At 35.1% G+C, this 288,358-nt stretch overlaps 2 protein-coding genes across 11 annotated transcripts in view; one reads left to right on the forward strand and one right to left on the reverse strand.

Annotated features, from left to right (window-relative positions):
* Positions 1–21,765: 21,765 nt before the first annotated feature.
* Positions 21,766–125,931, reverse strand: PRKACB (protein kinase cAMP-activated catalytic subunit beta). Of its 9 annotated transcripts, none has more exons than XM_081055738.1 (12): positions 125,618–125,796; positions 59,860–59,883; positions 58,257–58,280; positions 53,866–53,927; positions 51,599–51,727; positions 47,093–47,191; positions 45,961–46,043; positions 42,967–43,093; positions 41,961–42,056; positions 38,598–38,720; positions 31,277–31,441; positions 21,766–25,079 (listed from the first exon to the last, which is right to left on the reverse strand). In XM_081055738.1, exons 1-12 carry the CDS (start codon positions 125,661–125,663, stop codon positions 24,954–24,956), a joined length of 1,104 nt encoding a protein of 367 aa, XP_080911864.1. In that variant the 5' UTR covers positions 125,664–125,796; the 3' UTR covers positions 21,766–24,953. The 9 variants fall into 9 exon arrangements, with proteins under 9 accessions (XP_080911864.1, XP_080911865.1, XP_080911866.1 ...); XM_081055739.1 differs by lacking the exon at positions 125,618–125,796 and adding an exon at positions 68,220–68,299; XM_081055740.1 differs by lacking the exon at positions 125,618–125,796 and adding an exon at positions 67,628–68,050.
* A 43,428-nt stretch (positions 125,932–169,359) lies between these two features.
* The window catches only part of TTLL7 (tubulin tyrosine ligase like 7), a 123,324-nt gene continuing 4,325 nt past the window's right edge, over positions 169,360–288,358 (forward strand). Inside the window, exons 1-21 of one of the 2 annotated variants that reach the window (XM_081056560.1) lie at positions 169,449–169,641; positions 173,932–174,048; positions 213,321–213,529; positions 213,744–213,875; positions 216,469–216,590; positions 217,444–217,511; positions 221,736–221,894; positions 226,078–226,294; positions 231,105–231,269; positions 236,277–236,435; positions 241,202–241,296; positions 248,758–248,905; positions 248,991–249,064; positions 250,198–250,333; positions 255,140–255,226; positions 259,391–259,589; positions 263,239–263,444; positions 264,468–264,602; positions 266,958–267,038; positions 272,107–272,267; positions 278,847–279,020. In XM_081056560.1, the coding sequence (XP_080912686.1) occupies positions 213,505–213,529; positions 213,744–213,875; positions 216,469–216,590; positions 217,444–217,511; positions 221,736–221,894; positions 226,078–226,294; positions 231,105–231,269; positions 236,277–236,435; positions 241,202–241,296; positions 248,758–248,905; positions 248,991–249,064; positions 250,198–250,333; positions 255,140–255,226; positions 259,391–259,589; positions 263,239–263,444; positions 264,468–264,602; positions 266,958–267,038; positions 272,107–272,267; positions 278,847–279,020 (2,543 nt within the window). In that variant the 5' untranslated portion in view covers positions 169,449–169,641; positions 173,932–174,048; positions 213,321–213,504. Of the gene's footprint in view, positions 169,642–173,931; positions 174,049–213,320; positions 213,530–213,743; positions 213,876–216,468; positions 216,591–217,443; positions 217,512–221,735; positions 221,895–226,077; positions 226,295–231,104; positions 231,270–236,276; positions 236,436–241,201; positions 241,297–248,757; positions 248,906–248,990; positions 249,065–250,197; positions 250,334–255,139; positions 255,227–259,390; positions 259,590–263,238; positions 263,445–264,467; positions 264,603–266,957; positions 267,039–272,106; positions 272,268–278,846; positions 279,021–288,358 lie in introns of both variants that reach the window. The other variant, XM_081056559.1, reaches the window with a different exon arrangement.

Here is a 288,358-nt window from a genome sequence, read left to right on the forward strand (position 1 = left end):
GGAGAAAATTGTACAACTGTGCAAATTAGGGCCATGACAGATTCATGGTTTTCAAAACCAGTTAAACCTTAATGATCCTTTTGTCATGGTCAGCCCTTTCTCTTATTTCCCTCAGCTGTTCTTCTGAACCTTAACCCTTTTCCATGAGTCTCCTAACTTATTTCTGCTCCATCCTCTCTACACATGCACTGGCCTCCACTTTTCTGGAAAATCCAGTCTGCCAGGTATTGACTTTCCCACTCTAACCCTGCATCTTCAAACTTGTCCACTTTGGCACCAATCCTTCCCTCTCCTTCAGCCTGAAGAGATGAGAGGGATTTCCTTCTTTTCATGAGCAATCCCTCTGTATTGGACTCCTACTTTTTGCCTCCCCAGTGTCCCTTTTTCTGTCCAAGACATCAAAATTGCCTTTTTGGAACCATCCTCTTCCATTGTAGTCCATATGGTTAATATTCACCTCACTCCAACTCCTGCTCCAGAGGTAGACATGTGACCAGTTTGGGGCCAATCAAAATACCAATCTCCCTGGCCACCAATACTGGGTCAGAAGGGACACATAACTGAAATCTGCACCAATCAGGGCCAATCCAGACTGACTGGATGACTCTTGGGGGTGGGGGTTTCATGGCAGAGCCCCTGAGATATAATCTCTTTATTTTACTGAGACTGTGGGCCTTGTGGACCATATAACGATGAAGATAGTGGGCACCATCTTTACTACCACATGAGTGCAGACTACCCGAAAAGTGAAAGAGAGAGAGAGCAAGAGACACTATCCTGACAACATTTTGTTAAGTCTTTGGAAGCAACCATGCCTGGATTTCAATTCATGTCACTAGGAAAGAACGATATCTGTGTCGGTGTTGTTCATCCTAGCACTTAGGTCAATGCCTACCTAGCACATAGTAAATGCTCAATAAATATTTACTGACTAATCCTACCTGTGACTAGTGTTGATGAGCCCATCTCTTCACCTTACCTCCATTTTTTTGTTCCTACCATCATTTTCTTTCCTGTGTTTTAAGCAGATGGCATATGTGTTCAAGTCCCCTTAATTTTAAAAACAGAATCACGCACATAACAACAAAACAAAAGTCTTCCTTCATCATGGCACTTCTTCCTAGCACCCTGCCCAACTTTCCCATCTCAGCTGAGCTTTCCAAAAGCATATGCTTAACTCATTGCAACCTGGCTTCTGTCCCAACTCTTTCAACATTGTCACAGTTGTTCCTGACATCACTGACATGAAAACACATAGTCAACACTCTCTGTCAGTCTTTCTTATTACTATTCGAACAAGTGATTGATCCCCCTTCTTCCTGAGGCAGGATGTCCCTCAGCATCTCCCAGACTCCACCCTCTCCATCTCAAAGCATGCTTCTTCCTTTCGCCCGGAAAGTTCTATTTGAATTCTAGCCTTCCATTAAATACTGAGCATTTGCAATTCTTTTTTTGCATTAGAACTGCAGCAACACAACGCTCTCTCTCCTTGGCCTTGGGAATTTGCCCCAGATGACAATGTAGATCAGGCTTCTGTGATCCAGTGTGTCCAGCGCCTACACCGATGTCACATTTTGAACTTCAGAGTCATGCAAGTGGAGGACAGTTGTTGTGGCCCAAGAGTGCCCAAGGCTGGCATTCTTAGCTCAATAATTTTCAGAGGCCAGTCTCCCAGGCCAGCCCTTTAAACACTGAACTGGGAGTATTCTCTGCAACCTCTAAGATGAGGGTAGAGATAAATTTCATTTTATCTAGGTTAGTGTACTATTACCAAAGGCCATTTCAGGCATGGGACTATGAAAGGAGGTGCCTTGTCACACTAATCCACAAGCTCCCTAGGGATTAATCCTGGCTGGTTCTGATGACCTGACAAATAGTGGAAGATTCCAGGCACCAAAACAGAAAATTACAACTTCACTCACATAAGAAGTGAATGTACAGAAATCACCAGAATCGTTTAATTCATAGACTCTTAAGAGGTACATGATCTCTGCCCATTCTGCTAGCTTTGGAAAACAAGTCATCCAGTGCCTACATTCACTTCATTTGTCCATTCTGCAAATATTTGGCAAGCACCTACTGCCTACCAGGAGTTTATTATCCATGTAGGAACAAAAATCATGCAGATAAATGGTTTTATCAAAATGTGCCATTAAATTTCAAATGGCTTTTCTTCTGTTAAAAGGCAGCAAGGAGCCTTGAAAGTAAGAGTTAAGTCAATAAGTATGAAATACTCATTTAATCTAAACACTCGGCCACCTCATTTAGAGATGGCTACACTTGGCTCCCTATCAGAGCCTAAGGCAGTAGCCTGAGGTGGGCCTAGCGGCTGGGGTTTCTAACAGTGTCCCTTAGTGATTCTGATGTGCCCTTAGGGTTGAAATATATCATTGATATATTTCATCCTTCACCTTCAGAACTCATCACATCTCAGTGTCATTTGATTGTATCTCTCTGAAAGTCGTCAGTCGTCGCTTGGTTACCTTACTGCCCTCTCTCTGGTTCTCTCCTATCTCTTTGGTTTTCCTCAGTCTCTTTCCCTGTTTACTTCTTTTCCACCAGTCATGTTTTATTTTTCTACAGTTATTGTAACCACAAACTTAGTGGCTTGAGGTAATACAAATTTATTATTTTACAGCTCTCTAAGTTAGAAGTCCAATCAAAACACCCATCTCCGGTCTCACTGGGCTAAAATCAAGCAGGGCTGGGTTTCTTTCTGGAGACTCTAGAGAAGGATCCATTTCCTTGCTTTTTCCAGCTTCTAGGGGCTCAGGGGCCTCATCCTTCTGTCCATCTTCAAAGCCCATAACGGCTGGTGGAGTCTTTCTCACATTGCATTATTCTGACCATGCTTCCGTAGTTACATCTCTTTCTCTGACTCTACTTTATTTCTTTTCCACTTTTAAAGATTCTTCATTCCGGTGTCTTCAAAGGCAGCACCATGGGGCTGAGTCCTTCTCATGCTGCATGACCTCCCCTTCTGTTTCCCTCTTCTACTTTTAAAGATTTTTGTGATTACATTGGGCCCACTTGGGTAATCTACTGCACTCTCCCTATTTTAAGCTCCGCTGGTGAACAATCTTAATTCCATCTGCAACCTTAATTCCCCTTTGCTATGGAGCCAAACCTCTTCACAGATTCTGGGGATTTGGATGTGAATGTCTTTGGGGAGCATTATTCTGCTACTGCAGGCCCCTTTATTGTTGCTCATCTCTAGCCTTCTCTTTGCAAACTCAGGACATCAGGGACCAAACAGTTGATATAAGTGAGTGAAGATGAACAAAGAGGTGAGCTGGATGCCCTTCTTAAAGGGGCAGCAGTTGATCAGGACGGGTCATTGTTGGTATGAGAATGTGGACTCAGCATTGCCAGATATTCTGACCTTTTTCAGAAAAGCCAGAATTTTAGATTTTTTTCTTGGTTATAGCTCCCAACTTTTAAATGTTGGCAATGAATTTAAATATTTAAAAGCATTATGCAAGCCAAATTAAACACATCTACTGCCATACTTGGCTTTGAGCTGCCCATTTATAACTTCTGCTCTGTACGTTCTCCTGGAAATGATCTCTATGCCTAAAGATTCAACTACCACCTGTATTCTGCACGGTGACTTCCAAACTTGTATGTCCATCCAGACCTCTCTGATGAGCTGAGAACAGCATCTCCATCCACCATCTTCACAGCTACCCAGACTCATGATATCCCTGTACAAATCTGCTTCTCAAGCCTAAAAACTGGGAATCCCACCCTTTCTAATCCATTGGTCACTAAGTCCTGCACTCTCTCCTCTTCTTTGCACTTTACTTGGGACCTTGACTGCCTCTTTACTGGGTTAATATAACACTCTTTTTACTCATCTCTTAGGATTCATTCTTCTTGATTCCAGCCTAAGCTCTGAAATGCAATTTAGATCACATCGTCTATCTCTTTTACTTAACATCCTTCGGTGGTTTCCCATAACCTTCAGGATGAAGTCCAATGATCATAGTATGGCATTCCACGCCTCTCATGATGTGACCCCACATGACCTCTCTATCGTCATTTCTTACCATTTTCTCATTGCTATCTGGTATTTCATTGCTATCTGGTATTACTGAATATTAATTGCAGTTCCCTGTACACATGATGTAATATAACACTTGTGCCCTTTGGCTGGAATGCCTTTCCCCATTGATACTCTTAGAGATCTATTCATCCTTATACCAAAACCTCAGAGCTTACTATGCTGTGAGATATTCCTGACTCCTTCCCCTCAACTTTTTCTCAGCTCTTCTTCCCAGCTATCATTATGCTTTGCTTATTCATTTTTTATTACAACTGTCTCGTGTGACTTTAATTACTTGTTCACGTATATACCCCCTATCTTTGTTTCTTATTATCTTTGTATCACGAGTACGTAACAGAGGGCCCTCACAACTGACACGCCTAATAATATTTCTGAATGAACAAAATGAATGAAGAAGCCATGCTAGACAGATGGCATCTGTCTGATTTTTGATCAAAATTACCCCAAGGAGTTGTTATTCTTTGATGCGTTTCTAATTCCTCTCTTCAAATAAGTTTCTATCTTCCGCCAGCTGCAGAAGCTCTTTGAATGGTTTAAAATGCAGAATTCAAAATTGGCTGCCAAAGAAATGCCACTTCATTTCCTTTCTAGAATAGCATGATTTTCCACATGACCCAGATGAAAAAAGCAACCTTTGGCTAATGTTTCACAAAAAGGGGAATTTTCAGGGGAAAAGAGGTTAACTAGAGTGGATTTTAGCTTTGCTCACTTCCGCAGTGTTCCCTTTATGTCCCTGTCTAGGTGTGAAGACTTTCCTGTCACAGGGAAAGGCCACTCTAGGTCAGGCATTTAATCCCACGGTGATGTCACCTCAGGAAGTGCCAGGACCCTGTGAACCTTGCAGGCTCCTGCAATATAGTCATAGGTCTGGGCAAAGACCACAATTTAGAAGGCATTTATCTCTCAGATAGAGAGAAGATTAGTCATCTTTCTAAAAATGGAAGGAACAGGCACAAAGGGGCACTTGTCTTCACAGGGAGCCTGGCCAGCAAAGCCCACAAATGGACTGAAAGAATTAGGCTAAACATTGGCCTCAAGGGCAGTCCCATGGTCATTCACAATATGCCAAACTGTAGTAGCGCAGATGCCAGGGGCAAAGAAAAAAACAACCAAGCTCCAGGACCTACAGAGTTGATCAGACATCACTTTTTTTGAACTCGGACGTTTTCTCTTCTTCTGTGTCACTGGGTATGTTATCTCCCCCTGCTCCTTGAGGGAAAAGGAGAAGGAGGAAAAGAATTAACATCTACTCTAAACCTATCATGAACCAGGAAGTATGCTAGATGCTTTAGATGCCTTCCTTTTTTAAACTTGTTTTAATTTTATTTGCATTCTTAAATCTCTGCTTTACAAGTGAGAAGACGATCATGAGGTCAAATAACTTCCTCAGTTCTACACCACCAGTAAATAGTAGGGCCAAGATACTATTCCAGGTAGATGTTATTTTAAAGCCAAGGTTTATTCCACTATGGTGCTGCTGATAGAGGAAAATAGCTGTAAAAATCTAAGCTTTGTGCTTGTGTACCAGAATCGACAGATTATGCTCGTCCACTCAACTTAAGGTTTTATTGGGCTAATGTGTCCACAGTATTCTCAGGCCAACATTTGGGCAATCAATCAACACCCATTATGTGACAGGACTGCCAGGTCGATTCAAAGGGGCATGGGAGCCAGTCCCTGCCTGCCCGCACTTCCAGGCTATCTGGTGAGATAAAGGAAGTGAGGAGCAGCATTAGAGTGCTGTGATAGCACAGGAGCTGCCGCAAGTAAGCATGACAGCAATTCTGGACATTTCTACTGTGACATCCATGATGGTGAAGATCTCATGGGTAACACGTTTCCCTGTGCGTTTGTGGGGCCACAGCTGTCATGTCTCCTCTTTTGCCCACTCAAGAAAGTGTGTTAGACCACAGTGACTGAGACAGTGTGGTTAGGGGGATTACTTGAATCCAGGAGGATCTTTGGTATTTTAATTATTAGAAACAAAGTACCAGTCGCAATCTCACAACAAATGACAGTACAGCGCATGTTCAGAGCTCTGGTGCCTAAGAATCGCTGCAAGGGGCAGCCAGATGTGTAATATGGACAAAACATGCTGTGAGCTGAGAGGAGGGGGGACTCCACCGTGCTGTAGCAGACTGGGGTGTCTTACGCAAAAGTGCGGGTGATGTAGGCTCAATGCCAGCATACTGCCTGATGTGTGGAAGAACGTTGCCTAAGAGCTGCAGATGCCAGCCAGTCACACCCAAGGTCCAGCATGAGGGACAGGATCCCCTTTCCCCAATACAATGAGAACACACAGGTAAACCTTCTCCCTCTCTTCCTGTAGACATATTGTCTCAGGTAGAGAATCAGGTGGAGGGGTGAACTCTCAGACTGAATATTTTTTAAATAAACTGCTTGATTCATCAGTCTGGATTATTCATTAAATTAAATAGCATAAACAGTATTTCCTCCTTTGGCCAGAGGGTAGGAAATTGGGAGAGAGGGGAACTGGATTGATAAGGGATAAAGTTAAGGAGCTACATACATATCCTCTACCCCAAGGCGAGTGTGAAATAAATTTTGTGACTTTAGTACAATATATTGCTATTTGCTGGTTTTTCAATCTTGCTGGTTTTTCAATCTTAGGTACTATCTTATACCACCCCATGTAATTTACTCCCTTTTCATCCTAATTTTGACAATTAGTAACACTATCTTTAGTTATATCAGCACCTTTGTGCAATTTCAAATTTTATACTTAAATCTCTTTCTTGTTCCATCATCTTTCAGTGATGTCTCTGAGTTCCTATTTTGTAATATAAGGATACTCTTCTATCCACCACTCCTTCCATTTTCTAATTTCTGTCATTTGGATAATTAATGTTTATCTTCTGTTCTGTAACTATATTTGAGTCTTATTTTACGTTATATGTAGGTTGATTCTAAAAGGTTGAGAATCAAAAATAAATCTATGCTACTTTGTGAAATACTTTTCACTGCAGAACCACATGTCAAGGTCATGACCATTGCACATTGTGGAGTGCATTAGTACCCACCTGCTGCGGTAACAAATTACTATAAACTTAGTGCCCTACTACTCAACACAGTTGCTTAGTGACCTGCTAAAATAACACAAATGCTATATTTTTGGGAATCAGAAGTCTTCCATGGGTTTCATTGAGCTAAAATTAGGTGTCAGCAGGGATGCTTCCTCCTGAGGGCTCTAGTAGAGAATTTATTTCCTTGCCTTTTCCAGCTATTAAAGGTCACCTCATTCCTTGGCCCATTTCCTTTCTCCATTTTCAAAATCAGTAACATTGTATTTCTTTGACCCTTCCATCATCTTCACATTTCTCTCTGAGCATAGCCTGACAAGGTTCTCTGTTATTAAGGACTCATGTGATTACATTGGGCCTACCTGGATAATCCAGGGTAATCCTTCTCTCAAATTCATAATCTTAATCACATCTGTAAAATCTGTTTGGCCATGTAAGATAACATATACACAGGTTCCACAGATTAGAGCATGGACATCTTTTAGAAGTCATTATTCTGCCTACCATAGAAAATAAAATGTTCCTCCTATTGAGAAAAAAACAAATGGATTCTACCTCTTATACTCCTTGAGTTGCACAAAACCCACAGCGCATTTTAACGTGCTTCACTTTTGGACTGCAATTTTCTTGTTTAGGTTTTCTATTATTTTTAGTGAAGTCTTTGTTTTTCTTTCTTTTTTTGTTAAAAGTATATTTTCCTTTCACCAACTTCTTAATATCTTCCTGCTTTTTATTTCCATCCTATATTTCATTGGGATCCATCTTAACCTTTTTACTTAAGCCAATTTTTTTTGGAGGGCTCCAAATTCTTGTTCTAGTTTGGGCCACTTCCTTTCTAGGCCTACTGCTCTGTTTTCACCTGGGATTTCTTTCCTTGAACTCTTATTTGATCTCACTATTTCTTATATTCCATATCTTCCACATCTTCATATTTGTTTTTCACTCCAATCCTCAAGCAACTTCCCATGAAATTCCCTGAATTCTTATATGTGAAAATGATCTCTCCCAATCTTTTACATTGTTTTGTCATCTTGTATTCACTTGCATTACCTTGATTCTGATTCCTGATAATTGGGCTTTCTATAAAAATAAATTTTGCCATTTATATTTTTCTATGAATTATTCATATTCTTTTTTTTTACTTTTAGTTGGGATGTTTTTTGTTAGAGCTATTTTTATGTCATATAGTAGAGATAAATCCTTTTTAATGTATATTGCAAAATTTTTTTGCAAAATATTATTTATTTTAAAATTTTACTTGTGGAGATTTTCCTTTATACAATTTAAACTTATGGTATAAATTGGTAGTATTCAGTCTTTCCTTTATTGCTTCTTGGTTTGGAGTTTTATGTTTTGCTTAGAAAGACATATATTCAAAGTTATAAAGATGTTATTCTGATTTTTTTTCTACTAAATGTGTACTTTTATTGTTTACATTTTATTTTTAATCCATCTGTAATTTGTTTTTATATATGTTATAATTTGTTACAATTTTCAAATGGATAACCACCTGTTTCAATACCATTTATATATTAGTTTATTTTTCCCACCACTTCTTAGAAATGCAATCTGTATTGGATTATAAACTGTATATTTTGGGGACATTTCTGAACTATTGTTTTCTATTGATCTATTTGCCTGCCCCCTCACCAGTACCATATTGTTTTGTTTTGTTGTTTGTTTGCTTGTTTTGGGGGGGATTGTTTCCAGATTTATTGAGATACAATTTACATATAATATTGTGTAAGTTTGAGAAGTATAACGTGTTGATTTCATACATTTATGTATTGCAAAGTGATTACCACTGTCACGTCATGTAATCACCATTTCTTTTTTGTGATGAGAACATTTAAGACTACTCTCTTAGAAACTTTCAAATATACAATACAGAAATATTAACTATAATCATCATACTGTACCTTAAATCCCCAGAATTCACTTAACTTTTGACCAACATCTCCCCATTTCCCCACCTCCAGCCCTGAGTAACTATTTCTACTCTGTTTCTTTAAAAATGTTTGGCTTTTTAAAATTCCTCATATAACTAATATCCTACAGTATTAATCTTTGAATGTCTGACTTATTTCAACCTAAATATCCCTCAATGGATAAATGGATAAAGAAGATGTGATATAAACACACGAATACTCTTCAGCCATTAAAAAGAATGAAATCTTGCCATTTGTGACAACATGGATGGATCTTGAGTACCACATTGTTTTAATTACAGTAGTTTTATAGAGTCTTCAGACATACAGGACATCTTACCTGTCATTGTTATTTTACAAAATCATCTTGTACAATTTTATATTTGTACTCTTTCATGAAATCTTGAGAATAACATTAATAAACTCCATAAAAATTCTCTAGGATTTTGACTGGAAAACATTGAATTAATAGATTGATTTGAAAAGACTGTTTACAGTATTGACTTTTTTTAAAGTAAAAAAATATTCTGACACTTGTCAAACTGGTAAGGAAGACTTTATTCAGAATTACTGTATTGTGATAGGTCTCAAGACTAACACAGTAGGGGAGAGAGATTGGGCTCAACACTGAATAGGACGAAGACAGGTGGGTATAGCTGATGAGCAGAGTGAGCGGGGTGGGCAGATGAAAAATGACTAAGAAGAGACAGGAAGAATAGGAGGATTCTTGATAAACTGACTTAACAGGATTCTTGCTGAAGAAAGGCCATGGTGATCAGATATTAAGGGTGGGGGATTCTCACTAAACTAACTTTACAGGATTCTTTTAAAACTGGGCTTGGCTGGCCAAAGACAGGGCCCAAGGATGAGGCCTAGTGGAAAAGAGGGCTCGGAAGAGCCTATCTAAACTGAAGTTTAGTCAGAGAGAGTCTTTGCCACTCTTTCCATCTAGGGACATAATGGTTCTTTATATTATTCAAGTTATATTCTACATTCTTCTATAAAGATTTACAGTTTTCTTCAATCAGATTTTATTTCTTTTTTGTTATATTATCTTTAGTATAATATAGTTTGTTAGTATTGTGACTGGGATTTTAAAAATTACATTCCCGATTATAATTGTGTAGTTGAGTCATATGGGAAAACTATTGATTTTTAGTAGGTTGATTCTGTGTTTATCCATCTTACTTTGTGTTTTTATTAAATCCAGTCATTTTTCATGTATTGTCTTAGATTTTCAATGTAGACAAATTTTGCCCCGTTAGTGCCGATATTTAAACTTCTGTTTATTTTTCAGATATTATTGCATTGAAATAATCTCAAGAAAATATTAAATACTAATGGTGTCTTTTTCTTCACTTAAATGCAAATGCTGTTAACATTTACTGTAAAGTCAATGTTTGTGATAGATTTCTTGGAGACTACCACTATCATGTTACTAAAACTTTCTACTATTTATAATTTACTAAGTTATTTTTAAATTCTTAAAATTAGGAATGAATGCTAATGTAGTTAATTATAATAACAGAATAATTGATTTAGTAAGGTAGAACCACCTTTGAATTATTGGAGAAATACCTATTTCATTGTTTTTCAAAGTATAGTAAGGAATGGCTTGTGGCGTCGAAGGGAAAATCTATGAAATAATCTTATTCATAATCATTTCACAAATGTTTGTTTTACTTATTTATGGTGACTGCATACTAAAATATTTGCTAATTTTTTTGTTCATTATTGCTTCTTGTATCTGATTCATTTTCAGGGGCTCACTTTCTTTCTTACTGAAGTATATTTAAAATATATTTCTCTTAGTAAGGGGCTGACTTTGAAAATCTTCTCTGCTTTCCTCACTCTTCAAAGAGAGCTTGACTTGAAATGGGATTGTAGATTGATAGAAATTTATTCTCAGCTCTTGAAGATATTATTGTGTCATCTTCCACCATCTGTTTGCTGATAAAAAAGTCTATCTAATTGTCATCCTTTTTAGGTAACTTTTTTCTTTCTGATTGCTCTGAAGATTTCTTTATGTTCTTTGATGCTCTACAGTTTCTCTCTGCTGAATTTAATGTACGTTTACTTTTACTTACCTTTCTATGGTATTGATGTACTTTTCAATCTGAAAACTCATGTTTCTTTAATTCTGGAAAATTTTAGGTCATTTTTCCTCTGAAAATTGAATATCTACTGCTCTCTCTTTGATATATTTTGGATCTTCTCATTTTATCCAACAAGTCACAAACTTTTACACATTTTTCATCTCTCTGTGCCACATTCTGAGTTATTTATTCTGTTCTCCTTTCCAATTTTTAAATTCTTTCTTCATCTGCGTATAGGTTACCATGCAATAATAGTTGCCAGATGGGAGGGGATGTTGGGGAGCTGGGAGTGAAAGGTGAAGGGATTAAAAAAAAACACAGTCATTTGGTTCTCTCCTCAATGGCTATATATTTAGTTTCTAGAATTTTCATTTGGTTCTTCTTCCAATCTTTCCATATTCCTACAGTTTAATTTAGGAATGGAGGATGGATTAATATTCTGATTCTTAGAGTGCCATTTTCAATTTTGTTGTATTTACCAACTCTCCCTCATGGCAGTTGATTTCCTCATGTACTTTGTAATCTTTTTGATATCATTTCTAGATTTTTTTCCCCCAGGGAGAATATTTGGTTGTGGGTCTTTCAGCATTATATGTTTTTGCATTTATATCTGACAAAGAAGTTTAACTCATCCTGGACAAGTTTCTCTCTTAATTCCTCTGCTTGAATTTCCTCACCACACATTGTGATCTCATGTTTGGAGATAAGATTTTTCAAGCTGTCTTTTTTTTTTCAATCTTCACGTTTCCCTGCTCCCCCTCCTAAATGACAAGCTTCTTTCCTCTTAATGGCTCCAAATTTTGGAGTTTTTTAAATACCCTTTTCATTGATATTCAGTCCTTAGGCTCTAGGTTTAATGCAGAAGTATCTGCTATTCACCTTGTATATCTGCTATTCACCTTAGGTCCACTTGTGAACCTAAGGCCGCATCTCCTCTCCCAACATTAATGGGCACTAAAACTCCAAAGCCTGGTCCTTAGGGCCTCTAGCTTGTCCAGTATTCCCATGAGCCACCAACAACCATAGCTTCAGCTCCTGCTTCCAGTATGGCTTTGAACTCTCCCTTCATTTCTAGCACCTGAGTATTTCCTTAATTTTCTTCTGCAATCATCTGATATTTTGCATTATTGTTGTTCTCTTTTGCTCAATGTTTCTATTATTTATTGAGTACAAGAGACATTTTGACATTGGTTCAGTCCAAAAATGTCATTTCACAGATTTAATATGTACATTCAGTGAAGATTTTCCCAGAAAATCTTCGATAGTCTTTGTTTTTTCACTAATTTATATGAAATAGTTAAGACATACAAAAATGTATAAAAATATAATATAATGAACCCCCATGTATGCATCATCTAGCACATAGGAAATATTGGGTGGTCAGTTGGCTCAGTTGGTTAGAGCACAGTGCTTATAACACCAAGGTCGCTGGTTCAATTCCCATATGGGCCAGTGAGCTGTGCCCTCTAAAACTAGATTGAAAACAATGACTTGACTTGGAGATGATGGGTCCTGGAAAAACACACCATTCCCCAATATTCCCCAAATAAATAAATAAATAAATAGATAGATAGATAGATAGATAGATAGATAGATAGACAAATAAATAAAAGAAATAGAAATATTTGACCGGGATAGTTAAAAAACAAAAAAAAAAAAAAAGAGAGAAAGAAACAAAGAAAAAAAGGAAATACTGATAATACAACAAAAGTCCCCTCTTTCCCTCCTGAGTTTCATTTCCATCTTTTGTCTCATGTCTATCCCAGAGATGAAATCATTATCCTGAATTTGATGTTTATCATTTTCATGCAGTTTAATTTTAAAAATAATAGTATTAGCCAAATGAGCACTTACAATGTGTCAGGCACTCTTCTAAGTGCTTTAAAAGTACTGAATTTTCAATGAGATAGGTAATATTATTTTAATTAATATTGTCTCCATTTTACTGATGAGGAAACTAAAACCCATATGGGTTAGGTAACTCAGGCACTCAGTTGGTATGTGTGTGTAGTTTGAACACAGTCTGGCTTCATAATCTTTGCTATTAACCACTATGCTGTGATATATATATATACATATAAAACTTGAGGTAAACTATCATACTTAGAGTTTTCTGCAATTGCCTTTTTTTCCCTACTCAGTTTTATGCTTCTGAGGTTCGCTCATGTGGATGTTTGTAGCTCTAATTCATTTTCTTTCCTACATAGAAACATGTGAATTTACCTCTGTTTTTTTATTCATTCTCATTTTGCTAGATACTTATAATGCTTTAAAATTTTTTGTTATTACAAGAAATTTTGCAATGAGTATTTTTCATACATACCTCCTAACAGACAAATGAGTTTCTCCAGGTTGTATTGTTATGTGTAGAATTGAGGTCACTAGGCATGTACATAGGCAATTTTACTAGATTTTGCCCAGTTTTCCTTCCCTATTGCTTTATATTTCCAAAAGCAATGGATGAGAGTTTTGACTGCTCCACATCTTTGCCACAGTTATATTTTTAGGCTCTCTAGTTTTTTGCTCAGCTGATGTGTACCCGTACACAATAGAATCTTATTGTGGCTTTAATCATTTATGTTCTTAATACTTTACGAAGGCATACCTGCCTCAGTTATCTGTTGTTGCATAACAAATTATCCCAAACTTTGGCCTCTTAAAACAACCAGTTTATTAAATTCAGAGATTTCATGGATCACATTTTCAAACAGGTGAGAACAGAAATGGCCTGATTCTGCACCATGATGTCTGGGGGGGGGCCTCAGCTAAGAACACTAAGCAGCTGGGAGAGACTCCATGGAGGCGGCTGGTATCATCTGCAGGCATCTTTACTCTCGTGGCTGGTGGTTGATGCTGGCTATTGGTTCAGACTTCAGGTGAAGACACTAACTCAAATCTAAACATGACCTCTCCTTGTGGCCTGAGCTTCCTCACAGCATGGCACTTCAAGATAGTTGAACTTTTTACATGGTGACTCAGGCTTCCAAATTAGGGTATTTTAGTAAACAAAGTTGAAGCTATGTTGCCTTTCATGACGTAGCTATACAAGTCACACACTGTCACTTCTGCTGCATTATATTGGTTAGAAACCAGTCATTAAGTTAGTGCAGGTTCAAAGGGAAGGAACATCGACCTCACTTCTCAATGGGAGGAATGTGAATTTGTGAACATGTTTATAACTACCATAATGTACCACAGTGCTCTTTGGTCATTTTCTCTAAAATAACATTCAATTAACAGGGTGTGATTTGTTCTGAGTAACAATGTATATTAATTACATGTTATTGTTAAATTTCATATTTTTTTGGAACTATATTAATGTCTCCAAATAGTTTTTATTGAAGGATAAAAGTAATGATGAAAATAACAAAATACATACTTTAACTCATAATAATTTAAAAGTCTTAAATAGTGAAGTGGATACCAGTGAAAATATTACTTGTGAATCTGTATTGTTACAAACAAATCTCCAAGTTTGGTGATTACCCACAAGCAGAAGAAAAACAAAAATGAGAAGGAAGAGCCAAAAAATTTTTGAAAGTAGGATTTTTTGGTAGGATTTTCCCATAGCCCATGATGTTATTAGGATATTTCTTAATAGGTGGTATGGTACCAGTGAAGTTTTTACACCCCTCATTCTGGTAAACTCGTAGTTTTCCCAGAACACACAAAATAATTGTTTTCCATACAAAATTGCTGGTTTTTGTTGTTGAGGATGTAGATATTTTAATGAACGTTAATTTTTTTTTTCCCTGTTTGGAAAACTATCCCTTCCCCAATCCATGTAATTTTGGTAAGACTATCAATCATGTACATTCCCTTGTCTAGACACAGAAGTCAGCTGCGATCCACACTAGACCATCAGAGTCCCCTTTGGAGATTGATAGAGTGTATGACAGACCTCCTTCTCTTTTATCCGGAACCACAAACTCTTTTGAAAGTCTAAGCCTGGACTGGCTAATGGTTTTAGTTTCTGCCCCATGGAGAGTACTTCTTAAGCATGAAGTCTATTCTAAGGACAGCAGGACCAAGAGATGAAACGAGGGGCAGATTAATATCTTATTGTGACAGAAGTCCATCCTCGGACTTCCTGGTTATGTGAGTTCACTACATCCTTTTTATGCTCAAGCTACTTTGCCTTGTGGGGTCTGTCACTTGCTAATGAGAGAATCTTGACTGTTATCAGTTCCAAAAGTACAAAAACAAGATTCAAAGTCTTCTTCCTTGTAGCAAGTATTAGTTCTAGTCACAGCAGCAAAAAGTGTGCACAACCAGCCCCAAATAAATGACAAGTGTGTATGATGGAAAAGTAAAATAAGAAAAAATAACCAGTGACATACAATCTAGAAAAATGTAGGTAAGACCACTGATGAGTAAATTCTACATTGGGTTTTAGGTGTTGAGGATACCTGAGGAAAAGTGCTTAATAGTATCCTATTTTTTCATCACATGGAAGAAAACTTTTGTGTAGTTATTGATTATTTTCTGAGCCATGGTATAGACAGGAATGAGGTTATACACAGATCAGTAAGCAACAAAGAAGGACATTGTTACTTTAATGAAAGAGCCATTTTGGGGATGCCAGTAACTACATCATTTATTCAGAGAACAGTCTAGTTTAACTCAGCTATGTGCTTTCTGACTTTGACATAGTATTACAGAAAATAATGAATATTAAATAACAAGTTGGTTGTGGTTATTGAGTATGAGTTTTTAGCATACTGTGTAAAGAAATGGAAGTGAAGAAAAAAGTCTGTTTTTCCACATGACATTGGTCTGGCTTTAAAAGAGAAGGGTACTCTTGAGTTTGGGAAATGAGGAATGGGATGAAAACATTTCTGTATGGTAATGATGCTAATAAGGCCATTTCAGTGATACCTGGTGGCTTGCTCAAAAGCATTATAAGTGATATAGTATTTCATTTTCAATCTTGAAAGGAAGGGATCAGGATTTCTTAAGACTTAACCGGTGAAGATGGCTTAATTGCTCAGAGAAAGTCTTATAATATTTGATTTCTTTAAAGGAAAAAAATCAATGCTTTGTTATTGAGCATATTTGTTTTTGATTCTCTATCATTTAAAAATGCAAGCAATTTGGCAAAGTACAGAGGAGAAATTATAAAATAACCTCAAATCCCACACCATCAGTAATATTATTCCAGGCTTCTCTCTGGGCACATATAGAGACAGAGGCTAGAGAGAGAGAAAGGTATATAACTAGATAGCACTAATTTTATGAAAATAATATCATACCTTTTTGTATGAAGTTTTTAATTTAAAACTTATAAAATTCAATTTACCAAAGGAAACTGAAATGAAAATAAATGTAATTGAATTCAACACAAGAAAAAGAAATTGAAGTGAAAATGAAAACTGCTGATAAATGTTTCTTCCCACAAAAGAATTGCAAAATTATTTAAAAAGTCATTGAGAAGTTAGAGTCATTGTGTTGAACCACATGTACTAATTTTAGATTCTGTTAGTTGACTTCCTGCCATAAAAGGTAAGGATATTACCAGTCTCACTTCCCTTTCATAACTTCCGATTTTGTTAGTTATCTTATTCTAATTTTGCCAGGGTTTAAAGCATTTACAACGTATGTAATTTTACTAACCTTTGTCACCCCAATAAATTTTAATTAAAAAAAATTACATTTGGTTCCATAGTTGTAATTAAGATAGTTGTTGGTGATTTAGTATGACATAGACAGATACAATGTTCACCATGGGCTTCTTATCACTGCTTCTCTATTACAAAGTTCGTGTTTTTGATTCAAACATCCAATTGGATATGCAGGGTGTATAGGTTTTCTATTTCTTTCTTTTGGTTGTTCAAAGGCACCTGTCTTGTGACTTCAAATTAAATGCAACTTGGCTGGGTATAACACACTTGGCTCATACTTTCTTTTCCCTAGAACTTTAGAGCCATTGCTTAGTTATCTTTTGGCACTGAGTGTTATTGTGAAGATACCTGAGGCTAGCCTGATTTTGTCTCCACTATGAAGTGGCTTGACCTTTACGCATAATGTTTTAATCCTTGAAGTTCAAAACCTTCACCGGGATATGAGAGCTCTGTGTCAATTTTTTCCTGAAAAACACTATGCTCTTTCAAAATATAAATCCAGATTTTCTTCATTTTAGCAAAATGTTTCTGTATGATATGTTTGAGTACTTTTTCTATTTTATTCATTAGTTTCTGAGTTCAGGGATGACAGTAGAGGATCATCTTTGTTCTCAATATCCATCACCATCTCTGAATTTTCTTTAATTTTTTAATTTCCTTTATTTTCCTTCTGCATACATTGCAATGATCTCATTGTAACAAATAAATTTTTTCTATGTTAGTAAGTCTGTGACTTCAAACCCCACTGACCACCATGCATTTCCATTGGATTTCTGTTCTGTGGAGATATTTGTTTGTGTTTTTTTTTCTAAGTGCAATCTATGTCCTTAAAAATATTTTAAAATATATTCTGTCATATCTGTGTTTTTGGGAGGGAGAATGGGAGCAGGAAAGAAGGATTTGTGTGTCTTTAGTGTTCCAGCCTATGTCTATCTCAGTTCTTATTCCTAATGATGTTTATTTTCGGTTTTTCCCTTTTTTCTTCCCTTCAGACTTCCAAGAAGCTATTTCTTCTTTCTGGGAGCATTTTTCTTCTTAAAATACATTTTTAGAAGTTCCTCTCTGAGTATCAGTTGATAGAAAAGTTTCACAATTTATTTTATTTGGAATGGTCTTTATTTTACTATTGGTATTTCTTCTCTTACAGGGATAAGTAGGATTAACTTTGTTCTTTCTTCTCTTCCTGTGATGGCTAGGATCCTTTGGTAGAAGGTAGAATAGGGGTGGGGATAATGGGAACATCAATCAGGGTCCAGAAATATAACAACCATTCTAGGTATTTCAACAGAAGAGATTTAATAGAGAAAAATTGGTTACCCGGGTCGTGGAAGAATAGTCAAACACCTGTACTTTGTATGACAAAAATAAGTACCAGTCATATTATTACTAAAAATTTTATAAAATCAGCCCCAAATCAAGACAGATATCAGGATGGTAAAATAGCTGAAAGATAAGCCACCGCAGGGAGCTCCATCAGCCCTCTGCACTGGGAGGAAAAGGAGGAGCTGGGGTTCAGAGCTCAGGAGCTAGGGCTGCCTAGTGGAGCACGGAACCATGACAGTGGCCAGCAACCAGGACAATAGAGAAAACTCAGGAGATGGTACAGATCACAGAGGGAAGGAAGCGCTCTGACTATACGTTTCTGCTTCCCTCCAGTCATTTATCATCAGTTCCCATTGGCCAAGCCTATCTAGATGCCAGAGGATCGGGTGCTTGGGAACTAGAGTCCCCTCTTTACAATAAAACAATAATTTACCTAGGTACATAATTCTAAGTAAAACAATCATTCAGGACTTTGAAGACATTACTTTTCCATTTTTCTGTCTCTTTTTAGAACTTTTGGATGGTTATCATGTGTCCTGACGCTAATGTCCCATTTATCTTTCATGTTTTTCTTTTTTAAAGATTTTAATTAAAAATATAGCTAACATACAATATTATATTAGTTTCAGGGGCACACCATAGTTATTCAATATTTATATACCTGAAGTGATCCATGATAAGTCCAACAACCATCTGACATCGTACTATTCTATTTTCTATCTCTATCTTTTGAATATTAATTCTGAGATTTCCTAGACCATACCTTCTAGATCACTACTATAATAACATCTATTCTAATATTTATTTTCTTTTAGTAATTGTTTTTTAAAATCATCTGTATAAGGTAAAATATACTCATTTTAGGTATACAGTTCGATGAGCTTGGACAAATGTATACAATCAAAACGCTTTTTAGATGCACTCATATTGCTGCTTGTATTAGTACCTTGTTCCTTTTTATTCCATTGTATGGCTATACCATCATTTGTTGATTCACTCACCTGTTGCTGGACATTTGGGTTGTTTTCAGTTTGGGACTATTGTAAAGATGCTGTGAACATTTGTGTCTGTGCGGACATGTTTTCATTATCTTGGGTAAATGCCTAGTTATGTGATAAGTGAATGATTAACTTTGTAACAAACTGCCAAAATGTTTTGCAAAGTGTTTGTGCCATTTTATATTTCCATTAGCAAGGAGTGACTGTTCCAGTTGCTCTACATTCTCACCAACACTTGGGATTATCAATGTTTTTAATTTTAATCATTCTGTTGGTGTACAGTGGTACCTAAAGGCAGGTTTGATTTGCAATTTGCTGATGAATAGTGATGCTGAGTAGCTTTCAAGATACACAGAATGGATATTGCTACTCAATTGAGTTCTATGACAATATATGAATACTCCATGCACGCTAAGCACTGCTTCACGAAAATCTCAGTTTAAGCCTTTGTTCGCTTTGAATTGTGAAAAGATTGTCTCTATTCCCATCTTTCAGATAATCCTATTTTTCACCTAAATTGACATTATGAAGAGTGTTCGTCGGAATAATGTTTCCCCCCATGATGTCCACGTCTGAATCTCCAGAAACTATAGATGTGTAAGGTTACATGGCAAATGAGGAATTCAGATTGCAGGCGGAGTAAGGGCTGCTCCGCTGATCTTAAAATGGAGAGAGTATCCTGGATTATGCAGGTGGGCTCAATTTACAAGTGTCTTTAAAAGTGGGAGAGGGAGGCCGCATGAGGACTCAGCCCAATGCTGCTGACTTTGGAGATGGTGAAATGGGGTCCTGAGCCAGGGTGAGCAGGCTCTACAGCCTGGGAATGGCAAGGAAACAGGTCCTCTCCTAGAACCTCTAGAAAGGAATGCAGCCCTGCTGATGCCTGATTTTAACCCAGGGAGACTCAACTGCAGATGCCAGACTTCCAAAGCTGTAAAATAATCAATTTGGGTTGTTTTAAGCCACCAAGTTTGTGCTCATTTATTACAGTAGTAATAGAAAATTAATACATTAATCATTTGCCGTGAGCATTACTACCCCTGAATAATCAGATGACAAACCAACTGGGGTTCCATTATCAACCCTTTATCCCATTCCCACTTTCCTTTTGGATACTTTATTAACATCACCGTTAAGGTATGGGTAGGGACTCTAAACTCAGTGAGTCTGCTGTGCTCAGTTCTATGCTGTATTAGCAGTGCTTCGAGAGGATGGCTTGATGCCAAAGGTAAAGGTGATGAGGAGTTAGGAGTGCTTTCATTTACCCATGCTTTCCCCCTACTCTCAGCGGTGACTGTTTTGTTTTCTGCTTGTTTGCCAGGAAAGAACAGAAATAAGATAGCAGGTGCATTGAGGCTTGTGACCACATTAACATCCATTTTCTTCTTCCTTTTTTGCTTATGGTCAATTAGTTCAGTTTTTGGCTAAGTATAAAGCATTGGAAGGAATATCAATGCAAGCCTTTCACCATGAAAATACAGTATGCACAACGGGAGTACACTCAGTGGGTGTACAAGTTTGTTAGGGCTGCCATAACAAAGTACCACTGGGCGGCTTAAACAACAGAAATTAATTTTCTCACAGTTTTGGAGGCTAGAAGTCCAAGATTAAGGTGTCATCAGGGTTGGCTTCTTTTGAGGACTCTCTCCTGGGCTCGTAGATGGCGGTCTTCCTCTGACATCTTTATATGGCTTCCCTCAGTCTGTGTGTTCTTTGTGTCCTAATCTCTTCTTATAAGAACACCAGTCGTATTGTATTAGACACATCCATGTGACCTCAAGTGGCCTTAATTATTCTCTTTAAACGTCCTAACTTCAAATAGTCACAGTCTGAGGTACTGGGGCTTAGGACTTCAACATATGGTTTTTGGTGGAACCAAATTCAGCCCTTATCAGAAGACACAAGGTTATTAAATAAGATATATAGAACATGGTCAGGAAAGCTAAAATAAAAATATTTAACTTCACATGCTCTATTTGTGCATAAGAAAAAAAATAAATGGATTTCAAATAATGGTAGTCCTGTAGTAAAGATAAGCCCAGATTTTAATAATCATGATAGTCATATAAGAAAATGAGCAAACTAGGATTTATATTAAGCTCTAACAATGATAAAGTGAAGCAAGCACGGGAATAAAAATAGCAAGCACCATGTTTTCAAATGCATCAATATTTATAAATATTTGTAGGAACAATCATAGCAATAAAAAAGGTAAGCTATTAAAATAATTATCTAAAAAATTGTTTCTTGAAGACAAGGACAGTTATGGGAACACACACTAATTAACCTGGCTAAAAGTGGAAGAGGAAATGTGAAGCTCAAAGGCACTTTTGGAGAAAAAGAATATATAAATTCATATTCACTGTCACAATATAAGGATGAGGGTCCCTGCAGGGTCAGTTCTTTAAAGATGAATATTTTCCACATTATGTTAAGAGCTATTTGGACTAACAGCATGAGGAAGAAGTAGAAACACTTTTTAGAAACTATGGAATGAATCTAGTAGTTTCTTAGTAAACACCAGATTGGAGTAGACTGTTAGACCTTCCTCCTCCTCTTGCTCTGCTCCCACCACTAAAAGATCAATTCAAACATGTAAAAACTAGGACTCTACATGCATCTGTAGTATCTGCAGAAAATAGATCAGGAAGGAAGGGCACCAAATATAATTCAAGACTCAAGAAATTGTTTTATCCTTTGAAGATATTTTAATTTTACAGTTATTGATTAATTAAAAAAAACACAGTTGTTTTCAGCATTTCCTAGCTACAGTAGTGTGTAGGAAATTCCATTCTAAACAAAGAAGTAATTAATGAAGTAACAATATACCTTAACACTTTACATTGATAGGTTACAGGTTACAAGGTGCTTTCACATACATTATTTCATTTGATTCTTACAATAAGCAGAAAAAACAGTCAGTGGGAAATAAAAGTAATTTTGTTTTCAGGCTTACAATGAGTATTTTCAGGCCAATGGGCAGTTGATACAAGAACATATCAAAAACATGACAGCAATACCCACAAGCCACAATATCCTTTTTTTTTTTTTTGGTTGGTTGATAGTTTGATATCAACTGGATATTTAGCATCAGTGAAGGAAGAATCAGAACAGACACATGGTTCTCATGATATTCAAAGAATTGTAAGAGCACTATAAGAGATAAAAAAAAAGATGCCCTAAAATATCACCTTAACAAGATTTACTTCAAAACATGTTATTCCTTCAAAATGTGAAATAAATAGAATCTTATCACAACATGTGAAAGTTAGAAGGGACCTTAGAAACTGCCTAATGAATCCGGATCACAGAACTGAGGTCAAGGTCAAACTTTAGTGACAGACCAGGCCTGAAACTCAAATGACTTGACTTCCAGTCTCGGGCTCCTTCCTCTACAATGCCATCTCATTATTTACTGAATAAAAATGTAGTTTCTTCTGTTTCAAATAATGTAATCTGAGGTTAAATACTGATTCATGCCACTTATTTCTTATTCAAGTTTTTATATTGTTCTTGGCTAAACTGTGGCAAAAACTGAGAATTTCGTATGATTTTAGATATTCTAATTCAGTGTACTTGATTCGTTGGAAATAGACTCCCTTGATATATTTAAAAGCTTGCTCATGTCCTTTAAACAGAGAGTAAAATGGAATGGCTAAATAGCCCTCAAAACCAATGTACTGCCTAGTGGTCACCTACCCAGATAGATTCTACAGCAAGTTGTGCTGGACAGTAGTAATTTCATTTTTTTAAAAATTAGAATTCATAGAAATCTTTTTAATCGCTGAAAACTAAAATGCAATAATCAAATTGTCATCCCCATGATTTATTAAAATAATTTTACAATAATATACAACAAAGCTACCATAGGATTTGTAGCATACATATAGAATACAATGATTAGCATGGTTTTGGGTCTAAGTGAAATACAAAAAAACTAATGAAAATATTTTGTACAAATGACGTTTTACATTTATTATCATGATGATGTATTTTTCTTACATCAAACTTGAAGTAGTTCATATTTTTCTTGCACATTTTAAATATAGGTGGACCAAAAGCTGAAATCAATATCAACTTGTAAATGACATAACCATGCAGAAACACAAGACAACCAAAAGATGTACAGATTGATGCAGAAAGCATCTTGGACTGGCTTTTTCAATGTCTTCAAAGATTTTATAAGGGTGTGGTAGAGATGAAATGAAGTAGAGTCAGTGACCTACTTGCACTGATAATGAAGCAAATAGAATGCTTGTATATATTAAGATCAGTTTGATTAAAAAACAACTCATGTGCATGTAAATTGATGATATAAAATTAACAGAGTTTACTTTCAACTATTTTGGTGTGTTGTTATAAGATAGGTCACTGACACAGATAAAACCAGATCGAAAAATTTAAAAGCAAAAAAAAAATTAAAATTAAAAACTGAGTTAAGCCATGGATTCTCAACAAATACTAAACTAAATGTGCAAAATTGCTTGAAATTTCCACATGACCGCAATGTTAAGTCAGTTGGCAAAAAAGAATATTAAAAAAAACTAAACTCCAATACTAAAATTGTATATGCATGATCATACATTCTATTTACTGAAAGAAAAGAGGCTGTGGAAATTATTACATGTCTAAAAATATCACACCTCAAAATTAAAACACAATTGTGGCAGTTTTAGAAAGTATGTCCCTTCATCGATGAGGCGTAGGATGAAAGCGAAATCGCAACAGTACCTCTACCTCAAGCTGACAAATATAGTTCACCAGAATAATTACCTGGCAAGATCTTTCTTTATTCTTAACTGTGACACACAGAACAAACCGAAAGAAACAAAAAATCTCATGTAAGTAAGAATTTGTCTATATTGTTTATAAGAATCAATCCATTTGTTTCATTTAGCAAAGCATTTGTCCACATTAATGTTCTTTTTAGTTCTTTTGCTTTAAGAAGTTTACAATGAGGATTATTTGAGAAACTTAAAAATTTGTCACTTTCATTAGTCAAATTCTATTAAAATACTGGTTAAAACCCTTATGGAAGAGTCAAGATTTAGAAATCTTAGAGAACTCGTCTCTAATACTTACAGAAAATCTGGTGCCAAGTGAGAGAATGTGGGTGATAATGAACCGTATCATTATTTTTTCCTGTGAATGACACACATTTGTCACACTGCGCAGGCTGGTCACTTAATTACTCAAGTGGAGGATGATATAAAAAGAGTGACAGGAAATAGAACTCCTGATCTATAGGAATCCAAACTGCTGGTCTAGCTACTCTATATTAGTCTATTCAAATGTATTCCAAAACAGTGAATTCTAAGGAAGTTATTGTTTTAATTTGTATATATTTCCATGGTGATAAAATATTCTATCCTCAAAAATTCTTAAGAGTTCTGGAAAAACTGAGTCTGAGCTACTCAAAGTAAAATTAAGTATTAGAAAGTGTATCTTCCAGCCATTGGCCCACAAAAATATTGGCAAGAACTACTAAAAGCAAAACTTACCCTTCTGTTCAAATACCACATAGCCATAACACTGCCCATTTGAAACACCAATACAGTAAGATGGAGCCCTGTTTGTAGAAAAACTAATGAAAATGAAAAAGGAAGAAATGGATTTAGGAGGAGAGGAGAAAGACAAACCAAAGAGAAGCAGGAAAGTTCTAGTCCTGTGTTATGGCACAGACAATGCTTGCTTAGCGGTGCCTTATTACAAAGGTGGACGCAAAGTGCACACACAGATGATGGCAATAAAAACTTCACTCGGTCGCTGGAATGAAGGAACTAGGTAACTGCTTCAACAAGGACGGTCTCAGCTCCACCTTATCTCTCAACAGAGTGCAAAGACTGAGCCTGAGCTCTGATGTCATCTCCTTGCTCATCTTTAAAACTCACTAAATTCTTTTGAACATTTTTCTGTTATAGAGACACGGATTTCTTCTTCTTCATAGTCGTCAAAGTTGCTCGTATCTCCAGAGCCTCTGAACTTTGGTATGAATGGAGCTTCAACCTATAATTGAGATAGAGAGAAAAATAAAAACCCTTGGGATTTCCTAAGTGTAGAGAGTGGTAAAGGTATCTTCTGTTATGTTAATAAGGTGACTTTGGGAATGACCCCGGGTAATCTAAGGATGGGAACTGGTTGCCAAGGGGACCCACTATGTGATTAGAGGACTCAAACCTTCAGTCACACCCCGAAAGGGGCTAGGAATTGAGTTCAATCACCAAAGGCCAGTGACTTAATTAATCACGCCTACTGTAATGCCACCTCCATAAAATCCCAAAAGGGGTTGTAGAGCTTCAGCATTGTTGTACAAGTGGGGATTTAGGGAGAGTGATAGGCTCTGAGAGAGCAGGAAGCTCTGAGCCCCTTCCTACATACCTTATCCTACGGATCTCTTCCATCTGGCTCTTCCTGAGTTATATCCTTTTATAATAAACCGCTATCGTAGTAAGTAAAGTTTCTTAGGCTCAAGCAAATTAATCTAACCCCAGGAGGGGTTTGTGGGAACCTTCAACCTGTAGTTGGTTAGTCAAAAGCACTGGTGACTAACTGCACTTGTGATTGGTGTCTGAAGTGGTGATGGTGGGGTGTCGTGTAGCACGGAGCCCTTCACTTGTGGGATCTGACAATATCTCCAGGTTGATAATGTAAGAATTGACTTAATTGTTTGGTGGTATGGAACAAACCACACATGTTGGAATAAGGAAAAACAAATGCCTGAGAGTTTCCAAACACTCAGGAAAATAAACTCCTAGTATTATTACTTGGTAGCATCTTTAAATGCCGTTAAGACCCTAAAAGATAATAACAGCATTAGAAAAAGCAGCAAACAGTAGGTTTGTTATTAATCTCAACATCAAGGAATAGTACAGGCCAACCCAATACTTAAGAGATTTCTAAGATAATTAACTTTGCATCAAAATGCTGTCACTGAAAGTTATAAACTCCAATTTTTCCTTTATCAGTTCTTTATTTCTTAAAGCCTTTATTTTTCTACGCCCCTTTTCCTTAATTCCTTTCTCCCGAGGTTACAGGTAATTCTTACTTTTAACCTCCTTCCTCTTTAAATTCCTAAGTTTATTTTGTTTAAGATATCAGGCTATTAAAACTTTCTGGGAAGTTGGAAAAACCATACCTATTTTAGAATTATAGAATCATTAAATTCTGAATATTTTTCTCCTGGGGTCCTAAAAGTAAAATGTCTTTCCATTATTTAAAATATGATCTTTATAAGATTATGTGCTGCATTGAATATGTTTGAGAGAAAGCTTTTAAATGCTGAAAAAATATGACAATTTATACAGCATCTATAGTGTTGACAAATAATTATGCACACAGCTATGTCATTTCTTCCTCAGTATAACACTGTGAGAGAGGCAGGGTATCCTTATTCCCATTTTATAGATTATAAAACAGAAAGTTGACCAAATTCACATGACTAATCAGTGGCTGAAGCAGGTCTCAACTTATGACACTCCCCTACTGGTCCAGAGTTCTTTCTAATATCTACACCAGTAGTCTCCAAAATATTTTGATTTATATGACTTTTAATAAAACGTTGCAAATACATCACCAGTATATGTACAGTTATTTATTTATGAATTATTTATATGCACGACTATACTAAGGTATGCATACAAACAAGACATTTACAAAGAATAAAGTAAGAACTAAGTAGGATGAAAGAGCTAATACCATCTTTCTGGTTGCCAGCTGGTTGCCTTGCATGACCTGCTTTAGGGAATGGATTACTGTTTACACCAAAGAGAAAAATGAGCTAAGGAGACATTCGCCTCATGTCTAGTCAGGAAGCAATTTAGGATCACATCTATTGGTACATCATCTCAAGAGAATGACTGTACAGTTTGAGTTGTCCAGGCTATTTTCTTGTTTCTTGTCCTTCGACTAGATACCTTTGGCTATTTCACTGTTCAGGAGCACTTGGTCAGAGAATTAAAGAAGACTATGGAACTACTCAAATTTATCATTTTTGAACTGCTGTGCATAGTTATAACTGAGACAATATTAAACCAAATGGCTACAGTAAAATACTGAATTATTTCTATTTGTAAATTATCCTGGGATTCCCCAAGTCCATTTCTATTCATAATCAAGATTTGCTGTCGATCGATTTGCCCAATACTATAACCTGTTAGTTATGGTGTGGTACTTTCTGGCACATAAGCCATTTACTACCTGGGATAAGTCGATCCCTTTGGAAAACACATGAACTCTAAATGAGCAGTAGCAGTTCAGTACTTATACCATTTTAAGAATAATTGCTAAAAATACAATATATGATGTGTATAGATTAGTAAATGTTTGCTAAGTAACAGCAGAAATTTTTATTTCTAAATATAATATGAAAATATTTAAAATATATCAAAGATCTTTAAAATACTAAAACAATGGACAAACCTCAAGCAAATCTAATAATATGAGTATATATAAGTGCAGTATTAACTAACAATAAAGATAATATAAACAGTGATAATTACAAAGGGATATGGATGATTTTATAGGAAAATATACATTTCTAAAATTGGCTCAAGAAAAGGCAAAATCTTGAAGAGACCAACATCCAAAGAATTAGTTTGTTAAAACTTCCAAGGAATAAATACATGATAATTCCTATATTCCTTAAATTTCCTAAATAATAAAAAAATGTAGACTCATTTTATGAATCCAAACTCATTTTATGAATCCACATAATCTCAACCCCAGAAAAACAAAACCTACAGGTCAATAAAACTTATGCCTACGGAAGTAAAAATCCTAAATAAAATTTTAGCAAATTGATTTCAGGCAGATATTAAAATAATAAAACCCCATGACTAAATGGTGTTCACTTCAGGAATGTGAGGTTATCTCACCAATATACTTTATCATCGTACCTTGTCAAGAAAGATAAAATACAGTCTACTAGGAATCAAGAATATTTCCTTAACCTGATCAAGCATACTTATCCACGACAAAGAGCTAACTTCACATTTGATGGTAAAACAGGAAAGGCATTCTCATTCCAAACTAGAACAAGACAAGAAGATCAATAGCCCTACTGTTTTAAAACATTATTCTAGACATTCTAGCATGCATAATAAAACAAAATAGAAGTAAAAGATAAAAATATTGAAAAAGAAGAGACAAATGATACCTCTGCCCCTGACAATTATGCGTCAATAAACTCCAAGGGAATCAATGAAAAATCTATGGCAATCAATAACAGAGTTGAATAAGGTGTCCAATTACAATGTAAACATAGAAATCATGTTTTCTCCTGTATTCTACCATATTGGGAAAGCAAACACATTCATAATAGCAACCAAAATATAAATTTAAGGAATAACTTTAAGGAAGAAATTGGATTTGCATGGGGGAGGTGTCTCTAAAACTTTATTGAATGGGAGAAAATATATGAATAAATGTAGAAACATAACATGTTCATGATGAAGAATTCTCAAGATTTTTGGTTCTCTTCTAATTAATATACTATAATCCCAATTATGAGTCCCAAATGAATTATAACTATTTGGAAAGACCAATAAAAGAGGGGAGTAATTCTTTAATGGGTACAGAGTTTCACTTTTGCAAGATGGAAAGTTCTGGTGATGGATAGTTGCAAACAGTATGAATATACTTAATACCACTGAACTGTACACTTACAAATGATTAAGACAGTAACTTTTATGTTATGTGTATTTTAGTATAATATAACAAGCTGGAAAAATATTTAATTATGAAATTATTCATGAATATAAGAATTCCACGTTAAATGTAAATATTTTGAAAACCTAAAAAACACATTGTAAAGCTACATAAAATGGTATAGTGTACAGTATAAGAATAGACAAAAAGAACTCATAAGACAAAGTTCTGAAACAGACTGAAGTATATAATAACTTAATATTAGTAAAGTTGGAATTTCAAATATGGGGCCAAAAAAGCATTATTCAACAAATGCTTAGAGGATAATTGGCTCATTATTAAACAATGACGACAAAAAGAAGTTAGATCAAAAAACACTAAAAGAAAATATACATTAAATAAGTCACTGAAACAGAATTGTGTAGGAGGACGTAATTGTAATATTAACGGTCTGAAGCCTCATTATGACTATATGAAACATCAACCAGAAAAATAGAGTCTGGTCTAATCTATCTTATCTTTCTCCCCAGACTACTATTTCTTCTGCATTCTCTAATCCAATTTTTAAGGATCAGAAAACTGATGCTTTAGAGAGTTTAAATATTTTGCTCAATATCACACTGCTAATGGTTGGTTGAGCTGGGATTCAGGCCAGTGGACACCTAACCCGAGTTCATGCTCTTTCTCTGCTGCTCTTTGAAGCAGTCTTGCTACTCCAAAATGCTCAACACATAAAAGTTAGGCACGTGATATGTTAAAATCTATAAAAATCTTATGAAACAATGTATTGTTCAGTGGTTTGGGGCTTCATTTTAATAACCTTGTTAAAAAGGTCTCTAAAGGGGTAATGTGAGCCTGGAATTAGAAATTTGAAGAACTTGGGATCAAATATAGGTGTTACCTAGCAGCTATATGATTATGTTTAAAGTAGTTAACCTGTCTGAGCTGATTTTCTTATCAGTAAAATGGGGAAAATGGTATCACCTATCCCACAGGATAACTTCGAAGATTAAAATGAGAAGTTACAGAGTTTCTTTTAATTAATTATAAAGTACTGTACACTGTAGTGAGCTAGGAAATTTAGAAAAAATATGAAAGTAGACATATTGGTGATCGCATCATGAGATATATAAACATAGAAGCACTATGTTGTACACTTGAAACTAAGATAATATTGTATGTCAGCTATACTTTAATAAAAAATAAATAAGTAAAAATAAATAAAAATAGAAAATAATATGAAAATATGAAACGTTTGTTTATGAGATCTAACATCTATTTTAAATTGCTAAGGACTTTGTTCATGTCTACATAACATATCCAGTTGAGATAACGATGCTAACAGTTATGTTTCGTGAATGGAATGATTAAAAAATTTCTGAAACCCTCTTAAGAAATGCAAGACTGTGCTGCACTCACTTTGTTTTGGTCTTGCTACGTTTTCTATTTGCTGCACTAAAAATTTTTTAATGCTTTGTTTTTATAACCCTTTATAAAACATATAAATTAGAAAAACAGAGCAATTAATACTTAATTAAAGCATTTACCTTTTTTTCCCTAAGGAAATTCAATCATGGGGCTGCACAGCATTATTAAAAATGGCAAGTCTAAAACATTACAAGTTTTGGTTTTATAAAAAAATTAAACATATTCAAGATGAAAATACTGTATTAATACAAATTATCTTTAATGGGGTATTTAAGAAGCAAAAGGAGAGATAAAGGTAATTCAGCACAGTAAAATCTTGAATGTTTTTATTTACTACAAAGATGAAGTGATAAAGGCTGAAAAATATCTGATGAATCTAGTAATTAAATGTTATTAAATCTCCGTGTGTGCCAATTCTGGGTTGGAGACTATGTTTGTTTACATATTGTGTTTCGAATGTGGCTTCATGTCAGTTTTGAAATGCAAACCCTTAGGATATTGTCTAATGTATAATTACCATGGTATTGTGAAGAGTTAGAGGCATGGGTAGGAAAAATTTAACAAGGAAAACATTTCAAATTGATGGTCAAAACAATACATACTTTCTCTTTTATCAAGGAGAAAACTCATTTTTAGGTTGTGGGATATAAAGTTCCTTTAAGTTTTGCATAGGATTGATTTAGAAGGTAAAAAAATTAAAACCATGTGTTAAATTGAAAATATTTCCACTACATATATTATTTATTTGTATTTCTATTTTTAAATATTTTTGTATTTCTCAATTAGAGTTGGCATACAATACTATATTAGTTTCAGGGTGTACAACATAGTGATTAGACATTTATGTAACTTATGAAGTGATCAGCCTGATAAATCTCGTACCCATCTGACACCATACACAGTTATTACAATATTATTGACTGTATTCCCTATGCTATACTTCACATCCTGTGGCTGTTTTGGAACTACAAATCTGTACTTCTTAATCCCTTGCCCCTTTTCACTCACTCCCAATGCCCCCCGCCCATTTGGCAACCATCAAAATGTTCTCTGTATCTATGAGTTTGTTTCTGTTTTGTTTAAATACCAATTTTTTTAAAGCTTTTGAATTAAAGGAAGAAAACACTCACCTTCCTCTGGTAAATAGCAATCCAATCTGTTGTGGCAAACCACTTGTGAGTTTTTATATCACTCACGCCATTCTTTAGATTTCCAAACCGCTTTGTCAAATCCACCTGCAGCAGGTTTCTTAGAAGGTCCTTGAGATCTGAACTGAAGTGCGACGGGAATCGAACCTGCACAAACACACCATGTGGTAAAACACACATTCCAAGATGCATGGTATTTCTGTTTTGACTTCAGAAAGGTGTTTTTTTTTTTTTTTTAAGGTGATAGGTTATTATATAAACAAAAATATGTTTATATACTGATGACATTCCAATACTTTTAACTACACATTTCAGTCCCCACAGTAATCTTAAAGAAGATATTTGGGTGAATGAACTAAAACTGTCCTCTTAGAGCCTTGTTTTGGTCATGAACCCTCGTTGATAACATGGACCTCTTTCCAGAAAAATGTGTATAACATACTTTTCCAGCAACATCAGAAGGTTCACCCATCTTTAAGAGACACCCGTTGGATCCTTCATTACAAACCTCTGTCTTAGAGATATACAGATTTAAACTTGTAATTTAAATAGAAAAAGAAGCATATAAAGTTATCAGTATGCACATTTTGAAAAGAGATTATAAACAGGAAGTCTAAAAATGATTATAAGAACCCACACTGCCTTTCACAGCATATGAAACTATTTTTCATTTATTAGTGGGTGACTTTTAAGCATAATTCTGCTGTTATGCAACCGTGTAAAAATGATTTAGATTTGTTCAAAAGCATTTTCCACCTCCTAAATTATGAAGACTTTAGAATTAGTTGACTGGCCTTGAGCCTTAAAAACAAACAAAAACCCCAAAATAATTACAGATGTTATATACTAGGCAATCAATAAAGTAATGTATCATTCATAGGAGATCTAAGTATTTTTTTGGTTTATTTTGTTTAAACACGTTCTTCTCCTCTAACTCTCTACTCCAACTAACTCCCAGTTCTCACACTTTTATTAATATGGGTACTGAAGTGAGGTATTACTGTGTTTCCCCGAAAATAAGACCTAGTCAGACAATCAGCTCTAACGCGTCTTTTGGAGCCAAAATTAATACGAGACCCGGTCTTATTTTATAGTAAAATAAGACCCAGTATAAGACTGGGTTTAATGTAATATAATATAATATAATACCGGATCTTATATTAATTTTTGCTTCAAAAGATGCATTACAGCTGATGGTCTAGCTAGGTCTTATTTTCGGGGAAACACGGTACTTGAAATGGGTACTACTAAGAGATGATATTAAGAGGAATAGCCACATCTATGCCTCCTTACTCCTTTCCTTCATTACCAGTACCTCTCCCTATCATTTTTCAACTTGTTGCCCTTTTCCTCTTACACATGCAGGTATGTATGTACATGTATCTAAGTATGTAGCACATATCTGTACGTGCACATGTGCACTTTTCATTGTAATCCCATTGTCCTATTATCCACACCTTGGCCCCATTGCATATTCCCACCTCCACTAAACACAAACACTCTTATCCAGGTTATTATGGCCTCAACTTCAAACTAACTATAGACCTCTGTCAAAAATGCTTTAAAGGGTTAACAGACCCGTTTCTGAACTCCATACATTCTTACTTTGGTTCTCTACAAGTGCCGCCATCACCTTATAACTTGAATAGTGCATCATTACATTACCTCAGTTGATCTTCACAATGCACTCATTAATTTAACCATGCTTTGGTATTTGTGCATGTCCGTCTCCCCCAAACTGTGAACTCCTGGATGGAAGGCCATTTTTGTGTTTTTATTCCCAGAATTTATTAGATCATTTCAAATAATGTAGTTACTTATTGCATGTCTACTATGTACCAGGCGTTGTTCTAGGCACTGGATATATAGCAGAGGGCAAAAACAAAGTCTTCGATTTCATGGAACTTACATCCTAATTAGATGTGACATACTCAGTGAATACGGTATCAACTCTTTTCTAAAGATGGAGAAATTAAGATTCAGACATTATATAACTTACCAAATCATTAGACTATAAAGGGCAGAGCTTGGACTAGATATGTATGTGGTCTTACGATTCCTCGCTTCATGAATTTTGCTCCTTATCACACTGTCTTCAAACATATAGAACTCCTTAATTCATACTCTGACAGTCAAAAAGCTCAACATACTTGACGTATACACTCATATTCTCAAAGTAGAGTTAAATCATTAGCATGCAAAGCTACATTCTATGGCAGTGCTAGATTCATAGCCATAATCTTTTGACTGCCACCCTCATGCTGTTCAGTAAAAAAATGTGACCACACTTTTCTCAAAGTATGGTTCTGGGACCCACTTCCACTGGAATGAACCGGGAGAGTACAGAATGAAAAGGCAGATTCCTGGGACTGACATCAGATGATGGGGACACTGAGCCTGAAAATCGGAGCTTCTATCTCCAAGTGTTTCTTATGTATGTGAAAGCTTGAGAAGCACTATTTGCAGCTCTATTCATTTCTTTATGCAGAAATTTTATTTTTTCTGCTACTGACAGATCAAAACATTTTAATGTAAATAATAAACGAAAACCATTGTCACACCAGAGGAAAACTAGTCATTGGTGAGCAACCAACGACTATTTGAAGATTGAATGGCTAATAAATGACTAGGATTTGAGGTCAATTCATAAATTAGCAACTAAAAGCCCATTTTTGCAAAGCCTGCATTATCACAGATTATAAAAGGTTTTATGTTGTTAACAACAACAACAAAAAGACACCTTCACTAGGTTTTACTTCTGACACAGTGCCTGATTAGAAGTTAGGCACTGTGCCAAATGTTTTATATGCTCTGGCTCATAAAATCCAAAACATGACACTGAGGTTAAGTATGATCATTATTCCCATTTTAAAGGTGATGCAATTGAGCCCTATAGAGATTAAGTAATTTGCCCACTATTACAGAGCTAGTAAGTGGTTGAGCTGTTAATTCAGAATAGGTACTCGGACTCCAGGGTATAAACTTCAAATTATTTTACACTACTTCCATGATTCAACAATCTGAAAATAGTTATTGTCAGAAAACCTTATAAAAGACTGAAAAATTTTATCTTAAAAATATTTGATGCACATTTCCCCATTTATCCTAATTGGAGTAAAAACTAGAGAATATAGGATATTAAAAGGCACACTGTCTACTTGAAAAATTACAAAAGTTATCTATACAGTAGTTACATTCTTTGTTTAGATTCCAAAGAAATCACTTACTTATCTGCAGTAGACCTATCTTAGTTTAGAGAAGAAATTGTGTGAACTGTTTAAGGTAATGTGTCAGTTATTCTCCCCTTCATGGTGTTCAGAATGGTAGGTAGTAATGTGCTACATATAAATCATCTTCTGAATTCAGATAATTTATCTGTAACAAATGAGAAATATACATACCTAAATAAACTAGTTCTTCATTTTATGATGGTCTTGAATTAGTTAATGTGCGTGAGTATCTGTTTAATCTTCAGAACAGTGATTCTCCAATGGGGAGTAGTAGTGGGGGGCTGTGATGGTAGATATCAGAATCACTTGGGAACCTTTGCAAATTATAGACAATAGACACATCCTCCTCACATCCCCATCACACTCTCCTCTTCCCCAGAGATTCTGATAGGTAGCTCATACTCTCATAGTAAGCCATGTAAATGATGGGAATCTGTCATAGCCTTAAACTATACTGGGGGAGAAATAATGAGAAGTATTGTGAAAGTACTTTTTCCATGACTGTTCTGCAATGTAATCAGAAATATAGTTTCTTTGTTCATTGAACTTTTCAAAGAGCTATGCTGATTCATCAAACTGAAATTAGCAAAAAAAAAAAAAAACCCACCAAAAAACAGAAAATAAACAAAATTATATTTTATGTTTCCAAAAGTAATACAGCCATGTAGAGTTGCTGTGGAAACTATAACTGATTCTTGTTATAAAGTATATGACACTGAGGCATGAAATTTAAAGACTACATACAGAAACACAGCATATATATTGCTAGGATGAGGCATGGTTAATGCAGGAATTATAAGACTGTTCTATCAACTATGCATTTCTAAACTTGAACCTTAATATTGCATGAATAATTTGACATTTAAATAACACCTCCTCTGTTTTTTCAAAGGCAAAATATGTGTAGGAGAGAATCTAACAAGCTGATTGATCATCTTTCTGTGACTTTAAAAATACCAGCTTGAGTTAAAATATTGTAATAGAGAAAGTACTTAACAACCTAATGTTCAAAATATATGTATTTTAGTGAATTAATCACTTCACTAAATACATTTTAGTTTAACTTTGATAACTCATCAATACCTATAATGTTTATAATATGGTTTCAGGATAGAAAATACAATTAACATAAAATGTAGCAGAAAATAATATGTTTTAAGCAATTAGAAAAAACAATTGTGAATGAAAATTATATTCTTAAACGATATATTGTATCATTAAAACCATTAAAAATTTAAAATATAAATATAGGATCCACAACTATAAGACTAAAATTGTATTTTTAATGACTTGAAAAGTTAAAACAATTTAAAAACTAGTTAGTCTCTTATTTGGCTCTTAGCTACGAAGGAGAGAGACAATATTATTTTTGTAATGTCGAGAGCTATATATTCTAGTTTGAATTTGAGTGTTGAAGCAGATGGTTTTATTGGTAAACAATGAATACGATTTTATGTTCACGTAATACAGATTCTAGAGATCACTAATGGCAATATTCTGCTTCTATTTCACTTTATTTTTTTGAATTTTTGTAAGAGTTTATTTGAATCAAACTGACAACATATGCAGGGTGGGTGCAAGATCTCAAATACTCCCTTATGAGTTCTACTTTAAATGAGTAAAGGAAACAAGGAATGAAAATAACTTAATATTTATTATATGGGAAGAGATAATTTGGCACCTTTAGTTAAAACAAAATACCCTATCATATTTCTAAATAAACAAAGAAAAAAATCAGATATTGTGATATAAAATTTTATGTTGCTACTCTTATATTGCTATTTTAGGACATAGGCAGATTTAAATTTTAAGCCAATATTGGATTCTAAATGTTAAAGTTTGATATAAAATAAAAACATTCTTAAACAGTTGAAGAAAATTTACACAATGTAGAATGACTGGCAAGCTGAGACCAATTCATAAAGATGAAGATATACTCATTTTAACTAAAGCAATTTTTCTAAGTAAATGAAATTTAGTTGTGACAGCATCCTTGTCAGATAATTTGATTCCTTTTATGAAGTATAAATAAAAGCAATATAGTAAAGATTCAGGAACTTTGCAATTACCAGCAATTAAATTATTTGGAAGTATTATGACTTCTGCATTCTTAATCTTTGTATTGGTAAAATATGCTTCTCCTATTCACTGATTTTAAGTATTCTAGTTCTCTCATTATTCTTCCTATGCCTTTTGGTTCTTATTCTCTCTTGAAATTTTACATAATCACTTCTCAAATTCTTACAAAATAAATTACTGCTTTATTTGTTAATTTTCTTGATGTTTTCTTTTGTTCATCTACAAAGTTCTTTCACTGTGACTTCAATATACTGCATAGTGAAAGCAATTACAAACGTAAGAAACCTGAAGCTGAGAGATCTACAAAAGTAACAAAGACAGCAGTGATACTTAAGTACTTAAAATAAATATATAATACTTCAGTAAAATAAATATAAATACTTCATTCTGCCTTTCTGTATTATCTTAGAGTAAATCTTTCAATATCTAGCTTCAGTTTACTTATCTGTCAGAGGAATTTATTTTTTACAAAAATTTCCCCCTAAAATACAGTTAAATATAACTGAAAATCTTGTGACCCCTGGAGATTGCATACACACTGCCACGTGGAACATACTGTGTTGAGTGTGGATTTTAGGTGGCTGGATGGACCCATTTTATTAGTGTCTTATTCTCACAGCCCAAGCTACGCAGCATCCATGATTTAAATTTGGGTCTTGATAAAAAAGATAACTTACAAGATTACGACATGCAGGTTACCTTTTGAATATCAAACATTGCAAATTTTAGTTCATTGATGCTGAAGATCGGCTTTCACACTAAATGGAGACTGTGAATCTGGCCCAAATACAAGGAAATAGAGGTTTTCCTCTATCTCCTTCCAGATTCTTTAGGTTGGGTAGGCTATTCTTTACCTTCAAAGGTCATAATTACAAAATGAAACAAAACAAAAAACCAAATAAATAGAATAGTAAATCTATTCCTGTTTTAAAAAAGTTAATGTTATTTCCATATTTGCTAAAGATCAGCTACATTTAAGGTTTTTAAGTTTTGTTTCTATGGTTCCATGTTACCCACTAGGATTGGCACACATCCTAATAATGGAATAGTTGACTCTTACTTTTCAACCAAATGTAAACTTTATGTTGATGAAACTGCCTTTTTTTTTGGTTTTATTAGGTGCCTGCAACTTACTTTCTTCTAATGATATCTGTACTTGTTGGGCTATCAAGTTTCAATTGCTCTTGGCCTTGTTTTGCTTCTGTTTTACTCTTTTGACCTTAAACCTGGGCCAAGTATCAATGTTGGCTATTGTAAGGGATTCTGTTTATTCTTTCAACATACAACCCTAGGGAACAGAAGGGATATTTTCATTTTTAGTTATGTTGTCAAAGTCAGTAGGTGCGTTATCTTTAGAGCTGTGAAACTGGAAGTTCAAGTTTATGATTAGGTGACAAGTTGACACTGAAATTGTCTTTACCCTGATCAAAAATGAACACTTTTTTAAACAAACAAACAAACAAACATACATACAAATCAATGGCGATTATAAGCAACATGAACAATTATTTATATCATTTCTACGAATTTCTATCTTAAAAAATATGTTTTATATTTGCTTTCAATTTTGTGGTGTTTGACATAATTCAATCAAGAAGTCTCTCCTGGAAAAGCAACGGCATCTAAAAAAAGCCCCTAAAACATCTTTCCAAGGAGATACCCACATGAAATAACTAATAATTTTTATTTATTTAAAGGAATACTAAGAATTAGGGCTATGGTTTTATATTTCACAACTGATAAAAATACCAAAAATGAAAAATGTCTAATTATTTTGCTAATTTTTTTGTAAAACTGTCCATTTTTTAAAAAGAGACTTCAATGATTTAACATCTATCTTTAATGAATACTAGATACAAGGGTAGAAACTATGGATATTTCCATATTTTTCCTAACTGAGGGTAATATTTTGATAATATCAAATGGTTTCAATCTACAAAGCTTAAAATTCATGCATAGAAATAAATAATAGAATAATAAAATGTATTGCTTACCTTTCCAGAAACAATCTTTTCATAAATCTGAATTGGTTGGTCTGCAAAGAATGGGGGGTAGCCAGCTGCCATTTCATAGATTAACACGCCTAATGCCCACCAATCCACTGCCTTATTGTAGCCCTAAGAAAACCAACACCAAATGTGAATTATTAACTCACTCAGAAGAGAATGAAGTCATAGATAACTTCAAAATGATCTTCAAGCATATAAAAAAAGATTTAAAAGTAGTTACTATTGAGGATGGAATAAAAAGTAAACAAAATGTATAAGGTCAGGTTTAAACTAAACAAAAGGGAGGTTTTTCCAAATATTGGAATTGGATATTAGAAAATATGATTAAATCTCCTTCCTAAAATCATTAAGAATATTATAGACAATAACATATCCCCTATTTAATTGGGATAATTTAGTTGCTGCTCAACAAGAGGAAGGGAGTTGGACCAAATTACCTCTTCAAGTCCATTTCAGGCCTATAGGCTTATAAATCAGGATTTTCCAGAGAATACTTAGGAATGTCAAAAGTTTTGAAACAAACTAGCAGACATTGGCTTTTATAATAAATAGTGTGGCTGACTACAAAATACTCTATATTGTTGGATTTGAAGAGGGTAAATATACTAAAGATAATCTTATCCACTTTACAGAATCTTATGAAAGCTAAAAGTTTAATTTGAAATCTAATAAATGTAAATATTTAAATATATACTTCACTTTAGCTATCTACTGTTGGCTTCTCATCTCTAAAACGTATACAGAAAAGAAAATTAATTCATGGGGTTTTGCAAGGATTATATATCAAATGAAAGGAAATAACATGTATAAAAAGTGCATTGTGAACCAAATGTCCAATGTTAAGGTAATTTTTAATTGGGTTGCTTTTTCATATTAAATTTACTAAAATTAAGATGTAGGAGTATTTACATAAAATATGAATAAAATATTAACATATTTACATAAAGTTTGTTAACAGCTATGATCAGTGTCAATTGGCAGAAAAAGATTATGAAAAAAGAAAAAAAAATTAAAAGTAACTTAATTATGGAGAGGAATGAGCTGAGTTCTTGCCAGATCTTTTGGTTTGCCCTCAAATGTATCCTCTAATAATAACCTTCACCACTCTCCAAATTCCAACCTTTTGTCAAAACTTTAGTTTTGCAAACTAGTTTTCAAATTATTAGCTAAAATACAATACTACAATATAGAGATTTTCTTTTCCTTTTTTCTGCTTCTGTATGTTTTCTTAAAGGGAGAGACAGGTATTATAGGAATAGCACTTTGTTTTGCTAATAGAAATGGGTAGTTAAACATTGTTTAACTCTTAATTTAACTCACTAGTACTGTCATTCATTACACTATTTTCATATAATTAAAGCATGTAATGTTGAACCAGATCATTTTACTAAACTTTGATTTCTGTGTTTTAGATTGTGTGCTAATGTTCATAATAAACGTGCCAGATGCTTTTAATACTCTAGGTATAGAGCATGAAAACAAATCAATAAGGAAAACTAAGTTACAATAAATAAATGGGCAAAAGACATGAAATAATAATTCACACACACACACAAAGAAATGCAAATGGCTATAAGTACTAAAAATCTAATCAAAGATCTGAGACTTTAAATATAATTTATTACCTCTTAAATTAGTAATGATTTTAAAAATAAGAATACCCTGGAGAGAGTGAGGTGAAACAGGCACTGTCATATACTACTGCTAGTGTAAAATGTTATGATCTTTTTGGAAAGCACCTGGCAATATGTATCGAGAGCCCTAATATTTATATCCTTTGACCAACTAATTCCACTTCTAGGAATTTATCCTAAAAAAAAATAATTTCAAATGCAGAAAAAGCTTTATGCACAAAGATATTTATCACAGTTATTTATAATAGGAAAAAAAGGGAAACAACCTGAATATTCAGCAATAGAAGAATGGCAAAATATTTTGTGGTTACATTTGCAAGTAAGCCATTAGAGTGATGTTTTCATGATTGTTATCCATCACGTGAAAACAGCTGACTATAAAACTGCACATTCATTATATCTCAACTATGATAACATGCATAAGAAAAAATATATTAAAGTGTTTTTTTAAAAAGGCTGGCTCTGGGTGGTAAGATGATAGTTGTTTCTTTTTTATATTGTTTCTTTATATTTGTCTGTATTTTCCAAATTTTGTATAATGAACATTTATTATTTTTACAATATATATACATTTTTTAAAGTTTTAGCACTTACTCTGTCATATTATTTAAGTGTAGTTAAAGAAGAAATGTGTTAACAGCAACAATATTTAGATTACAAAAGACTGAAAAGTTAAAGATTTAAATTTGAAAGATAATGAGAGAAAATGGAAAGAAATCTTTTATTTTATTCTAACACTTCTATAGGTTAGCCAAATTTCCGTCATTCAGAAGGTAGGTATTCAGTTTGTAAATATCGTGGCACATGTCTTATCCCTTCTCTCTCCTTGCTCCTGTTTGTGACCACTTATTATTAATTTCTCCTTTGTAGCTTTCTCCAGCAAGGGATGGCGATGGAAAAGAAAACAGAAGTTAAACCATCCTTTTAGATACAATTAACAAGTTTTTCTCACCACATTTTCACTGTTTGGAGAAGTAGAACTGTCTTCAATTAAGACTATAACTACCATGTTTCTCCGAAAATAAGACCTAACCAGAAAATAAGCCCTCACATGATTTTTCAGGATGCTCGTAATATAAAATAAATAAGCCCTACTATATTTCCCCGGAAATAAGACTGGGTCTTATATTAATTTTTGCTCCAAAAGATGCATTAGGGCTTATTTTATATTACAAGCATCCTGAAAAATCATGCTAGGGCTTATTTTCCGGTTAGGTCTTATTTTCAGGGAAACACGGTATTCAATTGCTATAATATTCCTAATATTACACTAAAATTAAAACCAAAAACAACAAAAACAACTACATCACATACATTTCATGTAACTGGCAAAGTTGAAACAAAGGAGGAATGAACAACTAGTGCATATCATCTTTAGATTTGCCTTTTGGTGTAACCCAGAGCAAGGCTTCCTAGGCCACCTGTTATTGGGAATAATTGTGAAAAGATTATGCTTTGGGCTGGCTTCAAAACATGGATCTAGGTCAGATTTATTTACACTATTTCTCTTAGATTCAAAATTAAAACTGACAGGGTTTATTGAATTAGTAGTAGACTCTAAATAATTATTTTTTAGTAATTATACACAGATTTAAATTTCGTAATTTAGATTCAATAAAAATGTAACATTAGATTAATAAACTATTTTCATAAAAGTCCACACCAATGCATGCCTTATACTTCTACTTCTTCTGTAGTGACATTATAAATATACCTTGCTGAGGATTATTTCTGGAGCCAAATATTCTGGAGTGCCACATAATGTCCAAGTTCTGCCTTTAACTCTTTTGGCAAACCCAAAGTCTGTGACCTATGAAAGACAAAAAAATAGCTGTGAACATTTATTCTTTCACAGTAAATGTACTTATTGTACTTAAGTTGAAAGTTTAAAAAAGGGTTAAAATTAAAACCAGAGAAAACAGTAAGTCAATATAATTGAGACTAATCCATGAGCGCCACTATTCAGTGAATGTAAGTTAAAACAATACCTGCTTATATAATCTTTCCCTGACTCAAGCAAAGAAGCAAATGAACCCCAAAATAGTTTTAATAAAAATGAAGCAGTGTGAGAAGTATTTCTTTAGTCCAACAAGTCCTCTGCTGTTAATTACATCATCAGAAGTACAAAAGCATCATGGAGAACATCTCCTGATAATGTGTAAAAAGGGATGATCCCACTCAATTAGTAGCAGAAATGGAAAGAAAACACTGCCACCAGTCAGTCCCACAGTTCCTTTGGCAGCTGCCTTGTAGTGATAAAAGGCACGGACTCTGGGAACAGACTACCTGGGTTCCATTCCAGCTCTACCTGTGTGACCTTGCTGTGCCTTAGTTCCATCAGCCTTAAAATGAGGATATTCATTAGTACTTAAAACTTGATAGCGTTATCAGCGTTAGAAGAGATGATACAGATAAAACACTTGAAATAATGCCTTGCTCTAAATGAGTACTCACAAATTTAGCTATTACTATTTCTTTACGCAGGAGGCTGTGCTCAGTTCACAGCTACAAATTGCAGAAGATATAAACAAGGTCTATCCTTGATGGGACTTTTTGTTCTCTGTAGTAACAGCGGAACTACAAGCTCCGTTTAAACTATTAGGAAGAAGTAACTGTCTCCATCAAAGAAAGGAAATTCCAATATTAGTAGTTGTGAAATACATACACTTCTTCCCTAGTATTTTCTCAAATACATTATATATAAAGTGTTCAGGTCATACCTGGATATAACCTTGGTGGTCAATTAAGAGATTTTCAGGTTTTAGATCTCTGTAGATGAGGTCTAGTGAATGAAGGTACTCGAATGTCAGCACTATCTGAGCTGCATAGAACCGTGCATGGGGTTCACTACAAAAGAACAAAACATTGATTTCTGTAAAATGGGTTAACACATAGTAATTAGTAGATTATATAAAAAATTTAAATGAGGTTTAGGTAGTTTGGGAGTAAAAAGTATTTTTTCTTTGAAACATATGTAATGAATCTCGTTAGTTTCCACATATTTAATCTCTAAATTGTTTTCAAATAATGCTTTGATATGCTTAGTGGGCAGCATATATTGAAGAAAAATATAACTCTCAAATTGTCAATATATTTTAAATTATTATTGGCCATAAAAGATATTGATGCATTTACGATTATGCCCGACCCTGAGGATGATTGAAAAGCAAATGTGCCAATTAAGATGTCTATCAGGGCCATCGCTACTATAATAGGTTTCAGCTACATTTCTCATAAATTTCAAGTGCTTCAAGTGCTTAAAGAATTTTACTACACAGAAGCTCTTTAACTGTAATAATCTGCAGATTAATGCCATTTTACCCAGACTATTCCTATTATAAAAATGATATATGCTCATTATAGAAAAATATCATAAACTAGTAATGAAGAATAAGACACCCATAATCCCATTCAGAAAACATAAATACAATCCTGGTGTCTAAATTTCCAAACCTTTTACTATGCATGTTTACACAGACACATAAATACAGGTATAATGTGTATATTTGTAAATATACACAGTTCTTGCAGGTGTAGATTAGATCAATTGATATTTTAGTGTAGTTTTGATGCCACATTCTGAGTTATTACTCCAAAAGGATGTATTGACTTTTTAGTTTGAGTTTCTATTTCATCTTTTAGTGTATACACTGAATTCTGCTAATCTGCTTGACAAATTGCAATGACTTTCAGATTTGTGTCCTCAATGAAAAACCTTAACTATGAATAGAATTTCCCTCAAGATGGTTGGCACAAGTTTGATCTGGTAGCACCAGAAATAGAGATTCCAAAAAAAGATAATACTGGGGGCGCCAAAAAATGTATTCATCTTTTGTTATCGGTATGCATTGAGTTTTACAATTTTAATACAGTTTTTTTCCTTTCTTAAAATATGTATACATTTTTTGGCACCTTCTGTATATGCCACTCCTTTTGTTTGTCACTATTTCCTAGCTCCTAGCGTGATACACATCAGGTGCTCAGTAAATATTTATGGAATGAATGAACATGTAAAGAAAAATACATTTGGGGAACAATGTTTTATAATGCTTTTTGAATTTTGGCCCCACCCCAACACGAACAATCCACATCCTATGTCATAGCAAGGAATGAGGAGAACAGTGTAAAGGGAGGTTGGAAAAACCATCCTGGTCATTTATCCCTAACAACTTGGAAACATGTGACTTGGGAGGTCCCCTCCTATTTTCTCCAGGCATCTGTAAATATCAGATGCACTTATTATCTTATAAGTGAATATAAATTTATCATCATAAATATAAGATAAACTCAGAATCTTATATTTATTTTCCACACATTGGTGTTTGATTGGAGGAACAGAAACGTTACATAGATCTATAATCAAATTGTTGAAAGGTGAAAACAAAGCACACTGCAGGATGATTTAAGGCTATAGCAGCTTAAAGTCTAGACAGATGCTGTTTAAGAATCATAACGACTCCATTGATTCTGATTAGAGCCATCCATGCCGAACAATAACTCAGTAGTTTCGCTGCCTCAAAGTTTCTAAGATGTGAGTTAGCAACCTTTCAAGTGTATATGTAGTATGTATGAAAGGTTAGAAAAGACAGTGTCTCAGTGTGAATTATATTAATCAACTTGTTTTCCTCTTAATACCGAGTCAAATATTTAAGAAATAAAAGTGCAGTGAGTTGCAAAAGAAAGAAGTTGTAATTACATAAAATAGACAAAATATTTTTTGAAGGCAGGTATAGCTATTGTTCTTCAGTGGAAAACTTTGAATTACTATAGGGCAATATGAGGATTCTGGGCCTGCTTGGACAAGGGATGGTAGGAGAAAGTACAACAAAAGGTAAAAGAAACCATTAAACAGAAGTTCCTTTGCATTAGAACAGTGCCTGACACCTATTAGGTGCCCTATACATATTAGGTCAACAAATGAAGTTTGGCTTAGGCTATAATATATCTCTAATGTTGGCCCATAACAGAATATAATCTCATGATAACCCAAGTTTCTCATCATCGTTTTATGAATCTAATTACCATATGATTCCTGTTTGATCTCATGTGTTAATTGCGCCAACATATAATTTAGTGAATGAAGCCAGACCTGCTCTGGTTTCAGCTTCATTCTATTAGTAATTACTAATGAACAGTAGTAGCTTATAAACTATTGCACACACGTAAAGATAACAGAATCTATAACCTATCTTAATAACTGCATGACCTTATTAGTAATAACCTAATTATGTACATATAAATTATGTATGTATTTTCAAACATCAACATAGAAACAACTTTAAGGAGCATTAAATTTGTGCTAAACAACCTTTTATAATCTCATCACTATGATACCATTATTGTCTTTTCTATATATTCCTTTTTTAATCTTCATCCTTACACAAACCACTTCCCTGGAGTTGCATAATTAATATTTGTTCAATAAATACTGGTATGTTTAAATTCAATTAATTTTGGCATTTTCTTGAAATTCTTCAAATAATAGATCTTCACAATATCTACCAATGGTAGAACATTAACATTGGTATCATGATGCTTTTATTTAATTTTTAAAACTCAATATGGTGTGATCTCATTAACATTTCCACGTAATTCTTCATTTAGCTAAAATATTACTAAATTCAATGACGTAATTTTTAGCACTGACAATAAATTAAAAATTTGGTTTAAAACAAGCACATAGTAAGATTTAAGAAGAGTAAAGTATTAGTTACCTGAACCTTCCAATTCTTCTTAGATGTGAAAACATTTCACCCCCAGGGACATATTCCATAACCATGTATAAATTAGAATTATCCTATGAAAATATAAAAAGGATAAATAAATCAAAATTATGAAACCAAGATTATTTCTTAAGCAAATAATTTAAGATAACGCCTTCTTAAAATGAGTTAGAAAAAGACAAATTTAAAAATCCATCTGACAGATTACTAACACTGGGAAAGAGAATAAATAGAAAATGCTCTAACTTTTCTGCACTGGGGCTCTCACTTTTTCCCCTTAGAATTCTCGTTACAATTTAGTCTGGAACTTTTGCCGTTCCCCGTTCCTACTCTTGCAGGGAACACTTAAGTCTTGAACAATTAAACACTGCAGCAATAATTTAATGCTACTGTGTATACAAAGTAATAACAAGGTTAAAAAACAATCTGAAAAAGTTAGTAAGAATATTTACATTTTATGTGCTAAATTAAGTCAGAGAGATGAATGATTTTTAACATATCAGGAAGTCACAGGTCTTTATTTGATTCAGAGAATAAAGGAGGACAAAGAAAAAAGATTAAAATGTTTCATATGAATGGATATTGCAGAGAGATGCCAAGTATCATTCCAAAGAACTGAACAGCTGCCAAGTTAAAGAATAAATCTTATGTGTACGTTTATGAGACAGTTGAGCAGAGGGCCAACGACTGTTCTATCTCACATACATGAAAAGACTAGAGCACAAATTACTAAGAGAAAGTAAATGGTGAGACAGTGGCAGAAAATGTGCAAAACAAAAATAAAGTATGTAGGTGTATTAATTTGTAAGAATGTAAGAATTGCTTAATAAGATACCGCTATGGATTTTGATAAATTAAAATAATTGATTTCATAGTACCAGCTCTTGAAAAATTACACATTACCTTTAACAAATTCCCCAGGGAGAACCAAAACCTTTTCACATGTTATCTAAGTTTATAAGTACAATAAGATTTAATCATATAAAACCAAAACATTTTACTTTTTTTGTTTATTCATATTCTCCAAGTTTATCATCTGGCTTAGAAACATATTATAACTTTATATTTAAAAACCACGTATATGAGGTTGAAAATATTTTATTTGGATATTAGTAAAATTTACCTTAAAAGAATACTCCAGTCGAACAAGAAAAGGAAAATTCACTGCTTGTAATATTCTTTTCTCATTCAAAGTATGCTCTATTTGCTTCAGTTTAACAACCTGTAATTGAGAGATAAATATATTAAATGTGTTTGAATGGAATTTAAAAGTTACTATAATTTTACAAGAAAAAAATTAAGCAAATGTTTTCCATATAATAATGAACTTCAGTAAACAAAATTGCTAGAGTTGGACAAGGATGATAGACTTATCAGATTTAAATGAAAAATCTAACAGAGGATTTAAAACTAGGTCTTAAGATGGTCAACGACGGTTTTTAGTTAAGAAACAAGAGCTAAGAAGAATTAGACTCATAATAAATTACTTAAAAAATAATATGTGAAAATACTTAGTTCCTAATGACTTCTAGTTCACTAAGGAGCTGGCACAAATTACTGCAATAAACAGGTATTGATTTACATCTTCAGAGGATCGGTAATGAAAGATTCAGTAAAAGCCAATAATTGAAAAACAGTGGGTATAAATGAAAAATTTGTTCACTTTATAATACATGAATAAATACAAGACAAATCCTAAAAATTCAGTTTGCACAGCCACAAAACAGGATACACAAAATATTGGCAAAAAACAACTATGTTTATAATAAATAGGTCATTTAGGATTAATTGGGCTTCCTCTGGATTGTCTACTCAATCAGGTACATAGCAGGGGAAAACAACGTATCCTGACTGCATGGAGACAGTTATTCTATCCCACATTATTCTGTTTTTAATTTAAGAAAAGGTGACCTTTGGGAGACGTAAATAATCATATGTGTGTAAATCATTAAAAGGTGACATTCTTTCTTGACAAAGGCTTACTATCAATGTGGAGTAGTCACAGAACTGAAGAAGTTGAATACGAACAAGAAAGATAATTAAAGATACCATCCAGTAATTAGTATATAAAATTAGAGTATAAAAATAATGTTGAGCAAAGAATAATTGACTTAAGAATCAGAAGATCTGTGTTGTAATCTAGGTCTCCTATTCGTATTTAGTCAGTTTTGTGACTTTGGAGATGTTATTTCAACTCTTAGGGTTTCAGTTGTTGTTGTTGTTTTTATCTGCAGCATGAAACGGTTGACTCACTACTGTCCACATTCTAACTAGTTACAGAACTAACTAGTCCATACTTACCACAATACATTATGTAACATTACCTGGAGAATTACTATTTTGGTTTGTGTTTGCTTTTTGTAATGGATTACTTTCTTAGCAGTTTCGGGTTCACAGTAGAATTGAACAGAAGGTACAGAGATTTCCCATATAACTCCTTCCCCCACACATGCAAAATTTCCCCCATTATCAACATTGCCCACCAGAGTGGTACATTTGTTACAATCAATGAACCTACACTGACACATCATTATTACGTGGAGTCCATAATTTACATCAGGGTTCACTGTTGGTGCTGTACATTCCATGGGTTGGGAACATGTATAATGACATGTAGCCACCATTATAATACATACGGAGTAGTTACACTGCCCTAAACCCTCTGTGCTCCACCTATTCATCCTTCGCTCCCCCTAACCCGAGGCAACCATTGAGCTCCCACTATCTCTATAGGTTTTTTCTTTTCCAGAATGTCATAGAGTTCATACACTATGCAGCCTTTTCAGATTGGCTTCTTTCACGGAATGTATATTTGCCTGCATGCTGCATAAAATCTACTAGGAAGGATGACGCACGAATATGTGAATAGCAATATATGAACCACTGCCAAGTGAGGGTTATGATGTCATAAGTGTTCAGAGAAGAAAATGTTTATGTTAGACCTAGTACATAATCTTTCTGAGTCCTCGATTCTTCATCTATAAAATGCTGATAATAACATAACAATAACACTACTTTAAAAGTGACTGTGTGACATAATGCATGTCAAGTGACAACATAGTGCCTGGCACAAAGTAAAATGTCAAAACTTGTCAATTATTATGATAATCTATTTTAAAAGGTGAGAGCTCAGCTGGGTCTTAATGATGGATAGGCAACAAAGGTTAGGAAAAGATGGAGGAGACAGTGCAGTCACGGTTAATATCCAGAACCATTACCTGAAGGGAGAAAATATACAAATGTAAATCTGAGTGCTAGTTCCAGTCGGCTATAGCTTAGGACAGTGGTTCTCAAATTTTGGTAATGAAGTACCGCTAAATAGCAGAGAAAAATTATCAAGTACCCCTGGGAGTTTAGTCCATGTTTTATTTTCAAAATTCATGTAATATTCATATTTACTTCTTAGTATTTCTGGTGGTTGACATTTATTAAAAGCACTTATAAATGTTTACTTGCCAATTGCTCTTTTTTAGTCAAACACTTGAAGAGTTATTAATAAGGAAGCAGGCCATATATCATCACACACACTCCTACCCCTCCCAGCTTAGCACTATCGGTGTATAGTGCTGTGGGTGAAGTTTCAGAGAAGTCGAGTATAGAGGACGTGTAGGGGAATAGTGTGAGATAAGACTACAGTGGAGTTTGGAAGAAAATAATGAAGGGTTTGAAATAGGCTGCAGAGTTCTGACTTCATTTAATAATAAACATCAGGAAGCTTTTTGAGTGAGTGAGATGATATGATATGATAAGAAAGCTTTGTTGGTAGTGAGGAAGGTAAATTAGTAGACGGTGAAAACTCTGGGGTTGTGGAAATTAAAATGTTATTGTGAAAGCCCAGTTAATGTCAGTGAGGGACCATTTGGTGGGCGGTAGGGAAGATCTTAGGGATAACAAATACATTTGAAAGGAAAAATTAACAAAGGAATATAGATGCAGAAATCAGACAATTGTAGGTCAAATTCTTGATTCATCTCACTAGCTGTTTGACTTTGAAACAACTACTTAAATAGAAAGGTTATTGGCTTAAAAGGGAGTTGAGGTCATACAAAGTAGTGAAGATTCCTGATACAGTAAATATAAAGTGCTTAGCCATGCTGGACACATAATATGGAATAAAGAAATGTGATTTCCTTAATTTGCGTACTGATTTTCTTCCCCTCACCCCATACACCCTAAGATAGAAGATGCCAAAAAGAGTTTATTGAAAGATTTGTGACTTTATTGACATAAAAGAAGGTTATTATGGAGTGTTATTTGATTACTTAGCTTTAGCAAATTAACATAAATAAACTTGAAAAAAATCAGAATATAAAGTCTTTGTTCTAATTATGAAAAGATCCAGAACACTGCCGTGGAGAAATGACTAAAAATAACAGCTATTATTCTGAAAAATACTCTTCCGCCATGATTTATCCCCCAGGTAGCTTTTTCAATAACTTACTTAACAAGCCACTGTCTTACCAAAAAAGGAATTAAAAAGTTCTTTCCTAAATATTTTAAAGTATAAAAATAGTTTTGTTTTTTGTTTTAAAGCAGAGCTTGGACTGGAACCTCAGACCAGTCTAATGCTGCGCTGTCCAAAATGGTAGCTGCTAGCCACATGTGGTTATTTAACACTGGGTATGTGGCAAACCCAAATGGAGATATACTGTAAGGGTAATATACACACCAGATTTCAAAGGCTTGGTGTGAAAAAAAGAAGGTAAAATATCTCAGTAATTTTTATTTTAATTACATACTGCAATGATAATATTTTGGATACATTGGGCTAAATAGAATCTATTAACATTAATTTCAACTGTTTCTTTTTACTTTTTCAATATAAGGCTACTAGAAAATTTTAATTTACATATGTGGCTCATATTATATTTATTAAACAGCATTAATCTAACCACTATCTGTAACCCTGACTGTTTCCTCTACATTTTTTTTTCTTACTATCTAAACCCAGTAAGCCAAATTATCATTCCTGGGAACATAGTATCTATAAGATAATATATCAAGACTTGCCATTTTTCTTTTATTTAATTATAAGTGATTACAAAGAAAATAGAAGCTTAATATTTAAAGCATGAATAATTGATATATCCTGATTCTTTAGATATACCACTATGTGATAAATACTTAAAATTATTTTTAAATTTTTATTGATATAATTGACATATAACATTATATTAGTAGTAAATATATAACATAATGATTTGATATTTTGTATAGTATGTAGGTTTTCAAATTTTAAATCAATCATATTAAACATGAGAGCTTCTACTTAATTAAAATAAGTCATAAAGTAAAATCACTAAGTTTCTGTTACCTCAATCTAAGGATCAAGTGATTTATTCTTGCATTTTTCCACAAGGCAGAATGTGGTAGAGATACGTGTTGTTTCCATGATGAATTCAATATTTTTTTAGTAAACATACACATACCTGTTATATGTATAAATAATTACTGAAATAATGTACTTCTATATGCTAAAACTATAAAAATGGATCATATACTCATAATAAGAATGCAAATTAAGTGCAACAATAAAATTATTTGAAGGTGTCAATGGTTGTCATTATATTGCATCTAGTTGATAAAAGTGATGTTTACCCCTCAAGTAAATAACAACAAAAACACTAACCTTCTGTTTATCTAAGATCTTCATGGCATAATACTGTTCAGTGGCTTTATGTTTCACCAACATGACTCTTCCAAATGAACCTGTTCCAAGGGTTTTTTTTCTTTCAAAATCTTCCAGGCCGGCATTATTCTACAGGTACATGAAAAATAAAATAAACTTTAAATGAGAAATTCTCATAAGAAGACTACAGTTACTATAATAGATTTAATGATAATCAGAATAGATGATTTAATTTATAAGCATCCATTTAAAAACAGTACAAAAGACTAGTGAGATTCCAAGTTATTGGCTCTATTTTTCCCTTTGAATAAGAAAGGATTTAATATTTGAGAAGAGAATTGTATTACCAAACAAAGCATAATAGTAATGGGAGGAAATAAGAGCCACAGTTGAAATACCAAGTCATATTCAAATATGAATTCCTAGTATTGGACTTCTAACAAATTAGTTTCATATTTTAGTAATTACAAACTGACCAGAAGTACACTGACAAAAACAATCATGAAAGCCACATAGTCTTAGTGCACTTGGAAATAACAGTAATGAATACATAATTTGAGGGATAAGCGTCCTTTCACTAGAGTTACCTCTGAAGAAAGCACTGTGGAACTTCATTTCTATCTTTATATGAGCATATAGATCTAGGTAATAACAGCGTGAGAAATCCTAACGGCTTTCTCTTTCTGATGTTATAATAACCCAGTATTACCTAAAACAGTAATAAGGAAAGAAGAGTTCCTCATTCTCACAAAGATAACCAAGAGTCATTGTCCCAGAACAATAATCAGTCTCTTTTTTCTCCTTGAATAGATGCTTTGTTATGAGCAAACATCTTTGTTTGGCTTTGACTATAGCCTAGAAGCAAAGAATTGGAAGCATCAATCTACTGAATTTGCTGCTGCCACAACAAAATGAAAATTACTAGGAACAAATTATATGCTAAATAGCAGTAAGGAGTAATTGCTGACCCATTTCTTTAATAGGTTTTCATTACAAAGATCTCCATGAAAATCTTGGAAAAAAATATTTCCAAGGGCCAGTCTATACAGCGTTTAGCTTGAGAAAAATGTCATGCAGAATGATTCTTGTATAAGTGAGGAATCTAGACAGCTATCAAAGTCCATTGTAGTTGGATTTTGTCTCTATTGCAAATCAAATCTTGCCTTTTGAGAAATAGCTTACCTTCCTGTTGAATCATTACAGAGAGAGCAAGAGACTCTAAGTTTCTACTTGTAACATTTGTTTTCATCATAATTTAATTTCAAATTTCAATAACTTTAAATTGCCATGACATTCTATGGCAATGTAGAAAGAAAAAGTCCTTCTAATTCTGACTGAATTAATTATTTAACCTTATGAATTAATATTTAATTTTTGGTTATATCAACACAGATGGATTGACATATTTAATATAGTTCCCAAATAAATAATGGAAACAAAATTCATTAATAGACCAAAGAACATCTCTTTTTGCTAGTCATTGCTTTTCATATAAATATGTCATCATCTTCACCGCCATTAATGCTTTATGTTAGAAAATGTCTAACTTTTTGTAATCAGTAGGGTGATTATATTTTAAATTATAGGTCATGCTCTAAATCTTGGTAATGATGGTATTTTCATAAAACAACATTTACTTAAAATTAAATATTTCCTAGTGAGCAAATATTTGAAGCATAATAACTGTGCTAAGAGAAGGGTTTTCAAAATTTGACCTACTATTAAAGTTTATTAATTATTTATAACTTCAAAAGGAGATTTTTTTGGCAAGCATAGAGGGCTCTTTTTATATAGAGTTTATAGATCGGTTAAGATCTAAAGCACTTAAATTATATACAATTTACTCCATCAAAATGTTTATGAAAGAATTCCTAGGTTTGGTATGTTATCAACAGCCAAGTATTTGTGATTAAGAATTTGAAACTGGCCAATAGGATCCCTATTTTCATAATTAATAAAAATAATATGCTAGCAAAGGCATAAATAAAAATTAATATTAGAAAATATGAAGAGTTTGTAGCAGCTTGGAATTAGTATCAAAATTTAAAACCAGGTATTATATTAAAAATTAGTTTCTTCTTCAATGTAGGCTTACATAAAATTATTAAGTCAAAACATGTTATGACAAAAATTCCCATGTTAAGCTTATATTTATTAATGTTACTTGAAAATTAAAGTTTCTGCAAGTAGTAAATTATTTAGGCAAGAATCATGATTTTACTTAACACAGGATTTTTAAATCATAGAAAAATTTGAATATTTCTTACCTGAGCAGGATTTTCCCATTTTTTTAAAAAGTCTTCTTTGGCTTTGGCTAGAAATTCTTTCACTAAAAATACATAAAAAAAGTCTTGTAAGAATATTTGTATTATATATAAATATACTTGCTTTAAAAACAGACTTATGTCAACTATGGTTGCCATGAAACGTGTATTCACAACCATGATACACTAGAAATCTATTTAGTTTCTCTAAACAGGAAGCAAACGTTTTCTCAAATTTCTAAAAATCTCTCATATATCTTTCTATATGGAGATCACTTTAATAATTTCAAATCTAATAATAAAAATACTGTTCCTGAAACCATACATGAAAGTAATGTAAAAAAGTTAGAAATTAGTCTAGGACAAAAAAATACTGACTGCAAATAAATCAGCAATGATAGTTTAAAGGGACAACAGAGATTTTAAACATAAGAACTGAAAACAGCTGGAGAATGAACTTTTGATTTGTAGAGTTTCAAAAGTTATTGATTTTGACAAAGGGCTATTTTCATGTATAAAGATTTATGTTATTAGATTTGTGTTCTCTCTACTAAAGGTAAGAGAGAAAAGAAAAACACAAACCACAAACTAAAACATAAAAATTATCCACAAAGATCTGAAAAAATAAAACAGAACCAAACATCACAAACAAACAGAAAAAAACCCATTAAAAATCTCATTCTAAATTTGGAGGAAAACCAAATGTCTAATTTCAAATGTACACTGAAGTAAAGCAATTCAAAACCCGATGTTTATATAATGATCAATAACAGCCACATTATTTTATAAAGCTGGGGTTTGCAGTTTTAGATTTGTTAAATGGAGAATCATTGAAAAAGATTCTTCTTTTCCACAAAGTTATTATCAATAATTTGTTTATAAACAACTTTGTTGATTAAAAACAAATAGACAAAAATTCCAAAGCGATAAAATGGCATTAACAGTATGTATTCTTGTTCCTATAGTTAAGATGAGAGCAAAACCTAACTATACAAGAAATAATTATTTTAGTCTTTTTGTTCAGAATGTTCTCAGTATTTTTCTGATATCTGAATCTATAAAGAAAGAAAAAATAGCAGAGAATAGGATTTAAATAAAGTTCAAATAGTGAAAGGTTAGACAAACTGGACATGGAGTGGTACACTGGTATGTATTTCAGAAATACAAAAGATGATGATGGTGGTGGTGATGATGATAATGAAAAGACAAAAGTAGACGTGAAGGACTGACTAATTCTTTAATGAGATCATTTACTATTGTGGTAATATTAAAGTGAGGCATTTTAAAACACACAGTATTATTTCGCCTTATACCCAATTAAGTACTTTGGCAAAACACTGTTATGAACCAAAAAGGTTGTTGGCACTCTAAACTTTTTGAGATTTCAAAATAGTGATGACAGGCACCAATGGAAGACATTAGTTTTTAAGTAACATAGAGTGTGCATTTCTGAAGACATTATTTTACTACTTTAAACTGTCATCTGTATTTTGCTGTTAAAATACCTATTTTAGAAAGTTTGAGAAAAATAATTTTTAAACTTAGAGTTTCCCATTGTCTGAAAATCTCATCCACCAAAACAATGAATCAAATAATTGCACCTAATTATGCAAACATGGTCTAATTCCTCCCCGGGGTGGATTTGGGCGTAGAAAACTTTTACATTTTCTTTGAGTTTAGGATGGTTTAAGTCATCTTACTTATAAAAGTTAATGTACTAGAAACAATTAAAGAAGAGTGGTTTTATAAGTAAGATTTTTTTTTTTCATGGAGCAATACATATCTGCACATGGCACTGACTTGGAAATGACAGCTAAAAACAAATTTAAAATATAATTTATTGCTAAATGCAACTGTGTCTTTTAAGAAACAACTTGTATACCTCTGATTTCTTTTGAAAAAAATGTTTTATCTTCTATTTATAGAACTCACACATTTAGTTGCAGTATAAACTCTCCAGATGCCTGCCTGAGTAGAGATAATTTGGAGACAAGGAAGAGAATCAGAGAAATAAAAAGAAAACCTTCGTAACATTCTGTTTCAGCCTCTCCTGTCACTTTCTGCTAAGTGGATCTGGAGTTTAAGAAAACATAACTGGTCAAAGGAAGGACTGGCAGTATCTGCCAAAGATGGTTTGATAGAAAATTTCCATTACTTACTTGGTGAATAAGCCAGAGGAAAATTTCAGGTGCTACTTAATTTTATTCACTAGCAAGATATTTAGGAAATACTTTGAAATATTCTCTATTCTCATCAATACTCCGAGTTTACTGTCAAGTAGCACTGTAGAAAGTAAACAACATTTCTCATAAATGTCTTACATAACTTTATCAGAAATGTGTATGAATCAAAGATCTTAAATTTTGTGAATTGTTTCAATAAATAGATTCCTTTTTGGAGTAAAGAATAAGCATTAACTATAATGTGATTTAAGTTCTGTGAAGAAAACTCTGTTCCTGAAGCACTTTTTGTCACATAAGTGTATATATATACATATATATATATATACACATATATATACACATATATATATGTGTATATATATATACACACACAAAATCTCTAGTTCATAAGTGCATTATTTAGATGCAAAGATGAACATAGTTAACTCTTTGTAAAACTATCAGTTAACCAAAATATACATCTTATAAATATAGACAACAAAAATAAAATATTTCACAATATGCTGGATTATGAATAACTCTAAAACAATAGGCAATCCAGAACCATATGTATTTGTTTTGAATTTTATTATTTTTATACAGTGGCAAATTTAACTTTCTAAATGCTTTTCTTTGGTTATGTTTCAAGTTTATATCCACTGACATAAGGTGTTAGTAGCTAATTAATAAACTAAGTGGTGGGAGAGACAGCCAAACACTGCAGCACATTTAATCAAGTTCCCTACAAAGCATATGCTTAAAGTTCTGCATTTTTTTGTTTTCTTCTTGTGTTCTAATATATAAGCTGTATCTATAATTAACTATTTAAACCACTGTGATATCCTGAAATAGCCAAAGGTTTTGGAGCTTGGCACATGTGAGCTGGAATCTTGGTTCTAACTCTTCTTAGCTATGTTATCACAGGTACCTATCTACAAAGCACCTAACAGTGATTAGTAACTCTCCTTAGGAAAAAATATCTCAAAGAAAGATTTTTCTGCAAATATATTTTGTTCTGTAGTGATCAATAAAGGGGCAAACCAGGTACTACAAAAATAAGAACATACCAAATGTTAATTCAATTTCTTCTTAGGAATATACATTGCAATTATATTTATGTTTCAAATAAATTTATTTCCTCTTCAGTTTGTATTATTTAAAGGGTCTATCACATTGTATTCTAAATAAATGAGCCTACCAAAGTAATCTCTACGTTCACTCTGGGTTGGTCTGTAGGAAAGTTTACCCACATTTACAAGATGAAGAAAGAAGAAACAAAGTGACAGTTTTTAGGCATTTCCAGAAGGACATTAAAATAACAATTCTTATCACCCTTAAAATATGTTTGAATATATCATGTTTATACATAGGACATAATTTAAAAATTAGATTACAAAGTTCATTTTAAGCATTAGAAAAATTCATTAAAAATTCAAGTATGACACATCCTTATTCCATGATATGCAGATAATTCTACAAAGAATAAGAATGCTTCATTAATTATATTTAGTAAATTTATTTATTAGGCATTTTTGGATTCTGTGTTGGATAAATTACTATTTATTATGAAAACAGCATGTTGTTGTTGTATGCCATTATCCAATATATTTTTAAGTAGTTATCATTCATATTTTGTAAGAATTTAGAAATTATTAATATACAGGTTACAACTACTCCAGATGTTGGGTTCTCCAGTCTCTTTGTAATGAGGTAAACGTCACCGCCATCTTCTACATCTCTTTACAATAAAAACAAGATATTACTTAACTTTTATAACAGATGTAAAAAAAAAAAAAAGAAGAGAAACAAACAGAAAATAAAACAAAGTAGCATATAAACTTCCTAGGATAAACACCTAATTAAAATATTAGCTGCTTTATACAAAATTTACAACAGTATATTTTCTTTCACAAACCATTCATTAACCTAGTTTATCTCATTTAAGTGGTGTGTATTATTAATCTACTTCTGCTACCCTTTACAACTCCCACTGCTTCTTAGAGCTGTATTTGTCGTTTCTAAAATATCACCAAAGAAGTTATAATATAAACCATTTCTATAGACAAAACTCAACATAAAACGAAATAATTTCCCTCAACGAAACTGTTTTTTTAACTCAGTATACTTTATAAAAATATAATTTTATGAGGTGCACAACAACTTGCAAACAACCAAATAAAAAGTTTCAAAGGTAACATTTTTTTTTTTTTAAATTAGAAAGCAGTTGCCTACCAGATATTGCTGAAGAGGAGCAAGCTTGTATCCAAAACATAAATGAAACAATGATTAAATAACACTCATATCAAAAACAGAGTAGCATGAAATCATCTATATACATTTTCCCAGAATATTATAATACAGAAATAGAACAATGATGTAGAAACTCAATTATTTGATTGAACATATCCAGAGAGGACATTTTAAAATTGAATGGTAAAGAAATAAAATCAGTTATTACTGTTTAGTCCCAAAATCAGTATAAATGCTTTAACTCCTTATAGTAATAGTGCTAATAATATGAAGTAGCATGTACTGAAACTCTCATTCTATAACTACTACAATACCATCTCTGGACTTTTGTTACTTATTCTAAACTCTACTGTAGGAAAAGACACTCGGAATTATAACATTTTGTTAACTCTCTTCTGAAAGACATTAGTGTCTTTCAGGCATTTTACTTCCTTGGTGCTGGTTTAACAATCTTTTCAACATTTATTGAGCACTGTTCAGTGGTACCAGAAACTGAGCTAGACTCTGGGAACACTACAAACAATAAATACATCTCCACTAATAAGGAGATGAGAAACTAATGGGGAGATAGGTGGACCATAATACTGGAATGTGACAAAGACTACAACTAAGGAAATTATAATGTGCTACGCAAGCTTGAAAGAGGCAATTTTTGGGTTGTAAAGCAAGGGTTGTAAAGTAAATAACATTGGTGCTAAATCTTGAAGAACAGAGTTCCTTTGGCTGATAATAGTTGAGGAAGAAGACATTCTAGGCTGGGATGACCTTATATAAAAAGCAGGGAGGAAGTTGCATGACTTATCCAGGAAATGACCACTGACTTGTAATAGCTGCAGCACGGGTGTAAGTGTACAGCAGCAGTGGGAGGTGAAGTGTATAGGCCAGAAGGTGGCCAATCATGGCAGTAATTGTTTCCATATCACTTGCTAAGGAAGGGGGGGGCCAGGTTAAGCAAGGAGGGATAACAGTGGGGGTTAGAGGCCCGAACATTTTAAACCTTAATGGCTATCTATGTAGTGACTAAGGGAGGGGGCTATTCCTCTAAATTTTTCTGTTAGGGAAAGAGCAAGTATTAGGCACTAAAGCAATTATATATTTCTTTATAGTATCTTTTATTGTAATAATATATACCTTTTTACTGAACAGATTATAATCCCTGGGTCCCCTAATCACTTTGTGATTGAATTATTTTCACCCTTTACCTTTATAAATACATTATTTAAGAATTATTTAGTGTATATCAGGAAACACAAAACAGGGTGGAAACTGAGAAAAGTTATGTATGAAAATACGAAGTTCTATATACAAATAACAGAACAGGACAATCCTTTCCAAAACCTCTGGAGAGTGTATATCTAGTAAAGCGTAATAGTTGTCTTCTGCCACCCCTACTTTAAACACTCACCTCTTTAGAGCTCTACATTTGTTATTTCTAAGAATACCCGCCCCCCGCCCCCACAGGCTTTACTACAAATATTTTCAATAAACTAAATATAAAACATTTTAGTTACCACAAAATACCTCATAAAACCCAATTTATAGCAATCAAAGTAACAGAATTATTCTGTAAAAAGTGGTTTCCTACCAGAAGCTTCTGATGAATTGCATGCTTGATCAAAAAGAATAAATTAAACAGATAAATAACATATAAAATAACAGACCCACAAGAAGTTATCCATCCATATATGTTCATTAGTATATTTACACATAGAAATAGAATTAAAAAAATACTTGAGTATACAAATGCAAGTGTTTTATATAAGGATCACAACAAATTTTTTGGATACATATATATTATTTTTAATCAACAAAAACTTATTCTAAAAATGTGTTAATGAAACATTATATTCTGTCTCTTTAATATGAAGAGCAATTGTGTCCACTTTGCTGAAGGGACACTTGATTTGCTTTACCACATTCAAACATGTTCATTCAAAGCAAATTCACTTAACCTTAAAAATAATAGTGGCTAAAAACCAACTTTAATTATTGCAGTTGCGTTTGTGTAGTTCAGTGGATGGGACCATGCCTACTTTCATTTTTTAAGATATCAATTAGTCATACACAATGGGTGTCATACATGAATGGGTGTTTGGAAATTAAACAGATAGTAAAAGCTACATTTCCTATTGTGATATTTGTTTTACGCTTCTTTCCTTATGCTTTTTTATTAATTAATTCTTTATAATTACAAGTGAACACTATAATTGACTAGCTTTCACTAAACTGTAAATAACTATAAAAACTTGGTGAAACATATATTTAAATGATCAAATTATAAAAATGATCAAATTAACTTCACTAGTATCTGTATGGACAGAGGGAAACACCATGAACCCACATAGTGTACTAGTCACAACTAATCACATTACATGCTTTCTCTCCCAACTTGCTGTCTGGGAGGCTATGGATTTTCTAGGCCATTCCAGCCATGTTTGATTGGAGATGTTCCCTACAGGATTTTGTAATAAAAACTTAAACTAAATTTATAGTCATAAAACTAATGATCTAGGCAATCTTTGAAATGTATTTTACTTCCTTAATGGTTCACTGAGGCCTTTTCTCAGCATATTACATCTACCATAATCATAAGCTAAAGATTTTCCGTTTGGTTCTAAATTTAAATATTCTTTCTTGCAGACAGCATAGAGCTAGGAGTGGATCCCCAGATGACAGAGTATTCATATTTCAACTTAACTAGATAGTAATAAGTGGATCAATAAATGGTTATGCCAATTTATATTGCCACCATATCCTTGAAGATCCATATCCTCAAAAAAATGTGGTCAATCACTTTCTAAATTTTGCTAATCTAATGGATAGTAAATCATATCTTCTTGTTAAAGATTAGGTAAATATCTGTTAGAATTCTATAATTTTCCCTTAAAGGTCTTATTACCCTTTTATTAGACTTATCTACCAGGTTTTTTAAAACTTTGGCTGCTATTGTACGAGGGAGATTTAAAAAAAAAATTACTGTTTGTATTTGCTGCTGATGTTTAACACGTAGTTGATATTTATATATTGATCTTATTATATCTGGCAATCTTGCCAGTTTCTGTTATTAATTCTAAAATGATACTGTAGAGTCTCTTGAATGTTCTATGTATACAACTACATATCATCTGTAAACAATGACAATTTTGTTCCCTCCCATCTTTTTCTTGTCTTAGTGTGCAGGTTATGGCTAATAGTGCAATGTTGTACAGTAATAGACAATTCCTAACTTCAGAGAAAATGTTTCTAATTTTCTTTTCCCATACTTTACTTGTAAGGCTATACCAGACTCAAATAAATTTAAGAATACTTCCTGTTTTTTAATTCTTTGGGAGATTTTGTGCAAGATTGAAATGTTTGTTCTTTGACTATTTCCTAGAACTTGACTGTAAAATGGTCAGTCCTCATTTTGTTAAGTTTGAGTAAGGATTTTAACTGATTAAATCTTAAATAGGTATAGTTCTAATCAATTATTTTAAAAGTCTTTTCCATGAACAAACCTTTGGTTCTGATATATCTTTATTTTCTATTTCACTGGTTTATGCTCATGCTGTGCTTTCTAACTTTACTTGAATATTTACATCATTAATGTCTTTCTCCTTTCCTACTATAAGCATTTAAAAATTTGTCTCTAAATCCACTTAAGGTACACCCCACAAGTTTTGATATATATTGAGTTTTAAATTTGTAAGTTAAGTCTTGATCTGTGAGTCATCTGAATTTTTAAATCCCCAGATATAAAATTTATGTTTAGTCTTTTATTGTTGATTAAATTGTTTTGTGGTCAGACACCATGGCTACGTCAATTCTTCAAAATATTTTGAATATGTTTAGTATTCTGTATTTCTCTGTATTCTTTAATTACTGGATGAAAATTTTTTATATATATCTATAAATCTTATATAATTTTTCCTTCTAAATGCGTTAATCTTGTGTTATGTATTTTGAGGTTCTGTAGAGGTGCATACAATTTTATCTCATATTTAATATGATTATTAATTTTAAATGGGAGCCTGTATGTGACTATTCTCCTCTCTGACATTTTTGTAAGGATCTAATCCTGTTGTAGCTGTTGAATAGCATTTACAGGTGTGTGTGTGTGTGTGTGTGTGTGTGTGTGTGTGTGTGTGTGTGTGTTTTGATTTTGAATTATGAACTCAAAGTTCAGTTGGGCTTTATATGAGCAACCTGCAGAGCTTGACGAGAGTGTATGTTTCGTGTTAGCATCTGCCTGGCATCCAGTGGATGTTACTAGCCTGGGACTGTTACAAACAACGTACTTCATCTTATTCATGATTCTTAGACCACACAATTAATACAGGTGAAAACCTGAACTCTACTGGAAGAGAAGCAATTGATTACAAACTCTCAGGAGAGCCATCCCACACACATGCATGCATAGCGCTCTCTTGTCCTCTGGAACCCAAGCCAAGAGATAGAAGCTGCCTTATTTTCTCTCTTTATCAGTGAAGAGGTTTTAATTTCTAATCTATTCTCTCACTGAAGTTATGATACTTTGAGGATCCTGGCTTTATATAGGAGTCTAAAAAAAAATCCCACATTGCATGGATCAAATAAATTGTCTTCTGTCTCTGTAAAGCCATTTAAAACCAAAGTCCTTTGGTAACCAAGGTATGAAAATCTCCTTGGGGTAGTCAAAGTATGCTCCCTCCTACAGCTCTAGTTTTCATTCACCATATCACTTTTTTGCACACTGTGGGTTTCTGTTATATTTCTGTAAGTTCAGGTATTCATTTAAAGACATGCTCGCTATGTTTTATTCAGCATTTCTAGGTGCTGTTGTAGCTTCATTAATTTTTGCTCTAGAAGGATTTTCAAATCTCCAATTTTTGGATTTTTTTTCTGTACAAGACTAGCTTTATGTTAAATTGTAAGATGCAAAAAGACCTGGATATTTGTGAGATTCATTTTTTTAATTCTTGAAGTTCAAAACTTCCATCAAGATATATTTAACTGATGGTGTCTTTTGTTAATCTTTGTCAAAACACAATGAGCTCTTTCAATCTACAGATTCAAATTTTTCTTCAACTGAGAGTTTTTCTCGAATCATATATATTTTTTATTATTACTTCTGTTCTGTTAGTCATTGCCTGTTCTTTGGGAATGCTATTCATTCAATTTGTAGAGTTTTCTACTTTAACCCAACATCATTTTAACCTCATAATTTCGATCCTGTTCATTTCCCCTACATTCTGGAGGTTTTTATCAAGTTAGTTCTTCATATCATTACTCTCCTGCACTGATTATTTCGATCTTTACTGCTCTTAATACAGCTTTATATTCTGCAAATTCCAGGTTTATTTTCTTATAACCTTCCCTTATCATATCATTATTGCTTTGTTTCTATTCCTGCCTCTTAACCAACTGTGTGCATTTTAGTCCCTTGTTTTATCTTATCTTTCATGTCGTATTTCATAAATTCCATGTTCACTTGGAAATTTTAAGAATTCAACGAATATGCTATGTATAATTTATTTTTAAACTCTCCACCACAAATATTTTCTAAACATAAGTTCACTCTCTTCCTCCTGAAGGCTACGATTTAATCCTTTACTGATGCACCATCTCTTTTATAGGCTCCATGTTGTTGCTTTTCTTGCTTATTCATTCATGGACAATGAGAAGCCTTTCAGAACTTTACAATGCCCCCACATACAGTGAATCCTCTCGCTTCTCACCTCTTACTTGGGTCCTGGCTTTGTTGGAATCAAATTTTCAGATATCTAGTTGATACATATTTACATTATCAGTTAAATAATCCAGTGACTTTCAGGAATGGGAGGACTATAATGTTCCTTGCTAGTGGTGCTATGCACCATAGCAGGGAAGAGCCCTGTCACAGGGAAGAAGAAAAGCCACCTTTTCAATTTGGAATACCCTATCAAATTTTGGGTAGTTCCATTATAACTGTTTTAAATGAAAGTAATCAGGAGTATTGGATCTATCACTTCCCAGCAGTCTTTTTTATAGGCCTCATCCCTCCAAGTTAGTGAGGGCGAAACTACTGTTTATTTCTTTCCCATGAAGGAAAGCTACTCAAAGTAAAACTGTGAGTTAAACTTTGGTGTCTGATGGTCAGTCTGATACTGTACATTTCTGGTCAAGTACTCTTCCTTAACTGCAGAACTAATTAATACACTGTTTTCCCAGGGTTGTTTTTGTTGTTGTTGTTGTTCGGTTGTTGTTGTTGTTCTTTTATCTTCAATCGAGATCTAGAATGGACAATTTAAGTACCTGTGCCCAAATCTGAAAATGTCCTGTAATTCATAAAGGTCAATGCCTTCTTCTTTAGAGATTTGCTTTCAACTACAAGTGGACAAATCAGAGTTCTCACCTGAGGATGTTGCTATAATGATGCTATTTATATTCTGATAAGCATATAAATTTACAAAAAATAAACAAAATGATTGCTATTTTTCATTGATAATGTAAGAAAAGTATTCAAATATGTAAAAAAAAGGGGGGGATAATTTTTAGTCATTCACTTATTCTACAAAAATGTATGACTTCATTACTGTATTTAGGGCACTGGGGCAACTACTGGAAACACAGAGATCACCACGGCATTTATTGACTTAAGGAGTTCAAAGGTTGGAGAAGGAAACTGCCATGCTGATATATAATTTCAATATAATACAAATAATTGTTATAGTTTATAAGCTTGCTTTGAGAGTACAGGGTACTCTCACCTGACTCTACAGAGTCAATGATGGAGGCACTAAAAGTATAGGTGTTTTTCAGAATTTTTATGGTAAGGTATAAATATAAAAAGGTACCGTGTTTCCCCGAAAATAAGACTGGGTTTGATATTAAGTTTTACTCCAAAAGACGCATTAGGGCTTATGTATAGGGGATGTCATCCTGAAAAATCATGCTAGGGCTTACTTTCCAGTTAGGTCTTATTTTTCGGGGAAACAGTAGCAAGGAATAATATGTATGGATAGATCAGAATAATATGTGTGGATAGATCAGAATTTTATGAGAGATGTAAATAAAGCCAGAAAGCTAAGTCATTGATCTTACATGACCTACTAAGGGGTTTGACCTTTATCTGAGAGATCACACCTGTAACTGAAAGGTTTCACGTTGGGTTAAGGAATAGGAATATTTGCTTTCTAAAAATGTCAGCATGAAAAAATGATCTGGAGGGATACAAAACTAAAAGCTGGGACAAGTGAAGCAGTTACTGTAGTAGGATTAAGAAGATATAGAATGTTTGACCTAAAAGCATTCCCAATGTCAGAGAGACTGAAGAAAATTGAGTGATTTCTGAGACATTGCTGATGTAGAATCAAAACAAATTAATGACTTGAGAGCATGTTTGGGGGTTAAGAAACAAGTTAGATATGACTACAAAGTTTCTGTTTTAAGTTCCTGCATGGGCAGTGGGATCATTAACAGAAATCTGAATCAATGAAAAAGGAGTAGATTTGGGATGGAAGAAAGAATTCACTTTTGAAAGAAACATTCAGGTAACAACTAAAGATATGGGCACGGATGAAATCATTCAGATAGAATGTAGTATTAAAAGAGGGCCAAAGATAAGTTCCTAGAGAAAACTAACATTTAATCGGCAGGCAGGAAAAAAGGAATAGCTTTTCAACCAGAAGAGTGCCACATTTACATAAATACTACAAGTAGAGCAATAGACTAAGACATGAAGGTCTGGCATTTGCTTATTTTTACAAATAAAACACACTTCATTTGTAATTTTCCACATTTACAATGGCCAAGGCATTTAACCATTTATAGCAAGGGTAAAACTTGAACAATTCTGAAAATGTCAGAATACCTAGTTGTGATTACTATGATTCCTATGGTAGAAAAGGCAAGGGCATGCCGATATGATCAAGTATATCAAATATTATCTGACTAATCCATAGATTTCTTGAAAGAAAAATAAAGCAACAGAACACCAGTAACAATTTTCTTCAGCTAAAACGAACACATCCAATTGTAAAACGTCTAGAACACCACAGTGGTTACCTAAAGATTCTGTTATATACAAAACTTTCAAAGAGAAAACACACGTTGGCTAGATTCAGAGAAATCTAATATTTTAAGTATGATTACCAGGTATATTCAGTTTTGATATCCATAGAAATTCTAAGAAATGGTAACATGTTGATTTGGTGATATCAGCCCAAACTTAAAACACGAAATCGGAAATATTCATTTGCTAACAGGAAAATAACAAGATAATAATAATTAATTCTTAATATCTAGCATGTAAAATTTGTATTGTAATGTCTAACATTCTCTAAGCAAGTATTTAACAGTGTGCAAGAGGTTGATGTTATACTGCAGTAGGATAAAAAAATATTTGACAATAATTAGGTGATCTTCAGTTATAGAAGAAAAGGTTCAGCTGTTTTGAATTCTATCATTATACAACAAAAATTCAACTCTCTCAGGTTCTGAATTCCAATTCCAAATCTTTTAAGTGTAAATTATAGACTATTATGTTACAAGAAAAAACATATAATACTTCTTTTAAAAATCTGATTCAAAGGTTAACTTATAAATATCCTCTTTTTAAGTTAAGTTAAGCAAAAAGATAGTAATGAATTATGCTGTAAGCAAATATTTCTCACTCTAACAACAGGATATCTATTTTTAGCTGCAGTTTTGGCTTAAAGTGAATAGCTTTCACCCTGTGATAGAGTGCAGTATATACTATAGTATATTTTCTAAAAAAAAAACATTTTTAGAATTAAAAAAATCATGTTATAAAAACGAAAAGAAAACTTATTATCACAAAAGTACTTATTCTAACAAATTATTTTCCCTAAAATAATATTTCTGAAAAATGTTAATAAAGCTTCCCAAACCAAAATGTACATATTTATTTCATCATTAAACCCCTATTTCTGAATGAATTCTACATAAAAGCAACCAATAAGTCAATTAAATTTTGGCAACATTTTATTCAAGATTAGCATTTTCATATAAAAAATCAGCTAACAAAAATTATTAGAATAACAAAGCTAAAAAGAAGAAAGTTTAATCACCTTCAGGATTAGATACAAAAAAATTCCTCTCCTATCATGGTGGGTCTTTCACTACTAATTTATAACACAGTAACAATAGTATCTAATAAACATAATAAATCAAACCTAAAAAAATTTAGGAACTGATTATTAACAGTAGTATTAGTTATTCACAGCTCTTAATTTAAAAGCAAATTAATGCCTAAATGCAAAGCATCAACAGAAGATATAATTCACTGTAGTTCTGGCTGTACAACTGCTCCTTTAAAAAATATTATTTCCTCTTATAGTTAAAGATTTCTAAAAATATAAAAATAGCTTCAGAGTCTCAGAAAGCATACTTACCACTCATGATGAAAACCAACCTTTCCAAAACATATTGCTCAAAACAACAATCCAACAGCAAAGGGAGTTATGCTAATCTCTAGAGGTAGAAGCCGATGGTGTAAACACATACACTGGAACATGCAGCACACAAAAAATGAAAAGAGCTTTCTTTTGTTTTGAAAAGGAAAGCCCCTAGAAGCAAAGCGTAACTGCCCAGCGTGAGATGTCACTAGTAAACATCAAATTAATGCCAAAGATGTGTATAACTAGATTTAATTTCTTTCAATCTAGTTATCCTAACCTCTTTCATATACCACTAGAACAACTCAAAATGGCAGGGAGAAAATGTTCGAACCAGGATGTATAAGATGTTCTCAATTATATCAGCATGAGTTGTTACCACGGCAACATTAGACCAGAATTATCGGTTCACTTGTAACCAAGGAGTAGCTTTTCTAAAGCTTTAATTAACCAAGGCAAATAAAATACCTTTTTTTTTTAATTTTAAAGCCACATGATTTTAAAATTACCATATTTCTTAAGCACTTATCCACCGTTCTTACATCTTTCAAAGATATAAAAAAAATTGCTGTTTTCTTCCAATACTCACACAATCCCATGTTGAACCTGGCAAGGAACAAACAGCAGAATGATTGCACCTAAACGTCTTTCAATTACACCAGCTCTTACTGCTAGCTGTGGACCTCACTGATATTAAAATGCTGTGTGCTGTTGCTAGTGACTATTGGCGATGAATCTTATTGCCCAGATCGCTGATAGCTTTCATTTTTCATGAGCCAGAAAGCTATACTGCAGCACAAATGTTAACCATTTAAACATTCTGTATTACAGAAGAGACAAAATATAGTACTTTATATATCTTTATTTTAAAGGATATCATAAAACAACTTATTTATAAACTTCCATTAAATTCAGCATTACAAACAGTGTCAGATGCCACTTAGGTGGTTTTCAAAAGAGGAGAACACACAAAAAAAGTTTCTGGCAATCATTACTGAAGTGCAAAATTCCTTACATCAAAGATTAAGATGACAGATTGTATAGCAAGGTGGGCAGATGGCATGGCATGGTGAACAGAATTTTCTGACTCCCAGAGACCCAAAAATTTGTACCAAAATGGTACAAATGTTCTATAGAATGATGCCTTGTTAAGTGGAACTTCAGCAAGTGAATATGCCATTTTAAAAGTAGCCAGGTGAGACACGACTTCCAGTGACAAGGGAACAAGTAAGTCGGCAAATCTTCTCCCCAAGAAACAACTATGAGCTGAACAAAACTCTCAACAACAACAGTGTCATGACTTTAGAAATTTAGCAAGCACAGATAACAAATTGAGAAGCATTTATTCATGAAAACCTGCTGAATTTTTTGTAAGAACAGGAGAGTGTGTGATATTATTGGTTGGTGCTGCTCCTGTTCCCCCACAGCTGTCGGTATCGTACTTCTATCAGGGCGGGGCTGGCCATGACAACCAACAGCTTTGCTGCCAGAGAGGGCTCACTTGATTTGAAGAGAAGTCCAAAGAATCCCAAACAAGCGATGTTGTCAATAAAAAAAAGTAAACAGTAGGAAATGAACAGGGAAATGTCCATCTTTGCTAGTCTGAAGTGTGTCCTTGGTAGAGGTATACAGCAAACTGGTGGTATAGCAAGAAGTTCAACATAAAAAATGGAAATTAGGGAGGCAGAGTGGGCCTAGATAAACTCCCCACATATCTTTGGCTGACTAGGAAACTATCTGATAGGGGAGACCCAAGAGGGCCCAGCAGAAAGTTAAAGCTGGTACAGACTTGAAAACTGTCTGAAGATTGAATGCGTTCCTCAACCCATAAACCACTCCATCAGCATAGACTGGCTCAAAGTGTGTAAATACAACTTTTGATTAATCACTGACTAACAACAACTACGCAGACACTGGGTAATCCCAAGCAGCGAAATCAGCAGCCAGACACCATGGGGAACACAGTCCACAGATTAAGGGCAAGAAAGTTATTAAAAACAAAATAAAACATAAACAAAAACAACATTCAGGGGAAAAAAATCAGAATCCAGAACTCCTACAAAATTATTATTTTAAAAAGTCCATTTTTTCATAAAAAACATTATGTAATCCATAATGAGGAAAAAAGGCAGTCAATAGAAAACGTCACTATATGGGCCCAGATATAGAATTTAGCAGGTAAAAGACTTCAAAAGAACTATGACACATACATCAAAAGAATAAAAGGAAGTGGTGTTTAAAGAATTAAAGGAAAACATGATGGCAATGATATAACAAAGGCAATTTCAATATAAAAAGAGACACTATTAAAACATAAAAAATATAGACTTGGAAAAATACAACAACCAAAACTTAAAAACTCACTACACAGACCCAACAGCAGATTTGAGGACAAAAGACTGAATCAATGAACTTGAAGATAGACCAATAGGAATCATCCAGTCTGAAGAATACAGAGAACAAAAGATAGGAGAAAAATGAATAGAGCTTCAGAAATCTGTAGGCTATCAAGGTTACTAACACATACAAGTATGTAATGGGAATCATAGAAGGAGAGGATAGAGACAAAGGGCAAAGAAAATATATTTAAAGAAATAATGGCTGAAAATGCCAGTTTTAATGGAAAAAATTAACCTGCAGATCCAAGATGTTTAAGTTATTCCAAGTATAGTAAACACAAAGAGATCCATACCTAAACACATCATATTCAAGTCGTTAAAAGACAAAGACAAAGAGCAAATCTTGAAAACAGTCAAAGAATAATGACTGATCATGTACAGAGGGAAAGCAATACAATTAATCATAACTTCTTAACAGAAATAGAAGAGGCTAGAAGGCAGTGGAATGATATATTCAAAGTGCTAAAAGAAAACAGAAAAAAAATAGTTTACAACAATTCTCTGTCTGGGAATGCTATCCTCCAAAAACTAAGGTGAAATGTACAAATCCCAGATAAACAACAACAAAGGGTATTTGTTGCAAGCAGAAATACTTAAAAAAGTTCTTTCAGCTAAAAATAAATGACACTAGACAGTATTCAGTGTCATTTATTTTTAAATTAAGAAGAGGAAATGAAGAATACTGAAAATGGTAAACATATAAGTAAAAGCTACATAAGTACATATTTTTATGTTTTCTCTTAATTTCTTTAAAGGACTTAAAACTGTAAGAAGCAATAATTAGAATACTGCATTGCTGAGTTTATAAAAATATACATGTAATATTTGTGAAAACAATAACACAAAACTGGAGAAGAAACTGAGCTATATTGGGTCAAAGTAGCTATATTTTACTATAATTAAGTCAGTACTATTCTGAACTAGATTGTGAGAAGATAAAATGCATATTGTAACACCGTAATCAACTATTAAGAAAATATATTAAACATTTAGTTTAAAAAATCAAAGAGGAATTAAAATGGCACCCTATAAATATTTGTTTAACAAAAAAGGAAGAGAGGAGTGAAAACAAAAAGTCTATAAGAGAAAACAAACAGCACAATGGAAGATGTAAATCCAACCATATCAATAATTACATTAATTGTGAATGAAATAAATATAGATCAAAAAGCAGAAATTATTAGACTAGATAAAAAGGTAAGGTCCAACCATATGCTGTGTACAAGAGCCACACTTTAGATTTAAAGACATAAATAGGTGGAAATTAAAAAGAAAAAGACATACCATGTAAATAGTAACTATAAGAGAGCTGGAGTACCTATATCAATATCAGATAAAATAGACTTTAATACAAAAGATATTACTGGACAAAAAAAGGACATTTCATAATGATAAAAGGGCCAATACATCTGAAAGATTTAACAATTAGAAATGCATTGAACAAGAGTCCCCAAAATGCTAAAACAGAAATGACAGAATTTAAAGAACTAGATAATTTGACAATTATAGTTGAAGATTTCAATATTCCTCTCTCAATAATTCGTGGAAAAACTAGACAGAAAATTAGCAAGGATACAGAAAACCTGAATAACACCATCAAAAGTGGACATTTATAAAAAATAGCACCTAATATCAGCAGAATAGACATTCTTTTCAAGCACACATAGAAATTCTCCATATTAACCATATGCTAAGCAATATAACAAATCTGAATTAACTTGAAATGATTAAAAGATCACTCAAGATATGTTCTCTGGTCATAGCAGAATTAAATTAAGAATCAATAACAGAGATATTTTGGAAATCCCCATATATTTGGATTTAAGTCACAAAGAAATCATAAGGGAAATAAGAAAATATTTTGAACTGAATAGAAAAAACCTACAAGAAATCAACATTTATGAGATATAAATAAAGCAGAGAGGAGAGGGAAATTCATAGCTTTAAACACCTGTATTAGAAAAGAAGAAAGCTCTCAAATCAATGATTTAAGCTTCCACTTAAGAAAAGCAAGAAAGAAGAGCAAAATAAACCAAAACCAAAAAGATCAGAGCAGAATTCAATGAAATAAAAAAATAGAAAAACAATAGAAAAATAAATGAGACCAAAAGTCTTACTGATAAGCATTTAACTAAACTGACCGAAAATTAAAATAAAGAATGACAAAATAAAATGAAACAGAGAAGATACTAATTACCAAATATAGGAATGAAAAGATGACAGCACCACTGACACCTGAGAAATTAAAAAGGTTTTAAGGGAGCACTATAAATAGGCGACTTATATAAAATAACTTAGATGAAATGGGCAAATTCATAGGAAAAAAATTACCAAAACTAACTTAAGAAAAAATAGAAAATCTGAAAAGACCTATAAACAAATAAAATAATGAATTAGTAATGAAATTTTTTTCCCACAAAGAAAAGCTCAGGTGCCTATGGCTTCCCTGTGGAATTCTATAAAACATTCAGGGATATAATGCCAATCCAAACAAACATTTTCAGGATATCGAAGAGGATGTAACGCTTCCCGTCTTATTCTATGAGGCCTGGTATCAACGTTAGACAAAGCTAGACAAAGATCAAAAGAAAATTACAGACCAATACATCATAGTGCTGAAGTCTTAAAACATTAGCAAACCTAATACAGCAGTATATAAAAAGGATTATACATAATGCCCATGTAGAATTTATCCCGGCATGGCAAAGTTGGTTCAATACTGAAAAGCAATTAATGGAATATGCCATATTAAAGAATAAAAAACAAAACTACATAATCATCTGAATACATGTAGAAGCATCCCACAAAATCCAATACCTGTGACAAAACCGCAAACAAACTAGGACTAGAAGGGAACTTCCTCAAGCTGATGAAGGACATGTGTGTGGGGGTAGTGGAAGTAATCTGTAGCTTACATCATGTGTTGTGGTGAAAGATGGGATGCTTTCCCCGAGACTGAGAATAAGGCAAGGAAGTGTGCACTCACCACTCCTAAGCAACTTTGTATTGGAGGTTCTAACCAGTGCTATGAGGTTAGAAAAAATATACTAAAGGCATAAAGACTGATAAGTAAATAAAACTGTCTTTATTTGCAGACAATATGAGTCTATATGTAGAAAATTCTATGGACTCTACGAAGAAACTAGTAGAACTACTAAATAAGTTTAGCAACATCATAGGATATAAGATCAATATACAAAAATAAAAACCATACTAATACACTAGGAACAAACAATCCAAAAAATGAAATTAAGAAACAACTTCATTCACAATAGTATTAACAGAAATAAAATCCTTAGAAATTAATTTAACAAGACTTGTTCACTAAAAAATAGAAAACACTGCATAGAAATTAAAGGACATATAAATAAATGGACAGATATTTCACGTTCAAGATGGCAATTCTCCACAAATTAATTTATAGATTCAATACAATCTCTATTAAAAAACTAGCAAGCTTTTCTTCAGAAACTGACAAGTTGATGCTAAAATTTATATAGAAATGCAAAGGACCTAGACAGTCAAAACAATTTTGGTAAAGAACAAAGTTGGAGGACTTACACTACTTGATTTTAAATTTTATTTTAAAGTTACGGTAACCAAGACAGTGTGGTATGGCATAGAGTTATATATCATTGGGACAAAAAATATATATTTCATTTGGGACATTATATATCATTGGGACAAAACTGAGAACTCAGAAGTGAACCCTGACATTTGTGGTCAATTGATTTTTGACAAGGGTACCAAGACAATTCAATGGAGAAAGGAGGCTTTTCAACAAATGGTACGGTAAAAACTGGATATCCATGTGGAGGAGGGTAAAAAAAGGAACTTCACTCCATACCTTATACCCTATAGACAAAATTTAACTCAAAGAAATGATTTCTAGATGAAAGCATAGAATGAAAATCTTCACTACTTTGGGTTAGGCAAAGATTTTTATGATTTGGCACCAAAAATCCAATCTATAAAGGAAAAAAATTATACATTGAGCTTCATTAAAATTACAAACTTTTGCTCTTCAAGGACATCACTCAAGAAAATAAGACAATCACAGACTGGAGAAAATATTTGCAAATTATGTATTTGGCAAAGAATTTGTGATTGGAATATATAAAGAACTTTTAAGACTTAATAATAAGAAGACAAAACCCTTAATTTTGAAAGTGGATAAAAGATTTGAAAATACATCTCTCCAAAGCAGATGTACGAATGGCTTATAAGAACATGAAAATATGCTCAACATCATCAGTAATTAGGGAAATACAAACTGAAAACCATAATGAAATACCAATTCACATACCCCAGAATAGCTATAATCAAAGAGACTTACGATACCAAGTATTAATAAGGACAACAAGGAAGTGAAGAAACTGTACCTAGTGGTAGGAAGTAAAATGGTAAAGCCACTTAGGAAAAAAAAAAAGCAAAATTGGAAGTTAAAAATATAAACATAAACTTACCAAATGACCCAAAAATTCTATTGCTACATACAGACTCAAGAGATACGAAAGCATATATCCACCCAGTCTTGTATACAAATATTTATAGTAACATTATCCAAATAATCTCAAACTGAAAACAATGTTTATTAATTGCTGAATTGATAAACAAAATGTGTTATATTCAAACATAGTATAATTCAGCAATAACAAAGAACCAAACATTGATATGTTCTGTAACATGGATGAATCTTGAAACTGTTATTCTAAGTGCAAGAAGCCAGAAAAACTAGATTACATTGTTGTATGATTCCATTTATATAAAATATCCAGAAAAGGAAATCTGTAGGGACAGGAAACAGACCAGAGTCTGTCCCAGGGTGAGATAAAAGTGAGAATTTATTACAAAATGGTACAAAAGAACTTTTTGGGGAGATGGGAAATGTTCTAAAACTGAATTGTGGTTATGACTGCAAAAGTCTATAAATTTATTGTTAAACTGATTAGTAATTATACACTTACAATGAGTGAGTTTTATGGTATGTAAATTATACTTCAATAAAAACCAAAAAACGTTGCCAAAAGCTTCTCTAAGAATAGATAGTTGGCTTAAAGCAGATCTTAGCTGTGAGAAGAATCACTTCCATGGACAATTTAATTATGTAAATGTAATGCTGATAGGCATTCATTAGTTTGAGGGAATGATCTAACAAAACTCTTGGAAATTTGGTAAAGGCTGTTCCTTCTCAATACCGTGTGGTATTGAGATCAGATAGAATGCTTTTCCAGACAATATCTTACTATCTTTTAAGTAAATCCTGTTTTCGTATTTTCACATATTTATGTTATTATAATAACTTCCTCCTTCTGAGTCTCAAAATTCTATTCCTTCTTCAATATGAAGGTCCCATCTTCTCTTTAGTGTTAAATCCTACTTACACTAAACTCCCACAACAAGCTATTTATAGATTTTAAAGCAACCATTCACTATGCCTTCAATATTATGTTGTTTGTATGTTTGCTCTTCCTACTTTTATTTTTGAGGGTAAGAATGAGATCTTATTTTCCCCCAAGATTTGTCTATTGACTAGTTTAGTAAATACTAAAAAAGTTTGACAAATGAGTAAAAATTGATTACTATCAAGAAGCTTATGGAATAGTTGCAGATGGAAAAAGTAGATAAAAATATAATGTGAAAGTTCTTCTAGCTTAGAAGTTACAATGATACAGATTCAGTGGACTAGGAAATAACCATGGAAATGAATTGTCTGAAAGACTGAGTTTTGGAGAGATAAAACTGACTAGATAAAGTGGTTTGTTATAACCATTTTAGTTACCCAATTCTATATGAAGAAATCAATACACAAAATTGCTTATTTGTTCAATATAGTATTTAAATCTAAGATTCACTAAAATGGATTTGTATCTGCCGAGAAATAGCCTAGGATAGGAAAAGAGTTTGATGGTATTCACCTATTCAGTTCTTAAAATGTTGTAATTAGATATTCAAATGTATAAAGTCCAAGATTTAAAAGATTCAAAATTTCATCGAATTCTGCATTATATTACTTAATACATCACTTATGAACAAAAGAATATTAAAAGCTAGCTATAATAAATTTGCTAGAAAGAGAACTCAATAAATGTTAATAATCCCATTTATTTTGAATCAGAACAAAAAGCAGAATTCTTCCATGTTTTTCTTTTGAACTTCACATACTTACCCTGTTTCGGCAAAAATAAGACCTAGCCGGACAATCAGCTCTTGTGCATCTTTTGGAGCAAAAATTAATATAAGACCCAGTCTTATTTCAATATAATATAAGACCAGGTATAATACAATATATAACATAACATAACATACCATAATATAATACCGGGTCTTATAAGAGCTGATTATAAGAGCTGATTATATATGCATCTTATAAGGTGCATAAGAGCTGATTGTCTGGCTAGGTGTTAATTTCGGGGAAACACGGTACATGTACATGGAATTAGCTGTTACACATTTATATTATCAAACATTTAGTAGTACAAGATGAAACACATTTAAGTCACCTGGAAACCACTATGTGGCCTTTATTCTGCATTCTTCCTATATTTAATGTCACTGGAGAAGAAAGAAACTTGAAGTAAAACTTGTTAAATTCATTTTTGCCTAAATTGGTAGTTAATCTCTACTCAATAGTTCATGAACATAATTTTTTAAAAAAAATACGTGTAGTTTCTCTGCTTAGTTGATTTCTTAAAATAGCACTTTTGGAGCAAGCATATTTGGAGTATGTATTATCAGAAGATATAACATTCCTTTTGCTTGTAAAACAAGTCATGCAAGTAAGCTGCTTTAAGTAGCTTTGAAGAATGTGGTTTGTATAAAACTTCATATGGTCAAAACTCCTTCCATAACTCATTCTAGAAATGAATAAAAATTTGTGTTTCCACCACAAAAATAAACCCTGGAATGTGCAATGATAGGATTCCTCTATTTCTGTTACACCAGTGTATTCTCCTCTGTCAACAGATTCCATAATAGGAAACAAGAGTTCCAAGCTTACCATACTCATTATTACATATATAAAATTATTGTGTATATTTGATATTTTTGGGATATGAAAGAAAGAAGAGTGATAGAACACTTGATTAATGAACCTCAGCTACTATTACTTATGTCATGCCTATTATTTGCAGTTACAAGGTTTGCACCTAATTTTACCTGTTACCTCACAGTGATTCTATTTATTTTGTGACATCAATATATCAGTCAGTTTTTTCCCAAAAGAAATCATGGCTCATGATATTACCGTCCACTGCTAGATTTAAAAATGTGTTTCAGAAAACATCACAGGCCTCATACATTTTGAAAATGGTGAGAGTATAGTTCAAATATAACTTTTAATTATTAAAAACCCATCATATTCATTCAAGATACATTTATTAAACATGCTCTATTTGGAGGAACAGAAATTAGTGAAATAGATATTAGTTAAGTACTGTCCTCATTCTTCATTGAACTTTTAATTAAAAGATCCTTGAAATGCATAAACAGGATTTCCAAAAGGCCTTAGCAGATGACAATTTAACAGAATGGGGCAAATAGAATGAATATCAAACTTTTGTTGCATGGTAACAATGTACTATTATTTTCATACTCATTAGTTCATTAACTTAAAGATATTTGAGATTCCTCATCTATCAACTTGCTATGAGTATATAAGAATTAATTATAAATAATAAAAACCTTTAGAGTAAAAAAAGCTATACAAGTATTTGTTCTTTACTTTCTCTCTAAAATAGTTTGAGGGTAAACTAATTCTATGGAGTAAAAAAAAAAAAAATATTCAAATACTCTTCTATAGAACTATGAAGGTATTGTATAAACCAAGGAGTAAATTTTGTAAACAACTCTTGTTTTTTGTTTTTTTTTTTAAGCTGAATTTTCTTCCTTAACTGCTATGGAATATATAAACAGAAAGAGGCAAAACCTATTGCTATTTGATGATCAAACACACCAAAAAGGGCAAGAGTACTAAGGGTAATTCTATTGTTCCTTTAATCAGTGACAAAAATACCTTGGGTGGGGATCCAAGGTGATATGTGGAATGGAGGTACTGGTATTGTTTACAGGTGAAATTTACCTTTTAAAATGCATGTCACCAAAAATGGTTACATATCACCAGTTTAGCAAAGGAGGCAGTAAGTCCAAACCTTTTAACAATCCTGAAAAGAATGTGATGCATGGATAAACTTTTCCTCTCTTTAACCATAATTATAAGTAACATAAATATAATTATAAGTGCTTTTGGTTTTTAAAATGTCATAAATAAGATTTCACATAAACTAATCATACTATGCTTTTACATTAGAAATCCTGCTTGTAAAACTGAAATAAGTTTCACACATGCATTTAAAAATAAAAGTTGGCAAACAAAATAGAAATGTAATTAATAATTCAAGAGTGTTTTTGCCACTTTCAAATTTTGAGGCTTATGCATCCAAGAAATTTTTAAAAATAAACTGATCATTGTAAAATTTAGACATTTCACTTTTATATAAGAAAAACAATTAAAAAAACAGTAACATACACTAGAATGATGAAAAAATTTGTAGAAAAGTTTCCCACTGATAATCAACTTAAATAGTTGTAGATAAAACATTAAACAATGAACTACATGATTCGGCTCAACTTATCAAGTTTTTGTGGAATTTTTTCAACTTGATCTTGCAAAAATGTCCTTGTGCAAATCTTAAAAAGACAAACAAAACATAGTTCTTTGTTTTATCCTAAAACTCCAATTAGTATTTTAGCTTCTAGATATAACGTACCATGAAAAAAAAAACTTACTTGATCTGTCCCATAACGCAGTATGTTCAGAGAAATGAAGGCTGTCATTTTCCAGAGCTGTTTTCTGATCATGTGCAGTACCTTTTGAGTGTCTATGAAATAATCGGCTAGCAAAACCTTCCAATTTCTGAAGAGCAGTTGTACCTGTATACTGGTTACAGGATAGTTCTCTATAAGCTGCCATTCATGTGCATTTATACTTTACTTAAAGTAACTGAAAATATTTCCAGGAGGAGCTCAACAACTCCTTACACAGAAGCTAAGAGCTATGCATGTGTCAAACTTCCTGTTTGCAGGGTATTCAAACCACTACTGCTGTTCTGTTTCCTGTTAATATAAAACAGCACATTACTGAGCCTTTCTTAGCCAAACTCTTCATCTCAACTAGGGTGGGGATTTTAAAGACTTGAAATTTTGGCCTAAAAGGGTCTATGTTTAACAGTGTTTTAATATTAATACACAGGTGAATGCTTTGTATATACATAATAGGCTAAAACATTTCTTTAAAAAAGGGAAATTAGTTAAATATGTATTACAACCCTATGCAAACAACTAAAGCCAAACCACTTTCCAAATATAGTATGTTAAACACGTTTTTTTCTAAGAAATCAGCTAATATACATATTTTATGAATCTTTATAAGCAGTTAACTTTCCATCAAAAACTGGCATGGAACAGGTATTACAAAACTCTTGCAAAACAAATTTATAAGACATACACTTTAAAAAAAATCTGAACTAGCATTTTAAAAAAGAACTGAATGTTGCTAACTCATTAATTTTAGTTTACTATATACATAAACTACAAAAAATTAGTATGTCAGTATTGCTTATCAAAATTATAATACATTGACAAGTGCCTATGAACAGTACATTTTAAAACATTTAAAAAAAATTTTTAAAGTACAAAATATAAGATTTAAAATTATATAAAATCAGACACAGCAAATTTCAATTGAGAGGAAAAAATTACTTCTAGTTGACTGACATCTTAATCTCTAAACTTAACACTGAGAACTACAGTTTACCTGACCCGATTCAGGGCTCTCACTTAGAAATAGCTCCTTTGATTAAAAGTAAATAAAATTTGCCATTGTCCACTTGTAGGGAAAAGTAATCTGTGACATATAACAATGATTTTGAGTAATTGCCTTTTTACACTAATTAAAACTTGAGAAATTTGTGTGGTTTTCTCTTTGGAAAGTCTAAATAAGGGAAAGAAAGAAAAGGAAGGAAGGAAGGAAAGAAGGAAGGAAGGAAGGAAGGAAGGAAGGAAGGAAGGAAGGAAGGAAGGAAGGAAGGAAGGAAGGAAGGAAGGAAGGAAGGGAGGGAGGAAGGAAAGGAGCAAAGAAGGAAGGGTCTTTTAAAATTTATCTAAAAAAATTCTTGGTCCAAGTTTTCTGCCAGCCACTTGACAAATAGAATAGTAACAAAAATGTAATCAAATGGGGACATCACACACACACACACACACACACACACACACACACACACACACACACGAAACACTGACTAATGAATTTTGCCAAATAACAGCTCAATTGTGTACACTGTTTTGTGTAATAAAATTAGTATCAATCTAAATAAATAGGCAACAATATCTATGACTAAACTTCTTAAATTTGTTACTTTCTGTGTAAATGTATATATAATAATAAATTGTTTAACAGCTGACAGTGCTTTAACACAAAACAGACACTGAACAAGTCTGCAGTCTTTAATAAACATCTACAGACCATGGACTTTGTATGGGTAGAAGTGGATAAAATTCTGGATTCTTTGACTTGCTCTCTCTTGAGAGAAACTCTATTCAACCTCAAGGCTTTCCACAAATGTCATTCCCTCTCACTGAAGTTTCCCACATATTTCCTAGAAAACTAAGCTGCTCTCTCCTGTTTCCATTGATTTTATAATTTCATGTTAAAATTTGCTATTTATAAATGTATGCTTCAAATTGTGAATTACTTGCACTCCTAAATGCAATAGATGTATTAAATACTCAACAAATATTTGTATAAGTATCCATTCATTTTTAACAAATTAAAGGTCTAAGCAGAATCATCAAACACTTGAAAATATTTTAATTGTATTTATGATCAGACTATAGTTGTTCAATATAAAAACAGTAATAGAAGCAAGGTCATTAAACTCCTTTTCTCTATATTCAGTCAGTTAGTAAATTTTATTCAGGCTTTGAGTTCCATTTTTATCAGTGCAAATGTGAATTTCTAAAACAATTTATTTCCCTGCTTTCAAACACTCCTTTCACTCATCTCTGACATATTAACTTCTTCAAAATATTATTCATGGTATTCCCTTACCAACTAATCCTAATATTTTATCGCAACCATATTCATATTTAACACAACATATTTAGCAAGACTTATATTCAATGTTGCTTGATTTTAGTGCAGATATTTCAGATTCCTAACTGGACACTAAGATTAATTTATGTTTTTAAAAAATGCATAAACCTTACAAAATTATTTTTAAAAAAAAGTAAGCCTCACTGGATGAATACCTAGAATACTCTACATTTGATATCTGAACATTTTTTTCCCAATAAAACTGTCTCTATTTGTTACAAAGTCCTTATAGAAAGTAGAATATTTATTCTTGAGAGCAATATTTCTATATTTGGTAATGTGACCAGGAAGCTGTTGCTATGTAACCATTTAGGCTATTTGATTTTTATTAAAAAGAACTCTACTGGCATCTACTGACAGAAAGAAACAACTACAGCTTTAACTAAAACTGAATTCCCTCGTAATTAAAATTAAATCTTAAGAAGTATCTCGCTTATTATTTTTCCTGATGGTTTTTTCAGACCTTTTATTTGTACTAACATGTTTAGTCATGTACCCAAAATTTGCTGTAATAGCATATCTTATAGTCTATTAATAGTTTAATTAAATAATGTATGATAGAGTGTAATCAACTTTAGTGTACAGTCCTTATTCATTCTGCATTAATTTTAGAAATTATAACAATTTTCAGAGATGAAGCTCTTTCAATTGCCATAAGATACCATAAAATACTGGTTTATCTTAATTTTAATAATAGTAATGATAACTTACATTTACCAAGCACTTTTTAACATATAAAATTATTTCCTTCCATTGGATCATCAGATCTTTACAAATGAAGTAAGCAGTATTTTATTTTATTATTTTTTATTTTGTAATTACTTTTATTAGTTTCAGTTGTACAAAACATGGTGATTAGATATTTGTATACCTCACAAATAACACCACTAGGTCTATTACCCATCTGACTCTGTAAATAGTTATTAGAATATTATTGACTATATTCCTTATGCTGTACTATATATCCCCATGACTAATTTTTTAAAATTATACTTGATATTTAGTGTTATTTTATATTAGTTTCAGGTATACAGCGTAGTGATTAAAATATTTATATAATTTATGAACTGATGCGCCCAATAAGTCTAGTACCCATCTGACATTATACATAGTTTTTACATTATTGACTACATTGTACTTTACATCCCCAAGACTCTTCTGTAACTACCAATTTGTCCTTCTTTGTCCCTTGACCTTTCTCACTTAGCTCCTCCAAACCCCTACATCTGGTAACCATGAGTTTGTTCCCTGGACCTATGGGTCTGTTTCTGTTCTGTTTGTTCATTTATTTTGTTAGATTCCACATATAAATGAGATTATATGGTATTTGTCTTCTCAGTCAGATGTATTTCCCTTAGCATAATACCCTCTAGATCCATCCATGTTGTTGCAAAAAAGATTTCATCCTTTTTTATGGCATGGTAATAGTCACTGTATATATGTACCACATCTTCTATATCCAATCGTCTATTGATGGGCATTTTGGTTGTTTCCATTTCTTGGCTATTGTAAATTGTGCTGCAAGAACATAGAGGTACATATATCTTTTCAAATAGGTGTTTGGGATTTCTTTTATTTTTTAAAGATTTTTATTAAAATATAGCTAACATACAATGTATTAGTTTTAGGTGTACACCATAATTATTCAACATTTATATACCTAAAGAAGTGATCATGATAAGTCCAGCAATCATCTGACACCGTACCATGCTATCACAATCTTATTGACTGTATTCCCCATACTGTACATTATATCCTCATGACTTGTTTTATACCTGGAGATTTGAACCCCTTATTCCCCTTTACCTTCCTCCCCTTTTTAATTTTTCAATTACAGTTGACATTCATTATTATTTTATATTAACTTCAGGTGTACAGTATAGTGGTTAGACATTTGTATAATTGAAGAAATTAACCCTGACTAATCTAGTACCCACCCAGCACTACATAGCTATTACCATATTATTGACTATATACCCTATGCTTTACTTTACATCCCAATGATTATTTTGTACTTATCAGTTTGTACTTCTTACTCTCTTTACCTTTTTTCACCCTGACCTCCAACCGTCCTCCCATCTATCACTCCTATAAATCTAGTACCCACCTGAAACAATACAGTGATTACATTATTATTAACAATATTTCTTATGAAAAAGGCTACATCCCCATGATTACTGTGTAACCAATTTGTATTTCTTAACCCCTTCATCTTTTTTCACCGTATCCAACTCCCTCCCAACTATCACCTCAACAAATTTAGTACCAATTAGACACTATACATAGTTATTACAATATTATTAACCCTATTCCTTATGCTATAACCTACATCCCCATGACTACTGTGTAACAACCAATTTGTACTTCTTAATCCCTTCCCTCTTTTCACTCATCCTCAAACCCCCTCCCATCTTGCAACCATTAAAACGTTCTCTGTATTTGAGTTTGTTTTTTTCTTTAAATTTCACATGTAAGTGAAATCTCATTGCATCTGTTTTTCTCTGACAGTCCACTCAGCACAATTCCCTTCAGGTCCATCCATGTTGCCACAGATGGCAAGAACTTTTCTTCCATGGCTGAGCATTATTCCTTGTATATATGTACTACCTCCTCTTTATCCCATCTTTCTCTCGACAGACACCCAGGCAGCCTTCACATCTTGGCCATTGTAAACAATCCTGCAATGAACATATGGATTCACAGGTCCCCTCAAAGTAGCATTTGGGTTTCTTCAGATAAATACCCTGAAATGGGATTACTGGGTCCTTCTTTGTCTCTTGTAATAGCCTTTGCTTTAAGTCTGTTTTGTCTAATATAAGTGCTACCCTAGCTTTTTTGTTTTGTTCATTTCCATTTTCATGAAATAATCATCCTCTTTACTTTTAGTCTCTGTGTCTTTCAATCTGAAGTAAATTTCTTGTTGGCAGCATATGTAAGGGTCTTGTTTTCTTATCCATTTAGCTTTACTATGTATTTTGAGTGGAGCACTTAATCCATTTACATTGAAAATAACTGTTGATAGATATGTAGCCATTGCCATTTTCTTATTCATAATTTTATCCCCTCCCCCCCCCATCTTAAAGAAGTCCCTGTAACATTCCTGGAATACTGATTTAGTGGTGATGAACTCCTTTAGCTTTTTCTTGTCTGGGAAACTTTTTATCTGTTCTTTTGAATATAAATGATGGCTTTGCTAGGTAATCTTAGTATAGATACTTGCTTTTTATCACGTTCACTATTCTGTGCCAATCTTTTACGGCCTGCAAAGTTTCTGTTGAGAAATCAGCTGAGTCTTATGGGAGCTCCCTTTTAAGTTACTAGTTGCCTTTCTCTTGCTGCTTTTAGGATTCTCTCTTTGTCTTTAACCTTTGCCATTTTAATTATTATGTAGCTTGGTGTGAGTCTGTTTGAGTTCATCTTGTTTGGGACTCTCTGTGCTTCCTGGGTTTGTATGTCAATTTCCTTCACTAGGTCAGGAAAGTTTTCAGTCATTATTTCTTCAAATAAATTCTCAATCCCTTGCTTTCTCTCTTCTTCTGGTACCACTATGTTGTGAATGTTCTTCGGCTTGATGTTGTCCCACAGGTCTTTTAAACTACGCTCATTTTTTGGATTCTTCCATCTTTTTGCTGTTCCAATTAGGTGTTTTCTGTTACCTTCTCTTCCAAATCGTTGATATGATCCTCTGCTTCACGTAGTCAGCTGGTGATTTCTTCTAATGAATTTTTATTTCAGTTATTGTATTCACTTCTGACTGGTTCTTTTATATGGTTTCTATGTCCTTTTTTATGCTTGCTATCTCTCTGTTGAAGTTCTAAGTTCCTTGAGCTTTCTTATAATCATTGGTTTGAACTCTGCATCTGGTAGGTTGCTTGTCTCCATTTCGTTTAGTTCTTTTTCCGGAGTTTTCTCCTGTTCTTTCATTTGGGATGTATTTGTTTCCTCATTTTGGCTGCCTCTCTGTTTGTTTCTATGTATTAGGTAGATCTGCTATGTCTGCCAATTTTGGCCAGGTGGCCTCATGTAGTAGGTGCCTTATGGGGCCCAGTGGCACAATTTCCCTGGTCACCTGCTCTGGGTGCTCCAGGAGTGTCCCTTTCATGGGTTGTGTGTGCCCTCCTGTTATGGATGAGTCTCGGTAGCTATTGGCATGTCAGTGGGTGGGACTGACCCACTGGCTGTGGAGTTTTGCCACATCAACAGCTTATGGGCTGCGCAGGAGGCTTACCTCACTTACCTTACCACACTGGGATTTGCCCCAGTGTGCTCTGGTGCCTGTTGAGACTGCCCTTTGGGTGTGCCGCTTGTTTGGCTAATTAGGTGGTGCTCTGCTGTGGTCTGAAGCCAACCTCCAAGTATGTTGGGTTCCGGGGCCTCTTGCAAGGGACTCCGGTGCAGGCTCAGGTCACCTACTGCCTGTGACCAGCCAGGGGCTACCTGGTAGGAGCAACAATATGATCTGCAGTTGTTTACTGCCTGTGCTAACCCTGGAGGCACGTGGGAGTGGACACACTGTGAACTGGGGATGTCTGACATCAGTACCTGGCCTGAGGTAGTCCACAAATTGCCAGGACACCCTGAGGCCTGCTGCTACCTGCTGACTCCATTAAGGTTCAGCCATTGATAAAGGCTTGCATGATATGCAAGTTGAGTGAGGCAGTCTCAGGGTGTCACTAGAGTGGGAGGAGTTGTGGTCACCAGGATAATGTAAATTCTGGTTTGGTGCCAGTGCTGAGACTCAAGCTACTCAGCAAAAGTCTCAAAGCACACCAAGGCCAATCGCGGCCTGCCTGCTACCTGTCAGACTCTGATAGTTTTTAAAGAAATAGTGCAATGTCGGTGGGGCTGGCTGCTCTTGGAGAAAGTGCTTCTGACATTGGGGGAGTTGGGTGGGGCGGGGTCCCAGTGATTCAGCAGGACAGAGCAGCCGAGCTAACCAGACCAAACAGACTCAGATTTGGCCGTAAGCATAAGGGAAGGGCTCAACATATTAAAGATGGCGGCCACCTGTCGTCTGCAGGAGAGGCGGACCCTTTACAAGAAAAATGCCAACTGTCCTCTAACCCTTGTCACAAAGCCACAAAACAGTCTGCCTCCCGTATGTCTCCAATACCCCCTGAGTTACTGTCCGTCTGCTGGAGCCCAAGGTGAGTGCCTAGGAGTAAAAGAGTTTGTGTGGGGTCCCGTTAAGAGGACTTTTGGGTTTCCCACAGCCTTCCATCCCATCTGAGTGGTCGGAATCCCCACTATTTTTCACAGCCAGATCTTGTGGGGGTTCCTCTCTTCACAGCACCAGAACTCTGGGCTGGGGAGGCTGGTGCGGGGCTGCCGTCCCTCACTCCTCTGGGGGGAATCTCTGAGGCTGAGATATCTCTTCTGGTTCTCAACTGCCACACAGAGGCTTGAGGTTAGCCCATTTTGTGTCTCCACCCCTCCTATCAGTCTCGATGTGGCTTCTTCTTCATATCTTTATTTATAAAACTTCTGTTCAGCCAGATTTCAGATGGTTCTCCATGTTGACTGGTCTATAATTTAGTTGTAATTTTAATTTGTTCATGAAAGGAAGCAGGCACAATGTTTACTCCTCTGCCATCTTGGATTTCCCTCTTAGCTATTTTAAAATGAGAAAACAAACTTATAAACATTAAGTGAATTGCCCCAAATCTCCTAGGTCTTCTAGCTCTTAGATTAGGGCTCGTTTGTACTGCACAAAAAAATATTACCATAAGAAGTCAACATTTTGTTTTTAAATGAAGTATTTTTCAAACAAGAGTGAAGATGTAGCAATGGAAAGAAAGTAGGAGGTAAGATTGGTTTCTGAATATACCATCCAGAGTATAAAAGTTTGTCTATGTCTATAAAAATAATCTTGCTGCAACTTTATCAAAATTGTGTTTATTGGAAGAAATGACATCTTAACTATATTGTCTTTCAATCTATGATCATAGTATGTCTTTTCATTTATTTGGGTCTTTGATTTCATTCTTTGGTGCTTTATAGTTTTTAGCATACAGATCCTGTATATATTTTGTTAACTTATACCTAAGTATTTATTATTTTTTTAATCGAAGCTATTGTAAATGGTACTTTAAAATGTTTATAACTATTCATTGCTAGTATATAGAAACATGACTTATCTTTATATATTAACCTTGTACACTGTAACACTGCTAAATTCACTTAGTTTTAGTAGTCTTTTTGTAGATTTTTGGGGATTTTCTACGAAGCAATCATGTCATCTTTGAATAGATGGTTTATTTCTTCCTTTATAATCTCTACCTTTTCTTTACTTTTTTTTTTGCCACACTGTACTGGGTAGGGCTTCCAGTAATATGCTGAACAAGAGTGTGAGAGTGCCATATTTACAATCTTACAAAGAAAGCATTAAGTTTTCATCACTAATTATGTTAGCTGTAGACAGTTTTTGTAGATGCCCCTATTGAGATAAGGAAATTTCCTTTTATTCATAGTTGGCTGAGCATTTTTATTTTAGAGGGATGTTAAATTGTATCTAATGCTTTTTCAGCATCTGTTGATACGACTCCTATGGCTTTAGTTCTTTCATCTGGTAATATGGGGGATTACAATTACTGATTAATTTTTAATTATTAAACTAGCCTGGAATTCCCAGGATAATTACCTGTTGGTCTTGGTGTAGTATTGTTTATATACTGCTGGATTCAGTTTACTAATATTTCACTGAGGATTTTTGTGTGTATGTTTACAAGAGATGTTGTTTGTGTTTTATTTGCATGTACTGTCTGCATGATTTTGATGTTAGGTTAAATATAGCCTCATAAAATAACTTGGGAAGTATTTTGTCTTCTGTTTTCTGGAAGAGAGTCAGAACTGGTATAATTTCCTCTTTAAATGTTTGGCAGAATTTGTCAGGAAAACTATCTAGGCCTTTGGAAGGCTACCAATACTAATCCAGTTCCTTCAACAGATATAGTACTATTAAGTTATCCAGTTCCTCTTCAATGAATATTGGTAGCTTGTGTCTTTCAAGAAATTGTCTATTTTAACTAAGTTGTCAAGTTTATGTGAATAGAGTTCTTTCTCATATCCTTTTATTACCCTTTTGATATCTGTGGGATCTGTAGTTATATCCCCCTCCTTCATTCCTGATACTGGTAATTTGTCTTCTCTTTTTTCTTGGTCATTCTGGCTAGAGGATTCTAAGTTTTACTTATTTTTTCAAAGAGCCACCTTTTGTTTTTATTAATATTTCTCTACTTTTGTTTTCTGTTTTCATTCTATTGATTTATGCTATTATCTTTTTTCCTTCCCCCTACTTTCCTTGGGTTTAGTTTGCTCTTTTTCTAGTTTCATAATGTGGAATCTTAGGTCATTATATTAAGACTTTTCTTCTTTTCTATCATATGAACACAACTCTATACATTTCCCTCTGAACAATGATTTTGTCCATCTGACAAATTTTGACATATCTGTATTTTCATTTTCATTCAGTTACAATATTTTCTAATTTCCCTTAAGACTTTATCTTTGACCATGGATTATTCAGAAGTGTGTTATTTAAATTTCCAAGTATCTGAGGATTTCCCTGGTATCTTTTTGTTATTGATTCTAGGTTAATTCCATTATGATCAAAGAACATCTTTTGTATGATTATTAATTATTTTGAACTGTTATGGTTTTTCTTATTTACATTTGAAAAGAGTGTCTTCTGTTGTCATTAACTATACTATAAATGTCCATGAGTTCAATTTAGTGATGATGATGTTCACATCTTCTATACCCTTCTGGATTTTGTTTAATTGTTTAATAGATTACTGACAGATGGTTATAGAAGTTTTCAACTGTAGATTTTTCTGTTTCTTTTCAACTATATCATTTTATGCTTTATGTATTTTGAATTTCTGTTGTTAGGTTCATATACCTTTAGGATTGTTCTCTGTCTTCTCACTGAAGTGACACTTTCAGAATTATAAATGTCTCTCTTAATCATGTCTAATTTTCCTTGTTCTGAAGTTGACTTTGTATGATATTGAGACAGCCATTACAGCTTTCACTTGATTGTGTTTGTATGATATATCTTCCCCTCCCCCCATTCTTTTGCTTTTAAACTCTCTAACAGTATATTTGAAGTTGATTTCTTGTACACAGCAGATAGCTGGGTCTTGTTTAGACCATTTATATTTAACATGATATAATTGGACTTAGGTCTATATTTTGTTATTTCTTCTCTGTTTTCCCCTACTTAAAAAAAATAGTTTTAATGAATATAATTGATATACAATAAATTGAAAATTCTGAAGTGTAAAATTTGATGTTTTGATATGTAAATACAACTGTGAAATCATTATCACAGTCAAGATAATGAACATAACCATCACCCCCCAATTTTTTCTCAGGCCTCTTCATAATCTCTCCTTTTACCATTCCAAATCCCCAGGCAATTGATACTTGGATAATATGGATAATTTGCACTTTTAAGACTTTATTAAATGGAACTCTTTTTGTTAAAATAAATGTTTTGTTTTAGAACAGTTAGATTTACAGAAAAATTGCAAAGATAGTACAAAGAATTGCCATATTCCCCAAACCCAGTTTCCGCTATTATTAACACCTTACGCTAGTATGGTAAATTTGCTCACGCAATGAACCAAAATTGATACATTATTGTTAACTAAATCCATGGTTTATTCAGATTTCCTTAGTTTTTGCCTAATATCCTTTTTCTGTTCTTGGATCCCATCCAGGATATAACATTGCATTTAGTACTCATGTTTCCTTAGGCTCTTCTTGGCTATGTTGGTTTCTCAAACTTTCCTTGTTTTGATGACTTTGACAATTTTCAGGAGTATGTTGTGGACTGTCTCTCAACTGGTATTTCTGTGGTGTTTTTTATAATTAGCTGGGGTTATACATTATTAAGAAAATTACAGAAGACTGCTTCTGCTAAACCCCCAAATTGTGATAAATTGTACTTGTATTTCAGTTCAAAATTTTAAAATTTCTTGAGACTTCTTCGACCCATGTGTTATTTATCCAATTAATTTCCAAACATTGGGGGATTTTTCCAGATTACTTTGTTATCAATTTCTAATTTAATTCCATTGTAATCTGTGAATACACTCTGCATGAGTTTTTTATTTTAACTTGGTAAGGTGGAGTTCATGGCTCAAAATGTGATTTATCTTAGTGAATGTTCCATGTAAGCTGGAGAAGAATGTACATTCTGCTGTTGTTGAATGGAATAGTTTATAAATGTTAATTAGATCAAGTTGTTTGATAGTATTGTTCAGGCCGTCTACATACTTTACTGATTTTCTGCTTGCTTGATCTGTCAATTACTGAAAAAGGGGTGTTGAAGTCTTCAACTTACATATAATAGGGCATTTGTCTATTTCTCCTTTCAGTATGTGAGCTTTTCCCTCATGTGCTTTGATACTTTGTTAAGTGCATAGTTTTAGAATTATTAAGACTTCTTGGAGAATCGACTATCAAATCATTATGTAATGTCCTTTTTATCCTTCATAATTTTCATTGTCCTTTTTATCCTTCATAATTTTCATTTTCATAATTTTCATTGTCCTTCATAAAATTCATTGAAATCTGCTTCATGTAAAATTAATATAGCTACTCTAGCTTCCTTTTGGTTAGTTGATAGTATGGTATATCTTTCTCCATTCCTTTCCTTTTTACCTGATTCTATTTAATGTTTTTACACACAATACATAGCTGTGCGTGTGTGTATGTGTATGACCATATACATAGATGGTCTTGTTTTTTTGTTTGTTTGCTTTGTTTTGTTTTTAATCCACTCTGACAATCTCTGTATTTTAGCTGGCATATTTATATAATTTACATTTAAAGTGACTGTTGACATAGATTAATATCCACAATGTTTGTAACTGTTTTCTACTTATTTTCCCTTTTCCTCTAATTTTCTGCCTCTTCTGATTTTAATTGACATTTGATATGAATCTATTTACTCTCCTCCCTTAATATATAAATTATGCACCTTTTGAAGAAATATTTTAGTGGTTGTCCTAGTGTTTTCAATATATATTTTTAATTGATCTAAGTCTATATTTAATTAGCATTATAGTGCTTCACTTCTAATGCTGGTACCTTATTTTTATTAGTTTCAGGTATACAAAACAATGTAACAGTTATACATTCAATGCTGGGACCTTATAACAGAGTATTCCCAAATCCTTTCTATCCTTGACACTGCTGACATTCATCTCACTTCCCATATTTCATTAGTACCTAGTATATATTATCTCTATTATTAAATAGTTACATTTTAGATCAGTGATGAATAAGGAAAATTGCATCTTCTTTTTTTCTTATTTAATGCTTTCCTTTCTTAATGTTCATCCATATATCTAACCTATATTTTCGTTCTCTCTGAAAAGTTTCTTTTATTATTTCTTGCAGGTCTGCTGTCAATAAATACCCTTAGTTTTTGTCTGAGAGTCTTTATTTGTCCTTCACTTTTGAAATATAATTTCACTGGATGTAGAATTATAGGTTAATGGGTTTGTTCCTTTTTTCAACATTTAAATTTTTTTACTCCACTCTCTTCCTGCTTGCATGGTGATGAGAAGTCTGCCATAAGTTTTTTCTGTTCCTCTAAAGGTTTTTTTCCATCCCCCACTCCCTCTGACTTTTTTCAAGATTTTCTTAGTTTTTTATTTTCCTCAGTTTGAATATGATGTGCCTAGGTTGTTTGTGTGTGTGTGTGTGTTTTAATTTATTTTGTTTGGTACTTTCTAACCTCCCTGGGCCTGTTTTGTTGTCTGTCATTAATTTGTCATTTAACATTCTCTATTGTTATTCAAATATTTCTTCTGCTCCTTTTGGTATTCAAATTATGCATATGTTACACATTTTGAAATTGTTCCTTAGTTCTTGGATGTTCTGGGGTTGTTTCTCCCGCCACAGTCTCTTTTCTCTTTGCATTTCAGTTTAGGCAGTTCCTATTGATCTGTCTTCAATCTCACTGATTTCTTTCCTCAGCTGTGTCCATTCTATTGATGAGCCCATCAAAAGTATATTCATTTCTATTACAGTGTTTTTTACTTCAACAATTCCTTTTGATTCTTTCTTAGAATTTCTCTCTGCTTACATTACTTATGCATTCTTGCACATTGCCTACTTTTTCCATTAGAGTCCTTAACATATTAATCATAGTTACTTTAAATTCCCTGACAATTCAAACATCTATAATATCTGAGTCTGGTTCTGATGCTTGCTTTGTCTCTTCAAACTGTTATTTCTTGTCTTTAGGCATGCCTTCTAATTTTTTTTTGAAAGTTCACCAAGTAACTTTGAGCAATAGGAATGAGGTAAATAGGCATTACTGTGGATTTGTTAGTTTGGCCAGGAGGTGGACTGTGTTTAATGTTTGCAATAGATGTCAGAAGCTTCAAGTTCCTCTGGTATCCTTGTTCTGTCTCCGGGCTTCCCTCAGTAGTCTTCCCTCAGTACTCTTCCTTAGAGAGAATCCTTGCCTTCCAGCTGTTTCAGCTGTAATCTACTGTTATTACTGGAACCTATTATATAGTTGTATGTTTGCACAGTTTTAATTTTCCTTTTTGGTGTGGGTACGAGGTAAGGTGAGGGAAGGTAAAAGCATTCTATAATTTTAAGATTAAATCTCAAGTTTTTACTTGGCTCATTTATCTGGGCTGTGACCTTCACATCTAAGTGGTAACTTTGCTAAAAAGTTCTTGGCTGGTGGTTTAAACCTTTCAATATTTTGAATATATCATTCCATTCTCTCCTGGCCTGTAGAGTTTTGCTGAGAAATCTGATAACCTGATGGGGTTTCCTTTATAGATTACTTTTTTTTTTTTTTCCTGGCTGCCTTGAGAATTCTTTATCTTAACTTCTGACAGTTAATGTAATGTGCATCGGAGAATGTCTTTTTGCACTGAGATAATTAGGTGTTCTGTTATCTTCTTCTGTATGTACTTGTATGTCCATCTCCTTCCTCAGATTTAGTGAGTTCTCATCAATTATTTCTTTGAATAGGCTCTCTGTTCCCTTCTCCTTCTGTTCTCTTTCTGGAATACCCATTATCCTTATATTGCACTTATTAATGGAGTCAGATACTTCTCATCCAGTTCATTGTTTTTTTTTAATTTAATTTTATTTTATTTTTTAATCTTACTTCTCTCTCCTCTTCCACTTGAATGTTTTCTAGTTTCCTATCTTCAAGCTCACTAATTCTCTCTTCTATATCGTCTGCTCATTTCCAATGCTTTCTAATGCATCCTTCATCTCATTTACTGTGTCCTTCAGTTCCAGAATTTCTGTTTGGTTTTTTATAGTTTCAATCTCTTCAGTAAAGTACTCCTTTTGTTCATTAATTTTATTCTTGAGCTCATTGGACTGCTTTTCTGAGTTTTCTTCTATCTCACTGAGTTTCTTTATAACTGCTTTTTTGAATTCTCTATCATTGAGATCACCACCTTCCATGACTTTGAGTTTGGTTTCTGGAGAACTATTTTGTTTCCCCTGTGTTACCTCCGTTGTTCATGCTGCTTGATGGGTTGTTTCTCTGCCGGCACATTTGCAGTAGTGAGCACTTTTCTTATTTAGGTACCATTTTGATTTTACCAGTTCAGAAGGTTGATAATTGCAGTGTTTTGTTTTCCAGTAGATGGTGCTATAGTGCAAGTTTTTGTTTTCTCTTACTCTGGGGTCATGGGGAGAGGGGGCACCACTATGGTTTGGGAGTCACTGCCTGGGTGACCAGGATGGTAGGTTCCCTTACTATGTCTGGGTTGTCTAGTGTCAAAGTACAACCGCAGTGGAGGGAGAATGTGGCAGGTGGGAGCAAAGCCGGGTTCATAAGCCAGCTATGCTGCTAGTTGGTTCCCTATGGCTGCTGGTGCAGCTGTGCCATGGCTGGGATGCCATAGATGTGTCTCCTGTAATCTGGCTTTCTTCTGGTGATGTGACCACTATGTCAATCAGGGGAGGGAGCCAGATTCTTGGGTGCTGATGCTGTTGCTTCCCCTTCCCCTCCACTGGGCTGTGGTATGGGACTCCTCCACCACTAGCACATTCACTAGGGTTGCTGGCTTATCTGTCGCAACTAGAGAACCAGGGCAGTGTGAACCATCCCTGTCCTTCCCTCCTCCTGCTCCCCTATAAATTCCAACACTCCCACTTTCCAGATGCACTGTTATGTGGATCCCTCTGGCATCCTGGTATTTTGAGCAGATGAACCTTTGTTGGGTTATAGATGACCAACTAGTTTGCAGATTTAATGGGAGACACAGAAGGGTTGTTTCCTTTTGCCTAAGGCTGACATCACTCCAATATTCTTTTTCTTAAAAACAGTTCTGGATAGATGATTTGATGAGAATATTGTAGATGGGAAGAACTGTGGAAACTGGGATTCAAACTAGTTACTTCTGTGACTTAACTAGCTCCTTGCACACTGAGTATTTTAAACAACTTAGGATTTATTATGTTTACTAATAGATGAGTTTATGGCACTTTTTAAGTAATCAGTTACCTCTATAATTCTTGGTTTCCACTTCTGCAAAACAAGGTCATTAATACCTCTCCTGACTATATTACTGATTTTAGGTGTGACTCAAATAAGATGACATATGTGAAATTGCTTTATAAATTGTAAATATTATAGAAATGCAGACTGTATTACATTAATAAATCTGATTACTATATGGCTATCATGTATTTAAATCAGATTAAAGAAAATCAAAATATACTTCAGTATCCTTTTTTTTTAAATTCTTAACAGTGGAAGCATCCACACATCTAAATTGTTCAAATAAGATTTTTAAAAGCTGCTCTGTTGTAATATTTGAGTGTGTCTATGAGAAAGTGATGGGTATGCCATAATAGTCAATTTGCACACAAATTGCATAGGCAATTTGAACATAATGCTATAGATCTGAATGGACAGTTCTAGTGATATCTAGGCAAATTTCTCCTAAAATATGAAAGGTGTCAGTTTTCTGTGTTCAATACTGTATAATACACCTTGTATGCCAAAACACTTTTTTAAAACTGTGCTTTTTAGCAGGAAGGTACCTATATTATAGAATAATTTTAATGAAAAAACAGTTTAGATTCTGAACAGTCTTGGTAAAGTATTTTTTGCATAATGCAAAACTTTGCAAATCAGTTGTCTAATGGGAATAAAAAATTCCCATTCAACATATATTTATCTTTACTATATAATTTTATGATATAAGAATAGAATATATTTTATTCAAAACCTAAAATGTATTCACTGGAAGTACTTTTAAAACAAACTGGTAAATCTCCAGAGAGGAAAATAGTCAATACAGACGATTAAATGTGTTATTAAAATAACTTTTCAAAAGTCAGACTCCAACAGGGAACAAAAACTAAAGTGGTCTGTATAGTTATCAAACATAAGAAAAACAAAAAGAAATAAAACCACAATATTCTCATTTATATTATAGTCAGACACAGTAAACTAGTTCAGTAATATACGGGGAATAAACATTCATGGGAAATGATTGATTGTTTTGAACTCATGCAACTTACCTAATTAAATGCAACTATTAGTAGTACTAGCATGTAACGTAACTTTACTCTTCTGGAAAGGTAGTTTTTGTTTGTTTTTTAATAATGATACAGCTGAATATACGTCCTGCAGATTTTCGTAGGACAGCATTTTTGTTTTCAGTGTTTATTCTTCCTCCCAGCAAATAAAAGCTTTAGAATACTTAGTTGTATTTCTTAAGGTATTCTTAGGTATTTTTAAGGAATAGGAGAAAATTAGCATGCCCACTCTGGATATGTTTAAACCACTGATGCATCCGTTTTTCAATTTTTGATAGATCACTATTTTCTAATTGTTAAACATAGCCATTTATTCTACTCTTTGGTTTTTCTCCTTTACATATCTTCATCTCATGTACATATATACACATTCTATATTATATTTCAGGTAACATATACAGTGGAATTTATTCTATTCCTTTATATTCCCTCAAATAGAACATACTGGTCATGTCTTGCACCAGTGAGATTTTACCAGTGAATATTTTATTCCTTAGAAGAATAGCATGAAATGAATTAGCTTTATTATCTTTTCAGAAAATGTTTTTGGTGTTAGTGTAATGTGCTCATTTAGAGGCTTGAATTAAGTAAATTCCAAAGAACTTACCATATTCCAATGTGCATTTTTACCTAATTAACAAAGAAATAGAGAACATACAACCACCCACAAATATGTACTAAGAATCTGTAATGTTCAAGCATTGACTTACACAGAATATAAAATAATTACGTAAACATAATTACCCAAGAAATTTATAAGTATAAATTTAAAAATTTATAAGTTAAGTAAAATCTAGTAATATTTACCGTATGTAATAACTCAAGATTTATATGACAAAATTAAATACATAACTGTAGAATAGAGGCAATTTTTTCTATATACGTTTGTGGCTTGAGATAACAAAATAACCTGATACACTAACCCAAACACGTTAGTGAATACTTGTCACTATACCAAAAAATTCCAAATACTTGATCTATATGGATGACATCACAGGAGGTATAAAATCAAAATTTGACTATTTTAGAATGTCAACATCTTTGACTATTAGTATTTCTTTCTCAGGGGGCTTTAAAGGACTAAAGGGACTTTAAAGTACCAAAAGACAATAGAGAGAAGAAAGGGGAGTTCAGTGTATACTAGATATTGAGGAAAATGAAATTAAATATGTAAAAATTGAGAAGGGTTTTGGAGGATAGGTACAATTTAGACCAGAAGATGTAACAAGGGCAATTCAAGAAGATAAAACTGTATGAATGGAGGCTTGTAGGTAAAAATAAATATGACGTGCTCTATTCTCCCCATTCACTCTTCCTTCTCAGATTAAGAAATATGAAGAAGGAAATAAGAGAAGATATGATAGAAAGTAACTTGCAGGGAGAGGGCTACTTTACATAGGGTGGTCTACAGATATCTGAGAAATGTGACTTTTCTTTGAGTTGCCAAGACCTGAAACATAAAAAGGAACAAGTCACGGACTAATGGAAGAAGAATATACAAGGCAGAAGGAATAATGAATTAAAGACTCTGAGAGAGGAATGAGGCAGAAACAATATGACTGCTGGGCAGAGAATGGATTGGGAAATGGTCTGTGTAGTTTGAGGGTAAGAGTCGAAGCAGGGAAAACAGTTGAGATCACTGCACCAGTCCAGGCAAGAGATGGTGGCCACTTGAATTGAGATTGTGGTGGGAGAGAGAAAAATGGATAAATTTCATATATATTTTGGAGAAACAGGAAGATTTGCTGATATATTTAACCTGGAGAATGAACAAAAGGAAGTTATCAAAAATAATACGTATGTTTTTGGCTTGAACATCTGGGTAAATAATGATGTCAATTGAGGGAAGGGGGAAGAAAGAAGAGGTTGGAAGCATGTTGTCATAAAGGCCTATTTATCAGACGTCAAAAGGGAGATTTCTAAAAGAGAGTTGGATATGAGTCTGGAGTACATCATTACATTCTAAATTTTACTTTAATCATATGCGTATCTGCTATTAACTGTTTTATATTTCTTGTCCAAGAGAAGAAAGAATGGCTTAAATTTATTTTGACTATTAAATTAATCCTCCTCTCCACGGTGACTAAGTCTGATATGAATACCACAGGTCACAGTCTGTGACTTCCTTTTCTTTCCAAACTCCCAATGTCTTAGTTCGACTCTCATCGTATTTGTCATATTAGTAAAACAGAATCGTATTTCTAAAACACAATCGTATGCCATTCCAAAGAATGACTTCCAAGTGTCTTCCCATGGCCTACAAAATCCAACACTCCACAGTCATCATGGGCCTTTGCCAACCTTAGACAAGCCTCCATTTAGTACCATTTCACCAATTTATAACTCAATACAAACTTAACTGCCATTTTTTTAGTACAACGTGCTCTTTATTAATTCTATGCCTTTGTACATACACTTCCCGCTTTGGTTCAAAACCATACTTGAAAATTAGACAATGCATTCGTGATCGGCAGAATGTCCCCTACCCCCATTTGTTCCATCTATTCCCTAGAACCTGTAAATATGTTATAATACACAGCTAAAAGGATTTTACAGATATAATTAAGGTTACTAATTAATGACCTTAAAATAAATTCCTGTGGATTATGTAGGTGCACCCAATCTAATCACATTAGCTCTTAAAAACAGGGAACTTTCTCCAGGTTGAAGCAGAAGAGAGCCAGGGCATGAAGTTCTGTTTCCAAGCATGAAAAAGATTCAGCACCCATTGCTGGTTCTGAGATACTAGAGCCCCCATGCAAGGACCAGTGAGAGGCCTCCAGGAGCTTAGGGCAGCCCCCAGATGACAGCCAGTAAGGAAACAGAGACCTCAGTCCTATAACCACAACAAAATGGATTCTGCCATAAATATGAATGACGTTAGAAGTAGATTCTTCCTCAGAAACTACAGGTAAGAGCCGGTCAGAATTCCGACCTACAGAATATGTGACAATAAAGGGATGTTGTTTTAAACCACTAAATTTATGGTAGTTTATTATGGAAGTAATAGAAAAATAATACAAGTCTTAAACATAAGATGACAGGGGTGGGGAAAATGGAACTATTTTCAGAGTACTAAAGTATATGAAATACGAAAATATGAAATTTCTAATCATGGTTGGCCAAGGCAGTCTCTCTCTGTAGCTCTTATAGCCCTTTATGTAAATAACAACTTTCTCATTGAATTATTTATTGACTCACTAGCCAAGATTATGTCCAGGCAGCACAATGTTGAAATCTCCATGGAGGGACTTTCTAAATATCTGAAACAGATGCGAGGAAGATGGAACATATCCCTTCCACTCCCACGGCCAATACACAAATGGAGTCACTCCTTTCACTCACATAAGAATCCTCACCAGTGTAGATAAGGGCAAGCTCCAGGGCTCAGGTATCTGACTGCCAGAATGGTAGGTCTAGTTCCACAGAATAGGGAGGTGAACACAGGGGGCTATAGGCTCAGATAGCAACATTGCAAGTGACCACAGAGAAAAGTACAGTTGACCATTATCCAAAATTATCATGATGGAAGCCTGGTCTTCCCCATTAAAATAAAAATGCTTGAAAACCTCATTCTTCAGATGATGTCTGACAAAGCATTCTGGGTATGAAAGGCAATACCCAGAAAGGTTGATATGAAAGGTTGTTTCCTCAAAACAACCTACCTTGAAGATGAGTGTTATTATCTCATTTTTCCAGAGGCCAGAGGCACAGAGAGGTACTAACATGAAATATGAGAACGTGCAAGTGAACCAGTAGTAAAGAAAACAAGCAAAAATGTTCCATTCACGGTGAAAAATAATATAAATGGAGTCACTGCAAAATAGAGTTGCCTTGCATATCTTACTCCTCAAACCTTTGGAATGTTTGAACTGGGCAAAACACAACCTTTGGACTGGGTCAAAGCAACACTATTTCAAATAACTGTTTGCAAAGCTAACAGGAAAGCAGACATTTTGACTACCAGACTAAAAAAGACTTTCTTTAGAATTAGCAGCACCATATATAGCTGAAGAATAACTTAGCTTATCCTTCCTTGACTTATTAATACCAACAGAAATTCCTTCCTTCTACTCATATAATTATTCCCCTTCCCTTTCTCATAAAAACTCCTTGCCCTCACTTCCTAATCAGAACACTATTGGGGTTTCTGCCTGAATCAATGCTTCCCAAATAACTATTCTTTAGATCTCAAACATTTGTTGCCTCTCTCTTTGGCCTTTTGCTTTTAGGTTAACAAATGTAATAGGACTTTTTCCTGGCAAATTCTTGCTCGTTCCTCAAATGTCTAGTTCAATGTTATTTCCTCTGTTCTAGCTCCAAAAATATATTAACACCTACATTACTGTACTGACCACATTGTGCAATAATTACATGTTTATACTGCTAACTGTTCTTGGGAGCTTCTCCCATAATTTTCTACCTCTAGAATATAACACAAAGGTGATTACAGAGTAAGCATTCAGTAAATGTTTTTGAATAGATTATTATTTTTTTAGTGATACCATAGCTCTTTTATGAGATAATTTTAGGTTTCTCAAGTCAAAGATGAGCCACAGACAGAAATAGAGGACCTATATTAAGCCTCAGTATATCCCATATATTTCTAATTTAAGAGGCTATGCATTTCCACTGTCTTCAATTTCTCTATTTTAATATTGGATATAAACTGTAAAAAAAATAAAACTTGTGTAGAATATTTTATAATCTATTGACTTATAAAATGTAATATGTAATATAGTATAAATGTTGTAAGATTGATGATAATGTTAAATTATATGGTAGGCATTATTTTACATGAAGTAACACATTTTCCCTCAAAACAACCTACCTTGAAGATGAGTGTTATTATCTCATTTTTCCAGAGGCCAGAGGCACAGAGAGTTAAATATGTTGTAAAAGGTCACAAAATTGTTAATATTCTATATTCTATTTCAATTCCTTCTGCCTACCTCCCCAAGAAGTGTAACATACTTGTTTGAAATGAATTACATTTTCAAGTTTTAAGCTTTTACCAAAATCTTTTTCCAATAAATGAAAATACACTGAAGAGTCACAAAACCAAGGACATATAAGGTACTAAGATTTCACTAACATACACATGGTTTCTCCTTTTATTTTAGAGCTCTAAAAAGTGATTGTTGAACCCAACATTAGTTTCTCTGTAAGAACTTAGCGCTGATTTCAGTAACTTTCATTTCTATATCACTCTCCAAATAATGTACATATCGTGGCTGTAATAGCTAAAAAACATGATATAGTTTTAATATCAAGTAATATCTGAAAAAACTGTAGTATTGTGGAAAAGCCAAGCGTAGTTATAACTACGTAACTGTTGGACGAAACAGCCCCACACATTATCAATGTGGTATCCTATTCAATAAACTCTAACACATTTTAGAACTAAGAAATAAACATGAGCCCAAAGTACTAACAATACATGACAGATTAAACTGACCCCATTTGAAATCTCCCAGGCCTCAAAATAAATGATCTGGTGTCAGCCACGACAAGGACAGTTAGATACTTAGTTCATACCAGCGTAAGATATGGAGTGAGCCAGAAGGTGGCAGAATGGGTCCATTTAGGCTTCACATACAAATCCAGAAATATCTTTTATTATCATTACCTTAGGTTTCAGCAGTACACAAAAACTCCCACAATTTTACATCCATACACAAATAAGAATTTTATGCACTAGAGACATGCAAGAGCATTATTTCATATATACAAATGAAATTATAAATGGCTATTAGTCATTTTTAAGTTTTGTTGAGATATAATTTACATACCATAAATTAATCAGTTTTAAGTGTACAATTCAATGTAATTTTTAAAGTAAATTTACAGAATTATGGGATTACCACCACTACTTAATTTTAGGACATTTCCCATCACCCCAAAAGGAACCTCATGCCCATGTGCAGTCTCTCTCGATTCCCACCACTAGCCCTGGCAAATACTGCTCTACTTTCCATCTCTACAGATATTCTTTTTCATATAAGTGAAATGCAACATGTGGTCTTTTGTGTCTCACTTCTTCCATTTAGCATAAAGTTTTTGAGATTCATCCATGTTGTAGTGTGTATCAATACTTTGCTATTTTTTATTGTTGAAAAGTATTCCGTTGTATGGATATGCACATTATGTTTAACCAGTTGAGTTGTTTCCATTTTATGGCTATTGTGAATAATGCTGCTCTGAACATACCATGTACAAGTTGTTGTATGGACATATATTTTTATTTCTCTTGGATAAATTTCTAGGACTAGAACTGCTGAATACAGTAATTTAATGCTTCACAATTTGAGAAATTACCAAAATGTTTCCAAAGTGGCTGCACCATTTTACATTTCCACCAGCAATGTATGAGTTCAAATTTCTTCACATCCTCGCCAACACCTGTGTTTTCTTTTTTCAATACGTAATTGTTTTTGTACATGTTAAATGTTTCTATTCAGAAGATACCTAAAATTTCTTGGGAAGTCTTGGGTCACAGTTTATATCCATTTTCAGTTTTAATATATACAACCAAATCATCTCAGGAGTGGCTATCCCAATTTACACTCAATATGCTTGCCATACATGATATTGTGTGACGTGTTCATCTTTGCTAACCTGGTGAATATAAAAAGACATTTCATATTAAATCACAGTTCATTGATTAATAAAATAAAATATATTTTCATATGTCAATTGATCATCTGAATTTCATCTTTAGTTATTTATCTATTCATATTTTTTTACTATATTTTTCTTTCTTTCTCATTTATCTCTTTGTTCACCTATAAAATATTTTTTTATTCTGGATATTAATCCCATCAATTTATGCTTCCTGTCAATCTCTTTTCTTAAGGAATTTGGAGCACTGTCTTTTCAGAGTTCTGTGTAAAAACATTTGTCCGAACTACCAATTAGAGTTTTATGAGCCTTCATTCCTATGCGTAAAAGCTTAACTATCCATCTTGAGATTAGTTTTCATTGGTTTCCTAGGAGCCCTATGAAACATGCATACAAGTACGACCTCTAGCGGCCTTTCCTGGGAGGACATGTGAACTAGGCTCCCCTTTAAGGATATGTACCAGTCAGGTTCTTGGTTGTAAAGCAGTAAAACAAAAACTGATGTTAGTTAATTTAATAACCAAATCTTTGGTTATTAGGTTATTAGGTTATTTGGTTATTCCTATCTGGAAAAGGAATTTATTAGATGGGTAAATTATAAAATGGTTAGAAGACTGGAGAACCAGGTTAAGGCAGAACCAAAGGAGGCAAGCCACAGTTGAAAAGCAATCCACTTAGGACACTGTCTGTTGTAAAATGGACACTCAATTCCAACGCTGATAATAATGTCACCGATGGATAGTCATTCCTGCACCAATATAGTCTCAATTCTACAAAATAATCTCCATTTGATGTTGTGTCTTTGAGCCAAGTTCACAAGACCTACTTGCAATATTAGTTTCTCATTAAGACATTGCTTCTAATAAAGCAAGTAAACCCTGGCCTGAAGATGAAGTACGTAGTTGCACTTATCTCAAGGGACAATATTAGTCTTCTCTACTACCAAGAAGAGTATTTTGATGGCTATATTCCCAACCTAATATTAGGAATAAATACAAAATCAAAATTATAAGCACCAGTTAGCACATCATTCTATAGGGTCAACAATATTTAGATATATCTAAGTTGTTATGGCTATATTTAAAAGAAGTATCTCTCTGAAAAGTATTTCAGATCTATCCTCTTTTGCCTATCAAGAAACTGTATTCATTTATTATTTCCTGAGGGCCTAATATGTGCCAAGCATAGTACTATATGCTAGATTTCAAAGAAGAGGAATAACAGACATTATAATTCAGTGGGAAAGACTGTACTATTAAAAAAAAGTGGCACGATTCTATGAAAACATATAAGAGGAGACCTTAAATCTAGTATGGGGAGATCAGAGAGCAATTTCCTGAAGACATAATGATTGACATGAAATGTAAAGTATGTCATGAAGGGTTAATTAGATAAAGGAAGAAGAGATAAAGAGATTTCCAGACAGGCAACATTATGGATACAGGACTTATGAAAGAAAAGTATGGGGTGAATTTGAAAAACTATACCTTAAAAAGAAGCATACTTACCAAGTAAAATATGATAAAGAAATTGCTAATTATGTATGTATACTATTTATATTCCAGGTTAATTCCTTTGAGATGTTTCTATAATAATGAAATAATGGAAGAAGAGATCATGTACAGTAAATCTTCTATACTAATAGAAAATATTGCTATAGATAACCCCAAGCAGGAAACAGCAAAATCCTTTTCAGTTTTGAATTAACCCAATATATTTTTCCCATTGTAAACTGATTTGTTTTGCTCAAACTTTAAAAAAAAAAAAAAAAAAAAAGTTACTTTGTGCTATCTTAGTAAACATTAGCTAGCAATACAGAATGAACCATTTTGTATTTGGGGCACATTTCTGAATACCACAACTTTGGGTGTTCAAGTCAGCAACAATTCCAATGCAATCACAGTAATAGCAATATTTTATTGTGTCTTAGACAGTACTATAAAGAATGATTGGAAGGAAATCAAACAAGGGCCAAATCATGACAGGCCATATATGCCATGCTAAGAATAGTTCTATATGCAATGGAGCACAATAAAAACATTTTAAGCAGGAAGTAATTAGATCAGATTTGAGAGAAAATTGAAGGTAGAGGGACTGGCTATGCAACTGTTCTAGGTATCTTGGAAAGGAATGATAAAGACACGAAGTAAGCTAGAAGCAGTAACATTAAAAATGAGGGCACAGATCATTGAGAAGACCCAATCACCAATGAGAGGGAGGGGTAAGGACAATGAAAAAATCTAGGATGACTCCCAGATTTCTGGCTTCTATGTCTAGAAAGTTCCTCATTTTCACCAAAAAAGGGGATGCACATTTAGGGAAAAGATAACTTCCTCAATTTTACTTTCAAAAGAACACATCCAGTATAAGTTAGATATGGCTGAAGAATAGAAGAGAGAAATGTGTTTGGTACAAAGATGAGAAACACAGTAATAGGAAGTAGTGGTAGCTGAAGTAAATGAGTGGATGACTCATTTGGTAAAACACTAGAGTAGGAGAACTCTACTATAAAGAAAAAAGCTCATAAACAAAAACAACTCTAGGATCACTGACGACACTTGCCAGAACAAGTAGGGATAAAAATCAAAGTAAGAGAATTTGAAGTGTAAACAGAAAAGTAAGAAAGTGGAAGCTGTGAAATTAGCCTATTATTTGAGAAGTTTGGTTTTGAAGGGAATTTGAGAAAAAGAAAATGATAGCATAGATTAAGTTTACGTTTTCATATTTTATTTTCCAAATGGAAAAAATTAAAATATACATATAATGTGTGTATATATGTATATACAGGTCATATACCCTGTTTCTTCAAAAATAAGACCTAATCGGACAATCAGCTCTAATGAGTCTTTTGGAGGAAAAATTAATATAAGACTCGGTATTATATTATTATATATTATATTACATTACATTACATTACATTATATTATATTATATTAGAGACCGGGTCTTATATTATAGTAAAATAAGACTGGGTCTTATATTAATTTTTGCTCCAAAGGACACATTAGAGCTGATTGTCCGGCTAGGTCTTGTTTTCAGGGAAACACGGTATATATACAGGAGATCTGACAATTAAGTTCAGGAACATGTTGCAACGATGTTGCTAACCTTTCCTGATATCAGAGGGATTATTCATTATGAATGTGTACCAGCTGGACAAAGAGTTAAACAAATTTACTTCTTGGAAGTGCTGAAAAGGCTGCGTGAAAAAGTTAGGCGACCTTTACTTTTAACCCAGAATTTATGGCTCTTGCATCATGACAATGTACCAGCTCACAAGGCACTGTCTGTGAGGGAGTTTTTAGCCAGTAAACAAATCACTGTATTGGAACAGTGATTTCTAATCACTCCTACTCAACTGCTCTTGCCCCTAAGACTTCTTTCCTTACCCGAAGACAAAGGAAATATTAAAAGAAGACATTTTGAAGACCTTTAGGACATAAATGGTAATATGACAACAGCTCTAACAGCCATTCCAGAAAAGGAATTCCAAAATTTCTTTGAAGAGTGGACTAGGCGCTGGCATCAGTGCATAGCTTCCCAAGGGGAGTGCTTTGAAGGTGACTATAGTGATATTCAGCAATGAGGATGTAGCATTTTTTCTAGGATGAGTTTGTGAACTTAATTGTCAGAAGATAGTAGAATGGAAGAACTGAAAATATGAACAGACCTTTAAAAGCATGATATCAAAAACTGTACACAAAAACTGTAAAATAAAAATTTGATTTCATAAAAACAAATTTTTGTAAAATTTAAAGATAAATAGGAAAAGTTTGTAACCTATATAGCCAGGAAAGGGTTAATAATGGTAACAAATAAAGGCATTCACAAATATTTCAACAGAAATATAAGCACAGGATGAGAACAAGTTATTTATTAAAAATACCAAATTACCAATAAACATAATGTTAACTTTGTTGGAAATAAAATTAAATTTAAAATATGATATGCTGTCTTTTGCCAATAACTAATGTTATAAAAGTTATACCTCATTCTTGTAATGTTTCAGTGAAACGGACACTCGTGTTATATATATACATATATATATATAATTATGTGCATGGAAAATGTGTATGAGAAATCTTAAAAAATAAATCAACAAGAATATTAATCTCAACACTTTATATTTTTTCAAAAAAAGAATGAAAACAAAAATGCTCAACGATAGCAGCGACCTTTTAAAAAAAGATAACACATATCCATACTATGTAGTTATAAAAAAAATGTTGTAACATCCACGAAAATGACTAAAGCAAAAAAAGGAAGGAAAAACCAAAAGTTGGTGAGACTGTGGAACAATGAGAACTCTTATACAGCACTGGTAGTAATGCAAATAGGCATAACCCCTTTAGAAAAGTATTTGACCATATTTATTAAAGTTGGATGTCCACAACTAGGTATACTCTCAGTAGGAATGCATATATATATTCACCAAAATACATGTACCAGAATGTTTATGGCAGCACCATTGATAATACCCCCAAATGGAAAATGATCACATCCCAACAACAGAATCGATAAACTGTAACATATTCAAACAACAGAATACTAGAGAAAATGGACAATTCCCAACTACACTCAACAATACGGGTGAATTCTACAAACTATCAGGCAAAATAAACCAGACACAAAAGAGCACATACTGTATGATTACATTTATAAAACAGGCTAGTCATTGGAAGCAGAGAGAATGGTTATCACTGAGGTAGAGTTAAAAAAATCAGTTCTTACATATTATTTTAATAAATTTAACATACTGGATGTTAATGTAAAAAGAATTATCCCAAGAATAATATTTGACTATATGTAAAAATTCAAACATAAAAATGGGGAAAAAAATCAAAGTATAAGTTAGTGTGTTAATATGGATGGCAGGTTAGAATAATGATCAAAAGTACAGACTCTAAATTCAAGACTCCCTGGATTTGAATCCCAGTTATGTGAGCTTGGGCAAATTACTTAATTGCTTCAGTTTCTTCACCTGTAAATGGGATTAATAAAAGTACAGACCTCACTGGGTTATGAAGTAGATTAAATAAACCAGAGTAAGCATTTATAACAGTGTCTGGCACATAGTAATAAGCACTATACTATCATCATTATAATCCCATTTTTGTTAAAACTCACCCACAGTATTTTGTAAAGGGCTACACAGTAGTCCCATCTTATCCACAGGGGATAAGAGCCAAGACCACCAGTGGCTGCCTGAAACCATGGATAGTACTGAACTCTATATGCACTAAGGTTTCTCCTATACACACATACATTTTTATTTAAAGGAAGCATTTTCCGGCTTCCTTTTGGCTCATCCAAATTGCCAGCATCACTACCCTTGTGCTTTGGCACCATTCTTAAATAAAATAAGGGTTACTTGAACACAAGCACTGTGATATGGAAACAGTTTGGTAACTGAGATGGCTACTAAGTGACTAACAGGCAGGGAGCATATGCAGTGTGGACACACAGAACAAAGGGATGATTCATGACCCTGGAGGGACGGAGCTGGACGGCGCGGAGATTTCATCACACTACTCAGAACGGTACATGATTTAAAACTCAGGAATTGTTTATTTCTAGAATTTTCCATTTAATATTGTTGGAATGCAGTTGACCATGGGTAACTGAAACCATGGAAAGCAAAACTGCAGATAAGGGGAGACTACTGTATTGAAGAAAAAATGCTACTAACAGTGATTATCTTTGAAGGGATCTTTGGTTATCCCTTCAAAGTGGTTATCTTTGAAGGAATTCTGCTTGAGATTTTTCTTCTTTTTCTAATACATAAGTAATGATAAGTGGAAATTTTCTTTCACTCTCTTAATAGTTATAGGAAAATTCATTTGTTGCAAAAAAATGCTTTGATAAACTCACTCTAGGTTAAAAAAACAAAGTGTCAGTACCTCAATGTTAGATTCTCTGTGAAAGGGAGAAGTTTCTCTGTATATTAAGGAAATGGGAAGGAACTGGATGTGTTCCTGAAGAAAATATCCAGAAGGGAGAAGTGACCAGGGTAGAATTCTGTTCTAGTGAACAGTCCAGAAGGACCTCTAATTAATAGTGCAATCAAAAGGAACTTTGAGAAAAACTTTAACATCTCATGAAGACTAAGTTGTTTTACCTTTTGGTATACTATATAAATCATTCTGAATTTCTTTTAAGAAATTTTCAGTCAGTTGTACTTTGTTAATTAAATGCTTTCATGTGAGGGATTTCTCTTACAAAATGCTCAGAGAAGGTCCCACTTGAGATTTCTTTAAATAGTGCCCAGCTGTATGTCATATGCTAACCATAACTGTCCAACTATTACAGGCCAGGTGCTAGGGAATAAACCTGCATTACATGAAAAACCTACAGGTGCAGACAGGTTTGCTAATGATGGAAAAGGGGTTCCAGAGGATCCTCTGGAAAGAACGGGGACGTAGGCAGGTAAAAATATGAAGACAATGGTTCTTCCTATCTCTGTGAACTTGGGCAGGTGACAGAATTTTTCTGTATTTCAGCTCCTTCATTTGTGTTTCAGTTGTCTATTGCTATATAACAAATACCAAAATTTACTGTTAAAACAATATTTTGCTCACAATTCTGTGGTTCAAGAATTTAGACAAAGTACAGTAGGAATTGCTCATCTCTGTCTGCAGGAGTGAGGGCCGAGCTGGGTGGCACAAGCAGCTGGAGGATGGCTGGAATAGCCTGACTGCAGCACATCTCTGGCATCTCAGTTCCCCCTGTTGGCTGAGTCATTCACTCATCTGGCTTCAGTTGAAGGCTGGGCTGACTGACTAAAAAGGCCTAGGAAAGCTTCACTCACTTGTCTAGTGCCAAGTGCTGCTATTTCATGCAGCCAATCTCTTTCACTCTTGCTCTCTTGTCTGATTTTTTCTTTCCAGGTGGCCAGCTGGGCTTCTAAAAGCATGCTAGAATAGTCAAACTTCTTACATAGCATTGGCTTTTACAAGAGCAGAGGCTCTCAGCCCTCTCAAAAGCATAAGCCTGGTATTGATCCAGAATCACATTCACTGTATTTTATTGGTTAAACAATCACGAACCCAGCCCCGATTCAAAGGTGTAAAGAAATCAACTATGCCTCTGAATGAAAAGAGTAGTTAAAAACTTTGGAGACTTCTCTACTCTATCAGTCCACTCTCTGACCACATATTATTTACACTCCTCTATTTTCAAAATACTTGTATACTCAATCCCTCCCAAGACTCCCAAAATTCTCATCCCATTATAATATTGGCTCCAAGTCCAAGACCGAATCTAAATCAGGTGCAGATGTAAATGGGGATCCTCAGATCCAGTTTCTTGGATGCAGCTCCTCGGCTATGATTCTTTTGATCTGAAGACCAGTGAACTAAGATTCAAGTTATCTACACAACACACACCCAATATACAATGGTAAAGCCAAGAAGAGGAAAACTGCAATGGGAGAAATTCAAAACGGGAGAAAACAAGATGCACATAATAGTCATAGGTCAATAGCAGTTCTGAAATCCAGTTGGGAACATGTCACCGGTTCCTTGATTAGCCCCGGGAGTGGTTCTCCAAGTCTCTTAGCTCTACTTCTGGCTTCTTGACTGTATCTGAGTCATTCTTCATTTTCCGTAAGAAATGGCCTCTATTTAGAACTGAATAGCTTCTCAGCCTACTTCCTTCCATAAGGTTGAAGGCACAGAGGGTTTTTTTTTTTTCATTACAAACTCTCTGCCCCTTTCAATCTAAGTGATACAATTCCTTTCAAAACTCTGTGGGTTTCTTATCATCAAATTATAATCAACTCCAATAAACAAAAGCCACATTCACATTTTTTTCTGAGAAACCGTTTTCTGTCCTGGGCCGCATGTAAGCCTGCTATGGGACAATGTCCTTATTTCTAGAGACCCAAACTATCTAATTGAGAGGGTCTGTGAGGCACACACTTAAGATTTTTATAAGCCTTTTAGTCTAATTGAAGGTCTATGACATATTACTTTATATTTTCTATGCCTTAGTAATGGATTTTACAGCATTTTAAATTTTATTTATCAAAAGAGGATAAAAAGGTAGACACAAATAAGTATTCTATCTATCTATCTATCTATCTATCTATCTATCTATCTATCTGTCTGTCTATCTAAATATCAGAGAATTCTCTTTCATTAAACAATTATCTTACCAATTACGTAGGCTTATTTAATAGATTAAATTTCTGATAGAAACCTATGCTCAATTCCTGTTAGAATTTCAGTGAATTTGGAAAGAGATTCTATAGTGTGTAACTCCCTTGCCACATAAAAAGTGCTAAATTTTATGTTCGCAGTAACTAGTCTCAGCATAGGTTCTCTGGTTTCATCATTTCTGTACTTTTTGTTTTTTATTTATTTTTTATTTTTAAATATTTTATTGGGGAAGGGGAACAGGACTTTATAGGGGAACAGTGTGTACTTCCAGTACTTTTTGCCAAGTCAAGTTGTTGTCCTTTCAGTCTTAGTTGTGGAGGGCGCAGCTCAGCTCCAGGTCCAGTTGCCCCTGCGGGACTCGAGAAATTGAACTGGCAACCTTGTGGTTGAGAGCCTGCGCTCCAACCAACCGAGCCATCTGGGAGGCAGCTCAGCTCAAGGTGCCGTGTTCAATCTTAGTCGTAGGGGGCAGAGCCCACCATCCCTTGCGGGACTCGAGGAGTTGCACTGGCAACCTCGTGGTTGAGAGCCCTCTGGCCCATGTGGAAATCGAACTGGCAGCCTTCGGAGTTAGGAGCACGGAGCTCCAACTGCCTGAGCCACCGGGCCGGCCCTGTACTTTTTATTTTGAGGCTTGTGTTTATTTTAAATTTTTTACTTTACATGCAATATGGTTTATGTATCTTGTGGGGTGGCGGGTGGAGTTGAGGTGGTAGGAGTGATCAATAAATAAATGAAGGTTGAAAATAAAATAGAAGGTTCCATTCCTGGCTTGGTTAAAAAAAACACTCCCCCACCCCCACCCCACCCCATCCTACCCCTTAGGGGTTAAAAAAGTTGTGTGTGATGATCAGTTTTATGTGCCAACTTGGCTAGTGTATGGTCTCCAGTTATTCAAACACTAATGTAGGTTTTGCTATGAAGGTATTTTGTAGATGTGATTAAAGTTCATAATCAGTTTACTTCAAGTAGATAATCTGGGTGGGTCTGATGCAATCAGTTGAAAGGCCTTACAAGCATAACTGAAGCTTCCCTAAAGAAATTCAGCCTGGGGAATGTAGCTTCAGCCTGTGCCCCAGAGTTCCTGCTTGCCCTTCCTGATGGCCTGCCCTATGAATTTTGGACTTGTCTAGCCAGACCCCACAAATTGATAAGTCTGTTCCTTGCACTATATCTCTTAATATATATCCTACTGATGCTGTTACTCTGGTGTAACCCTGACTGATATACTGCCTTATAGGATAATGAGTTTACCATCACTGGAAAGATTATTATGAAAGAGATGCATAAATGAAATAAAAAATTTAAAAGTTTTTAGAAAAGTAGCCAATATAGCATGAGGTTAAGAACACAGACTTTAGAATCAAACTGCCTAGACTCAAATCCCTGCTTTACTGCTTACTAACCATATGGCTTTGGACAAGTTAATAACCTCTCTCCCTATTTTTCCCTTGTGTAAAATAAAAGCAATCATAGTTTCTACCGCAAAAGGTTATGAAGTTAAATGAGGTATTATACATGCAGTACTGACAACAGTTCCTGGCACATAGGCTAAGTAATATTCTAAAAAGGTGACAGGTAGGTAGACAAATCTTCTAGGGGCCCTTTGGATTCTAGGCCAGCTTCAAATTCCGAATTTTTAAAAGAAAATTATCTTGAGCTTGTTAGGGGAGCAGTATAACATAGTGACTATGAGTAGAAGGCCTAGAATCAGATCAACTAAGCTACATCACACAAAGCTCTGCCAATTAACTACCTGTGTGACCTTGTTTCACTATTCTAAGCCTTAGTTTTCTTACTAGAAAAAATGATAATAATAATATATATTACATAGGGTTATTGTGAGAAAGATATAAGCTGTTTTATGTATTTTTTTAAGTTTTTAAGGATAACTTTAAAATTTCTCCCTGAATTCTTCCATCCTTTTATTCTGGGTGATCCTGAGATTATGAATATAAATCCTCTCCTTATAATCTAATATTAATCCAGCACATTAATTTACTGTTTCTAGTTGTCCATTGACTGGAACTTCACATTCAATAATAAAAATGTGTCCAATCTATATAAACAGTGGTTAAGAATTTACCTTAAAACATTATAGTTACTACATATTAATCATCTAGGTCCAAGAGAAACACATTGTATACAATTTCTGAGTCTCACAACTCAGCATTATCTCTCCATTTTGCAGATCATTGGCTATACACCCTTAGATAAAAACTGATGCCATTTAAACACATTTAACATACTGTCTTTTGATCTGAAAATGACATTGTTAAAATCAAAATTTTAAGTACTTTGCTAAGATTTTTAATAAAAGTTTTAAACAGGCATTGTAACATGTACATATTTCTTATATTTAACACGACGAATAAAATTGAGCCACTTGTAGTTCATTTAATATATATGTTCATTTAATATCTATATACTCTATCTTTCTAATTAAATATCTGTATTCATTTAATATGTACATCCCCACCTTACCCTACCTTAGACACTCACTTCAAAAATAGTACCCTAGACCCATTTCATTCTATCCTATCTCTGATCACCATTTATCCGTTTTAGCTCACTCCCTTTAGTACCGCTGGACCAGCTGTATCTTCAGATCTTACCAAGACCTCCAATCAGTTTTACTATATTTCACACCCTAATTCCTTTTTACTCCTTAAAAAGCCTAAATTCAGAGGTCAAGCATTATAATCACCTCCTTGCATACACTTTCAGTCAGTTGCCCCTCTCTCATGTTAACGTTTTTTTATGTTTTGATGTTGTTACACACTGAAATACTTATAGGCAGACCATAACTTTCAAACAAGTTGTATTCTAAAAGTTGAACTGCATTAAGTGTAGGTTATGTTCTCTGCATGATGAACGTAAGTAGCTATAACATAGGAAGGAAAAAAAAAAGAATACTTTCTCCTTTTTAAAGAATTCCTGGCCTCAGGCTTTACCACACATTTAAATTACCTGCCTGGCAACCAAAAGCAACTGAAATGGCCACATTCACAGGCCAGTTCACTTCAGTAGGTGAGAGATGACAAAGGGGGAAGGAAGACACTGGAGAGTCAAAACTCAGAACTGAAAGTTCAAGATAATGGGGTTCACATTTGTATCACAAATGACAAGAAGACAGGTTAACGTAAAAAAGAAGAACACACAATAGCATAAGGTTCCTAGGAAAGCAGGGGGGGATGGGGTCCAAAGTAATGGTAGACGGACTGGCCTTGCAGAGAAAGATGTAGAATATGGTGTATTTTAAAACATGTCAAAAACTTTGAACTTCCATCAAAGGGTGGAATCTAATTCATCTTCTTTCAAACATGGACTCACCTAAATGACTCACTTCTCATGAACAGAATGCAGGAGAAGTGACACTGCTCGTCGGCTGAGACTAGGTCTTGAAAGGTGATACAACTTCCACCTGGTTTTCTCCTTTCCTCTCCCTGAGAACTCAGCCACCACGTTATAAGAAAGCACAAGCCACACATAGAGCCCATGTGCAGGTGTCCCACCTAAAGTTCCCACTATCCACAGATAGCACACAGGAGATACATGAATGATCAAGTCTACAGGTGATTCTAGGCCTCAGCCTTTGAGCTGAGTTAGTTGCTGTTGAACAGAACAGAGATGAGATGTCCTTGTATACAGCGTCTGCCCAAATTGCACCTTCCTAAGCAAAACAAATATTATCACTGTTTTAAGCCACTAAATGTAGGAGTGATATGTGATGTAACAATAGATAAATAGAACAAATAACCTCTATTGTAAGAGAATAACAAGACGAGCTAAGTTAAAATACAAGATATGTGGATGTTTGACAGAAAGAAGTTGAAGGGTTCTTGTCTGATATCTTTTGTTTTCTTTGTGAAATATAAGGCATGATCATCACTGAGCCTGAGAGATAATGCGAAGTTCAGAATTATAAAGAGAAGAGAATGAAACAGAAATTGTAAAGAATGGGAGACACAATGAATCAGATAAATGTGGTAGAATTGTCAGGTCATGTTGCCAGCCCATTTGAGGCTGACTTCATAGCACCCTTCTATGTGGCTTTCTCCCGCTACCCAGTGCTTAGCTCTGGGCTGAAAGCACTGAGAAATCAGATAGTTGAGTTTATCAGTTAGATTTTTGTCAGAAACATGTGATAAAAAGACAAAAGTGTAAAGGATTTTGGGAACTGTGTAATCTAAACTAGTTAAGAAGGAAAATAAAGGGAGAGGGCTGATAGATGAATAGATGAGAGGATCTGATGCTGAATGATCATAATGGGAATATTTAAAAAGCAAGCAAAAAGGGGAGGATAATCAGAGAATGGCATGCCTTCATTGATGATTCTTGAGCAGTTAACAAATACGGCAAGGTTCTTGGTCAGACTGTTTATCTGCAATGACATGGAAAGAAGGAGACAGAAGATTACGTGGTTGAGGAACTGAGACACATTGGTAATGGATGGGTCATCCATATAGAATTTGAAGCCACCCATGATGAATGCAGGGCTCATAGTATAGAGAAAGACCGAGCCAGGTGCTACAGTTTTTGGTGAATAAAGAGAAGTACGCAACAGATTGGTAAATGACAGCAACAGAATGGGGAACTTCCTACTGAATGGTACAGCCTTGTCTTGGTCTGGTCAGGCTGATATAACACACAGACTGCATGGCTTATAAACAACAGAAAGGTATTTCTCACAGTTTTGAAGAGTGGAAGTTTAAGATCACGGGATTAGTGGACATGGTGTCTGGTGAAAGCCCACCTTCTCACTGACAGTCATCTTCTCCCTGTACCTCACAGGGCGGGAGGGGCAAGGGAACTCATTCAGGCTTCTTTTATATGGACACTAATCCCATTCATGAGGGATCTGCCCTAATCATGACCTAATCACCTCTCAAAGGTCTCCCTTCTAATACCATCACCTTGAGAGTTAGGGTTTCAACATACAAATTTTGGGGAGACACAAATATTCAGACCATAGCAGCCCTCAAAAGAGCAGGAATTTTGAAGAGGTTGGTAGCATAATAGTTTCCCTAATCCAATGTCTTCCTACCTGAAGCTTGAGATCAGTCTCTCCCTACCAATTAAAAGTGATATAATTTTGATATACAAATGTCGAATAAATGTGCTAAGACCAAAGGAAAAGAGGTATCCTCTTACCAACTACATCAACTACTATACCCAAATAGTCAATATATTACAGAGAAATTACCTGCCAATGGAGGGGGAAGAGGAGTAGTAAACATTTCTAAAATAGCCTTGAATTTTTTAAATCATTTAACTATCCATGATTTCAGCTTCCACTATGAGCCAGGAATTGTGCCAAATTCTAGAGATTAAAACACTACACAAGATAGATAGTGTCTTTGCTTATTGTCAAATATGCTAATGAATCAGTCATCATCAGTGAATTCTCAATTAGTGCGTATTTCTTTTTAAAAGAGTCCCAAATTTGATTCAAAAACTCATCTGCATAGCTATAGAGCATTCCTGAATCTAATTTACATTACAACCAAAAAGTGAAAAACCAAACTATTACTACAGGAAACTATCTATCCTATACCTCTCACAAAGTTCTACGTATCTAAATCTTCCACTAGACTATGAGCTACATAATGACAACTCTTTATCTCCCACCGCCCAGAATTTTAAAAAAATAAATGAATGAATTATAACAGATTAAAATATAAAATTTTAAGCTATACCTCCACATCAGGGGTGAGAATTTATCATTTGCTTTACAGTAATAAACCTCAATATTATCAAGAAAAAGATATATTGGTTAATATTGATGATTCTTTTGGTAGCTGTAAAATCTGAATGAATGACAAAACCTATAAAAAGAGTAAAGGAGCATTAAATTTTTCTAGCAATTGCTAAAGATACTATCTGAATTTGTAAGTACAAATATATTTACCTTTAATACAAATGATTGCAAAATCAGTTAAATACATTTATTTTCTAAGCTTAGTTTATCAAGGTTTGACTGTACTTCCTTTTATTTGCTCTACAACCAGCTTTTATAAGTTTTGAGGTTAGCCCATGGATTCTAGTTTTTCAAATTTAGGGCACAATGCTATATTTTCTGTCTTGATACTACTTGATGTATACACTTCAATCATGCAGCTCTAATCTTTCTAGATTGAAGAGTTTTGTTGATTTTTTTTAGTTTATCCTCATACGATAGATCTTCCATTCTTACTTCTATTAGCTGCCCTTGATCTTTATTTTCTCTGGATCTGCCATATACAAAATATCACAACTACACATAGTGTGCTAGGGGTTTCACACTAAAAGTCGACCACAGCCTCATTATCAGTCCCTTAACCACGTTATCTCCTATCCCCTTCTTTTCACGTCATTTCAGAGACACAGTTTTACCAAGAGCCTTGCCGTATTTGTTAACTGCTCAAGAATCATTTATTTCCAATACACTCTCCCGTGGACCAACATTCAGATGGTCCCTTTATTTGTAGTAGAACATAAGAACATGAGAGTATCTTCAAAGATCAATACAGTGATTCATAAATTTGTTTTTCAGGTCAAAATGCAGAGACTATCATCCTTTAGGTACAGATAAAATATTTCCTTAGATAATTACGTTATATTTGCTCACATTGGGACTCATTTCTACCTACATTATTTTGTGAGAACCTTCTATAATTTATGCCCGAGTCTTGCTCCTTTTCAAATGTATATTCTTTTATTTCATAAATACTCATATATTGGAATCATTTGATTATAAAGGTGGAAGAGACCACAGACTCATTATCAAATCCATCTTTCTCAATTTTACAGCATAGCTTAGAGACATTAAAACACGTTTACAAAGAGAAGTAACAGAATGTAGTAGGAAACAGAATTTAGATTTTTCTTACTCTAAGTTCATGTTCTTTTTATTAAATTACATCTTAACTTATTAATATCTATTTTAAAACACTCCAGAGAAAGAAAACTGGTATTTATTCAATACATGTTAGTACTATATTTTACATGTTCTTTCCACTATACCACATGACTATAAAGCTCAATAGGTTATAGGATGTGTACTTGAATTATGATCGTAATATTTTACCTGACTTTAAATTATTTTGTGTCTTAAAAATTACAATGTTCTCCTCAGTGCATTTAGTAGGTATAGTTCCTAATTTATAGATATTATAAATATTATCAGATATTATAGTTCTATAGTTTCTGAACATCTGTCCTTAAAAGGAGGAACAAAATGAGGATGAAATGTGGAAAAGACCCTTTGATCTTGACCATCCAAGATCATTCCTGCCCCCACCCCTCTTGGCTAGGAGAATAAAAGACCATCCACATATAAAACAACCAGATCAAATTTCTCAGAAATGTCATAGGTACCCCAAGTTTAATATGCACTCCAAATCTGTTCTTCCCCTTGTATTTATTTCTGACTCCATTATTGGCATCACAACCCATCCACCAAATGCAGAAGGTGAAAACTTGGGAGTTGTTCCCAATTCCTCCTTTTCCTCACTCCCCACATGCTATCAGTAAAGTACAGTCTGCTCATTTTCTTTTCCAAATTTCTCCCATTTCAGATCCTTTCCTGCATCCCTACCTCTAGCACTTTGATTTATAACCTCAAAGCCCCTCATGAGGGAGTCTTCTCATTGATCTTCCTGCCTCCACTCCACTTGTTCCACGGTGACTCATCTTCACATTACCACCAAAGTAATCTCTCTAAAACCCAAATTGTATCTCTGCCTTATTTCAAAGTCTGTAACAGCTCTCTAATGTTTATAGGGTAAAATATAAACTCTTCCTTTTATATTATATGACCTCTATCCATATCTTCAGTCTCATCTTTTATTATACAGTCTTCTCTCTTCCCTACAACTAACCCCATCTTCTATCATTTAGTCATAATGGACAACTTATTTCCTTTTCCTGAATATGCCACGTTGTTTCACACCTCTGCATCTTAGCTCGCTCTGTGCCACCTCTACCCTGAACCCACTTCCTCTGTAATCCTGCTGTTGAACATTTACCATTTCCAGTGCTCACAGCAGGGCTCACCTCCTCTTTGAAGTCCTTCTTGAATCTCACCCTCCACCCCAGTCTAAATGACCATACTTTCCATTGGTTCCCCCACTGAACTTCGATGAGAATATTGGTAAGTTTTTTGTTTTCTGGTTTGTTTTTTCCCATTAATTTGTTAACATGTCTGTCTCCCTCTTCTGGAAAACAGACACTCCGGAGCAGATATTGTGTCCTGTTTAATCTTCAGTTTCATAGTCTTGCTTAGAGTCAGTCATTTAGGAAGCTCAAGTATGTGGATGAATGAATGAACAAATAAAGAAAAGAACCATACAGGATACTCTTGAAGGAATATTTTTTTTTAATTACGATAAAATGCTCAAAATTATATGGTACTGACCTGGGTATATTTATCACCCATAAATTCCACATTTTTCTATTTAACACAATTTTTTTCATTAAAAACTTACAATTTACTTCCCCCGAGGAAATCTGATCACATAGATGTACTAATATTTATTATCACCTAGATACAGAGAGAATTTTTTGTAAATTATATTAGGTTGGTGCAAAAGTAATTGCAGTTTTTGCAATTCTTTTTAACCTTTTAAACTGCAATTACTTTTGCACCAACCTAATAATTGTTTTAATTTAATGGAATATCAAAATGATTTATGGTCAACTCCTGACTATCTGACAGGATCTTAATAGCTATCCTGGCTTATGTGGGATCTTTACATGTGCTGCTTCTGCCACTCAGCCATGGCTTACTTTTCTAAGCTGTTCTCATGCCTCTAATTATCCTGCTGCTGAAAATGAAAAGCAACAATCTGTCTTTATCTAAGTGGAGGACACCTGACCAGGAGAATAAGAAAAATGGTTCCTGAACATGAGATAATTTTATAAAGTAGATAATCTGCACAAATGAATCACAGAATCACAAAACTGGATGACATAACATGTCTTTATCATCTAAATAGCGTTGCTGTTTGTTTTGACTTTCTTTTTTTCCTTTTCCTTATTTTTTAACCCTAGGAAGACTATTCCTATGTACTTCTGTCAGTCCACTGAATTGGAACAAATATCTCAAATATCGGCTACTGATTTTCCTTTAAAATAAAAGTCTGTAATTAAAGATATGAGTAAGATGTGAGATCACTAAATTTGCTCCTAATCAATATTTAAATCTATAAAAATTTTCAATAAGAATATATTCACTGAGATTCAGTATTAAAAGCTATAAAATTTTAATTCTAGTAGCGCCTAATAAAGAAATTAACTTTGTAGTTAACTTTACAGATTATATACAAATTCCCAAACTATAATCATGTATTCACTAAGTTTACAAACGTTTACTCAGAGAAAATGCTGAAGAAATAAGTTAATTCTTAGCTGGGAAAAGATAAATCCAGCATTTTGCTGAGCTACATACATTTGTGAGGATCCACAAATTCCCAAGATGTTGGGAAGATGCATTGGCATTTTTATGGAAAGACAGCTAGTATGTTCTACATCTGTGCTGTCCAACATACCAAGTACTCATAGCCACACGTGTGTTAAAACTTCAGTTCCTTAGTTGCCCTGGTCACATTTCCAGTGCCTGACGGCCGCATGCAGCTAGTGTGTACCACATTAGACAACGCAGGTAGGAACATCTCCATCACAGCAGAAAGGATGACTGCATAGTGCTATTCTACACAATGGCAAAAACGCTAATTTCTAAATACTTTAAAAATGTCAATACAAGTTCAAATAGTAATTTTTTGGTTGGCGTACATTTACGGATGAGAAGACATAATTAAATACAAATAGTAATAAAGACTTTAAGATATAAAATTAATTTTATATGGCTTAATTTGAAATTATACCATATTGAATCTGAAAAGACTTTCAAGGTAATTTAATCCCTCTTCCTCTTTGTACAGATGGGAAAACTGAATCTAGAGAAAGGTACAAGAAAAAAATGAGTCTCATTGAAGATATTTAATATATGCAAATAAAGTCACTACTGAAAACAACCAACATTTTCTATAACTGATAATAAACTAAAATGAAGTAAAGTATAAGCTATGTGTCTTAGAATCAGCTTTTCCACTGGATATAGAAGCTGGTTAGCACAGTGGTTAAGATTTCAGGTTCTGGGGTTAGGCTGCCTTGGTTCAAATGTTGCTTCTTGACTTATTAACTATGTAACCTTAGGCAAGTCATGTCAGCTCTCTGAGCCTCCATTTCCTCAACTATAAAGCCGAGATATAACTCAACTACTCATAGGGTTGAAAAGATTAAGTAAAATAATTCATGCAAAGCACTTAGGGAACCTAGCACATAGTAAGCCTTCAAAAAATGTAGTTGTTATGAAACTTGCATTTTGGTTGAACCTAGTCTCCTGGTGACTTTCTTTGATTAATTTCTATTCACCTTAATTTCTTAAGACAGAGAGATACTCTGGGAAACATTCAAAGATCATTGCATAAACCCTAGGTTACATGGTGGCTCTACTACTTGCAGTCATGAGAGAATCTGCATCCAAAACACTTCACCCACAGGCCTTAACACCTTTGCCATGAGAGTGTAATAATACAAAGCTCCACAGGCAACCTGTGGGGTCTGCATTTTTTTTAATGAAATAAATAAAACAAATAAAATTCCTCCCAGGTTAAAATAAGTGGCATGTGTTTTTCATGTTGGTGACTGTGGCTAATTAAACAGTGAGAGACTGGATAAGTAAAACAGTTTTGAATGACAAGAATTTAAAACTTCTCAGAGATTATATACTCATAACTTCTAAAACTTTATGCTTTTGTGTGTTAGCTGAAGTTTAAATAACTACATTTAAATTTTGAAATGCATATATTTTTAGAGTAATTTTTAAAAAATACACAAAACAAGTATGTAATGGTAAGTTATTCTTTCATTAAGTTTTAAGACATATCAACACAAATTCCTAGTTCACTATAGTACAATAGATACCTAACTTAATGCTGTCTTCAGAAACTGTGGAAATGAGAATGGAATCTCCCTAGCTTACAAGTCTTATCCCAGAAAATGTTTAATTTTAAAAGTAGAGGAACAGGTTTCAATAGAGTACAACATAAGCACCCAATGGCAAAGCTAACCAGGATCCTTCCCAAGTATCTTTATACGCAGCTTCATTCTTCTGGAATATTTTTAGAACTAAGTTCCTGGATCACCTGTATAAGACATGGTCCAAAACAAACCTCAAATCTCAACCAACCTGGTATTTTTAAATCAGCTTTTCAAATCAAACATTTTCCTATTGGTCGTTTTCAGAATTCTAACTTCACTTTCCATAATGTTAGCGCTTACTGTATTTTGCTTTCCAGTTAACTTTTATGTTTATATTTTCTCTTACACTAAATAGTAAATTCCTTGAGTTTTTCTTCACAGGGTCTCTGACTGAAACTAATACACTTGGTAGACATTTTAAAAATGTATGTATTAATTGATTATTTAGTGATACAGAATGGTGTCAGGGTACCAGAATCTATTTCTTACTGTGATATCACTATTAGTATGATCTCAATGCCAGCTTCTTCAGACATCAGGCTCTTTGGCTTTGAAGCGTAATCATTCCACTGATTACTTACATTTCTAAAACTTTATGCTTTATGTATCTATCTGCTAAAGTTTAAATAATTATATTCAAATTGTAAAAAGCATGTATTTTCAAGAGTAATTTTAAAAAAAAATACACAGAACAGTTAGATATATAATAGTAAAGCTGTTCTTTCATTAAGTTTTAAGATAGTCAATAACATTTCTTTGTTCACTACAGAACAGCAGCAGCATGTGCCTGATAACATTGCTCCAAATAAAAATTACAAACTGACCAACATGTGACATTTCAAATAACTGTCCCCATGAGACATTATTTGCTATGTGTTTTTTTTTTACCACTTTCAAGATTTATTCAAACTACCATAATGACCTTCAGTTTCCATTAATAAACTTACATAAAAAGTTGGCAAACATCCTTAAGAAGTAGGCTGTCACTAACAATTAAAGCTTAGGAAGGAATTTATTCACAGGAATAATTTAAGTATATTTAGATAAACATTTAAAGCTTCCACTCTGTTTTCTATAAATATTCCAAGGTTATCCTATAAATATGAGCTTCCAATTAATACTGTCTAGAGGATAATTGGTTTGGTAACTTAATAAGAAACACTTAACAGAAATACAGTAGTTTCCCCTTAGCCACAGCAGATACGTTCTCAAGACCCCTGGTAGATGCCCAAAACCATGTATACTACTGAACCCTACATATATGACTTTTTTCCTATGTATCGTGTTTTCCCAAAAATAAGACTTAGCAGGACAATCAGCTCTAATGTGTCTGCGTCTTCTGGAGCAAAAATCAATATAAGACCCGGTCTTTTGTTATATTATAGTAAAATAAGACGGGGTCTTATATTAATTTTTGCTCCAAAAGACGCATTAGAGCTGATTGTCGGGCTAGGTCTTATTTTTGGGAAACATGGTATACATACCTACAATAAAGTTTAATTGATAAAGTAGACATACAGTAAGAAATTAACAACAGTAACTAATAATGAAATCGAACATTTATAACAATATACTGTAATAAAAGTTTTGTAAATGTGGTCTCTGTCAAAATATCTTATTGTACCAAACACACCCTTCTCTTCTTGTGATGATGTGAGACAATGCCTATGTGATGAGATACAGTGAGGTGAATGACACAGGCATTGGGACATAGTGCTAGGCTACTATAACGGTTATTTGAACACAAGCACTGTGATACCATTGACAGTAGACCTGATAACCAAGATGGCAACTAAGTGACCTATGGGCAGGTAGTGAATACACTGGACAAAGGAATAGTTCATGTCCTGGGTGGGATAAAGTGACATGGCACAAAATTTCATCATGGTACTCAGAACGGCAAATTTCAAACTTATGAATTGTTTATTTCTGGTATTTTCCATTTAATGTTTACGGAATGTGACTGACCAGGGTAACTGAAACCACAGAATGCAAAATTATGGATAAGCGGGAAGTACTGTAGATCACAGCTGAGTCTATTATCATTATTAAAAATATAAACACTGTATAGGCCAGCACTTGCTAATAAAAATCACAGACATTCAATTACCAAGCACACTTTTTGTAATACAATTAACACATGTTTTAGCTTAAATTAATACAGCTTTAAATTAAAAGGGAAAATGACAACACATCAGGCACAAATAATTCTTTACACTTTCTATTTATACTTTCTATACATTTAGTTACTACATTTCTGCAATTTTAAAAAATGAAGATAACAAAGTTCTATCTCTACATTGGCTTTTTAAAATCTCCGTATTACATAATAAGGTGTGTTTCTTGATTTGCATGATAGTACATCCAACTTTTCTGGAGCTCCTGAAAATTAACACCAAAACCTTACTTGTGAAACATAAAGCATTTAATCTGATCTCACTATTCATATTAAACAAAATGAATGACTAAATCTTTCCAAATCAATTCTGCTTTATTAATACAGTAAAAGAGTTATTTCCTTCATGCTAAATTACAAAATTGGCCTAAAACATGTTACAAACATAGAAGCATTTAGAGATACTATTTACACAAACTAGGAAAAATCTTCAGACATTCCCTCAAGTGTGCTGAGATGTAATTTACTCATGGTGCTATAACAAATACCATTTGTTACTTGGTCTGAATTTTAAAATCTGAAATGAATCTGACAAAGGCAAACCATTTATTTATTTTTTATATACAATAATCCTCATACATATATAAAGGGTAACCAAAGTTTTGCCACCCCAAAATGTGCCTTTTGGGATATTAATTCTAAACTGGTTACTAAGAAACAAAAGACTCAGAAAAAAGATCTTTGACGCTCTGGCTTTATCTGCCTAAAGGTATTCAGATAGAAAAACCTGCTTAAAGGAAGGGAGCATCATAATATAAATTAAATGTGACAGACAGGGAGAAAAGCCTGTTTCTTAGACTTCCCTCTCTGCCCTGTTGTTTCTGGGTGTCCCAACAGGAATTTGTTTATCACCTTTGCTTTTTTTTTAATCTACCTGTAAGTAACCTACTTTTCCTTTGAAATCCCAGACCTCTGCCCCTTTCTCTTTTATTCAAAATGGCATATAAACCTCAACTGCCCAATGTATCTTTAGGTCTCTTATCTTATGGCACCCCCAAATGTAGATCCATAACAAATTTTGGAGATTTTCTCCTGTTAATAAGTCTCGTGTTAATTTATTAGCAGTTAGAAGAACTCAGAAGTTGGGAGAAAAATTATTTTTTTCACCCCCACTAAATATATAGATGGATGGATGGAAGGATGGATGGATATTCCTATAGCCCTGTTTTGTGTAAAGTGTGCTGTGCCTGCACTTTCAGCTCTCAGAAGAAATCCACCGTTTTCTGGAAGCTCTTCAACTCCGAGTGACCTTTAAGTCTTACAGAGATTGTAGCAGATTCTTGAAAATCTTAAGAAAAGGCAAGTCTGCCTTGCTTTTTTTTCTCTAATGGATAAAGTTGCTGTTTAGTCTTATCGTATTTTCCATTCCTGATCTGAAGAGGGAGGATCTCTACAACATAGTTGCCCACTCAGGATTAACCTCACCTGCTGAGAGCTAGACTAGCAGCCTTCACCTTGTGATAAGGTTTGGTTGCAACCGTGATGGAAGGAAAAGAGCCAATTCTGCCCACAGCACTACCTGTGGCTCCCAAAGAAGTGGGGGGCGGGGGAGAAAGGAGGGAGCAGAAAGGGTTGGGATGGCACAAGGGACTTCTTTATCCCGACCATATTTGGGGAAGTGTTTCCGAATGTGTGAGTCCCCCTCGCTCTAGTGAGACAGGGAATCGCGAGGACCGCACTTCTCCCTCCTCTCTCCATCCGGCCCTCCGTGCTCAGCCCTCAGACCCGAGCTGGGGGCAGGGAGGTGGAGGAGGAAGGCAGCTGGTCCCCAGGGCCCCCTCCGGCAGCTCCCTGCGGCTGCTGCGAGGCCTGGACCATGCCCGCAGCCTCGGGGCACCGACCCGGAGGGGCGCTCGGTGCCCCGCCCCGGCCCCCCCTGCGGGTCCCGGGACCCGGCCCTGGACTCACCGCTCTCCATCTCGCTGCCTTTCTTGGCGGTCGCCGCGTTCCCCATGACTGGGCGATGGAAAGAGGGGGTCAGGGAGGGAAATCGGGGCTGGGGCCGTCCCCGCCGCTCCAACTCCCGCTTCTGCACCGGTCAGAGCGGAGAGCGTGCCCGGTGCTGACGCCCAGAGGACCGGCGGGAAGACGCGGCCGACTCCGAGCGCGGGGCGCCGGCCAACTCCTCCGGCCCGCGGCAGCCGCGGCGCGAGCAGACACTCCCCCTTCCCCGGCCCCGCCCTCCCTCCGCGCCCCCGCGCAGCAGCCGCCCCGCCGGGCCCGGGCCCCTCGCGGGCGCGCGCACGGAAGTGACGTACAGCCCGGGCCTCGGGGGATCGGCCTGGGGGAGGTGGGACCGTGGCCGGGACGCGCCGGGCCGCCGCCCGCCTCGCCGGATGTGGTCGCCGGGGTTGGTGTTCCGAGGCCCGTCCCCGAGAGGTGGCGACGTGGGAACCGTTAGCTTTGTAGACCGCAGTCTCCCAGCCTGGCGTCGCCAGAGCCCTGGAGCGGAGCCGCCCGAGGCCAGGCAGGGGTTCGGGGAGCTTTGTGCCCCTGGTCGCGGCGGCTCCTGGCTCGCAGGCTGCCTTGCACACGCAGCCCCTGCTGCAGAGAACCGCACCGTCCGGCAGATCACTGGGCGCGGGGACATCCCTCGTTCTCGCCTCTGGGCCCTTAGGACTGGTCAGCATCAGCCGCGGCAGTAACCTGGTCCCTAATGGTGATGCGGATCCTCTCTTCACCTTGCAGACTCAGGTATTCGCTGAGCCCACCACGTTGTCCTCCCGGTTCTTCGGCCACAGCCACAAGCCCTTCGATGTTTTCAGCGCGGTCGTGGCTCGCGGTGGTTTAGAGGGGTTGCTCTCGCAGGTTTTATCAGACGTCTCTGGCGGAGATAAAGGAAAATACTATTTCTGCATTGTGTCTGTTGTGTTGCATGGTTTGTAGCAGCTTTCTGTGTCGATGTCAAAATAAATGCATTCCCAATTGGTAGTTGCGTTTTTATTAATATACATCGTAGAGCACTTAAATTTGCGAATAGCTTTACGTATTGGGTTATTTATGTGGCAGTCTAGTGTTCGTTGTTGTTGCATGTTCCTTTGAAGTTTGCGCTGTATTTATTCCAAATTTAGTGTAGAAAGATTTCAACTTTCCGAGGGGGAGGAGCCACACAAATTTATTTTGTATCCCCCAAGGCAGTACATGTCTAATGGATACCTGTTGACTTGAAAGTAAGCCAAGGAAATTTCTCAGAATTTAAAATATACATATACTTTCATTACTGATAAAAATGGAGTGGCAATGTAGAAGTTTGTCAGTAAGCTCTTCCTGCCATTTCTTATTACCAATTCTGTTCAATCATTTTAAGACATTTATATCACATTTGCTGTATTCCAAGTTCGATACAAATAGTAACTCATTTGATCCTCAAGAACCCTATAAGACATGTTGCTTTAATGTTATTGTTTTCCTTTGGAGCAAACTGAGGCACAGAGAATTTAAGCAACTTACCCAAAGTTACATAGCTGTTATCTGGGGATAGCAGGATTTGAACCTAGGTAGTGGGGCTCCACAGTCTGACCTTTTGTCCATAAGGTTGCTCAGAAGCCTGTGGACGTGGTGGTAAACTTCTTTATCCCGATTTGAAATCCCATTGACTTGAAAAGATACATGCACAATGAGTTGACTTCTTGGAGAAATTCATTATGTTTTTTTCTAGGTTTCTATTAAATCCAAGTAATATGAAAGTAATAGAAGGAAGGATTTGGACTAGATATTATGAGATTTTGTGTTAGCATGCAACAGTGTTGCAACAGTGACACACCCATCCTTTCAATCACATTTAGTTTTGTGTTGTGGATGTGACAATTTGCCCTGCATATATAGAAAGTTCAGTAAATAGCATTAGGCCACATACTGTGTTTTCCCGAAAATAAGACCTAGCCAGACCATCAGCTCTAGTGCATCTCTTGGAGCAAAAATTAATATAAGACCCAGTCTTATTTTACTGTAATATAAGACCAGGTATAATATAATATAAGACCCGGTCTTATTTTACTGTAATATAAGACCAGGTATAATATAAGACTGGGTCTTATATTAATTTTTGCTCCAAAAGATGCACTAGAGCTGATGGTCTGGCTAGGTCTTATTTTCGGGAAAACATGGTATATACCAAATTAAAGACAACTTTTTGATATACTTTGTTCTACATGGTATCTTAATAGGATCCTGGAATACTCATACTTTCCATATTTGGGTGAGTTTTAAAATGTATGCCTTTTTAGAGACCAGCTTTAATAATAAAATAGTGGTTTGCATAATTTGTCCCTTAACATAATTTTGAATTCTAGCTGTCTAATAAGAGGGCAGCCATCTGTTTAGTAAATCATTAATTTGTAAAGGAGACAGTGATTACAGAGTTAGATATGTAATAACTACATCCTGGAAAATCAATAAGCAAAATATTCAGCTTTACAAAATTTTTCCCTTTCTCAATTTAACTTTATCATTGGTTAAGAAAGTAAATTAATTGTTAATCGAGAAAAAGTTGATCAACCATTGGAAATATTTTGCTTTTTTTCTTATGCTATTATTTGTTTCTTACATTAGTTTATCACTGCTGCTCTGATAAAGAAAAATATTTTAAGAGTATAGTTTCATAAATAGTTTTTAGTTAACATTCACATTCAGTTGTAATTATAAAAGTTCCTTTTTCATTATTAGAAAAAAAGTTCTCTATAGGAATTATTTTTTTATGTAGCATCTAAAAGACTGTTTTAAGTATTGCTTTTTTTTTTTTTACATTGTAGAAGAGGCAGAAATTTCATTAACTGTCTAGTTATGCCTGAATGATTGCAGATTGGAGCTTGCCTGAAGCAATTGCTATCCTTTGCCGCTAATAACTTTGCTATAACCTAGACATGTACAAAGATAGAACTAAACCTTTTTTCCCTAGGAAAGCAGATGCAGTAAGAAGAGTGTCATACAGAGAAAAGACTTTGAGTCCCCTTCCATGTAATATTTTACCTATAACATGCAGCACTATTTAGCGGGGGAAAACTGTACCCCTGGTAGTTTCTTTGGAAATAATCATCCTTACATTTTTTAGTACTTTATAAACGTATTTTCACATGCCATTTTTTACCTGATCCCCACAACAAACTACATAAACATGACAACGTTACATTAGCTCCATTTTACAAATGAGTAAAACAAAAAATTCAAAGAAGTGAAGTAACAAAGCCAAGGTCACTCAAATGGTAAGTGGCAGAGTACTAGATTATATGCCATCGCTGGGGTACCAATGTAATCTCAATTCTCATTAAGAGTAGGTTTTATTATTCCCATTTTGCAGATGAGAAAATTAGAGTTTAAGAACAGCCTCTCCGTCTAGAGTCAGCTCTTCACTCGAGCTAGAATGTGGGAAAAAAGAGTAAATTGTTATTATTTGTAGTTTTTACTTATATTATCAACTTGATTTCCAAGTCCTTTTAAAGTAAAGCACCCTCAAAAAACCTCTGTATGTCAGAAATACTTGTTTTTCATTTATCATCACTAGGACAGATAAGCTGGGATTGAAAATTATTGGTAAATGTGAACAGGTCATTTTGTTTTTGTGTTGTAATATACATCAAATAAGTACAAGTGAGAATTTATTTAACAATCATAAGATGATTTTGAATGACAACTAGTAAGTTACATACTCTAATATTTCATTATTGTACAGTATTGTATGCCCTAAACCAAATGATACCACATTAAATATTAGATAAAGAGCAGAATAATGCTTCTGAAATGAGGAAGTAATTTTATAGGTAATAAATTACAAATATGATAATTGTTCAAATCATTCTAGAACAATACAATGTTTTCTTATTGTTCATAATTCTGATCCCATTGTTCAATAACAGATATTACCTGAAGTTCGGTATTCATCTTTTTGGGTATTCCCTTAAAGATGAGGAGACTAAAACAGTTGACTGTGGTTCAGTAGTCTGCTCAAAGTCAACAAAGACGAGCAATTATACCAGAGCAGAATTGGAGCGTATTCCTTGCATAGGGACTAGAATACAAACTGAAAACATTAAGGGAAAAAAGGCAAAACATTGGAGGGAGAACAAAACCAACATTTTTTTCCTTTCTTAGTATGTAATATACTTTCTAAGAAATGGTATATGTCTATTTTGGATATTCTGATTTTATTAGTGTGTTTTATCAAAACTATGGCTGCATTTCTGCTATTTGAGTTTTGTGCTATGCATTCTTTGACAGTAATTGTAGATCAAAAATAACACCCAAATTTACAAAACATTTGCTTATTTATGAAATCACCAAAAGGGCAAGAGCTTTCATGAAAACTCTGCTTTTATAATTGAATTTCATCTCTGACCAAGGTGTATCTGGCCCACTAAATTAAAACTATATTCATGTTAATGATAGTGAAAAACCAGAGTGGTCAGAAAGGGTTTGAGCTTTGTAGTAAAAAATATCTGAGTGCATGTTATGGTATGATTACTAACTCTGATCTTCACATAAATTATGCTATTTCCTTTGGCCCTAGTTTTGTGAAGTTATATGGATTAAATTAAACCACCTATGAAAAGCACCTAGGATAATTTTTGTTATGATAGGCACTCAATAAATGTAACCCTGTGCCCCAACCCCCAATAATATTCAGTGTTTTCTTGCATTTGTGTTTCAACAACAATCATTGAACAATCATTGAACATATAATCATTTGATTACAACAAATTTAATGAATTCCTACTATGTGCAAAGCATGACGGAGGTACAAAGATGAATAAAATCTATTCTCTGCCCTCAAGAAGTTTTTGTGTAAGGCAAGATGGACAAGTAAGTAATTATGTAAAATAAAATTCACTTTGTATTATAGTATAAATATAAAATAACTGAGGAAACATAAAGGGAAGTGCTGCTAAATCATCAACCACATAGAGACTTTAACATTAGATTTGTGGTTAAACGGGTGGGGAATATCCTTGAGAATTAAGACCAGGATGAGCAGAGGCTTGCATGATAATTTTCCAAAGATCATACCAGTTTAGATGTTATGGAAAGATGGTATGAGAGTTGCAAACTTCCCACTGGAAATTAAGCTATTATCACTATATCTACTGTATCCAGAATGATGTCTAGAAAAAAAGTAGGTGATCAATAAATATTTGTTGAATGAGTAAATAAGTGAATGGTAGTTTCAGACTAGATCGTGTTAATGTAAAGGAAATCGTAACGTGCCATTTAAAAAATATGGACTTTGTTTGCTATGCAATAGAGAACCATTGAAGATATTTAAAGAAAGGAGTAATATAATCCCACATTTTATTTAAGCTAACTTTGATAGCAGTGTGATTAATGTAACGAACAGATTGGCAGCAAGCAGACCTGTAAGGTAGCTGTTGTGATAGAAGAGTAACATGAAGTTATTTAGTATTAATAGTATAAAAACAGTGGAAGAGAAAAGAAAGGATGCATGTGAGACATTTGAATATAAGATCACTAGGACTTAGTAACTATTAGGGTTCTTCAGCATAATACAAATGTTAGATGCCCAATTCAAACTAGCTTAAGAAAAAATAAGCAGAATTTATAGGGACGAAGAACTGGAAAAGTCTAGAATGAATATGACGTTAGGCTTAGATCCAAGAGTTCAAGGCAATGTACCTTTACCTATCCACCATAATTCTGTTTATATATTGACTGTTCTGGCAGACATCCTCTCTCCACATGACAGATTTACAAGTATATACTCCCACTTAGCGACTTAAAGAACAGTGCCTTCTTTCCCAATACCATATATTACAAATATATGCATTGGTTCTGTATGGGTCACAAGAGCATTCCTATGAAGACAGGAAGCTGGGTATTGTGATAAGAGAAGTGCAATTTTGTAGAAGACATTTTCATACAGGGTAGACAGAAAAGAATAGATGCTCAATACAGTGAAAATAATCAATTTTCCATTCTGGATGAATAGATAACCTTGGGAATGAAGGAGAGGAAACTAGTTTTTTAATTAATGAGAGATTTGTGGCTTGGGTCATACAGAGTTTGAGCAGGTAGTGTGACATCTATATGGGGATGATAATAGGTAAATGTAGAGTTAGATCAGTACAGGAGTTGTGAATACAGTATAAAGATGAGAGTCAAAGCCACAGCTCTAAATGAAATCTCACAAAGAGAAAAATGCAAAGAAAAACGGCAGCTAACAATGGACAGTTATAGAACAGAAGAAAGGAGTCCTAAAAGAAGCCTGGGGTGGTCAGACAAGCTGAAAGAGAACCGGGAAATGCAGTCACAGAGATCAAGAAAGAAAGAGGAGTATCAATTTGATGGATTGCATTCTAGAAATAAACTCTAGCTAATATAAGCAAAACAAATTTACTGGCAGAATATATAGATTCCTGTGGAAAGGAAAAGAATGCTGAAGAACCAGGCTTGGCACACTCAGGAATCAGGAAGCTCCAAAGAGTGAAAATAGTGGTTGCTGCATGACATTTCCCTTGAACTAGCCAATGGAACAAAAACAACATTCATAGTATTTTCAGTCTTGTTTCTTATCCCACAATTCAGTTTCTAAGGAGAGAACTCAATTGGCCTACCTTGGTTTAAGTTTCTACTTCTTATCCAGTAGAAGGCAACTGATTGGCAGTTTCATGAGACTCATTAATAGAGAAGCAGAAATTTCCCAGTACAAAAAAAAGATGAGAAAAGTCAAACACTCAATAAAACAACAATGTTCACTACAGAGGATTTATTTAACAGTGTTAATAAAGACTAGTGTTTCTCCATAGTGAGCTGTAATGGACTACCGCTCTCCCCTCCAAAATATGTGGTGGACTTTGTCATAAAATCATAGATTTTTTGTTGTTAAATATTCCAGAAATATCATGTTACCTGATGTGGTGGAATAATGAGTTTAGCAAGATTATGTGATACCAGGTCATTTTAAAATAAATTGTATTTTTATATTTTAGTAAGAAACAATTAGAAATTGAAATTTTAAAAATACAATTTACAATAGCATAAAATATATGAAGTACTTAAGAATAAATCTGACAAAAGATGTGCAAGTCCTATACACTGAAACCTATAAAACATTTCTATAAGAAGTTAATGAAGAACTAAATAAATGGAGAGATATACTGTGTTCATGGATCAGAACATTAAGTTTTGTTAAGATGTCAATTTCCCTAAAATTCCTCTATAGATTCAATAAATCCCAAGCAAAATAGTAGCAGTTTTTTTCTTAATAAAATTGACAAACTGATCTTAAAATCCATATGGAAATGCAGAGGACTTGGAATAGATAACACAACTTTGAAAAAAAAGAACCAAGTTGGGAGACTTTATACTACTTGACTGAAAGATTTATTATAAAACTACAGTATATCAAGGTTCTCCAGAGAAACAGAACTAATAGGATATAGATATATATTATATGTATATATATATATGTATATATATATATATATATATATATATAGAGAGAGAGAGAGAGAGAGAGAGAGAGAGAGAGAGAGAGAGAGAGAGATTTATTATAAGAATTGTCTCACACAGTTGTGGAGGCTGAGAAGTCCTACAATAGCTATCAGTAAGCTGGAGAAACCAGGGAAGCTGGTGGTATAATTCAGTCTGAGTCTGAAGGCCTGAGAACCAAGGGAGCCAATGTGGTGTAAGTCCCAGAGCTCCAAGGCCCCAAAACCAGGAGCTTTGTCATCTGAAAGCAGGAGAAAAATGGATGTCCCAACTCAAGAAAAGAGAATTCACCCTTCCTCCACATTTTTGTTCTATTCCAGCCCTCTACAGATTGGATGGTACCCTCACCAGTGGTGCCCACCCACACTGGTGAGGGTGAACAGATATTCTTCTTTCAGTCCACTTGTTCAAATGCTAATCTCTTCTGGAAACACCCTAAGAGGCATCCCTTAGCCCAATAAAGTTGAAACATAAAATCAACTATCATAAACAGTAATCAACAGAATATGCTGTTACTATAAAGATAGACAAGTAGATCAGTGGGACAGAATAGAGAATCCAGAAAGAGAACTAAACATATTTTCAACTGATAATCTTGACGAAGGTGCGAAAAGGTAAAATTACGTATTTAGTGAAGAAAGGTAGTCTTTAAACAAATGGTTCTGCACCAATTAGATATCTGTGTTAAAAAAAAAACAACTTTGATCCATGTCACACAATATAGAAAAATTAACTCAAAATGTGTCATATACATAAACGTAAACAAAACATTTTCTTGTTAGATTTTGTTACTAATTTCTAGTGTGGTTGCATTGCTATCACAGTACATTCTCTATTATTTCACTCTCTGAATTTGTTTAGATGGAGTTTATGGCCAGTTATACCAAATTTTCTACATGTTACAAGTCTGCCTTAAAAGAACTCTTCCACAATAAGTAAGAAATCAGTTCCATGGCAGTGTCTCCTACTGTCTGCCCTAAGTTATTAAGCTCCCTCATTCATGGATTCCTCATTGCCTTAGTTACTAAAGTATCCCCTGAGCTCTTCCAGGAAATTGAGTCATGTGGTGGGTTCTCCAGTCTCACATTAAATATCTGTTCAAAATTCTCTCACCTGGAGCCTTCTGAGCTTTTCTTACTCCGAAGCATTGTTAGTATTCCTACCTTAATGTAGGCATCATCATGTCCAAGCTCAACATGCCATCTCAAACCATATTAGGACTGACTGCCTTTAGGAATGCTTGCCATAAGATTGATTTACAAGGCATACGAGGATATTCCCCATGTAAATACAATTTCTTCTACCCAGTCTTATAGTTCCCCACCTCCACTATCACAACTCTACTACCACAGGTGCTCCCTTAGTTCCTGCAAGTACTTTTTAGCCAGGACTTGAAATTCCTTTTGTGTTTAAGGTGCAGTCAATACTTGTTATGTGAGGTAGTTAAGTTCTATAAAGTCACGGAACTATTACTCCTAGGGTAGATACAGGGTTAGATTCCTGCTAGCCTTGGTTCACAACATTTTCCTTAACTGATCAATACACAACCTTGTTTTATGTGTGTTGCTGTTTAAAAACACCTTATTTAATATATATGGTTCATTCATTAATATTGTGTAACTCATAACTGAATGAAGCTAATCAAACACACACATTGTCTCCCTAAGGCACATCACAGCTTTCTTGCACTCAGGAACACCAGACAGCATTTGAGAGGTACCTTTGGGTGTCCTTTAAAATAGTCAAATCACCAAGCTAAATAACAATGTGAACAACATGGCGCTAGATAGACTGGAAAAAGAACACTCGTATAAAGTACAAATGAGCTGAAACAAGGAGGCAGAATGTATGTAGCCTTGCTCAGCCTCACCTGGGTATCTGTGCAATAAGCCGCCCCAGTTTTATGTAGCTATGCATATGTCGTGTGGGGTGGCCTGAGGGGCCTCTTGTCCCACTCCCCACATAATAATGCAGGATATGGCTAGGCCAAAAAGGAACACCCACGGAGCCATAAGTAGGGGAGTCATACCGCTATAGTCTCACTGGAGGCTGGATTCACACTACATGCGACCTGCTATCCACTTTCTGCCAACCGACCGACTCTCTCCTCGACTTCGCTTGACTCCCCTTGACTCGACTCCCTAATGTAGCTGCAGCAGTTATATTAGTGGCCAATGGCTCAAGGGCCATAGCTGATGGCCAACTAGCCACAGCTGACGGCCATCTACTACCCGAACCAGCACCTTTCCACATGAGGCTGAGAGCTTGGAAACTGCTCTCTGGGGCTCTGTCCCCACAGCATATGACTACAAATAACCATGAAAGTGCTGTGGGTATTGATTTGGGGGTCATAAATAAATTTTAGCAAATAGGTGGATTCACAAATATGGAGTCCATGAATAATCAGGACTGACTGTATTTCCTTCAAGCGAGGACTACGCCTCCCTGTTCAAGGCAATGAGGAATGGAAAAGCTAGATCTTGAAGATGACAAACATTACCTTTGAGGCACATGTCTCAGGTGAGATTCTTGCAAGATTTTTAGCTAAGGGGAGACAGCTGTCTTCTAACAAGGTGCAGAGGTCTGTTCTGTTCAGAGTATCCTGGTGATATTAGTTTCAGACTTGCCTATGGGTCTTAGGATTCCATCCTCTTCCTGTTAAGGCCATCTTAGACATTCCATCTTTATCATAGCACTGACATTTCCAAACAGATCTTGAGTCTAGTTTTTTAATAGGAGATCAGGATCACCTTAAACACTACTAGTAAGTCACAAAAATATGGATTATTAGATGAATAACTGAAGCTTGTTTGTTTCTCTTCAAGGCTTCTAAAAAAGTTAACAAAAGTCAGTCAAGTCGATCTCAACTCCACAACCCTTATAATTGCTATTGTTCCCATTCCTTTCAAATCCCATAGCTATCCTAGAACCCAATGTTTATCGTTCATCTTCACCAGTCCCAATTCCAATTCATCACTGATAAGAGAATAGCCAGCAAAATTCTAAAATGAAAAGCAATAAGAGGTAACTAACTACCTTTCATTATCTGAAGTTAAAGTATATTTTAAAGATAAGGTGGAGTGTTGTTGGCGTCATGATGTTATAGGACATCCCTCATTTTTATCCCCCCACGACAACAAATGTTTTGGTGTCCATCCACTAATAAAAATGCCTTTTTGGGGACTGTGGGATCCAGCACCATTCTCCAAGTGACCCAGAAGGAGTCTTTCCCACCTGTGCGTCAGGTAATAGGTAGACAGACCTCAGTCCTGGCTTTGGACACTGAACTGGCTTTGGTCTATGAACCCGCTCCAGCTACTCTTGACCTCTCTCCAAGAAGCAGATTTGTACAATCACTCAAGGACAAGAGAGTCTTTGTTGAAGATCAGGTTTATGGAAGAGAATACCTAGCATTCCATTAGAGCAAAAAATGTGTAAGTTTGAACACATTGGAGTGGGTAAGAGGAACAGTTTGACTTTATCTTATCTCCCAAGGCAGCACAGGTTAGGGCCAAGAGAGCTCTTCCTAGGCCCATGGTTTCTCCTGTGGGGGAAGGGGAGAGACTCAGCTTCCTCAGCTATATGGGCGGTGCCAAAGAGGCTCATTTCTCTCTTGCCCCATCCAGTGTACTAAGTGGAAAGCTCCATGACTGAGAAGTGGAATGAGTCGGAAAGCAGCACATACCCTAGTTGGACAATCCGCTCTAATGCATATTTTGGAGCAAAAATTAATATAAGACCTGGTATATATTATCATACCTTATCTTATCTTATCTTATCTTATCTTATCTTATCTTATCTTATATTATATTATTTTATATTATATTATATTATATTATACTATATTATACCTGGTCTTATAGTAAAATAAGACTGGATCTTATATTAACTTTTGCTCTAAAAGATACTTTAGAGCTGATTGTCCTGCTAGGTCTTATTTTTGGGGAAACACGGTAGAAACTTTGGAGGGCATTAAACAAACACGGATCCTACTAACCGCTTGGTGAACCCCATCAAGAAGCCCATCCGTGAACCACTGGGAAAGCCCCACTTGTGGATCTCCCCAGTTGGCCCATAGACAACCCTAGTGCCTTGTGTGCCTCACCCACAAACACACCCACTCTGTGGCCAGCACTTTGCATGTGCTTCCAAAGGCAGCACACCTGAATGAAGATTCATTCAAGTGACAGAAAGCTTTAGAAGATGACAGGTATGCGTAGAAAGGTATGCATAGATGACAGGTATGCATAGAAATCAGGCCCAACTGTGCAGGACAGCAAGAGACCATAAACTTGAGCTGTAGCATCACGTTTGGAAAAACAGAAGAGAGGCTGTCTGCACTTAGCCTGGTGCTTGTAGCACCTAAGAAGGGCATACAAGCTTAAGGATTCTGCCACAAGAGGGAGCAAGAAGCACAGAGCAACTATATCCATAGAAGATCTGAGAAAGACTCAGAATCCTAGCAGGGCTGATGGAAAAGTATTTTTCTCCCTGAAGGAAGTTAGTAAAGATTGAATGAGGTGCTGCTACTTCAAATGTAAAACTCCAATGGACATGAAAAATCAAGGAAACATGACAGCATCAAAGGATTACAATTTTTCAGTAACCAAATCCAAACCCAAAGACATGGAGGTCTACAATTTACCTAATAAAGAAATCAAAATAGTTCTCTAAAGGAAACTCAATGAACCACAAGAAAATACAGAAAGACAATTCAACAGAATCAGGAAAACAATACACGAACAAAAGGAGATGTTTAACAAAAAGATAGAAATCATACAAAAAAACCCACACAAATTCTGGAGATGAAGAACTCAAAGAATGAATAGGAAAAAGTGCAATAGAGAGCACCAACAACAGACTTGATAAAGGAAAGAACTGGTGAGATTGGAGACAGCAACTTAGAATTATCCAGTCAGGAGAACAAAGAAAAAAGAATGAAAAAGAGTGAAGAAAGCCTACATGATCTATAGGATACCATTAAAAGGGCTAATTTGTGAATCATTGGAGTTCCAGGAAGAGAATAGAAGGGGGCAGAAAACTTGTTTAAAGAAAGAATGCTGAGAACTTCCCAAATCTGAGGAAAGATTTGAATATCCAAATTTATGAAGCTTATAAGTAACCAAAAAAAAAATCAATTTAAAGAAATCCTTTCCAAGATACATTATTATAAAAGTGTCAAAAATCAAAGACAAAGAGAGAATCTTGAGAGCAGCAAGACAAAAAGAAAACCTTGTAACTTACAAGGGAACCCACATTAAGACCGTCAGCAGATTTCTCTGCAGAAACTTTACATGCCAGAAGAGTGTGGGATAATATATATTCAAAATGCTGAAAGGAAAAAAACTCTCAACCATGAATGCTTCACCTACCTAACCTAGCCTTCAGAAATAATGGATAAAGACTTTCCCAGACAAATAAAATCTGGGTGAATTCAGTACTATTAGACCTGCCTTACAAGAAATACTAAAAGGAGTTCTTCAAGCTAAAATGAAAGGATGCTAATTAGTAACATGAAAACATTTGGAAATATACAGTGCACTGCCAAAGGTAAGTATATAACCAAATTCAGAATACTCCAATACCATAATAGAGTGGTGTATTAACTCAAGTGCCCAGTGGATGCCTGAAACCATAGGTAATACTGAGCCCTATATATGCTGTTTATGCCCATACCTACAAACCTATGATAAAATCATATTTTAGGCTTAGTAAGAGATTAATAATAATTAATAATAAAATAGAACAATTATAACAATATGCTGTAATAAAAGTTATGTGAAGGAAGTCTCTGAAAATATCTTATTGTATTGTACTCACCTTTTCACTTAAAGGAAGCACTTTAAGGCTTCTCTTTGGCATATCCGAATTACCAGCATCACTATTCTTGCATTTTGGGGCCATTATTAAATAAAATAAGAGTTACTTGAACACAAACACTGTGATACCGCAACAGTAAAGGAATGATTCACTTCCTGAGTGGGATGGAGATTACATTACATTATTCGGAACAGCATGCAATTTAAAACTTATGAATTGTTTATCTCTGGAATTTTCCATTTCATATTTTCAGACCATGGTTGACAACGGGTAATCTACTACAGATAAAAGGCGACTACTGTACAGCTAGAGCTTTAGTAGATATTATATCAAGAAATAACTTGTCATAATAAGAAAACTGATAATACTGTTCAATACAAAATTTATCTTACATTCCAAATAAGATAGCTTAAGTGACCTTTCCTTCTGGTCTAAATCAATGGCTAGGTCAAAGTCTTATATTTATTTACTATGGCTCAGAATTTAAAGGACTCTTCTCAAAAATGTCTTCTTTAACTTAACCCAGGTCACTACAGTAAAGACAAGAAATGTCTAAGCATGTTATGTCACTTTCTTGCTTAGTTACCTTTAGTGATTTCTCACTGTTTATAAACTCCAAACTCCATAATCTTCATTTCAGTTGCACAGGAATTAGTCTTTGGTGCTCCATGGAGAAGATTCAAGAATGATGTTTTGAAATGGCTGGGGGCTAGGTACTTTCAGTGCGGGGAGCAACCTGATTGAAGATTCAATAAGCAGAACTACCTGAGACTGGAGTGCAAAACATGGGCTAGAATATGGAAGGTAAGTTGGGTGGTGTTAAATTCTAGAGGAAATATATGACTTTTATTAGGACTTTTAATTGGATTGGTCTGATATTTAGAGACTATTTTATAGCCTATAGAAAGGGAAATATGATTGAAAAATTCTCCTTTCCGAATGTGGTTCACACTGTACTGTTCAGGTTAGGTTGCCCCAGCGAATGTACTCTCTCTTTGAGGTTTCCAATTTAATAAAGTAAATCGGAAACACCAGAAATCATTTGTGGTTGATTTAAATGAACATATCTATTCCTTTTATACTGCAGTTCTGATGAAAATGAGAAGGCTTATATATATATATATATATATATATATATATATATATATATATATATATATATATAGTCTCAGCAAGAAAACTCACAGAATATGATAGTGACAATCAATATAATGTCTTCCCTGGCCCCATGCCCTTGTGTCCTTTTTAAACATTTTCTTTGAAGCTTTAAAATAAGAATCAAGATTGATTTTTCACTCTTCTTGAAGTGTGTGTGGAGGGGGGAAGGGAGAGAGAAATACTAAATTTTAAGAAAAATTACAAGGGCAAGAAAGTTTTTTCTTTTTGGCCTCGGTTAGCCTAGGTTCTGGTTAGGAAAAAATGCATTTGAAACTTTCATTGCAATATTACATTAGCTAATATATGACAACTTGCATTTTTTTGTAATACTCTCAAATGCTATGATATAATAAAGAAAAATAGTTTCTGAATGGAAATAAAATTGCTATATCCCTGGGGCTTAACAAGGTCAGGAATTCTCTTCAATTAAAGACATGAAATATTTATCAGAAAGAAGATCCAGAGGGAGTTTTGTGATGGCTTCGAAACACTAGTTCTGATTTCTGAACTCTAAGCTTATTATTCTTTTTTTATTTTAGAAAAATAAATTAACAAAGTAATTGAGTTAAATAGTTTATCTTGTTCTTCTAAAAATCAAAAAGTTTCATTTTTTTTCTTTAGGGACTAAAAATTTGTCCCAGATAGTTGTGAAAAACAGAAAAATAATCTCTGGGCTTCAAATAAGAGGATCTGAATAAATCCCAAATTCGCGACTAACCCTCACTTCCCTCATCAGTAAAATTGCTGAAATTACTGCCGACTTTGTGGTATTGCTGTGAAGATCAAAATGGGATGAATCATGCAAAATACTTAGCACAGCATATGATACAAATTAAACATTAAATAAAAATGTTAGTTACTTCTTGCCAGCTTTGTTGCCGCATCTTTTGTACCAGACAGCATGCATTCAGAGAAGAAAAACCACTATGAGATATATAGAATAAGAAGTTTGTTGTATGGATTAGACCTTACACAAACGTAGAAGCTAGTCAAGAAGTCTATGCCAGACGTTGTGGCCTTTGTGCTCGGTATGGGGCCTGAAGTCACTGTAGGTTACCTGGCCTGGCAGGTGAAGAGAACTGATGAAAACTGGGAGAGAGCAAGAACAAACTAGAACTTGCAATGATGAAAGGAAGCCTGGAGAACAAACTGGATTTCATGAGGACGGCTGGAACCTCAGTGGTGTGAGGGACCTGCTGGTGTTCTTTGCCATGGAGTTTCACATATCTATTGCCCAGGACACTCAGAAGAGTTGTGGGGAGAGCTGAAGAAGCTGCAGGCCCTGGTGGTATCCCACACCAACCAGGTTAACTAGAATATCAGCAGCAAGTATGAGCTGCCACACTGCCCAGCACTGTACACTCAACTTCAGAACACAAAAATAGCAGCTTTAACATATTTTCCACCATACTAATTTTGAACAAATTTCTCTTGGGGCCAACCCCAACCTGAGATTACACAGGACAGGGAATTACGAGAAACATAGATCCACCGTGGCTAAGCTGAAACAGTAAAAAACCACCATAGTTTATCTCCTGTCAACTTGACATCTGTACACACTTCTTTATACTTAATGGTCAAATAAAGATGGCAGCAAAATCATGCTTCTACCTAACATTATGCAGATATCTCTACTATATCCCAAATCATGCAAACCCTCTCTCCAAAGAGAATACAAATTCTCTTTTCACATTTTGGGTCATGTCTATTCCTCTTCAAGCTGAATCAAACACATTTTGGGTATCCTCTAACTTAAATTCTGAGATATTAGCCTATTATTAATACATCTATGTTAGATAATAGGGGAATGGGAGAGGGTGAACGATTGGTTAAAATATACACAAACAATCACATCAATATAATGAAGAAATACTCAAAATTATTAGTGTTTGTTTCTACAACTGGTCATAAGTTATAGTTGTATCTATAAATCACCTTCTTTTGTATCCATTTGTCTTGTTCAACAAGTACCTTGGCTGGTCATGATTCCTTCTTTGGTGGGTGATTCCAACTTTCATTCCTGAAGGGTCTGGTCTTTAGCAGCCCTGCCTTTATTGGGTTGTAGTTTTCTATTGACTTATTTAAAACAGCTTTGTTGAGGTATAATTTGCATGCCATAGATTTCACTCATTTTCTGTGTACAATTCAATTTTAGATAATTTCCATCATCCCAAAGAGATTTCTCACGTCCTTTTGGAAACAAACGCTATTCCCACCCTTAGAGCCAGGCAACAAAGAATCTACTTTCTGACTATAGATTTTCCTTTTCTGTTAACTTCGTAGAAACAAAATGATAAAATATGTGATGTTTTGCGTCTGGCTTTTGAAAAGTGGCATAATGTTTTTCAGAGTCATCCATATTGTAGTGAATGTCATTAGTTCTTTCCTTTGACTTTAACTTATATCCCAGTACATGAAAGTATTAAGAGTTGCTCTCCTTTGATGTTCTGAATTCCAGACATACTCTTCCTTGCCCCATTATAGAGTAACAAAACAGTGTCCTCTTCATAGTCAAATCAATCACCCCTGTAATCCATTTAACTCTCTTTGTTGATTTACTTGCAAAACAAATCCCAAGCAGGCAGGAGACAATCTCAACTTCTAGTTTAGTGGAACTATTTCTGTGCCCCTTGATGGAAATATGCTATCACTGGGAACTAAGAACACTAGACCAGCAGAGCCCAAAGTCATGGACCTAGAAGCAATAATTTTCATAGAGGATCACAAAGGAAAATTCCTATGTCAAATGGGAAAATATGCAGCCCTATATATACATTTGTCAAAATATCCTCCATTTTTTGAGCCATGTAAGAAGTTAGCAAAAGCTCTACAATTAAAAACTATGACTATATATGTAGCTCCAATTTGCCTTGTCTGTTCGCATGCCATTGTCAACTCTGATAAATCCACCTAATAGAGGTGTAATGGCCGCATGGGTTCCAATCAACTCTGAGTTGATTGGAAAGCACTGTTCCCTTTGCACAATAACAGAGTCACAAGGCAAACAAAGATGTTATTTAAAATCTTTTGTGTATTATTTGTGATTTTTGCATTAATTTTGATGTTTTAAAAATATTACATCAAAATATTTATCTTGACTACTAAGTTTTTTGCACTGCCTTAAATTTTGCACCCTAGATGAGTGTTTCACTCATCTCATCCTAATCCTGGACCTGATTAGAGGCAATATTGAGGGGAAACATTTCCATTTCAACTAATTGAGACCTATAAATTCTTAGAAATGAGAGAGACAGCCTCAGATAATGCTCATTGATTTAGAACATATACTGCATCTTGTAGGACATTGCCTCAGGCTTGCAAGGTGTTGTCATCTAGCTAATGCTTTTAACTGAGTCTTCAAAGGACTATTCCACCATTCTATCAGGCCAGCCTCTTCAGGGTGATGGAGTACATGGAATTCCATGTGGCCCATTGCCACCCTTTACTTGCTATAAAATGAGCTCACTGGTGAGAAGTTCTATTGTATGAAATGTGATGGTGGTGGTTTTGGCAGAAGCATTGTAGGCAGAGAAGGCAAATCCATATCCAGAATGAGTGTCTATTACAGTGAGAACAAAATGCTCCATCTCCCATGATGGAAACAAACAATATAATCAGTCAGGAGGTTCTCTGATCCCTCTGGGAATGGTCCCATTTGGGGGCTCAGTGTTGGTTTCTGCTGTATGTAGGTTACTTAGCGAGATCAGCCTTGGTGATTAGAAGTTCATGTTGATAAGCAAGTACGTAATCTCCATTCCTGCTGCCTTGGCTAGTTTGTCATGATTGCATTGTGTAAGGATGACGTGGCTAGAGAATGAGGTTGACTGATGGTCACAAGAGTTGGTCATCATGTCCACTTGATTATGAAAAGCTTTTCCCGCTAAGCTTGTTCTTCGATGAACACTTAACCTGGGACCAAATATCTTGACTTTCAGAGACATCTATCCATGTACCTCTTCTCTAGAGCTTCTTGTCTTCAGTTTTCCAGTTGTGTTCCTACCAATTCTCTGACCTTCCAGCCAAACCATTAGCCACTTTCCATGATTTCCACTTCTGGTATTCCAGGAAAAATGAACAACCAGATACACTGGTTAAAGTTCTACCCACTGGAAGGATTTCCCTTTAAGTCCACCCAATGTGAGGCTACAGTTCTGCAGTTGTCCCCCGTCTACTTTTGTCTAGTGTCAGCATATCATGCAGAACCACATGTAAATCAAACTCCTTTTTCCCTAAGTAAACTGACTATGGAACCCTCCCATAAGAGGAAGGAAGAACTATAGTAGGAAGAAGAGCCATGGGTATATGGGTTACTTGCTCATGCAACTCACTTGTACTTTAAGGACCTTCTCAAGATCAGTCTCATATATATCATACATATCACTTCTACTTTATGACAGAGTGCTATTGGGCATGCCCAACATTATGACTTGGTGGATTAGACAACACTCAGTTCACGATAGGCAGCTGAGTTAGTATATTACTTTATGGACTCTGGTAAGTCAGTATTCCCTCTCTGCTAGGGCCCACTAACAAACTAGATGTTGTTTCTTGGAAGAAGCATAGTTATATGCCAAGAGTGGCATAACTTTGCTCCAAAATCTTAAATGTCTGCCCTGTAATTAATTTATAGGCACCTGTCAAAAACTCCATGCAGTAGCCCTGTCCACTACATACACTTTAAGCACCATCCCCTCTGCTGAGTCAGATGAGCTAAGTGGCAGAGCAGATTGCATGGCAGCCTGACATATTCCAGAGTCTTCATTTCTTCTGCACCCCACTCAAAATTGGCAACTTTTCCAATTACACAGTTAAAAAGTCAGAATAGCATACCCACATGAGTACATGTATTACCATCCAAATCCAAAGAAGTCCACTGTTATGCTCCTTTATTAGTAGTGAGGGGACCAGATTCACCTTGGAAGGGAGAGCTTACCACTTCCCAGGCCATTTAAACCCTAGAAATTCACTGAAGAATCAGGCCTCTGAATTTTGGGGAATTTATTTCCCATCACTTGACGTTCATTCATCTGACCAAAATGTCTACAAGAATTTCTGCTTTCTGCATACCAGGCCAATCATCATGATATCGTGAATGAAATGGACCACAGTAATGTCCTATGGAAAGCAGAGGCAATTAAGGTCCCTGAGGGCTAGGTGTTGGCCTGGGCTGAAGAGTTGCTATAACCTTCAGGTAGGAGCATGCAGGTATATTGCTGGCCCTACTACCTGAAAAGAAACTGTTTCTGATAGTTTTACTAACAGGTTTAGGGAATAAAAGCCTATGCTAATTTAAAAACTTGCGTACAAGGTACACAAGTTTTATACTAGCAAAAAAAAACACTTTACATGGAACAGGAGCTTCAAATGAAGTTAACACCTGATTAAATTTAGAATAACCTTCTGTCATTTTCTAAGGTACATCTGTCTTCTGCATGTGTCATGTCATTCTTATGCTTAAAAAGCTTCAATGTCTCCCCGAGCCTGCAGGACAAAATCTAAAATCCTTAGCCTCACGTATAAGAAACACCTCATGTTATTTTTTTCATATTTTCTTTCAAGAATTTTAAGGCTTTTTTTCTTATTTAGTGAATTTACTCTATTCTGAGTATATTTTTGCATATGGGGTAGGTAAATATATAATTTTTTTCATGTGAGTAGCAAATTTTTTCAATATTTATTGAATATTCTATCATTTCACCAATAACTTGTTATTCCATCCCTGCCACATACCAAAATTTCATTAGTGCATCTGTTTCAGAGTTTTTCATTTAGTTCCATATATCTGTACTTTAATACCTATAATTTTATTAAAAGTCTTGATGACTGGCAGCGTGCGTTCTTCTATTTGCTTCTTAATCTTTTACTTTTCTATCCAATTTATAATCAGCTTGCTAAATTCTGTTGAAATGCTTGTTGGAATTAGATTGCAATTTCACTGTATTTACAGATTGAATTGGAGGATAACTGATATTTTCAAAATATTCAATCTGTCTATCCATGAGCGTGGTATCTTTCTTTATGTATTTGGTCCTTAAGTTTTATAACTTTCTCCATAAAAACTTGTACAATTTTTGCTATATTTTTCCTGGTACTACGTGGGTTTTTATTGCTACTATATAAAATTTTAGGAGTATTACACAGGAGTATAAAAAAATTTCTATTATTTATTGGTAAACTTTAAATGTTTAAAATCACAGTCTAAATTGTAAGTTCACTAATAAGTTGAAAAAATTTATTTTATGCAGTATGTTTATGTGTTTAAAGCAGGTACTTGATGTATCTTTCACATCAGGTCAGTTCATCGTATTTACCACATTTCTATTATTTGGGAATTCTTTTTCTTTTCTTGAAATTATTTTCTTTGCTCCTAAATTCACCATCCACTGGCCTAGGATTCATTGCCTCAGGGGCAAGGAAAATAATGTTCTACACCAAAGAAGTTTATAGAAATGTTAAGTGGAATTTGTTATAAACCCAGCAGGCATCACAGTCTGAAACTAAAAAGCTTTTGATTAGCAAGGGCTAGGCCTTCAGAGGAAAGTTATTTTGTTTTGATTTCTAAAAAGATTTGGCTTGGATTATCAAGCCAGAGTCTACAGAACTAGAGCAAAAATATTATAAAAAATAAATGTTGAGTAGGGAATAATATAGACTATGGCATTAGTTCCTCACATGAAGCACAGAAAATAACTGATGAAGAGTCAGTGTATCTACAAGAGAGTCATTACAGCAGGGTGCAAGGAAACCTAACAGCAAAAGGTAGACCATTCAAAACAGAAGACCAGATGGAGGATTTAGCTGAGTTTCAAAGAATCAGTAAGCCTGTGAGAGCCAAGATGATGCCTGGAGTAATTATCTAGTCCTACTTATTCTCAGACATCAAACAACAAGCTACATCATTGGTGGGGGAGGCAAGGAAGAACCAGAGGGCATCAAGAGAACCAGACACTCCTCTTCTACTATTATGATAATGGCTAACATTTATTGAGCATTTGCTATGTACTAGAACCTGTTCTAAGCACTCACATGTAATATTTAATTTAAATCTAATGACCTATGCTATTGGTAATGTGATTATCTCTATTTTAAAGATGATGCAATGAGGTACAGAAAATTTCAGGTCACGTGGCTAGAATTTGATAGAATCAGAGTCTTATTTTTTGTATCCAGACACTACTGAAGGGAGAAATGTGAGGAGAAAATCCTTGAGAGGGATGAAAAGCTAGATGGGGGTTTGAATTTGAAACTGACTGAATTTACATCCTGAAGAAAATTACTCCATATAGTCAGGCTTCTCCAGAGAAACAGACCATGTGTGTGCATGCACACACATACACACATACACACGCACACACACTTTATTTATTTATTTGTTTGTTTATTTATTTATTTATTATAAAAATTGGATATGCAATTATGAAAGCTGAGACGTTCTACTGTCTTCAAGTTGGAGACACAGGAAAGCAGGTGGTATAGATCCAGCCTGAGTCCAAAGGCCTGAAAACCAAGAAAGCCAAAGATATAAATCTCAGTCCAAAGGCAGGAAAAGATCGATGTTGTAGTTCATACAGTCAGGTATAGAGAGCAAATTCTCTCTTACCCTGCCTTTTGTTCTATGTGTTTCCAACAGATTGGATGGGGCCCACCCACACTGGGGAGGGCAATCTGGTTTACTCAGTCTACCAATTCAAATGTTAATCTTATATACACCCTCACAGACACAACAAGAAATAACGTTTTACCAGTCATCTGGGCATCCTTAACCTTGTCAAGTTGAGACATAAAATTAACCATCACAAGTTCACTCTCCTTTGCAACTCGGCACCCACATACATAGCCTTAAACTATATCTCCAAAGACAACATAAAGTCATAATTCCACCTAACATGATATAGCTATCCTACATACTGAAAATGCACTGACCCAGAAAGACGTAAAGTCCATGAGTGACATTTACTCTTCTCCTCGATATTCTATAACTTAAATACTATTATGTCAGGTTAACAATACTTAAACATTATGATAATAAGTCTATACATTTTATGTCACTTGATAAGAGAATAAGAGAGCAAGGAATATAAAGATATTTGCTTAACATATATATTAATACACTATTATATATAACAAAATAAGGAGGAATACTCATTATAGCCCTCATTTCTTTAACTAGTCACATGGTTGTAGCTGTTATTTATACCTAACTTTTCCCACTACCCGTTCTGTATTCTCTTGTCTTCAGAAAGCAGCTCAGCTGGCTATAGTTCTTTACCTGGTAAAATGACCCAAAGCTTCTTTCCTGAAGGATCTGGTCCATTATTCCTGCCTGGATTGAATTCTTGTAGTTTTCCATTGACCTTAATTACAGGACAGGATAATACTAAAAGACATCCTAAGGTATCTCTTGTATCCAGAAGTACTATTCCTTACTTCCACTGTGGAGTTGAAGTCCAATTTCCCCTCGGTACTCAGGATCAGTCACCTCAGCCAGCACAGTAACTCCCTTCTTTGCCTGTTGTTTCAGAGGCATGAGGAGCTACAGTGGCCTACAAAAAATTTAAGCTGCAGTCTTAACTTTCAGTTCAATAGAATCATTGTTGTGTCTCCTGGTACAAGCATTCCTCCCATTGGAATTAAGATCTCTAGGCCAGCAGAGCATAAGGTTATGAGTACCGGAAGTAAAAACTTTGGCTAGTGAGTCACTAAGGGTAATAGTGAGCCATGTCATTCTCATTTTCATCCCCTGATTCCTAAGCCCGTGAATCCTAGATAAGGGAGAAACAGCACCACATATTGGAGATATATATATATATATATATATGTATATATATATATACATATATATATATATATATATGTATATATATATATATATATATATATATATATATATATACACACACACACATATATATATACAGCCTTCTGGAGAACCTTACCACAGCCTATAAAGTATTGCCACCTAGCCGCACCATAACTGAATTTTTAAAATGCCATTCCACTGTTTTATCAAACCAGCTGCTTTAGGGGTGGGGAACATGGTAAGACCAGTGAATTCCATGAGCCCGGGCCCATGACTGCCTTTCTTTTACTGTGAAGTGAGATCCTTGATCAGAAGCAACGCTGTGTGGAATATCATTACTGATGGATAAGGCACTTTGTAAGTCCACAGATGATAGATTTGGGGGAGCATTGAGGGCAAGGGAGGCAAATCTGTATCCAGAGTAAGTGTCTATTTCAGTGTGAACAAAATGCTACGCTTTCCAGGATGGAAGTGGTCCAATGTAATCAATCTGCCTGCAGGTGGCTGCCTGATCACCCTGGGGAATAGTGCCGTATTGGGAGCTGCTGTTAGTCTCTGCTGTTAGCAGATGTGCCTCTCAGCAGCGGTGGTAGCTTGGTGAGCCTTGGTAAGTGGAAGCCCGTGTTGCTGAGCTTATGCATAACCATCATTTCTGCTACCGTGGTCACTTTGCTCCTGAGCCTATTCGATGATGACAGGGGTGGCTGGGGAAAGAGACTGATAGCCACAGAATGAGTCATTATATTCACTTGATTATTAAAATCCTGCTCAGTTTAGCATTTACATGGGGCACAAATACACAAATATCTCTGTGTTTTTGGCCCATTCAGAGAGGTCTATCTACAGATCTCTTCCCCAAATTTCCTTTTCACCAATTTTCCATATCCCTGACCATCCAGCCAAACCACTGGCCAGAGCCCATGAATCGGTATATAATCCCATATTTGGTTATTTCTCCTTCTAAGCAAAGTGAAGAACCAGGTGCACTGCCGAAAATTTGGCCCAGGGAGGATTGTCCTTCAGCGATGTGCCAGAGATGGGGCTGTAGCGCTGTAGCAGCTTTTGGGTGGTGTGTGTATATTGCGCAGAATCATCTGTAAACCAGGCCTGAGCTGTCTCTTCCTCCATCGACTAATCACAGGGAACTGGACATGAGGCCACAGATACAGACTGTAAGAGAGAACAATGTAGCAGGAGTAGGGCTCATGGGCATTTGGGCTACTTATTCATGTTATTTGTGCCTTCAGGGTCTGCGTGGGCCCAATCACATATATACTACTCCCATTTGATTATGGCTTGGTGTGGCTTGGTATGTCCAATTTTATGGCTTGGTATGTACGATAACACCCAGTTCATGAAGGGCAGTTCAGGTCACCTAGTAACTTGAGGGCCCATGGTTAAACGTTCAGTGTCTATTAAAACCTAGTACCAGCCCAAGAGCTATTTCTCAAAAGGAGAGTGGCTGACAGTGGAGGATAGCAGGACTTTTTTACAAAGTTTTAAGGACCTGTGCTTTGATTCACCTATAGGAACCTATCTGCCAAAGGCTCCAAACAGCATTCCTATCTGTCACGAATACTTTCAGCGCAACTGATCCTTCAGGATCATATGGTCCAGATGGCAGAGCAGCTCACACAGCTGACTGGACCTGTTGCAGAGTCTTGTCCTGTTCTGGGCCCCTCTCCAATCGAACAGCTTTTCAGGCCACTCAGTAAAGGGGCCAGAGTAACACACCCAAATGAGAACTATGTTGCTTTCAAAATTCAAAGAGTCCCACTACTGTGTTTCCCCGAAAATAAGACCTAACCAGAAAATAAGCCCTAGCATGATTTTTTGGGATGACATCCCCTGAACATAAGCCCTAATGCATCTTTTGGAGCAAAAATTAATATAAGACCCGGTCTTATTTTCAGGGAAACACGGTTGGTCTGTGACTCTCTTCTGGTTGTAGTGGCAGCTAGATGCGACAACTTACTCTTTACCTTAGAAGGGATATCCCGGCATGTCCTATACCGCTGAACCTCTAGATATTTCACTGACGCAGAAGGCCCCTGCATTTTTGTTGGACTTATTTCCCACTGTCTGGCACACAAATATCTTACCAACAAGTCTAGAGCAGTAGCTACGTTAGATCACTAGGTTCAGTTAGCAAAATGTCCCCAGTGTAATGGACCCGTGTGATATCATGTGGAAGGGAAGGGCAACCAAGATCCCTGTCAACTCAATTATAACATAGGGCCGAGAGTTGACATACCCAGGAGGTAGGACAGTGAAGGTGTATTGCTGGTCTTGACAGCTGAAAGCAAACTGCTTCTGATGGGCCTTATTGATAGGGATGGAGAAAAAGGCATTTTCAGATGAATAGCTGCATGTCAGGTACCAGAGGATGTATTAATTTGCGTTCTCCCTGTTTCTTCACATGGCTTTCCCTGCATGTCAGTGATGAGGAATTTAAATCATGACCTATGAGAAACATTTGGCTAGAAACATTTGAATGATCTAGAAACAATTAGCCTAGAGGAGAGCAGACAAAGGAAGAGGAGAGAGAAGCATAGGGTCACAGAGTAGAATTAAAACCACAGTCTATATGAAGTTAAGGGAAAACAAATTCCACTAAACATAGGGAGGAATTTTCTAACACATAAGGCTGTCTCAAATGAAATAGACTAACTTGGAAAGGAACGACTTTCTAATCACTAGAGCTGTTTAAGCAAAAGTTTGTCAGGGATATCATATAGAATATTCAAGCGCCATACAGGAAATCAGGCCAAATGACATTAAGTTCCTTTGCAATCCTGAGACATTTGATAGTCAGTGTCCCCACTTTGAATTTTGAAGATATGCTGTAAGAGTCTACCATTGTGCATATGGAAACCAACCAAAGATGCTTAAATGATTATGTATGAGAACGTGTAAATAATCCACATGGTGGAGTATGGAGCCAGAAAATATCAAAGCCCCAGTTGTAACCGTCCACTTTTGCTAGATGTGCCGGAGTTACAAACAATCCAAAAATCTTGGTGCCTTCCTACAACAAAGGTTTCTTTCTTACTATTATTACATACTAGCTGAAGATTGACTAAAATTCTGAACCACATCCTCTTATCTTGGTGTACAGGCTGAAAAAGAAGTCCGTCTCTAGACGTAGATGGAACTGTAAAACCACATGAAGGCTCTTAAAACTTGTGCTTAGAATTGGCATCGCCATTTCCACTTCATTTCATTGGTCACAGCAAGACATCAAAAGGGCAGGAAGGATAGCCCTGAAAGTGAGGAAATATTTTGACTATATTTGAGCATACTATATCAAGTCATGTAGTCATGGTTTGAAATTTAACAATTCCACGCAGTGAAATAAATGACTTCTAGGGAGTAAGAAAAACCTTTTTATATGTAGCATTTATTTTAGAAATGCATTTTCTTAACAAAAGACAGAGCAATCTGAAAAACTACTACCTACTTCACTACAGGAAGAGAAAATGAATCTCCCAGGCATTCACAACAGGTTTATTTGCAGAGTTGCAGGAAAAAGGCATATCGTTATATTTCTTCATTGCCTGTGAAGAAACATGTAGGGATATAAATATCCATGGCTCCTTAAATATAGTTAAAGCCTTTGTGCTTTAAAAGTAGAATTTTGAATAATTAATCACAAAGAAAGAGACTTCTCTGTAAGTTCATGACCAGAAATGCTTAGATGGTGGGAGTTTTGACCTTGTCTCACGAGGGGACTGTGCAGATTGGTGGAGGAGCTGGTCGGTAGAATTGACCAGAATGAAAGAGATAAGAAGAGGGAAGATTTCCAAGTCTCTTTCATTTCAAACTAAGAGCATATCACACTAAGAGTCTAGACTTACTTTGAAGACTATGGAGAATTAATAAAGACTTTCAAGCAAGGAAGAGGCAAAATTGGTTATATTCATATTATTAAAACAAAACCACTCAGACAACAACATGGAGGATGGATTGGAAATGGGACAAAATTTGAGGCAGGACTATTAGAATTAATGTTAGCTAGAAGTGAAGGGTCCTAAACCTAAGCTAGGAGCAGTAGTAATAGAAAAGTAAGAACAAATGGAAAACTATTATAGAAATAAAAAGAATAGGCCTTGGTGACTGATTGGATGAGCAGTCTGAATGAGAAGGAACGCCAATGATTACCAAATTTTGGGCTTGGTGCAGCTGGGCAAGTATTGTGAAATAGTTTAGAAATGCAGATTTAAGTATTAGTTGCTACATTCTAAATTTGTAAACTTGAACAAGTTATTTTATCTTGTTGAGTCTCCATTTCCTCATCCATAAAATTGAGCTGATAATAATATTTTCATCATATTGTGAGGAGTTACATACTATTACCAGTGTCAGATTCAGAGATCCTCTAATACACTTTAGAGATTGGGGACATGTTAAAATAGGCCAGTCGGCCATCCTGACTGCTATCTTATTAATACTGTGTTGCCGGAATGCACAGGCCACATGGAGAACAGAGCATTAATATCTCTAGTCTTGCTTCAAAATGGATATACTATACTTATAAATGCTTATACAAGAAAGTTAAACACCTTTTCTTTCATGTTGCCACTGTGTCAATTCTGGTTTGCCTCACATATATTAATCTTGCATGACTTTTTTTCTCTCTCTAGTTCCTTACCAGATGTCTTTGAACATGAGCATTCACCCATCTCCAGGTTCAGTAGATGAAGTACTCAGAATTAGTATAGATCTTACACATTCACTAGGGAGAAATGGTGACACATTTTGGGATTAAATGGTTTGTTTAATAGAAAAGAAAATTGCATACAAAGCAGGCAGTAAAATTTAAAATTTTAGATCAATTATGACTATAAACTCCAATACTTTAGTGGGGAATCAAGCATTGATATCAGTCTCTCACCTGTCGCCAGGAATCCTGCAATTGGTAATGTAGTCCTCTGTTGCACCAGAAATTTCTTATTTGCAGATTAGCAAGCAATCTGTAGTTTATCAGAGACATCAAAGATGGAGCTTCATAAAACTTTCCTGGGCTTTTGTTCTTATCCTTCCGAACCAAATGGGAGGTGGAGAAGGAAAGAAAGAAAGGACTGGGGAAGGAGCAAGGAGCAAGACCTTTCTTGGGGAGCTCTAGCATATGTTCCATAGTCCAGCATGCTGATCTTGGACCAGCAGCCATGCAATTGCTGCTATCCCAGTGAGTTGTGGATTTGATTGACATAATTTGTATGCAAAATATAAATCTATGGTAAGTCATGACACGTTTAATTTTAACAGTTATAAAAGAATATGAGTTGGCAAAACAGAAGAAACTTATAAAGGAATGACAAAAACAACCCCATAAGGGGCAAGAGAAAGGGTTTTTTTTTTTTTGGCTCAGTTATGACTAGATACCGAGTTTCCCCGAAAATAAGACCAGATCTTATATTAATTTTTGCTCCGAAAGACACATTAGGGCTTATGTTCGGGGAGGTCATCCTCAAAAATCATGCTAGGGCTTATTTTCCGGTTAGGTCTTATTTTCCAGTTAGATCTTATTTTCGGGGAAACATGGTAATAGAAGGTTGTATTCCTCCCAAGTCAAAGAGCAGCATACTCTCTGAGCTGCTCCCACACCTCTGGGGCAGATATTCCAATTTGTAAGACAATGAGGTGTCTGCAGCTGTATTTCCATCCCTTTTCCGTGATGCTTCTAGCTTCCTTGACAGAGTATTCTCCATTACTCCAAATCAGGCTCAGTTGCCTGAAGCTTCTGTGTTTCTATCAGCCTTGGCTTATACAGTGTAAAAATATACAGTGATAGGATAGGATCAGAGAGGATAATGATAATAATACAGCAGAATATGATTATGTTTGGGAGGAGCTTATGAATCTCTCCAAAATTAGTGTCTTAACATTTGAAATGACAAGCTGGATCACACCAGCGAAGCTCCTAGTCCAGAACCTACACTGATGAGAAATTGACAATAGTTACCATTTCTATAGATCAATGTCTTCATTAGACAAAGAAGTAGGTATCTGTAACCTAAATTTTCTGTATTTTGAAGATTCCTTTGCTAGCATCCTCCCTACGAAAACCCCAATCACTTGACAGACAACTCTTTAAATAATAATAAATTTGAATTTGTTATAAAAAGTGATAAAGTAAAAAGTAATGTGGTGATTAATTTATTCTCTATTCAGTTCTGTATGAAGAATAGCATCCCCTTCTTAGATAATTTTAGCCAATCGCTTTCTAAACTACTAAATTATATTGACATTGATATCATTAGTAATATTGCTATTTCTGATCTATCACTTTATAAAGTTTGCAACAAAAGCTATCACCCAAACTAGTGCAATTTGATGATTCTGACGCTCAGCATTTCATTGAACACAAGTCAGTGTGTCGCATGGCATGACAAGAACACTCAGGGGAATCCTCCATCTATGGAGACACACCACATGGCTTCAGTGAATTCGAAATGGAAGAGACAGATGGAGGCTCTGGAAAGACCACCAGGGTGGTCCTCAGACACAGCAATCAAATCTTCTGGGGACTTACAGCATCTCATCTCATGATCTTGGGGCAAAGCACTCCAGTTAGTGATGTTGGAATGTAAAAACATGAAAAAAAAAATTGCCTGTAAATCCTGTCATAATAAACCCACTCACAAAAGATAAACATTCAAGCTTCCTGTAATCTCATTTCACAAGAGATGAGCTAAGGGCAAAAGCTCTCCACATCCCTTTCCCTGTAGAATAAATCATTAATCTCCCCATTAATTACTTCAATAAAAGGATGTCAAAGGAGCAATTCAATAAGACTCAACTTGCATTAATTTGAGATATACATATATTGGAGGGGTAAAGATAAAGTGGTGGCTCGGAATTAGAAAAGAAAACTGGAAAATGCAGTAGAACAAGAAAGATCTGAATCACTGCAAAGGTGAATTTTAAAATTTGCTGATGAAAAAGGGAAAAAAGACAAGAGCTTTGTGGGGACAGAGCCCCAGAAAGCAGTTTCCAGACTCTCGGCCTCACATAGAAAGGTGCTGGCTCGGGTAGTAAATGGCCATCAACTGTGATCAGATGGCCATCAGCTGTGGCTAGTTGGCCGTCAGCTGTAACCTGTAAGCCATTGGCCACTAACATAACTGCTGTGGGTATGCTAGCAGAAAAAATGGGGGCTAGCAAGAGAGGATTGCAGAGAGGTGGATGCCTCCAGTGAGAATATAGTGATATGACTCCCCTACTTATGGCTCCATGGGTGTTCCTTTTTGGCCTCACCATATCCTGTGTTCTTACATGGGGAGCTGGACAAGAGATCCCGCCTGTCGCCCTGCATGACAGCTTCTATCTACTAAAAATCTTATGTCTTGAGGTCTTCAGTTATGATACACCATGGAGATGGAAAACTTTATTCTCCTGGTTAACACTCACTTCAGCAAACCAGAGATGACAATGTATCATTTGTTCCCCAAAGTTGGAAGCTAGCCAGACATTAAGAAAAACTAGAATTGGGAGGATTTTGCCTTTTCAGAGCTAGTTTTTTTTGTTTTGTTTTGTTTGTATTGTTATAATAAAGCTCCTACTGTGAGGTGAAATGCAGAATCAGGCACCTGGGATTTGCTTTAATCAAGTATGGTAAGCTGCAGACACAAATGTTTGCTATGAAGGAAGTTTATACTCACAGATCCCTAGAGAGAGAAGGCATAGCAAACCCCACAGGGCCAAATGGGTAATACCAAGGTTGGTCAGGAGGCAAAGGGAGAGGGGGAAATGAGGGCAAGAACCTTTATTGTGGTTTCCGGAGGAAGGAACAGGTGAGGCAGAGTAAGAAGGTTTAGAATTGGCTCGTTTGAATAATTTCAGCAATCTGTGGAACATAGAGGCTAGTTGTCTGATACCTGGTGCTGAGGTGATTAGGGCAGGTTAATAGTGTCCCTGAGTGTGAGAGCCCATTAGAGGAAGTGGTTGAAGGTGTGGGCTCTGGATTGGTCGGCTGCATATGAAAGACATGCCGGTACCATGTTTCCCCGAAAATAAAACCGGGTCTTATATTAAGTTTTGCTCCAAAAGATGTATTAGGACTTATGTTCAGGGGATGTCCTCCTGAAAAATCATGCCAGCGCTTATTTTCCGGTTAGATCTTACTTTTGGGGAAACATGCTAGGTAAATTGCTTGCTCTCTCTAGGAATTAGCTGTTCCTAGGGAAATTCCTTCAGGTTCAGCAAGGCCCCAGATGTCAAAGCATCAGAATACAGAAGCTAGAAAACATGGTTATTACACAGAAATAGGTCACACTTCATAACTGACTCTGAAAAAAAAAATACAGCCAAAACTTCATATTGAAAATATACAAAACTCTGAAAAACATTGAAGTTCTCATCAGTACGTAGAAGCCGTTGTTTCATTTTAACTGCCAATTTACTTTCTTTAGTACTATTTGGAGTAGTTCCTATATAAGTGTAAATACTGCAGAAGTTTTTATTTATGCTTTTCTTATTTCTTTTATTACATTCACAAATTTATATAATGGTATGATTTCTGGCTGAATGCAAATTATAACTGCTATGTACTTAAAAATATATATTATATGAACAGAAAATGGCATTTTTTATATTAAATTGTTTAGCTTTGGCAAAACAAACAAACAAACAAACAAAAAACAACAAAAAAACCCTCAAAAACCTGATACAAGTAAAAAAAAAATCATGACTTTATTTTTAAAAGATCATATTTCCAGGTCTTAAGGTGACTGTTCAAATATGGCTCAGAAATAAATGTCATTCTGTCAGGAATATATAACCTCTCATACAATCAGATGTGTCTAGGGATAATAAAGCAGTCTCCTTTGTTGGGTCCTCCTCTTCTTCTAGACCTCTTAAGTTTGGAAGGCCTTAGGCTCAGTCCTTAGACCTTTTCTGCTTCTGTCAGTATCCACTCTCTTAGTACTCTCAGGTAGACTCATAGCTTTCAATGTCATCTATGTGTTTGTAACTCCCAACTTTATTTCTCAAGGCCAGAAATCGCTTCCAAATTCCAAACACATACATCTAATTTTCTACTTCACTGCTCCACTTAGATGTTTATAAACATCTCAAGCTTAACACATATGAAAATGGAACTTGTTATTGCCTCCCCCATCCTCCCCACACTACTACCAAACTTTTGACTCCAATATGCTTCCACAGATCATCGCCATTCCTTATTTTCAATTAGGATGAATAGGGCCTTCTTGACTCCTCTTTTCCTCTCATATCCACATTCAATCCATAAGCAAATTCTTCTGGAGAGTCCTGCCAAGCTTTCACAGCTCATTTTTTTTTTCTGTTGCAAGTTTGGGAGTCTGACAGTTGTTTCAAATGTCAAATAGTTAAAAGTTGATTTAGTCAGAGTTCATAGCCTTTTTGGCAATATAATTTCCTCACAAATATAGATGGGGCTCATGATCTATTTCTCTGCTGAAATTCCTCATCAGGTTATGTATGTTCTCCAACTTTTACATTTGATCTTTTAAAATATTAATTATAATTATTTTAAAGATTCTGTCTCCTAGTTGCATCATCTGGGTCATTTCTGAGTCTATTTCTGTTGATTGTTTTATCTCCTCTCAGTAGGTTGTTTTTTTCTTGCTTTTTGTTCTCAATTTTATATTAACTACTGGACATGACATATAGGATAGGAAAGACTAAGGTACATAGTGATTGTTCCTGGATATGGCAATATCTCTTCTTCTGTGGGACCATTAATGTGGATTTGAGTCAATATAGTCAGGAATTGAGCTGGGTTTGGGTACCGTTTTTGCTTTTGTTGTCTTCACTGTACTACAGGCTTCAAATTCTTTCAGCAGTTGAACTCCTTGGGTTTGGGGAGGGAGACATAGAGCTAAAAGGGTTTTTCTCATTGTTTCTGCTCCTCCCTCAGCTTTCAGACTGCCCACAATCTTGCCCTTCCCCCAATAGTAGAATGCTGTTGTGGGGGGATTCTCTGTTGTCCTGTTCCAGTCTCATTCTTTGGCAGGCCAATACAACTGGGCCTTGGAAGCGAAGCTTCCTCAACATGTCTACACATCCTACCAGTGGCGTTGGTCTTGTGCAGGAGTTTCTTGCCTTTCCCAAAGTGACAGCAGAACTCTTATTGGTAAGATTCATGATCTAAGATGTTTTTCTTCCTCTCTTCCAGAAACTTCTACTCCTTCCTTAAATGTAATCAGTCTTTACCTTTACCCTGTAGGCAAGAGGGTTTTGCCTCCCCTCCCCACAGTGACTGAAGGCTTTTGCTAAGAGAACAGGGAAGTAAATAAAGCCTTGTGTCCATCCCCTGACAGCTTCCCATTACTTCCTCACACCTGCAATAGTGAGGTGGCTCTCAGATCTCCTGCCTTGTCCCCCGTCTTTCTGTGAGTACCCTGTGGAGGGTCATGAGGAAAAGCTTGAGGATGAGAGCAATTTCCCATCATTTTGGGGATGTTCAACTATCCTACACTGATGCATCAGCTCACATGTGTCTTTAACTTTTTTTTTTTAATGTTAGCTCCTTTTTTTTTTTTTTTTTTAATCAATTTATGTGGTGGCCACAGGTTTTCCCTACTCTGTCACGGGTCAAAAAGTTCATCAGTTCCATCTCTTTTTGAAAGAGCATGTCTCTCTTTGGAATTCAGATTACTCAGTTGCTTTGTGATCTCAGCTCTCTGAAATGTTCCAGGAAAGTTATGATTTTGTAGATTGATTACCTCTTCTCTCATTATTAGTTTTAGTGTGATAACCTTTATAACTTTGTACATCCTAAGTGGAAGCTGAAATATTATTTTCTTCAGTTTTAAGTAGTAGAAATTAATTCTGGCTAATTTAAGCAGAAAAAAAAACATATTGATACTGAGGAATTAACAAAATCCACAGGAAAGGTAAAAAACCAAGCTCAAATTAGACAAGAACCAGGGCAACTCCAATGGTCCATGCAAAAAGGACAACTTATCCATCTTGTTAGGGTATGTTTACTGGAAAGAATGAATTCCAACTGTCCTAGATTCTCAAGATTCGAAGAGAATTTCAGATTGGCCATTTTGGTCCTCATGCTTATCTCTTGGTTTTATGAAGACACTGTGGTTATACAAATAGAAGATAAGAATGCATCAACGTAAGGGTTATATCACTGGAAAATGATGAATGGATTCTGGGAGGGCAAGAAAAACAATTTTCCACCATGCCTATAGATGTTGTTGATTTACTGATTATAATTGCTAAAATCAAGATTACATTCATTTGTTTGCTCAACACACATTTATTGGTTATTTATTCTGTGCAAGGCAATGCTTTTTTTGGAATTATAGACAAATAACCACAAAATAAGAAATGCTTTATGAATTAAATTATTAATTTTGTGACATGTTTAACTCTGTTTTGGTTGCTTCCATGTTTTTGGTTTTATTCTTGAATATTTAGATAACAATGAGCATTTAAAATGCTAATCTATTTTGTTCTGGCAGTGAGTTATTAGAGAAGAGTAAACAATAAAACTAGGGAACCTATTTTTACTCACTAAAAATGCAAAATCATCATGTGAATTATTATATGATACTTAAGAAAAGAGATAGAATATCCTTTGGAAGATAAATGCTCTGTCTAGTATCAAAAATACTTTTTAAATCTTTGTATAGTTAGATGAATTTCAATCATTTTTATCCATATTTTGAGAGTTTTATGGGATCTATTAGTCTTGGCAGTTACTTAAGACAAATAAGCAAGGTCAGAAGCAATACATAAATATGTTTGATAGAATTATTTATTGTGAGTCAGATTTTTATTCCTTGTTCTTCTAAGGAAATTACTCTTCTTGCAATCTGAGAGTGGGTAAAATGGCTTGCAAGTTTAATGTTGTATTATTTGCTTGGCAAATGAAATGGGTGTTCTAAGAAATTGGCCTGGTTAATAAAATGTCCTATGTCTGGGATACTTGGGTCCACAAATGGTATCGAATATACTTTTAATAACTTCTCTTCCTTAATGAGACAATAGAGTGGAATGGTAAGGATAAGGGCTCAAGAATCAGGAAGACCTAGATTTAGACAAACTTGGGTTTAAGTCTCATTCTGGCAATTTCTAGCTGTGCCACACTGGGGAAATTATTTACTACCTTTAAATTTTCAGTTTTGTCATGTATAAGACGGGAATAATATGATCTCTTCATAGGGTTTATATAATAATTAAATGAAGTATTTAGTATAGTGCATTTACTTACAAAAACGTCAATAAAAAACAACTATTATTATTAGCTCTCTTACCATAATAATCTACCAGGCTCATAGCACCTCCCTGGATGGTGTAGGTTGAATTATTTACATTTTTTTTTCTGGAGATCAACTTGATAAACTTGAAATCCTGTTATTAAAATATTGGTTTACCATAATTGTCAATCAGAAATGTTATAGTCTCTCTTAAAATTACGTGATGTACAAGTTATAATTATGAAAAGGAAGGTGTCTGTCGTTGGGAGGAACAAACAGAAAACCTTAAGCCACACCCTTGACAGAGTGAATAAATGGGGTTAGATTGGATAGGAACGACCATGTTCCTTCTATAAAACACATCACTCATGTATGGGAACCTTGCACAAGACTGAAGATAACCCTCTGTGCTTGTGGACCTGACAAGTTTGTAGTCCCTCAAATCCAATTATAAAATCAAAAAGCCATAATCAGTAGGACAAATATTTGAGGGTTTTTATCTTTTTTATCTGCTTTGACTATTTATTTTGAACCATTTCTTCCTTAAGCGAAAGATGAATGACATTGTGGGTTATAAGCTGGATGAACTAGACTTTAGTCCTTGCACCCGTCTTTAATTTCTTATGTGACTCTGGCAGATGGTCTTATGACTCAGTTTCTTTTTCTGTCAAACTGATTAGAAAATTATTTCCTTAAACTTCAGCATCTGTTGGAAAATGGAAACACAGTAATTACAACAATTACTATTCCTACTGTCTTTCCCCTTATTTTCTAGTTTTTCCCCTCCACCTTCTTGTGAGGTACCCTGGAATTCCACTCTGCATGTTCCTCAGTTATTTCAAGGAGAGAAATGGGGATGGTTAGAGAGTTGCCTGAGAATTTAGGATGCCCATTTAACATAAAGAATTTGCCATTTTCCTTCCCTTTTGTTTGAGCTTCTAAAAATCAGAGTCTGTTGCTGCCTCTGGTGCCACTTTTACCCAGTTTGCTGGTATTGCTGATGCTTGTGGTAAGTTAGTGTCCTCAAAATGGTTCCAGCTGAAATTAGGAAAACAAATAAGCAGCATCAAACCCCACATTAAACAAAATTAAACACATCTTTGTCATGAAGGTCCCAAATATTACTGTTTTGTGTGTTCAGCATCTTCCTGAGTTTCCAGTAAAACAGGTTTTAGTTTTTCTTGAGCCCTCACATTCCTAGGACTTGAACCTGAGAGCTGGGCTAGAGGACAATGTGAGCAAAAGATATCAAGCTGTACTCAAATTCTGAGCAGAGGCATGGTTACTGAAACAAGCTTGTGTGCCTGACTTTTTCTTTTTTTTTTGCCTTAGGAAGAATTCGTTTTTACCAGGAAAATCTTTAGTTCTTCATCGGATATATTATTGGCAGATATTAGTTTTTTAGACAAGGCCTAACCAAGCTTCAAAGCATGGACTACCTAGGCTCATACAGGAACCCCTAGCTTCATTGTCCTTTATGTGTCCTTTTTATAATATGAAAATAGGTGTTAAAACATGTGATAATAACTAAAACAGACAGTGTGTCTCTACGCAGGTGGAGCCTGCAAAATGGATAGGTAACTCAGATCAGATACCCACTTCTCCTGTGTCAACATCTCAGTATCACCTAAAAATTCCAGAACCATGATCAGTTCCAGGGAAAATGAGGAAAGATCTGGAATTGACTGAGAATAAATCTTTACCAACTAATGAAGTGAGAGACTTAAATAAAAGTTAATTCAAGTTATAGAAAAATGCAGTTAGGCCTAAGGGAGATTTTAGTCATATGTTATCATGAACACAGCTCCCTTTTTCTTTATCCTCAGGTGTAAGCTATCTGCGTCGCAAAAGCCTAATGGCTGCTAGCTTTTTCATAGGCAGCTGGTAGAAGTGAGGTCTCAGGCTCTGATGGGGTTCTAGCACAGGGAAATTAAGTTCAGTGCTTTTTCCCTTATGGGATGGGCGAAAAACATCATCAGGGAACTAGGGAGGACTAAAAGCAGTGGATTTGGGCAATGCTGGAAGGTCAGAGATCTGTGAATCTCCAGACAGAAGACAATGTTGGCTCACATCTTCTTGCCCTCGCAACTCTAAGAGCTATGCAGAAAGACAGATCTCCCTGTTCCCTAGGCTATGGAAGTACCAGGAGACCTGAGAGCAGCAACAGGGTCTGGCAGACTCTGCTTTATATTATAGGCGAATGTAAGTAGAGATAGCTTCATATTTCATGGTCTGCGAGATTCCTGTCATTTAGCATCTGAGCACCAATGAGCTGATATAGGAAAATAACCCAGGCAATAGCTAAGAGAAGAGCAGTCATCAGAACAAACATGCCACTGATAGAGTGTAGCTGCAGGAGATAGTGACATCTTGAATTGAGATTTAAGATCAGCATAAAAACATTTTTCCTGAAATTGAAAACATAGCTTCCAAAATAAAATAGAAAAGAAATCAAGAGAAGAATTGAAGAAGAAGATAGTCTCTATTGAAATCTGAGCCAGTGGTCTGAAAAATCAAGTGCTAAGAAATATCTTAAAGCATAAGGAAACAAAAAATGAACCTGAAAAAGAAATGGAAATCAGGTCCAAGGGAGGTAATTCGTATGAAATTTCAAAGGGAAGAGAAAGAACAAATGTAAGTTAAACAATAAATCAAATAATCAGAAAAAAATTCCTTACTTTAAGACCTAAGTCCGATAAAACTCCTGAATGCTAAGGATATAAGAAAAATGCCACAAGTTTCCAAGCATTTATGAACAAATTATCTACAAAGGAAAAGATATCAGACTTGCATCAGACTTCTTATCTGCAACAATGAAAGCTAGAAGCAAGAATGAAGTTCTATTCACAGATTACTTTCAGAATAGAACCACAACCAAATAATTCAATACCTGGGCAAAACATCATTTACCCCTGAGCACGAAAGAAAGATATTTGAAAATATATGAGAAAAAGTTTACTACTTATTTACTTCATCAGAGAAAATCTACAAGAAAAGGCTTTAGCCAAGTAACACATAGACCAGGATAGAGATCTCAAGATGGAAAAAGATGAGGAGAGAAGTAGAACTGAAGTGTAGGAAAGAAAGAATGTTGAAAGAGGAAAGTATTCCAAAAAGCTTATCTTATTCAACTGGAAGAGGAGAAACGGGAAATATAGGATCTTGGTAAAGAAAATAATAATATCTTGCTTTTATATTATAGTCCAGTGATAATACTTGAGAGCAAGGGAAAGGAAGAGAACCATGAATGAAAAGAAAAAGAAAAAAACAGTAGAACTTGCAAATAAACAAGGGGGAATGAGTGAAATTTGACGAGATGGGCAAGCATAAGATAAAGATAAAGGGGAAAACAGCATGGAATGATGCATGAGTAAAAATAAAATGGAAAGAATAGTGTCAAGTATATCAGGCATTATGGAAAACATGATTTGACAAACATTCTCTTATTAAAAAAGACTGTTAGATTTTTTTTTTTAAAGAGCAGATTTTTGCTCTTTGCAAAATACATACTTAAAATACAGTAAAATAAAATAGAACAACCAAAGGAAAAAAAAAGCCTCAACAAAACAAAACAATGAAATTGCATAGAAAGACAGCAAGAGGGACAATATTAATAGCAAATAATGTGGAACAGAATGTTAAAAGCTCTAAATAGGATAAGGACAGACATTGTGAATTGGTTAAAAGCACTGTTTTTAGTAAACAAAATAAGAAACTAAATGTACAAACAATATTTTTAGGACTAGAAGGGGACATTTTATTTAAATTAAAAAAAAGAAAAGAAATGGAAAGTTCCAGTCAAGATGGTGGAGCAGGTAATTGCTGTGCTCACGTGGTCCCAGGACCACATCAGGGTTACTACTAAACTGCAGAACAACCATCATTGAAAACCTTCTGAAGTCTTAACTGAACAGAAGACCTATAACTAAGGTCATATACTTTATGCTACAACAACAGGGACCAGTAAATCTGAACTCAGGAGAAAATATATTGCCCTTAATTATGAATCCAGGAAGAACAAGAACAACAAAAACAAAACAAAAGAAACTTTGAAAAGAAAATTAAGTGATAAATGTTGAAATTATTAAAATAGATAAAATAGCAGAAAAGAATAATGAATTCAAAGATTGATTCTTTACAGGACCAATAAAACAGATAAGTATCCTGTGAGCCTGATGAGGAAAAGAGAATGAAATAAAAATTAGACAAGACTAATCATGTGAATGTAGGAAAATGATTTAAAAAATTCTAAATAAATATTAAAGGCAACTCTGAAAAGTACCTTAAAAAAAAGAAAACCTAGAAGAAACACATGCTTTCCTAGAAAATATGTATACATTATCACAAATGACACAGACTTAGTGAAAACTTGAATAGACCAATTATTATAGAAGAGATTGGAGAAGTGATTAATGATTTCCTATTGAAAAAGGCAGAAGGCAGATTGATTCACAGTTGAATTTTTAATCTAACCATTAAAAAATAGAAAATTTCAATATTATTTAAACGATTGTGGGTCTTATAAAAAGATAGAAATTTCTTGAGTTAGTTTTATGAAGTCAGAATACCTCAAATACCAAAGCCAAAGAAGGAATTCAACAACAACAACAATTAAAAGTGCAGGCCAATTTCATCTATGACTATAAATGCCAAATGTTTAAATAATATATTAGAGGATATTGTAGAGAAGTGAACCAAAGAATAATATACCATGACAAAACAGGCTGTATGAGAGGAATGAAAGGGCGGTTCAATTCCAGGAAATCTATCTACATATTGATTACATTAAAAATTAAAGGGAAAATAATCTGACCATTATCAATAGGTAGTAAAAAGACATTAGATAAAGGTCAAGAAACCAAGCCAAGGGAAGCTCAAAGCAAAATAGGAACAGAAGGAAATTACTTATATAATAAAGAAAAACCTACAACAAACATTATCTTAAATGGCAAAAATTAATCTTTCCCTTAAAACCAGGACTCAGACAGGCAACACTATAATCACATTATTTGTGATTCTAGCAAATGTAAATACAATAACTGATACAAATAATGGAAAAAGAGATCAAGTTCCTGATGCCAGTGATATGTTTTCTTAGAAAACCTAAGAAACTCTCATGGAAAAAAACAAGTAATAAGAAAGTGTGTTGTATTGGATGAATACAAAATGAATTACAGAAATACAAGTCTCTCTCTATTCAGGCAAAAACACCAGAAAAGGAAATGGAAAGAACATTTCATCCAAAAGACAAATGATAGAAAACAATTTGGTATATATTCATCAGAAAGGTGCAGAACATATATGAACAAAATTATAAAAATATACTTGGGAATTACAAGACAAAATAGGAAAAAAACGGAAAAGTCTTGTTATCATCTTGGATGGAATGTTACTATTATAAATGGCAATTTTTCAAAAATTAATGCATACATTTAATTCTGTCCTAATTAGACTCTTAACATCACTGCTTAAAAAGGGTTTAACAATCATCCTAAATTTAACAATTATATCCCCTCCCCCCAGTCTCCCTCATTATGACAGAAAATCCTCAGCTGTGTCTCCCAGGTGCTCAGAAACAATTCCACTCATGTTCTACTTCTCTACACTTCTTGTCAAGTTATCTTGACCTGGTATTGGTCGCCAGTGTCCTTTATGAGAATAGGCCTTTGCTGGGCAGAGCCCTTCTGTATTGGTGGCAAAGCTGCACAGAGGTCTATGGCATACTGGGAGAGAGAATGGCCCGCTCTCCAGCTCTGTGCTCTTCTTTGTCACCAGGGCCCAAAGTAATACTTCTTAGATCCTAAATACCACAAAGTCATTTGTGAAAAGGATTTCTCAGTTTCTGGCCCTAACTTTCTTACCCAAAGGGCTCAAAACCACTGGAAAACTTTGTGGGAGAGCAGGGAATATAGGCACCACAGCACTCCCTCCATTGCTTTTTACAGTTTTTCAAGGCCACTGGCACAAAATTTCCCTTTCCTTCATTCAGAAACATACGCTCCAGTATTGTTAATTTATTCATACAGACAGATGGCTAGAGACGTCACCAGTCCATCAAGTTTATAACTGATAAGGTTCTAAATCACAGTTTGGTCTCAGGTGGACCACCTAAGACCTCATCCTCTTTTTTTATATTCCTGTCAAACAGACAGAAAATACTAATCGCAAAGGTATCTTGTCTCCTCCAGTTCTGTTCCTTCATTGCCTCTTTTTAAAAGGAAATAACTGTGCACGGAGAGAAGAATCACACATTTCTGAAGCTGAGGCCCTCCTGGCCCAGAGTCACAGCTGCCTGGCTTCACTGGGCATCGAGTGCTCAGGCTCATCAGCAACATGGAGCTCTGGGGATTTCTGCTGGGATGGTACTGATGTGTGAGTATTTATTTAAGCAGGTAACATAATAACAATGACACAACATAAGGTAACAATTTCATTTTATTCCTTATTTCTCAAAAATCTTCCTTAAGATGATGTGAGAGTTAAGGCCCTGTTACTTCTCTAAACTCTGGTAAGGTATATGACATTAGGTCCATTTAAAACTCTGAAATTGGAAGAATAATAGTATAAAATATATTATAGTAATAGTAGTTTAAGTAGTATAAAGTGTAATATAGTGTAAATGATAGTGAAAAATGATGAACAAATAGGTAATGAAGAGTTCCTCCTCACCCTCAAACGACTCTAACAGTACATTTCTGATATTGATGTTGCTAAGCTAATTCTGGGTGAAATCAAGCCTTTTCTTTCTGATCCCTATTCTTAACCTAAGGGTGGTGATGTCCATCTTAGATACTTAAGGGTCCCTTTCTCCACCATGAAACCTAGTTTTCATAAAGGGAGTTTAAACAAAAAGGAAGGATAAACATTCAAGAAATATTCAAGTGCCAATCATGGACGTGATAAGGCTTAGGTGTATGTTTTCCAGAGGCTTTCTAGAGGAAAGACACTTGTCAAAAACTCCAGGTTGCATTGCCTACTGGGCCACTCATAATCTGAGATGTGAATGCAGTACAAATCTCTGAGACCAGTTTCTCTCTCTCTCTCTAAAATTAAAAAAAAAAAAAAAGGAACAATAAACAATAGTACCAATTTCACAGGAGGTTTTAAAACAATAAATAAAAGAATAAAACTGGAAATACTCTCAGTACAGTGTTTGGTCCATAGTAGGTGCTCAGTTTATGTTAAAATTATGTTAATTTACTCAAAAGAGCACTAAACCTGTATGGAGAGAAAATGACTTTTAAAGGAGAAATTTCATGTTGTTTGGGAGGCATTTGGAGGGTTTTTTTTTGTTTGTTTGTTTTTCCGCCCTTAAATTACATGCCCTTTTTTTTTTCACCCATTCTATAATGAAAACTACACATTTGTCTCCAACTCCATCATGGTCTGAAATTAACCTGTGTCGCCTGGGCCAGGGACCACAAAAGTGCTCTCACAAATATCTAAGGGATGATAGCGTGGGAACTTCTCTCCAGTTCTATCAAGTTCATTTCACGTGAGGACACGATTCCCTCCCCGTTCCCGAGACTCTAATCTGTGAAATGGTGAAACAGTGAACCTCGAATATTTTTCAATTTCTTTGATAATCTTTTATAGATCTGTACGTTAAAATGGTTTCCTAAATCTACGTGTTCCAAACGACTGTGGGTCAACGTTTTCAGAGCTGTAACGCGGTGATTCCAAACTGTCGCTCACTCTCCGGTATCTACCAAGGATGGGGACCACGTGATTTTATTTTCTAACTTTCCAGCTGGCCTTGGGTACCCTTTTCTTCCTTACTCCACAAAGATGCTGGTGTAGGAGATCTGAGGAGTCCCTCGCAGGACTCAGGGAGCCCCGCTGAGATGCGGTGAGACGCGCACCACCAAGTGGCGCCGTAGGGCTCCACGAGGGAACAGGAGGTGGCGCGAAGCCCGGGCGCAGGCCCGCACCCTTCCGCATCTCCTCGGGCCGGGACACCGCCCCGGCGACGCCGCCCCGGCGCTCCAGTTGCTAAGTCCTCTGTTGGCCGCGTTCTACAGGCGCTCCGAGCCGGACCACGGCAAACCGGGAGGGGGGTGCCTGGGAAACCCAAGGGACTGTCTTCGGTCAACAGCCAGAGAAAGCAGTCGCTCCTCCACTGGTACCCGCGGTCCCCAAGCGCTGCCGGAGCAGAGGGTGCTCAGGATCCCCCCGGTCCTTGGTTCCGCCCAACTGCCGTCGCCCCGACGCGGGCTCGGCCCCAGCTCCGCTCCGCGCCGCGCGTCGCGCACCCCCGGTCGCAGCCCGCGAATGGTCTAGCCCGTCGGGAGCCGCCACCCCCTTAGGCAGCGACAGCTGCTCCAGCTGCTGGGGGTCGAGTGCTGGAGCCTAAGCGGTGGCTGCTGCGGGCGGCGGGCGGGCGGCGGGGGGCACCGCACCATCAGCTCAGGCTGCGACCGGGGCCGGCCTCCCGCGGGAAACCGGGACGTGCGGGAGCCACGGAGAGAGCGCTTTCAGCGGGGAGGCGAGGACCCGGCGGGGCTCGTGTCACTCGGGTGAGTACCTGCTGCCCTGATCCTCCCCGAGTCCCTCTCACGTCCCCACGTCCTCGAGGTCTCGGCCCCCACCCGGGGCGGTCACTGCTCTGCGGACCCTGTGTCCGGCCGGAGCATCAGAGCGGGGAGCTGCTGCTGTTGGTGCTAATGATTCAGCACCATTCGTGCCCCAGAGGTTCGGGCAGAGTGGGGGAGGGAAGGGGACGAGGTCAACTGCTGCGCCCTCACCTCGGTTTCTAGGCTCCAGGTAAACCCCCCGGCGGGTGGGACCGGGTGGCGTGAACAGGGAGGCTCCCTGCTGGCTTGTTCTGAAATTCCGTCCTTTTCCCGCAGCCTGGTACCAACCTCCGTGAGTGTGCAGTGCAGTCTTCACAAAGAGTGTCAGATTAGTGTCTTTTTCACACATGTGAGTGAAGCCTAGGGCCGTTCTCCATACCTCTGTTTCTCTATGTTTTGCCCTGTTGGATGTCTAATTCATGCCGTCATCCGCTTAATTTTACATTGCATAGCATTCCCCCATGTATGAGAAAGATGCTGTATCAAAGTTGTTGTGTATTCAGAACAGGTGGGTTTTGATTGGTCCTGACCTAGGAGGAAAAGATTTAAGGTAGGGAAATAATACTTTCAGAGCCTAGGCATATATGTGGAAGATGAGGAGCAGGGAAGTTAAATTATGTGCTCAAGGTCACAGAACAGGAATCTGAATACAAGTCTCCCTGACCCTGAAGCCCATGGACTTTTCACTGTATTAAGAAGTATTTTTTTTTTATCTAAGTGTACATATATATAATCTATTCAACATAGAATTAATTTTCATAGGCGTAATCTCAAACAGCAACAACAACCTATAAACTTCCTGTATGTGGAATTACTGTTCTTTTAGTATTAAAGTAAGAGCATGCTTTGAATTATGTGAAAACAACAACAGCAACATACTTTCTAAGAAAGCATATGCCAAAAGGTAATAATACTATCTAGACAACACTGCATAGGAGAGCTAGGTCATAACAGGAGATGTCCAACACATTTTTGGCAGTGATACAAGGTGGATGCTCTAGTGTTGGACAAATCAGGAAAGTTAAAAAAAAAATCTGGATATCTTTTTTTTTTTTTAAATTTTAGGAAAACAATTGCAGTAAAAACAGTTACCTAATTCATGGGGTGTGTGAATGAACTGTTTTTGTGGGGTTGTCACCCCATTATAAGGTGACAGATAAACTGACACTGATAATTATTTGATTCATTACAATTCTGTGATTTGGCATAGCAGATGATTAATTCCATTTTACAGACTAAGGTACTGAAATACAGAAAAGGTTCAAGATCACATACTTACTTGTAAGTGGTAGAATCTGGATAAGCATTGACTCTTAAAAAAAGTGTGTGTGTTGTAGCAAAATGTAATTCTGTAGAGTGGGAAACTGAATTGATTTGTTTTTGCCCTGCCCTTCAGAGTCAACAATTATATGGACCTTGTGTGCTCCTTCTGCAAAAATAATGGAAGCTAACTCTTGTTAATGTCTCAGGAGGCAGGTTGCTATAGTACAAATTGCACATGGTCTCTAAGTACTGGAATAGTACTTGATGGCAGACAGGAACATAGTCATTTTAGCTCATGGTTTCTAAGTTATTGAACCATTTGCAGTGGAGAATTCTTCTTTAAGTTAATGGGGATATTGACAGACGAAAGCCCACTGTCGAAATCAAGCCGTAAAATGTAGGCACACATTTACCTTTTTGTTGTTCAGACAAGACTGTAAGAGAAGTAGGGTCTTGTGATGAGTCTTAAGTTTGATTCCGAGGAAGTCATTTCTTTTTGTTTTTTACATGACTGAATCTTGATGAGGCATCTTGCAGTCCAATCTGTTTAATCTCAAGGGGGACAGCAGAACTGGTATGAACGAGTAGGCAAAAAGACAATACCATTGCTATTTTTCGTTTTTTAAAAGAAAGTGCATGTCCTAGGGATGGAAGGTTAGTAGGAACATTTTAAAACAGGCAACACATTTTATTTAGATAACATCACTGAGAGTGTGAATTTAATACCAAGTTGGCTTTAGATCTCTCTCTCTCTCTCTCTCACTCTCATTCACACTGTATTTGTTCAGTGAGTACTGTCTATGGACCATCTAAATTCTTGACTTCAAGGAACTTAAGTCTAGCTGGGGAGATACTTACTTACACATGAATAATTAACAAAATAATTAGAATTGGCCTAATACCAGAAAAAGGTGGTGCAAACTTAAGTGCTATCTCAATGCCTTAAGAAGAAGGAAAAATTGTGGAGGCTGGGGTCATCAGAGGTTCAGGAAAGTTGTCATGGATGGAAGTAAATTAAATAACAGAGATGGGAAGGATTTCGGTAGGCAAAAAGAAAGCCAGACAAAGAGGTTCAGCTGAGAAGTGCACATACACTGTTTGGATACATGGTGGCAAATTACAAAGAACCTTGAATATCAGGCAGTGAAATCTGTTCCTTATCTGGTAATCATAGGGAACTAGTGTAGGTTTCTAAGTAGGCCAAGTTTCTCTTTGGCTCCTTTTGCTTATATTCTCCATATTACTTGCTCCAAATGCTCTTCCAGAAAATGGAATATATCCTGAATACTGATATTAAAAGGACTAGTTTTCAACTAAACCGAGAAAACGTTTCTATGCAAGTAAAACTTTTTCCAAGAAGTTTGCCTTTTTAAAAGCTTTCCCTCTCCATTATAGAATTATGAACAATTTGGAAATTATAAGATTATAAAAAAGAAAAAAAATTCATACTAAAGTCAGCCACGATTAATATTTTGATATGTTTTCTTACATCCTTTTTTCCATGCATAATTTTAATCATGTTCTATATATTACCTTTTATATATTTTTACTTTAAATTTTATAACATTAATTTTCACTTACACTTGGACAGTGAACATTTAAACTGCTTACATAACTTTTACATTGGGTTGATCTACCATAATTTCCCAATCATTGCTCATTTTCATTCTATTATTATTGATAGTAGTAAATGACACTGTGAAGAATATATTTACTCACAAGCCCTTTTCTGTGTCTTAAAATGAGTTCCTTAGAATAGAGTCTCAGAAATAAAATTTCTGGGTTAAAGGTATGAGTTCTTAGTTTGACTTATTTTTTCTTGAGACATAATTGACAAATAACATATTAATTTCAGGTATGAAATCAAGCGAGTCAAAAGAGACTATGTACCCACCCATGTGTGCAGTGAGTCTCTGAAAACTACTGACACGGGGGCTTTGCAGTGGAGAAAGATTGGCTATTTTATTATGAATGGAGCCATCCAGGAGACCGGGAAACTAATACTTACAAGCCCAAACTCCTGGATGATTTACAGACAAAAGATTTTATAGAACAAAAATCATGACTAATTATAAATAAGGGGCTCAGTGTCCTGGGCTGTACTGATTGGTCAGTTCTTATACAAGTGTCAGCAATATGATTTATTCAGCTCCTGGCGGCAGCCTGTCCTGGTCCTACGTGACTATGGCCAGGTGGGAGAGAGGTCTGTAAGACATCTTGGGATTGTGAGTCAGTGACCTTGTTTTAAGAGCAGAAAGAAAAGAACAGCGCTATACGTTTAACGCTTAACAGGTTACATTCTTCTGGTATCTTAAGCAGAGTATACTTTCTAAACTTGCTTTAGAGGCAGGCCTATAGGCCCTAGGACATGACTACATTTCAGTGAAGCGGTGATTCTTAACAAGGGTTAATTTAATGAAGTTAACTATTAATAAAAGCTAAATTCTAATATATCTGGTCTGTTATGATTTGCTGTTGGTTTCAGGTATACAACATAATTATTCTATACTTGTAGATATTGCAAAATGATCACCATAATAAGTCTAGTTAACATTCATCACCACACATGCCCTGTTTCCCCGAAAATAAAACCTAACTGGACAATCAGCTCTAATGCATCTTTTGGAGCAAAAATTAATATAAGACCCGGTATTATATTATATTATTACATTATATTATATTATATTACATTACATTGTGTTATATAAGACCCGGTCTTATTTTACTATAAGACCGGGTCTTATATTAATTTTTGCTCCAAAAGACGCATTAGAGCTGATTGTCTGGCTAGGTCTTATTTTTGAGGAAACACGGTAGTTGTAAAATAGATTTTTCTTGTGATGCTCAGTTTGACTATTTTATGCAAGTTTTGACACTCTGCTGGATTCTGTATGTTCTCTTTGGAACATTTACATATTAAGCATAGGATGGTTGCATACTAATAATACTCAATCTAGTTTACTCTTTCAGGCCCCCTCTTCATTTGAGGAAAAAGACTCCCTAAGACTGGGAAGAAGACTGGGAGAAAGGCAGGCAATTGGGGCCACTGAGGAGAGAAGATGTAAATAAAGTTGGAGAACAGGTTTGGTGAGTGAGCAAGAGTTTATAGTCAAAGAGGGGACATGCCTGCGAGACGACTTTCTGGTCCTAATCTTGTATTTGGACCCTTCCTTCTTTCAATATCTGTCTCTTGCAAACTTCAGCTTCTTCCGTCCTCCTGTATCAGATTCCCAGGTCTCCAGCGTCAGTATCCTGCCAGTGCAATGCATATGAACTCAGTCTTGTCCGCTAATTTGGAGAATACACATAGGTGAGGACAGGCGTTCCAGACTTACCAGTTCTCAACAGAGGTCCTGGTTACAAGGTACAAGAATGTGTGATGGACAGTGAAGACTCCCCTCCCATACCCCATGCACGTGACCGGATAGGGCCGTTGAGAACAGCAGTCTCTGGAGACACATAACATTCCCAATGTCCCCTCCAGGCATTTAGATACTCCCCTCTTCTTGTTCACAATATCCTCCTTCCGAAGAAATTCCTCTTATGGAGGAGAGAGACTGTGCCTCAGTTTCCCCCATCAGTTGTAGGGACACATGGTACTATCTCCTCAGACAGGCACATTGGCCAGGTCCCTGACAGGCTTCCCCAGCATCTCACCTGGGCTTACTCCTGGTCCAGCCCCCACCCTCCTTGGAAAGCCATTGAGGCAGAGAGGCCATTAACTCGCTGAGGACTGGTGGAAGGGGAGTCGGGATATGAACATGTCTTGAGGTCATGAGTAGGGAGTAGAGAGACAGGTTCTTATACGATGTAGTCCAGGAAAATATGAAAGGAAACAATAAAAACTGAAGCATCGCATGACAAACAGACAAGAGCCCCCCCCCCGCCCCCCTTTCAGGACCTGACATGATTTCTGGTGGAAGCTGGACACTGAGGTAGGCAGAGTATTTTGGACAGAATTTGTCCTGTACTTAGTTGGGACCTATTAGTTAAACCAGTTTGCTTAATTAAGCTTTTAGAAGATGGTCAATCTATTTCTATTCCTCTTAGGCATTATATGTCAAAGTTGAACTGGGCTTAACCAATGGTTTCTCTAGGGTTAGGTTAAAATTAAAAACTTTATATTGGCTTGCCTATTGATTCTCTGCTATCTCTTATTTCCATTAGTTCCCATTTGACGTTTATCTGCTAACCTACTCCTGCCCAAGATACATATCATAGTGGACAAAGCCAAGGTGTTGGGATTGTTTAGGCTTTGGGAATGTGATAAATACATTTTTCCCTTTTTTCTTTCACTTTTTATTTGCAAGCAAGTGCTTGACCTATGTGTCTGACTCCTTTGAAGGTTTGGAGTTAAGTGTCATGTGATCACAGGGCGGGGGGTCTCTGGGGCTGAGAACTCTTTCATTTTGAAATTGATGATGTCCTTGGGCCTCTTGGTGAACTGAATTATCCGCATTGCTTGACTTTTCTAAATTGGTTATGGCACCCAAGCTTTCAGACTTCTGTGTTATTTTTGTTTCCCTGTTTCTTAGCCTTGTGAAATGGAACATTATGTTTGTCAAAGGACTATTTTGAACATTTCTCTCTTTTACCCACTACTTGGCAAAGTCTGAACTGGTGCCACATTTAATTTAATAAGATGTTAGTAGCTTGTTTTTATAAAAGTTCTCCTCTCTTTATTAGTGTATTTGCAGTGAAGTTGACTTTCTTAAGTAAATTGAGCATTTGTAGGTTTGGAAGATGGATCAATAGTGGTCCAGGCAGCAGCTTCAAGATTATTTCCAAGCTCTTGGTTGATTAGAATTTTGGGGCGGCTTAGGTATACCTCTCATTGAAGGTACTACTATTTTTTTTTAATTTTTTTTTTGTAAGAGAAGTGACGTCACTTAAAATTTATTTGTGTAGAATCTGCTTTAATTGATGTGGTTCTAAGACTAGGTTTGATTGACTTTGTAATATGAATGGCCATACATAGGGAGATTGGTAGGAAAAGTTAGCAACTGTCGATTTGCTTTAGATCATTGCATTTGATAGGAAATGTAATTTTGTTACCACCACTATCATTTAAAATCCATTTCTTCAAGGTACTTGATAAATAAAATCTGTAACGATGTGTGACATTCATAGTGATTGCTGAAAAATCAGGACAGTAATTTTAGCACACATCTCAGTTTATATTTAGAATCAGTCAGTCTGCAGTTACCCAGCAAATATGTGGTAGCTGCTCTGTGGAGAGGAAAGAGTAATTGAACACTTGCCATAATCAGTTTTATGTACATGAAACCAGATGGGGGCATTTTCATTTAGCTTTAGGTTTGATCATGTCCAAGATCATATTTAGTTACTTAGCACTCCTCAATCTAGAATGCTGAAGATTGGGAGATATTTCCTCCATTTTAATAGTGAAAAATCAAACCGGAGAGAGAGGGGAAGAAAAGAAAACAGGCAAAATTTACATGAAGGATCATAGTAGGATTAGAAACTGGTCTATAGAAACTATACCGCTTAAAACTAATTTTGACACCAGAAGCTGGTATTTACTGTTTTATGTAAACAAGAGGATAACCTTAATAACTTATTGGAGAGTTTTGATGGTTTGACTTATTTTAGGATATTTAAGGAAAAAATAACTTGTCAAACTTATTGAATACTTTTTCCTAATCTGTGACATCGACTTTTAGTCCACATTTGCTTCATCCTTGGTCGACATACACATATTTCAACACATTATTTTTGGGAAATTGAAACAGGATGTTTCTGGAACTTGCTACAAAAATTAAACGAAAATAGACATATTAAATATTAAGGGAAGTTAAAGGGAGGAATCCTGGCTTCTTAAAATCAAGCAGACGCTATATTTGTGGAAAAGCTTTTTCACTTGTCAAAAATCAATGCCAAATGAGCATTTCTGGCAGAAAGTAAAGTTTGCTGCTACATATGTAAGAGAGTTGTCATTCTGCATAGGCATGTTCTCTTTTAAAAATTTATCTTGGGTACATACGTCAAGAGCTATTTTCATCCTTGAATAAGGAATTAAAAGTTACATATGTTCTCCATTAGTTATAGTATGGCATATTTATTTCCATAATGTGCTTGAGAGTGCATCTATGAATTTTGTTTTAAGAATCCATAAAGAACCAGAATAATACATATCGGTGGAGCGAAGATCCTAAAGTGTAGATTCTACTAGGAACAAATTTAAGCACATACATTCAGCAGTATCTATGAATATAGAGAAATATAGAGATTTAGATCTCCAAGTAAAATTACCTAATGGTATTCCAGACCTCCTTGAAATAACTATGTATTCTGGTAATATGAAAGTGATCATCATGTTTTCTGGAAGAAAAAAGAAGTAACTTTTTCTTTCAGAGTAGTATAAAAATATTGTAATTTGTGTAATTATTTGGGTGCTTTCTGGCATTTTGTAGCATTCCACAAATGCAACTTTTTCTTCTAGTTAATACTTTGTAGCACTGGTGTTTGTTTTTTTTGTATAATTTTTTATTGTGTTAAAAGACACATAACACGAAATTATGTTAGCCATTTTTAAGTGTACCGTTCAGTAGTGTTAAATATATACGCATTGTTGTGAAACAGACCTACAGAACATTTAGATTTTGCAAATCTGAAACATTTCATTTTCTTTGGAGCAAATTGTAAATGATATTGCATTTTAAATTTCTGTTTCCATTTCTTTGTTTTCATATAGAAATGTAATTAGTTTCTGTGTGTTGATCTTGTGTCTTGAAACCTTACTGAACTCACATTTTGGATCTAGGATTACAGCGCCTTGGAGTTTTTGGTATGTTTTTTTTTTCTTCGTAGACAGTCGTGAGATTTTTTTCTGTTTTATGCATAAACAGTAATGTCATCTGCAAATTGAGACAGTTTTCTTTTTCTTTTCAATGCATGTGCTTTCAATTTATTTTCTTTGCCTTGTTGCAACAGCTAGAACTTTTAGTATTATGTCAAATAAGAACAGTGAGAGTAGATAGCCTTGCCTTGATCCGAATCGTAGAGGAAAATTACTCAGTGTTTTCCTATTAAGTATGATGCTGGCTGTAGGTTTTTTGTCGATGTTCTTTGTTAAGTTGAGGAGGTTCCCTTTCTATTCCTAGCACACTGTGACTTTTTATCCTGAATGGATGTCTAATTACATCAAATCAAATGCTTTTTATGCATCAATTGATACGGACATATGATTTTTTATTAGCCTGTTGTGCATTGATTAATTTTTGAACAGCAACAACATTGTTCCTCTTGGGCAACTGGTTTGTTTTTCTCATGGATGAGCTTTTCCATTAAGCATTAAACTTTTTGTGTTTCCCTCTTTGCCTGGAAGATAGAAAACTCGCTATTAAATGTGGGACCAGTCCTAATAGACATACAGGGTTTCAGAACATGGGTTTTGTAAGCTAATGTCTCCCCTAGCTCACATCATCTTATTTTTTTTTTTCTTACTGATATTCTCAGATTATTATCTCAGATCATCTCATCTTGCATGTTCACACTAACACAAACTACATATCTGCAATGCTATTTAACAAAATCTTCTGAAAACTCACCAAGGTGTACATTTTACCATGTATATAAATTATACCTCAATAAAGGACTGGGGAAAAGTACAAAAGAAAAGCCATCTATAATAAGCAAAATCAAAGGACAGTAATTCAAAGATTTTCTGTACTTTCTTAGAGTCAAATCCTGACCAATCATTCTAAATTACTTCATCTTGGATAAGTCATCACTGAGTTAATAATGTTATTCTATGTATTATAATTTATAACTTAAAATATAGTTACAGGTCTATAGACGTAGAATCCAGAGTGAAATTTCTGCTATAGTTTCTTATAAGTGGCTTCGGTATAGTGTAATATAAAATGTCCTCAACACCCTTACAGTGAAATTCAACAGTCCTTGTTGGGCTGTTTTTCATAGTGTTCTTCAATGTCAGCCCATGGTGTGACTCTGTGTCCTTGGGGGAAATAACCTCTGAAGATTTTGATTATTTTCTTCTCTAACATGAGAATAATATTTGCTTTGAATGCAGATCATAGTATGTGCTCAATAAATGATTCTTCTTCTGAAAGCAGTTCTGCTCAGGTGGTTGTTACCAGCATCGTGGCGTGACCCAGGTGAATAGCTCTCTGATGACCTGGCGTAATCCCGGGATGGATGTGACTGTGTCTCAGTGACACTCTGTCTGCTATCTTTTATGTCGCAATTCTTTCATACATATTTTTCATACCTGAGATTTATGAAGGGCAGTGCATTTGAGATTTTATTTCCTGGAAATTACCTGCTGTTACTTGTTTTCAGTTAAGTAAAGACCCCTATGATTTGAGAGTCTGCTGGGCTGAGTGACAGAAGGATTTTACCAAACATATGTATCAAAGAGAGGGCCAGGGCACCTCTGCACTAAAGTGGGCTGAAGAAATGACCTCGACATGCTTTAAAACTTCCCCCAAATCAATTTTGCATTTGTTCAAATACACAGAAGAGTGAGTGATGGATGTTTCAAACTTATGGCATGAAATGTAGCTCCAAGTGCCCATTTCAGCTAGTGCAGTATTATGTACAAATAAAAGAGGCGGAGCTACCACTTCCACCTCTGTTACCAGACCAATATATTTTTTCTAGAGTGTGTTTTAAACTATCAGTTAAGTCTCTATCAAGGGAAAGTTAAAAAAAAAAAATGTTGGGGTTTGGTAAAATCTCACTGTCAAAGTTGAAATAGGCCCTAGATGTTTTTGAACAGAGGAGTAAAATTAGTTTGTAGTCATTCTGAGCATTCTGAGACTACTAAGGTTTGCTGCCTTAGTAGTCTCCTACTGTCAGCTGCCAGAACAATGTAATGGGTGTTTGAATTTTTTTGTTTTTGTTAATTTTTTTAAATTAAAGTTTATTGGGGTGACAATTGTTAGTAAAGTTACATCGATTTCAGGTGTACAATTCTGTATTACATCATCTATAAATCCACTGTGTGTTCACCACCCAGATTCAGTTCTCCTTCCATCATCATATATTTGATCCCCCTTACCCTCATCTCCCAGCCCCCTCCCCCCTTACCCTCTGGTAACCACTGAACTATTGTCTGTGTCTATGAGTTTTTGTTTCTCATTTGTTTGTCTTGTTCTTTTGTTGTTTTTGGTTTATATACCACATATCAGTGAAATCGTATGGTTCTCTGCTTTTTCTGTCTGACTTATTTCGCTTAGCATTATACTCTCAAGATACATCCATGTTGTTCCAAATGGGGTGTTTGATTTTTAAAAAAATCTTTTGAGTCTTCGTTAGAGTAGAATTTTCTTTCATTAGTAATCCCTTGAGAATTTGCCTTAAGCACATCCTACAATCTGCACACATTTTTCACATCATTAAAAGCCTCTGGGGCTATACATGGAGGACTAACTGAGGTTCTCTGTGGTATCTGATAGCAGGCTATTGAAGCTAGTGTGTGGTTTCATCTCTGTTTTGAGGGCTCACAAGAGAAAGAACCCAGACGTTTCCTATCCAAACTAATTCAGTGAGGTCATGCTCTTAGATTTGAAGTAAATTAGGTACTTTTAATATGTGTTAAACTAATGAATGAATTAGAGTCAAATGTATATCCTAGCCCCCAGAAGTGTCTTGAAATAATATGCAACTAATTTGATAATAACATAGCCAATAACCTTTCGTATCAGAAATTTCCATTTTCATCGCTGCCAGATTAGAGTTTCCAGGTTTAAATGAGTGCTCATTTATTTGTAATATATAAATTTTATCATATAATTATTAATTAATAATTATTAATATATATTATTATGTGGTGTGTTTTAATAATATGCAAACTATAATTCATAGTTAGATCTCCTTCTCCAAATACCAAAATACCTCTTGCTTTATTGGAACGCCTTCTGGTATAATTTTGACTTAAACTGATTTTTTAAAAATGAATTATAAAATGAGTTACAAAAATCAGTTATGAAGCTATTTAAGTTTTAAATACTAGGTTTTTGCCACCTATTTATTAGTCTTGCTTCCATAGTTGAGATTAGTAATTTCTCATAGGAAAACTAGACGAGTGTTTGATTTTTGGCAAAGAGCATTTTTTTCTCTATAATATGTAGAATCTTTGGTATGCCATTCTAGAGGGTGATTGAGTCGTTTTCCTTTCTTTCTCTCTGTCTTTCTTCCTATGACTGTCATTTATGTTTCATATGCGTTTGGGATGGGGTTTTGGTTTAAGTTCCCTTTGTTAGGCTGTATCCTCTAATTGTGGGTACTTGTTTGTGAGGAGCCAGCTAAATGGATTGGGAACATGAGGAAGAAAAGCTTCTCTGGTTCATGTGGTCTCCTGGGGACATCTGTAACTCCATCTCCCTACCGGACTGGTGTCTGCAGCATTTTTCCCTGATGGTCCACTTAAGCAGCTACCTCGGATTCTGTAATAGATGAAGGGTTGCTATTTTGACTCTGTGCTGTTTAGTTATGTATTTGCTATGTGAGATAGATATTATATAAAACCCAATGGACTGAAACGAGGAAAATAGGAAACAGTTTGTTTGGTTGTAGGCTACCTGGAGGGATTATCTTCAAAGTACAAACTTTTTAGCATAGTATAGGTGAAATGGTCACATAGCCCTTGTTAATGGAATTAAATGAACAAGGAAAACATTGCTGTCTTCTAAAAAATGCCTAAATTGTCCAGTTTCGGGACCACAGTATGGCTTTGCAAATTATTACTGGCACTGTCCCCTGCTGGCTCTTTTTCTGGGCTGAAAGAACCACGTTTAAACTGAAATTCATCTGGAGCAAACTGAGTTTTGTCTATTCTAGTCCTTCTGACTGTGCTCCAAGGGGAACTATTTGGCACACGATCAGTTTTTTACCCTCTTTGGACATGCTCAGCACTGTAGATGCTGCAGCCTGCTTTTCCCGAGATGAATCAGCGATGCCGTCTGCCAGTCTGCTCCTGCTACGGTTGACTGTTGGCTCTGATAGTTGGGCTGGTAGTGTTCAGTGAAGCTGCATAAATAGAAGATCATAAAGTCATTTAATTTGAGCCCAAAACTTGAAACAAAAAAATGGTATGTGATTTTGACATTTTAAGATTGAATAAGTTTGTAACTAGGAAATTTGAAGGTTAACATTGCAGGAGTGAAGACTGGCAGAATTTTTCACATGGATTCCCGAAATAGATTTTTATGGAGCATGATCTCTGGCATGCTTTCAATTTTAATTCTCATTTCTGTGCTATTACAGTTTAAAATTGCTTTCTTCTAATGCTAAATAATTTTAGTTCTATTTCAAATTTATGTATCAGTAAGTATCTGATATTTACTATGTAATATCTGTTAAAGGTGTTACTCAAATTACTATGATAATATTGGACTTTTGTCTGGTTAGGGATATAAGATTAAAACCATATATTTGTGTATATATGTATATGTATGTATATATAATATATATATTTTAAAATACTTTTTTAGTCCCAGTAGTTCAGTAAAGTTAAGAAATGGGAAAGACATGATAAAATGCCTTTATTTATTAATATAGACAATGAAAAGAGTTTGATGGTGTTGAGATCAAGAGAATAATGGTTACTTCTTCCCTTTTGACTGGTGTTTTAGCAAAAATGTTTTTTTTTTCCCCATTAGCCTTCATAAAATGGAAACTAACCACAATTTATTTAGTTTATTTTATTTGGTAAGTGTTCAACAAATGTATTTAGTTAAAAGCTAGTATGGGAACAGGAATAGGAAGAGTCAATTTAGTATTAAAATAGAAAGACTAGGCTGGTATAACCCATCAATGTAGGCTAATCCAGTAGAGCTACTTTCAAAGTTTATCTTCCCTCTCCTTTGATGTAATCTTTGGCAAAGCAGAGCATCATCCAGACTTGGTGTGGATAAAGTAGCTATTAAAGTAACTCTAATGGTATTTGTGATCATTCAGAAAAATGGAAAATGTGATTCATTCTTAATTTAGATTTTGTATCACTAAAATTTCATGAGTAAAATAATGGAGAGCTGCTGTATCCAATTAAAAAAAATAATTTCCACTATGTATCAGGCTCTGTGTTTGGCTCACATTGCTCCGAGAGACACTGCCCTTTCAAATAAAGAACTTTAGAGCAGATGCTTTAAAAATACAATCCAATGTGGTAGACACTGTCATAGTGGTGATGCACCCAAAGGACAGTTAATGCTGCCGAGGAGGTAGAAGGAAAGACCGGGTGGCTAAGCTGAACTTGAATGCTGGGTAGAGACGGAAAACCTCACAGGATGAGAGGAAAACACAAGTAAGTGTGTGCAAATTAGAACACGAATAATATTTTCAGGGTTTTCTTTTTAATCTCATGCTTTTATCTCTAGTTAGAATATGTTTCAGACATATTTAGTTGTAATTCTTGATAAGAAATATGATTTATTTCTTGTCAGTATACACAAACACACACACACACACACAGGAATAAAACTTTCAAATCTCAATACTTAACAGTTAATACTTTTCCTACTACATGCAATGCCTCCTGGCACTATTATTATTTTCATCTAATTTATTCTATCATTTCATTTAAAAATGCTTATTCAGGCTCACTAACTTGATTTCATTACCCTACTAAGTCCTAGTCTGTATTTAAAAAGATAACAAACAAAAATCTGTACTAGAGCTCAGGATTCGTAGTGAAGTCCCTTCCATACCCAATGTGCATATTTGCAAAGAAACTGTTTGTCTCTTAGCAGGGTTTCAAGATTATAACAAATTACTGATCACTCTAGCATATTTGCAGTTTAGAAGGCAACATGGTATATAGTATGCAAAGGTTTTGAGAGTCGGACAGACTTGTCCAAATCTTTGACAAATTACTGAATCGGAATCTGTTTGCTCATCTGTAAAGTAGAATTACTAAAACAGTCTATTCGGACTAAATGAAATAACACATCTATTTAAACAGTGGTTCTCAAACTTGGCTGTTACATTTAAATCACATGGGAGCTTTAACAAATTTATGTGTTTAGGCTGCATTCCATACCAATTAAATTGGAATGCTTGGGGCTGGGGACCCAGGCGTGTTTTTTTTTGTTTTGTTTTTTTTTTTTGTTTGTTTTTTTCCTTTTTGAAACTTTATACTCCTTAAATGCCAAATCTCTGTGTCCCTCACTCCAGCTCCTGGCAACCACCATTCCTCTCTCTGTTTCTACTTGTTTAAATATTTCAGATTCCTCACAAAAATTGTCTCATGCAGTATTTTCTTATATGACTGGCTTATTTCATTTACTATAATGTCCTTAAAGTTCCTCCATATTGTCACATATGGCAGAATTTCCTTCTTTTATTTAAAGCTGAATAACATTCCATTGTATGTATACAGCACATTTTCTTCATCAAGTCTTCCATCGATGGACATTTAGATTTACACAGCTTGGCTATTGTGGATCATGCTGCAATGAATATGCAAATATCTCTTTGTAATCCTGATTTCAGTTGTTTCGGTAAATACCCAGAAGTGGGATAGCTGGATCATGGGGTAGTTCTCTTTTTAATTTTTTGAGGAACCTCTGTGCTATTTTTCATCGAGGCTGCACCATTTTATGCTCCGACTAACAGTATGCAAGGATTTCAATCTCTCATCCTCACTAACACTTGTCTTTTTTTTTGTATAGTAGTCATTCTAAGTGATATCTCATTGTGTTTTTGATTTGTATTTCTCTGATAACTAGTGATATTCAGCATCTCTTCATATACCTGTTGGTCATTTGCAAGCCCTCTTTGGAGAATTATCTATTCGAGTTTTTTTGCCCATTTTTACATTGGTTTATTTGTTTTCTTGTTATTGAATTGAAGGAATTCCTTATATATTTTGGATATTAACTATTTGTCATATATATGGTTTGTAAATATTTTCCCCCACTCTGTAGGTTGTCTTTTCACTCTTTTGATTGTTTTCTTTGCTATGCAGACGCTTTTTAGTTTGATGTAGTCTCACTTGTCTGTCTTTACCTTTGTTGCCTCTGCTTTTGATGTCACATCTAAGAAATCATTGCTAAAACCACTCTCATGAAACACTTCCCTTATGTTTTCTTCTAGGAGTTTTATACTTTCAGGTCTTAGTTTAAGTCTTCAATCCATTTTTAGTTGATTCTTTTGTATGTGGTGTAAGATAAGGATATCTTTTATTCTTTTGCATGTGGAAACACCACTTGTTGAAGAGACTGTCCTTTTCCCATTGCTATTCCTGGGACCCTTGTGGAAGATCAGTTGACCGTTTTTACTTTGATTTATTTCTGGGCTGTCTCTTGTTCTAGTGGTCTATATGTCGATCCTTTCGCCAGTATTATACTATTTTAATTACTGTAACTTAGTAGTATATTTTGAAATCATGAAGTGTGATGCCTTCAGCTTTCTTCTTGTTTTTTTAAAATTGTTTGACTTTTTGGGGACCTTTGTAATTCCATATGAATTTCAGAATTCTTTTTTCTATTTTTATAAAAAATGTCTTTGGGGTTTTGATAGGGGTTGCACTGAATATGTAAATCATTTTGGGTAGTATGGACAGGTTAACAATATTAAGTCTTTCAATCCATGAACATGGGATGTCTTTCCATTTATTTGTGTCTTCTTTAGTTTCTTTTATCAATGTTAATATTTTTTAGTATACAAGTTGCTCACGTCCTTAGTTAAATGTTTTCCTAGATATTTTACAGGCATCAGTATTTTTAAACTCCTTTGGTGCAGTCTGTGTTGAAACACCTGCTTGTAAAGCCTATAGAACAATGTGTGGAACATGATAGGCATTTGATACATGTCTGGTTCCTTCGCTTAATGATATCAACAATAATGCATAGCCAACTCTTTTGTGGTGCTTACTATGTTTTAAGCATTGTGCTAAATAAATACTTTTCATGTCATTCAGAAAATACTGTGCTTTGTTTTTATGATTATTCTGTCAAATGATAGAATAACATGGCTGAGATGAAAAGGGAGAACACTGCTTACAAGAGAGGAAAATGGCTACATTTAATCATTAGGAGGTTAGTTACCATGTAATTATTTCAGTGAATTAGAGGAATTGGCTTTAATTGAACAGCCTCACGAATATAGTTTGAAAACTTAAAAAAAAAATGTTTAGATTCTGGTGTATACCTTAAACAATGACTTTACAGGGCAGGTCTTAACAGATCACGTTGACACAGATAAATACCTCAAACACATACAATTCTAATTTCAGCAGAAATATATTGATGTTATGTGCTAGATTGTATCTGGTATATATTTTCTAGATAGTACAAAAAGTGAGCCTTAACCTACAAATGCTTCTGCCATATTATCATTCACTTGACATCCAAATCTGTTAGGCTTAATGTCATGATGACAAGAACATTTTTATTAACAAGGTCTACATTTTTTCCTGTATTAAATAGATATATTTAGTAGTTTTTCTGGTATGCTTTTTACAATTGTTGTTTGTTTTGATTTTGGTCTTGGAAAGCTTATTTATTATAATTATTTTTCAGTTTGAGTTTTCTAGAATAATTGCTTTAAAAAGAACATCTAAATGAATGATTTATTTCAAATATATAATTTATTAGTTTTCTTTGCATTTAATTAAAAATTTACTCATTCTTGTTAAAATATTTAGTTTGTAATAACAGCTTCTATAATGGGACTGAGAAAGCATTCTTTTTTCATGAAGGTGTGTTTTCCTTACACTTAGTGCATGTTTGAAATGAACATTTTTCCAGTGTCAAGAAAATGGATTTGTAAATTGCTACATCAACTTAGATGAAATGCATGCTTATCTTACTTTTTACTTCGTGCATTTTCTTTCAACCTATTTAATTATTAAAATAATTGTAGGATAACTTTACTTTTAAATTCAAATGAGTTAATAGAGGTTAAGGCTCTTAGAATAGAACCTGGTGCTTAGTAAGCATTTAATACAGGTTACTCATTGTCCACTGCAGTGACTTACAAAAATGCATAACGCAAACGTATATTATGGTCGAGTTAGATATTTGCAAAAGAAATTAAAGAATTTTAAGTTTTGTGACTGGATAAGAGTTTGTATTAGGTGCCTGTCAGTGCACCTAAAAATGAAATTCTTGATATGCCAAGTGGCATTAAATGTTCAAAATTGAAATTGGATATTTAACATTGAAGTGTCTGATTCTAGAAGGAAAACTGAGCTTTCTGAGGTTTTACAGATAACTTAGTTTAAAAAGCTTTTATTAAGGATGTTAAGAAAATTGAAGAATTGGGAGCCTAAAGAAGTGCTTAATCCTTTTTTAGCCTTTCTAGACACAAGATGACATTCATTCAATAACAGTAGAACAATTTTGGGGGGAAGTATTAGTAGACAATGGAGGAATATTTTCTGAATGTAGATTTTAAATGGATTATTTGTTTCCAAAGCATTCCAATATGATAAAACCCATTCTGGGAATAATCCACTTGGATTAGGTTCTGCAATTTGTGGGATTCATTGAGTTGAATCTTATGAAGACTGATATGTGTTGTCAGTATGATTATCTGCCATGTAGTCTCATTCTGCTGTATTCGTTCTCAAATTATTTCCTTTGGCATTATGAAATTGTAAGAGTTTTATGATTGAAAAATTAAATGTAGAATGTGTCAGACAGATAGAGGTTTTAGGACAGCATTGTCAGAGGCTGTGTGATTTACTTAAGTTAATGACTAAGCATATTTTATAGAGGCTAATGAAATCATACATTCTTATGTGACTGAACAAACTGGCTTGATTTTGCTAGGAAGAAAAATTTAACTCTCAATCCCTGCCTCCCATCCTCTTTCTTTTGCTCTTCTCCTTTACTCTATATCTTCCTTCTTTCTTCCATTTCCTTGAGAAAAACTAAATCCATCCTTTTGACAGACTTCCATATAAATATGTTATATAATGCATTTTTTTTCCATTCTAGATTTCCTTTCATTAAAGTGATTGAGATGTGTTAAAATGATGTTAATGAAAACCAAATCAGAGCATTGTTGGTCCTTACTATGTGTTGTTTAAGGCACTGTGCTATGTCATCCCATCAACTTGATTGGCTTTTTAAGATAGTGCTCATAGAAAGGTTACTGTGGAGGTCAGTCATGGTTGGAGCAATTTGGTGAATCTGAATGTGGATAGCAATACAGAGCCAAATTTGGGGGTTGGCTGCAGGGAGGTAAAGACATCAAGTTTTAAAAAAGCAATGAACTTGGTGTTGGACCTGGGTTCTAGCTTTAGCTGGTACTTAATGTGGCCTTAGACAAGTCAAGAAACTTCTTAAATCTCAATGTCTTCATTTGTCAAATGAAAAAGTTGTCCTATTAAATTGGCATTGCTAAGACAGAACTCAAAGTGTTACTAAGAGTAAAAGAATTTAGAGTGTGAATGCCAAAGTGAAATTGCTCTTTGTGTGAGTGGTAGGATGCTGGTCTCACCAATTACAGCAATGTAACTTCATCTATTCATCTGTAAAACGGGAATGATGATATTGACAATGTCATAGGGTATTTTGTAAACATTATATGAAATAATCTCCATAAAGCATTGAACATCGTATATGGCACAGGGCAAATATTCATTCACTCATTCAACAAGTATTTATCAAGTGCCTACCAAGTCCCAGGTGCTTTTCTAGGTGCTTTAGGGATACACCCGTGAGCATAACCAAATGCTCCCTGTTCTTTGCAAGTTTATAGGCCAGTGAGAGAGATAGATTTCATTAAAAATGTATAATTACTATGATGTGAAAGAAAGGTACCCAAGCTTTGAGGGCACTGTCAGGGAAGGTGGGTTCTAACTAGACAAAAAGCCAGGGAGAAAAGAGGGGGAACTCAAGTCAGAAAGCATAAGTCTGTGGAGTGGGAATATACAGTGGGTGGTTCTGACACAGACAGTGAAAGGGAAGGTGGCTCAGAATCAGGCTGGAAACACAGGCACGCTCATAGGCATTTGTATGTGTTCGGGGTCCCATCAGAGAAGCAGAACCACTAAGAGTGATGTGGAATAAGATATTTATTACCATAGGGATTAGAAGAAGTCCACAGAGGGCTTGTATCTCTCTCTGCATCTGGTGGTAGCTCAGCAGGGTTGGCATCAGAAAGAACAACTGGACATGCGCTAGAACCCACTAGGACAAATTGGGACCCACAGGAGCTCGCTGGAGCCTGTGTCTGACTCTTGCCTCCTCCAGTCTTGATGGTGTCGGTGACTTCCAGGAAGAGCCGGCATTTTTTGCCCCCGGACTACACAAGTCCATGGCCCAGGGAGGCTACATGGCCAGGATCCTGGGAGGCTGGAGAAGATCTGGCAGGAGCTGGAGGCCCACATGCTGCCTTGTGCAACGAGGGGAGCAAGCAGATGAGCGTCAACACGTACGGGCCACGACAGAACATGGCCCCTATGCTGACCATCAGAGCGTAAGAGCCACAGCTTTCCTTCTGCCTTCAAAGTTGCGTGCAGACTTCTCTTGTGGCCAACTCTAACCTGAAACCGTGCAGGGAAGCGATTTCTAGGAAAGATTGTTAGCTTAGCTACCCTGACTAGCACCCCAAGTTATTTCTGTCCACGAGCAGGCTTTTGGATTTCATCAGATGAGCATTTAAAAGCCATCAAAGGGGTTTAAGCCAACCAGGGTGGTGGGGGCAAGGGAAACAGGAGAGTAACAGGAGAACATTTGTGATCAGATTTGCATTTTGGAATCTGCGTTGTAGAAAATGGATGGCAGGGGACTAAGAGTGGATATCAGTAGATCTATTAGGAACCTAGTGCAGTGACCCAAATGAGAGATTAATGGTGGCTGGGGCTAGATGTGGAGGTGAAGGGGATAGAAACAAGTAGATGGGATCCAGAAATATTCAGAGGATGAAGGAAAAAGAACTTGGGGATGGAATTGCTAGGGGTTGGGGGACAGGAAGATGCCAAGATTATAAGTTTGCTTTGTCTGTTTTGAATTTGCAGTTGTATTGAGAATATCCAGATGGAAATGTTCAGTAGCAGTATGCTTTTAATATTAGTCATTGCTATACTGGTAGGAGCATCCGTAGTAGTTGTTAATGTTGTTATATTATCGTTGACTTACTTTCTGGAGACCTGAAACATTTCTGATTTGTTTAGGAATACTCAGTGCACTACTCGTTCCCTGGCATAGAATAGGATTAATTATTTTTATACCCCTCTCTTGCGTTCCCTATATGTTGGCATAGTCACACATTTTCTACTCCTTTCCTAGGGCTAACCTCTCTACTTTTGTTCATTCTGATCTCCTTCTGTCTCCTAGAGGACCGTCATTAAGGGGTCAGTAGACTTTTCTGTATAAAGTCAGATGGTTTCTATTGCAACTTTTGAATCCTACCTTCTTAGGACAAAAGCAGCCCTAGACAATACATAAACAAATGAAAGGTAGCTACATTCCATTAAATCTATTTACAAAACAGGCAGCGGCTTGGATTTGGCCTGTGGGCTGTAGTTGGACTCTTGTGCCTAGTGTACTGGATGTTTCATTTCTTTTATTTTTAGTTGTTTGTTTTTAATCCACTGGCTCTCAAATATATTCCAGTTTTTTCTAGCATATCCCTCCCATGCCCCATCCCCACCATCAAAAATACCTTTTGTTTAGTTGTTTTTACCTCTAAGCTACGAGGCCGTCTTTCTTTTCACATTACTTCTTGAAGGTCATGTCTTCCTGCTTTTATCTAGTAAACCCTTAATAATCTGACTTTACCTGTTGCTGTCTCAAAAATAATTATAACCTCCACTCTTCTAAGTAAGATGACTACTTCTTGATCTTTTTCTGTTTTTGATCTTTCCTTCTGTAGTATTTATAGGATCGCTTGTACTATAACTTTTAAATACTATACCATGTTCTCCCTTTGATGTCAGGGACCCTGGAGTCGCCTCCTTCTATGTCTGATGGTTCTACATCACTACCTTTTAAAAAACGGAGGCAACACACACACAAATGTCTATAACATATATAATGTAAATGGAATAAATCTTAACAGTACAGCTTGATGGATTTTTAAGTGTACATACTTGTGTAGGCATCACCCAGATCAAGATACAGAACATTTCCAGCATCCCAGAAGGTTCCTTCATGACTGTTCTCAATCAATTACTCCTGATCCTGCTAAGAGGTAGCCTTTATTCTGACTTCTAATACTTCAGATTTAGTTTTTCTTGTTCTGGAACATCATATAAATGAAATCATACATAATATATGGGCATACTCTTTTGTGCCAAGCTTTTTTCACTCATCGTTATCCTGTGGTTGTGGTAGCGTAGCTGTAGTTCATTCTTTTTTTATTGTTGTGTAGTTTTCTATGGTATGAATATAGTACAATTTATTTGTTCTACTTTTTGTTGGTATTCATTGTTAGTTGTTTCTGGTTTTGGGCTCTCATTACTAAAACTATTTGAACATTCTTGTAAAAGTCTTTTGGTAGCCTTATGCCTTTATTGGAATTGTTGAAGTTTTGAGATAGAAAATACCACTAAGTTTGAAATGTCTAGAGGAAAAGCTTTGATAGTATGGATCTGGAGTTTTTATGGAGAGTTAGGAACTAGAGGTAGACAGTCTAAGTCCCTTTTTCCCATCATCCCCTCCACCACCTTTTTTTTTTTTTTTGTCTGCCTCTTACCTTTTACTTTTAGGGTGGCTAGGGCTGTTTATGAGTTTTTACAGGGCAGGGGGACTAGAGAGGGCAATTCAAGAGATAACAGAGGCATCAAAACTTGAACAGCAAGGACTTAACCAAGGGCTGTGTGGCAAGAACTAGAAGGTAAATCTGAATGGGCTCTAACAAAATTGCAGGGTCCAGATAAAGCTTTCAAGGATGGGGTACAGAAAAAAGAGTCTAGAAAACTCAAACAAATTAGTGAAGTTGACAGAGAATGAAGGGTTTCATCAGTGTGGCTTTGAGGCGTATTCTGTAGATGTGAACCACATATGACTTTTCTTTATCAGTTCCGTCAAAATCGCTTCAAAAAACCACACACACACAAAACACAACAATCTAAGTAAATATAGATACCTGCTCTGCAAATACAACAAGTAAACAATATAAGCAAGTATAGTGTACTTGTTGTGCGATATCAAATCTTTCCACATCACCCAGCAAAACAGATTGCCATTCCTAAAGCCTTCATGTAGAAACTGGATTCCTGGCCTTGAGTCAGTGCTGATATTTTAACTTGGTTTTTATATGATAGCTGGGGATGACAGGTGGTCTGTTGGTTGAATTTAAAGACCGTGTTTGGAATGGAGCCATCATCAGGTAAGTGATAATTGAAATCTCCGACACAAATAATGTAATTTAGGGATAGCTGTTGAGTAGATGCCCTCAGTGTCCTCCCCAATATCCCTGACACCTTACCACTTCTTATGTTCTCCCTACTTCCAACTGCCTACCGATATCAGCTTTTCTTTCTTCAAGGGCTTTCAAGGACTTTTCTGGAAGCCATGGGATTAGAGGCCTCCTTTCCAGGCCCCCTTACCCCCACTTAATCTTTACCCCCCTGCCCCAGGAGCGCTGGAAGTGCTATGGAATTAATGCCCACCCCACACCTACAGCAGCTCTCAACCAGTGATTGACCCCTAGGTTGGTTCATTCTGAAGCCGTTGTGTTTAACATTGGTTCCCAGAGTTTCCTAGTGGATTAAGCTCCAGCTGCCCACAGTGTAGCTGGCTTTATAACACACCCTTAATTGGTTGCCTTCCCTTCCTCGTCTACTTCCCTGCTCCCCTACCAGTGTTTTCTGCATTTCCCAAAATAAACTACTTGTAGACTTTGTTTCTGAGGAATCCAAATCTAGACAGATCTCTTGGATAATACCTGCAACTATAAAACAGAAAGGGGAAGAACGCCCCCCACTTTTTTTTTGATTAGCAAATATTTTAATTCTCAACTGCTTCCTGAAATTTCTACTTGGATGTGCAGTTGATAATCTGAAACCTGACCAAACTGAAATCAGAACTTAAAAATGAATAAGTGTTCCTACATTGATTAGGAAAAGAAGATTTTTCAGATTTTATCTGTGTGCTTTCTTTCTGTTCATATCTAAAGGGAAATTTTTTAATAAATGAATTCAATTTGCACTGGTGTTCCTAATTTCCTCTGATTTGGGGTGTGAATAGCACCTCACACAAATATAACTTGTACTGTAACTTCACCACTAGCTATTTTTGTTTGATGATCTGAGACTTGGCTTGAATTCCTGGAATCTGGGATTGATTAGTTTACATTTTGATTTACTCTAGAAGTTTTCACCTCAGAGGTAGGTTAGCAAATATTACAAGTACCAGAAGAAACACAAAATGTGGTCATTCAAAAATCAAAATCCTGTGTAATACTTAGGAACCAGGTTCTTTCGGAAGTAGCCAATTTTATAGATTATTGTAAGAGGTTTTTATTAATATTGTGTAGTGAAATTCTTTCGCATATGATTCATAATTGATGATTTTCATATTTTTGCTTTAAAATATTCTGATGTTTCAAAACACAAATGCAATGTGACATATAAAGCCGATGGGTAGTGAAGATAATAACCCAATGGAGGTATATTTATTTAGGTTTAATAAATTAAAGCAAGTCTTCTGCAATTTTATCATTCATTCATTCATGGTAAAATGAATGATATTATTTAATTTATTGTGAATCATTCGTATTCTTGCTCAAATAATTATGTGCTTCCCATCCCAGTAAAGATTCTTCATAGTTAGTTTTGAAGACCACACAATAACCCATTGTTTGACTATATCATAATTTGCTTAATTTCTTTATTAAATACATTTTAGTTATTTTCAGTTACAGGTATAAATAGTGGCTTGATGTACATTCCTGTTCACAAATATGCCACACTATCTTGGATGACTTTATTAGGATTGATTTCTAGAAGTGGAGTTACCAAGTCAAGAGTATAAACATGTTTACATAGTTTAGGCTTTTGCTATACTTGTATTATACTTTGTATTATGCTTTGTATTGATAATTGCTTTCTAGAATATTTTCTTTAGTGAGAGAAAAAAATTTTCGGCTACCTTAAAATAAATAGACAAATAAATTGTTTTGTTTGATTTCAGTTGTAGGGATTTTAATTTACTGTGCTCAGTCTTTTAATGTTAATAATACTAAAGTCAGTGGGTTGTACTTAAAATGATGATTTATGTATATAAAAGTGATATATTTAATTTTGTCTTATGTGAGATATTATTTGTAAATAACATTTCAAATTTAGTAATGTAACTGTGATTGGAGTCAGTATAATCAGAGAGTAGACTGCAAACTGTAACCATTGTCTGTCATGACTAGCTTGTTTTAATATATTTATGTCCTCTCTCTAAACCTAAATATTTCATTGATCAAATTAGTCTATTATCTACATGGTCATTTCATTAAAAGTAAAACTAAGAAAAGTATGTAATCAGGAAAATACTGATGTTAAATATCATCAAATTGCTGTTCTTGATACATTTTTAAGAATATCTGTTTACTTTGAGAAAATAATTGTAAACAATAAAATGAAATTGAATTTTTTACAGCGATTACTTAAAATTATTAATTTGAGAAATTTTTATGGAGTGCCTACTGTTCTCAGAATATGGTGTTTCTTTATTCAAGGAGAAAGTACTCTAGTATATATTTTTGTTATTTCCCATTATGAATGAGCAAGCATGTTCTCATTCTGAGAATAAAGATTTTATATTGAAATAAACGTCTGTTTATCTTTAACTCATTCTTGTCATAAAGAATACATTGTATAAAAATAAGTAAGATACAAAATTAAATAAAGAATAGACAGGAAGACTTTCTCTATACATCTTTAATGTTCATTATTAATTCTCGCTGCAGTTTACACCTCCTTGGGTGAAGGAAAATTCCACTTGACAGTTTTATAAATTGAGACTATGAAGTTCTTATCCTCTTACTGGGTGGGTGAGGAGCGGAGTAGTGAGTAAGGAGGGCAGAGAAAATGGCAGGCAACTTCATTTTGGGATTAGGTGTGATGGAGGTAGGTACTCATGACTCTAGTGTTTTTGTTTGTTTTTGGTCCAATAGTGTTATAGCCAGAATCAAAACCCCAGGCAACCACGGTGATATTGGCCTTCCTTGGTTATTTCCCACTAACTTTGTGCGCTTTTCGACAGTACCCATGGGCATAGTGCTTTTCCACACTTTGCTCCAAATAGGTCAGTTCCTACAGCAGCCAGGCTCCTGCTTTTCATGCCCGTGCCCAGCCCTGGAAGAAGTACTGCACTGACGGAGCAGGAGGGTGGTGGTATATGAGGACGGCTCCAGGCGAAAATGCCGCTCCCACTGTTCTTACCCCAAGTTTAGTACTTTTTCTTAAATAACAGCTTCTCCATTTCTTGTATGCCTTTGATCATTTTCCAGAGTCCTGAAATGGCTGTTTTTGACAATTTTGTGCAGTTTTGTCATTCTTTTTTTTTTAAGGAGAATTACTGAACCTCCTCATTCCACTATTTTGGAAGTTCTGCATTCTGGGTCCAATTTTAATTGGTTTTTTGAAAGTTACATATATTTGAGTGAAGCCTGAATAGAAAACCTATTCAGATCATGAATGACCTAAATTGTTGTTGTGGTTATTTTTTTCTTTTCTGGGGCCAAAGATTTTAGAATTTTAGATAGAGCAAGAAGGGGTCTTAATTCTACTTTTTCTCAGATTAGTAATTGGAAACATAGTGCCTTGGGCAGTTATCACACAGGTTGCTTGTGTCAGAATAGGATCATGCACGTGTCAGTCATTGCCGCCCCTTTCCCTGTGCAGCTGCCAGTACTGATGCCCTTTCTCTGCAGGCTCAGCCCTTTGCCATGGAGCTAATCCCGCCTGGGTTAAAGAGCACACAGAGGTTCTCAGCCCTGCTCAAGAGTGAGATCTGATGGAGTTGTGCGGCCTTGAACCAGAAGCTTGGGATGGGATCTAGCAATCTTACTCAAGCCCTGCAGGAGATTCTGATATAGGAGATTCAAGTTTGAGTACTGCTGGCATAGAGGAAAAGCTCAAAAGGTGGTTGAAATTGTCATTAGTTCTACACACTGGAAATTTTGTTGGCCAATATGCAACTATTTTTCATCACAGTTAAGATCACATTCATTTTAAGACACATCATTGTTTTATTTACTTGGGAATAAAAAAAGAAACCCTCTGCAATTTCAACTATGAAATGATACTTTCTTAGTATTATAATTTTATTTTATACATGCTGGAAGAGCCTTTTAAAGGTAATATTAAAATTATCTTTGCTTTATGTGTTTGAAAAAGGGAAAATATAAGTAAAATAAATCGATCCAAGGCATTCCTTAAACTTCTTCTCATTCAAAGACAGACAGGCACACTTGAATCTCTTCTGTATTCATTGTCCATGTTTTTCCATACTCGGTGTCATCAAGAGTTGGTGATGCAACATTTCTTAAAAGAGTGTTCCGTTATCATTTCTGGGTTTTTCTCTCATCCTCTGATACTGATTCTGCACATTTTGATGTGTGTGCACAAGCAATGATAACTATATCAGGACAGCTCCCTGGCTGATGGTGATTATAAGATGCAGCACAATTTTAGATGCTTTTGAATATTATACAAAACAAAACAAAACAGTATGGCTTTGAATCAAAGAAAAATTGTGGTACTTATGCAATAGTCTGTTTACCTACTCATTTTCTCACTTCTAGAGATTAACCCTATGGCTTATTCTTTATACAACTGTCCTCATCTATTCTTTTTATAATAATCTAGCATCCTTAGTTTAGGCCTTGGTTATGTTTAGGTTGGTAGATATATCTTTTCCTCCAGAACTTTCTTTCCTTATAGAGTATTTGAAATCATATTTTTAGTCTCATGAAGTATAGCTGACCCTATGGAATAATGAATGTATTAGTTAGCATTCTCTAGAGAAACTTAACCAATAGTATATACATGAAGAGAGCGATGGAGAGAGAGAGAGAGAGAGAGAGAGAGAGAGAGAGAGAGAGAGAGAGAATGAACGAATGAATGTGAATGAATTGGCTTATGTAATGGTGGAGGCTGGTAAATCCAAAGTCTGCAGGGTAGGTTGGCAGGCTGGAGACCCAGGGAAGACTTGATGCTGCAGCTCATGTCCAAAGACCGTCTTGGGCTGAATTCTCTTTTTCTTGGGGACCTCAGTCTGTTTTTTCTTAAGGACTTCAACTGATTAGCTGAGGCACACCCACATTTTGAAAATGCCAAGTGCTGTGGAGAATGCAGAATATATTAGAGAAATTTGCATTCTAGTTGTTTAAAAAAGGCATTCAAGGGACTAGTTAATCAAATAACAGTAGAAAACAATAATGTAGGTAGAGATAGTATTCAAAATTGCATACCAAGTGTATATTGCTATTGTAAGGTTCATCTTTCCATGTTCTTTTTTTTTTTTTTTTTTTTTAACAGGACTTTATTGGGGAACAGTGTATACTTCCAGGACTTTTTTTCCGAGTAAAGTTGTTGTCCTTTCAGTCTTAGTTGTGGAGGGCGCAGCTCAGCACCATCCCTAGTGGGATTCGAACCGGCAACCTTTGTAGTTGAGAGGACGCGTTCCAACCAACTGAGCCATCCGGGAGCTCAGCTCAAGGTGCTGTGTTCAATCTTAGTTGCAGGGGGCGCTGCCCACCATCCCTTGCGGGACTTGAGGAATTGAACTGGCAACCTTGTGGTTGAGAGCCCACTGGCCCATGTGGGAATCGAACCGGCAGCCTTCGGAGTTAGGAGCATGGAGCTCTAACCGCCTGAGCCACCGGGCCGGCCCTCCATGTTCTTAATGAAAGCAAATTTTTGTTTTCTTTAATAAATTGATCGGGAAGATATAAATGAAGCTTAGTGTAATAATCAGTTAGTCTAAGTTCCAGCAATGTGCCACGGTCACCAAAGCCAGTTCAGGACAGAAAGAGATGACAATTTTGCAGTACATTGATTAAAATTGTTCTAAAAAATGCACAATTTTCCTAGTCAGGCTTGTATATATGGATAATTTTGAATACTAGATAAGACTGAAAAATAGTCAATCCAAATCTCATAAGACACAACTGAAAGTCAGCTGTGTTGATTTAGTATAAATACTGTGTAAAACTGAGGTGCATGTGGATGATTACATATTATTTTGTAGATATTTAGGGTCAACTTTCATTCGTGAGTATATTTATAGTTGATATAATCAGTGTGCCAGTATGTTTTGGTTAAATTCTTGTCTGTTAGGTAGTTTGGGATCTGCTAAATCACTTCTCTGAAATAAAAATGTATGTATGGAAGACAAGACACATTTTCTTTCTCTCTCATTGGAGCGCCTAATAAAATGATCAGCATTAAAAATGTTTCTTGCCTTAAGTAGAAATATAATGAAATAGTAAAGGGGTAATTAAACTTTTAAACAGGTTTGTGATACGTCCTTATAATATTTGTTTACTGTGTGAGAAGATAGAGGTCAAGAGAAGAAAGAAAAAACAAATTTGTCCTGTTTGAGGGTGCAGTATCTGTGGCTATCGTATTACTGTGCACCAGTTAACTTCAGGCGCCAATTCTGTTCTGCATTCCATCATTGTTTGTTAGAACGAAGGACAAAAATAGTTGTTTTCCTCTGCATTTCTAAAAAAGGACTGTTTTCACAGCAAAGATTGTGGTGCCAGGTAGATACAGTATTTTTAAAGGTCTGGAATGAGTTTGGGGAAAGAATCTTATTTTAAAATGAGCTAAACTTATTAAAATATAGTTGAATTTAATTATTTTTGTTCACAGTGGGCCTGTTAGATAAAGGCTCTTAGTACTTTATTTTTTTTCCAAAGGTTGATCACGTAAGTTCACTTTGCACCTACTTTAATGACCTAGAAACAAAATAGCCTTATGATTCTTTGCTTCCTGAAGATCTTGTGGTCATATGCTCAGCTGATAGAGGCATTCAGAGCATTACACTGTGTTTCCCCGAAAATAAGACTGGGTCTTATATTAATTTTTGCTCCAAAAGACCCATTAGGGCTTGTGTAAAGGAGATGTCATCCTGAAAAATCATGCTAGGGCTTATTTTCCGGTTAGGTCTTATTTTTGGGGAAACACGGTACAAGCTGGGCCTGTGCCTTTTCCTTTTTCTACATGGATTTTTCTAAACTTTGCATGACTCTCAGACCATGGCTGAATTTTACTGGGATTTAATTTAATTTAGAAGACTTTGATAAATTTAGAAGAATATGGTAAATTTACCTGATTCTAGAAATTAATATAATTGAAAATTTCTTATTTTAGGTTTAAAAACTTCCTACTGAAGAACTGTAACCCTCTGGTATTGTAGCTCAGCAATTTAGTTCCTATGTTCCGAGCTCTGTATTTAAGATTGAAGTCTTTGTAAATTAAAAGAAAATTTTAAAGTGGCTGCCTAGGATCCACGTGTTTCATGGAGGAAACATGCAAGGAAACCTCTTCTTACTTCACTTGAGTTATGTATGGCATTTTATGCCAGGACATTTTGAAGTAATTTTCTTTACTTAAAAACAAAATTAAAAATGGAGCCTAAGTTCTTTATTATTTGTATTGGTTGGGAACCTGGTTCAAGCAAAAAAAAAAGCAATTTTCTTTGTTTACGTTACGGAGTAGTTCAGGAATCTGTTATCTTTCTATCTTTCTGCCTCCTTCATGTTGACTTCAGGCAAGATGGGGCTAGTAATGCAGGTATGTATCCTCTCAGATTCTAATCCAGCTCAAAAGAGACACTATTTCTTTAAGAGTGTGAATATGAGTTCTGGGCTTGACTCTCGCTAGTCCTAGTTGCACACTGTGTTCATCTTTGTTCATCTTTGTGGTAAGAGGAATGGGATTCTGCAGTCGTTTTAGATTTAAGCCATTTGACCAGCCTTGGAGCTGGGATAGGCATCAGCTCTGTCCAAAGCACGTGGAATGAGAGCAGGGCGGGTAGTGTTGCACCAGAGGAAATTCAGGTTACTCTTCACAGGAAATGGGTGAATGGAGGCCGTGGCAAAAATGATTAATGTCTATAAAGTCATCATGATGGTGACTTTGGATTTAGGCTGGTATATCTTTTTCAAAAAACAAAGCAGTAATTTCTTGGAGTAGCATGTCCATGAGAAAGCACAATTTGCTGCTGGTAACAGAAACTTAAAATAACAGCAGTTTTATAAGATGTAGGTTTATTTTCTTTCTTTTTTTTTAAAAAAAATTGTAATTAAAATTTATTGGGGTGACAAATGTCAGTAAAAATATATATATTTCAGGTGTACAATTCTGTATTACATCATCTATGTATTATATTGTGTTTTCACCACCCAGAGTCAGTTCTCTTTCCATCGCCATATATTGGATCCCCTTTACCCTCACCCCTTACCCTTTGGTAACCCCTAAACTATTGTCTGTGTCTATGAGTTTTTGTTTCTTCATTTGTTTGTCTTGTTCTATTGTTGTTTTCAGTTTTATATACCACATATCAGTGAAATCATACCGTGTTTTCCCGAAAATAAGACCTAGCCAGACAATGAGCTCTACTGTGTCTTTTGGACCAAAAATTAATATAAGACCTGGTATATTATATTTATTATATTATATTATTATATTACATTACATTACATTATATTATATTAAAGACTGGATCTTATGTCATAGTAAAATAATACTGGGTCTTATATAATTTTTTCTCCAAAAGATGCAGTAGAGCTGATTCACTGGCTAGGTCTTATTTTCAGGGAAACATGGTATGACCCAGCAATCCCTCTCCTGGGTATCTACCCAAAAGCTCTGAAAACATTTATCCATAATGGTATATGTGTTCCTATGTTCATTGCAGCTTTATTTACAGTGGCTAAGACATGGAAACAACCAGTGTCCTTCAGTAGATGATTGGATAAATAAGATGGGGTATATATACACAATGGAATACTATTCTACCATAAGAAATGATGAAATAGTACCGTTTGTGACAACATGGATGGATCTTGAGATTATTATGTTAAGCAAAATAAATCAGACAGAAAAAGTCGAGAACCATATGATTTCACTGATACGTGGTTTATTTTCACCCTCCCTTTTAATGTGTTTTACTAGAAAGTCCTGCTCCACGACTTCCACTTTCCATCATTGGCCAGAACTTGGTAACATGGCCATATATACCTGTAAGGAAATCTGGGAAATGAAGTAGTTTAGATAGGCACAATGCCACCCCTGACAGTATCCCAAGAGGTGTCTTGTTAGAAAGGAAGAACTAGTGGATGGCTATTAGGTAGGTAGCTAATAGTCTTTCGACATGTGTTAACTTATTAACTGATATGAATGACACAGGAGGTTTATTCAACAACCCAATGAATTTTATACATTTAAGATTTAAAACTCATTTTAGAAAACTCATTATAGATGGGACTATAAACAGTGGAACTAATATATATCCTAAAATTCGTAACAAGGTGTCTGTTGAATGAACATCAAACACAGAGTTCAAAGGAAGAGCTGAAGATGATTCTGTTTTATCTATCACTTGGATGTTTGGCTATGTAGTGACGCCCTTTACCAAGGTAAGGAACGGAAGAGAAGTGCTAGCTTTTCAGCAGAAGTTAGAGAGTTAAGTTTTGGACATTTAAAGCTATAAATGCTGGCATCAGATGACATTCCGGTGATGTCATTTGTTCACCAGCTGCACATTTTGATATCTATTGTGCATTTTCTGGCAGAGAACAGAGAACTGGATATTTTAGAAATTCTCTGCTTCCTTCAGTTCCTCTCTTTCACCTTGTGATGTAGGTTACTAAAAGTTAAGGAGAGTTGGGTCCAAAAGACCTTCAATTCCAACTTTATAGCTTAGAACAAGAGATGTCTTTGTATAGTCAAGCATACACATAGATTGGGTGTTCTGAGGATGTGAAATTCAACTGTCTTAGATTTGGTACAGTTCTCTGTAGGGTGAAGGAATGAGAGGAGACACATGGATTTACAAAAGTGAGTTATATATTCAAAAGTTAATTGATAACGTGATATGTTATTCCTAGGGAGTGAGAGTCTTCTTTTTTAGACTATTGGAGAATTACGTAGAACTGCAGTATTATTTTCTAGGAGAAATATACTCAAAGGGCCTTTTAACTCTACTTAAGTTAGCATTTGGTGGTTTTAATGTGAAATCACCTTGTCTTCTGTCACTTTAATAACTGAATTATATAGCTATTCTTGCTTTGAACTGTATTTAGTTCAACATTTATTGAGTGAGCTTTTTGCCTTTTTTTATTATCCTAAATACTGGAAATACAGCTATTAATATGGGAAAACTGCCTTCAAGGTATGCTGTTATTATTATCTATTTATCAGTTCCTACTTTTTCATGTCATACTAGCCTACATTCCGAAGGCAAGACATTCCACAGGGATTAGTGGAAATTGTGTATAGATGTTATGACTAAACCATAGTCATCGAACAAATCCTAATCAGGCTCAGGCAATTTGAGAAATAAATAAGCATCACATTAGTGGGAGCTACTGTTGCTCAAGGTCAATATTAATTGTTACTAGAATGAAGAAACAATTCTTCTGTTTATTCTTACACAATGTCACACCTGGCTCCCTGTCAGGTTTTTAGAAGTGGCTGATCAAATGTTTGTTTTTTTGTTAGGTCTAGAACACATTACAGATCTAGCTTTTGAGAACATACGCAGTCTGAGAAAGAGAAACAAATGTTTCTATGTTCAGGGAGTAAGTAGCTTCTCTAAAAACCCCTTTAATTTGTACACACAATGAGTGGTGACAATGTATTATTGTTATGACAGTTGTTTGGGTGATGTCATTTGTTCACCAGTCAGGCAGCTGAGCATTTTTGACTGTGATTTCTTGGCAGAGATCACAGAAAGAGGAGCAGTTATTCTTTGGAAAGGATCTTTCTGTATTTAAAAATCATTGTATTTATAAAATAGAGGTTTTCCTCATCTCCAGTCAATCACTAATTCTATTGTCCTATTTTCTGTTTTGCCCCCATCTATCGTTTTCTGCATGTATAAATCTGAAATCATCTTACCCCTTAAAGTGGCTCGTCTTTCTGCAGGTCTTCTCTTCTCTTGATAAATGGTGCCATCTTCTACCCAGTTCTCCTACGCCGGAAATCTGCAAGTCGTTTGAGATTACTTTTTCCTTCTTGATCACCAAGTTCTGTTGCTATTCTGCAGTAGCAGTATTCTTTCTCTCTGTGTCTGTTCTCCTACCCATCAGACTCTTGCCATCTCTCTCCTGGACTTTTGCAACACCCTCTAAGACTCGCTGTTCTCCACTCCTGCCCCTCTCCCATCCAGCCCCCATCATAACTGCTAGTGTAATCTATCAGAAAGAAATTTGGATTATGTTACTCCGCTGGAAGTACTTCAGTGACCTCACATTGCTTATCAAGGTGAGGACCAGACCTGAGTTTCCAACAGTGTGACTTTAGAACATGATACTTTCAAGGAGGCACACAGTGGTTCAAACAAAAGTATTTTGGCTATTTCATGCTTACCTATTATTTCAAAAAGGTAAAAGATGAGGAAGGTCTATTCATTCTTTGTATTAAGAATTACATCTTCAGTATGTACAAGCACACAGGTGCTCACTCTCTGTAGAACAGGATGGCTATTGCACCTTCCCCCTTTCTCTCAAGAGGTATTGGACTTGGTGTTTATCATTCCCGTGTATGAAGTTCTTTACACATTTCATATGTATTAATTCCTAAAATCTATATATCTCAATATATATCATATATTATAGTTTTACATTATTTACCATTTTATTTTACATAAATGATATATATTGCTGTATGTATTCCCCAATACATTTTGATCTGCATTGTTTGTGTGATTTATCATGTACCATGTTTCCCTGAAAATAAGACAATCAGCTCTAATGCGTCTTTTGGAGCAAAAATTAATATAAGACCAAGTCTCATTTTACTATAAGACCAGGTATAATATAATGTAATATAATATAATGTAATGTAACATAGTATAGTATAATATAATATAATATACTGGGTATAATATAGTATAATATAATATAATATAATATAATATAATATAATATAATATAATGTAATATAATACCGGGTCTTATATTAAGTTTTGCTCCAAAAGACGCATTAGAGATGATTGTCCAGCTAGGTCATTTTTTTGGGGAAACACGGTAGTTCTAATACATTTATTTTCACTTGTGTGTAGCACATTCATTGTATGAGTATATCATAATGTTTTCATCCTCTTGGTGATGTTCATTTTTACACCTCCCGTTTTTCAGTCATTCATACATAATGTTTTCAGATGAAGCTTCCATGCTTCTGGCCCAATACTTGGGAGTAGAGGGTATATTAGTAATTTCTGTGGTTGCTGTTAATCATACAAGGTGTGGTAAAAAGATATGGTAAATGTTTAAATAAAAAAAACTTATTACGGTAAAAGACATATTGCCATTATTAATTCTCCTCACAATACTCCCCCTCAGTTCCAGCACACTTATCCCACCATTCTTGTCACTTTCTGAAGCAGTTCTGGAAGTCCTTTTTCGTGAATGTCTTTGCTTCATCCTCCATCATGACAACACTCCATGTCACACACATCTCTTGTAGTATGGCAATTTCTGTCAAATAACACTACAGTGCGTCCATATTCACCTTATTCAGCTATCTAGCACCGTGTGACTTCTGGCTCATCCCCAAAGTCAAAATGACCATGAAAAGTAAACATTTTCTATCTATACAGTTCTTTGAGGCAACCACGATGGTACAACTAAAGACACTCACGAGAGAGGACTTCCAGAACTGCTTCGAAAAGTGGCAAGAACTATGGGATACGTGTGTTTGAAGAGAGGGGGAGTATTTTGAGTGAGATTAATGGCAATATATCTTTTACTGTAATAATTGTTTTTTATTTAAACATTCACCATATCTTTTATGTTCAATGCTTTCTGGTAGATCGCATCTTGAAAATGAATGTCTTATTACTAGGCCATAAAGAAGAATGAAATCTTACCATTTGCAATGATATGGATGGACCTAGAGAATATTATGCTACGTGACATAAGTCAGATGGAAAAAGACAAATGCCATATGATCTCACTTATATGTGGAATCTAAAGAATAGAGTAAATGAACAGGCTTATCAGAAACAGTCTCAGAGATATAGAGAAAAAACTGAGGGTTGCTAGATGGGAGGGGGGTAGAGATGGGGGAGACTGTGAGGGGATTAGAAAGCACAGTTGTAACCACAAGATTGTCATTGCAATACGAAAGACAGTTTAAGAGGTATAATCAGTAATGTTGTAAAGATTTTGTAGGGTATCTGATGGACACTTGTCCTACCGGGGAGACCACTTAATGGACAGTGTAGGTGCTTGACTGCTGCGGTGTACACCTGAAGCTGAAGCTGAATAGTGATGGGTGTCGACTGATTTTACACACACACACACACACACACACACACACACACACACACACACTATGTATTCACGGGATGGGGAGTGCAGCTCAGGGAATGGGGTCAGTGGAACTGTGGTGGGTGTGTGATTTCGGAGGGGTGGTAGATTGGGGGAGGAAGGTTATCACTTTGTGAGGGTGTAAATATCTACCTATTACATTGTTTTGCAATACAATTTTTGTTTTGAAACTAATAATAAAAAAGCAATAAGGAAAATGAATGTCTTAGTTGCTCAGTCTTGGCAGCTGGTTTGGGCTGAAGCAAGGGGTATAATCTCTTTCTAGGTTAGCAACACCTCACCTCACTCAGCCGGGCAGTCTGCAGCAGCAAGTGAGATCCTTTGTCGCAGAGTTCTTCCTTTCCAGCTGCTCAGAGCCTCCTTGGCAAATACTTTCTCCTCCACTTGTTGCTTGACCAGGTGATGTCTAAGTCATCCACATGGCTCTGCTTCAAAAGGCTAGTGAGGAGGGAAAGGTCACCCACTTTCTTGGAGTTTGCACATGCCACTGACCCTTGGCCCTCTTGTCCAGTGGTTCTCAAACTTTAGCCTGCGTCAGAATCACATGGAGTGCCTGTCAGTTCTGGGAGTCCTCTTTCGTGATTGTCTTTCCTTCATCCTCCATCATGACAACGCTGGGCCTCACCCCCAGTTTCTGATGCAGGAGATCTGGGGCTGGACCTGAGAATATTCATTTCTAATATGTTTGCAGGTGATGATGCTTCTGCTGTTCCTGGGATGATACTTTGAGAATCACTGCTTTAGGCCAACATTTCTTAACCCATTAAATTAAATTTAGGTGAAATTTAAATTTAATTAATTAATTTTTTGATTTATTGGACTTCTTTAATATGAAGATATAATTTCACATCACCTACATGAATTTCAAAATAATTTTATAATTTTCACATGTTATAAAGAAGGGCTTTAAGTTAAAATATTTGCGTCAGCATATTACACATTGAGGTTGTTTAGAATCTCACTACCCAAAGTGTGAGCTGTGGACCAGAATACCTTGAAACTTATTAGAAATGCAGACTTTCAGGTCCCACCCCAGACCTGATGAATCAGAATCTGAAGTTTGACACTTTCCCCAGGTGATTGTTATGCACATAAAAGTTTAAGAAGCAGCTGGCCTAGGGCTCACATGAAATCCAATTCTAGTAATATTCAAAACAAATAAAAATACTTCAAATTTTAATGTTCAAAAAGTGGCGCATATCATTCGCTTTCATTTTCTTACTTTCTTGTACGAAAAAGTATCATTTCTTCGAAAAGAAAAATAATATATCAAATTTGGTTTGGGGACTATCTACTAAAATTTAGTGATGTGTTATAGGACAAAAATGGAAGAAATCGTCTTCATGTTTGGAGATATTACTAATTGCACATGAAAAAGCAACTGTCTTATTTTAATAATTTTCATGAAATAATAATTTCTGACTGCTACTTGCAATAGCTTCTCTATAAATAACACATTGGGTATATGGAGAGCGTTTCCCCCCCCCCCAAAGTAAAAGCTTAATTGGATATTGGGTATGCTTTTTGCTATATTTATTATTTTTTTATTTTTTTTTGAAGTAGTAGAAACATCTTTCATCAGATAATTACAGTTTAGGAATTCAGAGGTGATTGTCTTGAGGCAAAATTGCAGAATTCTTATCATTTAAAAATGTTTTTATAACTTGTGTTTTAATATCATTGTTCAGTATATCTCTTTTCTCTAAATAACTGTCAATGGGAACAATAACAAGATAACCTTTTAGGGTTGTGAAGGTCAGAGTTTTATATGTAAAAACCTAGACCAGTGCCTGGCACATGGTATGTTTTACAAAGTGACTGCATCCTCCTCTTGTCTTCGCCCTCTTCCTCACCGTCGTATCACAGTCCATAGCCTCTCAGGAGAGAGAAGTTTAATATCTAGTGTGTAAAGCCAATGGGTAGACTGGCTTCAGTACAGAGTCTCAGCTATGTTTTTCCAGGCAGAGGAGAATACTATACATGGAGAGAGAGCTAGAATGTAGTGTCTAGGGGTTGGGGGAGCTAGGTTCAAATAGGGAGTAATAAAGGTTGGAGTCTGCCATGGTTGTCAGTGTTACTTTTTTTCCTACTGGTCACTTGATGATGACTGCACTTCCTAACTCGTTGGCTAGGATCATGTGAGTGCGTTAGGCCACTGAATGAGGAGCAGACATTTTATGTGTCATTAGTTGTCTGTGTGAGATCTTCCACAACTTTCTTTACACCTGGCAGGGTGATTGTTAGGCTGATGGCTGCTCTGACAGCTGGGGTTCCTGCGTGACTCTGACGTGTGAGCACTCCTGCCAGTCTTCGGTCGGCATGTAGCATGATCAAGAAGTAGAGCTGAGTTGTTTAAAGCTCCTGGGGTTGGGGGGTTGTTTATTATTAGAGCCTATATTGACTAATAAAGATTTTTTTTCTGATGGGTTTTGAGAATTGAAAAATACAATAGGATACTAAGTGTGGAATGGGGTGAGGGTGAGCTAGATGCCAAAACTGTGACACGAGCGGCTTACTAAAGAGAGTCATCAAATCTAATGTCAGTACTGGGGACACGAGGTGGAGGGGTTGGGATCTTCCTCCCGACCCCCCTGCCCCATTCAGAAGAGTGACACGCTAGCAAAAGTATGTAAAACCAGTTACATACATTGTAAGACATGTTTGTGGTACTCCTTGTCAGTGTGAGAATAGTACTTTTAAACTCAATGTAGAAAATAAATACAGTGCCTCGGAAAACCAGGATTTAAGAGAAAGAACTATGTTGGAGGGTTTAAAGATTGTTTGGTACCACAGAAAGTAGTATGTTTCCCCATTCCCTCCCCATCACATGTTTACATTTACACATTCTTACATGCCCATATATATGTGCACATATGCATAATATTTTAACAGCTCCAGTTGTGATAACCAGTCATTGCCCTCCTTGAAATATCACCTTCCCAATGAGACGCGTCTGGGTACAATATTTAACATTGCAATCTTCATCTTCCTTTCCCTCCACATGCGATGTCTGTCCCCTCAGTCCCAAAGTACTTAGCATTTTCTCTAGTTTACTTATTTCATACGTTGACTGTTATTTTTTGTCTCTTCCCCTACTAGAATTCAAGTGCCACAAAAAAGGACATTTTTTGTACATTTTGTTCATTGAGAACAGGGCTGATACATAACAGTATTTGTTGAATTGCAGTATGTTTATGAAGGAGAAACAGGAAGACAGTCTGAATGGGGATAGCTGCCTAGGTGTTCCAAGAAGAGAAATGAAATCTGATGCAACTTTGGGATCTCAACCATATTTTAAACCACAGTTTGATTTTCTTGCTCTCATTCTGTAGTTTATAAAATATTCCAGTCAAGCAGAATTAAGCTTCTTTGTGAAATCTTCAATATGTCATGTTTAAAGACTTGAGTTTTGAAGGTGGCAGAAAAGGTAGGAAGGAACATGGCTTTAGAGAAAAACCATTTCATTGTCGCCTGTTAGCTGTAACTTTGGGCAAGTTACGTAACCACAGAGTCTTAAATTTTCCCATCTGTAAAATTGGAATAAAATCAGGGCATTTGTTAGATGAACTAACTACACACAGAGGTATGTGAAAGTGCTTAGGACACAGTAGGTACTGGCTTATAAAATTGGAATAAAATCGGGGAATTTGTTAGGTGGACTAAATACACACAAAGATATGTGAAAGTGCTTAGCACACAGTAGGTACTGGCTTATGTTGGTTTTCTTTTCCTTCCCCTCCTCACCATAAAACAGCTTTTATTACATTTTTAATAATATTTTACATGTTTCCAATTTAGCCTTAATTCTATTTCCCATTGACCTTTTGATAGATTATTTTAATAATCTATAATGAGATAAAATTTTACAAATATTAGGTTGGTGCAAAAGTAATTGCTGTTTTTGCAATTATTTTTAACCTTTTAAACCACAATTACTTTTGCAGGAACCTAATATGTACAAAGAGAATTATATACAGAATTCACCAGAGCATGGATTATTGGTGATTGTTGGGGAAGGTCTGATTTTCTGTCATGTTATTGACTCAAAAGATGTTTTGTCTTCTTGTCATCAAAAATATCAACAATGCTATCTTCATTGGTTGGCATTTTAGGCTTTCAGGCTGGAAAGGACCAATTCCCTCCTGTTTCATATTAAGAAATTAAGTTATGTATCTGATAAGTGGCAGAGTAAGGGATAAGAATTCAAATTGAATTCTTGTTCAGTGTTCTTTTTACTGTATTATTCTTCTGTCTAAATGAATTATTTTCAACTAAATGAAATATAAAATTTAATGGGTTTTGTTATTAACATGATAATATTGACATAAATGTTTATCACATATGTTTAACGCTTTGAATAGGCAGTTCATGCCCAGGGCACCAAAGGGTGTACAGAAAAGTAAGTGTTCTTTAGCTCCGCCCCCAGCCACAACCTGCCACCACTTCTCTGTGCGTATATTCCATATCTTCTTCTATCATTTTACCCAAATGTAAACTTTTATGTACTCTGATCTTTTTTCACTTAAAATTGTAACAGTAATATGTTGTAAATGATATGTATTTGCTTCTCATATCTCCATTACCATCGCTCCTTCCTTCCAGCTGCTGTTCATTAATTAAGTGGTTTTTCGATTCGTGAACAAGTGCTTACTGAGCACTGTGTCAGGCACTGTTCTAGGCCCTGTGAGCAGAGGAGTGAACACGATAGAAAAAAACCACTGTCTTCATGGAGCTTACCTTTTTGGTTTTGTGGTTGGTGATATATTAGGGGTACAAAGAACAGTCTCTATAATAGACCCAAAGAGGTAAATAAGATGAATTTATTCAGACATGATCTGAGGAAGCTTTGAGGAAAAAGTGGAAATTTGTCTGGATTTTAAGTGATGGGTAGAACTGGGGAAAAAAGCGTACTCTAGCCCAAGTGTATTGGACTTATATTTTTGTTGTTTCAGGTTTGTGTATCTATTATTTTGCATAGTAGCACTTGAAGTTCTACATTCTAGGTTACCATTGGCCTGAAATTTTGGAATGGCCTCTTTGTTTGCAAAATAAAATTGTTTCTTTCTCTTTGCAATCAATATCTGCTTATCTCCTAATTCTTTTACTCAATTTGTTTAGTTGAACTAGGGGTAGGGTTTTTTATAGATGATGCGACCTATTTTTATAGTTACAAGAGTTTTCTTCTTTGATTTACTTTTTTTCTTATGATTTTATATGTGTTATATTCTAATTAACTATTATTTGCTTCAGTGCCATTATGTGCTTACAGCAGAGGTTGTCAACCTTGGCTGCGCACTAGAATCATTTGGAGAGTTTTAAAAATACTGATACTACGGCCCTACCTATGTCTGAGGTGTGGCCTGGGTACCAGGATTTTCAGGAGCTCTTCAGGTGATTCAACTTTGCAGCCAAGCTTCAGAAACCATTGGCTTTCAGTACTTCAGAAGTAACTGAAACATGCTTTCGGCTTTTAGAAAGTAGGTAACCATGGCTAATCTGAGTGTTGTGATCAATCTCAAATCTCTTGCTTAGAATAAAGTGAAATGATTAGAATTGGGATGGCAGGCTTGAGTCCTTGACTTTGTTAAAGCACTTTTATTGTTCACCAAACCATACATGGAATTAAATAAAGCTTATATGTGAATAGACTAATTTTAAGCCTTTAAATTCCTATGTAGATAGAGGGAGGGGAAACAGTTCTTGTTTTGATCTCTGTACAACTCAAAGTCATTTGCCTCATAATTTAAGTCAGAAATTAACAAGTTTGTTTTTAGAGCCTATAACAATTACTAATTTGTTGTTAGTATAGTTAGGCAAACATTGTTCTCAGACTCTTGTTGACTTTGTTACCTACTTTCAATGTAATATGTACTCTGTTACCATAAGAGGATCTTTGTTTACTCCAGTAACAAGATGTTGGTCAAGGATTTGTAAACTCAAACAGTTACCTCCCTGAGGTATCAGACACCTTCCAGAAATAAATCAAGTTGAACTTTAGACTATTCTTTTCTTTTGTTCTGAAAAAAATCTAGTCTATTTCCAGCTTGGAATTGGGAGCTGAGATGAGGTCAGGGATGTTTACTGTGATTTCACTTTTTGGTTTGAAGTATTCTGAATTTCCTGAATACACCCATATCTTGCATTATGTATAGAAATAGGATAGCAAACTTATTTTACATCTAATATAGCATATTAGCATGATGTCTGAAAATAGCGGGGCATAGTGTATAGGTGACTAGTGTAATCAGAATTGGGTTCAAATCCTAGGCTTTCTATTTATAAACTGTGTTACCTTGATTTATTTAACTTATTAGCCTTAGTTTCCATATCTGGAAAATTGGGGGAAATGATACTTAACTTCTAGATTTGTTAATGAGATAAAATATTTACATTCTTAACACGTACCTGTCCACAGTTGGTCTGTAATAAATAATAGTTTCATAGTTTTAAGATTGAATTATTCTAGGAATTATTCTAGTAAAAATGATACCTGAGAACAAATTAAGCTCTAAATTTTCTTTAGTAATGAGTCTAATTAATAATGACTATTTGGAGTGATGTCTGTAAGTCATATTTTATGTAGCTGAATTTCTGAATTTCTAATAAACCTGATAATATCTTGACATCATACTTTTGTTTATCATGGTAGGTTTTCATCTTTTTCATTATGTTTAGAGACATATTACAAGAACTAAAATATTCTTACAATATGAAGGGAGAAATTAGAAAGTTGACAGTATAGACTGGGCAGTATAGTGTAGTAAAGGCGTAAATTCCTAGGTTCATACATATACAATGAAAATATAGGTGAAGTGTAATATAGGTCATGTTGAAGTGTAGCCAAATCAAGTGAATTCATTCATTAAAAAATATTTATTGCATTCCTTTGTCTGCCCAAATAAGATCATCATAGCAATGACTCCTCCCATTTTCTGCCTTTCAAAATTGCTGTCATTTTTAAAGGCATAGTTCAAATGTCTGTTTTATAGTGTACCTACTCCTCTTCCCCATCGCACACACCATTAAAAGGAATCACTGTTTTCTGCACTCTGTCAGCATGTGACTTTAACCCTGCCACTTATTTCACCATTTCGTTTTAAAAACATTTAAGCTTATGGCATTGTTTTGGAGGTTATATGGGTTACCACTGCCTTTGACATCAGAGAGATGTTAATTTAATCTCCATTTTGTCACTTAACTTTCTTTGTAAAGATTTCTCCTTTCTGTGATCTAAAAATGTATTTACTTGTAAGATGGGATAAAAGCTTCTAATTCATAGTTTTATTGAAAGATTAAGTAGTAAAAGAAGCCTAAGATAGTAAGTTTTCGATAAACAGTAGCAAATATTATTGTTTGTGTGTGGCATGTTATTTATTGTATGTAAATATGATACGTGACTTAAATAAAGCCTCCTCCTCTAGACTGCACACATTGAGGGAATCATCTCTTGGCATTTTGTACAAGGTTTAAAACATTAACAAATGTTGGTTGATTAAATACATTAAATACAGTAACACTATCTTTACTTTTATGATTTTATATGTGGGATATAAAACTGAAACAAATGAACAAGACAAACAAACAAAAACTCATAGACATAGACAATAGTACAGGGGTTACCAGAGGGTAAGGGGGAAGAGGTGCTCTAGAAGAAAAAAAGGGGGTCAAATATATAGTGATGGAAAGAGAACTGACTCTGGGTGGTGAGCACATAATGTGATATATAGATGATGTATTGTAGAAATGTACACTTAAAACCTATATAATTTTACTAATCAATGTCACCTCAATAAATTTAATAAAAAATAATAAAAAATAAGATGCTATTCTTATCACAAAAAAAGAGTTGTATTGGCATATATCAACACTTTTTTATAAAAGATTTTTTTCTAAATGACTTTGTTTTGAAGTCTGAACAGGTATCTTCTTATCCCATAACGTCAGTGCCCTGAAATCCGAGTATTCCACGAAGATAATATGATAGGAACTTTCAGTGGTTTGGAGCCGTATCCTACTTAGACTAATGTGGGCCTTCCAGATTTCCTGAGAGCTTGGTACAGAGCACACACTGCTTGCTAATCGACTCAGGCAATAATGCCATCTCTGCCTCAAGAAAGAGGTAAGCAAATCAACTTAATCACATTATAAAATATAGATGTATTATATATCATCATTGCTACTAATGTTTGTAAGAATTAAAAATTAATTGGGGACTCTTAAAAAAGAACTACAACTTATAATTTTACCTTTTTTGGCGGGGGGGCATTTGTGTTTTCAGGTATGGAATTTTTGTTATTTCAATGATATTTGGTTGGTTTACATTTCTTTTAAAGTTATTCAGGGACCCTCTCCCCTGGATCTGAATACAGAATTGCCTTATCAAAGCACAATGAAAAGGAAAGTCAGAAAGAAGAAAAAGAAGGGAACAATTACAGCAAATGTTGCTGGGACAAAGTTTGAAATTGGTAGGTCTCCTCAGAATTATGATATTTTCATACATGTTGGAAAAACTAGATTGATGTTGAAAACAGTGTAGAAATTCAGAGAGATATTATTTTTTTATATAATGGGTTTTTAAGTGACTTCTATAAAATTTTACTTTTTATGAGATATTTAACATATCAACAATCAAATTGAACATCAATATAAATTAAAAGCTTTAGTTATTAATGCGGATGATTTTGACTAAACTTAATTTTAAATTCAAGTATAAAATAATAAGAACATTAAATAAATTAAAATGTTAGTGTAAAATTTGAGGTTTTTATTAAAATCAATGAGAACCTGACTTACAGAATAGAGTAAAAACATATTTCTCTCTATGTTTAAAAATTATTTTGATGATGCTGTTACTTTTTATTAATAAAAGTCTAGTTTTTATATGTAAACAATATTTATAATATGAAGAACAGATAAGAATTGTTTTAAATTAAGATACTTTGACCACCATTGTGCAACTCATTATAAATATCATAACTACTCAAATAATATTCCTCTTTTATTAATAATTTTGCATTAAAAGAGTTGAGGAAAGTCATAATCATATGAACCTCAAGGATGTTAGTTATTCTTAGCCTTATTAATCTTTCAGAATCTCATTTCCATTTATAGTAGCTCACCAAAGTTTATCAGCAATCAATGGACTATTTCATTGGAATTGAGGTCCCCCAATATTCTATTCCAATGGGGGTTCCCCAGAAGAAAAGACTTTAAGCAAGTTGGTGTGAAAGGGTGAGATGTGAATTGTTCAGGGTTTATTTACAGCATATTTTCTAGAGTGAGAAAACAAGAGTGAGGTGACCATTGTAAAAGTGATTGGTGGATGGTGTTAACTTACCCTCTCAACCTACTTTTAAGGTTCAAAGGAACCTTGGTTTAAAGGAGAGTGTGTAAGAGCAGTTTCTTCTCACTTTCCCAGGAAGTATTCAGAGAGTCAAAGTTGCATTATTTTTCATACTGATTGCAGTTCCATTTCCCTCATCAAGGTCTTCCCAGTGATTTCTGAGAGGCCCTGAACATGCTCTCAGGTACAGGTCTGCTCATGTACCTCATCATTGTTTTATGCTTGTGAGCCAGTTAAAGGAGCCTCTCGGGCTGCATCGCTGTTGCCCTATGAGCTCTGGGTGGCACAGCAGCTCCTGAGCCATCAGGACGCTGAAGCTGCCTGGTGCTCTGTGGCAGACCAGAGAGGAACAGTCCTTTCTCCAACTCTTGTCACCTGGGCCTTCAGAACAACCCCAAGTTTTACTGAACTTCTTCTGGAAAACAGCAACTTCAGCTCAATAGCCCCTCCCCCGACCTCATCCACCTCCAAGCACTGTTCTCCTCTTTTATACCTGTGTTCTAGATAGGATTACATAAAAAGTCCTTTCTTTGTCCTCAGCCGAAAAAGCAATCAAGAGTTACTAGGATTTGAGACCCAGCAGGTGTTTGCGCCTCTGTTTCATGCTTGAGCCAGATAAATTCAGTCAATTATTCCCCTTTTCTTTTTAAATTTTACCTTTCAGTTACAGTCAACATTGAATATTATTTTATACTAGTTTCAGGTATACAGCATAGTGGTTAGACCTTTATATAATTTACAAAGTGAACCCCTGGTAAATCTAGTACCCACCTGGCACCATACACAGTCGTTATGGTATTACTGATTATATTCCTTATGCTGTACTTTACATCCCCGTGACTACCAATTTGTCATTTGATCCCCCCTCTTTTTTTTTTACCATTTCTCCTCATATTTCAGGTACCAGTAAAAGTAATACGTTTCAAAATAAAATACTGAAGCATTGCTATATAGTTACACCATTCTATTAGACTTAGAATTCTTTTGGAACCCAAAATTTATCCTAAGTATTCCGCTTATCTTTATTCTAGATAAGAATAAACTTGACATTTATTGGAAGAAAAATGTCAGTATTTTAAGTGGTATCTAAATCAGAGAGGAATATATGTAGTTTGTACTGGAAAACAAGCTTTTCTCCAAGCATACATTTTTTCAGTAGGGTCAGAGGGTTTTTAACAAAAAGGAGGGCCAGTTTCAAAATCTCTGCAGTGAATTCTGCTTTATTGTTTTCTATCCTGAGTCAACCTCGCTGACTTGGTTTTAACTGATAAAAATAATTTGAACTTGGGAAGTGGAAAGTATAGTATAGCTCTAATAATCAGAGGATATTTTTATCTTTTCCCTTGTATTTAGCCCAAGGTTACAAAAAAGCCATCAAAGTACATTTTCCTGACTAGAGGTATTGTCTCAGCTGTGTGTGTGTTTTCCTTGTGTCATGAATAATCCCTAACCTCTTTAGCAGTTTTGTGTACCTGTTAATTCTCAGAGCATTGAAACAGGATTTTGGGTGCAACATGAAAACAGTCCTCAGTTACTGTTGAGCATTATTTGGCCCTTGATAAATTGTGACTAAAAATAAGGTTATGCAATAACTAATGGCTATTTTGCCAATAAAGTACTTTGAGCTAAAATTTATATATAGCTAAGAATGTTTCCCCAATGAATCTGTTTCAGAAGTATTTTACTCGTGGTTTAACTTAACCTTTTACTTGCAGTTCGTTTAGTAATAGATGAAATGGGATTTATGAAAACTCCAGATGAGGATGAAACAAGTAACCTTATATGGTGTGATTCTGCGGTTCAGCAGGAGAAGATTGCAGAGCTGCAAAATTACCAGGTGGCTATTAATCATGACTAATTGCTGCTCATTAGCAAAGTTATATGAATTCCCTTATTATTTTCTTTTGATAGGGTTCTTAATATGTTGACCTGTTCAATTTCAGTCCCAACTTACCTGAATAGCCTGTTTTGTTGCTGTCCAGTTGTGCTGATTCTTTATATGAAGCTTGTGTCCTTTCAAGTTTAACTTTTAACCTCTTTCCATATTTAAAGAAGGCATGATAGAAGAAAACTCTTTTAGGCTGGTGCTTTGCGTTGTACTTAAAGATGAATGATGGAAAATAGGTTGCCCAGAGAGATCAGGATGTGGAAATATCTTGTAGTGTTGGCTATGTGGAATCTGGCTTCATTCTTTTATTTTTAGGATGTAATACAAACATTAAAAATAGACAGCTAACTAAAAAGTCAAATGCACAGAATTTTAGACAATTGACATTTTGTATAGTTCTCCATCTGTTAGTATAAAACGTAATACAAAATTTACTGTAGGGAACAAATGAGTCCATTTTCACCAGTTTTTCTACAATGCATATCTGTATGAATATAGTAAATTTAGAATACCAAAAGTAATTTTGACATTAAATTATCACTTATTCAACACAGAAAATTGTAACTTTAATATCTATATAAACACCTTTTTCTTATTTCTTGAAAATTTTGCAATTTTATTCTCTGATTTCCATAGACTCTTTAATTCATTGTAGGTGATTTAATTTAAATATTTTACATGAATAATTGTGTTTATTAAAACATGAAAACTCATGTTTTAATGGATGTAACTGTATTCTAGTATAAATGAATATATTCAGTAAGTCAATGAGAATATTAATGTTTACCTTTTTATTTTCCAGAGGATCAACCATTTTCCAGGAATGGGGGAGATCTGTAGGAAGGATTTCTTAGCAAGAAATATGACCAAGTAATCTTCATTTTCTTGTAATCGAGAAGACTTGTTCGAAATTTACGTTTTAAGTATTACAGTGCTAACTTTCACAAGGCTACATTGCTTTGAGATGATGTTTTGATGGAAGAGATAGAATTTTAGAGCTAGCAGGGTCTTAAAAGTTCTCAGGTTCTATTTCTCTACTCTGCAGAAGAGGTAACTGAGAATCAGAGGAATGAATATCTTGCACAAAGTCAAATAAATGTTAATAGCAGAGCTGGAGCAGAATCTTGGTTTCCAGAACTCAGGGTTCTTTTTACTTTTTATTCAGTATCTACTTACTTATTTTCAGTTAAAGTTTATAAGAACTACTCTGTTGTATTACATGCCGTGTGTGCATGTATGTATTCATACACTGGTTATTGAGCATATAATGTGTCCCAGGGACTGTAGTAGATGCCTGAGTGCACACACATACACATAGACACATATATATGTGCTCACCCGGGGATACACATGCAGGTATATTTATCTCTGAGACTACTATTTAGTGTAACAACCTACTTTCATGGGAAAAACTGTTCACGGTTACTTAAGTGTTATACCAAATGAGCTGTAGAATTTTTATGCAGTTTATGTTTCTGTTGATTAGATATTTTTGTTTAAGAAAGTTAAGTGATAAATTGAGAAAAATTTTAAAAAGAAATCTCTTCCACAGAGAAAGGTCGGTAAACTTGTATGTGTGATTAACGAAATATTCGTATGTATCCATGTGAAAGTTTGTACATCTATTTACTCAACAGATATTTTATGCATGTCTGTTTTATAGCCTAGAGACTGTTAACATTGAAGTAAACAGCATAAATGAAGCCTATTTCCTGCCTAGAACTCACATTTGAGTACGGGAGAAAGACTGATACATACAATACAGTTGGTTGTGCCACGTTAGAGTAGAGTCAGTGTATGGTGGTGACAAAGATGGTGGGAGATATTAGTTTTGGGAGGACAGGGAAGGCTTTCTGGAGAAATTAAGTATAAGATGGTTACTGAAAAATGTATAGGACTTCACCTTTGAGAAGAAGGCAAGGAGATGGAAGGCAAAGACAACAGTGGGAGAAATATATGGAGACTTAAACTAATATGATATGTTTGGGGAATTTTAGGCAGTTCCTGTGGTTGCATAGCATGTTGGGAGGCTTAACTGGAGATGATACCATTGATAATACAAAGGCTAGGCTATGCATGACATGATATTATGTTTTATTTAATCATTGAGTCTTTAATTTCTTTAACTACTTAAGAAACATTTTTGTTTATCCTGAAATAAGTGAGTTATTTAATGGGTTTAAGCAGAGAAATAATATGTTTTAGATGATCTTGGTGGCAGTGTAGATAATAGATTCGATGAAAGTTGGACTAGAGGGAGAAAGCCCTGGAGGAGATGAATGCCAACATCCGGTGAGAAATAGTGAGCATCTAAAAAAACCAAAGGAGAGATAGAGTGGGAATGGGGAAGAGAATATAAATCTGAAAAATACGAAGAAGATAGAATTGATAGGACTTCAAAACTGCTATGATGTGAGAATTAAAGAGAAGGAGGAGAGAAGTCTCCAAGATGACTCCTAGGTTTCTGGCTAGGAGTAGGATATTGTGTAGGTGTTACGATCAACTAACATAAAGATTACAGGGAGACTGGATTTCGGAGGAGACAGAATTACCTCTGTAAAATTTTAGACACGTGTTTCATTTAAGGCATTTATTTTCACTTAACACATATTTATTAAATATCTATTATGTGCCAGGCACTGTGCTAAGCTTTGGGCACATGAGGTGATCAAAAGCAGATTCATGGCTTTTACAACTTTGGTTTGCAACTGGGTGATAAGTGTTATAAAAGAGAGGCACATGGTGTTAAATCAATCCGTAGTGAAGTCTAACTTAGGGAGGCATTAGAGAGTTACCCTGAGGAAGTGAATGGAAGCTGAAATACAGATGATGAGTAGGAGTTTCCTGGTGACGATGGTAATTTACAGCCTTCTGGGCAGGAAGAATAGCATGGGCTGAGGTCCTGTGGTAGGAGAAAGCATGAACAGTCAAGGTATTGAAATAAAGATAAGTGTAGCTGGAGCACAGAGATACTGGTGGGGAATGGGGGAGAGATTAGCTGAAGGGTGATTTTTAGGAATAAGGTCTTTGTTCTAAATGCCATAGGAGACGAAAGGGAGATGAAGTTGGTAATATGACCAGATTTGCATTTTGAAAGGATCATTCTGGCTGCTTTGTAGAGAACAGAAGTCTCTACAGAAGTCTCTTGACTCTGGATGGGAGAGTCAAAAGGCTGTGGCAAATATGCAATTTCTCATTCTGTAGAACCCTTGGAATTCTCCTTGTGGACAAAATAATCTCCTAATAGAAAAACAGTTGACCTAGTAACATAACAATAGAGTTAACTAAATCGTATGTCTAATATAATTTAGTAAATCGATGATAGAGCAATGAGCAGAAATTATCCCAGATTCCTAAATTCCTAAGCAAGACCACATTTCTCTTTTGAAGGTTTACATTTTTACATTAAATGATTTGTGCTAGATGAAATAAAGTATTACATGAAATAAAGTATTTCTCTTGAATATATGTGTGCTTAATTTTCCCCCAAATATGTATGTAAAAGGATGTTATTCATAAATACTACATGGTCAGTTTTAAAATACAGAGGGTACCAAAAACATGTATACACGTTTTAAGAAAGGAAAACTGTATTAAAATTGTAATACTCAATATATACCGATAACAAAAGATGAATACAAGTCACGTTTGACTTCTGCAATTACAAGAGTGCTCAAAGTGGTTACCATCAGCGTTCAGACACTTCTGATTATGGTGAACTATTGCTTGAGCAGTTGACCAAAGTGTCCACTTGTACACATATTTTTGGCACCCTCGGTATATTATTCCATATACTGGGGATATAAAAATATACCTTCGGTATATTTTTAACAACATTGTTAAAAATGTTGTTGGAAACAGAAACAAAGACATTAGCATTGTTACTATGTTTCCTTTAGATGTGTGTGTGTGTGTGTGTGTGTGTGTGTGTGTGTGAGTGAGTGTTTCAAACTAGTCAATGTTACCCTATTTTGTACTGAGATTATTTAGCTTGTTGACTTAATCTGGATTTGAAAGATGGATTTGGTAATTATTTCCCTTTTCATAATGGAATTATAACTTCCTTAAAGGATTCAAGAGCACTTGAAATACGATAACCATATGAACCTCCAGTTGTGGAGGCCAAGTTGCTTATGTATTCCATACTCTAGTCTTAGAATTTAGGCCCTACCTCTGTGTATACTACATACTATGATTCTATTTTAGTTTTTTCTAATTTCATTTGGGAACAATAGCTGCTCAACTATAAAAGATTTTCATACATTTATTTAAAAAGACGTTTTTTTGAAACAGATTTTCTTTAATAGATAATATTTTTAAATGTTTCTTTGAATTCATTTTTGTTGGAAATCATTATATAGGAAATGGTTAACATTTGGGATTCATCAAAAGTAAACATTTTATGCCTACTATTATCTGTAAGTTATGTATGTATGTATGAAGCATGATTTGTAGCAAATATAAATAGTAGGACATTCATTGTAGTCATAAAATTACATGTACAGGCATATACAGTTCATATAAACAAAACCTCTACTGACTCAAGGCTTCACATAATGTTCTCAGAAAAGTAGTTAAACTCCAAAAAACACTGGCATAAAAGGCCATCAAAAACTTCCTGTGGTTGACCAGGGGACTCAAATCCATCTTTAAAGAAGCAATATGAATGACACCTGGCTGTGAACGGTTTCCTACTGCCCACCCCCATCCCTGAGGCAGAGTTAAAGACTCCTTGCACACGTTTTCTTGCCTTAGAAGCCTTTATTGCACCTATCAATTCCTTAGGGTAGAGACCATATTAATTTATCTCAGTATGCTCGGTGCTTAGCACATAGTATTTACTCAATAAATGTTTGATCTACTAATGTAATATGTAAGTTAATACATAGGACAGATAATTGTGTCTTTTTTTTCACTAATGTATCCCTAGGTTAAGTGCTTAGCACATAGTAGATGTTTAATAGACATTTGCTGAATGAATAAATGAAGAAATAGAGGGATTTAAATTATTATAATAAATGTCAGTAGCACAGATAAAGAAAATTTACGGAAGTTTGAGTAGAAATTACTTTTCATATTATCTCTAATTTACAGAATGATCAAGTCCCGGCCTCTGGATTATACCTTTGTTCCTCGCACATGGATTTTCCCTGCTGAATATACACAATTCCAGAACTACATGAAAGAATTGAAGAAAAAAAGGAAGCAGAAAACTTTTATAGTAAAACCAGCTAATGGTGCAATGGGTCATGGGTAGGTATTTTTCACCCAGAATATATAAAAAGAATTTGAGGGGAAAAGAATAAATTGTGAACATTCACTCATAGTTGAGTACTAATAGAAAAAAAAAATAGGTTTCTAATTATTGCAGTTTTTTGGAACAAAATATTTAATGAGTTCTTTTACCCTGTCACACAGGCTTCAGTAATTGAGTTTAAAAATTAAATCAACAGGTTGTAAGACTTTAATAGGAGACAACAAAATAAAGATGTTTTTTAATTTTTTTAAACATAAGATGTGCCTTTATAATAATTTTAGAATAAGCGTGGAAAGTAAAATTCAGTTGATACAATAGAGCTAAACTGAAGAAAAGAATAGAAAGGAAATTACTCTTTTCGTTAAATCTTAAAGCAAAATGTGTATTTCTGCTTTACAAATAAGCTTTTTTCTTTATGTAGCCATGGTAATTGGATTGAAAATAAGTAGAACAAATTAAGCTAAAGTATCAAGAACTAGACATGCTAGCTGACAATAAATTATATAAGTTATATTCCTGTTTCCTTTTGCTTTTTTATGTTAATTTTCTGTAATGTACTTTTTAAAAGAAAATGTGGCTGAGGCTGCGTTTAATAAAAACACGAGTCATTTTAATCTTTTGTTTTAAATGCTGTGGGGGGAAAATATTTGGAAATGTAGCTTCCAGGTAAATTACTATTCCAAATTTCTCTAACTTTTAATCACAATTTAATAATTTAATCAGACATTATTTTAAACTATGGTTTAGTAATTTTAAAAATAAAGTTGTAGTATTAGTGGGAATTTAAATTGTTTAATGTAAAGTTAGTTTGCTGTATGTTAGTAGCAAAGGTAATTTTTTTGGGAGGAATAATTGAAGTTCACATTTTTCTCATTTTAATGTTAAAAATATTGTTGAAATATATATGTATGTCTATATATATATTTACATTTAACATTAAAACATTATAAGTATTACCATGATTTGACAACAGTATTAACAATAGCTGTAAAAGCATACTGTACCAGGGTTTATCTCATATAAAGCAGTAGTAGACAGGTAAAGGGTACCTCTCATCTATGCAGTATATCATTTCTTTGCTGATCTTATGTTTGGTTGTCTTATCCATTATGGAAAGTGGGATATTGAAGACTACTACTATTACTATCAACTACTATTATTGAACTCTCCATTTCTTCTTTGAATTCTGTCAGTTTTTGATTCATATATTTTGGAGCTCTGTTGCTAGGTACATATATTTTTATAATTATTATATCTTCTTGATGCATTGACTTTTTAAAGTAATTGTATACTCTTCTACTTTGTCTTCAATAATAATTTTTTGTCTTGAAGTCTGTTTTGTCAGATCCCAGTATGATCACTCCAGTTCTCTTTTGGGTTACTGTTTGCGTGAGATATCTTTTCCATTTATTCATTTTCAACATATTTCAGTCTTATAATTTAAAGTGAATCTTTTGTAGACACCCTGTAATTGGACCATTTTTTTTTTTGGAATACATTTGCCAAAACTTGTCTTTTAATAGGGGACGTATTCCATTTGAACTAATGTAATTATTGGTAAGGAAAGATTTACTTCTGCCATTTTGCTATTTGTTTTCTATGTCATACAGTTTTTCTTCCTCAATTCCTACATTTCTTCCCTCTTGAGTATTGAATAATTTTCTAGTTTATCAATTCAATTTCCTTGTCATTTTTTTACTATACATTCTTGAGTCAGTTTTTTTTTAATGGATGTTCAGAGATTACAGTTAACATCTCAGTTTATACCAGTATTGTTTGGATTAAAATCAGTTGAGTTCCAGTAGTAAACAAAACAAAACAGAAAAACTTTGCTCCCCTTATAGCTATGCCCCCCCCTTTATTGTCACAAATTACATCTGTATATATTGTGTGCCTGTTAACATAGATTTATTATTATTGTTTTATGCAATTGTTTTTTAAATAATATAGGAATAATGAGCTACAAACCTAAACTACACTAATAGTAACTTTTTTATTTACCCATGTATTCACCTTTATGTGTGTTCTATAATTCTTAGTGTGGATTTTATTGCTGTCTAATGTCAGTTTGTTACAGCATGAAGGAGTCTCTTTAGGATTTCTCATAGGCCAGGTATACTAGCAACAGACGCCTTTAGTTTTTGTGTATTTGGGCATGTCTTCATTTCTCCTTTATTTTTGAATAGTTTTGCCAGATATAGAATTCTTGGTTAACAGGTTTTGTGTTTTTTTTTTCTTCCTCTTTTTCTGTCAGTTCTTTGACGATGTCATTTCACTGTCTTCTGGCCTCCATTGTTTCTGATGAGAAGTCAGCTGTTTATCTTATTGAGGATTCCTTGGGCATGATGAGTAACTTCAGTCTTTCACTTTCAAGTTTCTTTCTTTGTCTTGGCTTTTGATAGTTTGATTATATGTTTTAGTGTGGATCTCTGATTTATCCTACTTGGGGTTCATTGAGATTCTTGGATATGTAGGTTAATATTTTTCATCAAATTGAAAGTTTTCAGCCATTAATTCTTCAAATATTCTTTCTGCCCATTTCTCCCATTCCTTTCCATTTGGGACTCCCATTATGTGTGTGTTGGTATTCTTTGTGGTATTTCACAGGACTCTTAAACTTTGATAATTTTTCTTCATTATTTTTTCTTCCTGTTCCTCAGACTAGTTAATCTCAATTCACCTGTCTTCCAAGTTTTCTAATTATTTTTCTGCCTTCTTAAATCTTCTGTTTAGCCCCTCTAATGAATTTTCTGTTTCAGTTGTACTTTTTAACTTCAGAAGTTCTGTATGAGTTCTTCTTCCCTCCTCTCTTTTTAAAAAAGTAATTTCCATTTCTGTTGATATTCTCTATTGGTGAGATAGCATTCTCATGGTTTCATTCAATTCTTTGTACGTGATTTCCTTTAGCTCTTTGAAAAAATTAAATAGTTGAGTCTCTGGTAAGCCTTATGTCTGGGTTTCCTCAGGACCAGTCTCTATTACTTGATAACTTTCCTGTGTATGGGCCATACTTTTGTTTTGCTTTGTACAACTCATAATTTTTTGTTGAAAATTGGACATTTTAAATATTATAATGTAGAAACTCTGGAAATCAGCTTCTCCTGCCGATACAGGTGTTGTTTTGTTGTTATTATTGAGGCTTGGGGTAGTTGTTGTTTATTTGTTTAGTGCACTTTCTGAAATAATTTTGTAAAGTCTGTATTCTTTGTTGTGTATGGCCACTGAAATTCCTATTCTGTTAGGTTAGTGGTCAGCTAGTAATTGGACAGAGATTTTCTTAAACACTTGGAACCAAAAAAATAAGTTGCTCAATCCTTGCAGATAGTGTGTGTGTGTGTGTGTGCGTGTGTGTGTGTTGGAACATTCCTTCAGCACTCAATTAGGTAGTTTACTACTCTGCCTTAGCCTCCACTTCCTGCTTGTGCCAGAGGTAAGACCTTAGGGCCTTTTCAGGTCTCTCCTGAGCATGCACCTAGCCCTGGGCATGCTCATAACCTTCTAGATTCCTAGAAATATGTCAGATTTTCAAAGCTCTGTTCCTCAAAGATTCTCATTCCTCAGTGTTGCTTCCCATTCTTTTTAGTTAGTCTGTTGTTTTTCTCCAACTGTTATTTGTTTCCTTAGGCAGCAGGGACTAATACATTTATCTTTATATGTGTGTTTTCCACAATTGCCTTCCCAAGTATCTGCCTTAGCACTGGGAGAATTCCTAGTTGGGCAGGTTAAAAGCATGTCCTTTGACGTCCTCCAGTGAGCTACTGGACAGGTTAAAATAAAAAACACAATGACCATTATAAGAATAAGGTCTGTCCTGCTCCCTCTAGAACCAGCCCCTATACTGACAACATGGGCTGTTGTTCAAGGCCATTGCTGACCTGGGGTTTTCGAGATGGGACCAGAGTAAGGTAAAATACCACAGCGCTCTTCTACACCGATTCAGCTTTTATTTATTTTTTCTTTATTACCTGATCCCTGGAAGCTTTTGGTTAGTTTCCTGTATTCCAAAATAATTGATTCTGACAATTTTTTCTTTTCTTTTTTGGCTATTCATGGCTTTTGCTGAGGGAGAGACTTTGGTGTTGCTTACACCATCATTTGCCTCTTGAGTAGTAACTATAACTTTGTAAACATTATGACTCCATATCAAATTATTCTTTTAATTTTTTTCTTTAAACTTAGGATTTCTTTGATAAGAAATGGTGACAAACTTCCATCTCAGGATCATTTGATTGTTCAAGAATACATCGACAAGCCTTTCCTAATGGAAGGTTACAAGTTTGATTTACGAATTTATATTCTGGTAACATCGTGTGATCCACTGAAGATATTTCTCTACCATGATGGACTTGTGCGAATGGGAACAGAGAAGTACATTCCACCAAATGAGTCCAATTTGGTAAGTGACACCAGGCAGAATCTGTGATTTTATTCATTTGTTCAGTATGTACTTTTAAAAGCAACCATTGCGTATTTAAATTATATAAGTGAGAGTCCGTTTTCTCAGGTTTTTATAATCTAGAAGAATTGTATACACAAAGAAGACTACTTCTAATTTATAGACAGCTTTGTGAAAATTACAAAAAAAATGTTTCTGCTGCAGGAAAGCTATTTAGGGAAAGGTACCACCTTTGGGTGCTGTGAGCACAAGAATGGATTTCAAAGCACACATATGTATGTGGTGGCCTTGCATAGAAATGACGTGCATATGCAGTAGCTTTGTACTGAAATGGATTCAAAGCAAATATATGTATGCAGTGGCCTTGGGTAGAAATGATTTCTATAGAAATATAAGCAAAAATGTGATAAGCCATTGGGAAGTACAGATAAAGTGTTAACGGAGTTGAGAATTGGGATAGTTTGTGCTCAGATCCTCACAGAAGAGGTGGTATTTGAATAGGCTTTATATAAGGGTACGACTTAAACATGTAGAATGTGGGAGGAAGTATATGAAACAGAGAAAGCAAGACTTATCAGAAAAGAGAGTTATTTACTTTTGTTGAAATAAAAAAGAAGATTGTAAATTTAAATTGACAAAATGGAAAGTAGAGCCATAAATGGGCTGTTTCAGTGTGATTTTTTTAAGTCTGTTAAGTGGAGCTGTTTGTAGATATTTTTCCATTAAGTTTTCCTTTGTGTAGCCATAACATATTGATGAAAGTCATAACTGTAATTTAGAGTTGATGAAGGACAACTAATTATCATAATTTATCATGAAAGTCATAGACTGTATAATTTGTGAAAGAAACTGTAATTTATTATCTGTATTTATTAATTTATTATTAAGTAAACTTAAAAGTTTTAGTCCTGTTTTTGGATCTACTAGCAAAAATTACAATTGTTACAGTATTGTTTCCATTTTGTCAAAGGCCTGGTTATTGTTCTCCAGGGTTATGCACATAATTAACAATGTTAAGAGCAGTCACATTTTCAAAATTAAATAATGACATGCCATAAATTTTGCTACGTTCAATGAACTGAAAAGTGTTGTAAACCTCGCAAAGGAAGAATAAGGGAACTGTCAAAGTTTTTGCAGGAAAGGAAGATAAAGGAAAGAATCATCCCTTTCAAGGTCATAAGGTGTCATATATCTAGTCACCAAGTAATGTGTGAACTCTAGTGCGTTCTAGACATTATGCTGGTTTTGGAAAAAAACAGTAACCAAGACAGATACGGTGCTTGATCTCACAAAAGCAACAGTCTAGTGGGCAGGCAGAAAATAAAACTAGCAATTAAAATTCCTGATAGTAAGTGTAATGGTCAAAGAAAGTGAGGGGGCTGTGGCAGTGCACAACAGGACATCTAACCCAGTTGCAGATGAAGGTTAGAGAGGGAGTTTGTACAGTGAAATCTGAATAATGAGGGGTTAGCCAGGTTGGGGGTCGGGTGGGGTGGGACGCAACTCCGGGCAGAAGAATAGCCCAGAGGTAAAAGAGAGTGTGAAATGTCTAGATCAGGGGTGTCCAAACTGCGGCCCGTGGGCCAACTGGGGCCCGCGATCCATTTTTTATTGCCCCGCAGCAAATTCCAAAACTATATTTAGTTTACTTAAATAAACTAGGTGAGGCAATATGTACTTCACCTCGAGTGAGTGGCGCGGCTGTTTGTGTATTTTACCGAATATGGCCCTTGGTGAAAAACATTGAAAAAAGTTTGGACACCCCTGGTCTAGACAAAGCAGACACATTCAGTATGGCTACAACACAGACTGAGAAGAGATGGGTATTCCCGTATGAGGAGGGAGAGTCCTGGAGGCTAGATCTTTTAGGGCTTGTAGACCATGTGTAGGATTTTGGAATTTAACCTAAGAAGAAGGGAAGCACGGAAAGATTTTATAGAAGGGAAAGAAGGAATGAGCTTTGCATCTTCAGAAGGTCACCTGGTTTACAGTGTGGGGAATGTGAGATGGGAGTGAAGATGCCTGGGAGAGCCTGGAGTGGGGGAGACAAGAGGCTGTATTCGAGTGTAAACCACATGTGAGAGGAAAGATGAGTGAATCTGAAGGAATAGTAGTAGGGCTGGACTAGGAATAAGAACACAGATTTAAGATATATTGATGATAACCTAGATAATGTTGATATAATATACTGACAGTTTGGATTTGTAGAATGAGGGGAAAGGAGAGAGCAACTAAGGATAAAACTCAAAAATATTGGCATAGGCAGTTGTGTGGATGGGATATTTTCAGTGTGATAGGGAATACAGGGGCTATTAAAAGTTCTGCAGAAAGCTGAAGTGTTTGGTTTGATATGCCTGTATGACCTCCACAGGGATCTATGCTATAAGCATTTGGATATGTAGTATCGGCCTGAAGTTCAGATGAGAGAGCTGAGCAACAGACCTAATTTGGAATTTGTCAGTGCATAGATTATACTGAAATCATTGGAGTGGATAAGAATAGATTATATACATATAAGCAGATAGTCATGTTTTGAGAAGAAAGAGTGAGAGAAGATATAGGAAAGGTTAAGACTTGGAGTCTCATTTAGATGATAAAGTGATTTATTCCAATATCTTAAGTTATATGTATGTGATTTGCTTAGGAAATCATAAAGAAAGATTGGGAGACAGGAAATATGGCTTCTAGTTTTCACTTTGCCTAGTGCTCTTGAATCATGTAATGTTCTGGCTTTGGTTTCTACATGTATGAAAAGCAATGTTCTCCTATATAAACGTAAGTGTTCCTCACCAACTCTACAATTTCATGATCAAATTCCTAGCTCACGATATGAAAAAATAAAAAAAGTGAAATACAAAATTTTATCTAAAGTGAGATCACTTATGTAAAAAGGTAAGTTTAAGAAAAACGTCTGGAAAAAATAAACCAAAATGCTCTCATTGGTTGTTTTTGGATGGCTGACTGCTGCATATTTTTTTCCCTTCTTTCTCTTTCCAAGTTTTTAAATAGTGAGCATGTATTTTGTAATGAGCTGTGTATTTTTATAAGAGATAATTACTGATAAACTATGTGTAAGGGGATCATAAGAGAGTATTTTAGACATTGAAATATAATAAACGTTTATTTATTGCTACCAGTGTTGCAGTCGCCAATCCTTGAAAAGTTTAGTATATCCCAATTCATTATATTTAGCCTATATAGTTAAAAATAGGGTGGAGAATAGTTGATCCTTTTCATCCCTTGCAGGTTGCTATTTGGTTCATAGCCGCTGTCACTTCTCCTAAGGCAAATGTCCACCTGGCAATGGACTGTTTAGAAGGAGATTTCTGTGAAGGTAGATGTGAAACTGGAAGTTTCAGTCCTACTTTAAAGATAACATTTTAGGAAAAATGCGTGTGATAGGGAATACAGGGGCTAGGATAGCTAGAGTTTTCATTACTGCTATTATTATTTATTTTAGGAAATTCTTGCCAAATGCAGAAATCCTCAAAAAATTACTTTCCAACCTTCTTTAAGTTAAAAAAGTGATTTTTATTTTGGAAACTAAGAAATGTTATATTTTGATTATTTTTTAATGAAGTGTTTAAAATTAGACAAGCATAAGGTTTATGCTCTTTCTTTGAAATATCACTTAATTTAATTTTTCTGAGTTTCGTGTGTCTGTCTCGCTCACCTTTGTATCCACAGTGCCCAGAACAAGTTCCTGCCGATAGGAGAGAGTGATGGCTCCTTAAACATGGCTTAATTAATGGAAAAGTAAATTCTTAATTAGGGTGGGCACATGGATTAGCAAACGACATATATCTCAAATGAGGAGTTCCTCATATTTAAAGATTTTAAGACTGTAGACCTAAGTAACTGAAGTGAAAATAAAGTATGTGAATATACTTGCTTATTAACAAACCAATGTATTCATCGTGTGCATGAAGGATACAAGTGTATTCATGGTGATGCAGCACTGCTGTCTAAAATAATCCCCGGATGTAGGATCAGGAGGGTAGGATTTACAGACTTGATGAATGTTTATGCTAGATTGCTAAGGAGCTATTCAATGTGTATTCATTGACAATTATGGGAAGTTTTAAATTTGGGATTCATTTTCAAGTTTGAGGAGAACAGTATCAACAAATATAAGGCTATAAAGAGACTAAGACATAAAAGTCCCAATTTGGAGTACTTTAAATGTAATGTTAATCATTCAGACTCTGGACAGTATGGTGTGGTTGCTTCTGTTTGCTGACTGAGTTCACTCTGTTTTGTTAACGTGTTAAAGTGGCCTCCTGGTCAGCATAGGAGGGCAGAGGCTGTTTGGTAGTCCTTGCCTCTTGGCTTATGCTACTTACTTGAGCTTTCATGTTTTTATTCTTCTTTGAAAATACAGAGAATGCTGTCTTCGAAAATTCCTTTCCCCAAACAAATTTGAGTAAAAACTGTAAGTGACCAAAAACATTACAAACAAACAAATGGACAAAAACAAAAGAGCATTTTTCTTACTTAGCAATATGTAGTTTCACATTTTCATTTCATTACTCTCTATATTCTTTTTACTTTAATACTTTTTATGATAGATATTGCATTTTGAATAATTTATAAAGGAATTCTTTAGGTAACTACATTCACAATCTTTTTAAGGGAAATGTGCCATCCCAATTCATTTGAAAAGTATCTAAGTAATCATGAGATTGTCAATCAGTGTATTTTAAACTTTAAAATCGTCTTTCATTTTTGCATGCTTTTTTTTTTTCTCTAAGAAACCTCATGATTCTAGAGTCTCATAGGTGATAACAACTTTGGTTCTTATTTGTTGCAGACCCAGCTATACATGCACCTGACAAACTACTCTGTGAACAAGCACAATGAACATTTTGAAAGGGATGAAACTGAAAACAAAGGCAGCAAACGTTCCATCAAATGGTTTACAGAATTCCTACAAGCAAATCAGCATGACGTTGCTAAGTTTTGGAGTGACATTTCAGTAAGATTATATCATTCCACAATTATAGTCTTTCCTTATATTACTTTAAAGGATCATGAAGCATTTTAAATTAAAAGCAGATTACATTAGATTGAACAGATAGAGTGTTTTCATAAAGGAAGTGGAATTTGTGGTGGACCTGGATAGATTAGTGTTTTCACTTCTATGGATGGGAAAGAGGGAATTCTAGGTGGAAACAAGAGCATGAGTAAAGGTGTGCAGGTATGAGAGCAGTGGTCCAGGTTGGCACATATGGTATTTGTGGGAAATTCATGGGTACTTATGATTGGAAAGATATGTGGAGGCCAAATTTTAGGTCTGAAAATCAAGGCTTACCTTGGCGTGCAGTTAGTATTCATTCCTTCCACTTTTTAAGGTAGGTGAGTAATAAGGCCCAAGATTATGAATTTAAAAGGTAAATCTGAAAAAGAGCATAGGATGGGTTATAATGAAGACCAAAAAATAAGTAGAGCAGGGCACTTGGGAGTGATGTAAGTGGAAAGGACGGCCTGAATTCAACCACAAAAAAGGTGAAAATGAGGTAAACATTGGAATTAACTGAATGTCCAGAATGAGGGGAAAGTGTTCAGAGATTCCTCTGCAGGTTTAAGGAGGATTTACAGGGAGAATAGCTTTGGCATTTTTGAAACACAATAGGGAGGAATTTATTTTGAGAAGAAGATGTGGAGCTTAGTTTTGCAGATGAAGGAAAATAATTCTGTTTACTTAATTGTTCATTCATTCAGTAAACACTGTTAACCCTTAATATAAACCTATCTCTGGCTTATAATTTGAAGATTTTTAAGACACAGCTCCAGTCCTCAAAAAACTAAAGAGTTTGGTAGGAAAAACCCTCACATAAACTTGTTTATGAAATGCAATGTAGGAAGTACAACAACAGAGGCATTCATTGAATTCTGTGGGGATGTAGGAGAAGACCACACCTAATAGCTTTGGGTGGGAACCGATAGGAGGAGGACTTCCTGGAGGCAGTGACACCTGAACATGTAAAAGTCCATGAGGTGATGATGATGAGTTCTACTTGAGCTATGCTGAACCTGGAATGCTATCTCAGGTGGAAAGATCAAGCAGGCAGTTAAAAACGTATGTTGGTGTGCAATTGATATTTAAAGCCATGGCAACTATGGATGAAACTCCAAATGGTGAAGGTAAAGAGAATAAAGGAGGCAGATATGAGGAGATAACTTTGGTGAAACAGACCCTTTATTAATCCAAGCAGATATATCAAAAAGGAAAGTGCGTATGTTGAAAGTACTTTATATGATTAGGGCTATGTAATTTGATTTGGATTTCCTTGGGGGACGAATAATATATAATTTAATGACTCTATCATGGAAAATGGTCATGAAAGATCGTAGTCGGTTGAATTTGGTTCTCATGAAAAAAATCACAAAAATCGGCATCATTACATTTTCCTTTTGTTGATTGTTTTGTTGGTTGATTTGTTTTTTATGCCTTAATTTTGATATCACATAATGTAAATCCAAAGTTTCTAGAACGAGTGTCAGGCAAGAGTGAACTGGTCTGGATAGGAGCAAGTAGGGTGTGCTGGGGCTGTGGTAATTTGAAGAGCGTAAGAGGTCAGAAGGGCATAGACACCACTTAGCACTGGCCTGTTGTTGCCACAGTGTGGTTCATTCTTCTAACTTGTCAACAGAAGCCATAAATCTCCTGATTTATAAATATTGGCAACACATTCAACATTTTTAAAAATGTACGAGCTCCATTAAAAAAAAATATTTGTCATCTGGATTTGGTTAGATGTCCACCAACTTAACTTTCTATTGCATCTTCCTGAGAGATTGAAATACATCCAAACAAGAATTTGATTACAATAATTCTGTGTTTATTTATATTTATATTTATTTTAGCAAGCCCAATTTTGTGGAAATTCCAAAAAAGTGTTCTAATAATGACAGATTTATTATCATTGTGGGTCAGAAGCATCAGAGTGGGGAAATTTATTATTTTTAGACTGTAGCTTATTGATGGAAGCTCATAGATGATATTACCTGGATGATTTAATGAATGGGTCATTTAGCTCATTGAGACCAATGAAGTTTTATATACCCTCTGATATTCTTTTTTCTTGGCTAAATTTTTCACTTCCATATGGGTTTGGTTCATCAGGGAAGTCTTTGTGAAAAGGGGGAAGCTGTTGGGCTGCCGTGGTGAAGAATATATAGAGAGAATTAATTAATCAGAAAAAATGATCATCATTAGCTTTATATACATTGGTTTTACGTGGTACTTTCCCCATGTAATTGAATTAGGAGAAGATATAGAAGTAAGACTAATACTACTAAGAGGGCGTGGAAATTACCTTTTCTGTTGGAGCCTAAAGTATTATTTTCAGATGTGATTCTAAACATGGACAATGTGAGCCTATTAAACTCTGACAATTCCATGCTCTCTGCTATAAATGGCTAACTGTAGCATCATTCTTGCCTATATTAGTTAGAATGTATATTAATAATCTATAAATAAACAATCTAGAATTAGTAATTAATCTATAATTAGTAATTAATCTATAAATAAATAATCTATAAAATAATTGTTTACTTAGTTAACAGTAAATTAACTTTTCAAAGTACATTTCTTATAATTATCTTGTCAAATCTGTATTAATGTATTTACTAATTTGTGTTTATTAAGAATTGCATATACCAGGGGTGCCAAAAAATATATACAAGTGGACACTTTGGTCAGTGTTGCTCAAGCAGTAGTTCGCCGTAATCAGAAGTGTCTGGACACTGATGGTAACCGCTCTGAGCACCTCTTGTAAATGCAGAAGTCAAACATGACTTGTATTCATCTTTTGTTATTGGTATATATTGAGTATTACAATTTTAATAGTTTTTTCCTTTCTTAAAATGGGTATATAGTTTTTGGCACCCTCTATTCTTTATAAAGATACCTGATTAAGGTGAATCAATGGAATAATATATTATGAAAAGAGAATGACAGGAGGAGGTGGAGAAGGCAATCATGTAGTAAATTTTTATCTTAATATCATAGTTTACAAATTTCATGAATTTAACTTAAGATTTTTTTCGATGACCTCATTTTTTTGGAGAGGGAGGGGAATTTCTCTAAAAAGTAGCTGTCTATATCTGAAAACTAACATTCCATACCTTCTATGAAGCACAGAGATGTATATATTTGTACTAGTCAAGAATCAAGAGAAAAGCAAACCATGGAGATTAAAACGATTGTAGTCATTCATAAAGTCGTCCTTCCTGAATGCTTTAATATATACTTTAGGTACAAATCTACAATTCATATTTCAAAGTAATGTCACTATGTTGGAAATTCTCAAAAGCAGTAGTGGATTTTGATACGTGTTTGGTTATATCACTCTTGATTTTTACATATGCATGCAATCTTGCCTTTACATTGCTAAAAGTGGGTTTCTTTTATGTAGGAAAAGAAACACAGGTTGGTAATCAGGGACTATTAATTCATATTCACTTTTTTCCCTCCTGGATGTCTTACTTCACACAGACATTTACTAGCCAAGGTCTTAACTTTTTTTCGTACTCTCCAGAGGTTTAAGTAATATCTCCAAAGATTTATATGAAATGGCTTTTTTCCTTTCATCTTTATATACTTTGGTCTTACCATTAATTTGTTATTTTGAATACAGTTTTCTGAGAACAACCTCTCATGGCATCTCTTACACTTTTTTCCAAATGGCATCTGGTTTGGGATTCTGGGTAACAGTGAGGTTAATTTCTGTCTTCCATATTTTTCTCTGTATAATAAATATTGCTCTCACCAGGTAGTGAAAGTTTATTTCTGACCTGATATATGAAATGGACATCTAGAGGAATGACAGAATGACTATAACAATAACAGTCAAGTTGCTAACACTTATTGAAGGTTTACTTTGTTCTAGGTGCTATACTAAGAGTGTTTCATGGAGTTACATTTTGTTTTCACACCAGTCTTTTGCAGCAGGTATTATCGCTTATTGCTAGTCTACATTTGGGAAAAATGAGACTCACAAAGTTTAAGCAACATAACTGTGGTTGCAATTCCTGCAAGTAGCAAAGCCAGGAATAAACCCAGGAAGTCTGATTGTAGAGCCAGGTTCTTAACTGCCGTGCTATGTTGCCTCTGGCTCTACAAAGGCAGTTAAAAAAACAATATATTCTAAGCAAAAACCAGTGAGACAGCTTTCCAACAATCCATAGCTTGTTCTCAAACTCAGTAAAATAACTTTTTGCTTTATTAGCATTAGTAGTAATTCACCCTACTAGTATTATGTGTCCCCACAGAAAATGATGGTAGCTAGTTCTTTAGTTGATTGTACTTTCCTCTCAAATAAACCTTACGAATTACAAAATCATCACTGCACAAAGAAACTCAACTCTCCTAGCCCTTTCAGCCTTTGTCTAAGTGGAGGTTCTATAAATGTGAAATTCTCATTGGGATTTTCTTGCATGCCACTCCTAAACCGTTCTGTATGGCTTCTGAGAAAACTAGTGTATGATCCTACCTTTATTTATTTAATAAATACAAGCCACATTTATCAATTTTGACTTACTTATTTGTTCACAGATGTTTTTGAGCAACTGTCAGGCAGTTGTTGGCCCCTGGGAATGGGGTTGTAAATGAGACAGACAAGGACCCTGCTGGAAGAAAAATAGATCAGCCGGTTCTATGCTGTCTAGCGATGCAGTAACGTATGATGGGTGGGTGACTGCATTTGACTCTAGAGTCAGAGAAGGCCCCCTCTGAATATCAGGGAGCCAGACATAGGCATGTCAGGGGAAGAGTGTTCCAAGAAGAAGGGCCCAGAGAAGGTAAGCATGGCTGAAGCAAGGTGGGCAGGGGAAGAGTTGGATGAAATGAAGTGAGAGCTGGGCAGAAACTTGGCCACAATGTAAGTCTAAACTTTATTTCCACAGATGTAAATGAAATAACAAAGAAATCAGGCATTTTCACCTTTTAAAAAAATTTTTTTAATCACTCTACTTGTAGGAGCTGGTTGTTAAGACTCTGATTGTAGCAGAGCCTCATGTCCTGCATGCATATCGAATGTGCAGACCTGGTCAACCCCCAGGAAGTGAAAGTGTGTGCTTCGAAGTACTGGGGTTCGATATTTTGTTGGACAGAAAACTAAAACCATGGCTTCTCGAGGTAAGACATTTCTTTAAGAAGAAAGAGAAATTATCACTGGTCTTCTGTATTTAAACAAATGCTTTTTAAATGTAAACTTGGCATAGTTGTTTCATTAACTGAGCAGAAGGAAGCCTGAGTAGAGTGTGTTTGATATTACTTTTCCCAAATTGGTATTGAATTTCTAGATCGGGGATTTTGAATATATGTGTAGACCTGTTTTTACTAATTTGTTATCTACCTATTTTCTCAGCCTCACGGCTTCTACCACTTCATGGCTTCTGGAGGTTGTCTTTTCTCTCTCTGTGGGTACCTGGGTGTCAGGACCATAGCCTCCCCATCTTCAGTGTGTCTCCCCTTCAAACCCTCCAAGGGAGAGAGGCTCCAATGGTTCATTAATCAGTATTCAATCCCTAACACCCCAGCGAGCATGACTTCCTATGGCCCTGTTATATGCTTGGGGCTCCCCCCTCCTGTCCAGCCTGTCAGCTGTGTGCCTTTGGGTTTCCTGCCCATCCCTGATATAGGCAGAGTTAGCATTATTTTACTTTTATTTATTAAAGGTCACTTAACATAGGGAAAATATGGATTCATATAAAAAAAGTAAAAATGATCTCTGTTCAAGATTTCTATACCTTTCTTCCTAGTCACATTTATGTTTATATTATACCCAGAAGAAACCTTGAAAGTCATGTGCCCCAGTAGTGCCTCATTCAGCAATTCCCTCGATGCTCCCTGACCTGTGGCCGTAGAATACAGGGCTATGAAATATTGTGCTCAGGAAACTTTATCAGGAATATAGCACATACGTAAACATTTAGTGTTTACTAGCTTAATTACATTTTAAGGAACATATTGCATAGAAAGCAAAATCAACACCTACCTTTCATTTTAGGTTGCCTCAATGTTTTCTTAATGATTTAGAAGTTGGCTGTTATAGCTGTCATATCAAGGCTTGCAAAAGCAAATTGAATGAGTAATAGGTGAGATCAAAACATTCAAAATACATTTTTTAGGAAAGAACACTTTTCCAATTTGAGGGCCAATGGTTTTGTGTGATTTTTCAATCTACTATGAGCAATATTGTGTATTATATTTCCAATCAAATACAGTTCTGTCAGGTGTTCAAATTTTGCTTCTACTCGGGTACTAGAAATAAAATAAATGTGAGGAATTTTACTTATCTTTTGCTTCCTCCATTCCATGGATAGGAAAGCACTTGACTCTGCACTATGGGCCCTTCACCTTACTAATGCCTGCCATTTTCTTCTTTAGGTTGACTATTTTGTCTGCAGTCATCCTTTCCTGTTCTTAGCTGTATTTTCTTCCCCTACCCCTACCACACGTTTTTTATTCTTGATGGGATGGGGAAAAAGTGAAGGCACATGCATGAAGATGGAACTGAGAGGATAACAGGGAATAATGACTTTATAGATACTTAATTACCTGTTTTAAAAAAGCATTTGCCTAACAGGAGCTTTGCCTTAGTTTGGTAAATAAGAATTGATTGAATGGTTGAATTCTTTCTTTTTAAAGGCTCAAAATGCCATTGTTTGCATTAATATTTCTTCATATTTTATTGTCTCCATCATTTTTAGATCAATAAGAACCATTTTAAAAAATCCACAATAACCAATTACTAAATAGCATCGTTTGCATTAACATATTTTTATTTTTTATTCATTCTTTCATAATTACAGGATCAACCAGAACCATTAAAAAAAAACACAAAAAAACAACTCCACAATAACCAAAAGCTGTGGATAATGACCATTTGTTATATTAAAACAGTTAAAAGAATCTTTATTTACATCATGCTTCTTTTTCTTCCAGCTGCATTATTGTGGTTCTAATGTTGTTAAAAACCTTTTGGCGCCATCAAGTGGAATAAGATAGAAGGTGCTTCTGAGATTGTGATAATTTAGTTCACTGGAATAATTGCCAGCAATAGTTTGTAATCGCAAATTGCAGACATTTTCAGGCATAGAAAATATTTTTTTTAGGGAAAAATGTGGAAATTTGGTGGAGTATGAATTTACTGCTAATACTTTAAGTATCCTGTATTAATTTCAATAAGTCATTGTGCCAGGTGGTAGAGATACAAGAAGAATGAGACAGAATACTTGTCCTGGTCTTGTGGGGACTTGTATATGTATTTTATGATAATATTATAGTAGTAACTATAAGTAGCAACCAGGGAACCAGCACAAACAATAGAGTGATTAATCTCTCTATTTACATGTGTGTATTTGGAGTTAAAAAAAAAATCTTTGCAGAACAAGGAACACCTGAGCAGGATATTTAAGGCTGTAGAAGGTGGAGTAGAGGCTAGAGGCTGGGAGAGATGGGGTGGGGTGGGGGAAAGTTACTGGGCAGAGGGAATAGCACTAATTTAAGAGCACAGATTCTGTTATGGATACTTTGATATGTGCATGAAATGATTGTGTTTGTTTTGGTAATACAACTATGGTTTGGATGACTAATAAGTAGTATATTAATTTAATTTGCTTTCCAGTAATTTTCATTTTTGCATGTGTTTACAAGCTGTTGAGCTTTAAGACTGTAATGTCTTCTGGGTTTTGCCTGTTTTAGGTTGGGATAGGAAACGAGAACTAAAGCCGACATTACAGAGCAGATTTTTGGCCTAATTTTCAGAGCTTAACAGCTTTTTGTTATTGTGTCATCCATTTGTGGTTCTTCTTTTGCTTTTTTTTCTTTATCCTTCTCATAAAATGTAAAAAAAATCCAAAATGTTAACCGAAAAAAGCTTTTCTTCCTTTTCACTTACTAGTTTAATTGTGTGGGTATATTTTGTCATAGACCAATTTCTTTTATATGATAGTAGGGGGAAGATTCTGAAATAGGTAAGAGAGAAGGGTCTGAGGTTGTTTTGTACAAAGACCTTATTACCATCCTGGAGGAGGGATATGCCTGGCAGAGTTCCAGACTGCAATCTTGGAATGGAACACCTAAGGAATTTTATACAGATAGGAACATTTCAGTGAAGCACTTAATCATCAGTTCTTAAATGTCTGGTTTATTTTATAATCCTGTTACATGTAATAGCAGAACTATCATTGATTGTATTACAAATTCCAGAGATTTGAGTCAGTATGGAATGGCTGAAACTCTTTTTTAATATATGAAATACATTACTGTATCCTCTCTCTGCACTTGTAAGAGGAAATACTTCGAGCTTTGAAGTAGCAGGTTAATGAACTCCCTTTCTCAAACGTACCTCGATGTTCTTACAATTACCAAGCTACTGCCTTCCTTTTGAGACCACATCACACAGGCAGGAATATGTTCATTTTCTAAATCAGAAATCAGAAAATGAATAATACCGTATGGCATATCTCCATAAAAAATACAATTTGGCATAGCATAAAAAGACTTCATGCATCGATAAAAGTGATGGCATGGAAGATTTTCGTGATGTATTGTTAAGAGAAAAACTTGGGTTTTAGAATAGAATAATTACTATGGACGTGTATTTGGAAGGTAAAATGAATATTATAAATATGTGTGCATAGCGAATATCTAGAATGCCATTTCTCAAATGGTTAACAATACACGAGGTAGTCAGATTACAGGTGATGTTTATGTTGTTTGTTTAGCTTCTATTTACTAATTTTTCTGCAGTGATCCTGTACCACATTTCTAATGAGAGTCATTTATATTCCTGGATGATTTAAGTATAATGTGGCATTTCCGTTCAGCTGTCAGTTGTAAAATGTATGCCATCAATTATCTTGTGTCATGTGGTGATGGATTTGTATGATGACCCTCTTCTATGACGAGTAGCATACGTGTTTTTTGAGATAGCCTGTGGGGTTAGTTGGTGGTCATGAAGCTAAGCTGCATTTTTGAACTCAGCAGTATTCTAACCAACTGACTTGAGTAAGTAATTTTCTTAAACACCTCCTATTCCACTTATATTTTCATAACAACAACAAAGCTCAAGAATAACAAAGACAAAAGCAAAACTCCAGCTCTTGAAGTGGTGGTATATTGTCTAATGGATTTCAGGTACAAAGAGTTACTCTTATTTTTCATCATAATGAAATCCTGGCAATGATGTCAGGGAAGTAGAACAACCACAAATGGCTCATTTATTCCCATGAGTCCTTATTCAGTTAGAAAAGCTCATAGAGGTTAGTTTGCAGCTACCCTTAACGGTATCTTCTGAGTAATATAGTCAATGCCTCTGGAAATGGAAGCTGATGATTTCTTGTTTGATCCAGGTAGAAAGCAACATAGTTTATGGTTTAGGTAGCAATGGATGAGATTATCCAGAAGATCTGAAGCAGTGAAAACAGGACACTGATAGTTTCTATATGCTAAATACATACGATGCATGCATATAATTATTACTATACTGGTCACATGCATATTAATTTTTGTTACATTATTATTATTATTATTATTATCATACAGGATGAATCACTTTTACTTCTCAAAACTTGAAACTTAGAGTGCCTGGGGTAATGGGTTGGACAGAGTGGAGAGGAGGGAGAGCGCAGACATGCTGAGTGAAGACCCTGAGTCCAGGCAGCAGGGGGAAGGGAGCGGGGATAAGTCAGTTCCCATGCAGTGCCTTCACTTAGGGTGGTGGGGAAGGCAGCTGTGGCAGTGGTAACTGGGCCGTCTACCATGGAAAACTCTGAGATTTATCATAGAGTCCTTCTACTGGTTGGGGATTCCACATCAGATTAACAAATATGTATTGAATATTTATTGGCCTACCAACATTTGACCACTCTCATTGTTTTCTTTGTAAATTTTAGATCAATCGAGCTCCAAGCTTTGGAACTGATCAGAAAATAGACTATGATGTAAAAAGGGGAGTGCTGCTAAATGCACTGAAGCTACTAAACATCAGGTAAAGTATTTCCTCCATCTTTTGGATTTCTTTTTCACCACATTTGACATAGAATGGTCATTTGTACCTAGGATTGACGTGTAATCTTTTGTATTTCTTATTTTGAATTTCTTGATCCCATTCTTCAAACCCGTTTAGTTTTTTTCTTTTTAAATACCTTTTCCTCACCTCTAGCACACTGTTTTTCTTTCTGTCCATTTAATGCCCTGAACCTACAGTAAATATGGTTAAATTACAGTGTGGGTATAATTATTTAATATAGAGGATGGGGTTGAATTGGAGAATGCCTTAGGAAACCCCCTACATTATCTTTCTCACTTTACGAGAAGAAACTAAAGCAGAAAGGTCATTCGGAAAGTAAAAACAAACCCACGTAGATTTCCTCCTTTCTGTCGAGAGGTCTTCGCGTTATATCATGCTACCTGGGTAAACAAAAAAGAAAGGCAGTTGGTGACTGAGGATTAACCTTCCCATTGAAAAGCATTCACAGGATTTCCTTCTTTTTTAAGGCCAAATGATATTCTATTGTATATGTATGCACCACATTTTCTATGTCCGTTCATCCATCGATGAACATTAGGTTACTTCCACATCTTGGCATTTGTGAATCATGCTGCAATGCACATGGGAGTGGATTATCTCCTTGCATCCTAATTTGAACTCCTTTGGATATATACCCAAGAAGCGGGATTGCTGGTTGCAGTGTGCATAATAATGGATGGCAAATATACAAAATGCTGTTATGTGGGAAAGCTTTTGGCTCATTATAAAATAAATTTGTTAGAAGTTTAAACTGGTCATGAAGTAGTGAGTTGTCTGCCAATATAAGCACTAAAAAAGCATTCAGGGTATTGGATTAAAGGAACTCTGAGGTCATTTAAGCTCAGTGATTTTATGATTTCAGTGGATTGTAATTGTTATTTCAAGAAGTCTAGAAAAACTGTCTGATGCTTCCAAGCATTTACTTATTTTAAGTGTTTCCAGGCATCTAGCTGATGCCTGACTGAGAAGCGCCTTTATATGGAAAACATCATTAAAAAAGAGATCAACATATAAACTTGTTCAGAAATTTTCATAATGGCTCCTTCTTTTGCCTGATCAAAGAATGATTTGCCTAAGTTCTGCTGATATTTGAATTATTTCAATTATGTTAAAAGAAATGAATAGAAAGGAAAGGGATGTAGAATGGGAATTTTTTGTTTATTTAGCTTATACAAGTACATCAAGTATTTTAAATTACTTAAGCAATAAGCCTGTACTTTTTTTTTTTTTGCATTTACTATTATTGTGCAGGTAAGCCTTGTGGTTTTTTTTTGGGGGGGATGTCTTTTGAATTTGCAATGATGGTACAAAAATCAGGACCTTATCTACAGACGTTTTTGGTCGTCTTAAAAAATGAAATATATATACATTTAAACTGAGTAGTTTCCAGACTTAAAACTAAGGGAGAATTGGAATTCATCTTTATTATTTTTGTTAGTGTTGTTCCACTAAGAGAATTTGGCACAATTCTTAGCATTTAGAGCATATGCTAATGAAGCTTAGGTTGTAGATGCCTCTTTTCTCTCCAACCAGATGGAGAACTCCATGGGCATATATATATATATGTTAGGTTTGTGTTTTACTGTGGCTAGGTATGGGATGGGCACATCATGAGAACATAAGCAGGATCTAAGAACACTAGGAAAATTCTTGCCTGTTTATTAAATGTTATTGGGTTAATTTTCACATGAATAACTTTCATTTTGGATAGAATAAATTGTTCCATGATTCTAGAAATTCCTATTTATATTTATTTTACTCAAACTATTGCAATGTTTGTTTTTTCCATTTGTGTTATCTTTCTACTCAAGAACCTAAATGAATTTCTATTGCCTATACTTAGTCTTAAGCTCCTTTATAATATGACTTAATCTTAGCTTTTCTTTTTTAATTTGTTGGGGTGACAATTGTTTGTAAAATTACATAGATTTCAGGTGTACAATTCTGTATTACATCATCTATAAATCCCATTGTGTGTTCACCACACAGAGTCAGTTCTCCTTCCATCACCACATATTTGATCCCCTTTACCCTCATCTACCACCCCCACCTCCCTTACCCTCTGGTAACCACTAAACTATTGTCTGTGTCTATGAGCTTTTGTTTCTCATTTGTTTGTCTTGTTCTTTTGTTGTTTTTGGTTTATATACCACATATCAGTGAAATCGTATGGTTCTCTGCTTTTTCTGTCTGACTTATTTAGCTTAGCATTATACTCTCAAGATCCATCCATGTTGTCACAAATGTTCCTATATCATCTTTTCTTACTGCCGAATAGTATTCCATAGTGTATATATACCATAACTTCTTTATCCATTCATCTGTGGAAGGACATTTTGGTTGTTTCCATGTTTTGGCCACCGTAAACAAAGCTGCAATGAACATTGGAGCAAACGTGTCTATGTATAAATGTTTTCAGATTTTTTGGGTAGATACCCAGGAGAGGGATTTCTGGGTCATATGGTAATTCTATTCGTAATTTTTTGAGGAACCTCCACACTGCCTTCCATAGCAGCTGCACCAGTCTGCATTCCCACCAACAGTGTATGAGGGTGTCTTTTTCTCCACAGCCTCTCCAACACTTGTTACTGTTTGTCTTGTTGATGATAGCCATTCTGACTGGGGTGACGTGAAATCTCATTGTGGTTTTTATTTGCATTTCTCTGATGATTAGTGATGTTGAGCATTTTTTCATATGTCTATTTGCCATTTGTATGTCCTTTTTGGAGAAATGTCTCTTCAGGTCCTCTGTCCATTTTGCAATTGGGTTGTTTGTTTTTTTGTTGTTGAGTTTCATGAGTTCCTTGTATATTTTGGATGCTAGCCCCTTATCGGAGGCACTGTTTGCAAAAATCTCCCATTCAGTTGGTTGCCTCTTTATTTTGTCAATGGTTTCTTTTGCTGTGCAGAAGCTTTTAAGTTTCATATCCCATTCATTTATTTTAGCTTTTACTTCCATTGCCTTTGGAGTCAAATTCATAAAATGCTCTTTGAACCCAAGGTCCATAAGTTTAGTACCTATGTTTTCTTCTATGCAGTTTATTGTGTCAGGTCTTATGCTTAAGTCTTTGATCCGTTTGGAATTAATTTTGGTACATGGTGACAGATAGCAGTCCAGTTTCATTCTTTTGCACGTGGCTATCCAATTCTCCCAGCACCATTTATTGAAGAGGCTGTCTTTCCTCCATTGTATGTTTTTAGCTTTGTCAAAAATTATCTGTCCGTATTTATGTGGTTTTATTTCTTCATTCTCAATTCTGTTCCATTGGTTTATGTGTCTGTTTTTCTGCCAAGTACCATGCTGTTTTGATTATTGTAGCCCTGTAGTACAAGCTAAAGTCAGGCAGTGTGATACCTCTAGTATTGTTCTTTTTTCTTAAGATTGCTTTGGCTATTCGGGGTTTTTTGTAGTTCCAAACAAATCTGATGATTTTTTGTTCTATTTCTTTAAACAATGCCATTGGGATTTTGCTCTACGTTCAGGAACATGACAGGGCTGTCCCCTAGCATGTCTGCTTTTCAACATAGTGTTGGAAGTCCTTGCCAGAGCAATCAGGCAAGAGAAAGAAATAAAAGTCATCCAAATTTGGAATGAAGAAGTTAAATTATCACTCTTTGCAGATGACATGATGCTTTATATAGAAAACCCTAAAGACCCCACCAAAAAGCTATTAGAAACAATCAACAAATACAGTAAAGTTGCTGGCTAGAAAATCAACGTACAAAAGTCCATTGCATTTCTATATACTAACAATGAAATCTCAGAAAAATAAATACAAAAAACAATTCCTTTTGCAATTGCAGCAAAAAGAATAAAATACCTAGGCATAAACTTAACCAAGGATGTGAAGGACCTATATGCTGAAAACTATAAGACATTTTTTAAAGAAATTGAAGAAGACACAAAGAAATGGAAAGACATTCCGTGCTCATGGCTTGGAAGAATCAACATAGTTAAAATGGCCATATTACCCAAAGCAATATACAGATTTAATTCAATCCCCATCAAAAACCTTAGCTTTTCTATCTTAATTTGCTATTTCTCTCCAACTCAAACTGTTTTAGTTAAGCTGATAATCTCATTATTTTTCTCATATATCTGAACCCTTTTCACTGATAGTTTCTTTTATTACTTACCCTGAATGCCTTTCCTTTACTGCCTATCACTCAAATCCTGTCTCTTATGATATTTTCCTTCTAGCCCAAGTTAATCTTTTCTTTCTTTGAGCTCCAAGAGGAAATATAGTTTGTATAATACATGGCTTATCACTTTGTTTACTCTCTTATGCTCTGTGCTGTTTTACTGGGACTTGGCTGATTTTTCTTTTTTGATTTGATTTAAGCTTCTTGAATTCAAGGAGTATATACGTTGGTATTCTACACAATTTTTAATACAATGCTTTACTTATAGTATGGCTTCATATATACATCAAAGTTCATTTTGTAAATATATACTTTTCATCTCAAGAAAACCCGAAAAGAGTGAAGATTGCTTAGGGTATTCCATCACGACCCCTGGGAAAACAGAATCTTATATCAAGGGGTCAGAATTGATCTGCTTTGTATTTAGATGGCACAATATAATTTGAGTTCAAATTAAAATAATTTTCTGATATATTAGGCTTGGTGTCTTCAGAGACAAGAGGGCACAAATGGAGCTATGTGCAGAACAGGTAAAAGAATAATAAGTAAAAATAATAATAAATAGTAAAATAGTAATATGTAAAACACATTTTTTTAATAATAAAAAGAAAATCCGATCTTGTATAGTCGGAGTATGCATGGATTAATAAGAAGAATCTTTTCTTCTCAATAAATATTATACAGAATTCTTAAAATAGAGTCTAGAAAAGATAGTCATAGTCCCATGAATTCTGTGGGTCTGAAATACTCTATTTGTTAATTAGATTAGATTACCTGGCCCTTATTTAGAACTAGTTCATTGGCTACAGGTATGTTGGTGTTTGTAGCATTTAACAGTACCCTGCCATTGGAACTGTATTGTCACTGGCCGCCTGTGAGTTCTCTGAGTTCACTTAACTTTGAGCATTCCTCTGTCTTCTCCTATGATTTTACTTACTTTCTTGCCCCTACGTGTCATTTTTCACTGTGTTCTTACCCCAGTCCTCTTACCTTCTGTGTCAGTCTCATCCATTTTTGTGGCATCATTTGTGAGTCAGAAGCTAGAGTCCCGAATCTGCACCTGTGTGTAGTGAGGTGCGTATCGGAGCTCCTGTCAATAGCTCTGTCCCACTCCGGAGCTCCAGTCTTGTATTTGCAGCTCTCTGCTGACCATGTACACTGGGTGCTTCTGGGCTAATAGGGGCTCAGTAAATAAGTAGTGAGAGTGACCTGGCTAATGAGGAAGTAAGTACATGAATGAAAGGATAAATGTCCTGATGACACTTTAAATTCAATATGGTCAAACTTGAATTATCCTCTCCTTCAATCATATTCCTCTTGTTGGGTTTCTCTCTTTTTTCTAAGAATATGAGTTACCTCCAACCTACAAGGGCTAAATATAGTCATATATTTAATGTACATTCTTAGCGTATATTGTATTAGAAGCTAGAGATACAAAAATGAGTAAAATTTCCTCTTTTTCAGTAGTACGGTTATTAAGAGGGACACTATATGCTCATAGAAAAGTACATACAATTATAATCACTCAAACCTGGTTTTCTGTCCTTCTTTGCTTTGTGAGTTAATGGCAGAACCATCCACATAAGTGTCCAGGCTAGAAACCTGGGAGTTATCTTTAACTCCTTCTTTTATTATGAATCAACAGAATTCTGTCAATGTATGACTGACTAACACCTAAATTTTTAGTGTCTCCAAGTTTAAGGACTTCTCATTTCTCTCCTGGATTATGTTACTGGTTTCCTTTCTTCTTCTAGCACTAACCTCTACCCTATTTTGCAGCATCCACTCTGTTGCTCTGCAAGTCATTTAACAAATGTTTACTGAGTGTCCGCCACCATTGCAGCAGGTGCTGGGAATTCAATGTCTCCAACGATGCCTAGATTTCTGAGTTGGATGACTTTTTTGACAATACATCATTTATTTACATAAAATTTTTAGGTGAGAAACAGGTTCAGAGGAGTGATGGGGGAAGGTAGAAAGAGAGACAATTCGGTTTTAAACATGCTAATTTGGAGGTACTTTGACACCCAGGCAGAGTGGTTAAATGGGAAAGTTGATATCCAGGGCTCCAGAAGATAGAGATATCTTTTGACTGGCATCCATGTACAGATTGCCCTTGAATCTAATGGATGAGAGCGCACAGTTGGAGTGTATATATTGAAAAGTAAAGAGGGGCCTGGGCAGAGCCCTGAGAGATGCCAGCTTTGAAGAGATATTATGAACTCTGATATTCTCATCACATTATTACCATACTATCAGATAAACGTTAAACATTGCATCGAGGCATTTGGATCTTTAGGTTATGTATAAGACCGTGATTGATCTGGCCCTTGCATGTCTCGCCCATCTGATCACTTTTTGTTCTTTTCCCTGCCATGGAATTAATTTTTCTAATAACGCTTGTGTGGTGCTCTTTCACATCTTCATGGTTGTGCATGTATTCTCATTTAAATGTACGTTTAGCTTTGTCCCTCCGGTGAACGTCATCTCATTTTTAAAAATTTTGGTAAAATATACTTAACATAAAATTTACTATCTTAACTGTTTTTAAGGGTGCAATTCAGTGGCATTAAGTACATGTACATAGTCTTGCAACCATCACCATCATCCTTCTCCAGAACTTTTTTCATTGTGCAAAACTGAAACTGTACTCATTGAACAATTCTCTACTGATTGCACCAACTACATGGTAGGGAAGACAGAGGAAACAAGTTCAAAGGAAATCTATCTCACAACAGGACTTTTCCTATGAAAGTCAGACAGCTGTAACTAAATTTTCATGATTGGGCAAAAATGAGAAGGACTATACAGATGTTTTCAAATAAATAATGATGGTTAGGCTAGTATTTCAGCAGAATTGAAGATACACTAAAGAGTGGTCAGTGTAAGTGCGAATTCTTAAATATAAATGGAATTGGTTGGAGTAGGAGAAAGGAACCAACATTTATTAAGGACTTGTTAATGTTACCACAAGTTAATCTTTTTAAGAACTGTAGGAGGGAAACATTGTCATTGTTTAATAGACTCAGCAGGTAATTGACCCTAGGTTGTACAGCTAGTAGCTAGTAAGTTGCTAAACTGTTTCCATTTTATCCTGTTACCTTCAGAACTTCTATTTACTATATTTGATAAGCCATTAGATAAATATAATGTATGTGAATTTATAATGTAATAATCATTGATTCCTATCCTCTCTGTCTCCTGTTATTTCTCCTCACAAGGTAAGATCAGAGCTTATTTGAATTCTAGAATATGGTCTTGTGTTTTATATTTTAGAACCAGTGATAAAAGGAGAAACTTGGCCAAACAAAAAGCTGAGGCTCAAAGGAGGCTTTATGGTCAAAATTCAATAAAAAGGCTCTTACCAGGCTCCTCAGACTGGGAACAGCAGAGACATCAGTTGGAGAGGCGGAAAGAAGAATTGGTATGAAAATTTTGACAACACACATGCAATTTGAGTTGCATAATTCATTATTCAGATTTTCTTTGTAAAATTTCTTCATTTCTAGAAAGAGAGACTTGCTCAAGTACGAAAGCAGATCTCTAAAGAAGAACATGAAAATCGACATATGGGAAATTATAGGTAACTGTGCTTCCTTTTTTTTATAGACTGTATAAGTGAAGTGTCAAAACAATTAGTCGATATTTTTTAACCTCTTAGACTTCTTTCAGGCACTGTTTATTTCACTCTGAGAATGTGCTTTCCATTGAATATCTTTCCAGAATGAAAACATCGTCAGCAAGTAGGTGGTTCAGACTTGGGCGAGCTGCTAGCCAGTCTCAAGGGTGGTTGTGTGAAGTCTTTTAAACCTAATATTTTCTTGTGACCTCATTTTATAATGTGGTATTTTAGTAATGTGGTATTCTTTGTCAGTTCAAAGTGGTTGCTATTCTTTGTTTTAAACTCAGATGTGTCAGGATTCAGGCAAATAATGAAAATGTTTGTAGTAGGCAGGTCTGAGACAATAGGAAGAGTGTGGCCTGTACTGAACTGACCCCCCCCCCCCAACACACACACACATAGTATCAGCTTTGACAGGATAAAAGGGGACTCCTTAAGCTCCTCTTGTTCATAGAAAGACTGCCTCTTCTCCAAGCTTTGACATTAACTCAGCAGAATTAGGGGGATTAGGGGCCACAGAGCTTCTTGTGTTCATGGTAAGACATTCCTTCCTTGCCTTAACACCATCAGCAACAGTGATGAGAACACATTTCCTATTACCCTGCCTCTACTTAATTCTCTCTACTGGAGGGGCTGATTCCTCCACCCCCCAAAAAGATTATCAGGATTAATCTCTGCATTGTGGTATACCTCAGTAACCACACTAAATCCTAGACTTCCAAGTTATCCTGTATCACCTAAACTGTCTCCCATAAAGATCTATATTTCTCCAATATGCACAATTGCAATTATTTCCCAACCTCCTCCCTCCAACCAAATCCTTATACTACATCTTCTGGAACTGCATGGTTCAATAATAATTCTCTAGCTAAACTTTAATTTGCATGTATGACAGGTGAAAACTCACCATCTTTTCTATTCGTGTTTGTTTCTAGCACACAGTAAAGTTACTGGCAGAGTAGGTGGTCAAAGATTATCTAGGAGTTGACCTTAACTCTTACACTATAATAGCTTTTTTTGAACAAGTTGGTTTATCTGATTTTATTGTAGACAGATTTTTTTTAAACAAGTTGGTGTATCTGATTTTATTGTAGACGAATTTATCCTCCTGAAGATAAAACACTACTTGAAAAGTATGAAAATTTGTTGGCTGCTGCCTTTCAGACCTTCCTTTCAGGAAGAGCAGCTTCATTCCAGCGAGAACTGAACAATCCTTTGAAAAGGATGAAGGTAAACAAATAAGTGTTTATAAAGAGAAAAATGAATTAAGCAAAAAACTATGTCTTTAAAAACAACCTACCTTAGTCCCACTTATAAAAATATTTTACTTTTAAGATGCACATCCCTTCCCTTTTAACAGTTGGTAACATTTTATAACTAACCAAGTGATTTCAAAAATAAGATGTTCTCTAACAGGACAAATTATTCGGTAGAGAATGTTGATACTATGTTGCAACATCAATTAATTGTAATAAGCATGTCTTATAACAGATATAGATATATGTAACTGAATAAAAAAAACTCCATCGAACTTACCAAGTGGTTGGTGATGCTGTCATTATTTGTGTTGTAACTAACATTATACAGTATTTTTTTTTCCTGATAGTGCATAGACCTGGCATATTAGAAGTAATGAAAACACACACACACATGCACACAAGCACCTCCCTACACACACACACACACACACACACACACACACACAGTAATCAGTTACCTTATAAAAGGTCTATCAGTTATCTATTGCAGCATAATAAACCACTTCATTTATTTGTTCATTCTTCTACATTATTGGCTAGGCTCACTTGAGTGGTTTGTCTACTCCTCTTGATTGGAGTGAATATTTATCTGAAAGGTCAGCTGAGGCTGGCAATCCAAGACAGCTTCAATTTACGTGTCTGGTGCCTCAGTTGAGATAGCTGGAACATCTGGGGAGTTAGCTGGGTGGCTCTTTCTCTTTACTTTATTTCCCTGAAAATAAGACTGGGTCTTGTATTAATATTTGCTCCAATAGACTCATTAGGGTATCTTTTCAGGGGATGTTTTATTTTTTCATGTACAACAATCTGCATTTATTCAAATACAGTCATGTCATCTTCTGGAACATTGGCATAACATACTAAATGCGTCTGTCTGGCTGACGATCTTAACGGGGGCTTAGTTTCGGGGAAACACGGTACATATTCTCTCAGTAGGATAGCTAGATCTCTTAATATGGTAGCTCGGGGTTCCAAAAGGGAGAATTTCAAGAGGACAAGCCCAGTGTGCAAGTGCTAATGATGCCTCTGCTTGCATTGTGCTTACTAATGTCCCCTTGGGCAAATAACTTTTGTGGACCTGTTAGAATTGTTTGTACTTTACATTACTTGTCACCTCTCTACAGTGATACACCCCCAGTATCCTATTATACTGAGTGATTCAAAAGTCATGATGAATATGGTCTTTTCACTCAGATCTGCAACAGAAGGTTATAAGGCACTTTCAAACTGTCTAGACCTAAGAGATGGAAGCAGAAGGAACGTAGTATATACCCCAATGCTCTTTTCTTCCAAATTTCCCTTTTGACGTTTAGAAGTTTGTTGCTTAATTGCCATATGTTAAAATTTTGTACTTTTATTTTTGTTAGGGATTTCCAGTTTAGTTGATTGGTGTTAGAAAACATATTCGGATTGCAAACTAGTAAAATGAATTGAGATTTGCTTTATGTTTCAATATAGTACTTATTTTAGTGAATGTTATAAGTCTACATAGAAATAATGTGTATAGTACAGGTGTTAGTTACAGAGATTTATATGTCATTTAAGTAAATTTGGCTAGTATTATTCAAATATTCTGTATCTTTTTAATTTAATTTTATTTTGGCCTACTGGATGTAGCAGTTACTGAGAGAGATTTGCTAAAACTTCCAACTATGATTGTGGATTTAATTCTGTCAATTTTTGTTTCATATACTTTGAAGTTATGAGGGTGTCTTCTTAATAAATTCACCTTTTCTATTTCATGCTTATGAAATGTTTATCTTTCTCTTGGGTAATACTTATTGTCGTAAACTTTACTCTGTATGATTAATATAGCCACCCTAGTTTCTTACACTTACTGTTTGAATGTCATATTTTATCCATCTATCCATTTATTTTCAAGTCATCTATGATCTTATATTTATATTTCTGGTAAATAGCATATAACTGGATCATATTTGTTTTAAAATCCAGTCTGTGTGTCTTTTAATCATTTTACACAATTACTGGTATAGTTGGGTTTATGTCTGTCTCTTGCTCTTTTTTCTCTATTTATCCCTGTGTTTATTATTCTTTTTTTTTTGTTTTTGCTCCCTTTGTTTATTCTTTTGGACACATAGACACATCAATTGAACCTATAGAATGAGATATTTTTGCAAACCATATGTGGAATAATGAATTAATAGCCAAATATGTAAAGAATTCATACAACTCAATAACAGCAACAAAAAACACATCTGATTAAAAAGCGGGCAGAGAAAAAAAATAGACATTTTTCCAAAGAAGACATCCAAATGGCCAACAGGTATATGAAAAGATGCTCTACATCACTGATCATCAGGGAAATGGAAATCAAAACCACAATGAGATATCATTTTACACTTGTTAGGATGGCTATTATCAAAAAGACGAGTGACAAGTATTGGAAAGGTTGTAGAAGAAAAGGAACCCTTGTACATTCATGGTGGAATGTAAATTGGTTCAGCCACTGTGGAAAACAACCACCTAGGTGCCTGTCAATGGAAAAATGGATATAAATGATTTGCTATATACACACAATGCAATATTGTTTTGTAATGAGAAGGAAATCCTGCCGTTTGCGACAACATGGATGGATCTTGAGGACATCACACTAAGTGAGACAAATCCGAGAAAGACAAATACTGTATAATGTTACTTATATGTGGAATTTAAAAAAGCCAAACTCTTAAAAACAGAGGAAAATCATGGTTGTCACAGGCTGGGTAGCTGAGTGGGGTAATAAGAGATGTTATTTAAGGTTCCAAACTTGCCACTAGTAGTAAATAAGTCCTAGAGATCTAGTGCACATTATACTGAATATAGACAATGATGTTGTATTATAGTCATTAAACTTGCAAAGAGACTAGATTTTAATTATTCTAACCTCAAAAAAGAAACAAGAATTATAGAACTTGATAATTATTGATAGAGGAGCGAACTATCCCTACAATGGCAATTGTACTACACTATGAGCATATAAATGTATCAAATCATTATGTTGTACGCCTTAACACAATGTTATATGTCAAATATATTTCAATCAAAAAATAAAATAAGAAATGTTGAACTGGGTCCAGGCTGAGTTACAGTAGTTTAGTTTGCCTCTGGTTTCAAATGCCTTGAGGGTGAAGTCTAGTCAGTGTATGTTACAGGCCTCCTTCTCTCTTGGTATATAAGAACTGGATGACTACAGAGAATTATTTCTGGCTTTCCAATCCATGCCTCCATCCTCCATCATTTTCTACTCTCTCAAATTGCTATCAGAGAGACCCAGGTGAACAGAACCAGCTTTGTGGGGCTCCTCTAGATGTCACACTAGCTCACATGACCATATGACCATAGAAAACTCCATTGGATTCTCTTTATCTCAGCAGAATCTCTGCCTGTTCTAGATCTGATCTTTGCCCAGTCTTTGTCCAGACTTGACAAATGACCCCAGTGTAAAAAGTGGGCCTCTCATCTCTGCCAACCTAGGAAGAACTTTTCCCTCTTTGGTATTTAGTTCCCTTATAATACATTTATCCGCAGTTTTCTGATGTCTTAAAAATACGATTACCTAGTTTACCTGTCTTTTTGTAGCTGTTATGATGAAAGTATTGTTTATTATGACCTCCTTTCTCCTAAACAGAAGCAGAAGTCCATGGGTTTCTTTTTAACTATTTTGTGCCTTAGAATTCATTGTAGTGTTATTATTTAATCAAACTTTATAACAAGAGTCTTTTGGTATTTTAATAGCTAAACTTTCCTACATAGGTATGATGAGTAACTTATAAATTTCCATTGCACAGTGAGATTTCTAGTTGTATTTTAATATCTAAGCTTACCTACATTGATATGAAGAGTAACTTATTTTATAAATTTCCATTGCACAATGAGGTTTCTAGCTTCTTCAGAAATCTTTTTAAAGAGGCACTGAAATATAAATCATGTAAGTTCAGATGCAATGTTTTTATTGGTTGAATAAACAGCTCAATGAAACATTTGGTTCTTTCATTATAGCTATTACACTCCTACTGCTCTGATTTGCTCAACATTCATTTGGAAGTTATGTATTTATAAGTTTTCCCTTTGATTTCAAAATGACTCTAGAAGAGGATAAAAGAAGGTATTAAGCCTATAGAATGAAACTTTACATATGGTTCTGAAGGTACTCTTGTGTAGTAGTTAAAGTTTTGAAAGTGTTTTTATTAAATTGTGCCCATTAACCAAATACTAATACTAGATTGTTAACTATTAGGCCAATCATCAGTTTTCTGTCTGAAGTTGTAATATTATTTTGCACTAATCAATATAGAAATGATTCATAAAATTGTGGTCTGGAAAATTAGAGTGATTTTTAGAAATTTTAAAGTGTCTCCAACAGGCTCATTATTGACTTATTTTCCTCTAAGATTTTAATAGTGTGGAAGAATATAAGGATAAATTTGTTTATGATAATACATAATAGATTTCGGCTATGTATTATTTACTTTGTCAGATTTTAGTTAAAATTTCTTCAAGAAAGTTTGTCATGACCCTTTATTACTCATTTGATCTGAGCAATCTTCATTAAATACAAAGGGTGCCAAAAAAAGGTATACACATTTTAAGAAAGGAAAAAAACTGTATCAAAATTGTAATAATATATACTGATAACAAAAGATGAATACAAGTCATGTATACATTTTTTTTTGGCAGTTTTAGGAATCCTTGTACACTATTTTTATGGAAATTGATGAATTCAGAAAACTTCTGGAGTTCATTAATTATCACAATTTTAATTAAATGTCTTTTTCAGGAGGAAGATATTTTGGATCTTCTGGAACAATGTGAAATTGATGACGAAAAGTTGATGGGCAAAACTGCCAAGCCTCGAGGACCAAAGGTGCAGTACCGCTGCTGTTCTTTAGTATCCAAGTCGATGTGGCCGAGGAGCATTGTTTTTCCCTTTCTATTTCTCACTACAGGAATGACAGATGCCATTTTCATGGAACTGCATGGACTATGTGTCCAGTACAGATAGAGTAGGGCAGATGATCTCATCTCACACACTTACAAGTTTTGTTGTGTTAGTTTCCTTCATTTACTGGATTCTTTTTCTAAAGCTAGTGAAATCCTGATGAGTCAGGGCCTAGCGGGAACTAGAACTAATACCCTTATTCTGTCCTCAGTATTAAGTTTTGCTCATATCTCTAGACATATGATTATCAGAGAAGTATTACAGATAAGGCAAATCGTGACTCTAGAGATCCTCATCTTTAGCTGACCCAGCAATACTGAAATTGTGTAAGATAAAGTCGGTCGAGTTTCTAGGATAAATAGAAAGCTGTCATGCAGGCAAAAACGGCATGTGTTTTCTTTACCTTTATCTGCTCTGTGATGATGACATCCATGTGTTCTTCTGTTATATGTCAAAGTCCTTGCTAGTAGAGTAGGGAAAAGTTGAATTTGTAAAATTTTGGAAACTTTTCATGCTGGTCTTTTTCACTTTATGTTTCAACAGTACTAACTATCTCTATATCCTTATACACATCATGCTCTGTTGTCCTGTCATGCTTTTTCCATGCCTCTGGAATGCCTGCTTATTTTTTAAAAATCATTTATTCGGTGCTTGATCAATTAGAGACCCCCTCCTAATCCAGGTGAACCATTGCTGCCTTTGTGAAATCTTCCCCACTCCCTCAGTTAAACTTAGTTATTCTTTCCCCTGCTTCTCCTGCTGTACCACAAATAACACTTTCATAGAACAGTTGTGACAAATAATTGCTTGCGTGTTTGTCATAGTATGAGCTTGTAAGTTCCTTGAGGGCAGGAAGTATATTTTCACCTTTACAACTCTAGCACCTCATACTGCATTTGGCACTTAATAGCTTCTCAAAAAACATTAGTTAAGTCTTTTGAATGTGTCCACAAATACCTCACTGGCTAGTGGAAGAGCAGATAGGTGAACCAGAAGCTAGGGTATATGGTGGCAAGTATTATATTAAAGGGAGTGAAAAGTGCTACAGCAGCATAGAGAAGAAAGGGATTGGTAGACTGTGGATAACTTCATAAATGCCATTTGAACCAGGTCTTGAAGAATGAGTAGTGCTATAAATATTTAAGATTGGTGGAAAGAGGTAAAGGGGTAGAAGGAAGGAACATTAAAGGCAATCACGTGAGGAGCCACACTACACAGGGTGTTAGAGAAGCACAAAGACACAAGTAGAAGATTCTCAGAGAGTAGAATGGTACACGATGAACATGATGGAGACCAGAGACTTTGGGTATCAGTCAGACACGGTTCTTTTGAATTATATCCTCTCTGTTGAAGAATTGTGGAAGACATCATTGATAATTCCTTTGGAACAAACATATTTTAGAGTATCTGTAAAACTGAATACCTTCATGAGTCTTTGCTTCATGTTGGGAAACACTGGGAAGTTTCTGATTTTTGAAATTCAAGTTTCAGAATTATTGAAATTCAGCAAACCATACGTGAGACAACCAGGGGGCACAATATTTATGGCAGAATGGCAACTGCAAAAGCCCTGAAATGGCCTTCTGTGGCATTCTGTTTTCCTTTGCTACATCAAATAAGACTTATCATACAAGCCAAAATGTAACCTACCGGGGGGCAGAATTCACATTGTGTGTTTTTTTCCAACCCCTTTTGTTCCAGGCAAGTAACAGGAATTAACAGTGTATTTGTTGAAATAAACAGAATTCGTTAGTTACTGTAGTTATTAATACCAGCAATATTTCAAAGTGGTTGAAAGCTGCATAATAAGTCTGAAGTAAAAGTGTTCAAAATTTTATTAACTTTATTTACATTGAAGGTCTGGAGTGAGCCAAACTTCAAAGCAGACTTTCTTTTTTAGAGGGAAGCTATTACATGCCAGACATTGATTTTCAGAGTCTTTACTGGTAGAAGAATAATTGAAAATAATCAAGATTAAATGAGATTTCTGCTAGAAGAAATAATAGGTTTTCACTTATTTGAGAATCTAAGAGATATTAGCTATAAAAATAATAAATACCACAAAAAGTGTTAGCATTGTCCTTTTATTCAGCTGAGTGGTAGGTACATGGGTATTTGTTTTATTATTCTTTACACCATTTATATATTTTATTTATTTATGACCCAGTTAATAATAAAATTGGTCATAAATGTAAGTAGTATGGTTTGCATCATAACTCAATGCCAGTTTACAAATTCCATTTTGTAGTTAAGGCATTGTTTAGAGTTTATGCTGCTGTGACTTATTAATTATTGCCTGAACAGTGTATTGGTCAAAAAGTCCCAAATGTATTTATGGCACAGAGGTTCAGCTATCCATTTCCCCTTGTGATTCTTTATAGGGTCGAATAACTCATTATGTAGTCAAGCTCCTTAAGCAAAATAAAAGCTGTTTGCCTACATGAAGGAAGGCACTGCTTGCAAGCCTGATTGTGCCAGTGTTTCTTTTGGGTATGCTAGACTTCTGAAAAAACATCCTTCTTCTAGAATTCATATTCCCCAAGACTGTTGAAATGTTTGATGATTGTGTTACTGGTAAACGTTTTTATGCATATCCCTTTGAACATTGTTAGTGCTCAGTAAATACTAGACTCTCGAAAGGAGAATATCCATTTAAACACAAGTTGGGACCTTAGTGTATTAAGCTACTTCCCTGGCTTTGGTTATTTTTCATCCTTTGCAAAGGCAGTAACTTTAAGAAGATCACACTTTGGCTTACTGTGTATTCCAGGCACTTCATGAAATGCTATTCCTCTTTTTACCTTTCATCCTACACTGTAAAATGAGAGGATATATACCTTATTTCAGTGAAATCCCATGGTCACCAAGGATTTTATTATGGTGTATGTAAACATCAAGAAATTTTCGTTTGATTTAACAGAGAATAAGAAACATGTATACAACTGCGGGAACTTTTCCCATCAGGAATAAGGGGCATATGGTGTGTGTAATAAATAGTCTCTTAAAATGACTAAGTTACAAAACTATCTTGTTCTTGCTTGTGCATATTCTTTCTGAAGTGAAGCTGTCTCACTTATCTTTTATTCTTTCAGCTGATATCATTGGAAACACTTTGGAAGGTTTGAAGACAAGGGATTCTAATGGAAATATTGGAACATAATTGCGTAGCATTTGAATTTTTACAGATTTACCCTTCTGCATGGCACAAACCCTCTTAAAAAATTCACACCATATTGATTTTTACGTTGTATCACTTTTTTTTTTTTTTTTTTTTTAACGTAGCATGGGCAAAAAAAGCTATGCTATCCCATTATAGGCAGACCCTATGTGTCATAGTTAGGAATCTTCCGAGAAAAGACGTGTAAGTTGTTCATAACCAATTTGGCGAGTGGATAATTAATTTTTTTATTTGCAAAAAATGTTCACAGCGAATTAGACACGTGAGGAATACCTTACTTCTTTTTGTACATTATTTGAGTAAATAGGCTCATAGGCTTCTACTTTAAAATGTGGCCTTTCTGTACCTACAGTGGTTTTATCTTATCGTGGTTTATCTGGTTGTTGCTTTCTTGTTCTTTTTGCTTCTCTTGCCCCTCCTTTCCCTCCTTTGCTCTCCTTCCCTCCCTCTCACAAGCATGCATACATATTTATTGAGTGACTAAACAATAATGATACAACAAGGGTACATTTCTGAGTCTTGATGAGTAATGAGTAATCTCTCTTGCATGGAATGAAGAAAAAACCGATTTATGTTTCTGATTTTTATATTCTTATCTCAAATAATTTTCCTTTATTTTGCTATTTTTTGTTTGCTTGTTTGTGATACACTGGTCCTTTATTCGAATTGTGTAGAGACAGCATTTTCCTCATTGTGACTGAACTATATCATTTAAACAAGACTGTTTTGCAAAAACAGAACTATTAGTGAATTGCACTGTAGGCTAATGGCAGCACTGTAGGCAAAGCACTTTGGGGGATTCTCAGTGAGAAGCAGCAAGCATAAGCGGGAAACTGAAAATAGTAACTAATCATGTTAATAAGCCTTTTTATTTGAATTGCGACAAAATAACACCTTTCTCTCTATTTTAGCCTCTGTGTTCCATGCCCGAGAGTACTGAGATAATGAAAAGACAGAAGTACTGCAGTAGTGACAGCAGTTACGGTCATAGCAGCAGCTCTTCAGAATCAGATGAAAATGAAAAAGAAGAGTACCAAAATAAGAAACGAGAAAAACAAGTTACTTATAATCTTAAACAGTCCGATCACTACAAATTAATGCAACAATCCAGTAAGTTAATTTCTTCTCATTTAGTTGTTGTATGAAGACTTATGGAACTGAAATTATGGAACTCAATAAAAGGACCTTGGGCCAAATGAACCCTTGTCATGTGTGAGGATATCTGGATTCTATCCCACTTCCTTCCCGAACCATCCTGCAATCCCTTTTAGGGTCTGCAAGTAGAAAACAAAAGGGTTGAATGAAGGATCGCTATAGTCCATTCTTCTGTTTTTCATAGTTTTTGTTAAGTCCTAGATTTTGCATGGATTTATAAAATTTGCCTCATGGCTGATCTGCTGATTGCATTTTTTTAAAAGCTAATACATTCTCTCATTCCATTTCCTGCTTTCCCTAACTGACACTCATTTTGTTGTATATTCTTATCTACATTTTAAAATGTGTGTATCCAGGCATTTGACTTGAATGTGTGTGTTAGCCACACAATTATGACATAGTTTTGTTCCCTTCCATTTTCATCATAGGTAAGCACGTAAGTCAGAACTTCTGGTATACAAGAAGTATGCAGGAGACTAACCAACCAGCTTCTCTGTCTCCTTCCTTTTCTGTTTCCTTTTGTTCTCTTTATTTCTTTTCACCTTTGCTTTCTTTTCCATTCTCTTGTCTTTTATTCCTTCTTCAATCCCTAATATTCACTCCTGTTTTCATGATACTTCTTTCATTCTCAAATGTCCAGTGTGGGGTCGCTGTTTGCCCAGGCTCAGTTGGATACCCCTTCCTGATGCTTCCTCCAATGCAAGACTTACTCTTAACTACTGTCTCTCACATCTCTGCCTTATCCTTCATTACCCTAGGGCTTCCCTAGAGGGACTGGTTCAATCGTGCATAAACACAATTGTGAGTCTTTGTTGATCTCCAGCAATCGTTTAATATGTTAGCTTCCCTGATAATGTGTATGTTTAAACCTGACCTTCCACATGAATGGCAAAATGCATGAGGAATACAGAACTAACAAAGATTTTAGTGGTCTTCCATTTACTTCCAACTTATTCCATAAAGATACCTGCTAATGTTCCTGTCGTTGAGGGTTTGTGTGTTTGGAGGGGAAATAATGTAGTATTATGTTCCATTTCATTTGTTTCATTATTTACTCATTTAAGATATGTCTACTGAGCACCAATTCCAGAGTTTGTAAGCTATTTTATCAGTTACTTCCTTTTTTCTTAAAGACACCTCAAGTACTCTGTGTAAGTGCAACTGTTTCTCTTTTGGAAGCTGGCTTTGTTCTGCTCAGATTTTGTCCATTTTTTAACCCCTGTTAGCTAATGTGTGCATCCTTAACAGCATGAACTAGCAGAGGATAAAGGGCAGGGCTGAAAAAAATTGCTCAGGTCCCCATAGCTCTGCGATTATTCTTTGTTCGGAAATCAATAGGTTAATAAATTGAGATCGGACAAATGGTATATAAGAAAAATGTCTTTAAGTGTGAATTATCATTTTTAAGTCGAATTTAACTAATAGCTTTTTCCTTATTACTACATTTTATTTTTATAGTCATTAGTAATTGCAAGAAGGATTTCCCTTTGTTTTATATTCTCTCTTTAATCTTACACTAAGGAATGTCATAGCCACAATCTCTCCTGGAGTTTTCTGTCCAAAGTGATGCCAATGACAGAGGACGAAATCCAGATGATGTGTAACACTTTCTGTTAGTTAACTTAGGAAATTCTAACTTGTTATGGTATCAAATAATATACTTTGGTTTGATATAAGGTAGTCATATACAAAACTATATGAAATATTTTTTCACATAATTTGTGTCTGCAAGTCAAAACCATTTGTTTTAAAGAATTTGTTTCTTTTTTTAAATTTTTTTATTGGGTAATATTGGGGAACAGTGTGTTTCTCCAGGGCCCATCAGCTCCAAGTCGTCGTCCTTCAATCTAGTTGTGGAGGGCGCAGCTCACTGGCCCACGTGGCAACCCTTTTGTTCAGAGTTCACATTCTAACCAACTGAACCATCTGGCCGCTCCCATTTTCTGTTAATCTACCTAAGTACCATTGGCATGTCTAGGTACTTATTTACTGTCTGAAATTCCAGTGTATGCAGGGGAAACATGTGATTCTTTGGTGATTCAAGACAAATAATATTTTCCTTCCGTTTGTATGATCAGATTATACATGTCTAAACCGTCACCTTAATCCCTGAAAGAGAGCAGGACTTAGGAGTAAGTTGTAGTCCATGCTTTTGGGTACTTTTTTAGTGGAAGACTGACCAGTGGTATGTTCCCCACACAGCCCTTCTCGAGAAACACTATAATTTAAATAATAGTGTGCTTTTCAGGTTCAGAAGAAAGTTACTATTTGGAACAAATGGAAATTATTTAAAACAGTTTTTATAGCTTGAGTGAGTATATTTTTTTGTACTCTTTAGAACCTAATGAGGAGTATTAGGCTTATTATCTATACAAAATATCCTTTAGAAATACGTCCCTAAATATATCGTTTATATCCATTGACTTTATAAAGGTTTAAATTTTTTTCAACAGCTAATGAAGAGAAGTATTTGGGTATTCAACCTGCCTTCATGTGAGTTTTATTAAATTACTTAATTAATGTGGATTGATATATTCCCCCAAGCAAAGAGAGAATATAGAACAGAGGATATATAGAATATGTGAGCTAAGAAAGATAATATTGATTGATTGTTGATAATATTGATTGATATTCTATTTCCCTTTGTCAGGAATCAAAATTTACCTGGAATAATTGGTTCTCTCTTTTAAATATTCTCAATATACATTGGGGAAGTTATTCTATGGTTTTCTCTACTTGTTTGTTCTTATAACAACCCTTTAAATCCAGACATTTTTTTCTTCACTTAAATCATTTACTATGGGAATTTAAATCTAGTTTTTTTATTCTTCTCTCCTGTGAATAAGAAGACTATATATGTCTAGTTCCACTGTCTTGTAATAAACAATTACATATGTAAACTCCATTGAGGTGATCTTTGTTTTTCTTCTCTCTTTTTTTTTTTTCTCATGGGCTCAAAATTCTATAACTCATCTATTTATCCTGGCCATTCTCTAGACTCCTTTCGATACCTCCCTGTTAGTCTTGCTGTAGAATATTCTATAAACAAATTCTAATAAATGACCAGTCTAATCCCAGGATAATGGATAGTATGGTATTATATAATCCAAGGATAATGGATAGAGAGAGAACACTGTCATTAGATAGGTCAGGATTTAAACCTGAGCTTGGCCACTTTCTTGTCGTGTGACCTTGACAAAGTTCTTTCTCTGAGCCTCCAAGTGATGGAGGTTCCTCCTTCAGAGATTTCTGTGAAGAGTAACATAAAAGTGTAGCACCTAGTAGGATGCCTGGTTTATAGAAGATGGTCCGTAAGTGTAGTTTTTCTATCATGTCTTATGTCGTGTTTCAAGAACATTAAAGTACTGTTTAAGTATTGTTCTCATGATAGCCATTCATCATACATGACAGGGGTTCTGCACCAAGTTCACTGTTTAAATTGAAGAATTAACTCCAAACTCATGTTTTCATGATGATGCCTAGGCTTTAACATTTGTTGCCACACTGCTACTATGTGGTCTGATGATTAGTTTATATAGATGAAATACAGTGGGAAACTTTCAATAAGGGCTGCTCTATTATCCCTCTTCTCCATCATGAATAGGCTCCATAAGGCGTTCATTCAGTTGCCCTCGGTCAATCTCTTCTCAGTCACCTTCCAGTGTGGACATCCGCCCCTTTTCTGCTCAACAAATGATATCAGCATCCCGGCCAACTTCAGGGTCTCGGTCACATTCTTTAAACCGTGGTTCCTCCTACACAAGGCATCTGCCTCATTGTAATGATGCCAGCTCTACTAACTCTCAGATGGTAAGTCATCTACCTTGCTCCTTTGAGATTATAGGAAGCACTGCACTCAGGATTAGGTGACAAAGGAATCAGCTGGAAGGAGGACAGAATGAACCTCAGATCCTTTCTATCATGCAACTCATGGTTTCCTGGGGTTTGGATTGTCAATCTGTCCTAGCCTATAACTTAGTCCAGACTCTTAAAAGGCAGACTTAAGTATCTCACAAAACTTGAAGATGGACACTGAGAATAGCACTTTATTATCCATGGAATAGGATAATTTTTGTTGAAAATCATCTGAGTAAATATATGATTTTGCAGTGTCTTGTGCAGTATATCTGTAAATCTGGGGAAATTTTGTTGTATGAAAGTTTTTCCTTAATGGGACTATTAATTAATAGGTTAAAAAGTAAGCCATTGATAAATTATCCTTAGGACACTGAAGGACAACATTGTTTATGTTTTCTGTATATTAAATTTACATGTAGTATTCCCTTCTTAGTATGAATCCAAGATTCAGTATTGAACAAGTCAGTGAATTTATTTTGCAACCAGACTTACTTGTAGATCCTCAGATAGATAGCTTCAAGTACCTTCACATAGACCAGGGATTTATTTAATTTGTTTATTTAATGTGGATGATGTTTCCCAAAGAGTGAAAACTATAAAATGAATCAATTTCACTTGGTGACAATGAGTGTTGTTTTTTGTTGTTGTTGTTTTTTCTTTTCTAATCAAGAATTGCCTAAGGTATATAGCAAATGAAACTTTTGATCAGGGAGTCTTTTTTAAACACATTTTAATTTAGTATTTTGAGCTAAATAAAATACGACTGTGTGGAAGTTTGAAAGACACTCTTGGGAAACCACACCCATTTAATCCTAAGAATTTAATTCTAAGAATAAATGTAAACAATTATTTCTTTTTCGCTGTGTTTTTTTTTCAATTAAAAATGTATCATTTTTACCTAGAAATATCTTTCAGATTGTAGTGGCACAATGAAATAAGACCCCCTCCAAATATCTGTATTCTTTCAAATTTAAGAGTGAGTCTTTGCGGCAACTGAGAACAAAAGAACAAGAAGACTATCTAACCAGTCAGACCTTATTTGTTCTCAAGGACATGAAGATTCGGTTTCCCGGAAAATCAGATGCAGAATCATTACTTCTGGTGGAAGATGTGAGTATTTGATGTATATAAAAATCCAAGGAGCTCATACCTTTTTATTCTTAGAATGTTAAAATTTATTTTTATTTTTTTATTTGCATATGGCTTAACAATAAAATACCTCTGTGTGATTAAAATCTGGCTTTCAAAAAAATTGAACACCCCCTTTAGTTTCTTATTTTGGGACAAGTCATTGTAGTCCATTATTTTTTCCATCAAATGGAATGTCCAGCTTTAAAAAGTAAGCGTGGGAGTATTTGTTTATATTTGCTTTAGCAGGTAAGAGTGATTGTATATATTGTAAAATTCTTACATACCTTAGTCTTTAAATATGAAAATGTCCTCAATAATGGTAATGTACAGCAAATAAAGAATGATCATTAATTTTCAAAAAAAAAAAAAAATCCAAGGAGCTCATACCTTTTTATTCTTAGAATGTTAAAATTTATTTCCTGATGGCATTATTCTGACATAGTAAATAAACTTATAAACTTAACTGATGTTCTTTTCAACCTCCACAAGCTTTAGAAAATACAGCGATTATTTTAATTATGATTCATGAACAGTGAGGTCACATTTATAATCAGCAATACAAAATATCTTTCAGTGTATAGTCCTATTTTAATGATGCAACTGTTACATAAAGTGAAATAATTTATGTTAAATAATTATTGTCTTAGCAATTAAAGAAATATCAAGGTAAACCTGCTTCTATAAAGATTTAGAAAGATCTAATATAAAATGAAATGTAATGAAAAGAAGTGGGACCATAGGCATAAAATAGCAAGAATATTTGAATATGACACTCAGAATGGTTTTGGTCAAATTTTGAAATGGCTTATGTTGTGTGTATTTTTCTTGTACACACACCACCCAGTGGAACATTCTAAAATGGCAGAGTCCTAAAATTCACATTAAAGTAAATGACTTCTTTTAATTTAGAAAGACGGTGCAGTCATTTAAATGTTTTTGGTGAAGGAACATTTTTTTCATTCAAAGTTCTATTAATATTTCTTCATTCAAACATTCTTTTCAAATTGTCATTCTTAGGTAATTCCTTAGTAATAGAACTATGTTCTGGTTTCCATATATATGTATATATATATATATATATGTATATATATATATATATATATATATGTATATGGATATATATATATGGATATATATACATATATATAAATATATATGTAAATGTATACATTTATATATTTTTTATATATATATATATATATATATTTTAATTTTTCTAGAGAAGAAAGCACCATCTAGTGGCCAGTTATAGGATAAAACCACAGCTTTGCACTCGGCTTTTTCACTTTTTAGGATTGCTTTTGTCTAAAGCAACTGTCTAGAAACAAACACCAAACAAATAATAATAATAAAATGACTTTCTTGTTTAAAAAAATCAATAATAGCATTTCTATTTTGTAATCATGACATAGTTGTAATTATAGCCCCCAAATATTATGCATTGTGTTGTTACATATTTTTAAAAAAGCGAAAATGGCATATTCTTTGCAAACGGGCACATCAAGGGAAGAGGAAGAAAAATTAGTGTTAGTTGTAATGCATTATGCTAAATATGCTTTTATTTACATGTTGTCTTATTCATATTATTTTCTAAGCATAGCCAATGACTTCGTACCAGACATTTTACTTATATTTTTTACTTATATCTGTATTAGTTATATAGCGCCTTTTTGAATCAAGTAGAGGAAAAATTAGATAATCAGAGTTGAACTAACATTTGTTGCTAATGTTATGGTTCTATAAAGAACATACATAGGCTTATATAATTAATAAAATATAATTAACAATTATATCAGACATTAGGTTGTTTATGATGTGTTCACTATGTGTAGCAAATATTTTAATCTGTTTGCTATAGTGTGGATTACTAGAATACATATTCATAAAATTTGCAGGTTTGCACAAAAAAACAAAACAAAGGGATAATAGAATCCTAATTATATACGTAGGCCATCTTCTAATTTATTATTACTCGACATTCTGTTGTTATGGGTGATGTGGTACAGCTTTGGGAATTAAAATGGAAAATCTAAGTTTTGGGTTTCTTTCCAAATCTTATGTGCCTGAAGACATTTGACTTTCATTCATTAGAGATTATATGCTTTTTACAGCAAGAAGAGAAAACTTTGGATTAGGATGGCTTCTTGACCTTATGTTAGAAATCTTTGCCAATGTCTTTATGTGAAAGCAGAAATTCTTTATTTCAAGTAATGTAATGCTTTCATATCACAAATTCACTGATAAAATTGGTTTCAACCAATTTATTTACTTTTTATTTGTTACTTTTGAGGTAAATTCTAGATTAAATTTCTTAATGTTTCTTCCTCACAACAGATCATTGATAACTGGAAATATCATAAAACAAAAGTGGCTTCATATTGGCTCATAAAATTGGACTCTGTAAAACAGCGAAAAGTGAGTAATGCCCCCAAAACAAGTTTGCCCTTTTGGACTATGTATCAAGCTAGGATCATTAAGCCACATTCATAGTCAACTATATACATGTTCATTTGTTTACACATTTCTTCAACAGATATTTATTGCATACCTACTATGTTTTAGGCATTGGTATAAGTTCTGAGGATAAAAAAGTGAATTGAAAAAAAAACCAGCATTATCTCACAGAGCTTACAAAAATTTGCATGGAGCAGATTCAAGAATGAAAGGTAGAGAGGAAAAATAACACAGCTAGAACAGGCATTTTTTCAAGGAATGTTGCTGTATAGAGGAAAGTGAAATGTGGTGGTCGCTGGAGTCTGCCCCCGTATGCCTCCGATGCCCCCGAGTCACTGTCTCTCTACTGGATCCTAGAGTGAGTGCCTGTGATTGAGTCGGTCTGTGTGTGGTCCCTTTAAGAGGATGTCTGGGTTTCCCACAGCCTTCTGTCCCACCTGGATGGTCAGAATGGCCACTGTTTTTCACAGCCAGATGTTGTACGGGCTCCTCTTCCTGGCACCAGTACTCTGGGCTGGGGAGGCTGGTGTGGGGCTGGTGTCCGTCAGTCCTTTGGGAGGAAGCTCTGTGGCCGAGATATCCCTCCTGATTCTCAATGGCCACATGGAGGTTTGTGGCCAGCCCACTTTATGTCTCCATTCCTCCTACCAGTCTCAATGTGGCTTCTTTTTTATATTCTCAATTATAACACTTGTGTTCAGCTAGACTTTAGATGGTTCTCCAGGTTGACTGTTCTACAATTTAGTTGTAATTTTAATGTGTTCATGGAAAGAAGCCCACACAGTGTTTATCTACTCTGCCGTCTTGGATCTCTCTCTCAGCTAATTGCACTCTTAGAAGCAGGTTAATTCAAATGGCATGTCTCTATGGCTGCCACAAAGGCTGTCTGGGATGTTATTTAATTTGGCATACATTTATTGATTGCCAGTTGTTTACCAGAACTATGGTAGGCACTTTTGGAGATTTGGAGAGATTTTTCTTTATTCATTCATTTATTTGCTCATGCAAACATGCATCGAACAATATTAATTAAGATCTTACCATGTCCTAAGCACTATTTTAGGTGTGGAATGCACAACTTATTTAAATCTCTTAATTCCATTTAGAGATCACTGTTGAAATGATCTGTTCCGTGATCGAATAATTTACTAATTGCTCATTAGAATGTTGTAAAACTCTAAGATTATAATGCCATGCACACAAACTCTTCTATGTACCTCATTTCAAATTTTCCTTAATAGCTGTAAAATTTAGAGATCATGGATATAGAAATTAAATACTGAAAAGAACCCTCCCGAGGTGAAAATGGAAATAGCTCATCTTATTTAATATCATGTTGTGGTAACTCCACACTTGAATAATTTAACTTTCTGCCAAGAATGCAGTTGCTTTATATTGTTTATAAGGGATATATATGAAGTATGAAAATAGTGCAGTGTTGGTGGTTTGTGAAGAATGCCAAATTTGATGGAAATTTGTTCTCTGATGTGATATCTAGGCATAAACTAAGATTGGATGATGACGAGAAAGAAGTAGTGATATTACGGTTGTACTATATTTGCATGTATTTTAAGGTTCTAAGAGATCCTTGTTTATCAAGTATTTTTTTCTCTAAACAGCCATTTCTTTTTACTACCCACTGTGGCTGCTTCTGCATGTTTTTTGACATTATTATTTTCCACCTCTTTTTCATTTGGACTGACATACCGTGTTTCTCCGAAAATAAGACCTAGCCGGACCATTAGCTCTAATGTGTCTTTTGGAGCAAAAATTAATATAAGACCTGGTCTTATGCTGTACAAAACTGATCGTTTTGCGTCAGCAAAGATGCCTTTACCTTGTAGCCATGGCTGCTGCATGCATCATTAGTACAGCATGTAGTAATTTTAATGTTATTTCTAAACCTCCCTCACCTCGTGCCATTATTTTAACTTAAGACCAACTGTTCAGCCATATGGAGCAGTTTGTCATTCAGCTTCTGTGTGTTCTTATAAAATACAAATTTGTCTGTGTGCTATATTTCATATTGCCAAGACAAATCTTTTTATTTTATTAATGTTTTCGTTGACTGAATGTCCCATTTATTATTTTCCCTTGGAGAGCTTAATGTGGAATTGGGATGCTTTTTTTTATTTTTTAATTTGTTGGGCTGACATTTGTTAGTAAAATTACATAGATTTCAGGTATACAATTCTGTATTACATCATCTATAAATCCCATTGGATGCTTTTAAAAGTCACAATGTCAGGAAGTGTATACCTATATCCCGTAGGTTTGTCTCACTTGAATCCACAGGTAAACACAAAAAGACACCCTGCTGACCGTTTGTTTTAGTGTTTCACAAATTACTTCTCTTCCATCCATTTTGTTCCAACCCTAAAGCACCCAGAAACCCAAAATAGCAATACAAATAAAACTGGCACTAATTTATTCATCCCAGTCTGTTTTTTGACTGCCCGCTCTACTTTCCTAACATTTTTCAGTAGGTGTTTTCTTAAAGGTGCAGTCATTGTCTGCCCATCTGTATAAGCTTTTAAACAAACTAGTCCCTCCCTACTCCCTGGCCCTGATGGAAGGGGTGCCTGAGCAGCCTTGTTTATGCCCAGTGACCCCATCAACCTTCCCAGGTATTACTTGACTAGAGGTGAATTTGAATCTAAGAATAGACAGTTTGATTCTCTTCTGGAATTTTGCTGCTGGCACATAGGCAGATCAAATTACTTATGAGGTGTTGAGTAATGGTTAAGAGCTGTCTATACATCAGCGTGTAATCTTGGCTAAGTTACTTATCTACTGTATGCCTGAGTTTTCTCATCCATAAAATGACATCCAAAATGTCATAATTAATTAATGACAGTCTTCATTAATTAAAAAGGAAATTAAAGTGAGATATTACTATTAGGGAAGTACTGGACATTAAAGGGTCAACCATACAATAGTTTTGTGGCAGATAAAAATCTTCCTGAAGAAGTAATGTTGGGGTAAGATACAGAAATTCACCAGGTGAAGAGATAGGGGAAGACTGTTCCAAGCAGAGGAAAGCTAGGTGAAGGCCCAGAGGAGAGATGAGGGATTTGAGTTTTTGCCCCCTTCGTTTGCATGTCCTCATGCCCTCCAAATTACAGGTCTCCCAAACCCACTCCTCTCCCCAGGACCAGAGCTTCCTTCCTTGGGTGGGGGTTGGGAGGGGGAAGGTTAGGGGGTGGAGAGGGCAGAGAGGTGGGATTCCTTTAAAAATGAAGGCAAAGAGAAGCAAAGAAGAATATATGTTCCCAGTGGGATCCTCTGGAAAGGAAGGAGCAAGCTCCTGGGGTGCCCAGACCATGCTAGTCTCACCAATCTGGGAAATCACTCCTCAGGCAGAGATGCTTTCTGGGGCCTAAGAGGCCTGAAGATTTATCCATTCTCATGTGGGAGGAAACATTAGGAGTGGAGCAGAAGCATTCCCCACCCCTAACTCCCTGGCCTCTTTCTGAAGTTGCTGCTTTTAGTCATGGAACCTCTAGAATTCCGTCTAGAATTAGTAGTCCTCATTTCATGATGCTGTCTCATTAGATTGTCTGTATCTGGCCTGCTTTTATTTAGTGTCTCTAGTGTCATTATACCATTTGTAAACCCAGTACCCAAAACAAAAAATAGGTTCTTGGCAATAACCTGTTATCTAACCAATGGACTCCCCTTTATCTCCTTGGCTCCCATGTCTCAGGTAGCCATTTTCCTGAATTCATGATTCACCAGTCCCTTCCTTTTTTTCTTTATGTATTATTATATCTATGTGTATTCCCCATAAATATTTTTAAAATTTAGTGTTTTCTTTTTATTTGTGTTATTAAAAGTGTCATACTGTATGTAATACCTGGTATGTGTTTTTTTAACTTACCATTATATTACTAAGATGTGCTGTGTTGTTGTGTTTGTATTTCATTTATTTTGAGTACTTTATAATATTCCAAGGGAATGAGTATACCACTCTTTATTTATTCACTGTGTCCTTGATAAAGCATAGGGTTGTTTCCAGCTATTTAGAATTATAAACAGCTATTTGAACATTGTTATACATGCCTGTTGTTTTTAACCTATGAGAGAGTTTCTAGGTCACAGGGTATGTGAATTTTCAACTTTAGGAGATAATGTCAAGCTATTTTCCAGAGTGACTGCAATAATCTGTACTCCCACCAACAATGCCTAAGAGACACTGTAGATCCCTATTTCTCTAGCACTTAGTACTATCAGACTTTAAATTTTTGTCAATTAAATGGACATAGAATGATATTTTATTAGTCTTAACTTTTATTCTTTATGTTTATTGGGAATATTTATTTCCTTTTTTGTGAAATTCCTGTTCATGTATTTTTGTTCATTTTTTTCTATTAAGTTATTGGTGTTTATAGTAACAATTTATTAGACATTCACTATATATTCCTGATACTAATCTTTTGTTGGATGTATATGTTTTGAAAATATATTTTCTCAGTTTGTAATTTGATCTTTTATTTTCTTTAAGGTATCTCTTGATGGCCAGAAGTTCTTAATTTTAATATAATCAAAATCTATCAATCTTTTATGGTTCCATACTTTTTTGATGGCTTAAGTAATTTTTTTTTTAATCCAAGGTTTAAAAGATACCCATCAATACTTTCCACCAAGATATTTAATGGTTTATTTTTTAAACTTAAGATCTTAATCACTCTAGAGTTAATTTTTATTAGAGTGAAGTGAAGATTCTACTTCTTTTTTCATAAAGACTACTATTTTTAAAATCCCCTTTGTTAATTTAATTTAAATTTAATTTTAATTTTAAATTTAATCTCTTCTTACTACGCTCTGACCTGCCACTTTTGTCATATAGCAAAGTTTAATGAATGCATGGATTTATTTCTGAACTTTTCATTCTGTACTTTTATTCTGTTAGTGAGTGAATCAGTAAGTGTGTGTATGCGTGTGTATTCATTTTTAAAATTATTTTCATCTTTGTATTTTAGACACACACATACACCTAGATTTTGAAATACTTTGGTTTTCCCACTAGGTTTTGGACATAGTAAAAACAAGTATTCGTACAATTCTTCCACGCATCTGGAAGGTACCTGATGTCGATGAACTAAATTTATATAGGATTTTTAACCGGGTTTTTAATCGCCTACTCTGGAGTCATGGCCAAGGACTATGGAACTGTTTCTGTGATTCAGGGTAAGTTCTAAGTTATCTTTTATTATTGTCATTTTAAATATTTTCCTATTAGTTACAGAGGTAGCTCAATAAAATGGGTGAATTTCTTTAATAATCTCTTAAAATATGGACTTTTTACTATGTGTAATTTTTAACTATAATTTATAGCAGTTAAGGTAATTTAGAATCAGATGGTGATTATGAACACAACACCACCCAACTAATTTGAATTCAGTGGAGAGAAGGTAATCTTAATGAAAAGTGTCAATATCCAAGGTTCTTCTTCTGTTGCCTTTAGGTAGCCGAATTCCAAAATTATGGCTATATTCCTGCTCCTCTTCAGCATTTGAGTCCTGCCAAAGTTATTGTGACTCATTATCATTTTAGCCTCAAGATATCTAAAGTCAAACATTCCACACCTTCCTTTTATTCAGAAATGGCTTCTCTTTTGGACTTCCCTTAATCCCATTGTTATTTTCCCAATCATACAAGTTTAATATCTCAGGGACATTTACATCTTACTTTGCGTTCCCTATCTTTATTAGGTTATTGCTAAATCCTGTTAGTTTTTCTGTCACATTCCCACTGTGTCTACTCTAGATTGTTTTTCATTTTTCTTAACAATTATCAGTACGTACTGCTGTGTTACTGCTTTTGGAGATACAAAGTTGAATCTGACATAGATCCTGCCCTCAAGAAACTTAAAAAATGGTAATAGCTAACACTGTACAACTTACTTGGGCCAGGCATTGTTCTAAACACTTTACATGTATTAAGTGGTTTAATCCTCATAACATCACTTTGAAGCAGATTCCCTGATTATCTCCATTTTATAGACAAGGAAACTGAGGCACTGATAGGTGCTAAGGTCCTAGTACAACTGGGATTTGAGCTCAGGGAGCCTGGCCCCAGACTTCATTCTCTTAACCAATAATCTCTGCTGTCTCTGGTAGGCAAAATAAGAGATATATAAAAGCAATGATTATAAAAGAGACAGATATAAAGTATTACAGGATTTCAGAAAGATGGAGTCTTTTTGGTTGAAGCGCTAAGTGAAATTAATAGATTTCTAGATATTTTTGCCTCCAGTTTTTGTTGCCCTTAACCATCCTATTGTCAGCATCGTTTCCTAAAATCTCTAGTGATTTCCCTTATTTATCATTAAAGTATCGACTTCTTATTTAGAGGTACAAGACTCTCTAATGTGCTGGTTCTTTGTTTTTTCTACAGTCTTTTCTCTCATTACTCTCCTACTTGAACTGTGTTCCAGAAAAAACAAACTCATCATTTTTCAAATATCTTAAAATGTGCACTTTTCTTTCTCTGAGCTGTTGACGTCACTGAATATCTGATTGGGCTGCTTCTAAATTCCATTCCTCCAATCCCCCCTGCACTATTTAAACCCTATATAAAGACCCAAACTATGTACATTTTTTTGTAAAACCTTAGCAGACTATTGTAGCCCGAAATGATCTCTGAATGTCCTCCATTTAAATATTCTAGTCATCTAGAAATGAATCATTTATACCAATTGCAGACTTATTCTCACCACCATAATTTTCCTCAGCTGCCATTCACCAACAGGGAGAATTCATATGGTACTCTGAGTTGTGATGAAATCTAAGAATAATCTTGGCTTTAATTTATTTCTACAGAGACTTAAGTGAAGCATTTGAACTGTACTCCATGGACCCTTAGTTGATGTAGAAGTTCTCTCAATGTGAACGTACAATTAGAATTTTCTTCTTCTGTTTGTTGATCCATTGGTTGGAATGCCACATATGAATCCCAGCTACTCTCCACCATTGAAGGCAGTGAGATAGTCTGCTACTGAAATTGGTGCTGATGGCTTTGAGTCCATCACATAATCTCTAATGGCAGACCTTAAAGATGCTCATTAAGTGGTGATTCTTTGCCTCTAAGGATCCTCTTTCTTGAGCTATTTTGGTTATATAACGCCAACTAGTTATAAAATCTTCAGAATCCTTTTCTCTTGTTCCTGGCACAATGCTCCCTCCCCTCAACTGTCTCTTATAGTATCTATCACTTCTAGTAATGATGATGAGAGTAACATTTATTCAAGGCTTACTAAGTGCCTGGCACTGTTTTACATATTAAATATTAAGTTTTACATTTTTTCAATTATAGTTGACATTCAATATTATATTAGTTCCATGGACCCTTAGTTCCAGATGTACAGCATAGTAGACATTTATATAATTTGTGAGGTGATCCCTCCGATAAGTCTAGTACCCACTGTACATAGACTTATGACTTATGTACATGACACTGACTTATGACCCACTGTACATAGACTTAGACTTATGTACATGACACTGTACATAGTTATCACATACATATAAAATATTCTTATAATCACCACCATAATATTTTGGGGAATCTACTATTATTATTCTCATTGTGTAGATAAGGAAATTGAAGCCTAAAGACAGTATATAACGTGCCCAAGTCCTCGTAGTAACTAGGTGAGCCTGGATTTAAACCCTGAATCAAGAGCCCAACCTCTTAACTCCACTTATCTGTGCCTCCGTTTCCTTGTCTATAAATGGAGATAATCAGAGAATCTGCTTCAAAGTGATATTATGAGGATTGAACCACTTAATACACGTGAAGTGTTTAGAACAATGCTTGGCCCGAGTAGGTTGTATTGAGTCCCCTTAAAGCAGCATTGCAGTGGTTGCCAAGCTTGCTTTATTGCAAGTCCATAGCATGAGCCACGTCCCCAGCCAACTGGACCTGGGCTTGTGGAGCGGGAGTAGCTTTAAGTCCAATTTGATTTCCACTTGCTATCCATTTCTTTGAAAACTTGATGGTTTGTAGAGGTGAGTTTAATACGAGATCTTATTTTGTAGCTTTGCAAATAAGTTCCTTTAGGCTTCCACGACTTAATGAGGTTACATGGTATTGTGTGTGTGTGTTATTCTCACTTTGAACCCAGAATAGTTCTACTTATCTTTGGATCCTGTCTAGTCAATGTACACTCCTTTAACTTTGGCTCAACAGCCTAGTAGTCAAGGTAAAAATCTACTCTTAGCTCTGTTACAAGGAAAGATTTTAATGAAAGGTACAGCTATCTTTCACAGTTAGGTATGAAATCTTGGAAAAATATAATCCGAATAACTCTGGGTCACCTTCATTCCTGCGTTTGTTTACCTGTCAGTACCACTAACTAAGTAAATAAACCGTTGCCTGTCCGCATGCAGAAATATCAAAAAATAGTGTAGGTATTTGTGGCAGGTTTCTCTAGAATTGGCCTAGTGGTTTTACTGCTGCATCACATATAAAACCTCCTTATCTCCCTCACGTTCTTCCAGGCTGCTGAAGTCCATGCTCAGACACTCTTTTATTTGTTGTTTTAATCACATGCAGCCTCCTGGTGTTATGATGCCCCATATTCTGGTATTCTATCCAGGGGAATAGCTCTTGGAATAATCCACATGTTTTACTGGGAAAGGGGAAGTCTAGGTGCTGTGGGACTCAAACCAGGCCTGAGAGCTCAGGAAATGTGGCCAAGGGAAGTAACATTTCAGCTGAGATTTGCAGGAAGAGGAAGAATAGGAATTTACTGAAAAAGAGGAGGAGGCAGCGGCTAGTGTGGGAGAAGGAATGCTTTGTTTGGAAACAGCTCTCTCCACTCAAAACCCTAATACGTAAACCCCAAAGAAGAAAATCTAGGGACAAGAAGAAATTGTAAAGAATATTCTAAGGCAGTCTGTTTCTAGGTTGAGTTAGAATGCCTACTTGAAAATGTACGCACAACGTGTGGACTATTTAAAATGATGTGAATCTTATTGTTCGCATGTCATTTTCATTTCGATGTGTTGTTGTTAGTACTTTTCAGCTCATTAATCTTTCTGTTGCTCATTATCCAGTTGATATAGTCCAGATTTTTTTTTTTAACCTTCCCTTTTCCTTTCTTGCACTTAACTTTGGGCCACTCAGTTATCCATTTGGACTTTACCAGAGAAGAAGAAATGAATCAGTTTCACTTTTTAGATAACTGCTTTATTAAGCATTTTGATGAGAAAGAAGGTGAAAATTATTGGATTTACTGGATTATGTGAAGCTTTTCAAGTCTTGAGATTTCATTAATAACTTTCCTTTGTTGCCAGAGGTATTCAGTATTCTGTATCTTATTGTTATGTTACAAAAAAAAAAAAAAAGAAATGTAATTTAAAGTCATTTCCTTTTATATTTCTTTGAGGATTAGGGAGTGCCAGAAAGAACTTTTTAACCATTTAATTTTCCTTTTTGAACTCATGGATTTTGGCTCTTTCATGTCCTTGGAATTTAGATTCAGAAAACAGACAGGTACGACCCTGGGTTCTTTGATAAAGGCACTGGTATTTTTAATTATGTCTACATCCTTTCACCTTCTTAAAAAGTGTGTGTTGGTATTGAAAATTGTGATACTATAGTGTTCCAGAAGCATTTCACATTTACTCAGCTATGCCAGGCAGTGGGTAAAAGGTGGGGGACTCAGTTTGAAAGGTAGGTTTCCTCTGTGCACGGGGGTTGCCATTAGCAATAAATGAAGCAAGTTCTATTTATTTTCTCTTTTCTTTATGAGGGCTTCTGGTGTGTTGACAAATGTAGATAATAGAATACAATGCGGTCTTTGGCTAGTGGTGGTGAACATGCCCACCAAAAATAGGTAAAGGACCTTGATTCATATGTTTATGTTAAATATTTAAGGAAGAATGGGAAGCCAAAGCTGCTCATGTTATAACTCACATATTACTCAGAATGTTCCATCAAATTAGAGTGTTATAGAAGAAGCTCTTTTATCTTCCATTTTATTTGTTTTTTTCTTACTTCTATATTCCAAGTCAGAGAAAGAAACATTATCATGATGTGAATGACCTGATACTGCATCTAATCAAATGGCTCCAAAGGATCAAAATTATAAATATATACAAATTGAAAGGGGAGAGTGTTGATTGAGCTAGACTTTTGTAGAAATACCCAGAATCCCAATGGAGAGAAAAGTGCTAGGCAGACAGAACACAGGATGTTTTTCTGTGTGTATTTGTATTTATATGAAATTTTTATTTCTTTGGGCCCAGACATGTAGGGCCTTCTAGATTAAGACATATTAATTATAAATATATTCCATAATTAACTGATGTTCTCCAATATTTTTGATCAAATTAGGTAAATTGGATATATAGACATCTATATAGTGATATGTATATATGTATATATGTACACCTATATATAGATATATAGAGATATAAATATATATAAATTATATATTATATCTAGTTTTTCTTATATTTAGTAATAAGTTAAAATTTAATTTTAGAGTTAATTTAACAAGCATATTACTGGCATACTACTATTTAGTTCTGAACATATCAGAACATGGAAGAAAATTTATTCCTTTTAATCTACTCATTTGAATCTTATTCCTTTTAAGAAAACCCATCATTCACTGATGACATGCTATCTTTTGGGGACCACATTTCTCCTGAAAAAATAAACAGTAGCCTTTCTATGAAAAAATACCTTTTTGAGTTTCTAAGGCATTTTTTAAAATTCCAAAGAGATCAAATATCTACAGAAGATTGAAAATAGAGTCTTTGAATTTCCCATTGGGAAGTACATTTCTTCAGAAAAATATTTTCTTTAATATTTTTTTCTTTTTGAAAATCTACTCTTTTCTCTCTCTGAGGGTTAAGTGAATTGGTTTATGTAAAATGAGACTTGAATCATTACCAAGTCTCAAACCAAACTTTCCCCTTGAGAATTGAAAAAAGTTTCATTTACACTAAGGAAATAAGTCTCTCTTGCTCTCTCTCCCTCTCTTTCCCTCTCTTCTTTCTCTTTTGGTGGTGGTGGTGGGGTGATGAGGTATTTCCTGATTTGGGCCATGACAATAAACTTAGGAATTGTAAAACATACACAATTGAAATTTACCAACAGCATGTGCACTACTGTGTGGTTTAGTATAAGCTGAGAGAATGAAAGGAGGGAGGACACAATCTCGGGATTGCAGTAGGGTAGTACGTGTTCAGATAACATTACTTCTAGGGTACAGAACCTGTGCTCTAGGCATATCATAGACATAATTACACCTGAAAGTGTTTTGAAAGGGGTGGTTATAATCGAGGAATTAACCTAAATTCTCCTAGTGCAAAGAGGTGACAAATTAATTTGCAACAACTTTTTAATACGTTTATGGGGTTATTATTAATGTAAAAGTAAATATAGCTTCCTAGAAACCTAGATTCCTAGAATAGCTAACCTTTGAGAAATTAGCTCAGTATATTACAAATACTTTAATATAGAGTAACTCAAGTTTTTAGGAGGTGTTGGGAAACCTTCCTATCAGCTACCCATAGTGGGCAGCAGTAAAGTCTTTAAAGACAAATAGCCTATGAATTCTATATTGTGTTGTTTAATACAAAGATTAATTTCAAAATATGTATTTATTTTATATCTTTCAACTATCTCTAGGCACTTCAAATGTGTGAGCTCATTTCTATTTTTTCTTATTGCTTCATTGGTTGGTAAGTGATATAGCTGGTTGCCATTTTGAACAGCCTCATGAGGTCGTGTCTGTTTCCATGCCAACAGATCCTCTTGGGAGAGTATTTTCAATAAAAGCCCGGAGGTGGTGACTCCTTTGCAGCTCCAATGTTGTCAGCGCCTGGTGGAGCTTTGTAAACAGTGCCTGCTAGTGGTTTACAAATACGCAACTGACACAAGAGGATCACTCTCAGGCATTGGTACTGATTGGGGTAATTCCAGGTACTTATTTACATTTCCTAGAATGTGTGAGTTTTATATGACGTAATGCCACAATGCTGTTTGAAATCGGAAGTCTCTTTTTGCTTATATGGCTAGAGAAAAAGCTAAAGGCTGAAAATTCATACGTACTGTTATCTACAAAATACTTTTCATTTGCGATCTTTATCTTTAAAGGACCAAACAAACCTAAAGGTGACAGAAATAACTAACCTACATGAAAATGAGATGATTTGGTTTACATACTTTTGCTTTCTAAAGTCAAGTAAGAGCAATAAAAAATGCTAATAATTTTCCCCCCAGTAGAGATATTTAAACATCCTTCAGCCTAACAGTTGAGAAAATGCCTTTAGTTTATTTTTTATTGTTCCGTATGCTTCTGCTACTCCCTTCATCACCAAACATATCAGTGGGAGGTAAATTTTGTTAAGTCCTATTTAAAAATTGAATTTTTATAAATATTGTCCAGTGAAACTAGGTAGTTTTCCAAAAGCATAAAAAAATAATATAGTTTTTAAGTTGCAAAAATATACAGAGTAAATAAGAAGTACATTTTAGCACTTCTCAAGACAATCATAGTTTCCATTAGAAATAAAGATGAATATGTGACTTTATTTTCAGTAAATGTAAGTTGTAATACTACTCAGGATAGAAGAGAGTAAACAATGACTTTGAAAAAACTAAGTGATTGTGAAAAGATGATAAGATTCAACTAACAGTTAAATAGGTGTAGACATTGGAGAGAATGAAACCACCATAGCTTGGGTTTTCTTTTGAAATACCTTGGAATTGATCTGTTTATTAAAAAGATCACAGGAAGTTTGAAAAAGCCAACTTTCTGCAAAATTGACCTGCGTGCAACAGCAGAATGGCTTCCAATTATTTTTCACAAAAAACATTGAGAGATGTATTTTTAATTTCTGCTTGTCCCCGGATTCTGTTTTTATCCTCTTGCAATACCTTTAAGCTATTTTAACTCTCCCTCTGCAAATAGAAGCTGATTGATCACAACAATGGTAGAGGTAAAGTTAGCTGTTTCTTTTTAAAATATGTAACTATGTAACTATGTAAAATATGTAAATATGAAAGCTATATTCTACAGTTTTAATGGTTTGAAGGAAATTATTGAAACATTACTTTCATTAATATTTCCATATGATTTAAAAGAATGGGTATCTTTCAGACATTATAACACATAAATGAAGGGGCTTTTTTTTAAGGAGTGATACTCTGGGCATGATCAGGAAAACCTTAAATTCCAGTCTAGGAAGGATGGTTTTAAACTCTTCAATGTCGTTCTTGCAATTCCAGATTTTATAACCATTTCTCGTGGAGGGAAATCTTATTAATTTTGTGAGTGGGCAAAATAGGCTGAGTCTTCCTGGTTGCACTGGAAGAAGAAGTTATACCTTACAGTTACTTCAGGCCATTTTATTTTATTCGTATCTGGTGGTCAGAAGAGAGATTCCTGATCCTATAATCTTGAGTTTTGGACTTATGCTTAAGTACTCGGTATAACCCTAGTATGGTGATTTATAAGCATTTAGGTGGGGGGTTGAGAGGTTGTCAGTTAACACACCCTTTATTCCTGCCCAAGTTCAAAACCATTTGATAGAGAAATATAGGCATCAGATGATGCTTCATTACTAAGAAAAGCTACATTGAGGGACGTGGTGAAGATGTGAGAATTAAATGTACCCATTCAGTTAAAGGAAAAGCTGGATCAACCAAAACCTTCCACTAACACTACCTCATAAAGTCTAATTCTGTTAGTATTGGTAGGAGAGCAAGTAAGAATGCATCCTGTCTGCAGGTAGGCTGATCCAAAAAGAGAAAGGGGCTGTGCTAAGCATGCCAGGTTCTTTCTTTTAAACCGGCAAAGCACATAACTCACTTCTGGTGAGATGCCAGAAAGTTTCCACTGGTGGAAGTTCTTCTACATAGGAACACAAGGAAGAGAGAGCAATAAACATGTTCTCCTAATATCTAGCTATTAAAACCCAAGTCAATGTCACATTTATTTAAATATATGGGAAGAGTGTCTTTATCTTCTTTCCCTTGTAAATTAGGAATCTATAGCATTCTACTTTATATGTAGAAGTCACTTAATTTGGTATTTATTAATATATTGATAAATTTCATTTATGAAATATACTTAATAAAATATAAATTATGTATAAATACCTATAAATAGTCCTAATATAAATAATTTATGCAGTATACCTACATACTTTATGAGGAGATATATATTTGGCTAATGTATCTGTAAAATTAAGAGAGAAGAAAATAGAGCTAATAACATCAGTCAGGTTTATGACCATGTTTGTCTTGATTAAAGATCTACAGGATATTTCTTAAGAGGCTTTAAAGAGTATATGGCACCTATTACATGGAAGGAAGTGGCCTTTAACCTTGCAATCTCAGAAAAACAATAATTTATAGGCACATCAAGTGAAAAGCTATTTCTCAGAGGTGGACTTGTAACTAAGCAACTAGAACTGATATATAAAGCCAAATGGTCAAATTATATATATATATATATATATATATATATATATATATATATATATATATATATGATACTAGAATTGTTGAGAGCAGCTCAATATTTCACTGTTACTAGACTTGGGAAGCTTTGGGATCTCCAAACACTTTCTAGACTCAGCATCTCTGTGTTTTTATCTTTCATGTACTGAGCTTCCATACAATCTCATATCATGGAGTGGGGGTGGGGGTTCCATGGCTAAAAATATTTTTAGAAACAACTGAGTTAGAACTTTGCCTTTGGTAACAGAACACAGGTATTTGGACAAATCATCCCTCTGGTGACAACTAGAAAAGCTGAACAAAACACCAAAACATTCTGATGCTTGAAGACATCAGAGAATGTTAACCAGGTACTTGTTAATGAGTACTTGTTAGTACTGAGTAGTGCTTTTTGACAGACTCACAGGCCTAAGGGAAAAAGTAGGCATCCAAGGTCTGCAAATGTGGGGGCCATGCTAAATACCCTAGATTCCTAGGAGTAAAAATGTTCCCAATGTTTTGCAAAGTAAAATTTGACAGAATTACAGGGAAAAACAGACATGTCTACAATCACAGAGGGATATTTTAATATATTAAGTTTTTCCCCTCAAACATAGAACATTTTAATAATATGATTAACAGACTTAACTGTTGTATGTAAATCCAATAACCTCAGAATACAATACACCAAGCACACCGGGAACTTTTACAAAAATTAACCATATAGTGGAATATTAAAACATAGTTCAACAAATTTGAGAAAATTTAACTCAGTCCGGGTATTTTTTTTCTGACCACGTCACTAAGCTAGAAAACAGTAACAAAATATAACCAGAAAATTCATACTTTGGAAAGAGAAAATACACTTTTAAGTAACCCATGACTCAAAGAAGAACTTTGACTCAAATATTCTGAACTGAATGGTCATAAAAATATTACAAATAAAAACTTGCAGTGTATAGCAAAATCATTATTATAGGGATATTTATAGACTTAAATGAATATATTAGGAAAGAGAAAAGGGAAAAATTAAATGAGCTAAGCTGCCATCTTGATAAGTAACAAAATGACATTAAAATAAACCCAAATAATACAGAAAAAGGAAATAAAAATGAGAGCAAAAATTAATAATACAGTTGTACCTTGACTTATGGGATTACGTCCTGATAAACCCATAGTAAGCTGACAATACTGTAAGCCAAAAATACACTTAATACACCTAACCTACGAAACATGATAGCTTAGCCTAGCCTACCTTAAACGTGCTCTGAACACTAAACGTTAACCTACAGTTGGGCAATTATTTTGAGTTTCATCTCAAGAGTAGTCGCCTTCACCTCTTCTCACCAGAAGCAGGAAACACAGAAGGGCATTTTGTAGACATGATGGGATGTGAGAACGCAAAACAATATCCAACAAGTGTTGGCAATACAGTACATTGTAGAGTATCGGTTGTTTACCCGTGTGATCATGTGGCTGATGGGGAGCTACAACTCACTGCTGCTGCCCAGAATCACAAGAGAGTGTCATACAGCATGTCACTAGCTTGGAAAAAGACCAAAAGTCAAAATTTGAAGTATGGTTTCTACTGAGTGCATGACACTTTCACACCATCATAAAGTCGAAAAATCGTTAAGTTCAACTCAGAAGTCAGGGACTGTCTGTATAATGAAACAAACAGAATAAAAAATATCAACATGGCCAAAAGTGTGTTTTTGAAAAGACTAATAAAATTGATAAATAACTAGTGAGACTGATCAAGAATATAAAAGACAGAAATAGTCAATATCTAGAACAAAACTAGAGACATTGCTACAGATCTTATAAACATTAAATATCTTATAAGAAAATGTGAACAATTTCATGATGATAAATTTGGTGATTTAGATTAAGTTAACAAATTCCTGGAAAAACACACATTACCAAAAGTGACATAAGACAGTATAGAAAGTCCTTAATAGTCTTAACTATTAAAGAAATTGAATGAACAATTAAAAGTCCTCCCACAAAGAACACTCCAGATTCATATGTCTTCATCATCCAATTCCGTTAAACCCACTCAGAGAACAGAAGAGGAGGGACCTTTCTCCAACTTGTTTTATGAGGCTACCATACCTTTGATACTACAACCTGACCAGGAAATTATGGCAAAGGATAATGACAGTTCAATCTCACTCCTGAACATAGATGCAAAAATCTTAAATAAAATATTAATAAAAGGAACCCAGTGACTTTAAATAGTATAATGTATAATGACCAACTTCTGTTTATTGCATCAATTTACAGGTGCAATAACATTAACAAGTGATCAATGTCATTTTTAACAGAATAAAGCATCATTTCAAAAGATACAGGTAAATTACTTGATAGAATTCAATGCACATTCATGCTTTAAAAAATGCTTAGCAAGCTAGAAGCAAAAGAGAAATTCCTTAATCTACTAAAGAATAACTGCAAAATATCTACAACAAACATACCTAATGGTGAAATGTTGAAGCCTTTCCATTTGAGACGAAACTGCCTGTGACTACCATTTCTATTTAGCATTGTACTGGAGGTCCTGGCTGGTTCAATGAGGCAAGCAAAAGAAATAAAAGCCATTAGATTTGAGAGAAATAACTAAAACTCATTACTAGTGGATATGACTAAATTCATGGAAATCTAAATAAATCTACAGATAAATTATTAAGAAAATTTAACAGTTTTGATGAAATCAAGGTCAGGCTAAGGAAATCATTGTATTTTTTCTATATCAACAATAGCTAAAATATGAAATTTAGATATGATATGATTTTTAATAGCATCAAAGAATAGCTAACACTTAGGAATAAATGTACCAAAATTGTGTAAGACCTTTATGCAGGAAAATGTAAAAATTGAAAGATATACCTTATTCGTCATTGGAATCAATATTATTAACATATCAATTGCTCTCAATCGGTATGTCTATAAATGCAATGTTATCCTAATATAAAAACAAAAATTTCTTGGGGGGTGTGCAGTATTTGACCAAAGTTATTGTTACATTTATATAGAAAAGCAAGGGGCCAAGATTAGCTAAGAAACCTTGAAATAGAACAATAAGATGGTAGGATTTATGAACTATAGTATACTAAGTTTATAATAAAGCTAAATTAATTTAAGACAGTGTAATATTACTAAAAGGACAGGTAGACTAACAAAACCATTCAGAAAGGTCATAAATAGAACCAGGCATATATAGAGACTTGATTTATGATAAAAAGGGGTACACATAATTTATGACAGATGGGAAAAGGAAGTTTGGTTAAACAAATGGTGCTAGGACAATTAGATTTCCAAATAATTTAAAAAAAAGAAAAAAGAAGGAAAGAAACTTGAGTTTATCCACACTGTATACAAAAAAAATGTAAATGAATTGAATATACGGACATGAAAGGCAAAACTAAAGGTTTCAGAAGATAATATATGGTTATATTTTCATGACCTTGAGGTATGCAAAGATTACAAAAAATAGGACCAAGGAGCAGATCATAAATAAAAAGATGAATTTTACGATATTAAAGTTAAGAACATACATTCATTCATCAGAAGACCCCATTAGAAGGTGAAAAAACATGCCTCAGAGTGGAAGAAAATATTTGCAACCCATATAAGCTATAAAAGATTCTTATACAGACTAGACAAGCACTCCTCCAAATTTCTCAGAAAAAGACAAAACCTTCTATGGAAAAATGGGGAATATAATTGAAGAGTTATTCACAAGAGTTAAAAACAACAACAACAACAACAACAACAACAACAACAAACGGACCAATAACCAATTGGAAAAATATTTAAGCTAACCATTAAGGAGATGCAAAAGTGCAAAACACTGTGTACTCAGAATTGATGGGAATATAGAGAGAATAATGGGAACTCTGGCACGGCTGGTGATAGTGAAAATGGGTACCTCTAAAAATAGTTTGGCATTACATATCAAAGTCTACCCTTTCTATATCTATTCTGTTACCAGTAATTCTCAGTAGAAATGTCTGTACATGTGCACTAAGACCATTGTTAGAATGATCATAATAGCGTTTACTTATAATAGCTGAAATTGGAAACAACCCAAATATCTATTCATGGAAGAATGGACACGTCTTTTGTAACATCCACACGATGAAATATTATACAGCACTGAAAATGACCAAACTGCACGTACACATAACAACATGCATGAGCCTCAAACATAAAGTTGAGCAAAAGAAGCCAGACCCAAAGGAATACGTATTTCATTTCATTTATTCTAAAATGAAAAAAACAGGCAAAACTAAATTATGATGTTTATGGAATGTGTACTTGGGTCAACAAGGGAGGAATTACCATGGAAGTCTAGATAGTGGGTAACTTTATGGGGAGGGAGGGTGCTGTAATACAGGGCTCTGGGGTGCTAAGTGAGTTCAGTTATACTGGGTAGCAGGTATACAAACAATCACTTCATGACATTCATTAAATTGGACACATAGGTGTTACGCACTTTTTGAATTTGGGCTATACTTCACAATTAAAAAGCTTTAAAAAGTGAGTAAAATATGTGGTACCATTATGGCCTGAGGCTAATATAGCTTGATACATCTATCTCAGAACAGGGGTGGTCTTGCTAGTGAGCCCAATGTTCATAACACATAAATAACATTTTTACCATGTGCACTATTTCATTGGCTCTGTACTCTGAACCAGGCATAGCAGAAACTACTGGACTCTTCGTGGATCAGAAAACAGGGCCAAAGAGGCTAAATGGCTTATCCAAATCCACATTGCTAGCATATGGCAGAGGTGGGCCTTGAAAGTAGGATTCCCCCACTAAAAAAAAAAAAAAAAAAAAAAAAAGTCAAGGTTAAAAATACAGGACAATGCACACCCACTAGGGTGGCTATTATAAAAAAAATGCAAAATAGCAAGTGTTGGTGAGGATATTGAGAATTAGAACCCTTGTACTTTGCTGGTTCAGAATGTAAAATGGTGTGGCTGCTATGGAAAGCAGTTTGGCAGTTCCTCAAAAAGTTAAGCATAGAATTACGATATGCCCCAGCAATTCCATTCCTAAGGTATCTACCCCAAAGAATTGAAAACAAGGACAATAGCAACATTGTTCACAATACCCAAAGGTGAAACAACCCAAGTATCCATCAATAGGTGAATGGATAAATAAAATGTGGTATGTACGTAGAATGGAATATTATTCAGCTTATATAAAAAGCAATGGAATTCTGTATGTGCTACAAACATGGATGAACCTTGAAAACATGCTAAGTGAAATAAACCAGACACAAAGGGCCAAATATAGTATGATTCTACCTATCTGAGGTATGTAAAATAGACAAGTTCATAGAGACAGAAATTAGAATAGAGGTTACTAGGAACTGGGAGAAGGAGGAAATGGGAATTTAGTATTTAATGGGTACAGAGTTTCTGTTTCGGATGATGGAAAAGTTCTGGAACTAGATAGTGGTGATGGTTTCACAACCATTGCAAATGCACTTAATACACTGAATGGTACATTTGAATAGTGAAACTGGGAAGTTTAATGTTATGTACATTTACTACATTTAAAAAAATCAACAAAAAACACAGGACAGATATTGTGATGAACTTTATTTACCTTGTGTTCCCCAAAAGAGGAAGCTGACCTTATTCTGGTCTTACTCGAGAAAAATCTCAGAAGGTGATTTAGCTTAAGTTTTCAAGGCTAATTCCCTAACGGTCTTGAAATGCTTCCTGTTTTAGAGATCCTCCATGGTCAGCAATAATTTGGTACATAACAGACCAACCAATTCTTCAGCAAGTAGGAATTAGACAAATGCATATTTCATGTCTGTACGCTGGATATGTGAAGATGTGTAGAACCGGCCTCAGAGTTGAGTTAGGGTATGTGTGTGAAGCAAATAAGGTAGTGTGAGGTATTTCCCCTTGCTATAAATTAGCTACAAGTTAGCTATTTTTGTACATCCAGAGTAAACTGGAATAAAAATAAAGCTGTAAAGTTTTCATATTTTGTGATGCTTTAATACAAATTCTTTATATATAGTCTATAAATCCACTTCCTACAGATATTCTTTCTGCTAAAAAAAAATCAAATTTATTATTTAACTTCGTTGCAGAGAACATTTCAAAAATAATCTTTGATATTTAGCTAGTGTGGGATTCCCTAAGAGATACTAATGGAGATATTAAGGCAAATAATCCACTGAGTTTCCCTGTAATACTTTAAAATATCCCACAGCACTTGCTTTAGGGAAGCAAAGTATTTCTTCCAGTGTGATTTCATATGCTTTTCTGTGTTCATACTGAACCCTCTTTTTCTTTTCAAGTCTTAAAAATAGCTTCGTTTTTAGCTATTTCTGATTCTATTAAAAAAGTTTAGGTTTGTGGATATATAATATTTTTCTACTTTCTAGGTTCTATTTCATATTTCTGAAAAACATGAGTATAATTGTATCCATTAGTTTTAAAACTGGGATTCACACAGAGAAATGACAATATATTATAAGTTGCTAGGAGCACTGATGCTAGAGCCAGCCCACATGGATTTGAATTGTGGCTCGGCCACTTCCTAGCTATGTGACTGTGGGCAAAGCCATTTCACCCCACATGCTTTAGTGTGTTCATCTATAAAATAGAGCCTACAATAATATCTACCATGTAGAATCGTTATGAGAACTGAGTTAATATTGTAAAGCAATTAGAGTAGAGCTGGGCACATAGATAACACTATTTAAATATTAAATAGTGTTAAATAAAATAGTAAAGTTAGCTGTAACTCAGACTTTGTGTTTTTATTTTTCCATCTGTGA

Source organism: Rhinolophus hipposideros (genome assembly GCF_964194185.1).
Source record: "Rhinolophus hipposideros genome assembly, chromosome: 8".
Classification (NCBI taxonomy): Eukaryota; Metazoa; Chordata; class Mammalia; order Chiroptera; family Rhinolophidae; genus Rhinolophus; species Rhinolophus hipposideros.

What these genes read in the sequence shown, in the direction of transcription:
- PRKACB (XM_081055737.1), bottom strand. Translation starts at nt 79,000, where the DNA reads ATGGCAGCTTATAGAGAACTATCCTGTAACCAGTATACAGGTACAACT. An exon ending in TGCGTTATGGGACAGATCAA is followed by an intron (nt 53,928 to 78,816) that starts GTAAGTTTTTTT and finishes ATGTATTTTTAG; the next exon opens with TGAAAGAATTTCTAGCCAAA. An exon ending in TTGCTATTTACCAGAGGAAG is followed by an intron (nt 25,080 to 31,276) that starts GTGAGTGTTTTC and finishes TCTCAATTATAG; the next exon opens with GTTGAAGCTCCATTCATACC.